Source organism: Podarcis raffonei, chromosome 10 (assembly GCF_027172205.1).
Source record: "Podarcis raffonei isolate rPodRaf1 chromosome 10, rPodRaf1.pri, whole genome shotgun sequence".
Classification (NCBI taxonomy): Eukaryota; Metazoa; Chordata; class Lepidosauria; order Squamata; family Lacertidae; genus Podarcis; species Podarcis raffonei.
Window position 1 is genome coordinate 49,088,284 of NC_070611.1, and position 210,542 is coordinate 49,298,825.

General features: G+C 44.9%; 4 protein-coding genes and 1 long non-coding RNA gene across 8 annotated transcripts; 4 read left to right on the plus strand and 1 right to left on the minus strand.

Annotated features, from left to right (window-relative positions):
• Positions 1-7,203: 7,203 nt before the first annotated feature.
• LOC128421629 (uncharacterized) lies at positions 7,204-9,657 on the minus strand. The gene is made up of 2 exons (XR_008332360.1): positions 9,360-9,657; positions 7,204-7,459 (listed from the first exon to the last, which is right to left on the minus strand). It is a non-coding gene; the product is annotated as an uncharacterized LOC128421629 (long non-coding RNA).
• Positions 9,658-9,777: 120 nt separating this feature from the next.
• CACNG2 (calcium voltage-gated channel auxiliary subunit gamma 2) lies at positions 9,778-132,929 on the plus strand. 2 transcript variants are annotated; one of them, XM_053404628.1, is made up of 4 exons: positions 9,783-11,103; positions 114,898-114,981; positions 125,382-125,522; positions 130,878-132,929. In XM_053404628.1, exons 1-4 carry the CDS (start codon positions 10,893-10,895, stop codon positions 131,411-131,413), a joined length of 972 nt encoding a protein of 323 aa, XP_053260603.1. In that variant the 5' UTR covers positions 9,783-10,892; the 3' UTR covers positions 131,414-132,929. The 2 variants fall into 2 exon arrangements, with proteins under 2 accessions (XP_053260604.1, XP_053260603.1); XM_053404629.1 differs by lacking the exon at positions 125,382-125,522 and having other exon boundaries at positions 9,778-11,103.
• Positions 132,930-151,442: 18,513 nt separating this feature from the next.
• Positions 151,443-164,338, plus strand: EIF3D (eukaryotic translation initiation factor 3 subunit D). Its single transcript, XM_053405578.1, has 15 exons — positions 151,443-151,583; positions 154,014-154,147; positions 155,006-155,051; positions 156,701-156,837; positions 157,702-157,787; positions 158,121-158,193; positions 158,315-158,427; positions 158,891-159,023; positions 159,983-160,130; positions 160,273-160,403; positions 160,815-160,900; positions 161,074-161,203; positions 161,523-161,665; positions 162,867-163,147; positions 164,203-164,338. Exons 2-15 carry the CDS (start codon positions 154,025-154,027, stop codon positions 164,214-164,216), a joined length of 1,644 nt encoding a protein of 547 aa, XP_053261553.1. The 5' UTR covers positions 151,443-151,583; positions 154,014-154,024; the 3' UTR covers positions 164,217-164,338.
• Positions 164,339-166,900: 2,562 nt separating this feature from the next.
• FOXRED2 (FAD dependent oxidoreductase domain containing 2) lies at positions 166,901-176,638 on the plus strand. Of its 2 annotated transcripts, none has more exons than XM_053405779.1 (9): positions 166,901-167,479; positions 169,399-170,177; positions 170,486-170,737; positions 171,687-171,953; positions 172,135-172,301; positions 173,192-173,357; positions 174,508-174,749; positions 175,066-175,236; positions 175,843-176,638. In XM_053405779.1, the coding sequence occupies exons 2-9, from the start codon at positions 169,651-169,653 to the stop codon at positions 176,103-176,105; spliced, it is 2,055 nt and encodes a 684-aa protein (XP_053261754.1). In that variant the 5' UTR covers positions 166,901-167,479; positions 169,399-169,650; the 3' UTR covers positions 176,106-176,638. The 2 variants fall into 2 exon arrangements, with proteins under 2 accessions (XP_053261754.1, XP_053261755.1); XM_053405780.1 differs by lacking the exon at positions 166,901-167,479 and adding an exon at positions 167,556-167,636.
• A 3,815-nt stretch (positions 176,639-180,453) lies between these two features.
• On the plus strand, positions 180,454-192,724 carry TXN2 (thioredoxin 2). 2 transcript variants are annotated; one of them, XM_053404802.1, is made up of 4 exons: positions 180,454-180,573; positions 183,422-183,702; positions 186,054-186,177; positions 192,014-192,724. In XM_053404802.1, the coding sequence occupies exons 2-4, from the start codon at positions 183,422-183,424 to the stop codon at positions 192,128-192,130; spliced, it is 522 nt and encodes a 173-aa protein (XP_053260777.1). In that variant the 5' UTR covers positions 180,454-180,573; the 3' UTR covers positions 192,131-192,724. The 2 variants fall into 2 exon arrangements, with proteins under 2 accessions (XP_053260777.1, XP_053260776.1); XM_053404801.1 differs by lacking the exon at positions 180,454-180,573 and adding an exon at positions 180,640-180,707.
• The last annotated feature ends 17,818 nt before the right edge of the window (positions 192,725-210,542 follow it).

The following is a 210,542-nucleotide window of genomic DNA, read 5'->3' on the forward strand; positions in this document are numbered from 1 at the left end:
CTGCATCAGGCACAGTCAGTGTTCTCCCTGATGTCCCTAGAAGTTCTGCTTGCATCCTCCTATCCTTCTCAGTACCATATGGTCTTGACAGGAGATATGCACCCCATGCTATCTTCTAGCTCCTGATACCATCTCTACGGAAGAATCTAGACAGAGTGATATTTTCCACCAGCTGCTGCTGAAACTTCCTGTTTCTGCCTGTGCTGCCCAAATAGAGTATCACAGGAACTTACCTTAAGCTGAGTCAGACCACTGGTCCATCTAGCTCTGTATTGTCCACATGAGTGACAGCAGATCTCCAAGAAGGTTTCCAGTAGTGGAAATTCCCCACCCTAACTGGAGATGCCAAGGACTGATTCTGGGATGTTCTTCATGCAAAACACATGTTCTACCCCCAAGTTGTAGCCCTTCCTCAGAACTGTGTTCCCTTTTGGTTTAGAGTCTATATTTACCTCCTGTTTTTCTTTTGGGTTATCCCAGGGATGGAGGACCTGTGGCCCTGCCAGTGTGGTAGAGCTGCAGCTGCCATCCTCTCCAACCATTGGCCATGCTAGCTGTGACTGATTGGAGCTGAACTCCATCAGCATCTGGAGGGCCACAGGTGCCCCAACCCTGGTTAGCCATCTCCTCTTTGAACAGCAACAAAGGGAACCATAAACCATCTAAGAACAGGTTGCCAAATGAATTCCTATAGACTGTTGGTTCTAATATCTGCTCCCCTTCTCACTTTCTAGTCCTTGCTGCTTCTATACTTCATCCTTCCTCTTCCTGCACTGTAGAAAAACAAGTCAACGAAACAGGCAGAACCATGAAGGATGAACCTGCTTCCTTGGGAAGGAGAACACGTCCTAGTGTCAAGGTTTCATAGAACATGAAATGAAAAGGTGGTGCCTTCTGAGCATGTGCTTAGTGGTTGCATACGACTATAATTAAGTTAGGAGGCACCTGAGCATGTAGAGTAGTGGTTGCTCACTGCCTGCTAGGCACAATAAAGGTTAGGGCAGGGTTTCCCAAACTTATGTGTCCATCTGTTTTTGGACTACAACTCCCATCATCCCTAGCTAGCAGGACCAGTGATCAGGGATGATGGGAGTTGTAGTCCAAAAACAGATGGACACCCAAGTTTGGGAAACCCTGGGTTAGCGGGTCACTTACGCATTGCCTAAAGTGAGGATATATAACCAAAAAAGAAGGGAAAAGAAAGCACATAACTACATGAAATTGGCAAGGGTTGATTTCCATGTTTAGATGCAGCTCTCGAAATAATTACCATAATATAAATAGGACTACAATAGATCTTACCTAAGAGAGGAGGATTGTGACCAGGTGAGCTATGTGCCTGCTCAGTCTGCTGCCCAGATGCTAACTACTGATGGACAATTTCAAGGCCCTTGCTCCACCTTCTTAGCGTTATTTATCTTTAAAATGGATTTGGGCTACACAGCTCTACAAACAAAGGATACCTTCAAACAGAGGAGAGCCCTCTGTAAAGTAAGACACAGGGCCAGTCTGGGTCCATGAGATGACTTCTGACCATAGGCAGAGTAGTTCTCAATCACTGCTGCACACGATTGCATTTGGAGATGAGGGGAAATGCTCCCATGAAAGGTCAGGAACCACCCACATCTTCCTGGATAGGGTGCCACATGGCAGTGTCTGTGTAGTGGGCGGGCGGGTAGGGTGTGTGTGTGAAGCTGGGATACATGGTAGTTTCTTGAGAAATACTGCATGTGGGGAAAGCTGTAGCTCAGTGGTAGAGAATATTCTTTTCATGCAGAAGGTTCCAAGTTCAATCCACATCATCTCCAGGTTGGATTGGGAGAGACTCCCTGTCTAAAACCCTGGAGAGCCACTGCCAGCCAGTGTAGGCATTACTGAGCCTACGCTGGCCTGATTCAGTATAAGACAACTCCCTGTGTTCTTGTGCAGGTGAAAGGAAAAAGAGAAACGCTGAAGAAGATGAATTGGTGAATAACAAGGTCAAAGGGGGAAAGGAATGGCCTGGACAGAGCTTTGAATGGAGGTGTGAAGAGTAGGAAATGTACTAGATGTGAAGATGGGGGTGGAGCCTCTTTCTCACTCTCACCCTGCGTTGCTTCCCCTTTTTCCTCTGCTCTCTTTGGCACGTGCTGAGCTCAACAAAGAGCCACCCTGCAGAGCCAATTAGTCAATAGCTTGTATTCTTGCAATGAAATCCTGCGGGAAGCAGGAGGCAGGGTGAGAAGGAAAATGGGGGGAACCCAAACTTGGAGTTGGCAGGAGTTTAGTGTGCAAATATAGGGCCAATTCCAAAGCAATTCTTTCTTCTGAGTGAGTGTTTTTGGAATGGTTCCTGTGGAGTCATACACTTGGAATAATATTAGGCTGACATACTGATCAACCATATGGATTTTTCAGGGAGGATTTCATGACCAGAAGATGAGATTGTCGCTACTTCTCCTTGCAGGACCGTCTCAGAATGATTTGCCAATTTGAAAGTACATTTTTCACCTATATAATTTTAGGGAGCCCTCCCCAAAGCTTCCTCCTTGAAGACAAATGTCTCACCAGAAGATAGCATGGTCTTAGGACTAAGCAACTGCCAAACTTCAGATATGAAGGGGGAAGAGCTGGCCAAGACTGAATGTCTGCACTCCTGGCAGAGAAGCCAGACCTAGTCCTTGACCCCTAGCCTGAGGCTGTTGACCTGAAACTTGAGAGTCCTAAATTAGGGCCCTAGAGCTGGTTGGAGATACTCTGCTGTTTGGAGCAGACCAGCAGCCACTGCTGCTTCTATGGCAGAGGTGGGAATGTATGGCCCTTTGGATATTGCTGAACTACAATTTCCATCAGCCCCAGACAGCATGGCCAATGGAGATGATGGCAGTTGAAGTTTAGCAACATATGGAGGGCCAAATGTTCCCCACACCTGCTCTATGTTGTGGCCCTGCACTGACCTCCCCGTTATCCTCCTGCTGTTTTTGCTTCTGCATCAGCAGGATGGATGCATGAAACTTCTCTAGCACCATCTCACCTGACAATGCCATATTGTGATGAAGGCCCCTGTATTGTGACACACAATCCTTCCAGAGTATGGCATTGTATGCAAGATGGGCTGAAAGAGAGCTGTACTGCCACCACTTTGCCAGGACAGTGGCAATAATGGCAGCAAAACAGTACTATGGAGCTCTCTGGAGCTCTCTGGAGCTCTTCATTCACCATGCCTCACCCAGAGGAAGATAGTGCTCTTACAGTGCTAGGCAATGGCCACCACTAGCCACTTCACAGCAGATGAGTGGAGAGGATGAACAGGACTTGTGTGTGGCTTTGTGGGCAGCTGGGACAGGGCAGGCTAGCAGCAGTGGGGCAAGCAGTGGAGGGCGTCAGATCTGGTGTCTCTCCTGACCCACCATCTGAGACAAAATACTCTGTGTGGCTGAAGGGTGAGCTGTTCATGGAAGGCTCCCAGAGGCAGCTCTCCCTGAGCCATTATGTCTCAAGGAAACAAGTCTCATCACATCAGACACCGCTTACTCACCAGAGAACACACCAGGCAGGAAGAAAGGACATCAGAGTGCTAGGTTTTAGGATTTTCTCTTTAAGGATCTCCACTCCATAGCCAGAGATGTGGAGCCTGAGAAGGGTAGAAGTTAGAGCCTCAAATGCTATCAAGCATCATTGGCCTTAGCACTCAGGAGCATGCTTCTTTATCTTACAAGGCTGGATGTGGATCCTCTTGATTCTCCTGAACCTCATGGTGCAGTAAAAGTAATTTTGCAGAAAGTTTGAGAATGCTGAAAGTCTACCTTTTAAGCTGACCATTTTCTAAAATGGTCAAATTCTGTAAAAGCATTTTGTCTTCATTCACCAGCTTGACCACAGAGTACCAGAAGCATAGCTTATGTTCCTCTGCTTTCCAATCTGCTTTTAAAGCACCACGAGAAAAAGAAATGTCTGTGTGACCATTCCCATTCCAGTGCCACTGTTTCTGGGAGGCATAGTTGTATGTATATGCCTTTCCAATGCTCAGCTACAAGGAAGCACCCCACCCCCATAAACCAAACAGAATCTGGTCTGATCAAGAGGAAGGCCCAGTAGTATAGAGAGAAACAGAACTAGAATAGTAAAGGTACATTTGCAAATGTCTCCTCCTCCTCCTCCTCCTCCGTCTTCTCCTCAGAGCCTCGCTCCATGCAGAAGGAAAAGAACGTCTGCTATGGAGCAGAGCAGATGCTGATATGGCTTTTGTCAGCAATGGTGCCAGACACTGGCGTGCATTTGTTGACAAACAAATTCTTTCAATTGCCGTGGCTGCCATTTTATTTTGGTTTGGCTCCATTTCTTGGTGGCTTTCTCTTTGGCAACACTAGAGGGAAAGGAAGGATTACTATGATTATCATGATAAAGTTGACGTGGGCAAGAAAGCTAGTATGATTGATCTTCATGGTTTTGTCTGATACAGTGATTGGTCATTGGAATGTACTGGTGCATAAAGCACATCAGTGTGGTGATATGGCAACTCTCAAGTCTTAGCTCAACCCAGATAACATACTTCTGTTTAAATAGGAAAACGGGAGCCAGGCTTTCACCACAAGGTGAGTTACACCCCAAACTTCAATACTGCACTAGTTGGGTTGAAACTCAAAGGGTGCTGAGTTTGGCTAGAACTGATGTCACCCAGACCAGTCAATAAGTATCAGAGAAGAATGGTTATAGGGGGTGGGTCACCATGCCAAAAATGGTGCAACTGTTGTGTCTCCAGATGCTTGCTATGCTAAGAGCTGTGACCATCCCACTCTTCAAAAGGAAGGCACAAAGGGCATGTCATTTGTTGCCTATGTACTGGTATGGTTTATGCATTAAAGTCTTTGGCAGAAGCCAAGCTAGGATTTTGAGTAAGGACTAGGATGTTTAGGTATGACTGACTTTTGCAGTTGGTTCTTCAGGACAGTGGGCGGGATGATTATCAGAGTGAGATACTGACCTTGGTCACATAACTTCTGGAACCACAGATCTCATTCACTCAAAAGAAAAACTGGCACAGGGGTTTTTCCACTTGCCTTCTTCTGGGTGTCAACAGTCTAGCTAGAGTTTCTCTGAGTCATAAACTACCTTAATCCAGATTTCTTAACAGGGCAGAGGTAGCAAAGTGTCCACAGGTATGTTACATGCTTACCTTCAAATGAATGATCACTGTGCCTAAAGCAATTAAGCCGATATGGCTCTTATCTACTTTGACTACATGCCCTGAAGGCTTTCAGTAGCACATTTCCAAAACTCAGAGGCCTTTGAAGTGTGTAAGAAGAATTAGAGAGGAAATGCTATCTCTGTACAGAGAAATAAATCTCTCTTCAGGGTTGGCCAATTCATTCTATTTCCCCACCCCTAAATCACACAGAAAGTGTATCCAATTTGAGGGGCTGGGTCATGTCCCCAATTCCCTGGCAAAGGAGGCTTTTGCAGATGTGGGTCAGTGAGTCTGCCTCAAGGATCCTGCAGAACCCTGAGGTCCAGTCCAGTGGAGAGCATGATATACTGGTCCTGAAGCAAGGAACCAGAATCCCCAGTTCCACCATCTCACAAACAACCCACGTTTCCTTACTCTTCTGTAAACCCCCACAAAGAGAAAACAGAAGGTTTGCCTAGAGGCCATTCAGTGATACTAAAGTGCTCAGATCCACGGCAATATTCCTCAGACTACACAATACAATGCAAATCTGTATGATGTTACTCAGCTTTCTTGTTTTCTTGCTTAAGAGAAAAAGGCACTTTGAGAGAAAGTGATTGGAAGTATGAGGTTCTGCTTAACCCTTTCTCATGCCCTGTCATTTTCCCACTCCAACTCACCCCCTGGCAGATTCTTCTGTCTGAAGTATTTGAAATATGCCATCACAAACACATATTTGGCACACAGTATGGGGGCAGGGAAGCTGCTCGGTGTACAATTTGGAAAGGAGAAATGGCAGGTGAGGAAAAGGTTAAGTTAAGCAGCCCTTCACTAGTCACTTCAATTCCAATTATCCCGTCTCAAAGTGCCTCTTCCTGTTAAGGGAGTAGGGGATCAGAAAAGTGAGTATGTAGCTGGTCCTAAGTAGCTAGGCTTGGCTGTTCAGTAGGCATGCTTTTCTGCTAGCAGTTCAGTTGAGATCAAAGCATTAGCCATGGACCAAACTACATGTTACACTGATGATCTATTGTTGTAACTGCTGGTGTAGTTTCCTTCTTCAAAATCCAGCTGCATTTGAAGCAGCACCATGGCATAGTTAAATATTTGTAAACCTTTCCCTGTCATGCTCCAGCCCTGATCCAAATTACCCACTGAAGCTATTAGCCATGTAGGAAAAAACACGGAAACCCCCCCCCCAATTCTGCCCATCTGCTTTTCCCTTTATGTTCCCTAATAGCAACTTTGAATGGGTGATTTAAGTTAGGAAACTGGTGTGGGAACAAAATGTTCCTAACCATCATAGCATGGTCCCTATGCAACCAACTGGCACCCAGGGGATCAGGATGCAAATCTTTGCCTAGCCCCATGCGCTCCCTATTTCGCCTTACACAGTTCATTGACTCATTCTTAATGCTAGATCCAAGGTAACATTTTCTTCCACGTGAATTCTTTGGGCATGATTCTGATGGAGGAGTGCACTTGTAAAACGGGATGTCTAGCACCAGTGTCTAGCACACTGATGGAGCTATATTAGGGCTTAAGCAACCTTTTTCTCTCTGTATTTCCTTGGGAGTAATCTGTCAGGGTCTAGAGTCACAAGTGGATATGATAGGAGTAAAGCCAGAAGCAAAGATGAGTGGGACCATCCCACTTTTCTCTCTCATCTTTATGCCACTCCCCCACCCCCCAGCTTTTTCTTCCTTGCCACCTGCAAGAAATAAGGCAAAGGGCCTCGTGGAAGTAGACCTATGACCACAGGGTTCCCACCCCTGATCTGTATCAATAAGGAGGGGAAAGAGGAGAAATGAATTAAAAATCCTCAGCATTTTCTTAGGAAGCATCTGAAAATAGACCAGGATACTAAATACCTGAGAGCTGGAAGCAGAGCCAGTGGCAACAGGAATCTTCTTCACTGGGTCATTGGAAAGACAAACAAAACCACAAGGGAAAGACTACAAGCTGCTTTGCATAACTATGAGGGCTAGAAGCTTAGATGGCCTTGGAAAATGCAGAATGACATTACGTCCCCACGAGATTAAGCTCTGATTACAAGAAAGTTGTCACCTTGTTTGTGAATATTTATTATTTTTAATAACGGTATTTGATATAATCCTTGAAAACTAAGTTCCAAGCATCTGTTTTCCTTTGAGTTCAATACATTAAAGAGCATAAAAATACATAAAGGAATCTTTTAAAGATGGATATTTCCTCTACTGTATGTGAACCTGGTAGGCAAGCCATTCATCTTCTGCAAACTCTTTAATGTTCATCAGACCTTTGAGTGATTGTTTAACAACAAAAAAGTGCCTCAGCCTGTAAAGTGAAAGAGAGAGGGGAAGAAATAAAGGCAAAAAGGCAGGGGTATGAAACTGCAATGTGTCTCGACACCTTCCACAGATTCAGCCTCACCACACACCCCTCTGGCAAGACTACAGGCAACCTCAAGCAGCCCTCCCAGTCTCTCTTGTTCTCTGATCTATGAAATTGATCAGAGATAAATGAAATCAGTTGGACCAGAAATTAGATGGGAGTCATTTCACTTCCTTTGCTGTTGTTACATTAATGAGCAATTATACATTAAGAACTATGAGGTGACTGATGTAATTAACCTCATAAACTGAGACTACTGAGGAAAGGAGGGGGAAGGCTTAGGACATACTTTGATGTCAGTATTGTATGTTAAAAAAATATAGATAGAAAGGTATTATTGGGCCCACTGTTAGCATGTTGCAATTGGCTTAGTAGATACAGCGAACTAGCACAGTTTTGTTTGTTTCTAAATGAAGGGTCATAAGAAGGGGAATATCTCAAGGATATATGTTGGGACAGGTGCTTTTCAGCTTGGTCATAAATGACCTAGAGTTTGGGATGAGCAGCAAGGTGGCAAAGTTTTTTGAAAATGCTGAATTATTGGTGGAAAGAAACAAAAAGGGATTGAGAGGAGCAAACTGGTTGGATGTGCAAAAAAAGTTAAATATTGTTCATTATAAACAAGCGTCAATTGATGCACATTGGGGCAATAAATCCTCATCTCACACATACACTGATGTGGTCTGAGATGGATGTGACTGGCCAAGAAAGGGGTCTTGGGTCATGGTGGATAATGCAATGAGAATATTAATAAAGCATATACCAGGTGTGAAATGGGCAAATTCCATGCTAGGTATCATTAGGAAGTGGTTCTGGATTAAAACTACCAGTATTGTCAGTCCTTTACACAATCCTCAGTGCAACCATGCCTGAATTCTCTTTACAGAGCTGGTCATTGCATTCCAAAAAGGATAGTTTAGAGCTGGGAAAGGTGCACAAAAGGGCAACAAACATGGCCAGAGTAATTGCTCTATATGGAAAAGTTACAAATTTGGGGGCTTTGTAATTTAGAAAAATGGTAAGTAAAGGGGGACATAACAGAGGCTTGTAAAATGATGCATGGTGTGCAGAAAGTGGAGAAAGAAAAGTTTCCATCCCTCTCATAACACTAGAACTCAAAGTCCTCTAATGAAGCTGAATAATTCAGGACAGACAAAAGGAAATACTTATTCACACAGTGCATAGATAAGCTATGGAATACCACAAGACATGAGGATGGCCACCACCTTAGAGGGCTTTAAAGTGGGGCTGAGACAAATTCATTTAGGATAAGGCTATCAGTGCGTAACTACTATCTCCAATCTTCCTCTAGTTGCCAGTTGCTGGGAAACAGAAGTGGGAGAGGGCTATTGCCATATATCTCCTGCATGTGAGCTTCTAATAGGTTTCAGGCTTGCCGCTCTAGGAAACAGGATGCAAAACTAGAAAGGCCTTTGGTCTGGTTCAGTAAGGTTCTTCTTCTGTTCTAATTCTCGCTTTCTCTCTCTCTCTCTCCCTCCCTCTCTCTCTCTCTCTCTCTCTGAGCAAGGACATTTGAGGACAAGATTCTACACATGCATCAAATTCCTTATTTGTTCTGCCTTGTTTTGCCATTCCCAGGGCTTCAAAATATCAGTTTGTTGGAGTACGCAATCTGTTATCTCACAGAGAGCTTTCAAAAGAAAGACAGACACACAACATAGATCCACACACAACAATTCAACAGAACAACGGATGTAGCCCAACAGCAGCACCCTCCTCCCCCCCGAAAAAAATGTTTTAAGCACCCAGCCAAAGTAATGAGAACATTTCCCCCCTTGTTGTCAACATATATAACAATATATGCAAATAGATTTCAAATTACCCTTCCACGTTGCATTTTCACTGTCTCCTAGGAAGAGAAACGGCTGATTGAAGTTTTGTGCTGGACTAATTGTGATGTGAGGAGCTCTGGGCACTTATTACTGGAATGAGCAGGCTGGATGGGGGAGCGGGCGTGGGGGGGGGAGCGCAGAGGATGAAAAGAGAGATCCAGCTACTCCTTTCTCTGAGCTCCTGAAGCGTAAGGGAGTAATCATTTCAGAATCTGGAAGGAGAGGGGTAAAAAAACGCAAAGGATCACGCAGGAAGGCTAATCGCCCCCGCCCTTCCTGCACTTGAGAGACAAGAAGGGTTACTATCACTTGCAGATGCTCGGGAAGAGGATCTAGGAAGTGGAAGGTTGCCCCCCCCTCCCTCCTTCTCCTCCGCGCGCCCGCCAACCCTCCTCAGTTTTCCCAGCAGCACCCCGGGCAAAGAGGTAAAAGAGCTGTTCTTCAGCACCGCGGAGTGATCGGTGCAGGGGAGCTGTCCATTTCAGCACCACCACGTTAATGCAGTAGGTGGGAGCGGAACTAGCAAGGCAAGAAGAGGCGCGAGACACCGACGAGCAGCATATCCTGCAGCAAGCCTCCTGGTTCCCCTGATCTTCGGAAGCTTTGCAGAGAGGGGGGAGGAAGGGAAATCCGTCTTGCTTCTCCGGGAGAGACTCCCCCCTCCTCTGCCCATTTTACCACCACTACCAACATCACCACCAATCACAACAACCGCTGCTCTGCCGCTGCCGTGAAGAGGGGGGTGAAAAGCCATGGAAGGCAAAATCTCAGCACCCGTTCAGCTGAAATCAAGGGCTTACAATATACTGGCAAGTCTAGTTCGGTGGTAGAAAACGGGGAGCGGAGGGAAGATCTGGAACGAGAGCGAGCCAACAGACGAACAAAAACCCCACCAAAAAAAATATATCCGAAGAAGATAACTGGAAAGAAAAGGGATTTTTCATGGCGCAGGCTGCAGAGCTGAGCAAGAAGACTGAAGGTTGCATCTCTGCTCTTACAGTCTCTAACTGTCTAGGTCCAGATAATGAGAGAGTGTGTTGAGGATGCTGTTTCTGTTGCCGCTGCTGCTGCTCCCCTGTTCACTGTGGAAGCCATCTCCAAATTAGCCATTACATATGGAAACTGGAGACCAGAATTTTAGAAAAAGGGATTAAGGCATCTCATTTTTGGGGGGGTTTATCTATTTTTTCCTTTATTTTATTTTTATATAATATATATATATATATAATATTAACCGCCGGAACGTTTCTCTTTTAAAAGGCAAGCCTCTTCCCGTGTGATTTTTTTTTTCATTTACACTGATTCCGTGGGCTTTCTTACCTCCCTTTTTTATGTATAGATTTCTCTCTATTGATCTCGAATAGATACCCATTATATTATTATTATTGCTATTATTACTATTATTATTCTTACTAGAGGAAATATTATTCTTTTATTTTATTATTAACATACAAACATACACACACACACACACACACAGCCCAAGAATCAGAAGGCGTTGGGTATTTGTATAATGAAGAATTATGGGGCTCTTTGACAGAGGTGTTCAGATGCTTTTAACCACCGTTGGTGCTTTCGCTGCCTTCAGCCTCATGACCATAGCTGTGGGGACCGATTACTGGCTTTACTCCAGAGGGGTTTGCAAGATGAAAGGTACCGGTGATAATGAAACCAGCAAAAAGAACGAAGAAGTCATGACCCATTCTGGATTATGGAGAACCTGCTGCTTGGAAGGTATTTGATTCCGAAGCTCAACCTCTCCCCCACTCCCCGTCCCCACTCCGTCCCATTCCCTCCCATCTCCCCCCCCCAAAAAAAATCTTCCCCCGTTCCACCATTTTCTCGCTCCAACCCTGCCGCCATGGAACCAGGATGCTTGGGTTAGTTTCTGAGGAAAAGCAGTAAAGTTAGAAATAGCTCAGGTACACGTCCCCATTCTGTCCCCGCTAACCCCTCTTTCCCTTGTCCCCTGGAAACCCTGTTAACGTGATCAATGATCTCTGTATTGTGAAAACATCAAAGGGACCGTCTTGTTAAAGCGCGCGCGCGCGCGCGTGTGTGTATGTGTGTGTTCGAGCCGCCTCTTTCCGGATTCTTTACAGTTCCTTTTTGGAAAGCGAGCAAAATGTTATATTATTGGAGTGCGCTGTTGGCTTCTAATGACGGGGCGGTTGGAGGGGGGGCGGAATAATTGGTCTCCTTTTGCGAATGGATGTTGATGACGAGAAGTCTGGGAGAGTGAAAAGAGGGGGGAAAGAGGCAGAGCAACTTCCTATGTCTGGTGGCGTGTTCTGCCCCCACACCCCCGCTTCCTCACATGTACAATTTCTTAGCATCAACAACAGATCTTGTTATGTCTCGGCTGCCTAATTGGGTAAACTCGAATGTTCCCAGTTTTCTCTAGCGGAGTTTGCGAGGGGCTTTCGTAACGTCTCCTCCAGGCTGCTTATATACAGCTTGGCTGTGTGTGGCTTGTTTATTCTTTCTATTATTATTATTATTATTATTATTATTATTATTATTATTAGGCTGGTTTCAAGGGTGGGAGAGATCTGTATGCCCTTCTCTCGCCAAATGAACAAGTGGTGGGGAGAGGAAGGGGAGGGGAGAAGGGACAAAACCCTTTCCCTCTCTTTCCACCTCCCCACCCCCGTCTCTCTCCCTCTGTAATAGGAAAGTGAACAAGAGCAAGTCCTCTCGCACCCGGATTGACATGTCTGATGGCAGCAGGAGAATCACTACAGCAGCCAGTTTTTGAAATCAGACGCTGGAAATAGGCGGAGGGAGGAGGGGGTCCGGGGCTTTGCTTTGAAATGTGCTATTCAGCATGGCTCTCTCGGTATAGATGTGCAGGGCTGCGAGGGGGGGCGAGGGAGAGAGGGAGGGAGGGATGGAGCTGGGGGGGCTCTTCAGATCGTGCGTGGAAAGAAGGAAGGGAGGCTGATGCAAACGTGGGGTGTTTTGTGGGCACGCAAAGCCTCGCCGTAATCAGACCGTCTGTTTTAAGAATAGAAGCTAACTTGGGGGTGGGGGGAGCGGGGGATGGGTGGGCACACACGCAGCATGTACATGGCTTGCCTCGCGTCCCCGCCTCAAACCCCAAGCTGAGGCCGATCGCGCTCGCCGGCGATGCCTCGGGGGTGCTGGGGGGGGGGCAGATCCCGCAAAATAGGATGGCGGGGAAAGGGAGCAGGGTACTGGGAAGAGAAGATCAACCTCTCTCCGCCCGTCGTTCATGGCCTCTCTTGCCCCCAAGCCCACACCCGCCCCCTTTTTATAAAAATAGGGGAAAGTAAGAAGTAAGCGAGGGGGGGCGGGTTGGACCTGCTGTTTGCAAATGGTTGTGGCCGGGAAGAATAGCGACATCCCCCCCCCCTTATTCTTGGTGCAAACGGTTGAGTGATGGCTGAACATGTTTTGAATAGCTAAGTGACTTCATTGAGCGATGGTCTGTTTGACGCATACTGCATTTGGTGCCCTTTCTCTCTCCAAGCCGCTGCCTTTTAACATATTCTGCAGAGGACTTCCATGCTGAATACTCTATGCTATCTCCCAGCCAGAGAGAGGCGAGTGGGGGGTGGGGAGGAATCAATATCGGAAAATTAATCGGCGGCGTTTTAAACACGCCAACAACACACACACCCCTCCAGAGAAGCGAATCTATCTGGAAATCTCTTCCCCTAAACACACACACACACACACACACACACACACACACACACACACACACAAATATTAAGAGCCTGTCAGGCTGCTCTATTCATTAACGTGGAAGAAAAGGAGAGGCATCGATCGAACGAAGCACTGACGAGATCCCTGTCTTCCAAAAAGCGAAAGGAAAGAGGCGGGATTGCCTCGGGGACTTGGGGGGAGAGGGGAGGGGAGGGGGCTGCAGAAAAGCCTTCCCGATCGGTGTCTTTTAGGATGAGGAGCCGATGAGGATGACTGCTGCTGCTGGGAGCAGTCTGGAGCGCCAATGAGGCGATCTTCCCGGGGGCAGGAGAGAGAGAGAGAGAGAGAGAGAGAGAGAGAGAGAGAGAGAGAGAGAGAGAGAATAAATAAATGTGGCATGAGTCCGCTTGTGCTTCTGGATCCACAGACACGTATCTCTGGCTACGAGGCATTTGGTGCGGGGTGGCGGCGTGTGCAGGGGGTGGGGGAGGCGGTGCGGGTCGCTCAGGCAGGGAGGAAGAGAGGAGGAGAAGCTAGGCTCTCTTTCTCCTTCCTCCCATTTTGCACGAGCCTTCCCCCCCACACACACACTCCGCACCAGCTCCCCTCCCCCCCACACCCTCCCCTTCCCGGCAGCTCGCCTGGGCTGAGATCGCCCGTCGATTAAAAGGGCAAGGATCTTTTAATTAAAAGCTCCTAATTGTGCCCATCCCGAGACGTGCCGTCAGCCTTTTTAACTCGGCAGCTAGTGTGTGTATGTGTGTGTGTTGCGTGTGTGCGCGCGTTTGTGTTTGTGCTCACAGCCCCGTTTTTGTGTTTTGGAAAATCGCAGCCCTGCAAAAGGGGTGTGAGAAGAGCAGAGGCAACCGCCTGGGCTGCTGTCACGGCGGCGCCCCCCCCCCCACGTTAGATGGGGAGGGTGCTGTTCTGCACACACACACACACACACACCGGCCCTGCTCCGTTGAGCGTGCAGCTGAAGTTTCCCTGAGAACACCCCGTCCCTCCACTCGGGGGTGGTGGGAACCCCCAAAGGGAAGCAGCCTGGATGGCACACTCCGCCTGTTGCTCGCCCATCGCCGGAAGCGACGCCGGGTGGAGAGACATGCAACTTTGTATGGGGGGGATGGACGAGGGTCGCTGCTAGCCCAGGGTTAGTCAGCAGCGCTGCTGGGGCGCTAGATCAGGACAGCCGATCTCCTAAGCTGCAAAGCACACGAGCTCCTGCGCCGAGGTTGGCTTTGCCCGGGGGCCTTTCCAGTCGAAGGCAGCAGAAGCAGAAAGAGACTTGGCTTTTTTCGACTCCCCAGAAGAATAAGCATTAAGTGGCTCTGGGGTTCAGGGAAGCTACGTCGAGAGGCATTCTTTCAGATCTCCCTTTCTCTCTCTCGCTCTTCAGTCCCCCTCTTTTTTAATCGTGTCGTTTGGCCTCGTGGGAAGACTCCCTGGCTGGGTTTGAAAGTCGCCCATTGGGGAAGGACTCTAGCTATTTCTCACCTCCCCCCCCTTAGCTGTAATACTGGAAAGTGAGACAAAAGAACAAAAACTGGAAGGTTTGCTTTGTTTTGTTTCCAAAGGAAGATTGGGCATTTATCCCTTAGGGTCGCTCTACTTCTATTTGCCATCTATGTATGCTTACAAAGAAGTAAACCCCACTGAATATAGTGGGACTTGCTCTCAGGTCAGTGTGCATAGGATTGCAGCCTTAGAAGGCTTGTGGCCTTGGAGAAAATGGGTTGCATTTGGGTTGCTGGTTGCTGGTTGCACCAGCCGCCCTCCCTGCAAATCCGTGGTCTTAGAACAGGCTCTGATTTTTCCATGAGAGTGTACAAAAATGGCACCAAATGCTAGTTTGTCCTTATATCAGTGCTTAGTTTACAAGAGAGGTTTTTGCAATGCCCCCACTTAGCTACTGTTTTTAGAATACCACAGGTGATCACAGTTTAGCTAAAATTGGAGGGGGTAGCAAGGTGAGCTTGTGGATTTAATTCAGTGGCCCCCTATCTTTTCTATCATAATTGGAGCATTGCCTTATATCTAGCTAGGACTGTGATATGCAGTGTTTGGTGCATCTTTCAGTTGTGAGATACTATGGCTTTTGTTAAATAAGGATCAAATCCACATCATTTCGAGAAGGCATGTATGCAAACAATATTTTTCATGTAAAACTAATGGTGCTTTTGTTGCTCATTTGTGGAATATACAAATCATTTTGGCTGTAGGAATATCACATTCCCTACAATAACATCTTACTCTAGCAACAACATGTGATTCTGCCCTCCAACAACCATGGTTGTTTGTTGCTCATGGGAGCTCTATGACTGCATAAGTGCCACAGTCCCCTACTGTAGGTACTGCCTCCTCAATGTTGTCCTGGGCAAGGGTCTCTAGTCTGGGGCTAGTTAGCTTCATGACCAATTTGTTGGTGAACTTGAATGTCAGTGAATTGCAAGAGTTCCAAAAGACAAGCTTAGGCCAAGGTGAACTCCAGATTGCCCAGTGGCCTTTGCAGCTCGAATGACTAGAAGGATGGACGGATACTGCTAGTAAGAGAGGAGTGCCATTGCACTCAGGCCTTGCTCTTGAGCTTCCTATAAGCATCAGGCTGGCCACTGTCAGAACAGGATGCTGAGCTAATGGGTCTTTGGCCTGATCCAGCAGGGCTCTTTTCATGTCCTGTTCACAGAGTGATGAAACTCCTCCCTCTCCATGCCCACACTCTATTGTAGACCTTTTTCTGTTCCAGTCCTGTTGGAAGTCAATGAGACTACATTCAAATAAACATGGATAGGTGTGAGTGGCACAAGGTTTTGTGTGTGCATGTTGGTTATATCAGAGACTGAGCAGTCAGTCATGTATTGTACCACTCCAGTGTTGGACTACTTAGACATCCCAGTAAGACTTTTCTTATTTTATTTTTCTTTTCACGAAACAGCAAACACCAAGTAGTTGCCAATGTTCTCTACCCTACCGCTCTGCCACTTTGTGACAGTTCAGTCTTTGAAAACCCTTGACTTTTTAAAAAAAAGTTATGTTTCTTTTATTTATTTATTTGAAAGTCCTGTTGCTCTTTATTTACTTATTTTGTAAACAAGCAAGCAGTAGTGTGGCTGTTGCCACCCTGTATTGTGTTTCGCCAGGATATCATACTGCTGTTGCCTTTGAATCAGAACCTGCAGACATTGATATTTAGTTGGATCACACCTTGGCAGAATAAAATGCTAGTGAGAACTGGGGGGGGGGGGGTGCAGCATCTGACAGCATGCAGGTCAGACCTAGTTCTTGAAGCAAATTCATCTTGTCCATGTAAAAGCTTTTTTTTTTTAATTCCCAATTTTATTAATGAAGAAAAACATTTGTTTATTCATTCATTTTGAAAATGTGTAAGAAACAGAGATATTCCACAATGAATGTTTAATCTCCCTTTTGGACCTTGTATGCAATACATACATGTTTGTGTGTCATGCGTGTGTTCCATAAAGATGGAATGGCATATATTATATTTCACCCATGCATGTATGCGGAAGCAGCTTCAGAAAGAGGAAATGTAAAGTGGGGTGGGCACAGTCAATTCTTCAGTTCTCTTCCCCACATCAACACTTCCCAGGCTGCTTTTCCACCACAGTGATCATAAAACATGTGTTTGCCAGAGCAAACTGTGAAACCCTTAATGCAGAGATGCAGGTGGGAGGTGCTGTGATGCCCTCAAGAAGTTGCGGAACTCCAGCTCCCATCAACCCCAACCACCACGGCCAATGATCAGGGATGATGCTGGAGCCCCACAGGTTCCCCAACCCTGACTTAATGTTTGACGTTGGTAACTTTGTTGTAGTCAAAGGGAGGGGTGACAAAACACTATTTGGCCTCACTGTCCGTGGAATAAAACATTCCTCCGCCTGAAATGAAAAGTTGGCCATCCCTGATTTAGAATATCATGCACTGAGCTTTTACTAGGGATTTTTTTCAAGGAGAGTTACTTTGATCCTCAAGAGATTGGTTTAATCAGGGCTCCTGATGAAAATAGGTGTAGGGTGGGAGGGAGGGAAATATCATTTAAAAAATCACTGATGTAATTATGATTACTGAGCTAGTGTATATTACATGCTCCGAACAGCTGGCATGTATGATATGAATACTATATATTTCAAATAAAAGAGGCTGTGATTTGTTGGGTGGAAAGGTGCAAAGGCTTATGTCCACCTAGATGTTGTGGACAATGGCTCACATCAGCCCCTGCCAGCATGGTCAATGGTCAGGTATGGTGGGAGTTGTAGCCCAGCAACTTTGGAATAGGACCACACTGGCTGTCCCTGGTCTAGAGTGTCTTCTCTTAATCAAGACAGCCATATACATAGCCTGGTGGCTGTCTCAGTTCTGGCTTCTCCTGTTTCAACTATCAGTTGTTTTTATTCACTCACTCATTCATTCATTCCTTATACTTCTAACCTACCTTTCAACACAAAGTCACTAGGATGAGTTAGCTACACCTAATCCATAGATAGACAGCTACCACCTAACCCAGGGGTGGAGAATTTGTGGCCCTCCAGATGCTGTTGTATCCCACCTCCCATCACCTCCAGCTAGCATGGTCAATGAGATTATGGGAATTGTAGTCTGGCAATATCTGGAGGGCCAAAGGTTAGGTGTCCTGTCCTAACCCTAATCCTTAGACAGTTCATACTCTATATTCAGCCAAGGGAAACCACCGCTTCATTCAAAGTGATCTCCTACAAAATGAAAGATAACAGCAGGTGCCTATACCCCAACTCATGATTAGAATTGCCACCAACATTTTGCCTGAAGCGGAATTTGCCATGAGTCTCTAGTTCCAGCTCTGAGAAAACCAGCAGAATTCCAAGGAGGCAGGGAAAGAAGAAGGCAGTCACACATCTGTACAAATGATTATCAAAAAGTGCTGAGCATGCATCCCTGCAGACAAATCAGGTTTTAATCTTCTCCTTTCTTCTTGGGCACGAGAGTCAAACCTTGAAGTTCAGATCCATCGTGGAGGGCTTTCTTCCTCATGGCTGGATTGAACAAAGATGTCAGCCCCCAGCTGCACTGACATTCCAAAATATACTGTTTTCCTCATCTGAACGAAGAGTTCCGGTCCACCCCTAGAATATTATTCATCTCATTAGATTAGGTTCCCCACTCAGGCTCCTTCGTTGGCATGTATTAGAACCATCACATTTTAATACTTTATTATTACTATTTTTCTTTTATTTTTGCTCTTGGCCATTCTGTCTTTTTGCTGCAGCAGGCTCTAGTTTTCCAAGTTGGGGGCTGGGAAGAGACCTTTTGGATTTTTAATTGCTCGTTTGTATGTCAAGCAGCTGAAATCAGCAAACTCTTATCAGCCATCTTATCCCTTCCTGCAAAGCTCTTTCTTTGATGGCCATTTCCCTCTTAGCCTCTATCTATTAATTTTGATGAATGCTATTTCTGAGCCCTGGTTAAATCTCCATAACTAGGGACTAATTTGGTCTTCCTTTTTACAGAAATCCAGAAGCCAAAAGGAGATTGGCTCACTGATGCCTCACAAAGCAAACAGGGATGACTTTGATTTTCTTTCACTGCACGGTTATTGGGGTTGTCATGTCATTACTATCAGAGGAGGGATTGGTCTTGGAGGCTTGCATGTGGGGCAACAGGCAGAGAGCACAATCGACTGAGAGTGAGCGTGTGTGCTGCACAAGAGGTTAGACATCCCTGTGGATTTGCCTGGTGTGAAGGCAAGTAATTGAATGGAGGCTGGTGATGAAAAGAATCCCAGCCAAGAGACCCTTTCTGAAGGAAATTAACGAGCTCATTGCTCCCTCTTTGCAGCTTGTCATAGCTGAGCAGTGCAGTGTTTGAGTGCAATTTCAACCAACACATAAGCCAAGCGTTGACATACACCGAGGCGGAAGGCAGGCAGGCTGCATTCTCACTTTTCTGACATTTCCTTGACCTGTGCAGAACCCCTGCTATTCAGCCTCAGTCCCCCCATATTTTCCTGCCAGCATTATTTAGGCACGGTTCATCTCCTGGCTGTGATCTGAGTTTTCCACCCCAAGGCCCCTATATAATTTTGCCAATGCACCTTGGTCTCAGCTTGTTCTCAACTTCGGAATCCTTCTCATATTAATCAATCCCCAGCAGAGCTTTTGCCAATACACCCTCAATCTTGATTTGCTGTAATAGCCGGTTTTCCCATTCTGGAGTCTCTGCAGTGCTTTACATCCTCTGTTTTGCCAGACCAAACTCCTGCTATTTGTGCTAGGACTCGCACAGCTTTGCTCATGCACGTCCAGCCTGATTTATAATACCCCTCGCTGTTCCAGCCTTAGATTTCCTCTGAGCACAACACAGTTAATTGCTGTGGATTAAGGCAGGGTGGTTGTATCTTTGCAGAAAGGCCCAGATACAGCACTGTGTCTCATGCAGAGCAGCAAGTGATTGCCCAATACATTGCGCACATTCGAGTGGCAGGCTGTCCATATGCAGCAAGGGTTGAGAGAGGGCCATAGCTCAGTAGATGAGTTCAAGCCATGCTATAGGAGGTTCATTCCTTAGCATCTCTGGGTTGTTGGGTTTAAAAGGAAAAAAAACTCAAATAGCAGGACTGGGTAATTTCTCTGTCTGAGGATCTGGAGAGTGGCTGCCTATCAAGGTAGATGACACAGGACACGATGAGACCTTCTGTCTGAGTGCAGAGACTCGCTTGTTAAGGAAATGCCATCGGGGCAGGAGCTTGAAGCAGAAGTCCAGGCCCCACTCAGCAGAAGGATCAGAAAGGCCATAAACAGGCTTGCCTGGTGCCTTCGTTATATATGTTTAGGTGCCAAGCAAAAACATTCCTCTTCTCTCAGGCCTTTGGCTAATTAAATAATCTGTGGCCTTTTAAACTGTGGGAGGGGGTTATTGTTATTGTTGGCTATCAGGGTATGTTTTTGGGGGGAGCCTATATGGTCAACCATCCTGTGATCCTCAGATGAAGGGCGGTTTAGAAATGTAATAAAGAAAAGAAAACATTGCAAGGCCAGCTTACCAAATTTTGAAATAAGCAAAGTAATATGCATTACCATCTCAAGAGAACCCAACCCCAACCCCGCAAGATCATTATGTCCACTAAATGCATCACTGTCTGAGTGAATGCAAGCCACATAGGTCCATCTGTTGGATAGAGCTGGTGGGTTTCGCACAGCCCATGTGGTTTCTGTTGCTCTTGAGAGAGGTGTAGGATTGTCTGAAGAAAGGGGTTAGATGAGGTTATTTTGGAAGCCGGAAGCAGAGGCACAGGTTTGATGGGCTTCGTGGTCCTCCAAATATTGTTTCCTGGTTTGGGTTTATTTCACTCTGCAGAAGGATAGAGGAGGATAGTGACACCTGATGAGGTGGAGATTACCAGGGGTAGGCGACCTGTCAATATATTGCTGAATTTAGGCCCCACCAGAATGGCTAATGGTCAGGGGTGCCCAGAACCCTAGTCAAATAATATCTGACGGGTACCATTTGGCCTACCCTTAGGTTAGGCTATCATGAGATATGCAAGCCTAAAAGATGAAGTGTTAAAGACTGTATAACAATCAAGAGCAAAGAGCAACGTGGCTGCTGTGCAAGGGGGGTGATGGATAGCTTAACGTTGTCCTGGAATGCACCATAAATTGCCGCCTTCAGGAGAGTGAGAAAGAAACTGTAGGGAGAAAGATGTGGCTCTGCAGTGTAGCAGCAGCAGCATCGCTACCATGCAATGCAATTGCACAGAGACACAGATAATATTCTGACTTTTTCCACGGATATGAGTAATGTTCTCTTTCGACTATCAAATCCTTCTTCTCCCTCTCCCCATGCGGTCCCAGAATTGTGTAGCCTACAGTAGACCCCTGTGCACATGCATGCTTATGTGATCTTGCTTTTGGGCCAAGGGAAATTGAGCCTAAATAAAACACAATTCCATCTAGATCTCATAGCACTGAGGATTTTGCCCTCCCCCACCTGCTGTGCCAATAGGTTTCCCAATCAAACTGGGAAGTGTATCTTATTTCAGGGAGAGCCTGGCCTGCACCATTATTGCACTGTTCTTTGCTTCCTGAGGCAGCACTTGCTGGGAAAGAAGAATGCAGCTTGGCACAATAGGCATGTTCCCTTTTCAAAGGAAAAGGGGAAATGCTTTACCAAATTGTACAGCGGCTAATTTCCCCCCATCATAGTTTTTCTTCAAACCTATAAAAAGAAATAGGGTAGGGCAAGGAACATTTTTTAAAAATATATATATAAAAGGCAAGCATTCAATAAATATACCCAGTCGTGGCACATATTTTTCTTATCTGCAACGATTTTGGGTGTCATGAAAAGCAGAAAATTGTTTGATTTTTAATATATATATATTTTTCAGTGTCAAGGAGGGGAAGCTTCAGGTGCCAAGATAACATGGGTGGTGGCCCTGTGTACTATGCACAATTGCTTCTCTACCCACCCCCACCCCACCATCCCCGCACCAACATACACATCCTGAGCATATTTTTTTTTTAGGGCACCATTTGCTACTTTGCCTCAGGCAGCAAAATGCTTTAGGCCAGCCATGCTTGGGAGAAGTAAACATAAAGGAACGTGCCCCCCCAATCTCCCTTTAGATCTCCTTTGACTGGTCTGCCGTCCCTCAATCTACGTTCCCAGTTATCTGTTCTCCATTCTTTTCTTTTTTTAAATAGATTTTATTAAAGATTTTCTTGGGTTAAAAAAGTACACACATCATCTCTGTTTTCAGGTCATAAAGTCTTTTTTTTTACAGATCATTTATATTTTATGTGAGACTTTCGTGCTGTATACAGTATATGGTTGGGGGGAAGAGAGGTGGGGAGAGAGAGCAGCAAGGGAGAGAAGGGGCTAGTAAACTTTCCTTCTTTTTACATCTTCATTCTTGCCTGTATTTCCTTCTCTCTGTTGCTTTTCTTTTATTCCGCTCTTCCTCTTTTCGTTCTGGCATTTCTGCTTTCTGCCACCTTTCCCTTGCCTCCATGTTTCATTATCACACCTGCAGCTTCGCCATATCACAACTTCTCACTACTGGGGTTGGGTTTATTTTCCCACCTTCACTCCAGCGGACTCACTTCTTTTGTATTATGGTCTTCACTGCTTTTTTCTTCACATCTCTTTTAAGATTGCCTTTTTGCTCCCTATCCCCTCTGCTTGAGTCCTCTTTCTTTCCTCAGCTGAGGAACAGGAAAGCTGCTATTGCTCATAAGGGTAAGAAGAAACCATATTTCATATTTCTGTGCCTCCTCCTGAATGCACATGCCTTCCTCTACTCATGGCTTTCTCTCCTGTCACCTCTAAGGAGCAGGTCTCAGCATTAACACATATACAGCTCCTGTACAAGCTCTTGACCACCTTCACTGTGCAAACTTTGCTACGGCAAACAGAAGTTGGTCAAGATCAATTGCTATGATTTGTACTGGATTCAAAACCCAGGATTCAAAAGCCCATAGTCTTGTCATATAACATCCATGCTATAGGAACAAGGTAGCAGATTCTCACCATAGATAAGAGCATGCAAAGTTGGAGTGTTTTTTGCAGGACTAATACATAAGCTGGTCAGGAACAGCTGCAGGCAACATTTTGATGTGGCTATTCAAAGAACTTCCAGGTTATATAATGCATTTTTACCACTGATATTGGCCATCTTGGATTTCAGAACATTTGAGAACATGACAGATCCACGTCCCAAAATGGTTATTCTCATCCATCCAATAATAATTATGCTAAGCCATCTAATAAGGAACCAATTCATGGTTCAACAAAAAAGGCTTGGAGCTCCAAAGCCAGGTGAGCTTCAAAGCCTGGCCAGGACAGGGTGTTGCAGGGAACAACAATCACACCATACATTTAAAGCACTATGATATCACTTTAAACAGTCATGACTCCCCTGCCCAAAGAATTCTGGAAGCTGTAGCTTGTTAAGGGCACTGAGAGTTGTTAGGAGACCCTATTCTCCTCCCAGACCTATGATTCCCAGATTTCTCTGGGAGCAGTGAGTGATTGTTAAATCAGTCTGAGAATTATAGCTCTGGGTGAGGAATAGGGGCCTTCTAACAACTCACAGCACCACTAACAAACTACAACTCCCAGAATTCTTTGAGGAAACTGCTACTGTTTCAAGTGGTATCATAGTGACACCAGCCACTGCTGCAAGCATAGACCTTAGCACTGGCCTTTGGGGGATTTTTGAGGGATGGATACCATTGTTTTCATATTTCTTGAGTCTGAATTGCTAAGCTTGCTCACTTGCACCTTTACATTTTGTACTCATCCATTGTCCCCATCAACCTGAAACAGTCTCAGTTTTCTGGTACCTTTCTTCAATCAATATCTGCCCTTATTTTGTCTCTGTTTAAGAATGTAAAGCTTTAGTGCACATGGCTGGAGTTGCCAGTCTTTAGGTATCAGTTTCCTCTCTTTGATCACAAAACATTAACCCTCCATGTTGGGGCACTGAGTGGGACTACATCTGGTCTCTGTTTCGCCTGCACATACCTGCTCTTGCATGAACATCAACACACCTTGTTGTGCACAGCCAAGGCATAGGCAGCAGCTGGTGAAGTTATCTGTGACCCCATTCAGTATGACAACCTTTGGCAATTATGGTCCACCTCACCCCACCCCACTGTATCGTCAACTAAAATAAAATACATCATCTTTACTTCTAAATCAATAAAGGTCAGGCTGTTGCAGAAAAAAAATGAATGCAACAACCTGTGTAGGGAAGAGCCTCCCTTAAGGTCTACTGGTGTATATTGGGTGGGGCTTAGGGAAAAGTGACAACCTGGATAGTGTGAGTACACTGTTTTCAAATGGGAAATATTGAATGGCAGCAGCAAGGACCCTGTTCCCTCCAGGCATTACTGGATTCCAACTCCTATCAGTCCCAGTCAACATGGCCAAGAGTCAGAAATAATGGGAATTGTACTCCAACAACACCTGGAAGCCACAAGTTCCCCACATCTGTTTTAAAGTCAGAGGCATTGAACAAGGCCATGTTGCTGTGTTGGCAGCTGTCCTCCTTTGACAGAGGTGACTTTTCCATTGTACTGGGAGTAGAGGCAGGACAATAAATGAGAGAAATGAATGCTTTTCTGTGTTATGTGCATGTGGGGGTAAGTGACTTACTTGGGGAAAGCAGTGTGCCATTTTTAAGAAGGGAAGGGCTGGTGCCTAGGTCTGATAGGAAGTCTGCATGCCAGACTCCTTCTGGATACTGTGGTTACTCAGTAGGGAAGAGAAGGCATTCTGTGCTTCTTCCAAATTGTCTTTCTTTTGTCCTGGAGTTGTCCTGAAGTTGTCCTGAAGTTTGTCCCAAGAGGATGGTCAGGGTGCAAAATTAAGCTGTGTGGCTGCTATCTGCAAGCATCGACATCCCAGCCCTTTGAGACTTTCTGGTCCCACATAAACCCAACTGGAGAGGGATGGTGATAATGATGAATTAGTATGACACTTTCATTAGCCAGAGTGCTTTATTGCCCCGGTTCCATTTCAGAAGAGGGAAGGACAGGCACCCCTGGGCCTGCCCAGTTCTGGTGGCCAAGCCCAGATGGGCAAAGCCAGGTCCTACAGTCCAACCTGCTAGCTGCTCTGCCCACTCTGCTTCCTTTTGCATCCATGAGAGTGTTTGCCAAGCGTACAAACAGCATCGAACATGCAATCAATGCCATTGGTTGCTGCTCTGGGTTTGTTTTGCTCTTTTAAAATACATGTGAGAGACTGCCTAGTTTCTCTCACACACACGCTGGTGTAACTCATGAGTCACTCGGCTGAGGGGGGGTGAGGAAAGAGAGATGGTTTTATATTTGGTATTGAAGCAGTTTAAGCAAGAAGAGAACTGGGCACTTATATAAGAAGCTGGCTTCTACTGAGTCAGACCAATGTTCCATAGACTAGCATCTATGCTGACCGGCAGGCGCTCTCAAGGCAGCTCTTTCTCTTCGTCTGCTGCTCTGAGATCCTATAACTAAAGATGCTAGAGTTTACCAGATGCCTGTCACCAAGCCTTTTCCTTCCTTCTGTTTTCACATAATTTAGAAACCATTTAGTTTTACGTCTCTCAGGAATCTTTTTTAGAGCAGGGAATGTATTTTCTGCCCTTTCTGATCTCCTCTGTTACACACACACACACACACACACATACATATTTGATATTTTTTTTAATGCAGCTCAAATTTAGTCATGATTTGAGGGCTCCTTTGCACATCCTTCCTTCTAAAGTGTTCCCCTGACATGGGTTGAGGTTAGTGCTAAGCCAAAATTTCTCAGAATCCATTATCCTGGGAGAATTCCTGAGTTTCCATTCTCTCTCTCTCTCTCTCTCTCTCTCTCTCTCTCTCTCTCACACACACACACACACACACACACACACACACACACACATGCATTCTTAGAAAAATAAGACCACCTTGCAAAATTTTCTCTGAATATTCTTCACTATTCTTTTTATGGGGGGGGGGAGACGATGACTGCCATTCTTCCTCTCCCCCCCTCCCCAGTACCCAAATATGCTAGGTCTAAGGCACAGTGGAGGGACGCGGGTGGCGCTGTGGGTAAAACCTCAGCGCCTAGGACTTGCTGATCGCATGGTCGGCGGTTCGAATCCCCGTGGCGGGGTGCGCGCCCGTTGCTCGGTCCCAGCGCCTGCCAACCTAGCAGTTCGAAAGCACCCTCGGGTGCAAGTAGATAAATAGGGACCACTTACTAGCGGGAAGGTAAACGGCGTTTCCGTGTGCGGCTCTGGCTCGCCAGAGTAGCTTTGTCAAGCTGGCCACGTGACCCGGAAGTGTCTCCGGACAGCGCTGGCCCCCGGCCTCTTAAGTGAGATGGGCGCACAACCCTAGAGTCTGTCAAGACTGGCCCGTAAGGGCAGGGGTACCTTTACCTTTACCTTTAAGGCACAGTGGAGGAGCCAAAATAGTGGCCAGACTGCCAAAGCAGTTGTTGTTGCTGCTGCTGTTACTACTTATGGTGACAACAACAACAATATCTATCATCTATCTATCTATATCTATCTATCATCTATCTATCTATCTATCATCTATCTATATCTGTCTATCATCTATCATCTATCCATCTACCCTTCCCACCTTTCTCCCAGTGCAGGACCCAAGGCAGCTCCAAGCATAAATTTAAACTAATAAAACAAATGCTGTTTTTCTAGCAAAAGAGGTGCCAGAACTCACCATGAGCACCTCCCTTGTTCTCTTGTCATGGTAATGGTATCCACCTGGAGTTCCAGTGAGTTCCAGCTGAAAAAAAGCCCTGGATACAACCAAAAACCCACAATAAATAAAACCCAGTTTTAAAAACCCAATTCAATTATTACACTATTAAAAACAGCACCAAATACACTTAAAACCTTTTAAAAGAGCATGTGCATGCATGCACGCACACGTACAAAACCCACTCCCAAATGACCCTACCATAACATGCCAGTTAGTGGCCAAAGGCCTGTCGGATCAAACATGCCTTTGCCTGCCAGTGAAAGGAAAACAAAGAGAGAGGGAGCCCGCTTTGTCTCCTATGTAAGGAGATACAGTCCTTCAGATAGACTGGACCCAAGCCATATAGGGTATTGTAGGTCATAGCCAGCATTTTGAACTGTGCCGCAACCCAAAATGGGAAAGGAAGAAGCTGTGCAACTCCTACTGCTAATGGGGAGTCCCACATGTGAGAAGCTGCTCCTCCAGCCAGTTTCTCTGCCCACAATTTGGGTAGAGAATTCTGAGAGGTGATTTGCTCTAGTTGCAACAATAGGAGGAAAATTCTCTTGGACAAATGAGAAGCTTACCAGGAGGAAAGGGGAAGTTAAAACAAGAGCCAATGACCACAAACCACATCCACGAGAAGTGACTGGTGAAGGTCATGATCCTTCCTAGATCCGCTACCTCTGGAACTGTTGACTACTTGGCATTTGAGGTCTTCCTGCAAACCCTCCGCCCTATACTGTTGCACATCACCCCAATCTCTGAGTGGTGCATAATTCCAGGGATTCCAAGCCCAGGGTCTGTGTTTGCTTTGAAATGAGACACAGTGTATGATATATGGTTTATTTACACATATCTGCAACCTGAGCCTACAGTGGAGGGGTTCACAGCATCAGCACCCCAAGAGGGCCTTCCTTCTCCCATAGCTGCAGCCTTGCATTCGAGCAGAAATCAAACGTCAATTTGACTCTCTCTGACATCCCAGTCTGAAGCTTTTAGCTCATATCATTCAACTCCCAACCCTGGCCTTTTTCTTTCTAACCACCATCCACCTGAGGGAGGGTGTCCACCCATTTGTCATCTGGCACAGATCCATTTCCTTTATTCCCTTAATGGTCCATTACCTAGGCTATCACCTCACCAGGAAGCTAGCCTGGTTTACATTTTAACATTTGCCAGATCCAGGGATTAGAAGGGTCCCATAACAATATCAATGGCCAATGTGACTGCAGCATCAGTTACTATTTCTGCTTGGCTGATTGAGGAAATGCCCTATCTTTTCATGACATTCCCTATCCTCAGCAGATGTGATCTTTCTGAAACCTCAGTTACTTGTTGGAATATATACTGCTGAATCATGGCCTAAAAGTAGACCTTTCCTTTTAAATGCATAATGCTATAAGCACTCACCAGCCCATGGAGCCCAGCAGAATTCTAAGGTCCCTACTTATTTCATTGATAAACTCCTATTGCGTAACAGCTGCATGATCTTTGGTGGAGCAGTTCCATACCAGCTGCTCACAGACCTCTCCCAGGCCATAATCCCTTATTATGAGATTGGCAATTTGTTTCTGTGAATGTGCAAAAGAATGGCAGGTGTGCTGTCTGAGCCTGGATCTCTGCCCCCTCAGTGCCTTTGTCTTGCTGTCTCTTCTTTCTTCTGAGCCTTCAGTGGCTTGTTCTCCCCTGCCCTCTACATACTCCTCTTAAAGGTAAAGGTAAAGGTACCCCTGCCCGTTTGGGCCAGTCTTGCCAGACTCTAGGGTTGTGCGCTCATCTCACTCTATAGGCCGGGAGCCAGCGCTGTCCGCAGACACTTCCGGGTCACGTGGCCAGCGTGACAAGCTGCATCTGGCGAGCCAGCGCAGCACACGGAACGCCGTTTACCTTCCCGCTGGTAAGCAGTCCCTATTTATCTACTTGCACCCGGGGGTGCTTTCGAACTGCTAGGTTGGCAGGCGCTGGGACCGAACGACGGGAGCGCACCCCGCCACGGGGATTCGAACCGCCGACCATGCGATCGGCAAGTCCTAGGCGCTGAGGTTTTACCCACAGCGCCACCCGCGTCCCTACATACTCCTCTTACTTTCACCTTAATCCCACCCTCAAGGACCTGCCAGGGACTGTCTGGATGCAGAGGAGTGGTGAGAGTTACCACCTGGGGAACCTGCAGGGGAAGAAGGCTCAGAGCCAGGGGATTGGTGGTGGGTTGACGATGTGTGGCCAGAGGGAGAAGAGGGAGCCGACTGGGAGGAGGAGGCGTCAGAAGAGGTAACAGGGTTTGGTGAGCAGGAAGAGGCTGCGGCAGAGAGCAGTTCAGGTTCTGAGGTAGAAGCAGAAGCTGCAGGGGAATCAGGCCAGGAGACAGAGAAGCAGGCTACTGAAGAAGCCAGGGAGTCTCCGCCTCCTGCTGCAACCAGCTCCCCTCCCCCCAGTCTCCTAGAACAAGCAAATAAATGAAGAGGGCAGAGCAGAGACACAGCTTGCAACGTCTTGGAAAAGACCCTGGAGAGGAGGAGCCTTTGGAAGTGGCGGGGAGGCAGTAACCTTCAGTCCTCACAACTGCCTTGTTGGAGCAATATCTACTGGGAAAATTTGCTGGGATCACTAGGCCTGTGCCATTTTGGTTTCTTGAATAAAGTGTTAACTTCACGGACTCTGTGTTTTGCTTTGATTGCTGACCTGCACTTGACTACAGCTCCTAACAGAATCCTATTCTCTGGTCACCTAGGCTCCTAGGTTTTCTGTTGGGCTCCAGTGAGTAGGACCAACAGGTTCAAATGAGAAGAAAGAGGATTTAAACTTAGGAATAATTTATTGACAGTATGAGCAGCAAAGGTGGTGAGCTCTCTTTTGTAAGAGTGTCTGAATGGCCAGCCTCTCACGGATGCTGTAGGAATGGGTTTTCTGGATCAGTAGACAACCTTTGAGGTCTCTTCCAACTCTAGAACTTTGTAATTCACACAAATTACTTATAGGGCTCCTAGGTTCTCTCAAGTTAGCAAATGAAAACATGGTGTTTGCAGACTCAAAGTTTTGTTGTTAACATGTCTGTGTGTTCCCTCATCTGGCCACAAACAAATGTTGGCTGCTTCTGTTGAGAGCTGTCACTCAATGAGGAAGGAGGGAATAGGCAGAAATGCTGAGTGCTCCGATACTTCCAACTGCTCTCTCTTCACTCCATTTACTGAACTTGCCAGTGTGGATGATCCAGTCCTAAGAGGCATAGTCTACCTCTTCTCTCACTCTGATGGTCTGACAGCTGTCATTCAAGTAAGGCTCTTCCAGGCACAGGGCTGCATCAGCAGCTCTCAAGGAGCCAGGGTGAAGGCTGTGGAAAGTGGTGAGACCTTATTATTGGCTCACGGAGGCTAAGGAAGCTAGAGCTTGCCACTCAAACTATCACAAACAAATTCAGTGCCAAAAGGGATAAGACCATAAGAGCCTGCTAACTCTAGTCCAGCATCCTGTTCTCACAGTGGCCAAGCAGGTACCTATGGGATGCCTACAAGCAGGACATGAGCACAACAGCACTCTGCCCATCTGTGATTCCCAGCAACTGGTATGGAGAGGCAAAATGGCTCTGACAGTAGAGAACATAGCCATCATAGATAGTAGCCAATGGTAGCCCTCTCTTCCATCATGAATTCATCTAATCCTCTTTCAAAATCCAAGTTGGTGGTTATCACTACCCCATGCAGGAGCAAATTTCATAGTGTGCACTGTGTGAAGGACTTTCTTTTACCTGTTCTGAATGTTCCAAAATTCAACTTCATTCTCCTCCCCTCCACTGAATTAGGCTTGTAGCCAACATAATAAGTTGTAATGTGTGTTTGGTTGCATTGTGTAATGTGGTGCCCACGATAGTTTCTCCATTTTGCAAATGGGCCCGAAAGATTGGCAATCCCTGCCTTCAATTAATGCCTGGGTGGAGTATCCTAAAGAACACAGCAGCCAAGACTGGGATGATGTGTGATATACGGGGTATGTATGCATGTGTGCGTGCGTGTGTGTGTGTATATATATATATATATATATATATATATACACACACACATACATACATACATACATACATACATACAAACAAGGGGCAGGGCTGTAGATGGAGCAATCTCCCTCTCCTCTAAGAAGCTGGCTTGTCTCTCAATTGACAAAGGGTGTGGACTCCTCTCCACTGTTCACCACTTACGTCCCTCTCCTTGTCCCCAATATATCTTCCAACAGCAGAGATAGAGTGACCGCTTATACTTTACACACACAAAAGAGAGGCAGTGCATCACTGAAAAAGAGAGCAGAGATGCACCTATGCTAATTTATAAGTAGAGATGCCAATTTGGAATTTAAACTGAAATATAAGACATCTAAACTGAAATATAAGACATATATGGACCAGGTGACTGTGTGCTTGCTCAGCCTGCTGTATTGGTGCTAACTGTGTTGATGGACAAGCTCAAGGCCCTGATCTCCCTTCTTATGGTTCTTTATCTTTAAAACCAAACTTGAGCCAGAGAGCTCTTCAAACACAGGAAGCCTTCACATAGAGGATTGTCCTCTGACAGCCCTTCAAACAGAGGATAAAATGATATGCCACCTTGGACAGCAGCATTTCTGTCCCTTTTCACAAAGGAGATTTTCACAATAAGTAAAGGTTATTAAGAGGTCATAGCAAGACTTGGAATGATAGCCAACTGAAGCCAACATGTGCCCTTCAAATGTTGCTGGACACCAACTCCCATCAACCTCAGCCAACATGGCCAATAACAACATCTGGAGATCACCATATAGGGCAACATCTGAAGGGTAGCCCTGGAGTAAACTGAAGGAGAAAGACAAGTAATGGAACTAGTGACAGTGTGCAAAAAGGTAGGAGCCTTTGGTATCTATATAAAACAAGAGCAAACAAAGTGAAATAAATGGGAGGAGGACAGGGGCAGTAGAAATGAAAACATTGGAGAGAGCAGCATTGGTCCATGTAGTCTCAGTCAAAAGGAGAACCAGTGGCCCTCCAAATGGTTCTGAACTAAAACTCCCACCATCCCTGACTATTGGCAGTGTTGGCTGGGGCTGATGGGAGTTGCTGGGGCTGATGGGAGTCAAGCAACGTAGGAAGGGCCACAGCATCCCCATCCCTGACCCACAAAAAGAGAAGAGGTGATAGATATCCATATAGTTGTGAGTTTGATGTTTACTGTATGTGGGTTTGCCATGCAGCAGTGCTGGATCACAATTTGGGACTGAAGAAAGGGATGTTATTCTCTGAGCTAATTTTACTGTGGGGAATAAATGCCCAGGAAGTAGCTGGAGATCTCTCTGGAAAATCTAGAGCAGCAAAAGTCATCAATAGGTGACACTCTCCTTTCCCAGCTATGAGATGGAGGTCGATGCAAGCTGTGTCTGTCGAGTACAACAAGAGAAGCTGTGTGAAAACAAAGTTTGAGCTGAAGATATCTGAGGGGTACAGCTATCTCCCTCCAGGGATCTGATAAAGGACAGGTGATCTGTTGACTGCTAGCAGTTGTTTTAATTATTGTTTGGTAAATTTCTATCCCACCTTTCTTCTCAAAGGAGCCCAGGGCAGGGATGGGGGAGAAAATAGTTTCAGTTTGCATTTGATGCCAAATCTCTCAAATTTACTCTTTCCAAAACAATATGAGAACCGAAACACAGCCATCTTTCAAAATTTGCACCTCCCCGAATTTTACGATGCAGTTCTCCAAGCAGGCAGTGTTTATAAAAACGTATACATTAGGAGGGAAATGTGCCTGAAAATGAACACAGTAGTGAAAATAACACGTAGAAATACATTATATGAGAGATAATTGATTGCAAAAAAAAAATTATGTTAGTCAAGGCTGCATTAAAAAATGTGTACATCTGCACTAAAATGCTGGAGAATATTCCTGGAGTGTTGTTGTTGTTTTTGCTGCTGCTGCTGCTGCTGCTGCTGTTTTTAATGCAAATGGCTGGAAGAATGTGGAGAACTGAATTTAAGACTGAAAGAATGAGAAACAGAGATAACCAAAATGTGCATAGCCTTCCATCCTTAACCTAGAGCAACAAACCACAAAGCAGTAAAACAATGACCACTCTTTGTGTAGTCGCACGCAGGCCCTGGATCCTGTGCGGCTCCATTAGCACAGGCTTGGCTTCGCCTCCCCCCAGGTGGGATACCTGGAGGTCTCCGCCTACCTCAGTCAGTTGTCCAACTACCTGCCCACACAATAGGGGGAGGATCTTACCTGGGAATCTTCAGTTAGCTCAATAGACTTTATGCCACTTACTTCCAACAATGCTCTGGCATATGGGGCCAATCAGACCCACCAGTGTTCCCCATTTGGCCAATGACACTGATTTGGCCAAGTCCTGCCCACCTACCCTACACTTGATCGCATCACATTGTTACCTGTTCCATACCATGCATTATATATGGCAATGCCAGATAATGGAGCAGGTAACAATGTGATTGGGCAAAAAGGACTTGCACAGTGCTATGCAAGCCTGACAATCAGAGGATCATCAGCATGGGCAAAAATGCGTAACCTGACATGATGGATAGGTGGATAGCTCTGTCCACCAGCCAAACTTGGCCCATGGGGGTGGGAGTGATAAGGATCCAGCCCTCCACCAGATCAGTTCCCTACACCTCCTCTACTTGTCTATTTGTGCATAAACCAGATATCACAAAATCACCATATGTCTCAAGTGATCTCTCCTCCAGAAGGAAAGCAAATCCTGGAACTTCTTGCTGCTCAGGCAAATATGGAGTAGATGTAGAGAGAAGGCAAAATATCAAAATACCCTACTGACCTCTTGCTGTTCCTTCCATCACATTCTCAAGAACAGCTCCCAGAGTGCCTTAATGGAAACCACGACAGTCAAACTGTTTTTTTTAAAAAACACTAGTACACTTGTAGCATAGAAGCAACCTTAGGAGCAGTGTTGACAGCAGGCTGTCATATGCTTCACAATTCCTGTTTAAACAGTAGCCCTTTGCCATTCTCCTGTTCTTCCCACTGCTGCTTAAAGAAAGCATGACAAATGTACAATGTCTTTGCCAGAGAGGAGTTAGTATGAGAGCTGTCATGGTTCCTCTATCTTTGCCAGGTGATTTCTCCACATAGTAAATCCTTGTACAACTCCTATTATTTTAACTGGGTTTGGGACTGGAAACTCTCTTCAGAACCCTGACATTCTCTGTCATAAATGTTCTTTCTTAAAAAAAAAAAAGTTTCTACCTTCATGGAGGCAGGAGAAAGCTTGGAAGCAGAATTTCCAAAAGATGTGGGAAACTTGAAGATAGTATTTTAGAAATAATAGTCCTATGTTCTGCTTTTTGACACTTTAAATCAGTATAATAAAATAGAAAGGGCACTTTTTGAGGGTTACAAATTGTGAGCAGCTGGTAAATCGGTTGAGTGGAAGATTCAGCTCCAGAAACAGACTTATCACAATTCCCAAACATGTTAATAAAATATGCAGATGAGCTACAGATCTCCAGCTCATAAATTTCCAAGATGGCCCTTGGTGCCAGACTAGTCCCCCTTCCCTGTACATAATTAAAGACAACAAACTACATGGAGAATGGTAATGAGTAGCAGTGACAAAGTCTTAGCAACTTAAAAAAAATTATTTGACTTCTTTTCTTTGGAAATAATCCCTCATGCGGGCCAACAAACCAAACAATATGTTGGGATTAAACTCACTACTAGCTTGGCAGCCCTTGGTGTCCAGTATGGGGAAAACATATTCCATTTCCTTATGGTTTGTAAGCAGATAAACGTAAGATTGCAACCATATGTACATTTCTTTGGAGATGTGTCCCACTGCACACAGCAGATCTTTCTTCCAAGAAAACGTATACAAGGATCAGACCACGCGGCTAGAGCTTCCAAAAGGAGTTCCACTTAGCCCTTCTACTCAAGCCCAAAATTTCAAACAGCTCAGCTTCTAGCCAATGTTTTCAAAAACACATCCAAGCCCTCATAATCTCAGCCACATGTTCCTGTTCCTCCTGGTCATATTAGGAGCCTGCTGTGGACATGTAAGGAGAGCCATCTAGATTCAATCATGGGATGCTTTTTCTGTGTCTTTGGTTTACTAGTTGTATGCGGACACTTAAGGTGCTTCTGTTGAGAAGCTCCCCATATACCGTATTGGCCTGAATATAAGCCACACCCTAATATAAGTTGCTCCCTTAAAATTCCGCAGGCACTCACACCCGTTCCATTTTACCGTATGTCTGTTTCAGCAGTGATATAGTAAAAGCCCATTTTTGTAAGGTTGCAAATTTAAGCCGCACTTTAACTTTTCAAGGTCAGAATTTGGGGGGAAAGTGAGGCTTATATTCAGGCCAATATGGTACAAAAAACCTTGAACTTTAGCTCAGCCATTAACATTGGTGGGGAATGAGGTACAAGTGTACCTTGTGGTTTCTTGTGTGCTCTCCTGCATTGCAGTGGCCTCTGATCAAAACTGACGGTAGCTGTCATGGACCCATCTGAGAGTCAGAATGTGCTGGGCGGGTTGTGTGTTAGAAATAAATTGATTACTCTCCTGGATCAGATCAAAAGTCTATCTAGTTTTGCCTTCTATCTCCCGACAGTAGCAAGATTGATGCGTCTGGGAACCTCACAAGCAGCAGTGTGCTGTGTTCCTAGGTACCCCCAGCATATAGCAATACTGCCTTTAACTATGGATGTTCTGGCTTTCCCTATCCCAGCCATTTGCCTGTGGATTTTCTAATGCTTTTAAATACCATCAAAACCTATATCCTACCAGAAGCTCAGTGGTAGAGCATTTGCATGCAGAGGATCTCAGCCTCAATACTGGGCATCTCCAGGTTCTTCCCTAACCCAGATATATAACCAACCACAGACAGACAACCGCATATATTCCTCATATAAATCCCCCCTAAGGATGCATTCTACATCCCAGTTAAAAAAATAAAAATCAACCTCCTTTTGATTTTAATGGGAATTGAGTACACCCCAAGAGTCAATTGTTCTTAAACAGCCATGTTCACAACTCAGCTGAGATTGGTTTAATGGCTCAGGGCTAAAGAGAAAACCATTAAGGGAAACCGTCTGAAGAAGCAGAAGGGGTAGGTGGGCAGATTAGCATAATGTTCCAGACCTAGGCAATTGCATGTTAACTAGAATACCTACATTTGGGGGCTATGAAGCGGCAATTAAAGGCCGTGGCTCAGTGGCAGAGCACATGCTTTGAATGCAGAAGGTCCTGAGTTCAATCCCTCACAGCTCCAGCAGCACTGGGAAAGGCTCCTGTCTAAAACTCTGGAGGGAAATAAATGGCTCTATTGCAGAGAGAATGTTAAATATGTTGGAGCAATGGTCTGACTTGCTGGAGGGCAACTTCCAGTGTCCCTAGTGGTCACTGCTATCTTTTGTAGTAAACGGGCCAAAGAGATACTGGAAATAGAAGTGCTGATCGTCCTGAACGAACTGCCTTCCATTTCGTTATCTTAGTGCAGGGGTAGGCAACCTAAGACCCATGGGCTGGATGCGGCCCAATCACCTTCTCAATCCGGCCCCCGGATGGTCCAGGAATCAGCGTGTTTTTACATGAGTAGAATGTGTCCTTTTGTTTAAAATGCATCTCTGGGTTATTTGAGGGGCATAGGAATTTGTTCATTCCCCCCAAAAAAATATATATATATATAGTCCAGCCCACCACATGGTCTGAGGGATGGTGAACCGGCCCACGACTGAAAAGGGTTGCTGACCCCTGGCTTAGTGCCTAAGCTGAGCTCTTTTAAGCCACCAGCCCAAGTGCTGCATAAGGCCAGTCTTGTTTTGCTGGCACAACTGAGAGGTCAAAGACTAAATGGGCCATGAAGACCCAAATACTCAATACTTCCCTCGGGGTCATGACTCACACAAGCATAGCTTTGCTGTTGGCATAGGTGTTGTGGGGATAAACAGGAAGTTTTCCATCTTCATGGATGGTGCTAACCTTGTTTAATTTCAGAAAACTAGGCCCAGCAGGATTAAATGGCAGAGAAAGCTTGATGCTATGCTGCAGTTGCCTGGCAAAGAGAAAAATTGGGAGCAAACCCACATTTGCCACCATGTAATGTGGGTTGGAGCCCTTACATTAAGAGCATGTGGTTGTTATACTTGCTTTGTATTTCCTAGATTTCCCCCCCCCCCAAAAGGTCCCACAAGCTCTCTGGGAAACTTGTGCTGTTGGAGTGGTACAAACTGGGCACATTCCAAAGGGGTTTCCATGCTCGTTGCCTTAAGAACTGCTAAGAATATTGTGGCACCTAAAAGAAGCTGGGTAGTTCCTACCATTGCATCTCTGCTGGGTGGTCCATTCTTGGCACTAAGTAGGTGATTAAGGTTGGACGGCTGCCTGTAAACAAGCTAGGGCTTCCACTGAGAGAGGGGAGAAATCATCTTCCAGACTATAGATCCTTTTTCAAAAACCATATTTTGATTGTATTCCCCCCCCCCAAGTAATGATATTGATAAACCAAACGAAATGAGAACATAAATTCAAAGACAATCCGAAAATATGATGCATGTGTTATCATCAGAACTGAACATTGCCATTAATTAAGTCCAGTTTTCGTAAAATCGGCATTCATGCAAAATTCATATAGTAATCAAGTCCTTCCAAACAGATGAAAGAAACAAGGACTCAGATATTTGAATCAGTCCTTGGACTTCAGATCATGAACTACCAAACTACTGAGGCTCAGTATTCTTGAACTGGCAACCATGAGAGCAGGGACCACTTCCCTTCCTGTGGAACCACAATCGTAGATCGGAGGAAATACCATCTAATGAGCTCCACCTCCTTTATACTGATTAGCACTCAATGACATTAGTTATATAAATACTTCCAGGTGATGTTTACTGAGGATGCTGCAACTCCTTCCTGTCACTACGATTGGTTCTCTAAGAAACCAATTGGAAGGGACAGCATTTCCCCACCCACCCCCTAGCAGCCTCAGACAGAAAGAACTTCATACCATCTTGGGGCTTTTTGTTTCTTTTGCTTATTTTATTTTTTTCAGAAAGGGCCAAACAAATGGATGAGGGACATTCCTAGCAATTTGAAGTGGTGGGGGGAGTATTAAGGAGAGAAGAGATTGAGGGCGTTTTAATATTTTGCCTAAGGATCACAAAATTGCTAAGATGATTTCTGACTTAACTGATTAGCTTCCAGACCTCTTCAATATCTAACACATTAAAGGGGGAAAGGAGGTAATTCTCAGGGGTGACAGGATACTGTAGAGAGCACCAGACACAATAGCCCAATGAACCCAGTTCTGATCTGGCTAAAACTGGCTTGTTTTAGCAAGTTGTCCAGTTGCCTGTGATGAGTAAAAACTGCATTCAAGCAATGAGGCAAGGAAGTTCTAGTAAACTAGCTGTTGGCTATGTGTGTGTTTCCTCCTCCTTTCAAGCCACTGATGAGCCACAAATGGCCATTATAAATACATGTGGGCATGCTGGCTATTAAAATATTGCTTGCTACTTATTTTTATGGGTGCGTTTACAAGGTTGGTAGAAAAGCTGCAATAATTCTACAGCATTTATTTTTTTATGTGGGATATGTTGGCATGCTTTCATTTCATTAAAAATAAAATATGGAGGGTGTAACTGCAGCCTTAGCAACTGTCATCTTTGCAGAGGTGGGCAGAAGGTTGATCCAGAGCTACTGGGAAATCTGTGGGTGATTTGCAGCAAAGGTTTCGGAAAACCAATTGTTTAGCTATAGCAACGCAGCAAAAATGATTTCCCACACCTTGACGAGGCTGCTAGAATGAAGAAAACTAAGCAGGAGTTTTCTATGAACTCTGTTTAGTTGGGACTGAAAGCAAATTCATAGGCTTTAGATGTGCTTAGAGGCACCCTGTTATTTAATTCCAACCATATATCCTTTGCACTTGTCTTTCTTGGTAGATTTTGGAGTACAAGGGCAGAGGGGAAACTACATAGATCTGACAAGCCAGGAGACTGTCCATTCCTAGCTACGGCATATTGTTATGCATTTGTGACAAAGATAAAAGAGTTAAGAACATAAGAAGATCCCTGATGGATCACGCCAAAGGCCTATTCCCACAGTGGCCAGCAAGATGTCTCTAGGAAACCCGTAAGCAGGACATGCATGCAACAGCATTGATTCCCAGCAACTAGTATCTGAAGGCATACTGCTTCTCACAGTGTCAGGCATTGCGACTAGAAGTATCTGCACCATAACTGAAAGCAAGTTGTAGCCCACCCTCCAAGTATCCCTATTTTCCAGGGACATCCCTGATTTGGAGATGCTGGTTTCTGATTTGATCCCAGAATGTCCCACTTTTCCTTAGGATGCCCCTATTTTCATTGGGGAAATGTTGGAAGGTATGGAGTTATCCAACCCCCAAGCCATCATAAGGCAATCCTGTATAGGGAAGGTTTTTTTAAAATGTTTTGTTATGTTTTAATACACTTTGGAAGCTGCCCAGAGTGCTGGGGCAACCCAATAAGACATGAGGGGTATAAATAGGAAAATTATCGTTATGGAATGGGACGTCCCTATTTTCATCTGAGAAACATTGGAGGGTATGTTGTAGGCAATAACGTATTGTCAAAATGAAACTGCAAGCAACAGCTGTTCATCAGTTTCACACTCATGCAGACACATGCAGACACATACACAATCACCTCTCTCCACAGCACTCAGCAGCAGCAGCTCTGCTCAAGCAGGTCATAGTTCTGTATCAAATGTGGATCAGTAAAAGGATGGGAAGGTATTTGTTTGATTCACCTTTTAACGCAGTGTGTGACTCAAAATGCAGCAATCCTTCAAAATTCACATGCCACTGAATTTTGCAACACTGCTCTCCAACCCAAAATTGCATCACGAAATGTATGAATTGGGGGAAATGTGTGCAAAATGGGTTTGTTAGCAAAAATAATGTACACAAATATATTATGCTAGAATAAATTGTTTGCAAAAATGCATGTATTAAGGAAATTGCATAGCAAAATGCCCATATTAGGAGAAATGCACATGACAATGTGTACAGAATTTCATGTGAACTTTATATTATTATTATTATTATTATTATTATTATTATTATTATTATTATTATAATAATAAAAAACCAAACTCATGGAGAAATGGGACAAATTGAACTTAAGATGGGGAGTGGGGTGGGAAGATAAAAACTATGAGAAACTGAATGTGCCAGATTTGTTTGTTCCCACTTCAGAGGAACGGGACTGAAAGAGACAACCATGTGCAATGGAAGAGTAGCATGCTATCCTGCATACAATTTACACCCCTTACAAATTCCTTACAGTCCTGGTCTGGCAAGAAAAGGAGAAAAAGTGCCAAAATTCCCAACCTGAGCCTCCCAGTAGCTGATAAACCAACAGATTGGCTGTCTCAGCTAAATATGATAACCAGAAAAGTGTGTGTGTTTTAACAATTGCTTCATGCCATCGGAAACTAGATTTGCTTCTGTTGCGCATCAGCTCGTTGAACCCCGGCTGATAGGCAATAAGCAAGGCAGAGCATTCCCATTTGCTTGATAGGAAATTGTATAATAAAAGAGGGATGTATTTAATTATGCTTTTGTGGGTTAGCGGGACATTTAATTGGCTGAATCATCCAGTGGGTGTTCTGTCTAAGCCAATCATAGTGCAGCGGCTCGATAAAGCCACACTGCTGCATCATCCAGCATAGTCTCTCTTGAGAATGATTATATCATTTGCAATAATCAGATAACCACAGAATCAATGCAATGGGTAATGCTGTGTTCGAGCAATGCCTTTGTATTGGCCATTTCAGGAACTGTGGTGCCACGTCGATCTCAAACTGAGTCACAGGTTCATGTCAGGGCTGCATTACTTATGGCTGCCTATTCGCTTTCTACTGACATGTCAGTTCCTCATGGCTCTCTTACAATGGATATGTTAAGGTTCCCATGAGACTTTCTAAAGGGCAAGATGGCAACAACATGTTGCATAATATCTCCATCAGAAGCCATCTGCATTTTTTCAGATGTGACTACCGTTTAGGCATTGGTGGAGCCATATAGTATGTGCAGCCTTGAAAGCAAGTACTTTCTTATTGCATTAGACAGCTACTAACCCCAAGGAATAGGGACACGGCAACTCTGAACCCGATAATGCAAGTTGGAACTCTTTTCCTAAGTGACACAGGGACAAGTTAAATCATTTGGAGAATTGGAAATCATACAAAGAAGAACGCAATGTACAGAAAGTTTACATACTCTCTGGGGTATTGGGGAGATCTACACCAGTTAACACACATTTAAAGTACCCGACTCTCCCCGCCCCGCCCCCCACAATAATCCTGGGAACCGTAGTTTGCATCTATATGAGGGAAACTAAAATTCCAAGGATTCTTTGGGAGAAGTCATTTGCTTTAAATGTGTGTTGGGTGCACTTTAAGAGTATGGTTTAGCTGTGACCATGGATTCTAGAAACAGAAGGGGGGAAAGTAAAACTGTGCCTGGATTTTACCACTTCAAACCATGGGTTTGAACAAAAGCACTGTTCATACAAATGTAAGAAGAGTCCTGCTGGATCAGGCCAAAGGCCTCTCTAGTCCTGCATTCTGTTCCCACAAGCAAGATATGAGCCCCCTGTCCCACTCATGTCCCCCCGCATTGTTATTCAGGGGTCTGATACTAGAGGTAATGGAGCCACCATGACTCAAAGCAAGTGGCAACCTTCCTCTCCATGACTTTGTTTAATCCCCTGCCCAATTGGTGGCCATTACCATGTCTTGTGGTCTTCCTCCTCAAATTAATATTCATTTTCCCATGCACTCCTCATCTAGAGTTTGAAGTTTATATACTGTATACCAGGGGTCAGCAAACCTTTTCAGCAAGGGGCCATTCCACTGTCCCTCAGACCTTGTGGGGGGCCGGATTATATTTTGAGGGGGGGAATGATACAAGAGCACCACGAGCCCCAGTGGCTGCTTACCTGTGTCTTGTGAGTGGCAGGGGCTGGCGGCGGCAGCGGAGGGACGATGAGCGTCGTGCAAAAGGGCTCCGGAGAGGGGCTGCTTAAAATGGTGGCCGCTTGAGTGCTGCTGCTGCTGCTGCTGGCACTAACAAAGCCCAGTCCCCTTCCCCCTTTAGGCAAGGCGGGGAGAAGCCAGGAGGAGGGAGGGAGGAGGGGGCGGCAGCTGCACTGCCACTGCCGTGTGAGGGAGAGGGAGGGATAGGGAAAGAGCGCGCGCTGGCGATCCACACAGTGATTCCCGGACCATCTGCAGGCCGGATCCAGAAGGCAATTGGGCCTGATCTGGTCCGCGGTCCTTAGTTTGCTGACCCATGCTGTATACACAGAGAGATACACACACACACACATAATTCATAGTATGGGCAAGTGGCCACCATATGTACAAGCAAGACAAGAAATGATAAATAGCTCATAAAAAATAACCATAAAGGGCCAGTAGTTCTGAGCAAGATTAGTCCCTGGTATTTCTAGGTAAGGCTGAGAAGACCATTTTCTGAAACCCTGGAAAGCTGCTGCCTGTCAGTGTAGGTACAGACAATACTGAGTCAGGTGAACCACAGGCCTGGCTTGTATTATTAAGTTCCTACTGGGGAAAGAGGTGATCTACAAATGATGAAAAAAAACATGGTCATGCCCCACAGGTTTACAATCTAATCACAAGTTTACATGGAGTCAGTGTGCATAAATCCTCATAAGCATGAAGTGTTGTCTATTTCCAGAAGTCTTTCAGACCATTCAACCAGTTTGCACCCATAGGGTATCGTTTGTAAATTTACGGCATAATAAATACATGATTAGGGACGCGGGTGGCGCTGTGGGTAAAAGCCTCAGTGCCTAGGACTTGCCGATCGAAAGGTTGGCGGTTTGAATCCCCGTGGCGGGGTGCGCTCCCGTTGCTCGGTTCCAGCGCCTGCCAACCTAGCAGTTCGAAAGCACCCCCGGGTGCAAGTAGATAAATAGGGACCGCTTACTGGCGGGAAGGCAAATGGCGTTCCGTGTGCTGCGCTGGCTCGCGAGATGCAGCTTGTCACGCTGGCCACGTGACCCGGAAGTGTCTCCAGACAGCGCTGGCCCCCGGCCTCTTAAGTGAGATGGGCGCACAACCCTGGAGTCGGACACGACTGGCCCGTACGGGCAGGGGTACCTTTACCTTTTTAAATACATGATTGCAGTGTTTAATTTGGCCCAAATGGCCTATGATCCTAACAATCTATTAGCAGAACTTTCTTCCTAGAGGAGTCTTCCCCAGGCAGTGCTTTTTTTTTCTCAGGGTACTCACAGGTATACAGTATTGGCACCTTTTTCTTCTTCTTCAAATTTTAAAGGTGTGGCACTTACTGTACTGAACCAACTTCATGCAGAGTACCAGTACCGTTTTTTCTTAAAAAAGAAAGAAAGAAAGAAAGAAAGAAAGAAAGAAAGAAAGAAAGAAAGAAAGAAAGAAAGAAAGAATAGCACTGGCCCCAGGGATGGCAAGCTGGGATCTTCAGTACTCTCAGTTTTTCATTTTTCCAATCATAAATTCAGTACTCCACATTTCTGCCACAATTTGTGGATTTTAGTTAAAATAACCCTCATGAAAATTCATCAGCATTTTAGTACAAATTTATCCTAATAAACACATTTTTGTATGCAGTTTTGACTAATAGACACATATTAGTTTTGACTAATAGACACATTTAGTTCTCCCTAAGAAAATGTACTTTTGTAGATTGTTTTCACTAATGTATGCACTTTAATGCACATTTTGCCCTAGTATATCCATTTTTGCACACATTTTTTGGCTGGAGACCTGCATTGCAAAATTCGGAAAAGTGCAAATTTTGAAGGATGGCTGTGCTTCAGTTTGTGTCTTGTTGTGGAAAGTGCAGAATAAGTCAGTTGGTCTTTAAATGAAAACTGAAGCAAACTTATATTCCATCCCTAGAAGACCCTCTTTTACATCTAATCAGCTGAGATTTTGAGTTTGACAGAAAATGACAGTCAAGAGGGATAATTTATTAAGCCCTCTGATGGCACAGGGATGTTCTGCAAGGCAAAAACGGCGAAATTGAACTCATTTGGCAACAATAATACAGACCTACTGTGACATCAGAGTAGGTCAACCAATGGTGTTTTGAGCGTCAAGACAAGTAGAAGAGAATGCAGGACTTTAAGAAGTGACATTTCTCGTGGGTCCTTAGCTAGGTGTATTATATAATGATTGATTTAGGACAGCCATGTTTTTCTGTCAGGGAAAATTGAATCTGTTGTTTTGCTGCCACCAATGAATGCACAAGAATGCTGCTGAGGGGGAAAAATGGCAACCCTAAAAGTGATTAGCTGAATAGGAGTTGAAATTTCTTGGGAGAAAACCTCTAGAGGACTGTTCAAGAGGCCAGGTAGATTGTCAGAGTGAATTAATATGGAAAAATCTGTCTTGCCCTTGCCTTTTCTTAACTGGCACCCCTATTTGATATGGGTGTCCTTTAAGAACTTAAGAAAAAACCTGCTGGGTCAGGCCAAAGGCCCTTCTAGTCCAACACCTTGTTTTCACAGTGGCCAAGCAGACACCTATGGGAAGCCCGCAAACACACCCTGAGTGCAACAGCACTTTCCTCAATTGGGATTCCCAGCAACTGGAATTCAGATACATACTGTCTCCAACAATGGAGGAAGAACATAGTCATGAAAGCTAGTGGCCAAGAAAAATAGATGAACTATGCAGAATTGGCTAAATTGACATACAAACTGCATGATAAGGACAATTGTGATTTCAAGGAAGAATGGGAACTTTTTACAAATTACGTAAAAAGACAACAAAGTGATCTGGACTCCTCGGCAGGTTTTGAATAAACATCCACAAATTTATTAGTCGAACATATGATAGACAAGGCAAGGATATGTACAATTTTATAACATGGAGAGAACAATATGTGTAAAGAAACCAGAGAGGGGACCTGAGGGAAGTCCTGGGGGGGGAGAGGGAGGGATGGGGGGGATAATGTAATTGATTATTTGGATTGATTATTTGCTATGTTGAAATTGTTCAAATTTTTTTAAAAAAGAAAGCTAGTGGCCATTGGTAGTCCTATCCTCCATTAATTTCTCTTATCCTCTTTTAATGTCATCCTAATTGGTGACCATCTGTATCTTCTGGCAGCAAATTCCATAGTTTACATTCTGTAAAGAAGTACTTTCTTTTGCCCATCCTGAATCTCCCAACATTCAGCTTCATTGGATTATGAGAGAGAGAGAGAGAGAAGTTCTCCACTGTAAATATAAGAATGTTTTAAAAGAACTGACTCATCACACTACACCTGAAGCAGTGTCAGCGTCATGTGAAGATTGCAACAGGTTTTCTTTTCAAAAAGAAAAAAAGCACATCTCAATAACGTCCATTTGAATCAGCCCAAAGTTTTCTCTGAATACTCCAAAACGTGCTGACATTCTAGCAATCCCAGACATATGGTGTACATAAAGAGTTTAGAAAGTGCTATGGGGAATGACATGGGTTGCTGTCATAAGGACACAACATCTGGTTTGGGAGTTACATCTGGTTTAGCAACATATTGTGCTCTTAGTTTCTTTGTGCAAACCTGTCAGGGATGCCACAGAATCTACATCGGGTTCCACTAAGACAGCCTTTGCCAAGCAAGGGCCCGCCAAATGTTGTTGGACTACAACTCCCATCAACCCCAGCCAGTGCATCTGGAGGGCACCTGATCCACAGGGGCTGATGGGGGTCAGAGTCCAACAACATCTGAGGACATGAGGTTGGAAAAGGCTGCACTAAGATATGCTATGGGGGGGTGTTTAAGACAGAAAGAGCTGGTCCACATTGTGATTCCTACCACTGCTCGCTTTCCAGAATTTATTTTACCTTGTTTGATTATTTCATCTCTGAAGCAAAAATAGGGGTTTATTCTCTTTAGTCAGAGCCAAAATGGATAGAGAGGACACCAGAGGATTGCCTTTGTTGCAATTTCAGATGTAACGCGTGACGAAAAGAAAAATGTATTGTGCTTTCAAGAGACCCACTTCCCTGAGCAGTAGGATGTCCCAGGACAGCTTTACAGAGAGCCAGTGTGGTGTAGTGGTTAAGAGCAGTAGACTCGTATTCTGGTGAACCGGGTTCACGTTTCCACTCCTCCACATGCAGCTGCTGGGTGACCTTGGGCCAGTCACACTTCTCTGAAGTCTCTCAGCCCCACTCACCTCACAGAGTGTTTGTTGTGGGGGAGGAAGGGAAAGGAGAATGTTAGCCGCTTTGAGACTCCTTTGGGTAGTGATAAAGCAGGATACCAAATCCAAACTCTTCTTCTTCTTCTTCTTCTTCTTCTTCTTCTTCTTCTTCTTCTTCTTCTACTACTACTTCTTTACAAGAGTCAGTTTCCAGAGAGGAGAGGAAAGAAGTGGAGATGGTGTTGCTTTGTGTACTGCCTGTTTCCTCATCCCAACGCCAGCATCACCATACTTGGGCAGCTGCCTGGGCCCACAGGTCCCAGTTGGGTTCACTTTTACTGAGGCCTACCTTCTGCCCCTCACATCCAGTGCTGGTGCTACTCAAAGCAGACCCATTGAAATTAATGGGCATGATTAACTTGGGTCCATTAATTTCAGCAGGTCTACTTTGAGTAGAAGTTAGTTGGGTTCAACCCTATGGGCGCTGCTGCCTGTCCTCCCCACCCCCGGTGGGCTTTCCTAAAGGCACCAGTGCACTTCTTATGGGAGGCAAGCAGCCAGCATTTTAAATTTCCCAGAATGCAACGGTGCAGTGTGCTCACAGTGCCAGGTAAGCCCATCAGGGAGGCCTCCAGTCTGTGCTGCCAAACAGCAGCGCCATAAAAACAATGATCAATGCACAAAAGCAGCAGCCATAAAATCAGGAAAGGTTTTATGAGTGCTAGAGTGGTGCAGCGGTTGGACAAAGGCCAGGGAGACCCAGGTTCAAATCCCCTCTCAGCCATTAAACTCAATAGCTCAATAGCTCAGTTATTTAGAGCAGGGTGCTAATACCTCAAAGGTTGCAAGTTCAATCCCCGTAAGGGACAGCTGCATATTTCTGCATTGCAGGGGTTTGGACTAGAAGGGACCTCAGGGTCCCTTCCAATTCTATGATTCTATGACCTTGGGCCACGCACTAACCTACCTCACAGGGTTGTTGTAAGGGTAAAATGTGGGGAGAAAACTATTTACTCTTGCTCATAGGAAATTGCCTTTTTGAGTATTGGGACACCATGGACCACAATGCTCTTATACAAAGGATTCGGATAATTTCCTCTCTATAAATTGGAGAATAAGGCATTGCCTTGCCTAGCAAGAATCTTGGGTCCAGATCAAACACTCTGCGACTGAGTCAGAGCACTGGCATCAACTGAAGGGAGTGTTGTGTGTTTTATATTGGTTGATGGTCTTTTCTCAAATCTCTCATCTGGCCTTCTGGGAAGGAGAGCAGAAATTTACACTCCAATATTTGGCAAAGGAAATTTTTTAAAAAGTTATTTCACTTGCTATACAAGGAGTTGGTTATTTGCTGTTGCTGTTTCCATAGGATCTGGTGGTCTGTAAAATGTTTTTAATTAATTATAATCAAGTTTAATATAAATCATAGAAGGCCAGTGTTCTACAGCTGCAACATTTGCAGCAGGGTGTTACTTACCTATGGCCCTCCAGAGGTTGTTGGACTCTGCTCCCATCAGCCTTAGTCTAGATGGGTAGTGGTCAGGGATGATGGGAACTGGAGTCCAGCAGCATATGGAATGTGTCAGATGATCCACTCCTAAATTACAGCAAAATCCAGTACATGTCTACTTAGTCATAAGCCCCACTGAGTTCATTTTATTTGTGTATTAGATATATATCCCACTTTCCCACATAAGTGTGTATAGGATTTCAGTCTAAGGCATGCAGAGGATTGTGTCATTGAACAGTTAATTGGTTAATCTAACACAGGAAAGGGAAACCTTTAGATGTTGTTCGACTCCAGTTCCCATCAGCCCCATCCAGCATGGCCAATGGTCAAGGATGATGGGAGCTGTACTCCAAAAACATCTGGAGGTCCATAGGTTCTGCACCCCCTTTCTGCTTTTTGTTCTGAAACAGTTTATACATATTAGGTACTTTTCTAAAACCTCAGAATACCCCCACGCTTACATGTGCTTTGGCTTAGTTACAGTTAGGGATGGAGGGAAAATTTGGTTCAGGTTGCATTTAAAGGTGAACCAACTAATTTGCACTTTCTAAAATAATACATGAACCAAAACACAGCCATCCATCAAAATCTGTACATTTCCCAATTTTGCAATGCATTTATCCAGTCAAGTTAGCATAAAGTATGCATTTGATTAGATATTTTGTGGTTTTATATTTTGATTTTGTTCTGTGAATCGCCCTGAGACCTCTGGTATAATAATAATAATAATAATAATAATAATAATAATAATAATAATAATAAGTGCTTATGCTTCTTCTTTGGTGATCACTCATGGCCGAGTAAGATTGTCTTCCATGAACACGGTCTTAACAGTGAGTCTGTAAGTGACTGTGGAGGCCAATTCTGGATCCACACGTCCTTCTGCAGTGGGGACATAGGTTTCTCGGCGGGAGTTGATCATGGTGAGGGTTTGCCAAATGTGCCTTCCTCTCAGCTCGTTTCACCTTTTTGCCCTGAGTTCATGCTTCTTCAAAGTCTGTGACACCTTCAGTAAAGGCTGTTCTCCAGTTGGAGTGCTTATTGCTGAAAATAACACACAAGGATGCATTATATTGGGGAATACCAGAGATTACAGCATTGGTCACAATTTTTTGTGTGACAGCCTATAAAATATTTCAGTCATTCTTACCTACTGCATCTACATAGCCTTACTCTCTCTCTTTTAAATTATTACAACTTCTATTTTGCTTACCCACCATTTTGTTTTATCCATATTCACATTTGTTGTATTAAATAAAGTGTGTGGTTTTTAACCACGTAATAAATTTCTCTCTCTCTCTCTCTCTCTCTCTCACTCACACACACACACACAGAGAGAGAGAGAGAGAGAGAGAGAGAGAGAGAGAGAGAGAGAGAGAGAAACACACACAAGTGCTTTTTTCAGGGGGGGATGCAGGGGTACACATACCCCAAAACATTTTGTAAATCTACGTTTGGTTGTGTCCTTTTTCTCCCACTGTTTCATGTGTCTTTATTCCGCTTCCCGGGAGGGTCTGGGACCTTGCCACGCAACTGAATTTAAGACTGGAAAAAATGAGAAACTGAGAGAAACCAAAATGGACAGATTCACTCCTCCCTAGTTACAGAAGACTATGGGAACAAAGAAGAGCACAAACTGTCTTCTGCATGATTACATTTTGTTGAGGTTGGGATGAGCAGCCCAAAGCTTCCATCCTAAGCGGACTTACTTCAAAACAAACTCCATCAAAATCAAGGGGACATAACTTCCACATAGGCCTGTTATGGATTAAGTTGTAAGCCTCCTTAGAAACCGCTGGCAGCAAACAGACCCTCTTGAAGAGCTCTTTTCTTTCGGCCTCTTTCTTTCACTTGCTCCTGGGAAGGAAATAAGTGCACACGATTGGGACTAGTGACCTGGATTTCCCTTCCACTCCCCTGACTCCTTCACTGTGTGCAGAAACTAGCGGTGATGCCCTTGCTCTAGCTAGCACACAGCAGATTTCCTAATGTAGAGACCCGCTGGCTTCCATTGTAAGCAACAATAGTGGGAGCTGAATCAGGAAGAAAACAATTTGTAGAAGTATCTCCAAATGGTATGGATGCCAGCACTTAGGGCTTCTCCAGGGTCTAAGCATTCATCCTGATCTGCTTGCACAAAGCCTACTGTGGTTAGATTGTGAGCTTATCCACACTTACCTTTTCTCCCACTCTTTCCAGGCACAGGTCCATGAAGCGGCAGGCTTTTGTCTTTCAAATTTCAGTGGTGCCCTGTGCAAAGCCAAAATCACACCCCGCCTCACCTTCCATTCTGCTAAATTCACTACATCAGAGTTTTGATGCCCTGCAGCACTCCCTCGGCTCGGTGCCCAGTGTAGTGGAACTGGCCACGCTGCCCTAAATTTGCCTCCAGGTCTGCACTTTAATGCCCCATGTATGAGCCTTGTTCTTGTTTTGTTTTGTATTTTGTATTTTGCCCCAAGTTTTCCCTGTGAAAACTTGCTCTTTATTTTTTTTCCTATTTTTTTATTGATTTTCCAAAAAATTTAAACAAACATACCTCTTAATTGTACTTAATCCAATCTTAGCAACATTGTTAAGTGACTTCCTCAAATCCCTCTGGCTGAATTTCAGTGTATATTATTGTAACAGTTTTCCAAAACCAATTTCCTCATTTAAAAAAATACTTGCTCTTTAAAGCTGAATTGGAGCATACCTCAATTCGAGTTTAGGTGTTTCGGTTCACTTATATGCTTCGGAAACTGTGAATTAGAGAAGTTCACCTTTAAATGCGTACTGGATCTAATTCCTTCCCCATCCCTAACCTGAGAGCAGCAGGTTAGCTCTCACAGACTGGTTGGATGCAGAGGAATGGTGAGAGGAACCAACTGGGAAACCCCCAAGGGAAGAAAGCTCAGAGCCAGGGGGTTGGTGGTGGGATGACAATGAGTGGTTAAAGGGAGAAGAGGGAGAAGACTGTGGGGAGGAGATGTCAGAAGCTGAAGAGGTAACAGGGTTTAGTGAGCAGAGAGAATCTGTGGCAGAATCAGAATCAGTAGCGGGGGGGAGGGGACAAGAGGCAGTGATGAGTCAGACTGGTGAAGACATGGGCATCTCTCCCTCCTGCTGCAACAAGCTCCTCCCCACTTGTCTCCCTGAACCAGAAAAGGCATGAAAAGGGCGGAGGAGAAATTGGCTTCACATGGGTACAGTCTCTGATTGCTTGGGGGGAAACCCTGGAGAGGAGGGGACTTAGACAGCTCTGGGGAGGCAGGGACTTTCAGTCTCAGGAACTTAGCCCTACCAGGGATGAGCCGCTGTGCTCATTAGGCCTGACAATCCACCAAGTCTGTGAAGATTGTGTTCTTGCTAATAAAGAGTTAACTCCACTTTGCATGGTGTGGCTTACTGCCTACTCACTCCCGACATTGCCTTAGGGGGTGCAGGGCAGGTGGCACACACAGATATGTCCTACTGCCTATTCCCCCACAAATGCCGCCTGAGACAGCCCACTCTGCCTAATGTAAGGACAGGCCCTGTCTCTGACTCTTGCCTCTCCTCTGTACAGTGGTACCTCGGGTTAAGAACTTAATTTATTCTGGAGGTCCGTTCTTAACCTGAAACTGTTCTTAACCTGAGGTACCACTTTAGCTAATGGGGCCTCCCGCTGCCGCTGCGCCGCCGAGTGCAATTTCTGTTTTCGTCCTGAAGCAAAGTTCTTAACCCGAGGTACTGTTTCTGAGTTAGTGGAGCCTGTAACCTGAAGCGTCTGTAACCTGAAGCGTCTGTAACCCGAGGTACCACTGTATATCATTTGACTGGGACACTGGGATTTGGTGGTCCTTTCAGCTTTATCTGTACCTCTATCAGTTTCTGGGTCCAGGTAGGCTGCCTATCCATACTTCTCGCTTGTTAATTCTGTAGCTGTCACTCTACCTCAGAATTAGCTTTGCTGGGGATAAAAGGACTCCCTGGCCCCTTTGAGGTCTCAGCAGCAGCTCCATTAGCACCATTTCCTGCCGATTATGTAGGCCACAGCTTTTCCTTTTTTGAATGAAAGCATTATTAAGGGAGGATGGTCTCAGAACTGCCACAGGTGCTCAATTTAACAATTTTATTTCATCCTGATTTTAAACTCGTCTCATTTAGCTTGACCACTTTCAAATGAGTAACTGAGCAAGTGAGGCACTTTCCCCGGTGCTCTGCTAGTCGCTCAACTCGCAGCCTAACTTGGATTTTGCTTCCCATGGTGGCTCAACCATTCCCGCTCCTCTGGGATCTTTAGCACTCTTTATTTCCGTAGCTGAAGTGGTTATCCTAACTACACTTGATGGTGTTGCAAAAGTTGGGTGCCACCCCCACTCTCTGGTGAACAGTAGCAATATTCTGGAGGGTTCCAGGGTCTCGCACAAGGTTTGTGCTTCTTCGGAGAATTGAAGACGCAGTGTAGACCATCATAGCTTTTTCAGCGCCTTCTTAAAACCTCCCTTCCCTCTCCACAAGGCATTCCTGGGTTGTTGGTATCAGCAACAACTGCTGCAGATTCGGGGCTGTCCCAATATACTTTGGCATCTGAGGCAAAATGGCACCTGCCTCACTGGCAGAGAAGAAGGAGTGAGTGAAGATCTGCAGCAGGAACAAGGGAGAATAAAGACGATTTGCTGCCCCTATAGATCTTTGCTTCTGACACAGTTGCCTCACCTTGCCATATGGATGCTCTTCTGTTTCTATGGGGTTTTTAAAAAATATATTTCCTATATTTTACACTAAAGGTAAAGGGCCCCTGACAGTTAAGCCCAGTTGCAGATGACTCTGGGGTTGCGGTGCTCATCTTGCTTTACAGGCTGAGGGAGCCAGCGTTTGTCCACAGACAGTTTTTCCAGGTCATGTGGCCAGCGTGACTAAGCCGCTTCTGGCGCAACAGAACACAGAAACCAGAGCAGCGCACGGAAACACCATTTACCTTCCCGCCAGAGTGGTACCTGTTTATCTACTTGCACTTTGGGGGGGGTGCTTTTGAACTGCTAGGTTGGCAGGAGCTGGGACAGAGCAACGGGAGCTCACCCTGTCGCAGGGATTTGAACCACCGACCTTCTGATTGGCAAGCCCAGGAGGCTCAGAGGTTTAGACCACAGTGCCACCCGCGTCCCGATATATTTTACACTACCTATGTTAAAATATAGAGAAGTTTCATCCATTTCCTAAATAAATAAATGTTCTAAAAATGGCAACCTAGGAGAAATTAGAGGCAAGCAAACCTGGCAAGAGCTAGTGGCCATACAGTGCTGCCATAAGACTGAGAAAGGCTGAGTAGGGCTGTGCTATTATCCCCTTCCTGCTGATAGGAGTGGAGGGAGAGAAGTTTGTCTAAGTTTTAGACAAGGGGAAATTGAGATTCCTGCCTTGCAGGGGGATGGACTAGGTGATCCTCAGAATCCCTTCCAGCTCTTCAGTTCTATGATTTATGATATACCAGGTGGTACTATTTAGCTCCAATATTTTCAAAATCCAACTCATTCTTATCTCAGAAGAAGTAAACGGTCTGCTTCCCTACACTTGAATATTTCTTTTCGCTATATGTCAGGGACTGATGGGAGTCTTAATCCAACAACATCTGAAGGCCCACAGGTTCTCCGTTGCTGGTCCAAGCCCTGGTGGAACAAGCTTCCTCTGCAAGTTCCTAGGCTCAGGTTGCCAGCTCATAGGGATGGGGAAGAAATCCAGTTCAGTTTGCATTTAAAGGGAAGCATATTCAATCCACTTTTTCTGAAACAATAGGAAAACCAAAACAGAGCCATCCTTTGAAATGCGCACTTCTTCAAATTTTGCAATGCAGTTCTCCAGCCAACACTGTGTACCAAACTGCATAACTGGGGCAAAGTGTGCATATAAATGTATACCTTAATGAAAATAGTATATAAGAAAGGAGCTGGTGTGGTGCACTGGTTAGAGCACTGAACTAAGACCCAGGAGACCAGAGCTCAAATCTTCACTCAGGGTGACCTTGAGCTGGTCACTCGCTCTCCCCGCCATATCACAGGGTTGCTGGGGGATCAAATGGGAAGTAGAACTATGTATGTTACCTTGAGCTCCTTGGAGGAAAGACGGGACATAATTGTAAATGAGGGGAAATGGCTTTGCAAAAATGTGTACATTGGGTGAAGTTGCCTTCAAAAATATGCATATTTGGAGAAATTTGCACTAGAATGCTGATTAATTTTCACGAGGATTTCCTTTTTAAACATTGCAAACTGATGTGCAAATGTGGAGAAATGAGTTTAAGATTGGGAAAATGAAGAACTGAGAGAAAGCAGGATTGTCATATCCGCCCATCCCTATCAACTCATGGCTTAAAATGGGCTCCTGAGCCTTTAATATCTATATGGTAAGAAAAAATAGTTCTTCAGTACTAACTTATCCAAGTACTGTACTGCACATGGCAAATGTTTGCCTATCACTGGAGCACCTGTCAAGCCCAGCTGCTGGCAACCTTCCCTGCAAAACAGGCGACTCTCCTCGTCTCCAAACGAACATTAATATTTTGCTTGGGTAAGGAAGTTGCACCTGTGTGTGTGTTTCTCCTCTGCATTGAAAGAGGTGTAATCTCATTGTTTCCACAAAACATTTTCTTCTCTTTTCAAAGACTGTGTAAGGCAATTTGCTCCCAGGAAAAGAGAAAAAAGGGAATGTGGATTGTGTTGTTCAATCGAAAATAGATATATTACTTAGCAGTTGTTGTTTTTTTCTTTCCTTTTTGCTAAACATCTGAATTATACAAAATGAAAGACTCTTGTGTTCTTTGCCGGCTGCCGTGCCTTTTAAAATGGGACATCAGCAACCTTATCTGACTTTTGTGTAACCTCTCTAAGAAAAGCAGAGGGAGGGAGGGAGGTTATTGTAGCTGACAGAGAACTGTGAACAAACTGTAAATTAACAAAGTGCTAGCTAATGGGGGGGGGGACCTCACTTGCTAACAGTGTTGTGACATTCACCAATGCAGTGCAAGCTTAACATTTGCATGTACTAGGCCAGACCCTGGGAATGAATCAGAAATACATTTCCCATTCTCAAGCAAGGCTGGCCACGTCTTTAAGAGGAGCCCAGAGGGATGCCTAGGAGGGCAGAGTGAAGGGGGGGCAGCAGGGCACACTTCTGCAGCATCAACAGATGGGAAGGGCTTCCCCCTTTCCTTCAGAAACCTGTGCTCTCTTGGCTCTTGTAGGAAAGGAAAGCCCCGTCCATCTCCTACAAAATGGAGGAGCTGATGCTCTAAGACAGATCTCTTAACTGACATGGGGGGGGGAGTAACCAGGGAAGGGGTGAGCAAGAAATCTATCAGAGCCTGAAAACCAGGCTGCTTCCCCTGTTGTGTCAGTTCCTGCTGCTAGTGCTGTTAATGTTTAAAGCAACAGTGGTTGGAAGGCAGCTCCTGAAACAGAAAGTGCCATTTAAAAATAAAATAAAAAGGGACTTCCTGTTTGGAATTGCAATTGCTATTGTTATAGATTTGGGAGTGGACCCACTAAACCCTAGACATTAATACATAGTAGGATTTTGATTATTTGGAGTATTGAAGATATGGGTGTAGCCAAGGGGGTTTGAGGGAGGCAGCTGCCCCCCCATCAATACAAATCAATACAAATCAATACAAATCTGGGGTTCTGCCTCCACCAACAAAAGCCTGACCACCCTAACAAAAATCTTGGCTCTGCCCATGATTGAAGGGAAGATTGCAGGCCAGTGGGAATATACAGGCTGAGCTTCCTATCCAAGCCAGGCCTCACCTGGGATAGAGGCATTAACCTGACAAAAGGTGCCGGTGGCCCATCTAAGAGGGATTCTTGGGCCTGGTCTTGAGAGCAAGGTGTGCTGGGGAGAAGGAGGCTGGCTGGGAGAGATGCCTTGGACTCCAGGGCTGTACTGCTGTGCAGTGGCGTAGCGTGGGGGGTGCCAGGGGTGCCGGCCGCACCGGGCACAACATCTGGGGGGGCGCGAGTCCAGAGGGCCCAGCCGCGTCGTGCCCTCGGCCCGCCCCTATTGTCAGAGCGGCCGGCCAGCCTCCGCCTGCTCCTACCTTGCCCACCCGAGGACTGCGGCAGCGCCCGCCCCCGTGGCCACCTACCCTCGCCTCGCCCATTGGCTTGCCTCCCTCGGCCCCGTCTCTCTCCGATGGCCGCGGGGGTGTCCTGCTCGGCGCCGGCGCCTTTTTTCAGGAGGTAGGGAGGCTGGACGGGGAGGTGGGGTCGGAAGTGGGCAGAGAAGGAGGGGAGCTCGTAGCCAAAAGGGCTGCGCCAGCCGGCAAAGGGCCGGGGAAAGTTTGGAGAGGAGAAACGCACCGTCATGATTTCCCGGTGGAAGCGGCAGGATTAGGGATGGCGAAGCGTAATTACGCACGAATTTCGCTGGGTGAGAGCTTCGGGGATCGATCGGCGGAAATGGGAATCAATTGGAATATGAGAGAGAGAGAGGGACCATCATTCATAGGCATAGATTTGTAGGGTTAGGGGGCGCAAATCCACGGGTTAGGGGGCGCAAATTACTTGCCTTGCCCCGGGTGCTGACAACCCACGCTACGCCACTGCTGCTGTGGGGGACAAGTCCCTCATGAATGGCCATGATGTAAGACCTGGACTCCTTCCATGCAGACTGAAGGTGTAAATAGGTGAATAAACCATAATCCTTGAAGCTACGACAATCTCTACTGTGTATTCAATTCTCCAAAGGAGCACAAACCGCGGGTGAGTGCCTGGAGCCCCCTGGAATCTTGCTACCGCTCAGTAGAGAGTGGGAGTGGCGCCCAACCCCTGGAACACTATTAAGGTACAATGTAAGCAACAGTGTAGTGGCAAATTCAGAAATGCAGGGTCCTTTCAGGTCAGTCACAGCCACATCATCTAACAGCTTTCTAGGATTATACAACATTCTTTTTTAAAAAAAAACACACACACACGGATGCATTGCAATGATTAATGCAGATATCCATGCATTGCGTTTCAACTAGATTTACTAATTTCCGTGCACATGCATGGGCAAATGTTTTGGAATGCTCCAGTGTCTTCTTTCAGAGTTGCCTAAATGTTTTTCTCTTTTATTCTTTCGAACATTTGTACATAACAAGACTTGAAGACCATTATTTTATAGCTGAAGCACCTTCTGCTTTCAGTGTTCTAAATGCTTGGCTTTGGAGCATACATAACAAATCCTTCTCAGTGTTTTTCCCCACATGCTTTCTCCAGTGTAACTCTACAAGCCAATCCTCAGTGGTGGACTCAGCTTCTTTCACTTTGGCTTGCTCAAATCAGAACAAAGTGTGAAAAGACATTTTCTTGGTAGCTTAAAAGTCCCCATTTCATGCTGATTGGGCAGCTCTATGATGCTGGAGACAAGGTCCCTGCTGCAGAAATAGTAACAGGTCTTTGACATGCACCTCTTCATGTAAGTCTTAATTGACCTTTACTGAACTTGCTACATGATGTGCAGCTGTAGCTATCAGAACATGGAGGACCTCCTCTTTCCTATGGCTTCATTACGGTGGTCAGCACTCTGAATCACTGGGGCAGTCACAAGAGTATGACAACTGGAAGGGGATAAGCCCCCTAATATCTGGAAACAACCCAATGGAGCAGTTAGATAATTTTAGACTCTGGACTGAATGGCCTTTATGGAGCTCCCTGTCAATGGCAATGTGGATTTCTTAACTTCGATTGCTTTTGGATGACCTGCTTATTGAGCATTGATTTGTTTCCGCAAAGTTCACAGGGAGGTTATACGACAGCGAGTCAAGCATTTGTTATCCATTGTATTTTCCCATCCATTTCCTTCCTGCAGAAAGTCAGATGGGAAGGGAGAAGCAGCTTTGTTGCCCAAGAGCACCAAATCCACTGTAACAATTTAATCTGAATTTGCCAGTATGTGGCTGAATCTCAAACTAGCAGCAATCTGGAAGTGCCCTTAGTTCAAAATGGGGTAAACCAGCCTTGTCGAATTTGGGGGTCCTCAAACTCATGCTACTGATGTCTGCCCCAAAGCCCTGCCATGATGGCACCACTGAAGTCACCTGAGATGTGACTGGACTTGCAGCATCGTCCAAACACCTGGAACTCATTGAGAGCCACATCACAAGGACAGTGAATGGGCCAAGGTGTGCTCCCACACTAAGCATTTATTCTGGGATTGTTGCTCTTTGTTCACTAGTGTTTCTTTGATTTTTTTAAACTTTCAATTTATTTGACATCGTCAACAAATTGGTGTCCTTCAACACTGCTTCCTACTGTGTTCCTTCCATATTTTTTCAGACTGCAGGAAAAACTACTTTGGGGTGGTGGTGGTGGTGGTTAAAGGACAAAGCAACAGGGCAGTCACCGCAAGTGTCGATCATTCTCCCGCTCCCACTCTCTCACACCAAGCATGGCCAATGGTAAGGGCAGGTTGGAATTGTACTCCAACAACATCTGAAGAGGCACAGGTCCCCCTTATCCCTGCTGTACTATGCTGGTAGCAGCTTTGGGGGGATTCAAGTAGAGAAGGGTCTTCCTGAGATCTGCTTAGATCATCTCAGGCAGAGATATGGGTAGCTAAACCTTAGACCTCCTGTAAGTGTCTGCTCTGCTGCTGAGCTACAGCCCACCAGTCTGTAGCTGAACCAGGAGGAAAGGTAGCTGGAGCTCCTATCCCCTGCTCCCTCCATGATTCTGCCCTCTGCCTGCTTTCCTCACTCACCAGCACATAAACATGAAGGAGAATGAATGGATGAGAGTCTTCGTGAGCTGCCTTTTCTCTTGCTTCAGCTGAGAAATGTTCGCTGTTTGGTGTAACTGGTAGTGCCGCCTTGTGGTAAGTCAGATCAGTGACCTCGCTGCCTTAGAATCATAGAATTGAAAAGTTGGAAGTGACCAAAGCGTCATCTAGTCCAACCCTCTGCAATGCAGGAATCACAGCTAAAGAATCTCTGGCATTCAACCTCTGCTTAAAACCTCTAATGAAGCAGCGTCCACCACCTTCCAAGGTAGACTATTCCACTGTCAAACAGCTCTTACCGTCAGTTCATATCCTCTGTCAGTCTGTGTTCAGGGTTTGAGGCGGGAATGTTTCCCAGCCCTACTTGGGAGGTGCCAGCAATTGAAGCTGGGACCTTTGGCATGCCAGAGATATGCCCTACCACTGAGCCACAACCCCTGTGCCAAAATGCCTATGACTGCTGTCAAATGTTCATTTTGCGACCATTCTTTTTTGACAGTAGTAGTATTTACATACCACCAATGTTAATTCTTGCCAGGAGCGTTGACATAATCAAACAAGCAGTTAGTCATGGCAGTTAATCTCTATTATGGCGCATCGTGATGCAATTCCACAACATGGGCTCAAGTAGGGTTGCCTTCTGGCACCTTTAAGCCAAAGGAGCCAGGGAGATTTTAGGGGTGGGTTTTTGCCTTGCAGCCAGTATGCCAGCTTTTGTTTTATCACAACCACATTGTACAGTAAGTCTGTAGTCTGTTTCCCCCCCAAAAAAAACAACAACATGGAACTTGATTTTTGTGCAACTTGGAATTGGTTAGAGTTTCTTTCATTCTGGGAATCATGGGTGAAAATCATTCATGTTCATCACAGATGGGGAACCTATGGTCCTCCAGTTGTGGCTGGACTCCCATTGCATGGACAGGAGGAGTTCCCAGGTCCCAAGCGCGCGCCCCCCCCCCCCCGTCATGTGGAATAACGACTCAAGGCAACGTGCTATGGGATTAAATTGGCCACAACTTTATTAAATTTCAAATGTGGGTAGACCTTGGCTCAGGCATTGGGCATTCTCCCTCCCCAGTCCCCAGCCGGGGACCTAGGGAGCTTCAGGGTTATCCAGTGTGTGGGGGGGGATGGGCCAGCTCTGGAGAACGTATGTTCAAGCAGAGATAGCCGCCCCCGTTATGCCGCCGCCGCAGGGGAGAGCAATGACGACCTTTCGGCGTACGGTCAAAGCCTCCCTTCAGAAACCCCTTTAATGGGGAACCCTGGTATCGCTGCCGCAAAGAGGAAGATGGACTAAAGGATTCCGCCCAAGGCCTGATACCGCCAAAGTTGTGACATTTTGCTACGGGAAAGGCGAAACCTGCCAATGCAGGGAAATTCCTTTACGGCCCTTTAACAGCGACCTTAACGTAGCAGCGCCCGCATACCTGTGAAGAAAAGTTAACCTGCAAAACCTATGAAGAAAAGTTAACCTGCAAAAGAAGACATTAACTGAGGGTGGGTAGGGTGGGAGAAGCTCTGGAGCCAAGTGAGGATTCCCAGGTAAGATCCTCTCTCTATTGTGTGGGCAGGTAATCCCTCCCCTACCTGGCCTGGTCTCCTTGGCAACGCCTCCCCCAGATGGGATTGGACAACTGACTGAGGTAGGCGGAGACCTCCAGGTATCCCACCTGAGGGAAGGCAAAGCCAAGCCTATGCTGATGGGGCCGCTCCAGATCTAGGGCTGCACGCGTCCACGCAAAGGTTGCCCCCCGTTTTAAGCGGGGAGCGGTCATTCCCATCAGTCCCAGCCAATACGTGCAATGGTGAGGGAAGATGAGAGTTGTAGAACAACATCTGGAGGTCGGCAGGTTTCCTATCCCTGATATAGATAGGCAAACAGGACTTGTTTGTTTGTTTATTAAAATAGTTGTATTCCACCCTTGATCTGAAGATATCAAGGCAAGTAACACCAAACAGGTAAAATCACAATACATAGACCATCAATGAAATAATTTTTAATGCATTAAACCATCAAGTATACCTATCTCTCAGCTGAGAAGATATCAGTAAGCCAGCATCAAGAACTAGCATCTAATTCACAGCAATCACTAACCGCATCTCAAGGGCCAGGGAGTTCCAGTGCTGGGGTGCCAGCATGGAATAGCCACACAATGTATAATACCTGTCACTGGAATACTAGGCAGGCCCCCTTGGCTGATATTAAAGCTTGGGCAGTGCTATGATTTCTGCTCATGGTGGTATCAGGGCAGTCATCTGCAATCATGCTTTAAATACTGTTTGCATGCACAAACATTTCAAGGCATGCATACTGCTTTGTTCCAATTTGTGTGTGTCCCATAGCTTTATGCTGAAATCTTATAACTTTTCATACCGCAAATATTATGGGATGTGTGGGTCCCATTTATGCTGTGCTACAGCACAAAAGCATCCCTCCAACCATGGCAGTACTGCAGCAATATTCGGGAAGCATTGCAGAACTAATAACGTGGAATAACGTCTGGATGTTCCAGTATAAATCTACCACTAATGCATTATTATTGGGTCAATAACACTCACCAAAAAAACCCCACACACAACCCCTGGCACCAATCTAGAGGACTTTTTGTGCCCATAGTAGACATTTGTGGAGATGAGAGGAGCTGAAAGAGTCAATGGGATGGGGAGATGTGATTGAGTTCGTCTTGCCATATAAGATATTTATGGTTCTTGGGAGCTAAAGGGTTCGGGCTTCTTTTAATTATAAACGATGGTTGAAGTTTTTGCTACAGAAGTCTTGTTAATTCTTTTTGTGAAATCCTATTAGATCCCTGATTCTCTATGCTTTGAAACCCAGCAGAGGGTATCATATTCTAGAGCACCAATTATATGGAGGTGTGCCCCTCAATTTCAGATCAAGCCTAGGGTTTTATTTGTCCCACGTCATTATGTCCTTGGGTTGTCCTCATCATGTTCTATAAAATGATACTTGGACTGTGTTCCTTTCTCTTTTCCCAGTCCTCTAACTAGTGAGAAAAGCAATAGCTTAGATTGGACCTACGTACATGAGGGTAAGCCCCAATGAAGTTTATGGGATTTCCTTCTGAATACACGTGTATAGGATTGCACTGTCAGTCATCTACATTGTTATATCCATTTCACCTTTGGGTGCCTAAGTATATTTTTGTGTGCCTTTATGACTTAATTACAGAAATGAAACTCATATCTAGAATTTCCATTTTACCTCTTCAAAATGAAGACCTAATAAGGAATGAAGTTGGTCAAGGGATTGTGGTTTTATATAGCAGTTTAGGTCTCATAAAACTTGCATTAACCAGCATGAAAACCAAACTCTTGAAAGCAGCTCCAGTATTGACAGCCTGACTCTTGAAAGGGTGCTTTCTGGCCTGATACAACTGGTTTGATCTAGGTGCCCAGGTTTTGCAGAAAGTTTTTATCTCATCTTCAAATGTGGTGAGGAAGAACTGAAGAAATATATACTTTGCAGAACCATCTGAAGCAAAGGCAGTAGACGAAATTCAAAATCCATACTAAGAGCATGAATTATAAAGTATAATAGAGTACAGTTTGCCGCCTAAATAGGTAGACTTGGCTGATCTAGGATTTATTGCTGGCTGAGGCTGCTCAAGCAGATTAATAGATCTCCGAGGCTGAATTCCCATGAACATATTTTAACATGCAGTTTGCTTCACTTGGGGCAAAATGCACATTAGCAGCTGTTAATGCAAATACCGCCCCAACAAAACAAGGATTGATAAGAAGTCTCTTTCTAATGAATATCCTAACTGTCTACTAGCATGTAATGATTGTAACCCACACAGTGGTAACCTACGATTACTATGAATTGGAGGAACAGTCTGCTTGCATGGTACACAATCAGCTACACATTAAGGGCTCATTCACACTGTTTTGCCATTTCTTCTGTTTGGTCTGTGATTCCAGGCACCAGTGTGAGAGATTTTCCCACTGCTTTCCTTGCTGAATTGGAACAAACATGAATCCTAGGGCTTTTTCCTCAACTGGAACTCAGTTTCGGCACCTCTCAGGTGAACACCATTGCCATTATAAGAGAACAAGGGAGGTGTTCATTTTGAGTTCCAGCAGTGACAGAGAAAGGTGGGTGCGGTGGGTGTCATCACTGAGGGGGATGACATCTCCACGCCACCCCCAGGATGCTCGACGCTCACGGCATACACAACCCGGATGCTCAATGTTTGCGGCACACACACCTGGCCGCTGGCGGCACCCCCCGGAACACACGCTGCTCGCGGCACACACACCCCGACGTGCGATGCAACACACCCCCTGAGATGCTTGTGGCGTCATGCCCCCGTGGGCAGCTAGCCCCACCGGGTGCCGGAGCAGCTACGTAGCTCCACCTATGAGTCCCAGCACCCATTTTCTAGAAAAATACCACTGGGCAATCTGCAGATAACCCAATTGACATTTGCACCTATACAGCAGTAAAGAGTGGGTTTTCTGGGGAAACTGACAGAACAAAAACAAGACCTCTCAGAGACCCGTGCCTAGAAGTCATGAACCAAGCAGAAGTATGGATGAGCCCTAAGGAACACTTTTAAGGACACAGCTTGGAGAGGCTGATTCTCCAGTTGTTGTGCTGTGGGGTGTTCCGATTAAAACAATACACAGATTCGATGCATTTAATTTCTCCATTACTCACTGCTTCCATATGCAGGCACCATGGTGAGGCACTTAACCAAACAGTGACACGCTTTGGCCTTGTGCTTTTCACAGATCATATAGGAAAGTGTGGTGCTGCATCTCAAAAAGGATATTGTACTTCCAGGAAACGTGCAGTGTGAAAGCAACTGAAATGCTCTGGTTTCTAGAGTGACCCCCCTATGAAGGCTGCTAGGCCAATAAGGGGAGAGGAGGTGTGATTAGGGAAAGAGGGGCCTTGGGAAAGTCCCAAGGGTCAGGTGGAGATGTTTGGGGATTTATTTCCTCACCTCAGAAAGGATATAATAGAGCTGGATAATTTAGAAAAGGGCAGCCAAAATAATCAAGGGACTGGAGCAACTGCCCTATGAGGAACTGTTACATCATTTAGAATCATAGAATCATAGAGTTGGAAGAGACCACAAGGGCCATCGAGTCCAACCCCCTGCCAAGCAGGAAACACCATCAGAGCACTCCTGACATATGGTTGTCAAGCCTCTGCTTAAAGACCTCCAAAGAAGGAGACTCCACCACACTCCTTGGCAGCAAATTCCACTGTCGAACAGCTCTTACTGTCAGGAAGTTCTTCCTAATGTTTCGGTGGAATCTTCTTTCTTGTAGTTTGGAACCATTGCTCCGTGTCCGCTTCTCTGGAGCAGCAGAAAACAACCTTTCTCCCTCCTCTATGTGACATCCTTTTATATATTTGAACATGGCTATCATATCACCCCTTAACCTCCTCTTCTCCAGGCTAAACATGCCCAGCTCCCTTAGCCGTTCCTCATAAGGCATCGTTTCCAGGCCTTTGACCATTTTGGTTGCCCTCCTCTGGACACGTTCCAGTTTGTCAGTGTCCTTCTTGAACTGTGGTGCCCAGAACTGGACACAGTACTCCAGGTGAGGTCTGACCAGAGCAGAATACAGTGGCACTATTACTTCCCTTGATCTAGATGCTATACTCCTATTGATGCAGCCCAGAATTGTATTGGCTATTTAGGCCCTTATAATTTCGAGGAAAGTCGAGCAAGGGGAGATCATGAAAGGGGGTATAAAACATGTGAGGTGGAAGACTAATTTGGTGTGTATGGGAGGGTCATTACCCCATTTCCCTCATGCTGCTTTTCTGCTAAAACTCATCACCTCTAATTGCCTTTACCCACAAAGAGCACATGGGTATCTATGGCTGTGTACACACTGTACATTTAAAGCACATAACTTTCCCCCAAGAATTCTGGGAACTGTAGTTCACTTCTCACAGAGCTACAATTCCCAGCACCATTAACAGATTATATTTCCCGTGATTCTTTGGAGGAAGTCATGTGCTTTAGATGTATGGTGTGTATGCATATCTTTTCCATTGCAAGGGTGAAGGCAGCAATATGTGATAGGAAAGTGTTACTGTCACACTCACACTCTCACTTGCACACACACACACGTCTGTCACATGAAATTGCAGCCTCAGCAGCTGTTTAGAGATGAAAAACCTGGAAGAATATAATGAAACTGCAGGTCCCATGTTGTTTTATGTTCTGTGACCACACATAGTTGCAGGTATATCTTGGCCTCCTCATATCTAATAGTCTGGTTTTGTGCAAAATGGTGGTCTCTTTATTTTAAGAGGGCCCGATTCTTTTATCTTCAGGCATATCTGAAGGTACTCTTGTTTTCCTATTTATTTTTCTGTATTGCTGTTGCTCTCGTGGTGTATATTTCGACATCATTCCAGACCTATTTGTAATAGGCTGCTCTTTTCCAGCGACTGTGATCCTGCGGAAGCTGTGAAAATGGCAAAGGAAAGAAGTCTATGGCCAGAATGTTGCAGCCCTAAATAATGTGCCCTGTTAGGAGGAGGAGTGCAGGCTATATATTTCTGGAAGGCAGAGATCCTTAAATTTCCAGTGACACACAGCATAAGCATTGTTCAGTTTTTAATCCTGGTGATTCGTGAGTTATCAGACCTTGAAAGTCACCCTGATTCCTCAGCCGAGCCATGCTTGTATGTGCTGATCCATGACGGGAAGATTGCAAGTCCTGGACCAAGCCCTGAATATGCTGTGCATACGTAGCTAGCTGGCCGGAGTAGGCACTTCATTTGAATTTTTGTCGAGATTAGCATACTGCAGCAATGAACAAATATGCTGAATCACTGCCTCGAGACATGCGCTTGCCATGCCATAGCCCATAGACTTTCACCACACTTCCCTCAAGTCTCCTACCCCGGTTCCTTTGGCAAAGTAAGGACATATACTATCCAAAGACCTATCCTGACTGATTTTCATCAGAAGTGATCGAGATTGAGAATTATCTCCTTTAAATATTGAAAAATAATAATAAGATGGATTCACAGCTACGCTCTCATGACCCCTGTATCCAATACTGAGCTGGGCATGGAGGCTGAAGGGGCACCAAATGGCGAGCTGCCTCTGGGTCAGGGCTCAGAGCTGACCATGGAAAACAGGGAGACCATTGCAATCGAGGTAGTTGGACAAGAACTCCTATAGGGACCTACCAGACCGCCAGGATCTGGTACCTGATTGTCCCCCCTGAGCCTGGAGACCTAGATGCCTTCTCCTGCACACCACCAGTCTGGTAGCAGAGAAGGTGCCAACATGAATAAAATATTGGGGGGACCAAGCAAACCCCACCTCTCATAATCAACCACATGACAGAGCACACCCCATTTTAATGGCAATGCCAATGGCATATTTTATTGGGGGGAGCTGAAGGGACCTTGCCCCCTAGGAGTTGGCTCCTACAGGGAGCACCAGGGGTGCACCAAGAGGGAAGCTATGGAACGAATGAGGATTGCCTGTCTTTGGGCCAGAGGGCTGGCCCTTTAAGGCTCAAAAGTTCTCTCAAGGGGGTGGAGCCTGGAGGGGGCAGTCTGGAGACAGAGGCATGAAAGGCTTCCACTTTCTCCCGACCTTCCTTGGAGCAGGTTGCTCACTCAGAGTTTTCTATGGGCCGCCAGCCTCGCTGATTTCTCTGCAGGTTCTGGCATTGGACCAGAACATGGCATCCATCATGCAGAACGGAAAATATGCAGGAAAACATGGTTGGTGCAAGGCAGAGATGGGATTGCAACCATTCCCTCTACAGTGGTACCTCGGGTTACATACACTTCAGGTTACAGACTCCGCTAACCCAGAAATTGTGCTTCAGGTTAAGAACTTTGCTTCAGGATGAAAACAGAAATCGTGCTCCGGCGGCACGGCAGCAGCAGGGGGCCCCGTTAGCTAAAGTGGTGCTTCAGGTTAAGAACAGTTTCTGGTTAACTACGGACCTCCGGAACGAATTAAATACTTAAACCGAGGTACCACTGTATTTCCGAAGTTCAGGTTGTGAGTGTTGCTGCTTGTGTAGCCAAGCTGGCACCACACACACTAGTGGGAGGGGTCAGTGGGCTTGGAGGAACCTTCAGGTGCCTAAAACGACACCTTTTTGAAAGCGAAATATCCCTGGGTGGGGAGTGTAGGTGGGTTCCCACGAGGCAAGACACAGTGATAACAGCAAGAAGCTTTTATTGAACTAACAAAACTGGACAACAGGGGCAAAGCAACTGCTTATATACATTTCTGAAGGCCTGGGCCACTCCCACTCCCAACGTGATTGGCTGTCTAAACTTCCAAGCTGCGAATCATGACTCAGAGTTCAAGGGCCAATGGCAGAGGCCCAAATCCTAACGTGTTCTGTGAGTGGACATCATGTATCGAATCAGAACACAGGGGCTCAGAATCCTTAGTCCAGACTCAAGTTCAGGCAAACACAGACCACTGACTACATAACAAGGAGGACCCCAAAACAACCCCCTGCAAAAGAATCCCAGTAAGAACTGAGCACTGTCAGTGGGGGCATGGGATGCTAGCGGAGGTCATATCCGCACCACATGTTTAAAGCACATAGCTTCCCCCAAAGGATCCTCAGAGCTGTAGTTTACCCCTCACAGAACTACAATTCCTAGCACCCTTAACACACCACATTTCCTGGGGTTCCTTAGGGGAAGCAAAGTGCTTTGAAAGTATGGTGTGGGTTCAGGGGTGGAGCAGACAGCTGGAGGGAATGGAATGTCTAGGACCCTGAACCGCAGCACCCCACACTGCAACATTTTGTTGCAGGTCCCTCAGCGTGAAGCACTTCTGCCACACTTATGGCCACATATTTTATGCCACCCCTCTAAATGCCTTTGGACCTAGAGGAATACTTATTGGGCCAAAACCTGGAGGTCCTCCTCTGAGTGCCTTTGCTATCTGAGAGGAGGCATGTGCCACTTACCCAGAGTGGGGGCACCTTGTGTGTGGCACACCCTCTCTTGGCAATGCTTTCTCCGGGGAGGCTTGCCTGGCTCCTGCTCCTTTTGGCACCAGGAAAACGCTTTTTTGTTTTCTTTCTCCAGGCTTTTTATTAAAACCTTTCCCTCCTGTGATGTGTTTATGCTGCCTTCGTATCCCCTATTTTGTTTTGTTTTGTGCTGTTTTACCTTTCTGCCTTGATTGTTTTTTAACAACAGTGGTTTTGTTAGCATCCTTGGAAGTAAGCACAATGGAAGGGTGTGCTACAAATGTGTAAAAGAAAATACAAGCAGCCATGGGAAAGAAAAATTCTGCCTCTGGTTTCCAAAGCCCATCGTGAAGTAGGGCGGTGCTGTTTGATTTCGGGTGGGAGGAAATTGCTTCATAAAGTATGTACATGTAGCTTGCTGGAGTTAGGTATAAATGCCAGTCAATCCCTTGCTTTCCCGGAAGCAAGAAAATATCTTAGTGATCAGGTTGGCAGGGTCTCTGTGCATATTGTAGCATATTGAGGATTGCCGTGGAAAAGCAGGGTCCTCTCAGGCAAGTGAAAGATTTTGGATTCCTGCCTCAGAATGTAGGTCCCTGATGGTTACTGAGAGAAAGATCTTTATGCAATCAGATCTGTTTGGCTCTTTGCACTGCATTAGACAATAGTCCCATCATGCAATGCATAGCTGCATCCAATTTCCCTAGCAGGATAGTGCAGGCAAAACAGCAGCTGTACTCAGGCAGCTCAGTCAGGGGGAAACGACACGATAGAGAAAGTGTCTTTTAGAATGCTTCAAAGCTTCTACTCGGCTGGCTTGAGGTTTACACGCCAAATTCCTTGAGATGCCCGAGATCAAAAGTTCCTTTTGACCTACCTGTGATACAGCAACGGAACGATCACAGGCAGCAGTTTTGGGTACGGTTGCGGTTCAAAAAGATTTGACTCTCTGAACTGCAGCTATGGTCAATAGTTCAACAGCCTATTGGCTGCTCAGGAGAGCAACACCCGAAGTGCAAATTATTGGAGGTCATATGGTGTAGCCGGCCAATGAGACAATCGAGGAACACGAGGGTGTAATGATATACAATAAATATTTCATGCAGATAGATGCCTCCTGGTTCAGGCGGTGACTCCTGGTTCATGGAGCAGAAGCTTCTCGGTCAATGAGCTGCTTCCTCACCTGGGACAGGTTGAACTTTGGGTGCAGTCGTCACGATCATAGTTCTGTATTTCACACAATGTGCCAGAGCCACGTTTTCTGCCTGGCTTCTTGCTTTCTTGAGTCAGGGTGTAGATCTTCTCAGCTGTCCTTTCCTGCAGCAAGCTTTTTGAGGAGACCTTGTAAGCTGGAGCTTTCTGAGAAACAGAGTCTTGTGAATAGGAGGACAAACAGAACACATCCAAAGCTCATTATTTGCATTGCAAACAGCAGCAGATGAAAGTTAGCGATTGCTAGGTTTGTGTGGCTGCAGCCTTAATTCTGCCCAGTGGTGCATATTCATTATGATACAATCTAACAAAAACCATCACATACCGTCCACCGGCCTCCTGCCTCATTAAGTTTGCCGGATGCACAGAATAAAGCTTTGATGAGCAATTGTAAATCTAGCAGTTGTGAACATTTGAATGTTCTGGTTTTGCAGACCGACATAATGGCGTTTTAACATAATGTGTTTGAGCGAGACAGGGAGAGAAGGACAAATTGTATCAAATGTATTTATGATCTCAAATATAAATTCTCACCCCAATCCGGCTAAATGTAGTCATCACTTGCTGCAATTCCACACACACTTACCTTGAATTCAGTGGGGCTACTTCTGAGTAGACATGTATAGGATTATGCGCAACTTCGAAAGGGACTTAATCATGGCTGGATTGGGTCTCTATATTGCTTCTAAGTATAGATGAGGGGAGTTAAGCAATGGCCCATCAGAATCAGAAGAATCTTCATTTGCATCAGCCACTAGCCATAGCAATAAAATAAAATAAAATGTACTGAAGATAGAGGTAAAACATTGTTGTTGTTGTTTAGTCGTTTAGTCGTGTCCGACTCTTCGTGACCCCATGGACCAGAGCACGCCAGGCACTTCTGTCTTCCACTGCCTCCCGCAGTTTGGTCAGACTCATGTTTGTAGCTTCAAGAACACTGTCCAACCTTCTTGTCCTCTGTTGTCCCCTTCTCCTTGTGCCCTCCATCTTTCCCAACATCAGGGTCTTTTCCAGGGAGTCTTCTCTTCTCATGAGGTGGCCAAAGTATTGGAGCCTCAGCTTCACGATCTGTCCTTCCAGTGAGCGGTAAAACATTAACTATGCAAAATACATTTTGGAGGTTTGCATCAATGATCAAATAATAGATCTTATTCTAATTGTCCCCACTTAAAACCTTGCCGTTTTTGCTGTCACCTGATCATCTTGATCTGCTAAAACAGCAGTTCTCAACTGTGGGTCGGCAGATGTTGTTGGACTACAACTCCCATCATCCCTGAGCGCTAGCTAGGGGTGATGGGAGTTGTAGTCCAACAACATCTGGGGACCCACAGGTTGAGAAAGGCTGTGCTAAAGGAAAGGACACAGTAGCAATGGTTGAGTGCCCTGGCATGGACTGTAGTAGAGGGGTAATTCTTAAGCTACTGGTCCATCACCTCTGACCATGGGTCACACTGATGGGAGTTGGAGTCCAGTAACATCTGGAGGGCCACAGGTTAGGCACCCCAGCTATAGATAGAGATGGATTCCATCTCAAGTCTGAAGATGAGAATCACATTTCGTATTTCAGTGCTGGGAGAGGAAAACAGATTTTGCTAGCAGAGTGAACATTCACAGCATGGGTCAAAAGCTATAACTTAAATAGAAGTTCAAGGCATCTCACCATTGTGGGAAAGATTATGACCAAATGACCTGCTCTATCTGCTGTTCTGGTGCTAACTGTTGTTGGTGGGCAACTTCAAGGCTACTGCTCTCTCCCTTCTTTATATTTAATCTGGACTTGGACCAGGCAGCCCTTAAAACAGGTGACACCTTAAAATAGAGGATTGTCCTTTTTAAAGTAGGGCATACGGCCACCCTAAACACAGAGGTAAAATGATCCCGTTCCCACACCACCACAATTGGTCTGCAATATGGATAACGGGGTGTGGGGGGTGTGGGGGGGGTATTTGAGAGAATATGTTTGTATGCGGCAATTATGATGCCGGTTTATTTCTTTGCATTTACAAAATAGCACTCCCTTTTTTGGTTATTATAAATCCTACCCATTGGAACAAGACAAAAGCAAACCAATAACCAGTTTATGAGAAAATAGGTCATTTTGTTGTTATCAATTACATCAATCCATTTGATTAGAACTGCATGGCTCTTAAAAGGTAAAGGTACCCCTGACCATTAGGTCCAGTTGTGGACAACTCTGGGGTTGCGCGCTCATCTTGCTCTATAGGCCAAGGGAGCCAGCGTTTGTCCACAGACAGCTTCCGGGTCATGTGGCCAGCATGACTAAGCTGCTTCTGGCGAACCAGAGCAGCACCGGAGCGGTACCTATTTATCTACTTGCACTTTGACGTGCTTTCGAACTGCTAGGTGGGCAGAAGCAGGGACCAAGCAATGGGAGCTCACCCCGTCGTGGGGATTAAAGGTTCCTAAATCCAAAATGGTGCCTGGAAATCTCCTTGTAAGCACCATTGGTTTGCATGTGCATAGGAGGAGTAAAAGGAGAGTTGTCCTGAAGCAAGGCTACTGCTATGTCTTGACTATAAACAGTTGCTCGCATGGAGATTAGTGAAGGATGGCTTCTATGCCATGTCAGAATGTTCAATAAAGTTAATAAAAAAAAAGTGTGAGAGAATTGCATCAAAGACAAAACTCCCATAGAGCTATGAACATGAGGATGTTTATTTATTTTTTAAAGATATTTATTCAAGTTTTACAAAAAGAAAACGTAAGTTTACAAAATAAAGAAGATTATAACAACAATTAACAAACTAAAATTATAACAACAGTTAACAAACTAAGATACACACATAGAAAAAAGAATAAAAAAGTACAAAATGCAAAAAAAACAGGTAGCTGAAAACGTAAAAAGTTTAAAAAGAAAATATATCCATTTTTCAATATCTTTGGGTTCATTTACTTGTTTCCTTGACCTCCTCACACCTCCCCTTTTTGTATTCCTGTTTACAAAAACATTTCAGCAAATCCTTACCCTCGAACATGAGGATGTTTAATTGAGGTACGACCAGCTCCTTGCTGTTTAATAACCTTGGGTTGACATTCTAGGGCCTGAACAATCTGGATAATCACTCTCTGATTTTCCTCCCTTTCCTCCCTCTCTCTTTTGTACGCTGATCTTTTTGTACGCTGAAGAATACAGCTGCTGAGGAAGGAAATAATTTGTCTCGGTTTTAAAGGATAGCATTTCTGGCAATTTTCTGTCCTTTTAGTATGGCATATAGTAGCTGAAACACTGAATGCAATCTTCATTGCCTCAGCAAGATTTGATAGGGAACCTGTGGCCTTCCAGGTGTTTTTGGATGCTATAACATCTCATGGTGGCCCATGATCAGGGGTGATGAAAGATGGACTGGAGGGCCACAGAACTGAGACATAGCTACAGATAAGAAAAGAAGAGGCAGTTTGGGCATCTGCAAGGGACATGTGTAATTGACCCAGAATAGCACAGGGAAAGTAGCTGGGTAGGCTGGGTGTACAATGAAATCCATGTACTCCTTCTGCCACCTATTGCATTTTCAACAGTGTGTTCCATCAGACTTAATTATATGTTGTTGTACGCAGCATTAACTTGCAAAGTGAATACTAGGCATGTGCACATGTATGTACGGCAGTGTGCTTATATGAGCACAACAGACAGGGCAGTTGTTAGTTTTAAAACAGCTGAAGTAAGAAGAAATGAGGCTGCTCTGGTCTCTTCCAGTCTAAACTACCAGAAAGAAGCTCACTGTCCCACTGAATACATCATAAAAACAAGAAGCCCTGAAGGAGACGAAATCTTCCTTATTCCTGGCATTCTTAAAATTAGAGCAGTGCAATTTGGAAATGAAGGGGACAGCTTCATTGTGGATGTCCTTAACAGGTGCTTGGAGCAGTCAGCAAAGGGCTGGATGAGAGGTCATGAACTGAATCTCAATCCAAGCAAGGCGGAAGCCCTCTTCAGGTGTAGCAAATGAAGAGACCTGTAAGAATGTATAAAAAGCTCTGCCCTCTTGAAGACACCCTGTGTAACAGCAATGCTACAAAACCCATACACAATCAGTTGAGTCTGAAGGAACTGTCTTCATTGCATGAAGGGTTTCCAACACAGAGATAGGAACTCTGATGTGATGAAGGAACCTCCTTTGGTGTGATGAAGATGACCCCTTTCAGACTCAGCCTGCCCCAGCTTTTAATTAAGGGACGGTGCTATCCCTGGGCATATTTGATCTCTCCCCACCTCCTTATTGCCTCGGGCTGCAGATCCCTCCTTACATCATTTATTCTGTTTTCACCAGGTTGGACATTGCTTTCCTTTTGGGTGAAAAAAGAGGCAAAGGAGGTGTTGAGCAGTTCTGCCTTCTCTGTGTCACCCAATAGTGGTCTTCATGGTGCCTAGAGCCTTTCACCAGTTCTGGCTAGTGTGACAGTTGTGTGCCTTCTTGAAGAGATGACTTTGATACAGTCATCCATGCCGTAATAACACACAGGCAATATCACTGCAATACAATTTTATGTGGGGCTGTTTTTGAAGAGCTTTTGGAAACTGTGACTAGTACAGAGTTCAGTGGCCAGATTGTTCATGCAGACTGCTGACAGCAGAGAACAATGACACCAATAATACATTCACTGTCTACTGGTATGTTTCAAATGGCTGGTATTGACCTTTAGAGCTCTAAATGACATGGGACTTGGGATTCAGATTGAGGTCTGTTTCTGCTTTTCCAGACCCCTTGTCTTCTGAGGTTAGGAGCTGACTGCTTTAGTAAGTACAGGGCATTCTCACAGATTGACAGGGTGGTTTATGCATTGCCAAAGAAGAGCAAATGCAGTACCAACAACAGAGGGGGGCAGAGACAACAAAAGAGGACACAGATTTGTATATAATTTGCATGGGCTAATTTGTAGATATAGATGCAAATTTGGAAATAGTTGTTGTTGTTGTTGTTGTTTAGTCGTTTAGTCGTGTCCGACTCTTCGTGACCCCATGGACCAGAGCACGCCAGCCACTTCTGTCCTCCACTGCCTCCCGCAGTTTGATCAAACTCATGCTGGAAGCTTCAAGAACACCATCCAACCATCTCATCCTCTGTCGTCCCCTTCTCCTTGTGCCCTCCATCTTTCCCAACATCAGGGTCTTTTCCAGGGATTCTTCTCATGAGGTGGCCAAAGTATTGGAGCCCCAGCTTCACGATCTGTCCTTCCAGTGAGCACTCAGGGCTGATTTCCTTAAGAATGGATACGTTTGATCTTCTTGCAGTCCATGGAAATAGTTACTATAACTTAAATAGAAACACAAGACAACTCATCATAGTGGGGAGGACTATCACCAGGTATGTAAGAAGGCAGGAATTTCCATTTTGACCTATATTCCTCACCATCAGCAGTGTTTGCCTTCCACTACAGTTCAGTTTCTGCCAAATGCTACCTGGGTCATCTTGCTGTTTGCTATTTAACAGAAGTTACGTAAGCTACATAACTATTTACACAAGTTACATAAATAGTTATATAACTTACATACCTTACATTCATTTCAGTGAAAAGGAAACATCAAAACAATTCATTAATTACATATTGTTTGGGGGCTTTAAAAAATGATGTGAACGAATACTGACTGTATTTTCTTGACTAATTTCAATTCCTGACCACAGACAAACACATGAACTGCAGCAATTTTCTCCTCCTTTTTGTGGGAATTCTCTGACATCCCTTTCTGTATGCCTGCTGTCCAGGTACTAACTGCACTGATGAGCAACTTATCCTCCTTCTTTTTATATTATTATGTTTATTTATATTCAGATATTTTAAAAAACACACAAAAGAGGAAAAAACAGGAACAGATAATGAGATTACAAGATACGTCAGTATGTCATCATCCCAATGTTTCTGAAAATCCTGTCGGAAGTTGCTTACTACAACAGTTCAGTGGCGGTCCATATTTATGGTTCATCTCCAAATGGGCTTAAACCAAGCAGGCTGTCTAAAATAGACAACTGTCCTCTGTAGAGTAGGGCACACGGTCAACCCTTTGATGGAATCCAACAGAGTGTGTACCCAGAAGTGGCAAGAGGGCAGGCCAACAAACCCAGAAATGGTAGCACGGAATACAATGTCAAAAGCATGAGGTGAGGAAAGGCGTACCCTCCAACATTTCTCTGATGAAAATAGGGACATCCTACTCCATAATAATAATAATACCGTTAATAATAATTTTATTATTTATACCCCACCCATCTGACTGAGTTGCCCAGCCACTCTGGGCGACTTCCAACACATATAAAAACATAATAAAACATTAAACATTTAAAAACTTCCCTATTCTAGGCTGCCTTCAGATGTCTTATCTCCTTACTTGGGGGTGGCAGAACTCCATACCCTCCAACATTCCTCTGATGAAAATAGGAACATCCTCAGGAAAAGCAGGACATTCTGGGATAAAACCAGAAAGTGGGACAGCTTCTGTAAATCCAGGGACTGTCCCTGGAAAATAGGGACACTTGGAGGGTCTGAGTGAGGTAAGGTGAGGTAAAGGCTGGGTGGGGTCATAGTATTTCTGTTGCTCTGATAAAATGAGGAGCACTGAGTCTCCTTAGAAACAGACTATCCAATGAGCCAGACTTCCACCGGTGGGCTCAGTGAAGAAAACAACCCCAACAAAGCTTGCAGGGAAAGCCTTTCTTACACAGGAAAGCACATTGCTGTGCATAGGGAGTCTGCTCATGATTTAATGCCAAATATATAGATATGTACAGTGCTTTTTTTCTGTGTGGACGCAGGGGTACGTATACCCCTAAACGTTTTGTGAATCTAAGTTTTGCCTCATTGAGGGGCAGGATTTCAGTATGAGTAGGAAAATGAGAGTACCCTTAAACATTTTTTTAGAAAAAAAGCACTGGATATGTGGATATGTAGGCCTTGCAAACTGACACTGCAAGTTTGTGCTGTAGCAGCTAACAACGTAGATAAGCCCCAAGGGGAAAACAAAAGAAAGAGCAGAGAGTTTGAGTATGTAAGAAACATCAGAGGTAGGTACAGGACATCATAATTATGCATGAGCATAATGAGCTGCAAACAAAATGGAAATAAAGAAGCTCCACAAAGATGGGAAGAGGTACATTAAAAAGAGGAGGAAATCAGCTGCACAGAAGGGATCAGGGAAAAAGCAGCTGGAGAGGGAGGAGAAACTGTGCTTAGGAAATCTTCACTTTCTTTCCGCAGGGCCTGCAAGACAGAGTTGTTCCACCAGGCCTTTGGCTATGGAGCAGCCTGACCCCCTCCTCTGGCAACCTGCACAGAATTTTGCTTAACGGTTGCCATCAATTTGATTTTAATTAATTTTTCTAAGGAAATGTTTTTAAAATGTTGGATTATTTGATTGTTTGATTATTTGATTGTTGTTAGCTGCCCTGAGCCCGGCTTCAGCTGGGGAGGGCGGGATATAAATAAAATTTATTATTATTATTATTAGAATCTTGCACTGGGCCCCATCTGCACTGATGGAATGATTTTACTTATACAGTGGTACCTCGGGTTACATACACTTCAGGTTACATATGCTTCAGGTTACATACGCTTCAGGTTACAGATTCCGCTAACCCAGAAATAGTACCTCGGGTTAAGAACTTTGCTTCAGGATGAGAACAGAAATCGTGCTCCAGCGGCGCGGCAGCAGCAGCAGCAGGAGGCCCCATTAGCTAAAGTGGTGCTTCAGGTTAAGAACAGTTTCAGGTTAAGAATGGACCTCCGGAACAAATTAAGTACTTAACCCGAGGTACCACTGTATGCTGCTTTTCCACAATGAGCTGTGCTCATTGCAGCAAACATCAAAACAGAGAATGTTGGAAATATAAACATACCAAAAATACAGTACGTCAGTAAATTCAAAAATAACTATTTCGTGAACACAGAATAAATTAATTTTTTTTAAAAAAGCAATCTAGGGTTAGGTACATAAATACAATGTGAAAATGAAAATTAACCAACAATAAAAATTTTGGTATTGGTCTTGCTGCAGCCCAAGGAGCCTGGCTTAAACACATACCAGAGGCGAGGCTAGATGACCTACAGCTGGCTCCCATATCATTACTCCAGAGGAGACCGACAGCAGCAAAAGGCGCTGTATGATTAGAGCAGCATCATACCACTTGCTTCCCCCAAAGTATCCTGGTAACTGTAGTTTGTTAAGGGTGCTGAGAGTTGATAGGAGACCTCTAGTCCCCTCACAGAACTACGGTTCTCAGAGTTCCCTGGGAAGAGGGACTATGAAATCACTCTGGGGATTGTAGCTCTGTGAGGCTGTACAGCAATCCTGAACAAACTGCAGCTCCCAGGAGTCTTTGGGGAAAGCCCTGATTATTTAAAGTGGTATGAAACTGCTCTAAATAGATGGGGCATTGCTTTAACAGTCCGTCCTTCTTCCCAGTGAACCCTGAGAATAAATGACCCATGTTGTATATTGAAATTGCTCCAATGGTGTCCCTGGAGAGGGCTTACTCTATGGCAGCTTCTCAGTTGTTGAGTTCCCTGAGGTGCATTTAGCACCAACACTGTGTACCTTCTGTCATATACTGAAGATACACCTTTTTACCTAGGCCATCAACACCTGAGATATATGTATTTTAGGACTCACCCTCCTCTTCTTATTGTAAATTGTTTAAATTCATTTTAATGTTGCATTTTCTATGTTTTGCTAATCTGCCTCAGAGGCCTAGGGTGAAGGGTGGGTGAGAAATACAATAATATAATAAAAATAATGTAGAGAGAGGGACACTTTCCCTATTGATGACCATTGTGCCTCAGAAATTAACATCAGGTTCAATTGCTTGAGCCAGCCTTCTTGCTGCATCTCATTTGAATCCGGTCTCTGCCAGCCTCCTTCCATAGCATCCTACAACTGACTATCACCTTCTCTGCACCGAGGTGAGAGACTCACCAGCGGCTGTTCATGCAAGCACTGAATGCATAATGTATTCTATCTCTGTATCTAAAAAAGGTCTAAAGTCACTTTGATGTTTATCTTCATAAGAAAAGGAGAAGTCTGGAAAAAATTTTTACTGCCCACACTCCTTTTCAGGAAGAAACTGGAGTGAGGGGAACATGGTGGAACCCCTAACCCAGGAGCAGGGAGCCTTTTTTAGTACAAGGTACCAGATTTGATAACTAACATCTCCAGGTACAGCTGGGAGAAACCCTGGCTATGTACACATTAGTGGCTTTAAAAAGCAGCAAGTTTTCTGCTGCTTTTCAAAACACATATGCACATTGCTGAACACACCAGAAGGTAGGAAGAGAGGTCTTCACTTGATGTGCATTGCCCGTTTCTGAACTCCTGCAACTAGTTCCTGTTCATGAAGCCAACATCTGCACATGCTCAATGGTTGCTTAAAACGTACACCCCTCAGCTTAACTGCAAAGTGTACAGTGGTACCTCAGGTTACAGACGCTTCAGGTTACAGACTCCACTAACCCAGAAATAGTACCTCAGGTTAAGAACTTTGCTTCAGGATGAGAACAGAAATTGTGCTCCGGCCGTGCGGCAGCAGCGGGAGGCCCCATTAGCTAAAGTGGTGCTTCAGGTTAAGAACAGTTTCAGGTTAAGAACGGACCTCCAGAACGAATTAAGTACTTAACCTGAGGTACCACTGTATGTGGCTTAAGTTTTCCTTTTAGATTGGAGCTGAGTTGAGGGGAGACACATCCAACAGAAGTATTTCTCAAGAAACTACCGGTTAGCTCTGCATCATGAGTAGTCTGTGTATACCACAGATTCAAACGCCAGCTGTGGAAGCACACTGGAGCCAAAGTACATGGTCGTGCGTACACAGCCTCTGTCTGCAATTGTGGGAAGCGACTGTCAGTCAGCATAGAGACCATACTGAGCTAGATAGACTAATGGTCTTAATTCAGTCTAAGGCTGCTTCCTAGACTTTAGAGCATGCTCTTTCAGCCATGGGAGCTAGAAATCTGAGGGTGGTGCTGATGTTGTTGACTGATTGTTTATAGTCCCCAAATCCGAATTCTGCCATAACAATTTGTTTTTGTGAAATTGTGGAGTGCTGGGGAATTCTAGTCAGATTCTCTAGAAGCCAATACAAAATATATAGTCTGTGTCTGACCACACAAAAAGAAGTCTTGATGTACTGTACCTTGAAGACTAGGTCTGCAACCCTTAACTGGAAGAAGACTCACTGAACTCAGTGGGACTTACTTCTGAGTAGGCATGTATAGGATTGAATTGTAAGGGTTGGAGTCAGGTTAGCTGCACGTAAGTCCCTTTGAAATGAACTGGACTTAGGCTACAGCACAATTCTATACACGTCTAACAAGGAGGATTAAGCCCCACTGAGTTCAATGGAGCTAACTTCTGGGGGAGTGGAAACAGGACTGCTGCCTCAGCTAACTTTTTATATTGATCTCAGTAGGATACAAGTACGGTGGCCAGATGCAAAAAAAGAGAAAAAGGAGGGTAGGATGGTTGTATCTAACTCTTCTACACAGCTATTAAAGATGCAGGAGCGAGCCCCATCCTCTTTTGTGTCTAGCCACCTTAGATCTAAATGCAACTAACTTTCATTTTACTGAGACATAAGTTTCTATGGGCTTGTTACCCTTTGCACATATTAATCATTCTTCTGTCTTCACAGTCTGGATAGTTAAAGAGTAATAAGTCCTTCAATGCCTGCTTATGGGTAGAGTGAGCATGCTTAGGCAACACAAAGAACTAAGACTCTTCTGCACTATAAAGATCAACCAATTAATTATGGGATGAGCTCTCCCGGGCTAAAGCGCACTTCAGCCCATTCATGAAGGTTTCACACGGAAATAGGCATATGGCTGAGTGCAAAGATTGGGAGAAAGACCCCAGACATTTATTTAGGAAGTGAAGCCAGAGCCACTGAATGGCAGAGCCAACTCATTCCAGTTGTGTCTCTATCCTTCACCCTGTTGAGTTCTACAAGGGCAACCCTAAGGCAAAGGAGGAGGAAGTTGACAGCCAGTGCCACCCCTTGGGCAGAGATGGTTGATGCCCCCCGAGACTGGTAGGCTGCTTGTGAGTAAGCAGGCAGGCAGGCAGGCAGGCAGAGGAGTTGGCCATGGGCAAACAGGGCAGCGTCCCACTTGCCCTAATGAGGCAGCCTTCACAGATATTATGTATAAGAACAGTGACTATTTGCACCCACAGCAGTTGAAAATACATTTCTGACTTTGCTATGCTAATTTAGCATCTGGAGTGGGAGGGAACTCCTATTGGTCCTGATGAAGACTTAAGGTTGCAAGAGTGGATTTATTGAAGGATTGATTGTGTTTATATTCTGGCTTTCTTCCAGGAAGCTCAAGGTGACATACCAGGAAGCTCTCCCACTCCCTGTTTTATCCTCACAACAACCCTGTGAGGTAGGTTAGGCTGGGAGACAGTGACTGTCTCAAGGTCACCCAGTGAGCATCATAACCAAGTGCAGATTTGAACCCTCATCTCCCAGGTCCTAGCCTGACTCTTTAACCACTACGCCACACTGGCTCATGCTTATGGCTTGTGGCAGACAGAACGACTTTGCCCTCTCACTGTGCAGCTTCTGCCATAGTTCCAGATCTGCTCTATTTGTACAGAGCGTCTTCCTGTGACAGCCACCTGTCTCACATGATGCTGAAAGAGCAAGTATCTGCCGCAGAATCCTAGACTGTGGCTGTGGATTAGAGAGACAGTTCTTTATCAAGCAATAAAGATCAGCAAACCCACCCCGTTCTTCTGGGACACAGAAGCCCAGAGGCACTCTGGAATATGCTGCAGCCATCTTGCTGGCTTGGTGTCCTACTTTGAGTCATCATCTCTCCCCGAATCCATGCAGTGGCTTCTGATCTCCTTCTCTATCAAATTCAGATTTCCTAGCCTCGCAGTCAGAGCCCTGCAGAGCTCTTTCAACATGACTGCAACTCCTAGCGCGTCCCATGTTGTACAAAACTCAGCATGCCTCGACACTTCCCTCTCTCCACTCCTCAACTCTCTCTCTCTCTCACTCTCTCTCTCTCTCTATCTTTCTGTTTGGCCTTCCCTCCCTCTCCAAAACACTCCTGCAATTCTGCAATCCCACACTGTTTCTGTCTCCCCACCTCCCGCTTTCCAGTCCTGACTCTCTGCTTCCATTTCCATTCTGCCTCCCAGCGCCAATTCTGTTGTGCTGTTCAGGCAGCCTTAATGGACTTTCCTCCTCAAAACTATTCACTTTGCTGAATTTAACATAATACACTTTACCTACACACACAAATTTGAAGACTTAATAAATGGGAACAGCCAAAACACAGGCTAGACAAAACTTTTGCAATTGCTGCTAATGTAATTCTGCTCTTTTCTTGATGACGTTGCGATTCCACCTTTCTTCATGGTAACAGACATGCTATGTTTCTTCAGCACACAGTATGATAGACATTGTGACAATCCTGTGAGGTAGACTGTCCAAAGGTCATCCAGCAAAGGCCTGAATCCGTTTTCTTCTTTTCTTATTCTTTATTAAATGTAATCATTCCAAAATCAACAGGTAAATAAATCTACAAACACATAAACAAGAAATATAAGTGAGTGGCAGAATTTTTAAATTACTTTCAATTTGGGTCTATTAATAATAATAATATACATGCAAAGCGTGTGGCTTCCCCCAAAGTATGCTGGGAACTGTCACCTATCCCTCACAGAGCTACAATTCCTAGCACTCTTTTAAAAAGGCCAGGCCACAGATACAGAGCTCGAGAATAACTGGGTTTGTGTGTGTGTGTGTGCACATGTGTGCACACATATGCAAGAAGTGTGTGTTGGCCATTTTGACCATTCTCATTTCTGGCCTTCAACCTACAAAGGGGCCATCTCGCAATGTAAACCACGCCGGGTGGGCTGTTACATGCCTCTTCCTTATTGGTTTATCCCTTAGCCTTCAGCCTCAAACAATTATCAGTCGAGTTGTGAACACAGCTATATAAGAACAGGTGTTGGTATGTATATATACAGTTTCCATTAAATTCAATAAAAGGTTGATGCATTTCACCAGATCGTAGATTGTATCCTCTAAATTCATTTATATGGCCAGTGTTAAGTGGTTGTCTGCGTGTGGGTTACCTACCTGTGTTAGGGTAGAGACTTTTGCTTAAATAGTGTGTCTAATGAGTCTGCAAAAACTTAGGCCATGATCAATGTGTTTAAGGTGGCACAAAACTGTTTACATATATGACCACTGAAAAGCGTCCTCTGTCCACCTACCGACCATCATTGCAACTACACCTGTTGTCTTTAAGATGTTTCTCAGATGTATATAAGGGAAGAGGTAGAAAGTTGATTCAGTTCACATTTAAAAATGAATCTATCAAAACTTTCTGAAACAATACGAGAATCAAAACACACCCTATCCTTTGAAATTCACACTTACCTCAATTTTTGGATACAGTCCTCCAACCAAACAATGTTTACAAAAATGCATGTATGGAAAGTGTGGGTTTAAAATGAATATATTAGTGAAGATAACATGTAGAAATGCATTATATCAGAAAACTGCCCACAAAAAAGTGTACATTCATCAGAAATGCATATAAAAATGTGCTCGTTAGGAGAGGTTCACACTATAACACTTATGATTTGATAGAAAAAGAAAAAGAAATTGCTGCAGAAATGCAGAGAACTGAATTTAAGATGGGGGAAAATGAGAAACAAAGAACCAAAATTAACAGATCTTTCCATTCCTAAGTGGGAGGCTCTCCTTATCCAAGGGGTCCATAAGATAATGGCCCGTTAGAATGATCTGCCCCACAAGCAGCTTGAACGTGGACGATTCAGACCTACCTGCCTGCTCTCCACCCCAGCTGCAGAAGTCACCTTGTCTTCAGGGACTTACATACATTGCACCTGTGCATCTTTACAAAGCATGGGGACTTCTTGTGACACTCTGTGCAGCTCTCTTAAGCCACAGAGGTGGTTGAAGAATTTGTTATTTCACGGAATCATAGCAGGTACGTTGAACTTTGACAGAAGAATAAGACATGCAGACATCTGAAGGAACTGCAACTACATGAAGTGTGCTTCTTTACCAAGAGGAGCCCCCCATGCTTAGTGAAAAAATGAATATGTGCAGTGCCTGTAAGTCCCTGCTGTGCTGACATAGCAAGGCCCAGTAGGACATCCTGCAGGTTTTATAGCTCTAGGGTAAGCTCAGTGTGAATGAGCCCCTGGTGTATGCAGACTCAGCTAATTGCTTCTTCATTTGCAGGACCTGGATTTTTCCAAACTTCAACCAGCTAGGTAAGCAAGGAGTACTGATAACCTCAATAATACCAAGCCGAACAGCTTGTGCAGACTACACAAATGGTACGAGTGCTATTTGGTTTATTGCCCTGATAACCCAAATTAATTTCATTTTAGACATCGGCCACAACCTGCCACAGTGGAACCTGCCACAATTTCCACCCTCCCTTCCCAACAGGTGGGCGGGGGTTGCGACACCGAGCGGGCTTGCCTGGTCCAGTGCCTCCCACCTGGGTCAGGGTGGCTATCGTCCCGCCCCTGGCATGGGAGGACGATGGACGGCCGGGGGGGGGGCGAGGGCCAGGGGAAAGAAGCCGACACCTTCGGCCAAATCTCACTTTGGTTCTGTATTCTGAACCAGGAAGGAATTTTCCCTGCATTGGCAGGTTTCGCCTTCCCCGTAGCATTTTGTCACAACTTTGGCGGTTTTTAATAAATAATAATAATAATAATAATAATAATAATAATAATAATAATAATAATTAATTTTTATTTATACCCCGCTCTCCCCGGCCAGAGCCAGACTCAGGGCGGCTAACACCAATAAAATCACAGTAAAAACATAATAGGGGGGAAAGGGGGAGGAACCAATTTAAAATACAGGTTAAAATGCAATTTAAAATGCAGCCTCATTTTAAAGTAGCCGATAAATCAAGACCATAAGGGGAGGGAAACATAAGGGTCAGACTGAGTCCAAACCAAAGGCCAGGTGGAACAGCTCTGTCTTGCAGGCCCTGCGGAAAGATGTCAAGTCCCGCAGGGCCCTAGTCCCTTGTGACAGAGCATTCCACCAAGTCAGGGCCAGTACTGAAAAGGCCCTGGCCCTAGTTGAGACTAATCTAACCACCTTGCGACGTGGGACCTCCAAAATGTTGTCATTTGTGGACCTTAAGGTCCTCCGCGGGGCTTACCAGGAGAGGTGGTCCCATAGGTACATGGCAAGGTATCCCTAGTCTATCTTCAAATTGGGGTGGGGAGGCAATTCATGCACACACACGCATGCAGTGGCGTTTGTAGGGCCCGTTAAAGGGTTGATTGCTGGAGTCCCTGGCCCTAGAGCAGCGGCATGTAGGTCAAACTCCCTGCCGAGGCAAGGTGGGAGGGCACACTGTGTAAGTTTGTGCTTTACAGTCCCCTCCCACTGCACCTCATTGCCCTGCACATCCTCAATCCTGGATGGGCTGAGAGGGTTACATGCCAAGGCCTATGCCAAGTTTCCCACATACTGAAGTTAAATAAAGTTGTGGCCAATTTGAACCCATACTTTGGTCTCTTGTCTCATTCTTTGTGGGGGATAGGCTCCACGGACGGGGTTCAGCGTGTGTGCTCGCAAAACATGTTGCTTCTTCCCCTCCTAACCAAAGTAGTCCTGTTCAGGATTCCTGTCAGGTATCCCTTTCAAGCACAGGGCATTCCATTTTCCCACCATCATTTCTCATGGTTTTCCCCCCAACTGAAACCCAGTGTTCTGTGGCTATGCTCAGACTTCACTAAAGAAAGAAAGAAAGAAAGAAAGAAAGAAAGAAAGAAAGAAAGAAAGACAGACAGACATTGACTTCTGCAAATGTTTTGGTTTCCCCATACCTGCTAATACCTCCTCTTGTTTCTCAGTGGCCCTGAATTTGCTATTAGGAGGGGTGATATTAGATGGATTGGCAATACTATTCACTTTTTAAGTACTCTGTTTGAATGGATTAGCAGTGCAATAAAAGAATACTAGCAATGAGCTAGGCTTGGGTGTGTGTGAATTCCTTCTTGATGCCAGGAAATGGTGCTCTGGTTGTCAGAGAAATCCATAGTTTGTTTTTGTCCACATCAACATATTCTGAAATATCCATATTACCTTATTTCTGTGCAAAGCAGCTCAAAGGTCTAAGATGGAGCAAGTCAAATTTGCATTATTGTTCTTGCGTGGTGGACCGCGGACCAATGGACCGGCGTAAGGCAGAAGATTTATTTATTTATTGCAGTAAATGGAACGTTGAGGGTGAAATTTCAGGTAAATTCTCCTGTATTAAATTAACCTATTTCTGCAGGAATGGGATTGAAAGGAGACAGCTTTGACAGTGAGTTCTTGAATCGAGGGAGCTTTGTGGACAAAACCTATTAGGCAATACACTTGGAATTAGAAGGGGAAAGATGAGTCTCTGAGGAGTACTTGCCTGGAGGCAGGGTCAGCATTCAAAGTTAGGTCCAGTCCTAGGGTTGGGCGAACAGCAATCTGTGTGGTCCGGTGGTCCAGGGGTCAGGGGTCAAGATAAGCAGGAGGCAGCAAAGTAGGACCAGGAATGACTAGTGTTGTTTCCAGGATCTGACTGAGACTGGAAGCTTTGCTTAAGAAGGTTGAAGCCAGCTGGTCCTCATTTGTGACTTCTCCTCCATGTCCTTGAAGGCTGATCGAATCACTCTGCCTTCTCCCCCTTCAGGCTGCTGTTCAGCAGGTGAAGCTGACTCCTGGCCCATGACACCCTCTAGGTGCTGTAAGATTGAACCATAGCTCAGTAGTAGAGTGTTTGCTTTGCAGAAAGTCCCACGCTCAGTCTCTGGCAGCTGGGAAATATTCTTGTCTGAAACCCTGGAGTTCAATGTAGACCAGGGTTTCCCAAACTTGGGTCCCCAGCTGTTTTTGGACTACAACTACCATATCCCTAGCTAGCAGAACCAGTGGTCAGGGATGATAGGATTTGTAGTCCAAAAACAGCTGGAGACCCAAGTTTGGGAAACCCTGGAGACAATATTGAGCTAGATGGACCAGTGATCTGACTTTCTAGAAGGCAGCTTCCTGTGTTCCTGGCCTTTGACAATTCTAGCTGGGGCAGATGGGAGAGGAAGACCAATGAACTGGTGAAAGGTTTCTGGCAGGGCTGAAGCAGAACATGTCAGTGCACAGCACCCAAGTTAAGGCATCAACCAGTTTCTGAGACCGAGTCCTAATAACATTCTAAGTTCAGTGTAGGATTCTGGGAGAAATTCTGGCCCAGCTAACCCCACAAAGCTGCCTTCTAGTTAGGGATAGGAGAGAAATTTGATTCCATTTGCCTTTAAAGGTGAACCTACTTTCTGGGGGGAAATGAAATACATTTGCACTTCTCTCAATTTTGCAATACACTTTTCCAGCCAAGCAATGTGTTCAAAAATGCATATACAGAGGTAAAGTGCACATAAAAACGCATATGTCAGTGAAGACAACATAAAGAAATACTTTATATTGGGGTAAAATGCTTTTTGAAATTGTGCCCATTCAATAAAAACTACATACAAAACATGTGCATTAGGAGAAATGTACACTAAGATACTGTTTAATTTTCATTAGGACTTTTTTTAAAAAAAATGCAAATTGATGTGGAAGTGTGGACAACTGAACTTGAAACTGGAAAAATGAGAGATGCAAAGAAACTGAAATTGACAGATTCCCTGTACTTAATTGTATAGAGCCAGAGGTTCTGGCCTATTTGATCCCATAAACCTAAATACTCATGTCCGTGTGTTTATTAATCACTAGGGAACCGTGGGTCATGGGGCCTTGACACGCAATCAAACTTTTTTTTAAAAAAATGAAATGCAGTTGGGGAAGCTACTGTCTTGAGAGTGGAAGGGAAGGAGGTGGTGAACTCATTCCATGCTCTGCCCCTTAAAATAATGTAAACTTCTCCCTCCCCCAGCAGCTTTTCCAGTTCAAGTGAAAATATATTGGTGCATCTGCCTTTTCTCTTTTATTAAGAAAATCAGCTTTGGAGGAGCAATTCAGAGCAGAAAAAAAGGGGAAGGGGTAAAAGCACCCCCTCTTTCCTCTGTTTCAGATTGCAGCCCCATTGCCTGCTTTGTGTTTTGGGGTCAGGAAAAAGGGACACCACTATGTTGTCTGGCTCAGCAACTGAGCCTGGTACCTTCTGCACATGGAGCATAAGTTCCACCACTAACCTATGGCCCCTTGATGGCTCCAAATTCAGCGGCTTTTGGGATTTGGAAAAACTGGGCAAAACCCACATTCAAAACCCAATGCATTCAATTGTGAAAGATCACATAATCACTAATTGCGAATGATCACACAGTAGCAAATAGTAACATGAGATGCTGGATTTTATGAGGACAAAGAAAAATAATCTACACAGCGACTCTTCCTCCTCTCTCACTCTCCCTTTGTCTGGCTGCTCCTCTCCCATTGTCACAATTTAGCATCCTCTGTCGTCAGTCTCAGCTTTGCTTTGCTGCTTTTTGGAACAGACCCAGCATTGGCTCTCTGTCCATCCCAGCAGGTATTCTACACACAGCACTTCCAGCTAAACAAGAAATGTCCTCTTGTCTTCCTCCTCTGCTGGAAATCTTCTGGCTCCAGGATTGATACAAAAGAAACATTGTTCTTAAGCAAAGTTGTTCATTATTTTTGGAGGCAATTAATGGCATCTCTGCTCTTGCAAGCCATTATGGTGTTTCAGCGAGACAACAGATCAATAGGGAGGGGGGTAGTAGCCCTGAAGGTGTGTTTGTACCACTGATCTGACAAGAGGCGGCATTTGCAGTGGACAAAATCAAGATGAATTTGGAGTACTGGGTTTGCAAAGCTGCTGCTGGCCATTAAATGAGAAAAGATCTCAGCAAGGGAAATCTGAGTGCAGGACTCAGGAACACTCCCAAAAATATGCTCAGAAGTGTGTGTGAGAGAGAGAGGGGGGGGAGGGAGAAGGAAATCATGGTGCTATTAGGTAATAGAAGAAGTATGTGGAACCAGTGTGGAACCTGTGACCTTCTAGCTGCCATTGAACTGCAACACGTATCATCCCTGACCATTAATGATTGGGACTGATACAACGTCTAGGCCACAGGTTCCCCTTCCCTCTTATAGAATCATAGACTTGTAGAGTTGGAAGAGACCCTGAGGATCATCTAGTCCAACCCATTGCAATGCACAAATATGCAGCTGTCCCATACAGGGATTGAACCTGCAACCTGGTACCACACTCTAACCAACTGAGCTATTTGGGAACTGCTTCCAGCTGGATGTTTGTTGTGGAATCAATGTTCTTCGTGTATGCAAGATGCTTGCATTGTCTACATCAGTGTTTCTCAACCTTGGGCCTCCAGTTGCTTTTTGCACTACACCTCACTTCATCCCTAGCTAGGAGGACCAGTGGGCAGAGATGATGGGAGTTGTAGCCCAAAAACAGCTGGAGAGCCAAGGTTGAGAAACACTGGTCTACATCATATCATTGGCATCAAAATGTCTGTCCCTATCCCCAGCCCCCATATTTAATTCAGATTTCCCCTTTCCAGGGAAAGTCCAATAAGTTAAAAACAAAGGGCATCATTTGTTGATGGCCCATTAGCAAAGTTAAGTTCTCATTTGGAAGCACCTTTTTTAATTTTATCGTATTTCAAAAGTACAGCTGGAATTTTAAAATTGTATTACATCTTTGCTTTGGGAAATGCTCTCTTTGTCGTATGAAAATGCGGGCAGCACGTGCATTTGTCCCACGGGAAAACTAGACACCCCCACAGTCTATTTCGAAAGCTGCCCCAAAAATGTTAGCGAGAATTGGTAACTGGTGCCAAGCGTGTGAAGGAAACAGGTCCAAATCTGGGCTTGATACTACTGCTAGTGCTGTTGTCGGCTGAGGAAGAAAACTCAGAATGCAGCAATGGTTAAGATTATACAACACACGTAATATGGAAATGGCAAGTTTGTGTCGACGCAGTGGGCCCCAGGCCAAACGGTGTCGTGGGCTTTTCTTTGCAGGTTCTGTTTTGAACAAGCGGAAGGCAAAATCTGCATCAGCCACAGGATCTAAGAGAACAAAGGGTCTCCCTTGATCAGCAGCTGCCCAGCTGTGTGTATAGTAATCATAGACATTGTGGCAGGTCCAGGAAAAGAGATGCTGTTTGGGGCATTATGGAAAAGTGACATGCCAGCTGATGTGGAGTGAATAAAAAATGCATGGCTAGAGGGAAATGCAGGCTTTAGGTAGGCGCCAAAGAGCTGACAAAGGAAGGATTTGTCTATGACGGGAAGAAGCCAGGGAGGTAGGAGGGCTACTGCCTAATCTCATACTGTCTAATGATCTCATACCTTCCAACTGTATCGGTATGATAGTTGTATTTTTGTATTTTCTCACACTGAATGTAAGTTGCTGGTGTGTGCTAGTTTTTCTCCCTCCAAATACTGGAGCTCAAATAGCAACTGTCCTACTTGATCGCCAGCATTGTTTTCTGCTGCCCCTTTAAAACTGAACAACAGGCAGAAATTCAACTGATGAAGTTTTTTCCCCCCTGACACACAAAAAGTCAAGTGATGGAAAAACGTCGCCTGTTGAATTTTTGATTATCACAAAAACTGTTAAAAGGCACAGTCTGTCAGGCAAAGTGTCTGTCAAAGGGAGAAAGTGGCAAACCTGATTTGTCTGCCAATGTATTCTGTCTGTCCTACTCGGGACCTAATTCTCACAACTTCTGCTCAGGGTTTTCAGGTTGCTGTTTGTTTGTTTTTTTTAAAAAAACACATTCTGAATATTTTAGAAAGTGTGAAATGTGTGAGGATTTTGACACATTTGGCGTCTCAGCCAGGCTGAACATGTTGCCTTCTGGACTATAGCAAGTTTATTATTTGGATTTCAAATATTCTTTGGCAGAACGTGATCCCAGACTCCATGGAAACCACTTGCTACTTCGACTTGCCCCTTCCTGGGCTGCTCCTTTGTGGGTTTATAAAATAAATATAAGCCAGTGTAATGTAGTGCATGGGGCATCTTACTTGGACATGGGGGACCAAGATTCAAATCCTCACACTGCCATGAAGATCACCGCATGACTTTGGGCCAGTTACTGCCTCTCAGCATAGCCTGCTTCGCAGGGCTGTTGTGGTGAATAATGAGGAGGGGGAGAACCACGTACATCACTTGGAGATCCTTGGAGGAAAGCTGGGGTATAAATGCAATAAAATAAAATAAAAATGTTCCTACCCTCCATCTATCAGACCTGATGCATGCAGAACTTCCTTAGCAGTCCTTATGGTGAGCCAATGAAATGCAGAAGGGAATGTAACAAATGGAGCAGTGCAAATATGGCAGGCTGCTTCCAAGTGATCTTCACAACAACCCTTTAAGGTATACCCTCCAACATTTCTCCAATGAAAATAGGGATGTCTTCTTCTATTATTATTATTATTATTATTATTATTATTATTATTATTATTCCCTACCCATCTAACTCCGTTGCCTGCCCCAGCCACTCTGGACAGCTTCCAGCATATATAAAGACATAATAAAACATTAAACATTAAAAAACCTCCCTATACGGGGCTGCCTTCAGATGTCTTCTAAAAGTTGTATAGATACTTATCTCCTTGGCTCATGGGTCACATTACTCCATACCCTCCCACATTTCTCTGATGAAAATAGAAAAGCGGGACATTCCAGGATCAAATCAGAAACCAGGGCAGTTTCTGTAAATCTGGGACTGTCCCTGGAAAACAGGGACACTTGGAGGGTCTGTGTAAGGTAGATTAAGCAGAGAGATAGTGACAGGCCCAATGTCATGCAGCAAGTTCCACGGCTGGGCAGAGAGAGGCAGATTTCCCCAGTCCAAATTCCTACACTGCACTGTCTCTCTGCCCTTTTTCTCATCACTGTACAAATGATAATTCTTCAGCTTCAGAGGGTGAAATTTCAGATCTCTCTTTTCTTTTTAATGCTGCACTAAATTAGTCTCTTTTTCAAATAGTGAGGAGTGGAGTTGGAGGCAAACAGCTTTGATATGGTCAGTGGTTGAACCAGGAGGAAGGATCATGGGTGGATCCAATATTTTTTACGCAGTGACCTCAAAAACGAGGGAGAGGATTTTGCAGGAACTCTGCTAATTGGCAGAAATAGCCTGTTGTGTTTGGCTGGGTGCAATGGCTTTGAAAATCACTGCAAACAAACAAACAAACAAGCAAAAAGAGTATGCTTGGATGCCCCCAAAGTGTGTGCACAGATCCAGCTGCTATTGCTTAGCGAAGCTCTTGTTGCAAGGTTCCATGTGTAATTCTGCATATTGTGCAGCTGTCCTTAAGTTACTCCACAGCAAGAAGTTGTTCTTCAAAGATATTTAAAAAGCCATTGAATCAAAATGCCCAATGTGTGGAGAAAACTGCTTACGTGACATAATGATATATTTTAAAGTCACGGAGAAGCAACAAAAAAAAAAAAAGAGTGAAGACTAAGAAATGCTTTACAGAGAGCAATATAGATACAAATTTGCAATGATTGTGGTATAGATTTCTATAAGAGGTTTTGATTACTGGGGAGCGAGCCAGCTCATTGTTTTTGCAGAGAAAGACATAATGAGATTCCACAGATGGAACCTTTTCAGGTGAGAAATTTTCTTAAAGATTGAGGGCTAAGTCATGGTAGTCGCAGATGTTGATGCCTCTCTTGCAAGAAAAACCAACCATTGCATATTCATTTGAGTTTATCCAAATTTAAAACTTCCCCTCTGATTAGCATTGATGAAAGGCTTTTTATTTTTAAAAAACAAAAAACGAGAAAAAGATGCAAAGCAAATCCTCCAGGCTGGTAACAGATAGGACCAGCTGCCGCTACCCTAATCAATGTACCCTGGAAAATGTATTCTCTGTCATTTAAATTCTTTTAAGGGCATACTGTATCTGCATCACAAACTTATATTGGTCTTGTGCCATTTAAAACTGCCCATAGCTATGGTAAAAGGCAAACGTGGCTCTGTTAGTAAAGGCATTCTGGTTTCAAATATAGAAGGAGTCAAATAAGAGGAGGATTTTTGTTGAGATTGCAGCCTCGTGGGCAGGCTGGCCCCACCAAGCTCAGTGTTTTCAATTCTAAGTGGCATCGGCCATCCAGGGTTTGGGGGGGTGGGGGGAATTCAAGCCTTAGAGATACCAGGGATTGAACCTGAGACCTTGAGCATGAAAAGTGTGCAGACCGTCCCTAAGCAAAGCTATTGTCTGGTCGTGTGATGTGAAAGGCAAAGAAAGGTGACCTCACCTGCCCCTGGCCCAGAATTCTCCAATCTTGCCTTAAAGCTAATTCTGCACATTCAATAAAATAAAATACATAGCGCTAATGCTGACTGATGAACAAAAGCATATTGTTCAGATCAAGGGAAATAATAGCACCACTCTATTCTGCCTTGGGATGCAGGTGGCGCTGTGGGTTAAACCACAGAGCCTAGGACTTGCCGATCAGAAGGTTGGCTGTTCGGATCCCCGCAACAGGGTGAGCTCCCATTGCTCGGTCCCTGCTCCTGCCAACCTAGCAGTTCAAAAACACATCAAAGTGCAGGTAGATAAATAGGTACCGCTCCGGTGGGAAGGTAAACGGTGTTTCCATGCGCTGCTCTGGTTCGCCAGAAGCGGCTTAGTCATGTTGGCCACATGACCCAGAAGCTGTACGCTGGCTCCCTCGGCCAATAAAGCGAGATGAGCGCCGCAACCCCAGAGTCGGCCACAACTGGACCTAATGGTCAAGGGTCCCTTTACCCTTTACCTTTTATTCTGCCTTGGTCAGACCACACCTGGAATAATGTGTCCAATTCTGGGCACTGCAGCTTAAAAAGGATGTTGACAAGCTGGAACATGTGCAGAGGAGGGTGACCGAGATGATCAAAGGTCTGGAAACCAAGCCTTATGAGGTTGAAGGAGCTGGGTATGTTTAGCCTGGAAAAGAGGAGACTGAGAAGATGCATGATAGCCATCTTCAGATATCTCAAGGGTTGTCACATGGAAGATGGAGCAAGCTTGTTGTCTCCCCTGCTCTGGAGGGTAGGACTCAAACCAATGGCTTCAAGTTACAAGAAAGGAGATTCCAACTGAACATCAGAGAGAACTTTCTGACAGTAAGATCTGTTCAACAGTGGAACGGATTCCCTCGGGAGGTTGTGGACTCACCTTCCTTGAAGGTTTGTAAGCAGAGGTTGGATGATCATCTGTCATGGAAGCTTTAGCTGAGATTCCTGCATGGCAGGGGGTTGGATTTGATGACCCTCAGGGTCCCTTCCAACTCTGATTCTATGGTTACCTGGCAGTCCCTTGAGCAGCCTTTGCTTCCCAGACACAGCACACTAAGGCTGCGGGCACACCATACCATTAAAGCTCATGACTTCCCTCAAAGAATCTGAGAACTGTAGTTTACCCCTCAAGGAAATGTAATTTCCAGCACTCTTAACCGTTCCCGGAATCCTTATGAGGAAGTCATGTGCTTTAAATGGACGTTATGTACAGCTGTTTCTTCTCTTGACCCTGCCTTCTCTGCCATATTCTTGCAGAACTGGCTAGCTTTGCTGCTTCTGTAGCTAGTTCAGCTCAGTTCAGGCCTCCTCCCGCCCTTGACACCCGCAACACTTCGAGTCCAATTTACAGTAAACCAAGCATGAAATTTATTTAGGAAAGTAATAGGATAGTCTGGGATGGGGTGAGATTAGAGAGATGCAAAAAGCATTTTAAGGAAAGAAAAAATACAAAATGCAGCTTCTGTCCTAATGCTTTAGACTTCTGTCCTTGAAGATAAGTTCGCTTATCAAGCGTACTGTCATGAGTCATGCTGTTGTGCTGAGCAGAGTGGAGAGATGGCTTTTCTCCCTAGGCTTGGTGTAGCCTGGTCATTGATGGGGAACAAGAGGCACCAATGTTCAATTTGGCTGCTCTTTCTGCCAAGCCGGCTTGCAATGTTCCTTGAGTCATGCTCATCGGCAGGGTGGGAAGGGGCTGAAACTGGTTTGCCCATTTCGAAATGTGTGTGTGTGTGTGTGTGTGTGTGTGTACAGACACTACAATTGTGCAAGAATGCAATTTTAAGATTTTTCATATTGCAAAGAATGTGCTCAGTTTTTGTGGAATTAGACTGAAACTGCTGTGAATCTGGTATGGTCTGTGTGCTTCCTCCTGCCCCACACTTCCCTAGTACATTTGTAAACAAGTTCTTGCAAAGACACCATGATCCAGTCATCTCTCCTCCAAAGCAAGCTCACCTTGCCATAAAATTCCCATCATTCAAGAAAAGGAGTCTGTGTGTGAAATAACACTTAAGATATAATTTTGCGCGTCCTATGGCTTGAATGGAAACGTTCAGCATCTGGCTACTTGTTATAGGTTGCTTGCTGACCTTTCCCCCCCCCCCAAGACCTTTGACCTCTCATGAAGATTTACTGGGAACAAACTGTTCATCCCCCTTCAAATTTGTATAATTCATCACCATTTTCCTCTAAAAATTCTCGATAGGCATCCATTAAATTATTTTTGGATTGTCATTAATTAGTAGTAGTAGTAATATTTATTAAATTTCTATACAGTCCTTCATCTGAGGTTTACAATACAAAAACACAAAAATACATTACCTAGTAGCAAACAAAAACAATAACCTACAAACACACTGTTTAAAAGGCCATAGATTGTTTAATTAGCCAAAGGCCTGGGAAAAGAGTAATGTTCTTGCCTGGTGTCTAAAATAGAATGAAGGCACCAGGCGAGCCTCCCACAAATGGGGAGCCACTGCAGCAAAGGCCTGTTCTCGTGTTGTCACCCTCGGGACCTCTCATGCAGGGAGCACATGAAGAAGGGCCTCAGATGATGATTGCAGGGCCTGGGTTAGTTCATAATTGCACATACAGTCCACATGATGTAACTATATGCAAAGAGGGGTCAATGGGAGGGCCCCTCTCATGTTTCATGAACAATCCCATAATATAATATTGTTCCCAGGACTGCATTGCAGAGTAGAAGCTAAAAGGATCTGAGGCAGCCATCCTGACGTCAGGAATAGTTTTCTGACAGTAAGAGCTGTTTGACAGTAGAATGGACTCCCTCAGGAGATGGTGGACTCTCCTTCCTTGAAGGTTTTTAAGCAGAGGTTGGATGGCCATCTGTCATGTATGATTTAGCTGAGATTCCTGCATTGCAGGGAGTTGGCCTAGAAGACCCTTGTGGTCCCTTCAGACTCTACAATTCTATGATTCTAGTATTTATCTCACTTAGTCATGACTCTGGGCTGAGCTTCAATAGACTCTCATATATATCAGCCCCTGATACTAGGGCTTAGTTTCCTTACATGGAGCACCTCTCAGAATGTTGAGTTTTATTCATAGGAAGTGATCAGTGACCTGTAAAAAAGATATCAGTGCTCAGAGTTCCCATTACTGCAACTTTTTTTTTTTAAGACCACCTTTCCATTCATCCTTCAAAATATATAACTTGTCAATCCTAGCAGTTGCAGATAAGCCAGGAATATATGTTCCATCTGGCATTTAATCGTTTATATTCTTGACTTGAGAGGTTTGGATCTGGAGGCTGATATTAATTTCAACCAGGGTTTGTTGTTGGTTTTTGTTTTTGGGGTTTTTTACTGCTCTTTCGTAAGACTCCAAACTGACATCTGGTGAGCAAATCTGGTGAGCAAATGTTTTTTGGTTGTGGGGCAACTTTTGGCCATGTTGGAAGTGTAGTAGGGAGGGAGAATCTAAATCCCTCCAGAATCAATATTCGCAGAACATATCTCTTTCAGAGGCAGAGGGACTCTGGCCTTCCATGTACTGGTGAACCACAACCCCCATCACCCCTTAGCATTGGCAACGCTTGATGGGTCTGATGAGAGCTGGAGTCTAATTACTTCTAGAAGGCCACAGCTTCTCCCACACCTGATGTAAAGTGGCTGTCTTGCTCAATGTGCAGCAAGCACAGACAGAAGAAGAAGGCTGAACCAGCAAGACTTTTCTCCATTGGCCCAGAATGCTAGGTTTTTAAGACTCGGGGCTCGTTCAGACTTCCTTTTGCGCCATGATTTCCAGGCACAGCTCCGTGTTTAAAGTCCTATGTCCAAGTGGCAGAGTTTTTCTTTTCTTTTCCTCTGCTGAATCAGAGCAAACGGCTAACCACAGAGCTTTAAAACCCAGACCTGTGCCTAGAAACATGGTGCAAAAGGAATCCTCATTCGTCCAGCTGGGTTCCCTTCTATCCCTCCCTAGTGAGCTGACTAGAGAAGCAGACAGGAGGTCTCAGAGCACCTAGGTCTGTTCAGAGACCTAGGAATAATAGCTGATGATCCACCCTTGCTTAATAAAACCAGTTGTGATTTCTAAGGGCACAGAAGAGAGCGAGGATCACTGAGCATATAATGGCTGCCATGTTCGTCTGCAGAATCTCTGCACTGTTGGGGTCTTTTCTCAGTACTGCATGAAGGACTTTGGGCTCCCTGGGGTACAGGAATCCCCAGCCCTCTCCTGCTCATCTTTCACTTCCCAAAATAAATTCTGCTGCAGCAAAGCAGCTTCTAATGTTCTGGTGGGGGAAGGTACCATGTTTTGCAACACTGACTCTTTATATTGTGCAAACATGCCCATGGGGTGGTGTTTGTTTGAGACTGTACACATTACCATTTACTCTGGCTCTGGCGCATTCTCACTACTCCATGACCACACGATGTTACCCAGGACCCAGAGCTATCCTGTAGTTTCTGGGGAAACACTGTCTTTTGATGCAGTTCCTTCGAGCCAGATTCAGTCCAACTTGAGCATGGTTTCCTTATTCAAGTTGCACTGAATCCCAAGTGGGTGCATTTGCAAAATAGGCATTTCTATCAGATCTCTGGGGATGGGGGGGGACACCATCCAGGAAATTCCACCAGGCTGTCCACGGATGGAATGGTCCAATCCTGGGACTCTGTGCATCTGGCTGTGACACTGCCCACCCCTCTCTTCAAAAGTAAGGTGCAGGATGTGTGTCACTGGTTGGATCAACATCTTAGCCAGTAATTAGCCATGCAAGTACACCTTTCTTGCATCCCCTAAACCTTCCCACCAGTGCCTTGCCTATATACCATACTCTTCTGATTTGTGCATTAAGGACTTTGGCCCAAGCTGAACTGGGAGTTTGAGTTCTTCATCTGGCAGCGAGGGCCCAGACACAGGTGAAGACATCACCGCACAGTCTCTACCCACTGGCATGGGCTTACAGTGGGTGACTTCAGTACACAAAGCAATCAACTTGAAATGCAGCAAGGAAAAAAACACAACCTTGCTGCTGTAGGCACTAACCCCTAGGGACTGAGGGGTCTTCGTCCCCCCCCCCAAAAAAGCTTTTGACGTGCCCCCCAATGTTGATGAGCATTGCCATTCAAAAGGTGTGCATGCACCACATCATGTGATTGATTATGTGGGGTGGGGCTTACTTGCCTCCCCCCCCCTTATTTTATTCAAGCTGGCACCCCTGCTTGCTGCATTTTAGGCTTGTATTGTGTACACCGCCTCTTTTGAAGTGGGCTTCAGTGGCATTGTTTCCCAAGGTATACACAGTTGTTTCTTCTGCCCCACTGTCATTGCCAGTCAAGCAGGCTTTGAAAGCTTTTGAACGACTGCAAAACCCTGTGAAACTGGTGGCAGAGGGATGTGTGGGCAATAGTGCCTACATGCCACCTTCAAACCCTCTGTGGAGGAAACCCTATTGTCTGCCTCCTATTGCTGTTCTCTCTAACACCACCTGGAAAATATTAATAGACATCAAATTGTTCTTCTCTTTGGCTCAGTAGCAAAGTGGAAAGAAACCATTATCTGCTGTGGGGAGGATCTTATTGTCCAAGCCTGGGAAATCCTGCAGCTCTGCAGTGGCAACAGCATTTGTAGAATTGACAGCAGCTGTGTTTCACAATTGTTGTTCAGGGGTTGTTTTTCTCCCCCAAAGACGTCCAGCAGAAGCCAGCCAGTAACTGCAGAAGGTCAGGCAATTGGACCTGGCAGGCATCAGAAATTGGGAATGTTCCCTTAGGGCCTCCTGGTGCATAATTGCTCAGTTCTCTCATTGTCTCAATCCAGCCTTCAATTAAAACAGCAACAATTCACATTAAAATATTAAAACAAAACATTGAAATTAAAAGTAAACAATATAAAACAAAACACCCCATAATAGTTCTTTAAACACCTGGAGAAATTAAAAGGTTTTTACCTGATCACACACACACAAAAAGGATAACGGCACCAAGCAAGATTCTCTGGGAAAGGAGATTTTAAATATGAGATGCCGCCACCAAAAACAGCCATGTGTTGGATCACAACCCCATTTTACAAGGGAGCCAAAGGAGGACCTCTGGTTACTGAAGAGCTAAGCGCCAGGGCCACTTTCACATGTGGCAGCGAGCAGCACGTGAAGTATGCTGGTCCCAATCCCTTATCCATAATATAAATACATTCATTCCAGTAGTATAGCTTAGATGCATAGTTTGATGCTCATACTCACACAATCTGGAACGATTCGTACAGACTTCACAGGACCGTGAGCATTTTGTGTGCGCGAGAAAGGGGTGGGTAACATTTGTCAGTGCAAAGGCCACATCATACCTTCCAACATTTTTGTCCCCAAAATCAGGATGTCAGAAGGGGCATACCTTCCAGCTCTGGCACTCTGGCACTCGTCAGCAGGGTTGTGCCAGAGCTGGTGCAACCCTGCTTACGATCACCAGAGTGAGCATCTTTTGGTCCAGCGCTCACACCAAGGATTCGCTTCTGTATGGGGCTCTTGAGGGGTATGCCACATTCTTTTCTGGATACATGAAAAGTGGGGGGGGGTGCATGCTGGTGGTTGGAGGGACCAGAGACAAAACTGGGCAGAGGAATGAAATTTACTTTTCTACAGTAGGCTAGTTTCTACACGCAGCCTTCTCTGTTCTCCATTAAAGCATGCAAGAAACATGATCAGAGCTCAAGAACACATTCCAGCCAGGCAAAAACACTCAAAGAGGGTGTAAAGGAGGCTGAGTGGCCCGGGGAGAGGTGGTTTGACTGGGGAGAGGGTGTGGGAAGAGTTCTGAGGGCCAAATACAGAGGCTTGGAGGGGTATATTTGGCCCCCAGGCCTGAAGTTTCCCACCCCGGTGTAAGGTAAAAGATGTAACAAAACGATTCTCTCTCTCTCTCTTGTTTTAAATACCTCTCCATGCAACTTACAGCTTTGAAAAGCACCAGAGTTTCAGAGCGTACATACTGAGAGCCTCAGACACCAGTGACTGCGATCATGTTCTCCAAACAACTGCGTAATTATGGGATGGGTAGAGAGAGGAATGGAACCAGTCACTAAGCATAGGGGGAGCTAGATTGAAATATGTCTGTATAATTGGCTTGCTACATTCTCCGGATTATTTCCCAAGAGCCCTGGGGTATATTTTATTATTAATAATAACTTTTTATATAGCTCTTCCTATCCTGAAGGACCCCAGAGCACTCCACATACTTTATAAACTAATTAGGCAGATTCTGTCTCACTTACAGTGGAGATTCAAAAATATTAATAATAATCAACCTCAGGAGGTAAGCAAATTACTCCAGAAATACACCCGTTTAACTGAGACAGAATCTACTCGGCAGATGCAGACAACTGCCCGCCACAGGCGTTAAGACAAACATCCTTTGCAACTGAGAATCCACATTGTGACGTGCATAGTCACCAACTCAGTTCAAATCAAGTTTGCATTGTTTTATAATTCAAAAAATAATCATTTGACTGAAGACAACAATAAGGCATAGGAAATGTGTGATCATGTATCCCTCAAATCACTTCCAGCTTCCTTGGAAACTGGGGTGCCTCCAGGGATACCTGGGAGTATGCAGATGCAGGTGGAATAAATAATGCTACAGCGACTGATCGAGCTTTTGCAAAAGTGATTGCTTGCCAATGGCTGAGAATGACCAGTACAAAAGGGGTCAAGGGACCTATGGCCCACCAGACATTCTTGGGCTCCAGCTCCCATCAGCCCCCATCCAGAATGGACAATAGTCAGGGATGGTAAGAGGCTGCAGTTCAACAGTATCTGAAGGACCACAGCTTCCCTGCTTTCCTGAATGAAAGCTAATGCTTGAGAGATACCCAGTGATGGATGGCGCCCATTGGAATGGGCAAGGTGGAAGGCAAGGGGACCAACAGTAGGTGAAACCAGAGCCAGCGACAGGCAGAGCTCAGTAGTTTTGCCCCCACCCACTGTTCTTCTATGTTCTACAAGGTGACATGGAGACAGCTGACAAGTAGTGCTACCCCTTGGACTAGTTGTATGCAAAAATACAGATGGAGGGGATAGGGCTACAGGAAGTCTGAGGCTAGTGGGGCAGTGCCCCATTCACCCTAATGAACCAGTCTCCACTGCCCCTGCCCAACTCCTCCTGCCATTCATGCACAGGGAACTGAAATAGGGATCCTGGGTTTCCAGTTCTAATGGAGGTACTGGGGACCTCAGTCTTGAGACTATTGCACTGATCTTCTGCAACTTCTCTCCACTGCTGCTCCCTGCCCTGCTTTTTTTTAATCTTTCTTGAAAAGTTTGCTTACAGGACGGCTGCATGCACTGGACAGTGTAGTTCTGGTGAGTCTCCAGCCACTTGCCACCTTAATTTGCCCAGATGTACATATACAATTCTGTTGTGAGCCAGTGCCTCTAGACAAGGGTTTTTCAAACTTGAGTCTCCAGCTGTTGTTGGACTACAACTCCCATCATCCCTAGCTATCAGGACCAGTGGTCAGGGATGATGGGAATTATAGTCCAAAAGCTGCTGGACACCCAAGTTTGGGAACCCAGCCTAGACCTTTAAATGCCTCATAATACTAAAACACTGCAATGTAGAACATCTCCCCTGCTTCAGACCTTCAGCCCCAATGCATGGGCTTTCAGGAAATGTGGGGATGGAGCCAGCAAGCTTCTCATGGGGTTGGGAGAGAGCAACTGGAGGGAGCTATAGAGATATCACCTAGTGTGGGCATCATTAGGGCTTGAGGAAGGTGGCATCTCTCCCTATGAAGAGAAGAAGGCTAAAGGAAAAAGCAGGAAGACTAGGTTGGAGAAAAACTCAAAGAATTAGCAAAAAAGAGTGTGAGTATCAAGGTGCTTTTTTCTCTGGAGATCTGATATGGAGTGGCAGATTTGCTGTGCGACAGAAGGACTTGCACTGCTTCCTTCTTCCTATGCGTGGCTTGTTTGGTGTAAGGATGGGAACACAGGGATATAAGCATGCAGAACATCCTAGGTGCAATCTCCAGCTAGAGAGCTGCTTCTGCCCGTCAGTACGCTCAGCTAGACAGTTTGGGAATAAGGCAGCTTCTTACGAACATTTGTAAAGAAACCAGGTCTGGGGGGGGGGGTGACTGCATAAGGCTCCAGTCCTCACCCTTCAAAGGAAATCAAACCTGAGTAGTGCTATCCATGGAACTTCTCATTATTCAGGAAGTGAGAAGCACGTCACACTGCATGCCCAAGAAAATACCTCCTGGTTTCACCTGGTTTTTTCCCCTCCCCATTAACGACATCGTTACTCTCCCTGTATTGTTAGTGTGTGTACTTTGTGCTTTGACAGCCTGGCACATTTTGATGGAGTCTTTGTCCAAGGCTGCCATGAACCACCCCTGCACTTGTCTGTCTCCTCTGCCTGGTGGTGGAGTGCTGGCATACAAGTGGTACTGGAAGAACAATACTCTTCTCTCTCTGGAGTTCTGTATCTGCCCACAGCCACTTAGCTGAAATGTGTCACAATTATAGGCTTGTGCTGAATAAGCAGCAGGAAGTCTCTTCCTTCAACAGCTAGCTGCTCTCTCCATCTTTCTGGGATAAGTTACCTTTTTGTGTGTGTGTGTTTCCAGCTTGTCTATTGCAGATGTATGAGGCATATAAAATCATGAATGGGTTTGTTTTTCGAGTGGGGAGGGAGCGTGGAATGAACGACTGGGAGCAGCTGCTGAACCATGGCATGTCTTACAAAACTAGCAGGCCCTGGATGAAATTAGCGCACAGCAAATTTTAACACAACCCAAATGAGATATTTGATCATGTAGGGCATAAAACTGGCTGCTGTGCAACAGGGTAGCAATGGCTGATATTAGAGCTGAGATCAAAATATATACTAGGCAGTTTCATGGAGGGTAATAACACAAGGGCTACAGCTCAGCAGCATCCGCTCTACATGCCAAGGATCCCAGGTTCAATCCCCGGCATCTCCTGGTAGGGCTGGGAAACACCATGGCCTGAAACCACAAAGAACCATTGCCAATCAGTGTAGATAATACTGGACTATCTACCAATAGTTAGGGCTCACTCATACTTTCACTTGCCCGCCTCCTTTCCACTGGAGAAGCCCGAACCTTCTCCAGGTTGATGTTTGCTCCGATTTAGCGCTAAAGAGCAAGTTTTCTGTGGGAAAGTGGTGAAGCAAAGGCAAAACTGTTCAGACTCATAACTAGGAAGCACAGGACAAGCAGAAACCCAATCAGACCTGTGCTTTCGAGCAGGTGTGCATGAGCCCTAACTCAGTACAAGGCAGCTTCCAGTATTCCTCTGTTCAGTTAATCAGGTTGGTCAAGGCCTAAAGGGTGGCAGCAGTGGTGTGACATGGGGGGAGCACAGGTGCAGAATTGTTGCTGGGCTCCATTGAAAACGGCTTCTCCACACGAACCAGGAAGTGACCTCTCCAGAAAACGGAATGACTCTTCTTATCTTTGTGGCTACAATCTCCTGGGTGATGCAGATGCTGTTAGGCAGTTGAATGCACATGCTTACTCTGTCCACTTCCCTCCATGCAACCTTGGCCACTGGCAACCCATGCTACACCCCTGGCTAGCAGTCAACTAAGAGCTTATTCACACTTATCTTTTACCCTGCTGTTTCCAGGCACAGGCCCATACTTTAAAGCTCCATATCTGAGTACCCTCTTTTTTTTTTTTCACTCCAGAGCTTTCCCTGTGAAAACCTTCTCTTTAATGCTGGATCGGAGCAAACAGCAATTTGGGTTTTCCGAGGATTGCCATTTGCTCCGATTCCACTTTAAAGAGCAGGTTTTCACAGGGAAAGCCCCAGAGCAAAAAGAGCATGCTTGGACATGGAACTTTAAAGCATGGACTGTGCTTGGAAAGGGCAGTTTGGGAAATTTAAAATGGTAGCCCATAGCTGCTTGCTGCTGCCAGGTGGGCCTGCCAGGGCTGGTGCTTTCATTAGGTGAACTAGGCAGCTACCTAGGGTGCAGCACTGATTTTTGAGGAGCAGTTTAATAAAGATCTTTCTCTCTTTACAATACACGCATACATAAAAAGTGAAAGTGCACTTAATTTTAAATCTTATATTCACATCTTAATCTTATTTAGAAAATATATTCATTTTTCTAGAGAGCTATGGCTGATTAAAAAATGGCCATCTGGAGTTCAGTACCACAAGCAAAAGGCAGAAAACTAAGGAGCAATCAAAGCAAGAAGGGTTCTTCTTGAAATACCTCTTCAGCACAGTGCTAGTAATGGATTTTTCTTTAGGTTTGTAGAATATCTAGCCCTTTTTTATCCCATCATGGACGAACATTTGCACAGAGTAAAGATCAAGAAACAGTGGTTGACTATCAAGGAAAATATATCCAAAACAAGCTTAAACAGCTTCTAGCAGATGCCATAACGCAGAAAATTTTAGCACATGCAGATACTACTCAATTATTCTGGACTGCACACCTGATGTTAGTCATATTGAACAAATAACAATGATTACATGTTATATTGATGTAATCAATCCATGAGATAATGAGACGTCTGAGCCTGAGGTTATCAGAAGAGGACAATTCATGTGATTTGTTCCACTAAAGGAGACTACAGGTACCTTTATGATAAAAACTCTTTTTGGACAGCTTGAGCAAATGGGATTACCAATTAAGAATCTGAGGTTATGACAATGGGAGTAATGTGAAAAGCAAAGAAAATGGCATACAAGAGTATGCCTTGCGACTAAACTCATGTGCCATTTTTGTGTGCTGCAATGCATTGCACACTCTTTAAACTTGGTAGTCAATGGTGCTGCTAAGTGTTGTCTGGAAGCAACTCATTTCTTCAGTTAGGTTCAACAACTCTATAATTATTTTTTCTGAACTTACTTAGTATTGGCAACTTCTAATTAGCCATGTCTCAGACTTAGGCATAACTGTTAAGCTACTGAGCAAAACAAGATGGGATAGCCAAATCAATGCTTTGAAACCACTAAGCTATCATTTGGTAGTATATATGATGCTTTCATAGTGATCTTTGATGGCACAAGCCTAAAAGGTTTATCTGGAAATACTTTCCAAATTGAAGCTCAGGCCCTTGCATATGCAATTCGTAAGTTCAAGTTTGTGGTATCCCTTCTTATATGGTACAACATTCTTAAAAACAAGGTACAGTACTGCAAAATAAGGAAACAAGCCATTTGCAAGTGACCAAGAATTATCTTGTGAACTGCAGGTGTGATAAGGGTTTTCAACAAGTTTTGATAGATGCTACCAAGCTTGCAAAGGAGCTAGAGCTATTACAAAACTTTGAGAGAGAACAAGGTAGAAAAAGGAGAAAGAAACAGCAGTTTGAGTATGAGGCATAAGAAGAGATCCAAAGCAGAAATTCAAAGTAGATTTCTACTATGCTGTCTTAGACATGGTCATACAATCTGTTGAAGAGAGATTCAAATAGCTACAACAATATAATTCCCTCTTTGGCTTCCTGTATGATGCACAATGGAAACAAAGATGTTGATGCGAATATCTGTGTTGCAAACTTAGAGCAATAGCCTGAAGTCTTCCAAAGTCCATGCCACCACAAGGAGTACTTCTCTTCATACTCCGACAAGAACTAGTGGATAATGTGCCCAATGTTTTGTTGCTTTAAGGATCCTTCTCACACTTCCAGTGTCAGTGGCAAGTGGTGAACAGTTTCTCAAAGGAAAAACTTACATACACTCAACAAGGTTGCAAAAGAGATTAGTTGGCTTGGCAAGTATATCAACCAAACATGCCCAAGCATCAGCACTTGACCTGAAGAAACAGGTGACAAAATTTTCAAAGAAGGCCCACAAAGTGAGGTTTTGATATGCCTGAAACTGAACTTTTTAAGAGACTTACATTTTAGCGTCACAATTCATATGATTCTTCAAAATGATTTCTGTGCTAAAATATATTCTTTTGTACCTGAGAAAGATAATCAAAGAGTGTTGTGTTACTTATCCTTGCAATTTGAAATAAACGTAGCAGTTTTACATTTTGTGCTTTTCATTTTTCCTACAAGACATCTGTTTTTGGAATTTGAAGTTAGCCAGTTTTGGAGGTGCAACTAGTTAGCCTTGCCTAGGGCGCCAAATCGCACGCCTTGTGCCTGCAACCCACTGACATCAGAGGGCACTTTGTCAAAGGCCTCCTCAAACCTCGTATGCCAGTCCTGCAATAAATCAACAATAACTGTCAAACGGCAGCCATTAAAATATTAATAAGCAGCAGTAGAAAACTAAAAACTCATTAAAAATTGAAAGCAGCAGATCATACAGTAAAAGCTGACTAGAATTTTTTAATGCTAGCCTGCTAATGAGAAGCAGGGAGCCCAATGGAGGTGCTACTCTGCGAGACTTCACAGAACCGGGGGGGGCACATTGTAAATTTACTTAGGGCAGCAAAAACTCTTGCTGTGACACACGCCCCATCTGCACTACACATTTAAAGCAGTATCACGCCACATTAATCATCCATGGCTTCCCCCAAAAATATTGGGAGCTGTAGTTTGTTACAGCTGCTGCAAGTTCTCAGAGTGGTTTAACAATCAATCCCTCTTCTCAGGGAGGTTGTAGTTCTGTGAGTGGAAAAAGCTTCTCCTAATGATTTGATAAGAATAATTTTATTATTTATATGCCGCCCATGTGGCTGGGTCGCCCCAGCCATTCTCCATTACCCTTAACCAACTGCACCTCCCAGGATTCTTTCAGGGAAGCTATGACAGTTCGGAGTGGCATGATACTGCTTGAATTCTATAGTGCAGATGGGACCCAAGATTGGAAAAAGGAGAAACTGACAGAAAGTGAAATTGACAGGTGTGCCCGTCCCTGTCTGTGACCTTGCCATCGCAACACAATAAATGTCATAGGCCAGTGTCAAATGGGTTTGACCAGTGGCGGAGCATATGGCCGCACTGCTCAGGGCAGGCGTGCTGCCGGGGTGTGTGGCGCACTCCTGAGGGGGGCATGGGGTGGAGGGTGCCCTCTCAGGCGCAGGATAGCCGCTCGGGTCCCCAGAGAGGCATGCGTGCCCTGCAGCCGGGGGCGGAGTGAGCCACCCATGGCAGACATTCGGCGCACTGCCCACTCGTGATTCCCAAACTTCCTCCAAGCTGTCAAAACGAAAGGGGAGGGGGGATGCTGCCGGCAAAGTGGCGCAGCTCCCCCCCTTACCCCAACAGCTCGGGGTAAGCTTGGGAGTCACAGGCAGGTGGCGCCCCAAATGTCACCCCCCTCAGTGAGGGCACCCAGGGCAGTCCACCCTCACCGCCCCCACCTTCCTACTTCCCTGGGTTCAACTAACCAACAAACTTTGAGAATTGTAGGTTTGCACAAAATCCAGGTGTCTCTAACACAGAATTCTCAGCACTTCCATAAAATTATAGTTTCCGGGTTTTTCTGTGAGAAACAACGACAGTAAAATAAATCAGTTGTAAACTTGTTTGAATCTGTGTGCTCTTAGAATCACTTCACACAACACATTTTTAGTACACTTGAGGTGTAGCCAGGTCCAGCCTCAGGGTGGGTAAACTGTCCTGAGCTGAATGGGATGCCAGGCTGAGCTCAAGGGCTGTGATGTTTTTTAAACATATTGTCTGCAGTGAGCTTTGGTGGCAAAAAGCAAGTTTCTACAATCTTTTTTTCAAGGTTCTATAGGTTTTTTCCCCCAGTACTATCTGCTAAAAAAAAAAGCTTCCTTCAGTTAGCTTTAAAGTATGTTTCTTTTTCGATTTCCACTTTGATGTCATTTGTGCTAGGTAAAAACCAGTGGAGCACAGCTTTACTCTGAGGCTACATTACCAAGCACTTAGCACTTCAAATACTGTAAACACTATAAGCACTATATAAATGATTAAAAAAAGTAAAGCTGTAAGCGGTCAGCTGGAGATCTGCTTTTTTATTTGTAACTTTTCTGAATATTAAAACATGGATATTCAAAAAGAAAAAGAAAAAAAGAATCCTTGCCGAAAGACAGGAACTGCTGCGAAAAGAAATCAAAAGTAAAACAAGGCAGTTGCTAGGCTTGGTCACGTGGTTACTGCAGCTCTATATTTTGGGGCAATGGCAATCTTCAAAGGGGTTTTGGTTTTTTTAAAGGAGTGAGGAAAGGAGCTACAGCCTGGGAGAATGTAGTACAGTGGTACCTCGGGTTAAGAACTTAATTCGTTCTGGAGGTCTGTTCTTAACCTGAAACTGTTCTTAACCTGATTTCTGTTCTCATCCTGAAGCAAAGTTCTTAACCCGAGGTGCTATTTCTGGGTTAGCGGAGTCTGTAACCTGAAGCGTCTGTAACCTGAAGCGTCTATAACCTGAGGTACCACTGTACTGCATATGGTGATAGCAACCCTTTAAGACTAGTGATACCACTCCAACAGAGGGCTTACTCTTTGTAGCTGAGGAGGGAGTGCCTGGAACTCAGAGAGGAGACCTCATGACAGAAGCCACGTTGTGTTTGTGCTGGACATAATGAAGAACTTACTCCACGGTTCCATTAAAGTCATCTTTTGAGAGCCACCCACCCCACATGGTGTTGTCTTTATTGGGCTCATACAACTAGAGTGTGAATGTGCAGAAAGCAGATGAGCAAATAAGAAATAGCTCGGTCCCTTTTTGTGGACATTGCTGCACTAGCTTGATGAATACAGTGGTACCTCGGGTTAAGTACTTAATTCGTTCCGGAGGTCCATTCTTAACCTGAAACTGTTCTTAACTGGAAGCACCACTTTAGCTAATGGGGTCTCCTGCTGCTGCCGCGCCGCCGGAGCACAATTTCTGTTTTTATCCTGAAGCAAAGTTCTTAAGCTGAAGCACTATTTCTGGGTTAACGGAGTCTGTAACCTGAAGCGTATGTAACCTGAAGCGTATATAACCCGAGGTACCACTGTACATTGTGTGATTCTTTGTCTCTTTTGTAGTGTGCAGGCAACCCCCATTTTGCATGGAGGTTGCGTTTCAAGTCATCGTGTGCAACTGAGGAGCATGCATAAGCCAGCTCTGCCCCATTCTGCCCCCTATTGTGGCCACTTCTGGGTTGCCACAATGTGCACACATGGTCATGTGCATATCAGAGGCATGCAAATTGGTTGTTGCCTGTACATTCAGTGTACAGTGGTACCTCGGGTTACAGTCGCTTCAGGTTACAGACTCCGATAACCCAGAAATATTACCTCGGGTTAATAACTTTACCTCAGGATGAGAACAGAAATCGTGCAGTGGTGGTGGGAGGCCCCATTAGCTAAAGTGGTACCTCAGGTTAAAAACAGCTTCAGGTTAAGAACAGACCTCCAGAATGAATTAAGTTCTTAACCTGAGGTACCACTGTACACGTATTTTAAAAGGATCCTGTAGCTGCTTCACATGTTAATATTTTCATGAACACATGAGGTGGGTTTGTAACACGAGCAAATGTGAAAGAGGAAAATGGCCCTTGTTAAGCTGCCTCTTAGATGTGAAAAGGACCCAGTGAGTCACCTTGTCCAACCCTGTGCCTTAGGATATGACATCCAATACCTAACATACCTCTGAAATATGTCTGTCAACCCTGTTCTGGAAAACTGCCAAGGAACAAGATGCTATAACTGTTTTTCCATTGCTCAAAGAGAAATCTACCATCTGCTATAAATCACAGGAGGCTGCCTTACACCGAGTCAGACCATTGGTAAATAATAATTAATAATTAATAATTAATAATAATAATAATAATAATAATAATAATAATAATTTAATTTATATCCCACCCTCCCCAGCCAAAGCCGGGCTCAGAGTGGCTAACAACAATAAAAATAACACAGTTTACATAAAATCACAATCAATTAATTGAAATGCATTCTAAAATCAATTCATTCTAAAATCAATTCAAAATCACATTAATGGCAACCATTGGGCTAGAGTTTTATGAGGAATACTGAAGGAGGGGGTCAGACTGTGCCTTGACCAAAGGCCTGGTGGAACAGCTCTGTCTTGCAGGCCCTGCGGAAAGATGTCAAGTCCCACAGGGCCCTAGTCTCTTGTGACAGAGCGTTCCACGAGATCGGGGCCACGTCCGAAAAAGCCCTGGCTCTGGTTGAGGCCAGCCTCACCTCCCTGTGGCCCAGGATCTCCAAGATGTTTTTATTTGAAGACCGTAAGCTCCTCCATGGGACATACTAGGAGAGGCGATCCCGTAGTTCAAGCCTGCACTGACTGGCAGCATCTCTTCTTGCAGGGGTCTTTCCCAGTCCTGCTTGGAGATGCCGAGAATTGAACCTGGGACCTTCTGCATGCAACGAGGATACTGTACCCTGAGCTTCTTTCCAAGCAAGGACTTGTATCCAAGCAATTGTGTATGAGATTAGGCGGCAGCTGCCTGCTTTGCACATCTATCTGGAAGCAAGCTACACTAAACTTATTGGAACTTCTTTTTGAGGAAGGATTGGGCTGTGAAAGTCTAACAAAGGGCTTTTTTCAAAACACCCAAGCAAGCAAACATTGGTTAATTTATTTCAGCTGCCTATGATGCACCATGTGGGCAGCAAAGGCTGTTAAATAATGAAATATGTCATGTAATCTTAACAATAGCTTTTACAGCTACCTTGAACACATTTACAGTGGCTGCCTTTGAGGAAGAATACTTCCTTTATTTGTCAGCCTGCAGCAACATCACCCAATAACGTAGGTTAGAGTATCATAGAAAATGGAAAACACTGCCAAAGTTTCTAAGGAATAGGATAACAGCTCTACCCTTGGGAAAAGGAGAACTTAATAACTAACTTGTCAAGGCCTTCCTTATGATTTACTCAAGGGAGCAGATGAGATGCAGTTCAAATTCTACAACCACCGCGAGCTAGGACTGAGATTTTGAAGACTGCTTGAAAGAAGTCCAGAGGAGATAGATAGATAGATATAGAAAGAAAGATAGATAGATAGATAGATAGATAGATAGATAGATGATAGATAGATAGATAGATAGATAGATGATAGATAGATAGATAGATAGATAGATAGATAGATAGATGGATGATAGATAGATGATAGATGATAGATAGATGATAGATGATAGCTAGATAGATAGATAGATAGATAGATGATAGATAGATGATAGATGATAGATAGATAGATAGATGATAGATAGATAGATAGATGATAGATAGATAGATAGATAGATAGATAGATAGATAGATGATAAATAGATGATAGATGATAGATAGATAGATGATAGATAGATAGATAGATAGATATAGATAGATATAGATAGATGATAGATAGATAGATAGATAGATAGATAGATAGATAGATAGATAGATGATAGATAGATAGATAGATGATAGATGATAGATAGATAGATGATAGATGATAGATAGATAGATAGATAGATAGATGATAGATATAGATAGATGATAGATAGATAGATGATAGATAGATAGATAGATAGATAGATAGATGATAGATAGATATAGATAGATGATGATGATAGATGATAGATGATAGATAGATAGATAGATAGATAGATAGATAGATAGATAGATAGATGATAGATAGATAGATAGATAGATGATAGATAGATATAGATAGATAATAGATAGATAGAGATAGATAGATGATGATGATGATGATGATAGATAGATAGATAGATAGATAGATGATAGATAGATAGATGATAGATAGATAGATAGATGATAGATATAGATGATAGATAGATAGATAGATGATAGAAGATAAACATAGATAGATGATAGATAGACAGATAAATAGATAGATAGATATAGAACCTGGAACCTTTGTTTTTCTAAGTTACACATTGAATTTGTCTTACTTGTTTTTATTCATTCATTTTCTAACACATATCCTGCTTTTCTTCCTTCGTGGAACCCAAGGTGGTATACGTGTTGCTCCCAGGTCGTTCCCATCAAGAACTGCTTAGTTGATGGACTTGTGTGCCTTCAAAGCCATCCCTTGGGATCTACTTAATTCCTGTACACTTTCTTCCAACAGTCTTAAGAAACTCAACACTTGCCTTTTGTGGTTGTAGATTTTGAACTGACCTCCTTCTGTTTCTTGACTTCTTTGAATTCAAATGAAGTTTGCATAAAGACTCCTGGTTTCTCTGGGTGCGACAGCCCAAAATCCCAAGGTTTGGACATGCTCAGCTCTCCTCTCCTGATTTGTATTACCTGTTTGGGCAAAGGGAGGAACAGAGCCAAAAAACGATGTCTTATCGGTACTCAATGCGTTATTTTTGTTTTCCGTTTGTGGTATAATCAAGTTCGAATTTGTCATTAATAACGTCTTATCCACAGTAAACTCCTTCTTTATCTTGGTTCATTTTGGATCATCTCCTTCACATCTGTATTCCTTAAATCACTTCAAGCAATGATACGTTTCAAATAAAAGCAGTTCAGCTGCAGATCATCAAGTGCTGAGTAATCAAACAATGGATATGTATTTATGGCTCTGTCCATGGTGTTCTGGCAATGCTGCTATATCATCACACAACTTGTGGTGAAGCAAAGCTAGTGGCAGCAATAACCAGAACCAAGGAAAGCTAAAGCCTAGGTCTTGAAGAGTTAGGGACAGAGGAAACTGCCATGTACAAAGTTAGACCATTGATCCATCTAGCTCAGTATTGTTTACATTAATTGGCAGTAGCTTTCCAGGGTTTCAGGCAGAGTTTTCTCCTGGCACTACCTGCAGATGCTACAAAATAGTTGCAAAAGACAAAAGCCATTCTTTGTTATTCCTTTGCTCTTCCAAAGTTCTATTTAATAACTGGGAGATAACTTTCTCAAGGCATTATGCCTTCCACATACTTACATGACATGTGGCTGTTCCTAAAGTGTTATCTTCAATATAATTATAATTGAAGCCTTCCTATTTGACCCCATGACTAGGGGGATGGTAGAGAAATTTGATTTAAAGGCAATCCTACCTAATTTGTACTTTCCAGAACATTATGAGAACCAAAACACAGCCATCCTTTGAACTTTCAACATCTCTGAATTTTGCAATGCAGTTCTCGAGCCACATAATGTGTGCACAAATGCCTATGTTGAGGTAAAGTTGCATAAAAAGGCATATATTCATGAAAATAACACTAAAATATGTGTTAGGTTAAGGGGAAATTCCTTTGTAAAATTGCGCAGAAGATAAATTTGCGAACAGAAGTGTATATTAGGAAAAATCACATTGCAATGGTGATGAAGAGCGGCGGTTTAGATAACTCACAAGCTGATGTGGAAATGTACCGTATTTACTTGAGTCTAATGGGCCATTGAATCTAATGCGCGCCTTAATTTTCTGAACCTTGAAACAAACAAAAAAGTATTTGCTGGCAAATGTAAGTGTGCCATTGAATCTAATGCGCACCTTAATTTTTGCAGTGTAATTTGGCCAAAAAAGGTGAGCATTAGATTCAAGTAAATATGGTATTTTAATGCAGATTTACCAAAGCACAGCTTTTCTCTGAATTTGCATTTCTCCAAATTTGTCGGTGCTGTCTTCTAAACCAAGAATGTGAATACATATATCAGTGACCATAGTGAACGAAAAAACGCCTTCTATCAGGGGTGAATTGCTAAAAAAAAAAAATGCATATACCATGAAAAATTGCATACAGAAATGTGAATATTAGGAGAAATGCAGGTTTCCTGCAAGCATCTGGTTGGCCACTGTGAGAACAAGATGCTTGTCTAGATGGGCCATTGGCCTGATCCAGCAGGCTCTTCTTATATTCAGGTTGATGCAATATTTGGAAAGTTTGAATTCAGTTCCTAACTACGCTGCCAAAAAAATTTCTGTATGGCCTTCAATGACCTCTATAGGTCACTGCACTGGCAAAGAAGGAGCCAGGTGAAACGTAATGATGGCTCCACCAATACATGTTCAAAATGTGTGGTGTTACATGGGAAACACAACCTGGCCCAAGACGAACAGTTCAAAATTCTGGATGTATAGTTAATGCAGGGGGGAAACAGAAGACCAAGTAGAGATGATACAAAATATTTGTGGAAGGGAAGCCTATGTGTGGCTCACCAATGATGGAAGTCTAGTAATGAAGCTGAGTCAGGATAGAGGGAAGTGAGCTAGGTTTCAGTAACCATGATTCAGTGTTGGTGTCACATATCATTTAAAAACTCATTTATTGTTTGGCCAGCAGAGCATAAGCTGAACACTTCAGTCACAGCTGTTCTCAACTGTCAATTCTACAAAATAGCCACCAGCCTCCTCAGAGCACTTGAGGATGGGCTGGTGCATATAAAACAGCTGCCACCTGGAGGCCACTTTAAATTGCTACACCAGGCAAGCCATTCATTTTGCTGCGGCCCATCACTCAGCTCAGGCGATTTCCTTCGCACCAACGCAACCCTTTTTGTTATTTTCCCTTTTTTTAACGTTTGCGGTAACACAAAATAAGGTCGACTGTACCCATGTTCTGCTTGAATAGCATGTGAAATAAAACTGAACCAAGTTAAGTAAAAGCTATCTGTGTTTTTATTATTCCTTTGTTTGTGTGGTTTGTTAGTCGATTCCCTCCCCTCAATAAGAATTATATCCCATAGTTGAGTGAACCAGGCTTCCATCAAATTTGTGTTTAACAATCTCCAAAAAAAAATTGTCTAGGATGAATCTTGCAGCTGTCATGAGATGAGTGATAAGATCTTTCTGAATGAGATCCTGTGCTTTTGGTTCATACATAGAGATAACAGGATGTTTTGGGGGTCCATAGCAGTGGTTTGATTTATGATTCGTTCTGTTTCACGAAATATTTTAGTCCACAAAAGGTGGGTGCATGGGCAAGTCCACCACAGATGGGTCAATATATAGCTGCTGCATATGGCATGTTCATGTAAATAAAAAAAAAGCTAAATACAATAGTACAAGAACAGAATGTAAGAAAAAGTATAATAGCACTACAACATTAAATATAAAAATTAATAAACAGTTCGCTTAATATATATCAACATTTATGTGAGCATAAAGTTCACTTATACATAAAGTAAAAATATTCAATAAATTCACATCCAAAAGTAGCCCCAAAGCTGATGGTGGTGTAGTGGTTAGAATGTCAGCCTAGGACCTGGGAAATCAGGGTTCATATCCCCACTTGGGTGATCTTGGGCCTGTCACTGCCTCTCAGCCTAGCCTACCTCACAAGGTTGTTGTGGAGATTAAAGGAGGAGGGGGAGAACCATATACACCACTTTTATCTCCCTGGAGAAAAAGGTGAGCTGTAAATTCAATCAATCAATCAATCAATCAATCAATACTTAGCAACACTACTCTATGCCCATCATTTATGCCTTCACCAAAAAAAGGCCAGAAAGCTCCCTCCCAAGTTTTTTCTAGAAGCTGCTCTCTGAGCTAAAGGGTGCAGTCAAGTAGGCAGAAAGCATCACCCTCTAATGGTAGCCACAGAGCATCCCCTCACCCCAATAGAGTTACAATTAATATCAGTGGACAATAATTAAAAGGCATGGGTAAATAAAAAAGTCTTGAGCGTAAATCAGAAAAGAGGATACTGTTAGAGCATCCTAGACAGAGATGAATTCTGCATCAAAGCAGCCGCAACACTGAAATCCATGCTACTGGTAGACAGAGGGAAATAGCAGGAACATTGTTTGCACAGATTGTGCATGGCAGTGGCAGAAGCGGTAGATGTTGGCATTGTTCATCAGAGATTTGGGCACAGTGAGTGTCTTCCTCACTGGACAGCCCTAAAGCCAAACCCTAGAATATCTGCACCAACTATGGGACTGTACATTTGGAGACACATTTATGGGGAGGTTGCTCTGTGTGCGCATAATGTGCTCTCTCAATAATAGCTGGCATGTTCAGAAAACAGTGTTGTTTACGATGAAAGCCTGCAGCGGGCCATTACAGAACATTTCTAGAAGAGCTTCTTTTCCGGTTGCTAGAAAAGTAGGCCATATATTTCACTGCTCTGCATATAAATATATGGAACGTGCATATCCGTACAAAAGAATGTTTGTATTGTACCAGCAAGTATGCTTAAGCAGGTGTGGGTGGAAGCATATTGCGCTCACTTAGTTTGGGTAAATATGATATGTACGTGGGTGTTTGGGTAGATATAGATGGCAGCACAAACCATCTAAAGCCTTATTATTATTATTATTATTATTATTATTATTATTATTATTATCATTATCTTTTAAACCTTCAGTGAAAATGTGTGCTCTGGTACTGGAGGCAAGGTCCACAGCCCTTAAAGAGTTAAAAATTAAAATGAAAACAATGGAACAAAAGAAAAGTGGAACAAATGTTTTTAAACTGTGATACATTTCTGCAGGAAATTTTATTTGTGGTTTTGTTTGCTAGTTTTAAAATGGGTGACTGAGTGAGCGACACATGAATACAACAGTGGGGAGCACCCAGCCTTTAATTTATTAACAAAAGACAGAATGTTAATTTAATGTTCACAAAATGGCACAGGCACAGGCTCAGGAGAGTGATGTCATGGGCATTATCCAGTAGGTGACCATGGCACTTGTATAATCTCCCTCCACTCTATTAATTATTGCAATGCAAACACTTATTTAGAGGGGCAGGAGAGGAGAATCACATTTTCTCAGCCACAGAGCATTACAGTTTGAATTGCTGCAGAAATGTACCAAGAGGGCTAAGAGTGTCTGCAACAAATGAATAGCGTGTTTATTTGCACACCGAAACCATCTTCGGGAGAGGCCTTTGGAAAGAAAACACAACGGACAGAAAAGGAGCTGTTGCCTGGGTTGCTGATGTTCTCATTTGTTGTTTCTTCTCTTGTATTGTAGGGAATTTTAAAGGTCTGTGTAAGCAAATCGATCACTTCCTCGAGGACACAGAGTATGAAGCCGACACAGCAGAATATTTCCTCCGTAAGTCTGAAGCTACTTTTTCCTTTGAGCTGATTATCATGTGTGCCTGGCGCTGCCTGCCCTTCGTTCTCTGCTGATGACATTTATGCGAAGCTCATTCCCTTGAGGACGGACACGCTGGGTGAGGCAAAATGTGAAAACCAGAGCATTGCACCTCTCAGACTGACTGTGTGTCTGCCTTGAAAAGCTCAGCCAAAGATTCCATCTCATGCTTCTCCCGGTTCTCTTGCACACACTGTCCTTGTTTTGTTTTGTTTTGACTAAATAGTAAAATAGATGCAAAATGTTGCCGGGCTTTACATAGCGTTATCAAATAAAATCTACTTTATCCTTGTGGAAAGAAAGCACTTTTCGCTGCTGAAACCTTCCAGCTGTATGCAGAATAAGTCAGCGTCATTAAGCTACTTTGTGGGGTGGCCTGGGATGGGGCTGGTTGGGCAGAAAGTAGGTAGACCAGCAGCAGGTGCAGCCAGAGCCAATGAAAGGCAGAGCTAACTAATTTTAGCTTTGTCCCCAACCTTCTCCCTGTTAAGTTTTACAAAGCAACACTGAGACTGAGGAGGAGGAAACCGAGAACCAGTGTGGGATGTGTGTATGAAGGTAGGCAGACAGGGGCTGTTTGAGGGCAGACTGAGGGTGATGGGGCAGTGCCCCATTTGCCCTAATGGACCAACTAGTCTTTTCCCTTTGGGAGTTTCATGTGTCCTGTGCATCTTCCGCTTATAGGGACTGCCAGTATCCCAAATGGGGAACATGCATTAAGATAGAGACACCAGCAGTCTTGGAGATCAACAAAGAAAGGCGCAGGGACATCAGGCAAGGGAAATTGGAGGGGGGAAAGCTCAAAGAATATGCATACACTACTTTTTTAATTTGGGTTCAAAAAAGTACCAGAATTTAAATTGCAAAATGTATGCTGAATTTTGACCATTGTGAATGGCACACATAGAATCATAGAATTGTAGAGATAGAATGGACTCTGGTGTATATGATTAGATTAGATTAATGATTATAATAACCAGGTTCCCCTGCAGTGAACATGTGGGGGAATATTCTTTCCTAATCACTCCCTTTGTCTTTAATTCAGGGGTGCCCTTTGGAACTGATGGCACCACATTGGTAGTTTTGCCATTTAAATATGGTTTTCAACTATGTGCCCACATTGAGAAAGTCACATGGGAATTGGCTTTAAAGACTATATTTGTAGTCCTTGGGTTGCCATTTGTGAAACAGGAAACCACCTAAACATAAAACACAGGAAGCTGCCTTATACTAAGCCAGACCATTTGCCCATCTGGCACAGTATTGTCTACACTGACTGTCAGCAGCAATCCAGGGTTTCAGACAGGGAGCATTTCCAACCCTTCTCGGAGATGTCAGAGATAGGCCTAGGAAGGTGTACCAACTACTAGGCATGCTGCTGGCATCATGGTGACGTTGCAGGTGTTTGAGATTTTCAATGCTTGTACTTTTATTTTCTCCTGGCTATATACAGATGGGGTCTAGGCAGACAGTAGCCACCAAGGAAAGAGATATTAGGGGCATAGTAGATAGATAATTGATGGCAACAACACAGGGCCACGCTAGATGTTACGAGAGCTATGGAGCTGCATTTCTGTCTTTACTTTCTCCTTCTTGCGATGAAAAGATCTGCTTTTATCACACCTAGCAAAAGTGCCAGCAAAGGTCATTTCTAGACTGTTGCACCAATCTCTCACCCATTCAGGTTGATGTCAGGATATTATTATTAATAATTATTATATTTATTTCCCACCCATCATGAGAAAGTCCCATGGTGTATTACAGCAATATAAAATTCAACATTTAAAAAGTTTAAAACAAATTATAATCAACACACACACACACACACACACACACACACACACATATATATATATATATATATATATATATATATATATATATGAGAGAGAGAGAGAGAGAGAACAGCAAGGAAAGAGGTGCCTTCATGGCTTCAAATTGCATATGTCCATGCAATTAAACACACTTCAAAACGACCTTGACAGATTGGAGAACTGGGCCAAAACAAACAAGATGAATTTTAACAGGGAGAAATGTAAAGTATTGCACTTGGGCAAAAAAAATGAGAGGCACAAATACAAGATGGGTGACACCTGGCTTGAGAGCAGTACATGTGAAAAGGATCTAGGAGTCTTGGTTGACCACAAACTTGACATGAGCCAACAGTGTGACGAGGCAGCTAAAAAAGCCAATGCAATTCTGGGCTGCATCAATAGGAGTATAGCATCTAGATCAAGGGAAGTAATAGTGCCACTGTATTCTGCTCTGGTCAGACCTCACCTGGAGTACTGTGTCCAGTTCTGGGCACCACAGTTCAAGAAGGACACTGACAAACTGGAACGTGTCCAGAGGAGGGCAACCAAAATGCTCAAAGGCCTGGAAACGATGCCTTATGAGGAACGGCTAAGAGAGCTGGGCATGTTTAGCCTGGAGAAGAAGAGGTTAAGGGGTGATATGATAGCCATGTTCAAATATATAAAAGGATGTCACATAGAGGAGGGAGAAAGGTTGTTTTCTGCTGCTCCAGAGAAGCGGACACGGAGCAATGGGTCCAAACTGCAGGAAAGAAGATTCCACCTAAACATTAGGAAGAACTTCCAGACAGTAAGAGCTGTTCGACAGTGGAATTTGCTGCCAAGGAGTGTGGTGGAGTCTCCTTCTTTGGAGGTCTTTAAGCAGAGGCTTGACAACCATATGTCAGGAGTGCTCTGATGGTGTTTCCTGCTTGGCAGGGGTTTGGACTCGATGGCCCTTGTGGTCTCTTCCAACTCTATGATTCTACATCTTCATAACACACCACAAAGAAGTTGGGTACAGTGCTATGAACAGCAATGGCACTACCCTGCTCTCACTGAGAGTCAATACGCTCACATAGTCAGGGGAGCCTGGCTTTGAACCAAGCCAATGTTAACCTGACTGTCCCTGCAAAACCCTTTTGGAAGGTCCAGAGCTCTTGAGAATGAGAGCAACTGGAGGGAATTTCAGAGAGAGTTTTCCCTACTGCTTCTCTCCTTCCTGAGTCCGCTTTGCAATGGAGAAGGGGCCACTGAGCTAACATTATATGCGGCTGCGGTGTAATGTGTAGCTTGGCCCTAAATCAAATCACAAGCACTAACAACAAGCTCTTAACTAAATAGAACACCAGTGTTTAGAGGCAGTGTATCTCTGGATGCTAAAGGTTGAAGAGAAGCAAAAGTGGAAGGCTGTCGCCTTCCTATTCTCTGTATTAACTTCCCCAAGGCCTGGCTGCTATTGCTAACAGAATTATGGACTAGATGAGTTTATGGTCTGATTGAGCAAGGCAGTTAGCAAGCATGGCTTCTGTATATGGGGTCCACCTTGTTCTTTCTTCTGAATAATTGGCAAGGCTGGTGTTAGGGAGTTAGCATCCTCATGTACCTTCTGCGTTCCAGCAGGGGATCTGCAATGGTCCCCCAGAGCAACCTGGGCTAGCTGTTCTATCCCCTTGCTGTCACTGCCTGTTCTACCTGCCCTGTCCAAGCAAGTGAATAGCATCAGGAACTATGGGAAAGAGGAGCTTTCTTCGCTCATCTTGCCTTCTCCCTCTCACCAGTGATGTAGCTTAGACCCACACAGATAAGGCAAGTGAATGGATGGTAGTGATAGCAGGAAGGACAGTATCTTGACCAAGAGCTCCTCCAAACCTGGAGATGGCGGTGATAATTAGGACTCAAGCAGAGGTCCATTCTGTCCCATTTTGTGAAGGTTTTTTAAAATGCATGAAAAGTTCACAATAAAATTATATGTGTTATTATATGTATCACTGTATGCGTTTTTGTATGGATTTTCCCCAATACACATTTTCCCATTCTTTTTGAAACACTTTTTAACCATAAAATGCATATTTTGTGCATCATTTTTGAGCATTGCAAAATACAGAGAAGTGCATGACCCAATCAGCAGTTGCATTCTGATCCAGAGCAGTCAATATTCCTCCTCCATTCCTAGTGTTGACGGACTCTACCACATGCTAATTAGCTCACAAGAAGCTGAGCTGCACTGAAAAGTGCAAAGCTTCACATCTGTACTGTAGTAAGTGTTATAGCACAGTATCTGAGCTGTGCTGATGGGCAGCTCAAATCGACAGTCTTGCAAGCCAACTATCCTACCTCAAAACTTACAAAATGGAATAGTAAAGGCTAAAATCTCCTTTTGAGTCTCAAGGCATGGCCATGTGAAGTATCTTACTATCTCTACTTTAAGAATATGTTTAATAATACAATTAAATAAATGCAAGAATTAAAATATCCACCCTTGTCTTTGGGGCTTTACTTTCATCATGGATTAAGTTACAGGGGCAGAGGTTATAGACTTCACAGTTAACACAAGGAGTCTAAATAGCCTTCATATGGATTTTCAAAATTGTGCAAATAGGTATTCTGGAGTCATTTGCTATTAGTGAGGGCTCAGGTAACCTCCTAGGTTAGTTACTAAGGTGCTGGGGTATTCAAATGTATTCATTTCAGGACACAGTGCAACTAAGAGTAATCTTATTCCGTGTATATTAATATCAACATGCTGCTTTTCAGGCCCTGCAGATGGTGTCAAAGCCATTCACAAGATAATAAAAACAGTCTTGACTCAGAGAATCTTCTCACTGGTGGCAAAGACTGAAGTTGGAGGGAGGATGCATGAGAAGAGACAGCTGTAGTGGATAGAGTGATGGATTTGGACCAGAAAGATTTGGTTAATCCCCACTCAGCTAGGAAGCTTTGGGGTGGCTTCAGAAAATTCTTCAGAAAATCCAGAAAATCTAACCTGTGAAGATAAAATGGAAGAAATTATAGTCAGAGCTGCTTGGAGAAACTGCAGGATCCAGATGTGATAAATATAGGCATGCATGGTGTTGTCTGCACATGACAAGTACAAGATGCACTTTCAAAGCAGTGTGCTTATGGTAATCCCTGGGGTAACTTGTTGCGCCTCTTGAGTGCTGTGTTACCAGAAAGCACCTTGCTAGAATCATGCACTCTGAGTGCAGTTCTCCATATGTGTCACCAAGCAGATGTTCTGCAGAAACCCATGGAATGTGCTCCATCTTGGGGCTTGCTTGCCTACCTGCTTAGTGATCTGATCTCTGCCTCTCCGTGTCCTGTGCCCCAAACCACATGAGGATGCCGGGTTCTTTCTGAAACCATTTATAAGCAAAGCTAGGAGAACATGCTGTCTTGGTTCCACCTTCACCCCTATTAGAGCTGTGGCTGCACCTTCTCAGATCTGCTTTCTAACAGCAGGGCTCATCTTCGTGCCTTGTAATTTTACAGCCGGAAGCCTGGCTTGTTGTATTGCCAGGGCCCCCATCGTAGACTTGGGATAAGCATTGGAGCATTAGTGCTGAGCAAGACTGTCAACCTATACATTATTTTATAGTGGTTACCTCTTTAGATGGCCATCAGTCAAGCAAGCTTAAAATCCATGGCATTGTTACAGAGCTTCAATCCACTTCCTGGGTTGGAAGGGTGTAGTAGTCAGAATGAGATTGGGCCATTACTTCACCTAGCCCAAAATTGTCTGTGCTCAAGGAGGTGTTTTCAGCATCATTGCCAGAGGAGAGATGTGGAGGACTGAACAGAGGACCTTTCACATACAAAGCATATGGCCTGTCTGTCATCTTTACACATAGAGTTGCTAAAAAGTAGTTATATACCTGATATATATATTCACAGTCCACTTCATACAATGGAGATGTCTGATTACGTAGTTTTGGTTTCCAGTTTTTAATCTTTTTGAATGGGGGAAGATCATGTGCCTGCCTTTTAAGGTGGAATAGCAACAGCAATGGTTCATTAGTAAGGTTGGCAACTAGGCAGAAATGTTTTCTTTTTAAAAAACCACACACACACACACACAACAAATGCAATCTAGTCTGCTCCTGTGCCTTGAAGAGAGATGTGACATGCAGAACTCAACAGCTGTATGTTTATGTGACAAGGAGCTAAACGTTGCCATCTGCTCATTGTGCCACATCAAAATTGCTGTTGAAGGGACAAGTTCAAAAGCTGGAAACCCCACAGGAATATATTTCCATCCACTCCACCCCTTCATGCTAGAACAGAGGAAACCCAGATAGGAGAACAAGGCATGGAAGACTTTCCCTATAAATATTAGAAATTGAAGACCTGCTGATAGGATGGCCGAGTGAAAAAGAGGCCAAGGCTTTCACATCCTTGGCTGCAGCTGTATGTAACCTAAGGGTGGGGACAGGTGAAAAAAGGGTTGGAGCTCCTGCATCTTTTATAGTTGTGCAGAATAGGAAATTTCAGCAGGTGTAGCTTGCAGAAGTAGGGTCCTTTCCCCCCCCATCTGGCCACCCTATGTAATGCCTATAATTTTTGAACCTTCATCAGAGAATGCCTTCTATGGAACTATGCAATCAATGAACACAGTCCCCTTTACTTCAGAGATCAGTTTCACACATTCATACACATTGCAGGGAGTAAGCTCACAATACAAACACCTAGAGCAAAGAGTTCAATTTTCTCTATCCTTCTAGTGAAAGAAAAGCTTATATGGGGCGGGTGGGCACAAATATTCAGGGCTGCATGACTGAACGTAATTGCAGTGCACCATGCAAATTGAGTGTAGTTTGCAATCATTAGGCTTGCTTCTGCATAATGTATTCTGAATGGTGGTCCTTTCCCAGGCAGTCAAATAAAACTGGTCCAGAAGAGGCTTTGTGCTGCTGCCACAATTATCTGTTGTTGCTTTTGTGCTGGACTAATTAGCAATGCATGGGGGGCAGCGGGAGAAGGGAAATAGTGGCACACACCTATGGTATTCTTAAAAGGTCCCTCAGTATGTAGGGCATCCTCTGATGGCAAGCCTCTCCTGGCATTTGCTGTCATTCCCCACCGTTAAATCTCATTAGTGTTTTCCTGAAGTCATTAGTGTAGCATACCACCATCTTTGAAACATAGCCAGGAAACTGGGAAAGGCAAGAGATGTTTCTCTAGCCCATCTAATACAGATTTAAAATCTTTTGGATCTGGACAGCATTGCTGCCATGTTTTCCACAGCAATTAGCTATGTGTTGGCACTAAAATTCATGTATTGTTGCAGTAGTAGTGGTAGTAAAATGTAACCTGTAGGGAATGTATAAAAGCTGATCCAAGATTTGAGTACCTGTCCCTTTATAAATGAAATACTTACTTTCCTCCTCCTGCCTTGGGTTTGATCTGTGTTTGGGGCATTTACACAACATTCATATATTCTTAAGCAAAACAGTCAAACACCTGACGAATCAGGTGGAAAAAAAGAATTGCCTTGCAAAGCAAGTGAAAGGGACTGAATGAAAGGCAAGAGAGAGCACAAATTCCAAAGCTCCCCTGATACAAAGCAGGCCCAAAAATAGCCCAAGGTGTTTTCATGCTTTTTCAGTATAATATTCAGAGTGGTACAACTTGATTCAAGTGTGCAAGTACCGTATTTTTCACCCCATAGGACGCACCGGCCCATAGGATGCATCAAGTTTTGGGGGGGGGGATAAAGGGAAAAAAATTATTTTCCCCCCAGGCGCTTGTGGGGCCGGCAGCAGGGAGAAGCGCTCTTCTCCCCGCAGTCCACCTTCAGATCAGGTCTGGGGACAGCAGGAAGACGCGCTGCATCTCCCAGCTGTCCCCGGAGCTTGCGGGTCTCGCCGTGGGGTCTCCCCGCCGCCAGCCTCCAAACCACTTCGGGAGACAGCGGAATGGCGGCGTTCCGCCTCCCTCTGTCCCCCAACCTTGTGGGGCTGGCGCTGGGGCTCTCCTGAAGCCTGGAGAGCGAGAGGGGTCGGTGCGCACCGACCCCTCTCGCTCTCCTGACTTCAGTGAAAGCTTGCATTTGCCCCATAGGACGCACACACATTTCCCCTTCATTTTTGGAGGGGAAAAGGTGCGTCCTATAGGGCGAAAAATACGGTAATGCTTTTATTGCACAACTGTCTAAAAGCCAGCAACTGGTATTCAGAGACTTACTTCCCCCCACAGTGGAGGCAGATCATACCCATCATGGCTAATAGCAGGTCATTGACAGCATTATCTTCCATGAATTTGTCCAATCCTCTTTTAAAGCCATCCTGGTTGGTTACCATCACTACACCTTGTAGGAATGAATTCCATACTTCAGGTATGCTCAGGGTGAAGAAGTATTTTCTCACGTCTGCCCCGAATCTTCCAACATTCAACTTCACTGAGTAGGCATTCGTCTTTGTAAACGAAAAAGTCCCAAATGTGAGATAACCTATCCTCACAGGGGAATTGCTTAAGTCAGAGTGACCAAACGTGATGATTTACCTTAGAATCACATAGTCCTCCCAAGAAAGAAAGCTACAGTGGTACCTCAGGTTACAGACGCTTCAGGTTACAGATGCATCAGGTTACAGACTCCACTAACCGAGAAATAGTACCTCGGGTTAAGAACTTTGCTTCAGGATGAGAACAGAAATCATATGGTGACGGCACAGCGGCAGCAGGAGGCCCCATTAGCTAAAGTGGTACCTCAGGTTAAGAAAAGTTTCAGGTTAAGAACAGACCTCCAGAACGAATTAAGTTCTTAACCTGAGGTACCACTGTACTTGCTTCTAACAGTTTCCTTTTTTGAAAATGTATCCTGTGAGCTTCTTTACCTCCTTGTATCACAGCACATGTGACACTGTTGCATCATGGGATATGTTTCTGTAAATTAGCAGTACTAAATGGGGAGTGAGAACCTGGGAAGATTATAGGAGGGCTTAGATGGACCCTAATATAAAATTCTGAAAAGGAGTCAGAAGTAAACTAAACTCTGTGGTTAAGATGGTGGTGAATGCAGTGGTACCTCAGGTTAAGAGCTTAATTCATTCCGCGCCATCACCATGTGATTTCTGTTCTCATCCTGAAACAAGGTTCTTAACCCGAGGTACTATTTCTGGGTTAGCGGAGTCTGTAACCTGAAGTGTCTGTAACCCGAGGTACCACTGTAGGTGGACCCCCCCACACCCCACCCGTTTTCAATTCACATTTACTTGTGGTCTGGCCATCCTTGTGATTTTTTTTATTAAAGATTTTCTTGATTTACAAAAGTGTTTGCAATGTTTCTCTCTCGTATTTTGGTCTGGCCATTCTAATCTGCATTGTGCTTTTGAGGACTGAACATCTCAGGTTGATTACACTCCATACATTTAAAACACACACACATACGCCCCAAAATTTTGGGAACTGTAGTTTGTTAAGAGGTGTTGTAGCTCTGTGAGGAGTAAACTACAGTTTCCAGGATTCAGAGTGTGCTTTAAATGTATGGTGTGTACACAGCCTTAGATGCTGCCACACACATTACATTTTAAGTAGGAAATGTTAGCCCCAGTGTTTTCCATTGCAAGCATGTGAAGTGTGGACATGTGCATGTTCATCTTTAAATGCCCGTGTGCACACATTGTGGATACATGACCCAATCAGGCTTTTCTCACACATGTACATGCATGAACATATGTCACTTCCACACTTTACATTTTGCTGAAGCTCTGCATTTCCTAGCCCAGTTGCAATGTATAGAGCCACCCATACGCTATTCTTAACCTGGGGTGTGTTTGTGTTTGTGTGTGTGTGTGTGTGTGTGTGTGTGTGTGTGTGTCACTTATATATCTGCATGCTACTGCCATCTGCTGGGTGGAATGTGTGAGGATGGGAGTGAATGAGAGAGAGGGTTAATAGGACTGCCTTCGTTTGTGTGCAATTCATATGTGCCTTTTCTAAGTGTGTGTCTGTGTGCATGCACACGCGTGTCAGCAGGGATTTATCTTTTGGCTCTCTTAGGAGACACCTCTGCATCCACTTCTGCAAAATATCTGTGTTTATTTTTGTGGTGCCTCTCTGCTGATTGCAGTTGCCACCTAGATGCCTCAGTACTGCACTGCGTTGGTGGTGGCTTTCTGGCCTGCAGATTTCACTTTCTGTTTGGTGAGAGGGACGTGCCTTTGGGCTTTCTGGGTGCACGAAGGAGCCAGGAGAACGTCTGCTATCAGATGCCATTTGACTGGTCCCTGGCCCTAGGTTCACTGCTCGTTTCTAATATCCAAGATGTTGACAGTTCATTTGTAACAGCTCTCTTCTTCTGTTGACACTCTGTTTCTCTCTCCTCCTTCTGTCTCCTTATTCCTCCCCTATCACTGGCCTTTCCAATTCCTGTGCTTCTTTGCTCCGTCTTTTATGTTCATCCTTGGTACAATCCTCCTCCTCCCTCCCCTCAATCTCTTCACTTTACTCCTGTTTGCCTTCCCTCTCCTTCTCCCCACCCTTCTCCATGTTTCTTGCATGCATGCTGTTCTGTTTCTCCCCTTCCTCTCCCCACCACCCACCCCAAACCCCTTTCTTTGCTTACAGGGGCTGTAAGGGCCTCTAGTATTTTCCCGATCCTGAGTGTGATTCTGCTTTTCATGGGTGGACTCTGCATTGCAGCCAGCGAGTTCTACAAAACCCGACATAACATCATCCTTAGTGCCGGTATCTTCTTCGTGTCTGCAGGTAAAGGAGGGCTGAGGGTTGACCAGCGTCCTCGGGATCAAAGGACAAAAATCGCAAGCGAGGGAGGGGCTCAAGGTGCTGGGAGGCTGAAAGAGCAGCCACTAGGCAGCTGCCAGTGCAATGGAAGTGCGTGCGGGGGGGGGAGGGAGCAGAGAGAGCAAGGAGAAAGGACATGCAAATGTTTGCACAGCTACAGTGACAGAGAATTAATTTAGATGAAAGAAGAAGTCAGAGAGAGGGGAGGAGAGAGAAGATGCATAACTGCATACTCCAGAAATTTCAACATTTTGGGGTTATCACCTGTTTTAGGCAACCACCAACGTAGACATGATGATGGGTTGTATCTATGCTCATCCTACCCAGAGTAGGCCTGTTGACATTAATGTACATGGCTAGCTTAGGTTTTGTCCATTTCAATGGGTGTCCTCTGAGCTGAATTTAGTTGGGTACAGCCCCAGATGTTTAAGGTCATGTTTGTTCCAATTGCATACTTTTCTCCCAGCCAACTTCACTTCCAGTACAAGATAAAAGTTCGGGGGGGGGGAGAGACTGTAGAGGGTTATACTGTACAATTGCCCCCAGGTACAATGTGATGAAGGGTAGAATGGAAAGGGTGGAATGATGAACAAACAAGCTACAAGCAGAGTCGGGGGAGCGCTCTTAAAATCAGTCTGCCCTCATTACCTATGTGATTAGAGCATACCCAGGCTTGAACAGATAGGTCTTCCACTATCTCGCCTGGCGTGGCCCTGAGGTTGCAAAACCTCTCAAGCCCAAAGAGGATTTGCTGTCTTGCAAAATTTGCATTCAAAGGTGAAACTAGGTTTGCCTCAAGTAAGTCACCTGCCAGCTGAGGATTACATTTCACACCTGTGATGAAGAGGGTGCTACAGTAGTCTAAAAAAGTGTATGCCATAATAAATTTGTTGGTCTTTAAGATGCCACAGGACTCTCTGCTGGTTTTACTTATAATAGGGCTTCACACATGTTGAAAGTGATATATAAGATCATGGACTACAAGGCTTATTCTTCACTGTTCATTTGTTTGGCAGAGAAGAAGGGCCAAGACTTATCCTTCACTACTCAGTTGTTCAGCAGAGAAGAACAGCGCATATCTTTTCTGTGGCTGCATAGAAGGATAGGAAAGAGCCCCTCTCAAGACTTCCTCTTTAGCAGCCTCTTAGTAGGGAGGATGTGGGGCAATATAAGCAAGAACAAAATATAATGGTGCTTCTTCATCTTAAATACATTGGAGAAACCAGGCTGTTCCAACATATGATGGGAAACTTTCATTTCAGCCACAGATTTGCTAAAGACAAGGGTTATCTACCACCAACAGAAAATAAAGAGGACACAAATACAAAACGCCAACATACTTTTATTATTTTATGCATTATCTACAAGGCTGAGGAATAAAGAGTAGCTCAGGAAAGTGAAGAAGTTTTGTTTGGCATCTCATGCCTGATTGTGTCACTGAGGTGGTCTGGGCTGTACCATTTCAGCTTCCAGGTGGGGCCTCACATGATTGAATGTTCCTCCATACAAAAGAAAATCCCTCCACATGGAATATTAGAGATCAGAGAGTTCTAGTCTAAACATCTACATGCCATGCTAGTTTTCTAAGTACAAATATATATATATATATATATATATATATATATATATATATATATATATGCACGGAGTAACATTCAGTCATGTGAATCCCCAACTGCATTCAGAAGTGGTACAACCCCAGCAACAGGTTTCCCACCTCAGTGAGAACTAGGCCAAAGAAGAGACAGGACCTTGAATTTCACCTAATGTGAAAGTCATATGGAAACCCAAACCCAGCTTTGCAACCTTTTGAGCAATGATAGCTGCATCTGAAAATATTGCTGTGTGTAGGCTTTTCATTAGTAGCCTGTCCCACTGTTTTGTGGCTTTTACCTCTTGCTTCTAATTACTGTATTTGTATGTTGTCCCTAATGGCGTCAAAGCTGTTTACAAAGGAAGTCAAACGTAATCAAATACAGTATATAAGAGAACTAATGAATGCAGTATGCAAAACATCATAATCCATAAAATAAGATTCCGCTTGCTCAGTATTTCTGTTCCCTGAATATTCACATGCCCATACCTCCATTAAAGTATACTTGCACACATTCACCCATAATCAAGCAAGAACACATGCTCCCTCACTCTCAACAGTTATTGAACTCAACAGTCACCTAGTTACATATACAAAAGTCTGCATGACACTGGCAGACTAACGCTATGAGGCTAAAACCAAATATAATCTCAAATAAAAACCTCACTGTGTTCACCAAACACTCATTCCCATTCCCTTCAGATGTTTCAGGCTGCAATTCCTATCAGCAACAGCAATCAAGGAGGATGGGAATTGTAGTGCAACAACACCTCAAGGTCACTAGGCTACTCTTGCCATGGGTTTATTGTTTGTGGCTGAGAAGGCAAGCTGTCCCTGAGTCCTCAGCCACCAGTTCCTAGCTCCCACATGAGAAGCGGCCAGACTCCAACCCCTAACTGCCAGCAGCCCCATACTGTCACCTTGGACAGCACCACACATCCCTACATTCAACCAAAGCATACTCATAAGGAGCAGAGTGGGGCTCCTCACCTTCATAGAACCTCAAAGCCATGACAGCTCTTTTCAGCTTTCTGGGCAGAACTGGAAAGTCCATTTGCCCTCTCCATTGGTTCTTGCTGACCAGTGATGCTGATATTTGGACCCATGCTTTATACAGCAGGGGGCAGCAGCTTGTGGACTGCTTATGAGCTTCCTGAAGGGTCTGGCTGACCAGTGTTAGAAACAGGGTGCTGGACCAGATGGACCTCTGGTCCAAGCCAGCAAAGATATTATATTACAAGGTCAGTTATTAAAATTGTATGTGACTATTTTAGTGGTGCTCCATAACTGTCCATTCCTCTCTACTTTCACTATTGGCTGTTTCCTATATTAGCATGGGAGTTTTCTTTGGAAACTGGGGTGTGCTGCTTCAGTGCATCTGTTCCCTGCAAAACACAAGGCTTTTGGATGATTGCTCACAGGGTCAAATGAGGGCCATGAATCAGGCGAGGGCCATGGCTTTATCTAGACCTGAATTAAATGCTTCTTTGAAGTGCAGCATGCTGAAAACAGTGCTCTGTCAGGTAGGACACCAAGATTGGAAAATCCAGAAGTCTTATCCTGCCTGCCAGTCACAAGAGACAATGTTACACACCTCTTGAAGATGCTCTGAGGCTTGAACATACCCTAGGAGTAGCCAACGTGGTACCCTCCAGATGTTGTTGGACTACAACTCCCATTATCCCTGAACACTGATGGGAGGTGTAATCCAAAACACCTGGAGGGCACCAGATTGGCTACCCCTGGCACACATCATCTGAGTCATTCACTAGGCTAGATCATTAGACATTGTGGATCAGTTACTACCACATTAGTGGAGTGCTGACTTTCCTAGAGCAAAATCCAGAGAGCGTCCTCATCAGAGACACAATCTAGCATAAAGGAAAGACTGAACCAGCTCTCAGAATAATAATGTTGGAAAGGATCTCAAACATCCAACCAGTACTGCTACATCCCTGATGTTCTTGGATGTATCTTGGAGAAAATGCCTGGTGAAGGCACACCTTAACATTTAGAGTTAGATGCATATTGAATCAGCCATCTGGACAGATGTGGAATGGCATTATTGTTCACCTCATGTATTCTGCTATATCTTCTCAGAAATATGACTACAAAAAGTATATCATTTTGGAATGGCAGTGTTTTTAGCATGTGGCTGTGAGGATCTCAGATCAATAACAATACTCATAATGCCCATTGTTTCTGCGGCTACAGGAACTCACAACTTATGTGCATTTAACTTGTGTGCATTCAGCTTTATGTGCTTGGGGGGTGATTAAAAAGGGGACAGGCAGGCAGGAAAAAAGACTTCGGCAATCCCACCCGCCATTGCACCCAATGTATTTTGACTATACACAATTGTGGCTTTATGTGTTATCCCAGGAATGCAACCTCCACGTAAATTGAGAGTCGCCTGTACTGTCTGTACCACCATAAAAAGCTTAATTTGCAAATAGGTTGTTGAGGTATCACAAACAAGTTGTTGGCAACAAGGTTGAGCCCTTTTATCAGATTCTCCCTGTGAGGATAAGAGGGGTTATGTTAGCTCCCCAGTTAGCCCATTGACTATGAGTACTGTGTAAAATGTGGTTGTGAGATTATTTTTTAAAGAAAGCAACAGCATGACTCTATTGCCCTCTCTAGGGCTGACCCACAATTTTGCAGATGTTTAGCTTCTTTTTAAAAGGGTGTGTGTGTGTGGCTCTCTTCCCATCCCCAGAATGCACAAAACTTGCCTTTCTTTTTTTACATGGAAACAGAGTATCATATTGGTTTGGCAGTAGTGTAAATCGTGCTCTGAATGAAAATAAAACCAGGGTTGTTGTTTTTCCTGTTGCCTAAAAAGTTTGCAAAATCTCCACTAGGGTTCAGTATACAATTGGGGCCAAATCACTCAGTCATTTTTTAAATAGTGAAGCTACCCAAAGTTGTCCCTTTGGGCATGGCGACTCGTCTTCTGAATTTGCCAATACTGAGAGTGTAGCACCCGTCACACAGCGTATGTGTAAAAAGATTTGTTAACAGGAAGCGGGGCCATCCCGTGGCATCACACGAGGGGCTGACCCTCAAGCATGGGTGTCTCTTAGAGGGGTCGTTAAAAGCCCACATCTGCAAAGGGCACCCTGATGGTGCAGAGTCTGTATATTCATGTTTAGGCATGTACCCCACTAAGAGGTGCTTAACACGGAGGGCCAATGACATGCACAATATCAGGACAAGGGTCAAAAGTGTGGCCCCTGCTTCCTGTTAATTTCAGACTCACCACACTCTAAAAAGCAATCCAAAAGAAGATTGAGCCAGGAAGTGGCATCATGACCTTGATGTACTCGGGAGCATTCTAAATATCAGATAAATGCCCCCAACCCCTATATTGTGGAGGCTGCACTTCTGCACAATTGCCATCTTTTTTAAAAAAGGTCACATGAATTGGCCTTGGGGTGGGGTACAGATTTGATATGTTGTTATTATTTATTATTATTACATTTTTAGACCAACTTTATTTCAAGGCACAAAAGTGGGCATACATGGTTGTCCCCCTTCCCATCACAACTGCTCTGTGAGTTGAGAGACAAGAAGTGGCCCATAGTCACCCAGTAAGCTTCATGGCTGAGTGGAGATCTGAACTCTGGTCTCCCAAGTCCATATCTACCAGGGCTCTTCAGCTTATCCTTGACGTACATAGAGGACATGCTAATGGTTTCTTCTCTCTTGCCCTTTGTCCACAGGTCTGAGTAATATAATTGGCATCATTGTGTACATATCAGCCAATGCTGGAGACCCCTCGAAAAGCGACTCAAAGAAGAATAGTTACTCTTATGGTTGGTCCTTCTACTTTGGGGCCCTGTCATTCATTATAGCCGAGATGGTAGGAGTGCTGGCCGTACACATGTTTATTGACCGGCACAAACAGCTGCGTGCCAGTGCTCATGCCACAGACTACCTCCAGTCCTCTGCCATCACCCGCATACCCAGTTACCGCTACCGCTATCAGAGACGCAGTCGCTCCAGTTCCCGTTCCACCGAGCCTTCACACTCCAGGGATGCCTCTCCCGTCGGGATCAAAGGGTTCAACACCCTCCCATCAACGGAGATCTCGATGTATACCCTGACCAGGGACCCCCTGAAGGCTGCCACTACCCCCACCGCCACCTACAATTCAGACAGGGATAACAGCTTCCTCCAGGTTCACAATTGTATCCAGAAAGAAAACAAGGACTCTATCCACACTAACACAGCCAACCGCCGGACCACCCCCGTATGAAGCCGTCGAGAGGGGCTGAAACATGGGGGGGGGCTGGGAAGGTGGGAATGGGACTTGGGTTCAGGATGGGAGGGAGCAGTAGGGGTGGGCAGGGGGAGAGGAGAAAGCAACCATGGGGAAACCTTCCAAAAGCAAAAAAATAAAAAAAATCCAGAAAAAACCAGAAAACAAACTTAAGTGAAACACCTGAAAAGAAATGACAAAACGTTTAAAAAAAGGGGAAAAGAAAAAAAACTTCAAAAAAAATCAAGAGAAAGAAATTTAAAAATATAAAAAATAGAAAATAAATTTAAAAGAAAATGCATGATTTCCCATGTACCATTATTTTAACATTTAATAAAAACAGATTTAAAAAAAGGAACCGAGAAATAACAACAAAAAAATTAATTAAAAAACCAAGCGGGAAGAGGAGGCAGCTCTTTGGATTTCTGGGGGGTTTTACTCTTTACTTTTTCAGTTTGTTTTCTTTTCACTTTTAACCCACTGTGGACTTGCAGGTTCATAAGGATCTCCAGGGACAGGTGGTAACAAAACGCAGTGCTTTCAGTGTCCTTGTGGATGCCTTTGTTGCACATGCACTGGAGCCTGCCTAAGCTTACCAAACCCCGGAGTGACGAGTGATTCGACATGTTCCTGTGGGTCCACAGGGCTTAACAGTGACCTTCCTGTCCTTGGGGATTTGAGGGTTTAATGCTGATTCACTGATCTCCAGGTCTCAGGAAGCTAAGGCTGATCAGCTCAGCCTCATCAGCCTGTGACTATCCTGGGGGTTAACAGTGACATTGCAAAAACAAAAACAAAAAAAAAGCTTCATAAAAAGTGGCAATTTTTTAATAAAACAGAACCAACTATAAATAAATGTAAATATAATAAGTGGATTTACTTGCAAGAAAGCCAGATAGTATTTTTCTTTTCATTTTTCTTTTCCAGCTTGAAAACTGTGAAAACTAAAATCTTAGGGGTTGAGAGGCTTCGAAAGAGAAAATGGAAACTGAATCCATTTGAAAACAACAAAAACTTTTTAAAAGACACCCAGAACTTGGCCACTTGGTTGGTGTGGGTCGAATTCCCTCACGGGCCATGAGAATGTTGGGCCAGGAAAAAGCGGGGGGGGGACATCTCTCCCCACAGAGAAAAGGCTGCTGCTATTGCTGGGGCTGCAACCTCGAACACAGAACAAGGACTAGATGTTAGTGTGGAGACTTCTGCTCATGTTCCCTGACAGGCAGGCAAAACATGCTATCCCCTGAACTCACTCCCAGGCTTAAAAAGAAGTCAACAGGCAAAATGGCTGCTGCTTGTCTCCCGTTGTCGGTTTCATTTACACTGCTAGCTTTCCTGGTGCGTGGATAGCTCTCGCCGGATTCATTCAATGCCCCTCTCATGAACACCTGACACACCGAATCAAGACACAGTCCCCATGCCAAGTACATAACTGCAGAAAAGTTATTCCCTGACTTCATTCTGTTGTCAGTGCCAGCTGGCTGTAGGGCCCAGCCAGTCAAAAGCTGTAGGCCCAGCCAGTCAAAAGCTGTAGGCTTAGCCTGCCTTACGCAGAGACACCCGCCTGTAGGGTTGCCGTAATCAAATATGGGACAGCTTGGCCTCCGGACCTTTAAGAGAAGGTGCTGTTTCCCCCACCCGCCATTGCAGCAGCAGTGATGGGAGAGAAAACCGCAACTGCTCAGATTCTGCTGCCGCTATGTTACATAAAGTCAGACGGGCCAAGTTGTCCCATGTGGGAGCTGGCAGCTTTGCAAGTCTCAATTGAAAGGGAGAGAGGCAGGATCCCTGAGGCTCAGCCTCTTTTTGGGGACCCATTTTACCCTCTTTCTCCCCAGTCTAACCCCTTCCTCTCACCAAAGACACCCATGGCAGAGAGAAAAGGTCGTCTTGAGATCTCTGCCACAGGAAGTCTGCCAGAAGGATCATGGGGTAGGAATCTTTGGGGGAAGCGATGATACAGAAGAGCAAGGGGGCTGCATAAAGGGTTGGGGGGGCCATGAGCCTTGTCTTTCTTGGGCCCAGCATTTCCCTCAAAGGTCTATAGGTCCCGTCCCCGTCCCCCCGCACCTGCTGTCGGTTATGGCCATAAAGAGTCACTGCAAAACTCTACCACAGACCCACAGCTAGGCCTCACTAGACCCTTACCTGGAAGGGGCTCCTGTGCCTTTAACAGCCAAGTCATAAGGAGGCGGTTGGCATGTCCTGTCCCCCCCCCAACACTGTGGCACTTCTTATATGTCTCTCTTGTATATGCTTCTTAGCACACGTCAGAGGAAGGGATACATTTTAGAGTTCCAGAGATAAACCTTCCATCTCGACTTTGCTGACAGGCCTAGAATACCCACAATCCATCTTTCCCCCTTGCTCACCCCAGTAGTTCCCATCCACATTCATTCTGGAGTGAAGGCATAAATCCTGTATGGCAGTTGAGAGGCTGGGTCTTCCTGGTGACATGCCCAATTCTACTTCCTCACTGCTTGGCCGCTTAAAGCTTACATTCTTGATTCCACTGCATCTGCCCCTAGTTTACATCTGTGAAAAGCAAGCATATACATAGCACACTCCCTCCCTAACCCACACCCACACACCCCATCACAGACACCCAAATCACCATTGTGTACATGAGGGCCATTCATTTTTCCACTGAAGGGAAACGGTGTGCTACCGCTTTTACTGCAGTTCCCTTTTTAACACTGTTAATGGCAGATGGGGATAGCAGGATCCCAACAAAGGTAGCAAGGCAGACAGTGCTTACAGCTATGGCGTTGAATTAGCTTTGAGGTACAGATCTGGCTTGGGCCAAAAAAAGAGAGATGGAGTGAGCTCTCCATGGTCCTAAGAGGCCAGAGCCCTTCGCATTACCTTGAAGGAACAGGATTTGGGGCTGAGGGTTTTGCTGAGTGGGGTCCAGCCATTCCTCTTGGCACCTTTAGGCTCTCGCCTGACCCTTCCTGTTCAAACAAGTGCTGCTCCAATTCAGAGAGTCTTTACTCCCCCAGCTGCTGAGCTCCTGCTGGAACTGAAACGGGGTCCAAAAAAGCAGCCTGCACTACCCACCCAACTAGTGCTGCCTTCCCCTATTTTTCTTCTCTTTGAGAGGAGAGGTGAGTCCTTTTCCAGGACAGGGTTGCGTAGGGAAGCAGCAGGTGGGGCGCTGAGCCAGTGACAGAATGCATTCTCCCCAAGCCTCAGCAGAACAGTCCCTCATGACTGAAGGGCCTAGATACAGCTTGACCGACATTATTTATCCGTATGGAACACCCCATTTTATAGTGAATGTCTAGAACTCCTGCTTAATCCCAAGCCTCAGCCTGCAAACCTGTAACAATGAAAAGGGCAGAAGGGGGTAAAATGAGCCAATATCCAAAGCCCTGGAAATGTGTTTTTTAAAAAACTGGTTTTGTGTTCTCCAGCATATGCAGAGGGTGGTATTTTGGTTGAAATCCCAAAGCTGCTTTCGAGAACTTGATTCCTGTAGAGTTCTCTAGCATTTCTGATTGAATAAAAGATGAATGAGAAATTGTGCGTGTGTGAATGAGTGTGCGAGTGTGCGTGAGTGTGTGTGAGAGAGAAACAAGTAAGAAAGAGGGAGGAAAGGAGAGGGAGGACTAGGACTGGTGAGGAATTTTTTTTTCCAAGGATACTGCTTATGTTCAGCTCAAACCAGTTCAAGAAACAAACCTCCATTTTCTTTATTTTGTGTTTTTTTTTCAGACTGTTAAACAGAAAAATTTTAAAAAGAAGAAAATTACAAAAAAAAATCCTGGTACATGAAATAAAGATTTTATATATATATCACTTGGTCCTTGTTTATGTGGGTATGTTTGGTGGCTTGGAGCAATGGATTTTCTTTTTTCTTCATGGAGAAATCCCTGAGGAAAGACAGTGCAAACAGAAGTGAATGGAAGCCATTTTGTCTTGGCTGAAGACCTGAAAAACAGCAGTCCAGTTTTGCTCTTAATCTAAAGAACCGAGGATGGAAGATGTAGAAGCAAGAAAAATGAAGAGTGTAGGGAGAATGGGGCATTACTGTTTTCTGTCTGAAGTAAACGTAATTCACTGGACTTCCTTGGTCTTCTCTGGCAGACAGGAGTATTATGGATATTTTTAGATTTCCACTAAAATATCCAGTTTTCACAATATAGTGTTTGATTGTTAAGAAGAATATTGTTGTTAAAGCATCTGTTCTGCATGGGCCCTGAACCTGAGGCTGTCAGTATTGCCCCTTTATGTCCCTGTTCCATTAATGCCTCAGGAAAATTTCTACTGTTATTATATATAATTATTTTATAACCTTTTTCTTCTGCTTGACCTCACTAGAACTGTGGTTTACTGAGGCTGAGAAAGAAGTTGAGAAGAGCCCACAAAATGAACCAAGCCTCCCAAATTTAAAATTGAATTGCTTCTGTTATATAACAGCTTCTATCCCACCTTATTTACAAATGTTTCAAGATAGCTCAGGTTAAGAGGACATAATAAATCACCTCAATACTAGTATTTTTAATAATGATGATGATAAAAGCAGTAGTAGCACACAACGTAAAATCAATAATCAAAACACAGAGCCAGTTAAAAACAACAACAACTCACAAACCAGAGGAACAAATATATGTACAATGTTCAACTCAGATGCCATTCAAACTCTGAAAGAGCATATTGTAGTACCAGGAACACCTGCTTAGAGATGTTATTCCATAATTTAGGTGCCACCATTGAGAATGCCCTCTGTCCAGAAGCCACCCACATAACCTAAGAAAGATGGGGCACCTGGAGGAAGATCTCTAATGGAGAGTTTAATTCTAATTAGATGCAATCCTTCAGATATCCCATTTGGCTAGATTATACTGACAGACGTATACCCGAAAGAGATGCTCCTCAGATTATATGCTAGTTGTCAAGATCTCAGGGATCTAAGTTTTCATACAGATATGCCATAAAGTAGCATACATTGGTAAAGTATACTACACTGTGGCATACATTGAGTTTATTTATTTATTTCCAGGAATATCTTAGCAGGGCAAATTGGGACCCCTGCCAGACCAAATTTGGCCTTGCAGACCAGAATTTTCTGCCCCTGCTTTACAAAACGCATCAACAACACATTTGACAGTTTGCTTGCTTGCAGTCTTCGTTAGGAAATCTAGCTACAGTTTTTCAGCAGAAGACCTTCAGTATCATCCCCCAGAGACTGAAGGAGGTAAGTGTGAAGTGGGCAGGATTGGACTTGGAATAAAGAGACTTGGAGTCAACATGTGACTCAGGGCTAGACAAAACATGAGGGGAGTTCACCGTAACTTTAAGTATGTTTGCTCCCATTGTGCAAAGGGGAGGTTGTGATTTCAAGTTCAAAGGGGTTGCTGAATCTTTCCCCTGACTTCTGACTTCTATTTCATCTGGAGTTTGTTCTGCAAAGTCATCCCCCCTTCCCCCCGCAAGCTGGGCATTGATCATAGGATGTGAGCCTGAGTGGGAGAAAAGCAAGAGGAAAAGTGATGGGTGCTTCTTTTGCACTTTAAATAGCAGCCCTCAGGTATACACCTGTGTTGTTGAAGCAGACACATTTAAAGGCAGGAATCTGCTGCTATGGTGTAATTTGACTCAAGGACAGCTCCACGTTTGAGAGGGCGTTTTGTGGATTACCCTCTGGAGATATTCCTCCTATTTCAGGGTTTATTTGGCAGTGGTGGTGGGCTGGTGGACCACTGCAGCAGCACTATGAACAGTGCCAGGCAGCTGAGTCTGAGGAGCCATTGAAATTTCCCACAATGCCTCTGAGCAACACACAGTTGGGTGGCACTGTGGGAAACTGAAATGGCAGGTGATGCCCAACTACCTGGTGCAAAGGGGGAAAGGAAATTTCAGTGGGTCGTCCTGGAGCACTAGGGGCCCAACGACTGCCCAAGGGTGCCATGAACTGACACCAGGCCTGATTTGGCCATCAGGCAGAAAGCTTGCTGGGTGACCTTGGGCCAGTCGGCTTCTCTCAGCCTAATCTACCTCACAGTGTTGTGGGCATAAAAAGCCAGAAAACACAGAAAGTAACACCGCGGAGCTCCTTGGATGATGAGTGGGATACAAATGTGACCAATAAAGCCATTGTGCATTTGTGTTTATTTCTTAAAATCTCATTATTTAAATTGTAACTGGTTTTTATCTTTTTACCAAGATGAAGCTAGATTAGATTTACTCCTCCTTCAGTTTTTCATCTGATCTCTTATTTGAGGAGATGGATCTTTTAATATCACAAACAGTATTAAACTTGGAAATAATTACCAGTGCCTGGTGGCTAGAATCAGTATAAAAGCAATGGTGAATGTAAATTTTCCTAATGTGGTTTCTAGGATAGACTACGAATATGTTGTTTAGCTAAGATTCTGCACTGAAGAAATATCAAGGGCTTCCTAGCTGGGGGTGGCATTAATCAGACATTCTCATTAAATTCAGTGGAAGTTATGCTCAGGTAAGTATGCAGCATGAATATGTTCTTACGGAAACATTTAATTGACTACTTGAACCAATCAATTGATTAAAAATCATAAAAACTACAAAAAAGACTCCTGTTTGATCAGGCACCATTCCATCCATCCATGCATTTATTCAGATAGCAATATGAATATGCTGCTTTTTTGTCAATGAGCTCAAGGACTGTGGCCCAATAGCAGAACACACACTCTCCTCGGCATATCCTGGGAGAACAGGAAAAGACCCCATGTCTGAAATTTTGGAGAGCTGTTGCCTATCAGTGTAGAAGACAATACAGAGCTAGTTGAATTGATGGTCTCACTCAGTATAAGATAGCACCCTGTGTTTACAATGGAAAACAATGACATATAAATCTAATTTGCATGATATGAAAGAGATGGAGAGAGAAGAGGAAAATGTGAAAATTCCAGGCACTATTTCTAAACAGTTTTAGAAGCGGCCTCTCTGCTCAAGACTCAGTCCAGGGCCCCATTCAGAAGAATGAGCAGAAGGGCTCATCAAATGTGGCAGCGCTGTTTTGCCACATTTTATAATTAGAAAAGTTATGTGCATTATCATATAAAGAAGCAAATACACCGCAATTAGACCCAAAGTCTAGAATTACCAACTGCACCACTGAGTTGGCTCATTAGCTGACACCGGTCACCTCTATGCAGCTGCTAGACTGCAATTGTGTCCCATAGGACTAAACACCATCAAAATGAGCAGGCAAAATTCACAGTTCTGATTGGCTGAAGTTACAGTGGTATCTCAGGTTACATACGATTCAGGTTACATACGCTTCAGGTTACAGACTCCGCTAACCCAGAAATAGTGCTTCAGGTTAAGAACTTTGCTTCAGGATGAGAATAGAAATCGTGCTCCGGCGGCGCAGTGGCAGGAGGCCCCATTAGCTAAAGTGGTGCTTCAGGTTAAGAACAGTTTCAGGTTATGTACGGACCTCCAGAACGAATTAAGTACTTAACCCGAGGTACCACTGTACTGTCTCTAAGCAGGCGACAGGCCAACTTTTTATGCACGGCAGCTTCTAAAAAGAAATGAAATGTCATTCCATACATCTCGGGGTCAGCAGCAAGTACCAGGGACAGGGCAACTAGATCCCTCTAGCTGTTACTGGAGTACAACTCCTATAATCACTGACCATTGGCAGTGCTGGCTGAGGCTGGTGGCAGCTGGAGTCCAATGACATCTGGAGGTTTGCAGATACCCCACCATTCACATACATGCATCTGCAAGCAAAAAAAATTCTGGGATACAGAGGCATATTCTCATTACAGATGCTCCAGGTAATCATGTATAAGTACCATAAGAACTAGCAGTAGAAATCCAGTGGCTAGAGTGGTTTATTGGAGAATATATTGTTTACTATCTGTTTTGCTTTCAACTCAGCACACATTTTGTGGTCCAAGCTATTCTGGCATCACACGCTACTCAAATGACCATTTTGCTTGGATGTATTATTTCCACCCGCTTCTCTGCCTGTGGATACACAAAAGGAGCTTGCACAATTAAGAACAATAAGACATCAAAACAGAAATAGCAGACGATCATCATAAACTGATGTGTAGAAAATGTAACTTGAAAAAAGAGACAACGCACATACAGTACTGTATTTTTGTAAACCAAATCTTTAATAAAATATTTTTTTTTAAATAAAAAAATCATAAACACAAACAGCTTTAAAACTTTTCATGGGGGCAAATCAAGCAAAAACCCTCATCAGGTTATTAAAATGGTTATGCTTGTATGAAACAATAATAGGAAGGTGAAACGACCAATGAATATCAGAGAACTAGGAAGATAAAGCACTTAAGGCAGAGATGGAGAACCTGCGGCCAACCACGTGATGTTGAACTACAACTCCCTTCCTCCTTGGACCCTGGCCATTAGCCATGCTGGCTGGGGCTGACAGCAGCTGGGGTGCAACATCTGGAGGGTAACGGGCTTCCCACATTTGAAAACATGATTAGTATTATTTAATAATAAATAAATAAATGAAGGTAGACCGGGGTGCGGGGTGCATGTGTGTTTGTGCTTCCCATTAGCACTATATTTGTGCTCTCTGCCCTTCAGTTTGGAAAGCATAATATCCTGTCTCCATATAAATGAAGGCAAGAAAGCACCTTGCTTGCAGGGAGAATTGCTACACTCCAGATGTTTGCCACCACTTGGGTGAGTTCACCACTTCCTTTAGAAAGCTATATGACCACATCTGCACTTCACAAGTGCAGCAGACATGTACTTAATATGTGAAGAAGAAGAAGAAGAAGAAGAAGAAGAAGAAGAAGAAGAAGAAGAAGAAGAAGAAGAAGAAGAATACTTTACTAAATGAAAAATAGTCAAAGAAGTTACCATAGCAAGAGCTGAAATTGTGAAATAATCCCCCTTTCTTCAGAATGGCACAAATTTGGAATTAATGTTAAAATGTTCTTTACTACTACAACTTCTCTTAACGTTCATAAAATGACCAAAAGGCAAACATCTCTTTATTTGCAGCAGGTGATGACTATTATAATATAATATAGAATTTCTGTCCACAGGTGGGATCCAATTTGTGTCCTGGTGCTCATAGAAAGCCTTTTGATCCTGCCAACAGCTGTGCCATCAAAAGAGGAGGGGAGGTTGGCAGAACTGTATTTAAAAAGAAGAAAAGAAAACATCAACAACCCAAAACAGCCCAGTGAGGTATTGTCATGGAATATAGAGTGACAGCTGGAAAAGTAAAATGCGGGGAAGGGAATGCAAGGCCTCCTTGGAGAGGGTGGCTTGCGAGAATCCTGAAGAGGATGCCCTCCTTGTCAGAGGGAGGACATATGGCAACTCTGTAATTCCAAACCAAGACTGCCCTAACCGGTAAAGATAAAGATAAAGGTACCCCTGACCATTAAGTCCAGTCGTGGATGACTCTGGGGTTGCGATGCTCATCTTGCTCTATAAGCCAAAGGAGCCGGCGTTTGTCCACAGACAGCTTCTGGGTCATGTGGCCAGCATGACTAAGCCAGAGCAGTGCACGGAAACGCTGTTTACCTTCCCACCAGAGCAGTACCTATTTATCTCCTTGCACTTGACATGCTTTCGAACTGCTAGGTGGGCAGGGGCTGGGACCGAACGATGGGAGCTCACCCCATTGCGAGGATTCAAACCGCTGACCTTCTGATCCACAAGCCCTAGGCTCTGTGGTTTAGACTAATAATACTACCAATAATAATAATATTCAACGTCTCCTTAGTGGGATCTCTACCAATAGGTGCATAATTGGCCATACCCCTCTGCAACACACAAAGCTTTGAATTACCTTTACGTAAATGCCTCTGACCTGAATCCCAATGGTATCCTCTCTGATCCGCAGGTTCAAGGATGAAAGAAGTGCTCCCAGAGACAGAGAGGGTTAAAGCAGCAGGTTGGCTCCCTGGTCTGACACTGATAGATTACAGTATGTCCTCTGTATTAATAGCACTGCAGTTCTCTTCTCCCATCTCTTGCTCTCTCCTGCTGCATCGTGCACAAATCAATACTGGGGCCTCAGATTAAAATTCCACAACTAACTCACTTAGTCACTTATAAACACCATCTCTGCCCCCTGTCTCCCATCTCCTGCCTCGCCATCACTCACCTGTCTTTCATTTTCCTTCCTCACCTTTCTCTGTTCTCCTTACTCTCGAGTCTCAGTTTCAAATGCATGCATTTCCCAATGCACCCTCTCAAAGACCCTGAGTAGCTTATGAATAGCTCCCATTCACTGCTGGAATCAGGGCTATGGGGAACCTAGGCTGCCGCATGGAGGGAGGCCCCTTACCTCTCTCGCTCATAAGCCACATACGCCCTCATCTCAGATACATTTTTTCCAGTCTTCTCAATTCAAGGCTGTGGATCTGACATGCTTATATGCAGCTCAGACACAGCATTAGATATTGGGGTGCAGAATTCACTATTCTGAGAATTCCAGAATTCACTTTATGATCATTAAAAAATATACAGGGAAGGGTTGCCAGGTTGTGACCATCATTCAGAATCAGTCCTGCAAGGCCAAGAACAGTAAAGACAGAAGAGCACGAGCAACTGTCAAAATATACAGAGAATACCTCATCATTTAGGAAATCCTGGAGGAGTATGAATCAAGCTAAGAGAGGTCTAGGAATCTGCAAAAGCAAATCCCGGAATGCTTTGAGAAGTCTCTAGGTGTACAACATTTTCCAAACCAATGGTGGAAGCACACTGGATGCTGGGTAAACAGGAGTGTGTGCTAAGCCATAGTCTAACCATGGCATAAGCATTGTGCAAGTGATTCAGATGGAAAGCTCAATACACAGGCCTCTATAAATTTACAAGCAATATGCAAAGTCACTGAATGGAAGCTTCAAGGCTGTACCTTGAAGATCTGAAAATCCAGATAAGCAATACTGGCGAAGAGTTTGGCCTATTCCAAGATACAGTGGTACCTCGGGTTGCATACACTTCAGGTTACATATGCTTCAGGTTACAGACTCCGCTAACCCAGAAATAATACCTCGGGTTAAGAACTTTGCTTCAGGATGAGAACAGAAATCGTGCTCTGGTGGCACAGCGGCAGTGGGAGGTCCCATTAGCTAAAGTGGTGCTTCAGGTTAAGAACAGTTTCAGGTTAAGAACAGACCTCCGGAACGAATTAAGTACTTAACCCGAGGTACCACTTTACTTTACCTCCCAATCACTACCTCTTTTTTTCTGTTTTCTTCTTGCTGATTAGGTGCATAGCAAGCCCTCTCCAATCCTGCAAGCTAGTATCAAAGCACTAACAAACCCCCCGCTGTCCCTTTGATCTGCACATTGGTGAGCTGCCACAGGAAGCCAGTGGGAAGCCTTATCACAGAGCTAATTATAAGCATTCTTCAAGCAGGCTCCATTCTAGGACCACTGGAGATTTCCCTTCCAGATCCAAAGATTCAAATCAGCACAAGCACCCACTACATTACTATATTGAAAAATACACGTTGCACTTTTAGCTTAAATGGTGAATGAACATTCATAGCAACAGCTGCCATAAGGTAGGTTAGGCTAGGGGAGACTGTCCCAAAATTACCCAGCAAGATTCATGCCTGAGAACACCAACTTAATCCATATCCATATCCATGGCCAGTCCTAGTTTACACTCTATCCACTATATCAGGAGTAGGTAAAAGGTAGATTGGGATCTACTGATATATCTCTAGATGCTTGATAAAGATTTCTGCCCCCAAATCTGCCAGAACCATGTAACAAATATTTCTGGTCCCAAATGTGTTGGAACCATATAACACCAATCCTAAAGGATCTACACTGGATTCCAGTATTCAGAGTGTTGGTGTTGACATTTAAAGCCCTAAATGGCCCAGGCCCAGTATTCCTGAAGAAGTGTCTCCACCCACATTGTTCAGCCCGGGAACTGAGGTCCACCTCTGAGGGTCTTCTGGCAGTTAGTTCCCTCACTGCTAGAAGTGATGTTACAGGGAACCAGACAGAGGGCCTTCTCGATAGTGGCACCTACCCTGTGGAACTCCCTCCCATCAGATGTCAAGGAGATAAACAACTACACAACTTTTAGAAGACATCTGAAAGCAGCCCTGTTTTTAATGATTGATGTATGTCTTACTGTGTTTATATATTTTGTTGGAAGCTGCCCTGAGTGGCTGGGGCAACCCAGTCAAATGGGTGGGGTACACTCCACAGGCACATACCTCCACATGTGGTGGGAGTGCCCCAAAATCCAACTATTCTGGACAACAGCCATACAAGAAATATGTAAAATAACTAAGCAAGTATTAGAAACCACCCCAGAATTGGCCCAACTAAATATCTTCCAAGACAATAATGCCCATTTACACCACAAAAAACTCATAACCCACCTACTTTCAGCAGCCAGAAACATCATAACCAGACACTGGAGAGACCTGTCAGGAGTAAGCATGGACCAATGGTACCAAATAGTATGGGAAACAGCCTTACTAGATGAATTAACCAATAACCTGAAACAGACATGGGGACAAATAGAAGAAGATGCCTTTACCCCTTTATCACATACAAAGCCCAACAAGACAATGACAGAAATCCACCAACAGCATACAAATTAATATGGCTAACCTGATCCAAAACACCCACCCACCCCACTCACACATGAAAACAAAGATCACCACAGCCATTCCCAAACAAACAACCACACCCTAGGGCAACCCCAACCTCTCTCAAGACCAAAGGACACATGTGAATAGCACAGAACCTGCACAAGCGACGCTGACACAAAACCCTACGTAAAACAGAAACATCGCCACCGTTCTTAAACCGAGGTGCACTTTCCCTAATGAGGCCTACCGCCGCCGGTGCCCTTCCACTGTTCAGATTCCGTTCTTAGACCAAGGTGAAGTTCTCAAACTGGGACACTATTTCTGGTTTTACGGAGTTTGTAAACCGAATCGTTCTTAAACTGGACCGTTCTTAAACCGATGTACCACTGTATTATTATTATTATTATTATTATTATTATTATTATTATTATTATTATTATCAAACACGATGATGAGTGAAGCATTGCTATTTCCCAAGAAACTTAACAGAACATTTCAATGGAAGCCCTCCCAGCTATAAACACATGGCTTGTCTCTGGAACAGGGTATCCCCAGAGGAACTATAGACAAATCAGCCAGCAATTCACTGCCAGTAGGAAGGCTCCTGGCCTGGGCTGGATGGATCAGCACTTCCCTTCTCCCGCAAAGAGAAACAGCTTGATCTCTGTGCCAAGTGCTGCTTTGTGCACTAACCCCAGAAGGATTCTTGTTAAGGGGTGAGGTAATGGGAACAGAGAGACAAGGAAGTGAGAGTGCCCCAGGGCCAAAAGCTGTGCAGCGCAGGCCTCCAGGGTCCCATTCCTCCCAGTAGGCTGGGGCAGGCTCTGTGTAACAGCGATTAATAACGATACTCCGCATTTATAGAGCACTTTTCATGTTCAAAGCTCTTTACAAACATTAACTAATTAATCTGTCATATTAAATGCTGCCTTTAGAGAGCTGTTGATCAAAGCAAGGTCTCCTGGGTAGGCTGCTGAGCTCAAGCTCAAAGGTACAAGGAGACATTCATGAGAGCTGGTCTCTCGCAATGCTTGCCTGGATCTTCAGTAGGGATGGAAGGATCTCTCACCTACGCTGAGTTTCTCATTTTCCCCATCTTGGATTCAGTTCTCTACATTTTGCAGCAAATTTGGGGGGGGGCGTTGGGGGGCTGTTTAAATCTTCATGAAAAACCACGAGCATTGTAATGCAATTTTCCCCTAATAAACAAATTTCATATGCAGTTTTTAGTAAATTACACAATATTTGCAAGCAATTCCCCCTAATATAATGCATTTTTTGGATGTTGCTTTCACTAATACCTTCACTCCTATGCACACTATCTCTGAATATATGCATTTTTATTTTTATTTTTATTTTGAAACATTGGTTGGCTGGACAACTGCACTGCAAAATTTGGGTAAGCATGAATTTCAAGATAGCTGTGGATTGGTACACATTTTGTTTCAGAAAGTACACCATGTGTGCATCTATGACACAGCTTCACTCTATCTGCGTAGAGTGGATTGCCACTGTTTCACATGATGGGTAACGCTTTGCTGTTCCCCAAGTACCATAAGAACCAAGGAAGCTGTCTTATACTAAGGCCGACCATTGGTCCAGCTAGCCTAGAACTGTGTGCACTGACTGGCAGTGGCTTTCCAGGGTTTCACACAGAGGACATCCCCAGTGCTCCCTGGAGATGCCAGGGATTGACCCAGGGACCATCTGCATGCAACTCAGATGGGCTGCCCCTGAGCTGTGTCTCTCCCCATTTGACAAGCACAAGCCACTGAAGTTGAACAGTGTACAGTGGTGCCCCGCAAGACGAACGCCTCGCAAGACGGAAAACCCGCTAGACGAAAGGGTTTTCTGTTTTGGAGGCGCTTCGCAAAACGAATTTCCCTATGGGCTTCCTTCGCAAGACGAAAGCCCATAGGGAAATCTCCGGGACAGCGGGGAAGCGCAGCGCGTCTTCCCCACTGTCCTCGGACCTCCTCCGAAGGCTGGAGGTGGGGCGGAGAGACCTTCTCCTCACGCCAGCCTTTGGATGGCTGTCCTGAAGACTTGCGGTGGGAGGAGGGTTTTCCTTCCCACCGCCAACATTCAGAATGCTGTTCTGAATGTTGGCGGTGGGGAGGAAAAGCCCTCCTCCCACCGCAAGCCCCGGGAACAGAGGAGAAGCGCTGCGCACCTTCCCCTCTGTTCCCGTACCTGTCCTGAAGGCTTGCGGTGGGGAGAAAAGCCCTTCTCCACACCGCCAGCCTGGCAAGCTGTCTCCATAGGAACGCATTAATTGATTTTCAAGGCATTCCTATGGGAAACCATGCTTCGCAAGACGAAAAACTCGCAAGAAGAAAAAACTTGTGGAACAAATTAATTTCGTCTTGCGAGGCACCACTGTACTCTCATTTAGAAGCCTCCCTAATAGCTGTTCTTTACTCTTTTCCTTGCCCCAAACTGCACCATGGGGGGATCGTGACAGAGTGCAGAAAGAGAAGACAGAGTATTTAAACCTTTCCACCTACAGTAGGGCTTCTACTACCATGGTACCAATTAAAATTGTTGCCACCCACTACACCATTTGGAGCTACAGGTTGTTACTTGGATTCCGGAAGCCTGGAAGCAGAGTTGCTATTCCACTTCCAGCTCATTTATTAGATGCTGTTGAATGTCAGAGTCTGGGAATCACAGGTGGGGAGAGTGTTGTCGCTCAGGTCCTGATTGTCGGGCTTCTCCAAGGCATGTGCTTGGCCACTATGAGAACAGGGTGTTAGACTAGAGGACTCTTTGGCCTGACCCAGCAGGACTCATCTTGTGTTCTGAATATCAAGAAACATTCCAATAAAAGAATTCAAAGTGCTGGTTTTAATTTTTAAAGCCTTCCATGGTTTGGCAACTTGGAATCAAATGGGCCATCTCTTTCCAAGTGTATTTACCCAAACCCTGAGTTTGTTCTTTGAGGGCTTTCTTCAAGTGCCCCCACCCTATGAGTGCCATTGGTCGTAAGAAAAGGAGGCCTTTTCAGTAGTGGCTCCTCAGCTATGCCATCTTCATAAAGGCCCACCAGACGGACAGCTATTTTAGCACCTTTCCACTGCCTAGCAAGTGCCTTTTTCATGTTCTCAAGCCTTGTGGTTTTATACAGTTTTAGCTCAGTGGGTTTTATTCCTCTGCCCCAAATTTTATTTTGATTTTGATGCTGCAATGCTTCTTTCATTCCATTCTCTGTTTTAAAGTGATTTGTGATCCCCCCCATGGTTGTTTTGTTGTAATTCTGCTTTCCTTAATCCCTGCAAGCTCTCCAGAAAACTAAGACAGAAAAATACTATCACTTTTCAACCCAAATCTTCACACTCCACTACGTGTTCTTGTTGCTGCTGCTGCTGCTGCATTTAAATCCCACCTTTCCTCCAACGAGCTCAAAATGGCATGTGTGGTTCTCCCCCTCCCCAATATATCCTTGCAACGACCCTACGAGGTAGGTCAGGCTGAGAGACAGCGGCTGGTCAACTGAGCTTCATGAGTGGCTGTCGAGTGGGGATTTGAACCCGGGTCCCAGGCCAGCACTATACCACACTGGCTTACCAAATGTATTGCAGACTGCTGTGTTTATGAGGATCCACCCATGTCCTCACTCAAACCAAGTAGCTGATGCTTGATTGGTTGGGAGAGAAGGGAGAGTACAGGGAGGCTGTGATCCAAAAGTCTGAGAAGCATCTCAGGCCACTGTTGTCCTGATGCAGGAGCTAAAAGGGTCAAGAAAATGGAGTCACCTCTCTAGACAGGTCATTAGTTACATTAGTGAGGAGCTGGCAAAGGCAAGCTATAAATAAAATATAGGAGAGGACTCTCCAGGGGCCTGTCAATCACAACAATTTGCGTCCTATTAATTATATCTAGATGCTGATATTCACCTCCACCAGCATCACCTTCGATTTAGAAGGAAAGCAGCGCTCTCTGGTGGGAGTAGCTCACCACTGCAGTTTAAGCCCGTCCAGTTCACAACCTCCATACTGAGAGAGAGAGGATATTAGAGGACAATCTTTGATCTTCAAAGTCTCTACTGCAGCCAGCCTCCTTTATTTCAAAGAGGCTGGTGCCAGGGTAGTGCAGTTGTGGCTCAGGCTGATAATTTATTATCTGTGCTCTGGCAACATCGCGGCACAGGTTGTTCCAGTCACACATCCGTGACATCCTTTCAATAAAAGCTCAATAAATGAGAGGTTTTAAAGGACTGCTTCTGGGCATTAGCATTGGAATGACACACCAGAAGCCCAGAGACCAAAGGTTTTCCCAGAGTGGGGTACCCAGCCCTCTAGGGGAGCTGAGGATAGCAGCACAAGGAGAGGGAATCCGCAGCTATTGAGTCGTTCTGCAGAAACAGAAAACTTGCAGCAACAACAAAAATCTATACAGTGGAAAGGCAGAGGTGGAAGGGGATGGGGGGGGGAATCCCATGCTTGTGTGAGCAGAGTACATAACAGAGGCTGCAATCTTTTACACAGGCTAATCAAAGCAGCTTTCAGAATGGAATTAGGCGGTGACAATCATATAATCATAAAATGCAGCCAGTTTATAGAAATTAAAACACAAGCTCTCAGCATTTTAAACAGAGTAAAACACAAACCATTTATAACCAAAATTAAAGGGCTTCATGAGCTGGACATCAGGTTACACTGCTACAAAGACAAGCTGATAGCAACACCTCAGAGGTCCTCTTAAAATGGACAGCCTTGCATCATTTTCTAAAAGCCTCTCTAGAAAAGCTGTCCCAGAGATAGTTTAATAGCTAGACACCTGTCACTTCCAAAGTCAGGGGGGCAGGGAGAGAGAGAGCACAGATTCCCCAAAGAAATAAAATCCATCAGGAGCGTAGGAATAGGACCGCAGCATCATAAAAAAAATTCTATTGGTAGAAGAGAAGGTGAAACTCCTATAAAACTAAGCAAATATTTGAAAGACCTTGCTTCAGATCTCACATTATAATTTATTTCAAATCTTTCCTCCTTATCCCTCGAAAGCAAGGTAGAAGCAGATATCCAAACTTCATATGCAAAATGCCATTCTATATGTAAAGGTAAAGGTAAAGGGACCCCTGACCATTATGTCAAGTCGTGGACGACTCTTGGGTTGAAGCGCTCATCTCGCTTTACTAGCCGAGGGAGCCGGCGTACAGCTTCTGGGTCATGTGGCCAGCATGATTAAGCCGCTTCTGGCGAACCAGAACTTGCACTTTGACCTGCTTTCGAACTGCTAGGTAGGCAGGAGCTGGGACCGAGCAACGGGAGCTCACCCCGTCGCAGGGATTCGAACAGCCAACCTTCTGATCAGCAAGTCCTAGGCTCTGTGTTTAACCCACAGCGCCACCCGCGTCCCTTAATCATAGGGTATTTCAGCACTAATCCTGTTTAGCTGCTCAGAGTCCATCCAGCTAGGCCCACCTCCCCAAAACACCCACCACCCACCCACACCAGTTGATGTGTGATCAATGTCAGTCTGAAGTAAGCCTACACACATGCAGCTGATGCCGGTGAGGAGAAGGCGAGCCCTTTACTGTTCAAGCAGTATATATGCCCAAAGAATCAGGATAGGAATAAATGAAAATACTCAAATATTGTGTCGCTTGGGGCAAAGGACAAGTTGAAGTCCACTCCATTCAACATACGTAAACCAATTACATTGGAAATGGAACCTTACACACAAGTGAAGGGACAGCGTCCACCACCATACCTGAGCAGAGCAGGCTAACTTAAGAGACACATAGTGACCTGCCTGGCACACAGAGCTCCAACAAAGAGGTGGCCTACCTTTGCTGGCGTCATCCACACACAACAACATCTAGTGCTTGAGGCAACCACTCCACTTTGCCTAATGACAAGGCCAGCACTGGGAATGTCAAATTGTCCTTCACCAGAGGTAACAAAATGTCTCGGACCATCCCTGGTCCCACTGGTTTTTCCTTACTGCAGGGGTCACCATCTTTCTTAAGTCCAGAGGCACATTTGTATTTTTCAGCAAGTGCTGTGGGCACTACTCCTTCTAGTATCCTCCCCCCACTTGCCTGTATCAGTCCGCCTAACACAAACACACACACAAAGTCATGGTTGTAGCCAGGATTTTTGTTATTGGGGGCAGGACTTTTGTTAGGGGGAAAGAACAAGAGGCCCTGGTCAGCTCCTACAATTAGAAAAGACAATGCTAAGTAACATGGGCCTTTGACTTAGTGATGAAGCAACTTCATGATGCAGAAATTGATTACAAGTTCCTTGTTCATTTATACGAAAGTTCAAAACAGAGCTCAGTAAGAGACTAAGGTTCCAATCCTAACCCAGTACATTCAGTGAGATTTACTTCTGAATAAGACAAGGTTAGAATCACACGGTTAATCTTCTTAACCTGCTGATGGCTACCAATATGGATGGCATTAGATTAGTCAAATTCATGGAGAAGACTAGCAGTGTCTACTAGCCACGATAGCTATGCTCTCTACCTGTACTATTGGAGGCAGTATGCCTTGGAATACCAGTTGCTGTGAAGCACAAGTGCGGAGTTGCTGTTGCCCTCGGGTCCTGCTTTTAGGTTTCCCATTGAGACATCTGGCTGGCCACATGATGCTGGACTAGATCAGGCTTTGGGCTGATCCCACAGGTTCTTCTCCTGCAACCTTCATAATAAGCTTTGGACTACCCCAGCAGCATTCTCTGGACGTATAATTGATTGAGGGAGCCAGTGACAATGATGGGCAGCGCCAGAGAGGGAAGCAGCCTATACTATTTTTTTTATTTTTAAAAAATACATTTATATATCACCCAAAATATGACCAGAATGAGAAACAGCAGGAATCCTTCTATTTGCTCCCACAACATAATCATTTATATTCAAATCTGAGAATTCTCTAATGACTTCTGTGAGCAGTTCCCACTTCTAATTTGGGGATGAAAAATTAAGAAGAAATCCAAACCAGTCCAAACCAGAAATCTGTGCTAAAATGATAAGCGTTAGCACCCATTTTCACTGCTGTAAATATTGTCACTTGCAGCACAATTCCACGTGTGTCTACTTGCCTTGGAGCGGATCTTTATAAACTACTAAAATTACAAAGTGCTGTGACGGTGAACAATAAAAATAAAAATGCAGCAAATTAAAGAAAGACCCACCGAACTCAATACTTCTGAGTAGGCACGCACAGGATTGAACTGACCAATTGGATTGTCTCAAAAAAATTCATTTATTTAGCACTGCACTGACATCCGACCTTATTATTTGATTTCTCCCTCTCTTTGTGCAAATATGAACCAGACAACTGAGGATGATACCACTTCGCGTATTTAAGGAAGTGAGCTCTAAAGCCCACGACAGCTTGTGCCACATCAGAGCATCCGCTTAGCCTACTACGGGGAAACAGAGCGCTCGGCTTCCTTGCCGGCCGCAAAGCAGAATAATCCTTTCTACGCTTTTACGGCGTTTCTGGCGTCGCGGCGTGATGACGCCAAGCAGTGAAGCCGGACCGGAAGTGGGAGCCAGCTGCAAAACTTCTGTGCTCCTGAGGGCCGCGCTTCGTAGCTTGGACGCCCCACCGGGGCCGAATCCGTCGCCATCGGGTCCTTCCTTGGGCCGTAAAGGTGAGAGATGAGTCTGGAGCTGGTTCAGGAGCCTCGGCGACGAAGGATGCCGGCATCTTTCTCTCCCCCGCCCCGGCCTTCAGCACGTTTCGTCGGTCTGCGCCGTGTCCGGATGCAGGGTGGGCCTGAAAGGGCCCTTCCGCCTCCCTTGGGCCCTCGGAACAGGCCCCTTCCAGCAGATGCTGGGTTCATTGTCGGGGCTGTCGCCTCTTTCGTGCACCGCCTTCATTCATCATACCTAGAGAACGCTTTGCCCCGCTGAAGGGCTCGGGCCTAGTTGCTGGCGACCATCTCTGCCGCTGTCATTTCTTTGGTGGGGAAAAAAAAGCCTGCGGGCGGAAGGGTGGATTGCTCTACTGGGTTCACCCCACGAGGAGCCCTGCAAGCAAGACGCTTTGTTCAGGGTTGATCTCCCTCTCCCTCCCTCCCCTTATTTATTATCTCCATCTCTCTCACACACACCCTTTCTAAAGGGTTGAATACTTCATGAAGCTATCAGTCTAGAAGTGGGGGAAGCAGAATAACATGCGACCACATAACACCGGTCCTGAGAGATCTGCATTGGCTCCCAGTACGTTTCCGATCACAATTCAATGTGTTGGTGCTGACCTTTAAAGCCCTAAACGGCCTCGGCCCAGTATATACCTGAAGGAGTGTCTCCACTCCCATTGTTCAGCCCGGACACTGAGGTCCAACGCCGAGGGCCTTCTGGCAAGAAGCCAGGTTACAGGGAACCAGACAGAGGGCCTTCTCGGTAGTGGCGCCCACCCTGTGGAACACCCTCCCTTCAGATGTGTAGGAAATAAGCAGCTATCCTATCTTTAAAAGACATCTGAAGGCAGCCCTATTTAGGGAAGTTTTTAATATTTAATGCTGTACTGTTTTTTAACATTTGATTGGGAGCCGCCCAGAGTGGCTGGGGAAACTCAGCCAGATGGGCAGGGTATAAATAATAAAAAATTATTATTATTATTATTATTTTATATTATTTTATTATTTCTAGTACTGTATCTAGAAACTAGGCTCTTTATCATAACTGAAATGGCTTTAAAAATGTTTTTATTTTAGACATAGCAAGGTTTTTTATTATTCACTTGCTGCCTGTGTGTAGAGAGCACAAATAGTACAGGTCTGTGTGACCTAGTTTTAGAATAGCTGGTGTGATCTAGGACAGCCATCCTGGCTGAGCCTGGTGGGAGTTGTAGGCCAAAACGTTTGGAGGGCACCAGGTTGGCAAAAGCTGGGCTAGATGTCACTTAGCTGGCTTGTAAATAAGCCCACACACGAAAGCTCATACCAATAACAAACTTAGTTGGCATCTAAGGTGCTACTAGAATTTTTTTTTTAATTTTGTTTCGTCTACGGCAGACCAACACAGCTACCTACCTTTATTTTTTGAGAGAGCCAATCTGCAACCAGTTTTTCATCTTTGGATGTAGAAAGAGAGCATGGGTATAATTATATATAAATACAGCTAACAATCATTTGCTAATAAGGAACAACTATGGTGAAAAGCATGCAGTCAGCACTTCATGAATTTTATTTATTAAATTTTTATAGCGCCCTGCATCCATAGTTCTCAGGGCGGTTCACAACATAAAAATACGAAACATAAAAATACAAGATAACAAAATGAAAACACAGGCCAATAAACCCACTCCCTATATAGGCATATGAATATGTTGAGAACAGCTTTGTTATTTAAGCAGTAGCCTGGCAGCAATAAACTACAGTACAGGACTTCCATAGAAGTACTTCATTCCCAGTGTGTATATGTCAGTCAGTAATTTTAAGGATATGACTGGAAGGCCTGGCCTTTTTTAAAAAACCTAAAACTGTGTCTCTTGTTTCCTTAAAAACAAGTACAGGTCAAACCTCAGTTTTTGAATGGCTCCATTTTCGAACATTTCAACTTCTGAACACCAAAAACCCGGAAGTAAGTGCTCCGGTTTTTGAACATTTTTTGGAACCTGAACGTCCAACGTGGCTTACACTTGACTGCAAGAAGCTCTTGCAACCAATCAGAAGCTGTGCCTTGGTTGTCGAACATTTTCGGAATTTGAATGGTTTTCCGGAACGGATTACGTTTGACAACCAAGGTTTGACTATTAGCTAATCCTACTACAGTCATACCTCGAGTTGATTGCGCTTCAGGTTGAGCATGTTCGAGTTGCGCTCCGCGGCAACCCAGAATTAATGGAGCATGTTACTTCTGGGTTTCGCTGCATGCGCAGATGTCATGCGCGGTAGCGGCGAAACGCGGTACGCGCAGACATGCCGTCATGTCTTACATTCCGTTCAGGATGCGAATGGGGCTCCGGAACGGATCCCATTCGCATCCAGAGGTACCACTGTATTTGAGAAGCACTATTGTTTTATAGTTACTTGATCCCCTTATTCTCTTCCCCCTCCCATCTCCTTTCTCACTAGAACTATAGAAGATGGCAAAGTTCCTGGCTCCCGTGATCCAGGATAATCCCTCAGGATGGGGTCCATGTGCTGTTCCAGAGCAGTTCAAAGATATGCCTTATCAGCCCTTCAGCAAAGGAGATCGGCTGGGAAAGGTACTTCTTCACACACCCTTGCACAGAAATTTCTATTAACTGCTTTTGTACATTGTCTATGCTGATGTTTTCCATTAAGGGCTAGATTTTGAAAGGCACTCTTACCATGTGCTTCAGGAGCCCAGTTCCTATAGTACTACTTATAGGGCAAAAAGACCGTGAGTGAAATTGTCCTAAGTCTTTTAGGGAGTGACTTTTTGGGGCATCATTTTGGTCCCTATTGGGCTTCACAGAATTTATAGCTGAGATGTACAGTTCATCTCAGTGCTGGATTGTGTTGGCTTACATTACATTGCCTGGTTAAAAAGGGAATCTGAATCATGAATCATTGGCAAGCTCTGACCTAATGTATTTCATGACATAGGATGGTGTTAAAGCATGCAGGTCCGGACTTGGGGAAAAATTTGGGTAATAATTGTCTTAAGACAATTCCAGTTTCCTAGCCCTTTAGGGCATTATAGCAGTGTAATGGATGGTGCAGGTATTTGCCATAATACATTCCTTGTAAGGATGGGTAGCTGCCATCATATAGAGAATGTTTGCGTCCATTGACTTCCAATCCCCACAACAGTTTAGCAAGAGTATGAGAGACTTTCCAGCAGATTGCAAAATAAGCAATTCTGCATGTTACAGCTAAGTTGTGGACAGCACACACACCCACACCCCGGCCAGGGTCATGTGTACATCAGCTCATTATCTCTCCCCAAGTAAAGATCTTTAAGTCTTAATATTTTGAGTACACTCAGAAACTTAGCTGGCTGGAGAAACAATTTTTGAGATTCTGTTGAAAATCCTTTGAATGAGTTTGTGGCATGCTTGAAAGCAGCCTTATTTCCTCATTGTTTTTATTTTGACCAGGTTGCAGACTGGACAGGAGCTACTTACCAGGATAAGCGATATACAAGTAAGTATGATGGTGATTGCTCTTGTTTGATATATTTCATATGGAAGATCAGGTGCCAGTGAGCACGGTATATAAAGTTTGCATTACATCTCTGTTGGCTGAAGAGGGTTCGTTATTGGCTTAGGGCAAATGGTGATGATGATTTATACCCCACCCATCTGGCTGGGTTTCCCCAGCCGCTCTGGGTGGCTTCCAGCAGAATATTAAAATATAATGATTCATAAAATATTAAAAGCTTCCCTAAACAGGGCTGCCTTCAGGTGTCTTCTAAAAGTCATATAGTTGTTTATTTCCTTGACATCTGATGGGAGGGCATTCCACAGGGTGGGTGGACCTCAGTTCCCGGGCTGAATGATGGGGGTGGAAACACTCCTTCAGGATTGTTGTCTTTTGACCACTATCTATACAATAAGAATACTAAAGCTGAACTTCCAGGAGATGTGCTTTATAGTTTCTCCTGCATTTCATTACAAGGCAGAATTGCGTTGAACATAAGCTTTTCTGCATTCCTCTGTTTCCTTCACTGCTTATAGGGGTTGCCAACCTTTTTGGGCTGGTAGGCACATTTGGAATTTTGAGAGAGTGCAGTTGGCACCAGTCACAAAGTGGCTGCTGTTGGGGTGTGGCATAACACGAAACGGCAGCCACATCTGAAAGGGCAGAAAAAGAGGCAAGTTCACAAAATCCACTATGAATTTTTAAGGGAATATTTATTGATTCGTCCATGGGTGCCATAAGAGATACTTGACATGCATACTGTCATCCATAGGCTCTACACTGGGTAACCCCTGGCTTGCAACATTAAGACCTACTCTCCCTAAACAAATTTCTGCTGCCTGTATCAAATAGTAATTTTGGAATTTGGTAATGCAATCAATGGTGCAGTTGCATATCAACACTACAGATACGTACCTATGGGACCGCCTCTCCCGGTATGCCCCATGGAGAGCCCCAAGGTCCATAAATAGCAACACCCTAGTGGTCCCGGGCCCTGCTTCAACCAGAGCCAGGGCCTTTTCAACTCTGGCTCCGGCCTGGTGGAACGCTCTGCCTCATGAGACCAGGGCCCTGCAGGATCTGATTTCTTTCCGCAGGGCCTGTAAGACAGAGTTGTTCCGCCTGGCCTTTGGCTTGGAGCCAATTTGATTCCCTCCCTCTCTTTTTTCTTTTCCTTCTCCTCCTGCAATGAGGCTACATTTTAATATTTTAATGTTGTATTTTAATTTTGTTTTTAAGTTGTAATCATTCAACTTGTTTTTATTATTGCTTGTAAGCCACTCTGAGCCCGGCCTTGGCTGGGGAGGGCGGGGTATAAATAAAAATTATTATTATTATTATTATTATTATTATTATTATTATTACAGATAAGCAGAACACTAGGGCACATTGTGTTTCTGCGCTGATTACAGCAGTAGTGGAGCTTCTTTTTTGGGATTTTACAAGAGGAAATTTCCATCTTGTTTTGGGATCAGCCATGGTATTTACCATTGGGCAAAGGAGCGTGACTGTATCACATCCGTTGTTCTTAACAGTTACACAAAGATAATTCTGTTTCAGCTCCTATTTGAAAGTAGGACGGTTCTAGTTCTTGGTCTTCTAGGAAATCCCAGTCTTGCACTCTAAGGTGACTGAGACAATTGCCTTCCCAGATAAATATTCATCCCAGTTTGGTGGAGGAAGCCAGTATGCTTATTTCCATGAGGAAGATGAAACCAGTTTCCAACTGGTGGACACAGCACGGACACAAAAGACAGCTTACCAGAGGAATCGCATGAGGTTTGCACAGGTATGATGTGGCTTGATTGAAGAGATTAGACTTGAGCCATATAGCTAGTCCGTCCCAATTGATACTCTTGAGGGGAGAGAGACAGATCGAGGAGGGAACAGACAACCTTCCCCTTAATCTGGTATGGGGAACCTGTGGTCCTGCTGTCCTTGTTGCACTATAACTCTAGTAGCTAACATGTCTCTCCCCTGTCCTGTCTCCACTCCAGCTGATATGCCCAGTAGTCAGGTATGATAAGAGTTGTAGTCCAGTAATACCTAGAGGGCCAAAGACTAGTCACCCATGGTCTACTGCTTCCATCATCACTAACCATGATGCTGGCTGAGAGCTGGAATCAAAACAAGATTGCAGAAGGGGAGCACAGGTTCCCCATCCCTGTCATTAATGGACAGTCTCATGGAATTTTGAAGATGTATCCCCTCCCATTCCCCAGTCATTGATAACTGTCTTTTTCAGACAAGCTGTTGCAAGTTTGAGACTCCTTGTGGTTTTTCATTTTTGTTGTTCTTAGGCTGGAATGTGCATGGCTATCAAGTAGTGACCCCCCTTTTTTTTTTAGGTTTTGGTGACACACTAGCTTATTATCCCTCCCAGGAACACTTAGTGGTGCTTTTCACAGCATATCCCAGGAATGGGAATGGTCATCAAGATGTTGTTGAACTACAACTCCCTTCACCATTGGCCATACTGGCTGGGGCTGACGGGACTTGGAGTCCAGCCACATAAGGAAGGGCCACAGGTTCCCCACACCTAGTGTAACTCGTGCATTACAGTGAATATTGGGCAGGAATCCTTTGCAGGATTGCTTGCTAGGTAGGCCCTTTGATTCCATGCTGTCTCGCTTACACTAGTGTTTCCTTTCAGAGGAACCTCCGGAGAGACAAGGACCGCCGGAACATCCTTCAGTTCAACATGCAGACGCTCCCTAAAAGTGCCAAGCAGAAGGAGAGGTAAGCTTGCTGTGTTTGTGGGAGAACATACAATTTAGCAATTGTCCAGCAGAGCTAGTTTCATCAAACTGATTGAATCTCTTGAAAAAGCAAATTGCTTACTAAATTTCCCAGACTCTGCTGTCACATATTTTAAATTTTTATTACTGTTGCATGGATTGTGAAATGGCATTATCTTATTGGTTGTTTAGCAACTCTGACCCAAGAGATCAGAAAACCCTTTTGTAGTTAGCCATTCATGTTCCAGTTTCTCTACTCTGGAAAAAGGGTTTGGGATCAGCAGGCTCCTTTGCCTTGATGGCAAAGTTTTCTGACAGTTTTCTGTCATTTCAGAGATAGACTGCGTCTCCAAAAGAAGTTTCAGAAGCAGTTTGGAGTGAGACAAAAATGGGACCAAAAATCTCAGGTAAACCTCTTTCTCTTTGGCTGCCTGTCTTGCGACTTTCTTTCCCCTCACACTTTCACCTTTTGTTCCCATTTTACACACTGATATGTTGTCTCTTCTATTTATTCTATCTGCATGGCAGAAACCCCGTGACTCCTCTGTTGAAGTTCGCAGTGACTGGGAGGTGAAGGAGGAAATGGATTTCCCTAGGTTGATGAAGATGCGATATTTGGAGGTTTCAGACCCTCAGGACATGTAAGTCTTTTGAGACAGCTGAAGGTTTGGGGCCAACAATTTGTATCTTTTTTTAGAAGAAGGGAAAAAAACCACCCTCCAGGTAGTTTAACTAATACAGTATGCTTATCTCTTGATCCAAGACACAAACTGCCCCAGCCACTCTTGGCAGCTTCCCTAAGCTAGTGCTATCGACTGTGTTGGACTCCAGATCCTATTAGCTAGCACAGAGAGTGGTCAGGGGTGATCAGAGTTGTCCTCCAAAATATCTGGAGGGCATCATTTAGGGAAGGATGGTTTAAAATGTGATGTTGCTGCTTATAGAGGTTGACAGATCAGAGGCATAGAACCTTAAAGGTGCCATGGGATCTTAATGATCCTTGGGTTTCTTTTTCATGAGTATTTCTGAACCCGTTAGTCCACTTTTTATTATCCTTTGTTCTTGAGAGTACAAATCATGATAATCTTTTCTTTATACCTGCAGAGAGTGCTGTGGGGCCCTGGAATACTATGACAAAGCCTTTGACCGCATCACCACAAGAAATGAAAAGACCCTTCGTAGCATCAAGCGCATCTTCCATACCGTAACTACTACCGATGATCCAGTCATTCGCAAGGTATAATATGCCTCTGTAGTTTGTCCTATACATGGCTGTTAAAATACCTCAGTATAAAAGGAGAGGGCTCGCTTGCTTGTAACTTCAGATACCTTTCTTACTAAGTCCTTAAAAATGGTGCTGCACTGGGCAAGGCAGGTTAGTCTAATGAAATATTGCTTAGTAAGTCTGAGACTAGAAATTGCAGCCAGACATACTGACTGTGCAAAGAGCAGGGGGAGGCAAGGAGATCTTCTTCATAGCTTTGGTGCACAGTGGAATTCCCTTTTCTGGAAACTCCTTAAAGCCCAAGTCAGAGCATCTTCCAAAAGTGTTGCAGGACATTTCTCTTTGAGCTAGTTATTAGTATTGAGGAGTTTCCTATTTATTGTGCTTGGGGTGATGGAGATAATGGGTTGGATGTGAGAGTTTTCAGAGAGGCTTTATATATTTTGCAATTTGCTGTGAAGCTTGGAGGTATGCTAAGACAAAACCCAGCTAAATAATAAATGAGGCAAGTAGAAGTGTTTACTTCTTATGTTTCTGCTCATCTACCAAAGTTCTTAACTTTGAGGGGAGTAAGTTTTTGGCTTAATGAGGGAATTGACGTGCAGGAGAGCAGATCTCATCCTTGCATTCATTGGGACTCTTCTGTCTGCCTTCCCTTGGATTTTAATTGCTGGAGAATGGGATGCAAATGCCATTGGCAATCTAGGTGAGCATGGTTTTGACAACATCTTCTACAGCAGGGATGGGGAACCTGTGGCCCTCCAGATTCTGTTGGGGTACATTTCCTATCAACCTTGGCAACTGGCCATGCTGGCTGGACTTAATGGGAGTTGGAATCACAGGTTCCCTACCCCTGTGCCTCAGAGAGCAGATAATCCTACAGATATAACTTTGGAGGGTGGTACAGCCTATATTAGTTTGCTTGTACAACGATTCCTGCTCTCATCCATATGACTTTTCTTTATGCACAGTTGGCCAAGACTCAGGGGAATGTATTTGCTACAGATGCCATCCTAGCTACCCTCATGGCTTGCACTCGTTCTGTATATTCCTGGGACATCATTGTCCAAAGAGTTGGATCCAAACTCTTCTTTGACAAGAGGGACAATTCTGATTTTGGTGAGTGTTTTTGCATATACAGTACAAAACTGAAGAGAGACAGGTGGTGGCTGGCAATGGAGTGCTTGGGGAAGTGAAGCTTTTAGGGTTATCTCTTGGGGCAACCCTCTGAACTTCCATTTATGTTTGGCTATATCCTCAGACCTCCTGACCGTGAGTGAGACTGCTAATGAACCACCACAGGATGAGGGCAACTCCTTCAATTCACCCCGCAACCTTGCTATGGAAGCCACCTACATCAACCACAACTTCTCCCAGCAATGTCTGAGAATGGTAAGATTTAAAGGGGTAATGGATTTTACCTCTGCAGAGAATTTCAGAAAGAAATTGACTTAGGTCACTTAGAACTTGCTGCTGATGAGGGAGTGATCTGTCTCAGCAAGCAGAAAGAAGATAAGATCCATCTACTTTCTGTTTTATAGGGCCTCCAGATAGAGTTGTATGGCTGTTCGGAGGTTCCACAGAATAGTCCTGGTGGGGGAAGTGTCTTGCTAGTAAACAGGATACCACATCAAAGCCATGTTTTTGAAAAATTCGAGGAAGGGCTTGGTACCAAGACAGTGACTAATGTTTCTCAAACCAGAGCACTGGAAGCTTCCCATGTCTTAAGGCAGCCATGACTCTCCTGACCATGTAATCTGATGTCATTGATAAAAGTTTTTGCATGTGTGTGTGTCTTTACAGGGGAAAGAGAAATACACATTTCCCAATCCAAACCCATTTGTGGAAGATGATATGGATAAGAATGAGGTGGCTTCGGTTGCATACCGGTAAGTTGTTGCTTCTGACACATGAATAGACCTTGGGAGTTCACAGTACCTCGAGGTGTGGTTTGCAGACTTGTTGCAGCTTCCATGAAAGTTCCCATTGCTGCCACCTGTATATACTGTGCTTATGTGGATTTTTTGTTATAAGGTTTGCTGACAAACATTTTTGGTTGTAGGTACCGGAGGTGGAAGCTGGGAGACGACATAGACCTGATAGTACGCTGTGAACACGATGGAGTGATGACTGGAGCCAATGGAGAAGTATCTTTCATCAACACAAAAACACTGAATGAATGGGATTCAAGGGTAAGGAAAAACAGATATAATTTGTAGGCTCTTCTGTGTGGACATCATTTGTTTCCGCTGGCCTGTCTTTAACTGTGCATAGTTTACTCTGATTACCTGTAATAGCCTTGGGATTCCCTCTCCCTCATCCCATCCAATTCAAGGGAGTCAAGTGAATTTTTGCCCACATTAGGTAGGAGTGGGTTCCTCCTTTCCAGCATTACAAATAATTTTGAAATCAGTTGCATGAAATCTTCAGCTTTGTAGCCAGATCCTGACTTGGCACAGTGTGCCATAATTGATGCTGTGTACAACCCTAATCCTTTCTTAATTTTTCTAGCATTGTAATGGAGTGGACTGGCGTCAGAAACTGGACTCCCAGAGAGGAGCTGTGATTGCCACTGAGCTGAAAAACAACAGCTACAAACTTGCTCGCTGGACATGTTGTGCGCTGCTGGCTGGATCAGAGTATCTTAAACTGGGGTGAGAAAATATAGTGTGGATAGGTTTTGTTTTGTTTGTTTTGGGTTTTTGTTTTGTCTTTGGTGTACTACAAGAGGGAAGTAAGTTGGGGGGGGGAGAAGCCAGCTCTTTGGGGTCAAAATTTAACACATTGTGACATTTTACCGATATGTTTACATTATTCACCTCTTTGAGAGGTGGCCTATACAGTGGACCCTCCAGATACAAACTTAATTTGTCCCAGGGGTCCATACTTACCCCGAAAAGTCCATATCCGGAGGCGCCACTTCTGTGCATGTGCACGCAGCAAAACCTGGAAGTGTACACTTCTGGGTTTGCCGAGTTCGTAGCTTGAAATGATGTTACCCAAAGGTAACGTAACCCGAGGTACCATTGTAATAAATATTTACAATATTTATTCTAAGCTCTAAATATTCTGAGCTCTAAAACTTGGCCAGCACCTCTTCATATTTAGAATTCTCTGCTAATACCTTGGGATATAGCTGTCCACTATACAGCTGCAAATAAAATGCTTTGTGTGTTTTAAGTGCAATATACAATGTGACACTAGATGGCAATGGTGAGCCTTATGGAAAATTCAATGTATTTTTACAACACTTTTTTAAAAAAGCATTTTAGAGCGTTTCTATATGTGTGTAGATTCAATCTCCATTTCTGTCTTAACTCCTGGACTAAGTGTGTCTTTTACCTCTTAGAAGGGGCTAACAAATAGGTTCTTTGTCTGGATTAAAAATTACTGAGATGGGTCTTTAACTTTAACACTTAAATAATATTTAACATTTGTCAAGAGCTTGTGTGCATTTTCTAGTCGTAATCCTTATAACAACCCAGTAAAGGACCCCAGGATGGTTAAGTCCACTCAAAGGCGACTGTGGGGTTGCAGTGCTCATCTCGCTTTCAGGCCGAGGGAGCCTGCGTTTGTCCACAGACAGCTTTCCAGGTCATGTGGCCAGCATGACTAAACCGCTGTAAGGCAAGTCAGGCAGGAAGACTGAGAGCAACTTTCATAAAGGGAGGTCACCTAGTGAGTTCAGAGGCAAGATTCAAACCCTGATTTGTAGCTCAGTCTCTTTAACCACTACATCACACCAGTTGTCTTACTTAAATTGTTTGGCCTGCTATTCTTTTTTAGTCCTACTGTAGCTGCTGGGCTGGACTACAGCTTCACACTTTATAAGTCTTCTTTCTCCCTTGTTGTCAGGTATGTTTCCCGGTACCATGTGAAAGACTCTGCACGCCATGTGATCCTGGGCACCCAGCAGTTCAAACCTAATGAATTTGCCAGCCAAATTAATCTAAGCATGGAAAATGCCTGGGGCATCCTGCGCTGTGTCATTGACATCTGCATGAAACTGGATGAGGGCAAGTACCTCATCTTGAAAGACCCCAACAAGCAAGTCATCCGTATCTATAGCCTGCCAGATGGCACTTTCAGCTCTGATGAAGATGATGATGACGACGATGAAGAGGAAGAAGAGGAAGGTAATAAGAGTTTCACACGCCTTCTAGCTAAGCTTAGGCCTGAAACAACAAGTTTCTGGTCTTGCAACTGCTTACATTGGAAGAAGCTTGTGTGCTGGGAGGATAGCTTTCATTCTTCTACAGTCTCTGATCATTTCGTCCAGATATAGCCACAGGAGAGTACAGTGCAGCTTCCCCCCAACTTGGAGCCCTCCAGATACATTGGACAACAGCTCCCATCTGCCCCATCCAGCACAGCTTTGCTGATTGAAGCCGATAGGGGCTGTAGTCCAAAACATCAGGAGAGACACCAGGTTGGGAAGGGCAACCCCATAAGTCAGGTGTATATGGGGGCCATTAACTCCTAGGAAAAACCAGTCAGAGCCAATGGTGAGTAGAGCCAAAACGGGCAAAATTTGCATGCATTGTTGCAGGATTCTGTAGCATGCTGTCTATGCACCAGCCTATTTCTCTCTGTGTCATGTTGCTAGTTGCCATCTGGTTTGCATCATAACTACAGATAAGATGGTGACCAGTGGTGCATGCCACAGGAGTGATATAATGTGGATCTGAGCAGAATTTAAGTATGGCATATAGTTAACATTGGTAAAGTGTTGACATGATTATGTTGGGGAGACCAGTACCAGCTTACGGATTTTGTATGTTCCCTAGGATTCAGCTTTCTGTTTTACTTTTCAAACTGTGGCTGTACGCAAGGCTACATTACAGGTTGTCAGTTTCTTATTCTTGCTTACAAACCACAGGTTTTCTTTACAAAGCCACAGGTATCTGATTGGTCACTGTGATCCAGCAAGCTCTTACGTTCTTAACATTACTTGGAGTTCAATACTTGCATTGTCTCTAAAGTTTAGATCAACTAAGGATTGGCTGCATCCTACTTAATAAGGCTTTCTATTATGCAGAAAGTGTATCATCTGACTGTACATGAACCAGCATTTGGTAATTATGTGTGGAAAGGAGAGCAGATGTTGTGGCCATGCTTGTTTGTTCCGTGGTGTTTGCTTTTGCTTGGGATGGCAGCAAACGCTCCATTGAAACTTCTGTTTGTTTTTCAGAGGAAGAGAGCTGAACATTGCAGCCAGGCAGCAGCAGCAACTGCAACTTGAAGGCAAAGCCAACATCTTTGTTCTTGGTGGACGGATCAGAATTGAATCTCATAGAACCTAAGGAATAAAAAATAATAATCTTAAAGCATTATCCTTTTTGTATAATTAATATGTGTAGTGAGATTGCCCCTAAGCAAATTTGGAAAAGAAAATATTTTATGATTACCTGATCAGCCTTGTCCACTTTAAGGCTGATGTGTAGCAGAATCATCTGATTCAGTGTCCCCTGGACTGAACAACTTCACTCCGCAAGTGTGGAAATAAATATTTCAATAGTCGCTTATGGGGGAATTCGAGAGAGTATAGAAAACTAGCATGCCATAGAGAAACCTAGGCTGGAATCATTCTCTTTGCCCTTGTTTTCCGTATGCAGGGAGTCCCCACTGCTAATAGGAAATTACTCAAGCTAAAGAAACCTCCAGAAGCAAGCAGTCTTTAAATGGCATGGCTCTAGGAAAAGCTGTATCATGGGATTTTTCTCTATGTGTAGATTGGCTCTTAGGCAAGCACAAGTAATTTGTAATTCTTCTCACTCTGTTGCAAAGCTTTAAAACTATCTTTTTAACTGTGCTATACAAAGGTTGAGAAGTGGGATAGTATAGGATTGTGCACAAAGCTTGATAGCAGGCTAGCTGGAACAATGTAATGAAAATGATGTTAAAACTACTGGCTCAGATCTTCAATGCAAAAAGCATAAGAACCTATTTGTTTTTAGTGGCATTCACACTAAAGACTCATCAAAAGAAGAAATAATTTATACCACTAGCAGCTACTTCTGCCCTATCTAGTTGATGAATTAGGCATAATCTCTTCCTCTGTGCTTCTCTTGAGAATGTGGGTAGAAATGCAAAATAATATTTTGTTTATCTTATTTACCAAGCTGGTGAACAAATTAAAGGCAAAAAACCCACTCCAACAACTTTTAAAAGTTCAAAAATGCAAGAAACCACATTAAATTATTCATTCAACCCGTATAAAAAAATATTCAGAGATTTTATCATTAAAACAGCAGCACTGCATAGAAAGCAACCCCATGAAGAGTCACCCATCTAGCTCGGTATTTTATATATTGACTGGCAGTGGCTCTCCAGGGTTTCTGGAAAGAGACATTCCCAGCCCCTAAAGAGGCTGGGGATTGGAATCTGGGACCTTTTTCATACAAAACATGCTTTTCCGTTGAGCTACAAATCTTCCCTGACTATAACACACTCTCTCTATCCATTAAGAGTCATTTGGAACAGGTAGATTTTCAAAGCCCTTTGAAATGCATCAACTATTAAAAGTTACAACCATTAGTAATTTAATTGATACCATTTGTAATCTTCCACAGCCTAAAGTGTGACTTGAATTGAAGCCATGTGCAAGAACCAGCTCTCTGTCAAATGAATGAATGTTTGTGCTGCAGTGCCAAAGGGGGTGATTGCTTGAACCTCTGTATGATGCTCATTAATGGCCTTGGCAAACAGACCTGGCTAGATGAGGGTACTGCAGGGTTTTCTCTAATCATATTCCAACAGCTCCCACGTGGACTTAATCTCTTTCCAGCTGCTGCAGAGAGGTGAACGTGTAAAGACCAAGGTTTCCTTGAAAGAACTGGGTGTTCTTTTATTGTCAAGAGGTTAGCTACCTGCTGCCGCAGATCCTAGCTGATTAGCATCTTGGATCCCCAAAACGCATCCCAAGTAATAAACAGCCAGTCATTTCACCTGCCAATCAAATGTAATTACTCTGCCTTTTTAGCAATTCACAGCACTGAAGCAATGCACCACTGGTGGGTGCAGCATTTGCTGCTTTAGCAGCAAGGGAAGTTTTTTGTTTACTGCCTAGTGACCCAAAGACTGCAACGCTGTGCATGCTTACTTTGTAGTAAGCCCCACTAAACCTGCACAAAATCGCACTGAGAGCAACAACTCACAACAGAATGGCCTGAACTTCCTACTTTGGAAAGTAGGAATGAAAATGGCAGCAGCCAATTGCTCAGGTTTCTGGGGTTTAATTGCATCCTTGGGCTTTCACATTAACGTTTCTATCTCCATATTAGAGATTCAACTGAGAATAGGATTCTGCCTCGGTCACCTACAGATTGGGTGCATGAATGGGGTTTCCAGCATGTTTCCCAGACTGAATTGCTCTCTTAGCTCTGAGGTTGGGGAATGGGCTCGTAAGAGTTGGTATGGTGAAGAAGTTGGGACATGAAAACAATGGCAATGCCATAGCGAGGCTATGGGGATGGAAAGAAGCAGCATCGCATTTTATTGCCAGAGAAGGAGTAGCTGTATCAGATGGACTGCTGTATCAGATGAATGACATGACATGGAGTTTTGAATAGAAGAAACGGCCACAAACAGGCTTTCTGCATCTGGACCTATTTTAATTCATGGCATTTTGGCTTCATGGTTTACATTGTTTTCTTTTTCCTAAATCCATGGTTTGGCAATACAATTTTGAGGTCAATTCTGACCACTACCCTCACATACTGGGAGAGAGGATAGATGTAAAATGTAAAGCACCTAAACACTAGAAACAAGTCAGTTCTAGATTCTAAAAGGATACTGCCAGGAACTAAGTTATAAAGAATGTGAATGACCAAATAGCAAAGGCTGGAATCCTAGACACACCTGGAAGAAAGGCCCCTACTTAAGTAGGTGTATAGCACTCCCGAGGAGATGATGTATTAAGTCTCTTGCAGCAGAATACATGTGTCAGTCTTTTAGGGTACCACGACTGCACCGTGAGCTTAATATTAAGGGTTAAAAGGAACATATGTTCGTATCTTGGGTGCCACGGGCCTCTTCCGTCGTTTTGGGGGTTTTTTTGTGGCGGGAGGGGAGCGCATTTGATATTTTGGCGTCTGCCCCTTTAAAAGCGACGCCATTCGGCTTCGCCCTCGCAGCACGTGACCCGGAAATCGCTCTAGCGGCGCCTCAATGAAGGCGCCGCGGAAAGCTTCGTCGCGCGCTTCGAGAGGCGCCGGAGTCACGTGGCAAATCTGCCCGGATTGGGCACCACGAGCGAGCGGGTTTGACTGGGTAAAGAGGAGCAGAGAACAAGGAGGGGCGCCGCTCTGGTACAGCGTATCGCTGCGATCCTTTAAGGCCCGGCCCTTACTCGGAGGACTAGAGCAGCACGCATTCTTATGACGAGGGTCCGCCGCGCGCTGCTGCGGGGCAGCCGCACGACACTGAGACCTACCTGATCGCCTCCTCCTTTCGGCCGGACGCTCCAGGTACGTCAGCACGTCACGCACCAGGCACGCCGCTAAGCCTCGCCCCGCATCCCATTGGGCGGAGGGAAATGGTCACTTGGTGCTATTCCCTTTGCCGTCCTCTAGGAGGCGCGCCAGGTTACTGGGGGAGGAAAAGCTTCAGCCCCATTTCCATGAGGTTGGTTCATGTCGCTGCTGAATGATGAGTTCCACCAGGTTTAGGCCCCTGACCATGGACTGTGCTGACCAGGACTGAGGGGAGCAGAAACCCAGTAACATGTGCAGGTCCCTTAACCATTGGCCTAGCATTTAGGCTTATATCCAATTCTCCTTGGCTAGCTTCTCTTCTCCCTGAGGGGAAATAAGCAGTGCAGTGAGCTCCACAAGCAGGATAAGAGTTGTTCCTGTTCCCCAGGGATGATGTGTTCGCTTCTTCAGCAGAAGGATTATGTTGTTGCCTTCCTTCTTCCTTCATATCTGTTCCAGGGTGTTGCATGAACATTCCTGCATCTGCAACATGAATGCAATAGCCGAACGTAAGTTCCGTTGAAAATGGCTCTTTTTTGCTTTCCATTCAAGCACTGTCATTCGTACATACGCACACTTCTTAAAAGTTAGCCTCCGAGACTCAGAATGGTATTTATATGACAAATACAGATTTACGGAGCACTCAGTGGTAGGATGGAAGATCTCCAGTTCAATGCCATCCAGCAGTTACTGCTGCTCAGAGTGGAAGGAATTGAGCCAGAATGGAATCAGGATGAGTTCTCTTGTCTGTTATGTAAAGCACGTTTTTGTGTCCTTATGAACAATTTCGTAAGCTGAAATTTCAACATCTATGTCGGGGGGGGGGACCTTTGGCCCACCAGATGTTGCTGAACTGCAATGCCCATCAGCAACATCTGGAGGGAAAACAGTTCCCCATGTTTGGGCCACACAACTCATTAAAGTAGCAGGAACACTGTCATCGTTTTTATCTTGCCATTCTGTGTATCATCCTGCTGAAAATTATCCCCACAGATAACCCCCATTATATACTGCAATAACATAGTAAATGGTCATTTTATCCAGGGTCACGTGTGGCATTAATCCCAAAACAAGTGAAGTTATGGGCTTGTGAAATACACATGGTGACAAGAGAACATACCATTCTATCTCTACATTTGGCAGTACCAAAATGAAAGAAAGAAAGAACTCCTTGTCATGGGAACTAGGGACATGGTGGCAAAGGGCAGCACTTTAAAAGAGGAATGCACTCACTGGTAGTTAGAGATTTTGTAGCGAACAGCAGAAATGGAAAAATGTGGAGAGGAGCCAAAAACTGCTTGTCTTTCAGCCTAGGCCAGCGAGAGGCCCTGCGGTCCCATCTCTCTCCCTCTCTTGCAGCCTGATGGAATGGTTGCTGTACATGACAGTGAATGCAGAAAGGAAATAAAGCTGATTGATATGGTAACAATATATTCCATAGGGGCCCAGGTAGCGGGCCTCTATAGGCCATATGTGTTGCACTCATGTGTCACAAAAGATACCATATGTGAGGTGTATCAGAGTATGCAAGCTCATTTTGTAACATGTATAGTGGCCTTTTGTGGGTGGTTCTCAGGCTTTGTCACCATCCCCTCCTGTCTTGATTCATCCCTGTAGAAGAGGGATGGGAAACCTGTGCCCCTCTAGGTGTTGCCACAGTTACAACGCCTATCATCCCTGAGCATTGGCCATATAGGATGGAGCTAATGGGGGTTGGAGTCAATAGCATATCTAACACATGCTCAATCACTCACAGCACAAAACTATTTGTTGAGCAAAGACCTGACAAAACAGGTCTAGAAGGGTGAAACTTTGCTTTGGAAGTGTGAGCTTTCAGGGCAGTATGATTTGCAGTGGTGTGGAGCAGAAATGATTTTCAAATAGGACACTTGCCTATCTTCTCACCCTTGTAGCTCCTGTTTGTGGCTGGAATATGGTTCCTCAGCAGAAGATACTGATGTGACTGCTACTTGTATATCCCACTTTGTGGTCTGGGCTGCAGCACCTTGGAGAGGAGACGAGACACAAAGCTGAGCCTATGATGTATATCATCCTAGTTCCAAATAATTAAGCACCCTTAGGAGTTCTCATTGAACTTATTTTAACTTGAGTCTTTTCAGCTCTTAGAATTGCCTTGAATAGATTTCACCCTGTTGGCCACTAGTATGATGCCATCTCCTTCGAAGTGTGTGCAAGAACTTCTGTTAATCTTTGCCTTCAGTTTGGCCTCCTGCAGGGCTACTGATGCCCTATACCATGACTACTGTGTCATTGGGGCTGGCCCGGCGGGCTTGCAGATGGCGTATTTCCTCCAACATGCAGGCCGAGACTATGTGGTCTTTGAACGCAGCCATGCGCCCGGGAGCTTCTTTGCCCTGTATCCACGCCACCGGAAGCTTATTAGCGTCAACAAGCGTTACACTGGCAAATCCAACAGTGAGTTCAACCTTCGCCATGACTGGAACTCGCTACTCAGCCACAACCGCCGGCTGCTCTTTCGACACTACTCCAAGGACTTTTTCCCAGACGCTGATGCCATGGTGCGTTACCTGGGGGACTTTGCTTCCATGCTGGACCTCCAGGTGCGTTACAACACGTCCATCACCCGTGTGATGCTGGAAAAGGACATTAAGGCATGGAATGGTCATTTCTTCATCCTAACTGACCAGAATGCTCAGTTTTATAAATGCAGGTGAGTCATGAAGAAAACCTACTTAGAGGAGGGAAATGTTCACATGGCACAGCTCCGATTGGGCCTGATTGTGAAAGTGTAATTTCCTATAGAACCTACAGCCCTCCAGATCTTCTTGGACTCCAACTCCCATCAGCCCCAGATGACACGGCCAGTGTCAGCAATGATGGGAATTGGAGTCCAATGACATATGGAGGGCCACAGCTTCCCCAGCCCTGCTGTCTAGCCTGTGATAGCTTTGGAAATTGGAACAGATCTTCTGGATTGCATTCAGCAAGCCTGATCGAAATCCTTACTATATGTTTCAGTGTCCTGTTGGTAGCTACGGGAACGTGGGTTCCTAACAAAGTGAACTTCCCCGGTTCAGAATACGTCGAAGGCTATGAGTCTGTGTCCATCGATCCAGAAGACTTCGTTGGCCAATCTGTACTGATCTTGGGCCGAGGAAACTCTGCCTTTGAGACAGCGGAGAACATTTTGGGCGTCACCAATTTCGTGCACATGGTGGGCCGCTCTCGTGTTCGCCTTTCCTGGGCCACTCACTATGTTGGAGATTTGAGGTAAGAACCTTTTGTCAATGAGAAGTGACAACTAAACATCCAGGGGTGCCATAAAAGCTGGGGGGAAAGCATCATTTAACGTCATTTAAGAGAGGCATGGGTAATGCCCAGCATGCTAGGCCCCTTAATGCTGGCTCCCAGGACTCTCCCAAAGCCAGCCAGCCTTTCCTAACCTGGTGCTCTCCAGCTGTTCTGGACTACAGTTCCCTTCAGCCCTAGTCAGCACAGTGCTGGCTAAGGCTGATGGGAATAGTAGTCCAGAACAGATGAGCTACTTTCTGAAATGTGAACTAAAAGTGACTACCCCCCCCAAAAAAAAGGTTAAAAACAAGAGTAAAATCAATTATGCGTTTATCCTCACTGTTTATCCTCAGGTCTTCTACAAGTCACTGTTCTCTTACATTTCTTAAGTGCCTTTCCATTGTGTTCTCAAAAGAACACACAATAAATGCTGTCAACCAAGTTTTGGACTTTCTCCTCCCCAGCATTATTAAAACCAATACAGAACATGACTATATAGAAGGCATGCCTTATACCAGGTTCTCTACGCTGGCTGGCAATGATATTTCCATAGTTGACATGCAGAGCGCTAAATCCCATCTGTCTTGTGACCCTACGACTCTTGGATTCTCAGCTCCCGTTATCTGTACAGTGGTACCTCGGGTTACATACGCTTCAGGTTACAGACTCCGCTAACCCAGAAAAAATACCTTGGGTTAAGAACTTTGCTTCAGGATGAGAGCAGAAATCGTGCTCCGGCGGCGTGGCGGCAGCAGGAGGCCCCATTAGCTAAAGTGGTGCTTCAAGTGAAGAACAGTTTCAGGTTAAGAACGGACCTCCGGAACGAATTAAGTACTTAACCCGAGGTACCACTGTACTCCACTTGGAAATTCTCTGAACGTGGAGCCATTTTTAAATTTATGTAACCAATAAACGCTCCCTTCCTTAGAGCCATTAACAACGGCCTCCTGGACACGTATCAGCTGAAGTCCCTGGATGGGCTTCTGGAAGGTGACTTGGAAGACTTGGTTCTCGTCAAGGATAAGAAAGGAAAGCTGCACATCACCCTCCGCTTCTACCTGGAGAACAGCAACAGCAGCGAAGCAGAGTCCATCCTCCTCCCTCAGGACGAGCTGGACAACTTTGCCACTCGAGCACCTTACGACCGCGCCATTGGCTGCCTCGGCTGGAAATTCGACTTCTCCATATTCAACAAGTGAGATAGGCCTGGGCCCAAAGTGACAGGGAGGATGCATGAGACCAGGGGGCGTGGGGGCTGGGCAGGGGGCATAGCTGAAAAGTTCTGGTTTGGACTTTGGCTGAGATCCTTTCAGACACACCCATAACCTTATCTCAGCCTCGACTGTCTCCATTTGCCCTTCCCCCACCCCACACAGGTCTGTGGGGCTGATACAAGGCAAAGGCAGTAAGAAGAAGTATCCTCTGATCAAGCCCAGCTACGAAGCCAAAGCCACCCGGGGCCTTTTTGTTCTGGGAACCGCAAGCCACTCAGTTGACTTCAGGAAATCTGCTGGAGGCTTCATTCACGGGTTCCGATACACAGGTGAGCTTGGAGACAGGAGTGGGTTGTGGAGAAAGCCAACGTCAACCAGCCAGCCCAGCACTGAAGCTGCTCTGGTATGGGGTGTTTCTCTTCTTTTTATTATTATTAGTTTTGGTAACTGAATTGAACAACGCGACACTTGTTATTGTCTTTATTATGAAAATTAACATTCCGCCCTTCCCCCCAAAGGAGGCTAGGTCAGCAAACACACAAGCAATAAAACAACGAAAATGCCTGAAAAACAATATCAGTACAGATGCAGACTGTTGTTGTTTCCAAAGCGTACTAGCAACAGAAATGCTACTATAAATAAAGGGAAATAACATAGGACCATAGAATGTTAGAGCTGGGAAAATTAATTATGTATTGCAACTTTATGTGGAGTTTGTGGAAATTTTTTATATATATATAATTTTAGAGTTGGAAGGGACCTTGGACGTCCTTTAATTCAACCCCCTGCACAGTGCAGGAATCTTACAACTGCAGCATCCCTGAGAAGTGACCTCTGCTTACAGAACTCCAGCAAATGAGAGTCCACCACCTACCAAAGCAGTCCACGTTCCACTGTTAACAGTTCTCACCTGCCTCTGGAGCAGTAGAGGACATTGCATGAAGATCATTACAAGATGAGAGGCCTTTACCTCTTTATATCAGTTGAGAAATTTTTGGCCCTCCAGATGTTGACCTATGGTCAGTGAGGATGGGAGTTGTGGTCCCACATCATTGGGGGTGGGGCCAGACTCCTTACCCCTGGTTCCAGTTAAAATTATGTTACCATTTACAATAGTGAATGAAGAGTAACCAGCATTTTATGTCCTCCTTTCTCCTTAGCTTGTAAGTACATTTTAAAGTAATCTCTCTCTCTCTCTTTTCCTACCCACCTCTCGCAGCTCGCGTAGTTCATCGCTTATTAGAAGTCCGTCACCACGGAGTCCCCTGGCCATCCTCCCTCTACCCCATTATGCAGCTAACGAATGCCATTGTCAAGCGAGTGAATGAGGCATCTGGGCTCTATCAGATGTTCAGTGTGCTAGCGGATGTCATTCTGCTAAAAGAGTGAGTGAGTAGCACTCCCTTCGTTTCCTTCCTGTGGCCCCTAGAAATATATCCTAGCAGCACAATTCCATTCCCTCTTCCATTCCTTGCTTTGCAGCCTCAATACATTCCGGGAATCCAGGAGGAAGGGAGCCAAACACACATCCCATGAAATAGTGTTCTAAAGCTCTGGCAATCAAGAAGGCCCATCCTTCTTGTGGGGGCCAGTCTGACCTCTGGGTGTGATGGATGGGACCTGAAGCAGGGCTGCCTTGGCTGTTGTTAACCCAGAAGCAGCCAATTTGATGCCTTCCAGAGGTTCTTGAACTCTAGCTCCCATCAAGCCCAGCCAGCATAGTCAGTGGAAGATGGGAGCTGTGATCCAGCAACATCTGGAGAACCAGGGGTTTCCCATCCCAGCATTTCAGGATAGTTCATTTGGAATAGGCAGGTCCTTGCAGTACCAGGGACCCAGACAGCATAGGACTAAGCCAGCACCTGGAATTGGGCCCAGGAGGTGTTTCAGAGCAGGTGTAATATGACTCTGCCAACTCCTACCCAACATGAATAGGATGGTAGCAGCTGCAATTTTTCAAGCTATCTTATACTGTGGCCTTGAGTGAGACTGTCTTGTCTACTCAGTACTGCCTGCCCTGACTGCCAGCCTTACCTTGAGATTTCATGTGCTCTGCCTCTGAGCTACAACCCTTTCGCATGGGCAGCCTCACATGGTCATTAAGGCATGAATGAAATTATTCAGATATCTCTTCTAGCAGAAGGCACATTGTACCAGCCTTCTAGACAATCCTAGAATAAGAACACAAGCAGAACATCCTGGATCAGACCAGTGGTCAGTCTGGACCAGCATCCTATTCCCCCAGTGGCCAACCAGATTCTTGTGGGAAAAGCATAAGGAAGATTCAAGCACAAGAGCGCTCTCACCTCCTGTGGTTTCCATCAACTGGGATCCAGAAGCCTTAAGCCTTTGGCCATTGAGGTGGAGCATAGTAGTCATTGGATAGTAGTCATTGCTAAGAGTAAAGCGAGGTCTAGGACCACCAGCAAGCTGTGAAGCCAGTATTCCTGGGTGGAAGTGCAGTCTTATCTAGTCCTCTGAGCCCACCAGCATCTGCTAAGTGAGCCCAAGACTATTTGTTCTGGTTGTGCCTAGGAATGCCACAGAATTTGAGTACCTGGAGGAGTATCCGGTTGGGGTCCTGCAAGACCTGGAATGGCGCACGGGGAAAAAAGTTCAGAATGGGCTTTTTGTCATTGTGATGGAGTATGGGAAGAATTTTTCTGGGCCTGACAAGGACGTCTTCTATTACAACCGCGCTGTGGGTGAAGCCCGCCATGCTTGGCAGTCCAATTTCCTGCATCCTGTCATTTATTACTATAAACGCCTCCCTACCGGTAAGCAAAGTGGGTTTTCAGTTCTTCCTGCAAGCATTCCTGCTTTTCATTGCTGTGTCTCTCTAACCATTTTGGGGGAGAATGTTAGAAACCTTGAGTCAGGCTTGGGAAACATCTGGGCCACCATGTCTTCCCACCCCACCCCACCCGGCCCCATCTCCTTCAGTTCTTTCCTGCTGCTTTTTGAAGTGATGCCTCCATTGCTGTCTTCCTCTTTTGTTAACTTTCTCCATTCCTCCTGTCCTGCCTACTCGCCCTCGATTCTTTATCCTGAATGTACTTTTATGTTTGGCGCTCCCAACGACTCTCCCAACAGAGCGTGAAATGAGGCTCTGCCCACCAGACTGGCCCTTGCCCCGCCCAGATGCCATCCATCACATTGTGGAGGACTTTCTGACAGACTGGACCGCTCCAAATGCCCACATCCTCCCGCTGAGACGGTTCTTGGAGAATTGCTTGGAAACGGACCTGCGCAGATTCTATGCAGGTAACCTGCGGACTGGTTGACTGGAAACCACTGTGTAGTGGGGTGAGGCAAAAAAAAAGGAGGCGGTGGAGGGGAGCCAGTTAACAACTAAGGGAATATCAGGGTTTGAATCTGGTGTCTTCTCTTACCACTGAGATACAGCTCCTTCCCCTAAGCCATTTAGCCTTTAGTGTTTTCTGCTTAGGAAGTAACCACCAAACTCCCCCTGCCCCAACTTGTAAGTTAAATACAGTGGTACCTCAGGTTAAGTACTTAATTCGTTCCGGAGGTCCGTTCTTAACCTGAAACTGTTCTTAACCTGAAGCACCACTTTAGCTAATGGGGCCTCCTGCTGCCGTCGCGCCGCCGGAGCACGATTTCTGTTCTCACCCTGAAGCAAAGTTCTTAACCTGAAGCATTATTTCTGGGTTAGTGGAGTCTGTAACCTGAAGCGTATGTAACCTGAGGTACCACTGTAGAGAAATTTAATCAGTGTTGGTGGAAAATATTCATATTACCAATCTCTTTGATTTGTAGGTTCAGGCTGGAATTTTTTAATTTAAAAGTTCATAAGGATGGTAACACTCATTAGGATGTTAATGTGGAACATTTCCCCCTTTTGTTTAGAATCCTGCTTCCTGTTCGCCCTCACGCGTCAGAAATTGCCTCCCTTCTGCCAGCAGGGATACATGAGAATGCAAGGGCTCATGGGTAATGAGAGGCTTAGTCGTCATGGAGTAGAAGCAGGACTGCTTGAAGACTACACTGCTGTGGACTCCCCAGATGAGCGGGAAACTGGCAGTACACAGTCACACAATCCTCTGTTGGAAGATCACATGATACCAAACCACCAGCTGCAGCATCTCATAAGCACCAAGGATGAACTTTAGCCTTCCTTAGACTGCATCAGAAACCACAAGGATTGTGGTCATGGTACCATGACATAGACCTCTCCTGGGGCTCCAGCTTCCACTGCGTATACTTGACTTGGATTCCTGCCCATTCCTTTATGGGGGACCATGACTTGCCAAAGACTTGTGTAGATCTGTTGTAATTTATGAAGAGCAGAGTCCTTTACAGGATAAGTGAGGGCTGAAACTGGGTAATGCTGAGGCATCCTGTCGCTCCTGCTCACTGTTATAGCCTGCTGATGGTGTTGCATTTCTGCTGTAGGGGCCAGTCTCTAGCTTGTCGCAAGGGAGAAAAGGGGATTGCACAGATGACTTGTCACGAAATATTATTCCTGACTGCATGTTTTGTGGTGGTCCACAGCAGAAGTCGTTGGTTATGGATGCTATGTGTTGTTTTGTCCTTGCATATCCTTGCAGATTCAGTATGTGCATGACTTTACAATCAGTTCGGTAGTATTGGCTAAAGGAATGCTGCTAATGTCTAATGCAGGGAGATATTATTGTATCCAGGAGAGAAGGGGGATGTCTCAAGACTCTGCTAAGGATGAGCAGCTAGACCTGGATTCTTTCATTCCATGTTTGACAAAATGCACTGCTGCCACAGTCATCAACTTGTTCTGCAGAACTGGCATTCTTGTGTGCCAGCTTGCCCTTGAAAGGAAGAAGAATTCCTGCACTCTTAACAAAATATCTCTCCTGTTGCACTACACCCAGTTAGAAAGCTCCCTTAATTCAGTTGTGATGAATTTTTATTTTCTATTGTGATTGTATTTGTAATATCCTATTTTTTTAAAAAAATGTAAGAGTAGGTAGAAAAATTATCTGCACTTTATTGCACCCCTACACACTTCCAGCAGACCAAACTGGAAAGAGTCCGTCTCTTATCTATATTCTCTTGCTCTTTAGCAGATGGACAGAATAGCCTTCTTCCTGCCACAGTCACGGCACTTGTGCTTCCTGGGGAGACACCTTTCCAGCAACTGATGCTCTTTGCAAGGGATACACTTTAGCCCTCTTGCTTTATTTATAAATACTTAAACCTCATTTCTCGCCTACCATTTGGTCTGGAGAATTGAAATGAAAAAGGGGTCCCATGCCTAACCAAAACTCTGCTGCAAATTTAGAACTCGGCAGGATGAACCTACAGGGTTAGGGCACATGGAAGGAAAGGACCCGTGGCACAGCGGCTGCACATATTTTGCATGCAGACAATCTCTGGGCCTAAAGGCATCACTTTTTTTTATTCTGTCTCTTCAGTGACTCTTTAAAACCAGAGGTCCTGGTTTAAAACAAACTCTGGATAAAGAAGCTGGCTTCTCAGCCTGTGGTTTGAAGTTGGCTTGTTTTGAAACTGACAATAAATTGTTCTAAACCAGGATATCTAGTTCATTCATAACGAGCCAGGATTCTGCAAAACTGAAAAGTAAACACTGGCAAAATGTTTCACCAGGCTGCATTAGAGGAGAAGGGGAACAAGCTCCCATTGGCACATGTAGCACTAAAAACTATGTCTAATACTTTTCTGGGTCTTTTGCACTTAGGGGCCTCTGGCTAAGTTGGTGCATGTGATGATCATACATCTGTCATACTGGAAGATTTGAATTCCTTATCTAAGAGATAGTGCAGACTCAGTATATACAGCCTTATTCTCTCCCTCTCTGCTTATATTCCTGTAATTACTCCAAATAACCTATTGACAGTATATGTGTTGCCTTTAACTGGTGGTTTTCTTTTAAAATGCTTTAGAAGGGGTCATTTTTCTGTCAACCTTTTCTCTGTGTGTCTTGGGGTGAAAGACAGATACAGTACCAAGAGAAGGGATCGCCTTTGTTCAGTTAAACCTGAGGCCACGCCAGAAAGCTGCAGAAGTTTCTCGCTTGAGAGTGTGCCACTATCAAGCTACCGCCATACCTCTGTGTTTCATTCATCATCCTTAACAAGGTACTCAGATTGGTAGTCAACTAAGCTTGACTCAGAGTAGACTCATTGAAATTAATTGACTTAAAATCATTGTAGAGTTGGAAGGGGCCTCCCAAAGTCATCTAGTCCAACCTACTGCAGTGCAGGTATCACAGCTAAAGAATCCCTGACAGGTGGCCATCCAACCTCTTTTTCAAAATGTCCAATGGAAGTCCATCGCCTTCCAAAGTAGTCTATTCCACTGTCATGTTTATTCATTTCAGTGGGTCTATTGTAATGGGTCTAAGGCTTAGTTGAATACCACCCTCAATCTTCTTCTTCCAGGTTTTGCTGCTGTTTCCTAAGTGTAATCAGTACAGCTGTCTCAACCCAGAACACAGATTCATCATGGCCAAGGCTCAAATTAATACAAATGTGTCAGGGGTTAGGGCTGGAGATTGCAAAAGTATTGCTTCACCAGCCAAAGCCAGAGTTTACCAAAATCAGTGATTTTGCAAGACATTCTTCAGAGAGGATGGGCTTTGCTACTGCTCCACAGAGACTATGGCCTTGCTGTTTGCCAGGCTAGAATACACTTGAGTAGCTCAGCAACCCATTACTCTGCTGTCAGTGCCTAGGTCACATTCAGATTATTTGCACAGAACTTAGTGGTCCTGTGGCAGACTGGGAAAGTCGCAGTTTCTTTTTTATATGTTCATTTTTTCAGAACAGTATTTTTATTAACTTATTTTAAGATATATGTCATGATCAAATGGATCAGCTGTTGTAATGGTGTAGTATATTGCATATAAGTTTTGTACGGTTGTATTGTGATGAACTTTAAAAGAAAAAAAATGTTTTCCAAGCCCAACAACAAAAGTAGTGTCTGTCTTTGTTCAGCTATGGAATGGGGAGGGTGATTCATAAAGCTTGGCATTGGACCTCAGTGTCCGGGCAGAACAATGGGGGTGGAGACGCTCCTTCGGGTATACTGGGCTGAGGCCGTTTAGGGTTTTGAATTGTGCTCGGAAACGTACTGGGAGCCAATGTAGGTCTTTCAGGACTGGTGTTATATGGTCTTGGCAGCCACTCCCAGTCATCAGTCTCGCTGCTGCCTTCTGGATTAGTTGTAGTTTCTAGATCACCTTCAAAGGTAGCCCCATGTAGAGTGCATTGCAGTAGTCCAAGCAGGAGATAACCAGAGCATGCACCACTCTGGCGAGACAGTCCGCGGGCAGGTAGGGTCTCAGTCTGCATACCAGATGGAGCTGGTAGACAGCTGCCCTGGACACAGAACTGACCTGCGCCTCCATGGACAGCTGTGAGTCCAAAATGACTTACAAGCTGCGCACCTGGCCACACAGGGGCACAGTTACCCCATTCAGGAGCAGTGAGTCCACACCTGCCCACCCCGTCCCCCATATAACTTGTTTTGAACCTTCTTCACACCTCCAAATAAACAAGGAATCAAACAAGTAAAGACGTTGCCATGTTTGTTTGTTTTTTAATGCAGTTTTGAATTGTTTTCTATGGGCAAACTTTGTGTAGCAAAAATGGCTACACAGTGAAGCACGAGTGTAGGGAGCGCAGCGCAGGTGTCGCTACGTAGTTTTCACAAATCGACCTAAAACTTTGAACTTCATGGATAACTCTTTTCTCTGAAAAAGCCCTGAAAATCTATAAAAGTTCATGGAGAAACACTGTAGCTCGCCTTTAGCTCTGAGGATACTTTATGCAGTAATGTAATGGTAGGAAAAAAGTCCTCCGTCCTAGCGTCAGCGTGCACTGCCAGAGAGCAGCAGCACAGTACTGGGTTGTATAGGAAGTTTTACTTTCCCACTGAGAATCTGAAACCTTTTGCCAATCTACTGCGAACCACCCCCAAGATCTACAAATAGATTCCGATCAGCCTTCTGCCCTCCCTGCTTTATTCTATTCTAACAAAGCGATCCTCTGATGAAGGGCGGTATAGTACGTAAGCAAATAAGTAAGCAAACAGACAGACAGATAGAGCGTCTGACAATAAACAAAAATTGCAGCTTAACTGATTTAAGCCAAGATAACGGTGCGCTCTTAGGAGAGCCGGGTGGGCGGGGTGTAAATAATAAATTATTATTATTATTAACCCCGAAATGAACAAGTTGGGAACCCGCCTTTCGTACCACCTCCCTGAGCACATCCCGTGTACTCTGACCTTGGCTCCCCGATGCGAGGAGCGAGGCCACAGCGCGACGCAGATTCCTGCTTTCGACTGGCGCTTTTAGCCAATCAAACTCGAGGCTGCGTGAAAATTCCAACTCCCCAGCGTTCGGAGCGGCAGCGTTTTAACCAATAAGCGCGCGGAGGACGCGCTCCTCTGAGGGCCGAACGCGCCCTCCTTAGCCCAACCACGTCCCAGGTTTCTCAACAGCTTCCCTTTCGCCAGCCAATCATCCAGCTAGAATGCATACATTCCTCCCACGACCGCTCCAATCGGCTGGCAGGAGAGTCCGGCCCGTCTGATTCCACAGTGTGGCGGCCGCGAGACACTGTAAAGAGGGGCTGCAAGGTGAGAAGGTGGAAGGGAGAAGGTCGCGGGGGGGGGGTCGTTGACCGCCTGCACAGCAGATGGGGGCCTGTGCCTGTTTACTGACGAGTAACACTTTCTCCGCTGGACCGGAGCTAGTGGAGGAAATGGAGGAGGTCAAGTGAAACGTGAATTACTTATATTATTATCCCGCCTCCATCAAAGAGCCCAGGATGGAAATTAGTTAAGCGGCACTAATAAGCTGGGTTTCATTTCAACCAGTTTGTAGATCAGACGAGATTGCTTCTGAACATGTGCAGAGTGCGCTTTTCTCACCCTTCCGTAACCGCAGCCTCTGGTTGAGGCCGGCAGAGGAGGTTTCTCAGATCACGAGTCTTGAGGCCATGGGTTAGATTCAGAGCTTCAGTTCTTCCTGTTCTAGAAATGAAAATAAGAAGAGCTGTGGAATGGAAGCACCCTTGCCAGCTCAGTTTAAGAAAAACGCCTGTCTCCTTCCCGATTACCAAATGCACAGGAGTGTAAGGGATGGAACTTTTCTCATAACTTTTCTGCCCTGTCAAATTGTTCTTTATTTTTCCCCCCTTTGGCATATAGGTGCCAAAGTTAAAGGTGGGGGGAGCTGGCAAACTTGGTTAGGAATTAAGCTGACTGGAGAGTAACCAGGGTAGGACAGAAGGTTAGAAATATATATCCTCCTGTTATATTTCAATGCATTTAGGGCAGTTAAATATCAACTGCATGTCAATAATGAGTTTGACCAAACTGCGGGAGGCAGTGGAAGACAGGAGTGCCTGCCGTGCTCTGGTTCATGGGGTCACGAAGAGTCGGACACGACTAAATGACTAAACAACAACAAATGTTTGCCTAATGCTGGGTTTTAATATTGTATTTGAATAATGCAACATTGCCTGCCTTTACTTAAGAACATATCTTTTTAATAATCTGCACTAAATTTTGCAAACTTTAGTGTTTTGAAAGTTAAAATGTTTTATAAAAGAGTGGTTTGTTACAGAAAACATCCTTTCTTGCATGTAAATGTGTTTTAGGAAAACACATTTTGAAGCAGATGCAATCAAAATTTGTTTCAAGGTGGGTGGGTGGTGCTAGGCCAAACCAACCAACCAACCAACCAAAGAGGCAAACCTCATAAAGTGCTAAAGAAAACATATTTATTTGCAAATGCACTCCAATTGTAAGAAAAAAACAACAGTGCTTGTGTTCTGCTTATATTTTGAGGCAGTAAATAAAATAACAAATTTCCCATAGAATCCTTTATGAGTATTTTGGAAGGGACCTCATATGTCATTTAGTCCAGCCTGTTGATGCAAGAAATTTGGTAGCTTAGTGCTGTTGTTTATCTGAGATTGGTGAAAATGCCCTCCTTCTCTTCTGCATGCTACTAGCCCCTATGGAAGTGTCTTGCTGCTGTGGGGATAATAATCTTACATGACTGTTGTGAAGCTTGCTGAGGTAATGAGTAATAGAATTATAGAGTTGGAAGGGACTGTGAGGGTCATCTACTCCAGCCCCCTGGTATGCAGGAATCTTTCCCCCAATGTGGGGCTCAAACCCACAACCTTGAGATTAAGAGTCTTATGCTATACTGACTGAGCTTTCCCAGAATAAATGTCAAGTGTTTTGAACACTCAGAAGAGCTAAGTGTGACTAGCTCTACTACAGTAGTTTGTACCATAGTTGGTGCATATAAGTGTTAGTAGAGCAGCCGGATTGTGGTTGTCAGGTAATGAATTTTAAGCATAACCAAAAAATGAAGTTGGGCAGGTTGCTTTCTACCTATCACACAATCAGTTGTGCCTCACAGGTTGTTAGGATCAGAATGGTAAAGCATTTTCCCACACTGAGAAACCCAGCCGAAATCACAGTGGTAATAGTGTGCTACAGAAAGGAAGATGTTGATGTTCCAATATGATAATTGGGCCCACGTTGGCCACCAGAGGACATTGCTTGCAGATAAGAACTATTCAGTAAAAAGACTGGTACCCACCAGCTTGGACTAGGCTAGAATTATAGAACTGGAGTAGCCAGGAGCAACCAAAAAGGAAGTTTTAAAAGTGTGATTTGACTGAGGAGTATCAATGATGGCTGGTACACACTGGGACTGGTAGAATGGAAGGAAGGGAGCCCAGAGCCAATGACAGACAGAGCCAACTACTTTTTGGCCCACTCCTCCTACCTGCTGCATTCTACAAGGACTGAGACCAAGGAGGAGGAAGGTGACAGCCAGTACCACTCCCTGGACGGGTTGTAAGCAGGAAGAAAGTTGGCTGAGGGCATACTGAGATTTGCCCTAATGGACCAGCCTGCACTGGGAGGAGCTACCCCCTGGTTTGAAAGACTGCATATTTGTCCAGAGAGTTAAAGGGCGATGTTTTCTTTCATTCATCATAATTTCCGTATGCCCTTCATGCTGACATGTGATCTGACAGTGCTTAAGTGAGACTGAGCTGAAGGGTAAAGATAGTAGATAAGATTGTAACCCAAAAGGTAGTTCAGGTTAAATGGTGAGCCTGCAGGTAGGGCCTGCCCTTTTCACTCTTCATCAGCCCAACACTTTGATGTGTGTGCTGTATGTGCAGTAAATATGATTGGTGTATCTGAAATTCTGGAGGGCATGGATAAGGTGAAAGATTGGGAACCTAGGAGGCAGGAGTATGGGCAACAGTGGAGACTAGATAAGGGCATGAATGGGGATCCTTGGAATTGACTGGAAAGGGAAGGAAGCAGTGAAATAACAGCTAGGTCTGCGGGGTCTTGGTGGTGGGAATACACCAGCAGAGTTCAGGAAGCTGCAAGTGCCCCCACTGTTGACTTTCCCCCAACTGTGTTGCTTTTGTTTTTCATTTTGCAGATGGCCCAAAAGCTCCTCCTCAGGCCATTCCTCTCCATCCCTGCCAAGCAGCTCTCTGGACCCCTCCGTTCACAGCCACCTTTGCTTCTCTGCCGGGTTTCGGCTGCGCCCTGCAATCTCACCTGGCGCCTGCCCATCCCCTTCACTACTGTGCCTGCAACTACTAGGACATTTTCTACTACTTTGGTCTTCAGGCACACCTTTAACATCCAGGATGGGGATGACTTCCAAGACAGAGTTCTGAAGAGTGAGAAGCCGGTGGTGATTGATTTCCATGCCCAGTGAGTGCAGAGGGTTTTGTTTCTCCTTGGCTTAAAGTTGTCGGCATCAGTTCCTGCCTGATCACTAGTTCATGTGTGTATTAGACCACAATGTGCACAAATGTGCATGTGTGTTCATGTGTGTATGTGTGTGTTCATGTGTGTATTAGACCACAAAGTGCACAATGTGCACCTTGGATAAATGGTGTGGATGGTCCAGTCCTCTGAGTCCCCTTCTAGCTATGAAGTGCTTGTAGGGTGATAGTGACATGCAACATGTCCACTAATAGTAATTTGGCATCTTCCCTGTTCTGTTACTTGAATTATGTTAATTATATGCAACCAAAATATGCAGCTGCTGGGTTGCATCTCCCTGTTCGTTTGTTACAAGTCAATAGCAAAAGCTGGAAGTTTTTTATTTTATGCATTTATTGTGTAGGTGGTGGCTGTTTGCAATATAGCTAGAGCTATTCCCTAGCAATAAAGAGAGACTGCAAACATCTTTGTAGCTACGTGACCTTTTGGATCAAAACAGTCTTAAAAATTAACTTGGTTGAACTGTGTCAAGAGTCTGCCTGCAGCTCTCAAATGCTATTGGAGTTTTTGTTTTGCTAGACACTTTCCATGTCAGATCTGGGGGGAGAGGAAGGAGACGAGAACCACTGTGGGGGTGGCTGCTTAGCGACCACGGAAGCAGTGGGAGCTAGCTGACTTCCTCAGTACCTTCATTCCAAATATGCCAGCTCAAAAGCAGTTAGTCCCAGACAGCCCTAAAGGGACGAAGGTAGGTGTGGCATGGAATAGCTTGGTCGAGGTGTCATCGCATCAAGGATTAGGAGGGTTTTTTTTCTCCCTCCCCCCCCCCAATCCCATGCTCTTCTTTTTGAAAGGGCAAAATATTTTTTTTAAATTGATTTCAACAAAACCAAGCAAAACAATGCATGCTTACATTTCTTTATAACCCAAATGGCGCAAAGGCATCCATTCACTATCGTACTTCTGACTCAGTACAAAATTTGTTGCGGTATGTTTTGCAAGGGACCTTGATACATGAAGTCTCTTCTGCTCAGGTGCAAAACTGGTGTAGGAAAAAATGGCACCTGTGAAAACTGTCCTGTATGGTGATAACTCACAGGTCTATTATGCCAAAGGTACGGTGCTTGAGAACTAGCTGTGGGATCCTAAATGAGTGTACTCTGGGCCAAGCAGATAGTTGCTGTGTGATCCTCACATGTAGTGGTATATCTGGGGCTTTTTTACGGCTCTGACTTCTGTATGCATAAGGAAAGGGTTCCAAGATGTTTTCCAAACACCTCTGTGTGAGAGCCTGGGTTCAGTTAGGTGATGTGCTACAATTTTTATGTGCTCCCGTTCTTAGGAAACAGCCTAGTGTTAAATCAATCTACCCTGAGCATGTGATAGGCTATAGTTTGACACATTACAGCAGCCTCCCCCAACCTGGTGACCGGCAAATATTACTGGACTACATCTCCCATCATCCACAACCAGCGCAGCCAAGGTCAGGGCTGATGGGGCTTGTAGTTCAAAACATCTGGAGGGCACCAGGTTACAGAAAGCTGCATTGTGGAGCTCATGCCTTAATCAGAATGATCACATGGCAACTTCAGTGTGCAAACTCACTCTTGTTTAACCCTTAGGGCTCTCTCTGGCAGATGTTAGACCACTTTGTAAAGGGAATATAAGACCACCTGTATTGGCTAGAATGTATACAGTGGTACCTCTGGTTATGAACTTAATTAGATCCGGAGGTCCATTCTTAACCTGAAACCGTTCTTAACCTGAGGTACCACTTTAGCTAATGGGGCCTCCTGCTGCCACTGTGCCGCCGCCACGCGATTTCTATTCTCATCCTGAAGCAAAGTTCTTAACCCAAGGTACTAGTTCCGGGTTAGCAGAGTCTGCAACCCAAAGTGTTTGTAACCCGAGGTGTTTGTAACCCAAGGTACCACTGTAATGGGTTTTTAAAGGGCTCAGTGAAAATGGGGTTCTCCTGCTTTCTGTCCCACATTCACCCTATGGCACAAAACAGCATGAAAGTGGCTCAAACGTACTTTTGAGTGTCCCTTGCAGGAAAACACCCCAAGCTGTCTGTAAAGTGCTCCTTGTAGCTCGGGGCTTTGAATTGTTAAAACTGCTGTAAAGTTGCCCAGCACATGCATGCTGTTCTTTAATTTAATCAATATCAGGCTTGATATTTAAAGTTAAGAGGGTTTCTCCTGCAGCTATTAAAGGCAAGCTCACCCCAGAAAATAGGGGAGGAGTTCAGAGTGTTTTGAAAAGCTTCACCACCTTTTTCCTGCTGCCTTTGCTTTTCCCTCACTGAACTCTTAATTTCTTTTCTCTCCTTGGAGGTGGTGCGGTCCCTGCAAGATCTTGGGCCCCAGGCTAGAAAAGATCGTGGCCAAACAGAAGGGGAAGGTGTTGATGGCAAAAGTAGACATTGACGACCACACAGACTTAGCCATTGAATACGAGGTAAGTGCTCATAAACCTCCTAAGAAATATACAGAATATGAGTTGCATAGAACAACTTGGTTTGCTCTTCATTTGTTCTGATTGGGAACCTAGGAGGAGCTGCCTTTTCTAACCTGGGGTCCTCTAGATGTTTTGGACTACAACTCCCATCAGCCCCAGCCAGCACAGTTGTCCAAAACATCTGGAGAGCTCCAGGCTGGGAAAGGATGCTCCATGGGACTCATGGTCTTGACTGAGATAAACCAGAGAGTGGTGACAGAAGATGGATTTATTCAATAAATTAATAGGGGAGCTGTGGCAGAAGAGAGATGAAGGTCCGGTGGTGCAAGAAGGCTTTGTTTGTGGACAGAGAACCCCTGGGTGATGATAGAAGAGACCCTGGAGCAGCCAACTCAAGTCTTGATGGTCACTGTATGGGAAGAGTAGTTGCATTATGGAGGATGCCAAGAGGCAGTCAGGCATCAGATGGCTTAGAACCAGGCTAGCCCCCTGGACATTGGACTCCAACTCCCAACAGCCCCAGGAAGCATGGCCAGTGATTGGGATGATGGGAGTTGGAGTCTTAATAACATCTGGAAGGCAGCACATCAGCTACCCCTGGCTTTAGAAGGTGGCAGGACTACAGAGAGTCAAGAACAGCATTTGTAACCAAGGTGATCATAAGCAGATATGCTCATTCCCTGCAAAAGAAAGCCATATTTCCAAGACCCATTTCCAGATAACAGTAAGCCTAGAATTTATTTCTTCATACAAGTTGGGATTGCTCAATCCGTAGAGCATGAGACTCTTAATCTCAGGGTTGTGGGTTTGCTTGTTGAGCAAAAGATTTCTTCCTTGTAGGGGGTTGCACCATTGTGGAGGGTAGAAGACCCTTGTAGTCCCTTCCAACTCTACAACTCTGTTATTCTTAACTCCCCCCCCCTTTTTTTTAGTTGGTTTGTTCTTTTTTTAACAGAATCCTTTCTGTATCAGCTACCAGATTCAATATGCAGAGCTTTACAGAAGGCTGGTCCTTTCCTCTGATGCTTAGGACACAAGAAGAGTTTTGTCTGATACTTAAATTTAGAAGGGTAGAGGGGCAGTGGAAATTGGTGGTGGAAACTTTAAAAACAAGAAAAGCTATGCTTGGCCCTCCCTCTACATTCTCACTTAAAGGCAAGACCATAGCTTAGTGAAAGAGTGTACGCTTTTCAGGAATAAAGCCCCATATTGTATCTCTGATTAAAAGCGTTCCAGTTAATAGGCGCTGAGGCACCTAAGATCCTGGAAAGCTACTACTAGCTGAAGTAATCAATGCTGGGCTAGAAGTCCAGCAACCTGGTGCTTTGTATAAGACGTCTTCATGTGTCAAAATGATTTTTGCTTCTTTTTAGTATGTGGCCTTAAGATCCTAAACAATTTTCTACTCTGCTGGGCTTTTTGAGTCCTGCAGATTCCATGCAAATGGGCAGTAAATCTCCCGCTCCTATCAGTCTTCCCTCCCTCGCTCTTGTTTACAAGACAGCGGCCCACCATCTCAGCCTGAAAATTTCACAACAACTTTTCTGCTGCGGCAGATTCTTTGGAAGGGAGAGGGAGGGAGGGACCCCCTCTGTGAGCCTTGGAATGCCTGTACATTCCTTCGCGCAGGCCCTGACCTGCCCTGGGCTCCGGAACTGTCCCAATGGAGCATCCATCCATGAAGTATTTTCCTGCTGCGAAAAAATTTCACAGGGATTCTTCCCAGAAGGGATTCAGCTCTGACCAGAGCTTCCTTCTCCTGATTCCCAAATAGGGAAGGCATTTGGACACCCTGGGCCAAAGTCCTGGTGCTGCTGCTGCTGCATCTTCTTCAACGCTTGCTAGGCAATCTCCTGCTGACCTAGTTTATTGCCTGGGACAAATTCCTCATTTGTTAAACGGATGGGCCGGCCCTGCCCATGTCTCTTCCTCTTGCTTAGTTGGTCCTTTCTCCCTCTTTCAGGCCAGGGGCCCCTCCTTGCTATGCAACTTCTCCCAGAGAGGCAGGAAGAGGGGCCTGTCTCAGCCTGCCGCCACCTTGCCTTGAACTCTTTCAGTTTCCCCACCGCCTCTTAACTTTGGCTTGCTGCCACCATCCCTTGTTATGTTCCAGTTGAGTCAATAGTGTTCCAGTGATGACCCTTCTCTTCGCACAGCCGCTGGGTGATTTACAGATGGTGCTGTGAGTGGAATGAACAAAGAGAACTTCTGGTCTCCTTGGCCCAGAGTCCTGATGTCCCACCTCAACAATGTGACCTGTAACCAATCATTATTTTATATGCTGCCTTTCAGGTGGACCCAACGAAAGCTGTTTGAATAAACCTATTACGGCGAGAAGCACTGATTATAAAATTAAAACCTAAAAGGCAGCTATTTGGCACGAAGAAGCTATTTCTGTTTCTTCTCCCCTTCCCTCAAGGAAATATGCTCCTTCAGAAGCCCCTCTAGTGGCATTTGGGGGAAGAAGTGGAACAAACCCACCCCTTGCGGGGTATGGGGTGAGCTGGAAAGTGGGTCAGCTGCTGCTCGTTTAAAGACATTGCCTAAAATTCTTAAAATAGCAAACACTTACGAGCCGTGAACCAAAAAGCATAGGAAGATAGGAAGCTACCTTGTATCAAGTTAGACTTTTGTGAAGGTTGTCTACTAAACTGGCTGGCAGTAACTCACTAGGATTTCAGGCAGAGGACATTCCCAGCCCTACCTTGAAATCTGGGCTTCGAACTTTTGTAGGTAGATGCTCATGTACACACACACACACAAAGTCTTCTTGCACTGCCAAGCATATAATTAGAAAGGTCATACATAATACTCAAAACCTCCTGCCTAATATCTTCTTATGACCTTCATTCAGTTTCAAACCCTAATCACAGCTTTCTAAGGAGTCTTTGCCAGTTTTCAAACAATGGAGGGCATTAGCTGCCTGTCCTTTACTTAACATATATTTTTCACATGTCAGGAATTAAATTCAGATTTTGAGTCTGTCTTGGTATGGATGGGGAACGATTAAATGTTCCACACCCTATTGATTTATGCCTAGCATAGAAAAAGCCCTTGTAGTGTTAAACTGTGGACGGGAAGAGTGACTCAGCAGTTAACATTCTTTGCATTCTACCCAGGAGACCTTGCTCTGCCCCAGACTTCCTGTGTAACTTAGGGCAAGCCATTTTTATATACAGCTTGTTCCCTGCTTTGTGGCTGTAGTTTTGAGCATGGGGAGAATAGGGTACCGGATCCTCACTCTATAAAGTGCTTTTATTGCTTATTTGCATCCCGCATGTCCCCACAAGTAAAGCATCTGGCTCTTTCTAAAAATGAAGAAAAGAGGAGCTTTCTGGGAGTGTTTTGAGGGCCCAGGAATTTTTATAGTTGTCCCCTAGAGGGCACTAAAGAACATCAAGTAACCATAATCTATAATCTGTTGCATGTTGAGCCTTCATTAGGTTTTTCTTTTAAAAAGCACACACACACACATATCCTGGAGTAACCATAGGATGTGGCACTCTTAAGGAGCTGAAGTGCATTGGCCAGCAGAGGGGAAAGGGTGGGGCCCAGCTGAAACAGGCCTTCTGAGTCCAGAGCGTTGGTGGAAAAGAGAAGCCAGATCTCCCAGGGCTTTCCATTGGGGAGGCTTTGCGTGTGGCAAATTGCTGATGGCTGCAAGACACAGCGCAGCTGGGAGCCTGTTTGATGAGAAAGCACATTCCAGGGATGGACAGCAGGCAAGATAAGGATAGGACACGACCCAGTGGCTGAGCTGTCTGCAGATAAGGGCGCCAGAGGAGAGCTGTGGAATATGTCAGCCCCTTCTGAAATATTTACAAATTCCTCTCTTGTCAGTCTCTGGACTACTTTAATGGGCTTGCTCACATGTGGGAGGGGGGAGACATAGCCTGCGGTTTTAAAGCACTGGGCCCTGCAGTACTCAGTTAGCAAGCCCCTGCAGATCCTCTTCCTGTTGTTGCCTGATCCCTGGCTGTCCTCTCAATCCTTAGTCAAAATTGGGCAGTAAGAAGCTGATAGATCAATAAGCCAACTTGCAGGAGGGGGAGGGGTGTAGCATGACTCCAGAAACTTGAGCTACATTCATACCATACATTTAGAGTGCTACAATACCACTTTAAACAGTCCCTGCTTCCCCCATGGAATTCTGGGAGCTGTGGTTTGCTAAGGGTTCTGAGAGTTGTTAAGAGACCCTGTATTCCTTTTACGGAGCTACAATTCCTAGAGTGGATTAACAGTCAAGCCCTCTTCCCAGGGAACTCTGGGAGAAGAATAGGAGACCTCCTATAACCTCTCACCACCTTTAACAAACGGCAGCTCCCATAATTATTTGTGGGGAAGCCATGACTGTTTAAAGTAGTATCATGGTGCTTTAAATGTATGGTACAAATGTGGCCTTCTGGTATTCTGCTTCATCACTATTAGAATAAATATACTGGTGGCTTGGGCTATGTGTATTCAGTAGTTGTGCTCTATGCTTTGAAATTTGAAGGCATCAGTCTGTGTTTAAAGCAGAGTTTGGAGACACCCCCCCACCAGATGTTGAACTGCAGCTCCCATCATTGTCCCTGCCCATTGACCATGCTTCCTGGGACTGATGGAGAGTCCCACAACATCTGGAGGGCCATGAGTTCCCCCAGCCCTGATATAAAGCTTGTTAGTTACTTTGGATGCAAATTCATGTTTGAAACCGCTTAGCGAATCTCTGGCCAACCCTTTGAAGGCAGAGGGGTGGGATTCCAGAGGACAGAGCTTCAGTGCCCTCCTTGTGACAGGCAGAAATGATTGTACAAAATAAGCAGATGCAGAGCCTCCTCTATCTAAAGCACACACACACATACCCTGGATGTTGTAAGTCTGTCATATTCACTCTTCAACCACTTTGACACCGCAAAGAGGGACACATCCATTTTTCTCTCCGCTTCTGTTTGGGCACAGTTAAAACCACATTTAGGGATAAGAAGTCAGGCAATGACATCTGCAGAACTGGAGGATTGCTATATGTGAATTTGATGTCTGTTGCGGGCTAGAAATAGATGATCAGGAGCCAAGGAGGAGCTGCTTAAAAGCTTCCTGTCTGGAAAGCTATAACCATAAACCCTCCAGCAGTACTATAAGTTCTGTGTAGCTATAAACCTGTGCAACTGGGCAGGGAGTGGGGGGAAGTAACACTTTCTTACCACATGGTCATAGGTGACAGTCAGATGCCGTGCCTCTGCACAGCTACACAAACTGCATGGTGAGCTTTTAAGCAGCTGCAGAGTGCATCCTGGTCAGCTCTTCCTCTACCAGAGAGCCTGCTTTTCAGAAAACTGGCAGTGCAGCTTCACACTGGGGCAGTCTCCTCCTTCCCTCTAGTCCAGAAATGGGGGAAACTGTGCCCCCCTCCAGATGTTGTTGGACTACAACTCCCATCTTCCCCTGACCTTTGCCTCAGACCATGCTTGCTGGGCCTGATGGGAGCTGTAGTCCAGTCATATCTGGAGGGCTATAGGTTAGCCATCCCTGCCTTACTCTGTTTTCCAAGCAGGAAAGTGCATTTGTTATCATGCAGAGTACCAGCAGAAACTTCCTTTCTGCCAAATGCAAACTCCATGCTGGAGCTGTACGCCTTTGACAGTCATCTTTCTAAAACTAAAACAACCCCCACCCCACCCCAAATCCAAGTGATCCTGTTCAATTTCTTAGGAGCTCTCCAATATGAGGAAACATTAATCATTCACCTTTTTTACAACGTCCTACCTTTGTTTCAATGTTTGCTTTGACTTCTACAATGATGTTCACAGGTCAGTGGAGCACAGCTATTATTCTATCTTTCCTTCTTTGTTCCTAGGTTTCAGCAGTGCCCACAGTCCTGGCTATGAAGAACGGCGATGTGGTGGATAAGTTTGTAGGGATAAAAGATGAGGATCAGCTGGAAGCCTTCCTCAAGAAACTTATGGGACCTTGAGCAACCCAGGACAAGTGTGTGAATATGCCCCAGGACTCTTTCCCCTTTTTGTTTTTAAGCCTAGTTCCTTGGGAGGAGATGAGGGACAGTGGAACTGCCTTGGAGCAGTTGGGCTAGTGTCTGGTTTTGGGAGGGAACAAGCTGCACCATTCTAGCTCAGCTGGGGACAAACAGCCATGGTTCTGAGCTTGATGGGAAGGCTGGTTACTCCGTGGGAGAAGAGGAATAGAGCCTGCTGCCTGCCAGCAAATAGCCATGGCAAGAAATGGAAGACTCCCAACAAAGACAGGGGAGAAGCTTCCCTCATCCTGCTCCAGTCCAGATCCTGTACAATTAACAGCTGCTGCCCATGAGAGATGGTGGCAGACTTTCTTAGAAAAACCAGTTCCCCTGCTACCTCTCTCCAGTCTGTGTTCTTTCCCACCCTCTCTGTCCAGGGGTACTTTTTAATCATGCGGCTCTCTTTGGCCACTGCTGCAACACACACCCCTCCCTGTGCGCTGCTGTTCATAAACCAAATGAAGAGAAACATTGTTTGGAATCTTCTCTCCCCCCCCCTTTTTTGTAGATCTGTAATAAAGACAGCTTTAGTAATTGCTCCGTTCCCTTTTTTGTAGATAATTCTTCATGAGCTGAGAGAGAAGGTTCTTCCCTTCTGCAGGAAAGCTGAAGCCCTTCCACTTGGCTTGGGTGGTTGTGGGTTTGAGCAGGGGAGTGTTGGCAAGGAGGGTCTTGGGATCACCCATCCTTCACCAAACTAGAAGATACTTAGGTAGCCTGTTGCAGTGATGCCAGTCTTCATGGCAAAAGTAGTGCAGGGATGGGGAGTCTGATCAGCCTGAACCAGCAAGATGAAGCAAGCTGGTTTCCCCCTGCTCCAGAGGGTAGGACTTGAACCAATGGCTTCAAGTTACAAGAAAAGAGATTCCGACTAAATGCCAGAAGAACTTTCTGACAGTAAGAGCTTTTTGACAGTGGAATGGTCTCCCTAGGGAGGTGGTGAACTCTCCTTCCTTGGAGGTTTTTAAGCAGAGGTTGGGTGGCCATCTGTCATGGATGCTTTAGTTGAGATTCCTTCATTGCAGGGGGTTGGACTAGATGACCCTTGGGGTCCCTTCCAGTTCTACGATTCTATGAACATCTGGAGGTCCACATGTTCTCCACCACTACTTTAATGACATTTTCCCATCTGTTTCTTGAGATGGCCCATTCCACCATCATGAACAGAGGCCAGCCCTGAAGTTTTTCAGTGATGAACATGAAATGCTTTCTTTGCAGATCATCTTTGAAATCTTCAGGAAGGGGGTGGTGCATTGGCAAACAATATAACCACAGCTGGGAACATGGGTGCCAAATTCATAGAAAATAAAAACACTGGTGACTATTTTCTAAGGTCAAGCAGTCTCTGTTTCTGTTGAGTATGGCCCTAGAGGTTAAGCAGTCAAAATGTGGGAGCTGGCAGTAGTTGGGATTTCTCAGCGCCTTGGGCTGCTACATACTTCCTGTTAAACAGGGATGCTAATCCTTGCCAGAGGCAGAGAGCGTGATGGATAGGAATACTTCTTCCTTAAAACATGCAAATGGCTGATATGGGAGAGATAGGATGCTGAGCTAGCTACTTGTCAATATGTCCCAGAGAAAGCTATTAAATTTCTTTTTGCTGCATAGCAAAAATTATTTTGTTCACTGGTGGACCACTGCACCAGTTGGGCCTCTAAGACATGGTTTTATAGAATGCCAAACCTGTGTTGAAAACACCTGCAAACCTGGGAAGGGCTGAGCTTTTAGATCTAGCCGCCCATTGCTATTAGGGCTTCTTGGAACTCAGTTTGACGTAACAGCCTGCTGCTGAGCAAAGGTTTCAAAAGAAGCACAGCTAAAAGAAGAGTCTGGTTTTCCTTTTTGCCTTATGGTTCTACCCTCAGCTATTTGAAAAGGAATCATATTTCAAGCCATAATCTTATTGGAGGAAATGTTACACAGCAGAGTGAATAATTCATACTTTTAGGCTGGAACTACTCTAACCTTTAGATCATAGTGGCTGTTTTTTAAAAATTTGTTTTCACCCGTGATTTAATGTAAATCCTCCCAGCTTCTCCCCTTCTGCTCTTCCCTTAGAAGTGTCTTGTTTTCAACCACACGGGTGGCTGCCTGCTTCCTTCATGTGGCCAGCCTCTTCACCTGCCACACCCATCCTTTTTCTCTTTGGATGAGGAAGTAGCTTTGACCCTGGAAAACCATATATGAAAGGCTCGTTACCACTCACTGCTATCTTCATAGATGCTTCTGTTGCAGACACATGTAGATTTTTTATGAAGCTGATATTTTTTTGTCCTTGGTTTTTGCACATAACACTTTCTTGGCTCTTAGTATGGTCCTCTTCTCTCTGTGTACAGAGTCAAGATCTGAAGGGGTTTGTTGGAGAGGAGGGAGTTTTGCCCACTTCCTTACAGCACAAGGCAATCAGAAAGAGTTTAAAGGAGTTCTCTTTCTTTGAGACAGACCTAAATGCCCAGGCAGCAATGTTCCTGCCAGCATCCTCAAGGAGGCTGCCCAGCCAGCTTCAGGAAATGGTGCCAGGAAGAGGGAGGAGGCCGGACTCTTAATTTTGTCCTTGACTGTTGCTATAGAGGTTTTGCTACAGGGATCAAATTTTTTAGATGAAACTATAAACAAAATGTTAGGTATTCATTATTAAGGATTCTTTGGAACGGTTTGAAAGGGCATGGGCTTGTATCAAGAACAGTGCTAAATAACTGTCCTGTCAGCACAAGGATTTACACTTGTGCAAATCAGCTCCCCCCACCCTCCTTCCCTTTGCTTGCCTCATAAATCTGTTCTGGGGGATCTCCCAACCCTGTGGAGCAGATTTGCGAAGGGGGCTAGACAGATATCTAAAGGGCTGTCGCATGGAATATGGAGCAAGCTTGTTTCCCCCTGCTCTGGAGGGTAGGACTTGAACCAATGGAATCAAATTACAAGAAAGGAGATTCCGACTAAACGTCAGGAAGAACTTTCTGACAACAAGAGCTGTTTGACAGTGGAAGGAACTCCCACACTAGGTGATGAACTCTCCTTCCTTGGAGCAGAGGTTCGATGGCCATCTGTCATGGATGCTTTTAGTTGAGATTCCTGCATTGCAGGGGTTTGTACTAGATGACCCTTGGCATCCCTTCCAACTCTACAATTCAGTGAGTCTATGTGCAGGGGGAGGAGGAACGTCCCATTGCACAAGTGTAAATCCTTGTGCAGATGGGACAATTACTTACGGCTGCATGGAATGCAAGCCATGGTGTCTTGCCTCCATAAGAGTTTTCCCTCCAATGTCCACCTAACTACAATGCTCTCTCTTGTTGCAAAACACTGAAAGCCTAAGTAGGGTCTTGTCTTATTTCTGATTTAGGGTTGTCGATCGGTAACCTGGAGGTGATATCTGGAGAAAGTGAACAGTCGTTCTTCCTCTCTCATAGTGCGTCCAGTGATGCTGCATGGTAGGACAAGATCAAAGAGGGGTGCTTTGTCAACACAGGGCATAGTTAAAGGATGGGACTTGCTACCCAGTGGAGGCTGGTCCTTTTGAGTACTGGCCCAGCAGCCTCTGTCTGCCCTCACCTCCATCTGCCAGTCCAGACTGCGACCTTAGCTGCCAGCTTCCTCCTCTTTAGTCTCAGTATTACCTCCTGCAGAACTGAGCAGGGAGAAGGATGGGGACAAAAGCAGAATTAGAGTTTGCTTTGGTTCTGTCCACCTTTGACCTCCCTGCTATCTGCTACACCAGTCTCAAGGGACACTTGCCACTACTGTTGTTGCCATAAGTTGTGATGCTGGCATTTGGATAAAGTATGCTGGCTACCAACTTAAAGCAAAGGGGAATACGCAAATTCATGGAGCATAAAGGTTACTAGTCTTGACTACATAGTACTTCCAGGATCAGAGACATTGTTCTTCTGAATACCAGGTGTTGGCCAATATGAACAGGAAAGGTCCTGAACTCATATCCTGCTTGTGGGATTCCCAAAGGCATCCAGTTGGCCACTTCTGGAAGCAGGCTATTGGATCAGATTGGCTGTTGGTTTGATCTAGCAGGGCTTGTGCGTCTTCAATGGATCTAAATAAGGCTGCCTCCATGATTCATGGGACCTGATGCTCTTTCATGTCTCAGATTTGAAGAGTCTTCATCACAGCTTGAAACTGTTCTCTGTGACAATGAGGGATAGAAGCTTAGCTTCTCGAGACTTAATTCCAGCCCCGGGTGCCAAATTCCATGCTTGCGCTATGCATAGTTGGAGCAGGCACATTTCCTGCCTGTAGCAAAGGGAGGCATTGTCAGCGACGTGCAGGAAAAGTCTGGGAGGGGGAGCAGGCCTGGTATGTTTTCTACAGTGGTTAACTTCAGTGCCCTGCCATAAACACAGAACAGGAAAAAACAGCTGCAGGCACTGTGACTTTGCATTGTGTATTTAAGAGCCTGCATAAATTGGCTATTTTATCGCTTCCTTCCAAGGCTCTGGGGCCTGGGTGGTATCGTGTACAACAAGCTGGAGATTTACTGGCAACCCCTAATATGTGCATCACTTTGTGACAGTCACAATTGCTGATTCTTTCTAATACAAAGTTGGGGGGGGGCGCCTGTGAGTATTTCAGCGAAGAAAGAGAGCGACATGCATCTCCTCCCTCTCCAAATCACTAGCAGCTTTTAAAATGGCCTAAAATCTCTTGAGGCTTTGGATGCTTTTTGTGTTATGAATTGAAAATGTCAGAGAAGCAGAAGGGCAAAGATGCTGCTGTTATGCAGCCAGCCCTGACTTAATTGCCTCTCCCTTTTTGCCTCTGCAGAAGGGAATTGCTGTGGGCCCTAGCTGATCACTACTAGCAAGAGAAGGGCGCTTGCCTGCTCTTTGGCCTTCACATGTGCCACCCTTTTGTCAAATTCAGTTTTTTCAGAGCTATATACATTGAAACAATTAACAACACACACACACAAATGCCCAGGTGATTAAGAATGCCTGGCTGGTACCTAAAAACTTGTAAAATTGTTGCCAGGTGCAGCCTCTTGGGGAACTCAAGAGGGGCCACCACTGAAAAGGCCTTTGTAGTCATGCTGCACTGGTGGGAAGGAAAGCACTTAAAGCAGCATTTCGGCAGAAGTTCTCATGACATGCCGTGCATCTAAAGCACATGGCTCCCCCACAAAGAATCATGGAAACTGTTGCTTGCTAAGGGTGCCGAGAATTATAGCTTTGTGGGGGGGGGGGGGGAACTGTGTGCGACCCTGCAATGGACCTCAGGCTTCCATGGCACAGGGAGGGTGGGCGACTCGTGGGGCTGGATGTGCACGGATAAACAAATACCTGTGTGCATGCCTAAGGCCTCAGGTTTCTGGAAACCGGGGGTGGGCGGGGGGGAGTCTTAAATGAGAGGCAGGAGACAGCAACACACTGTGCAAATACATCCCGGGAAACTGCCTGCTGGTTGGGATGGAAAACACAGGGGTAAGTCTGTTTCTCGAGATGTCCTGTTCTCCCTCCGCCCCCTTTTAGTTGCAGTGCTGCTTCTCTGTCCAGCTTAGCTTAAGACACGTCATCACCCCCCTCTAATAGCCATCTCAGGTGACCAGTGCAGACAGGCCCAGAGCCAAAGAGGTCCTCTGAGAAAGAAGTGTTGGCAGGTTTGGGGGAACCCTGAGGTTTGCAGAAGTGCTAAAAATATTTAGGGGGAAGGGAATTGTAAGTGCGGGGGGCAGACTTAAAAACAGCCCCATGGGGACAGTATTCTCAGTGAGCCCAGAATGCAGGCATACCGTTGGGGAGGGGATGGAAAATGAGCAAGGAGGGAGGACAGGGTGTAGTGCCCTGGAAAGGGGTGTGGCTGGCTGGCAGCCACACTGCAACACTTTGTTACAGATCCCACTTGGATACCTATAAAATACTCAGGTTTGAAGCAGCTAGCAGCCCTTTAGCCCTCTTTTGGTTTGGGGGGCTGTGGGGCGGGGGGTGTGAGAAAGGCATTCTTTATGCCTTCCTCCTGTAACTCTTCTCTCCCCTCCTCAAAGTCTGCAGAAGTACTGTAAGGTTCCTTTTCCAGGTTGTCTGAAGCCTTGGAACAGGAATGCTTCTCTTAGGCACTGGGGATGCACCGCAACATTTAGTTGCAGGTCCCGCTTGCATTGTTCTAGTCTTGTCTTACTAAAAAGGGCAGTGTGCCTCTTTTGCAGAAAGCGCTTTGCTCCGCTTCAGTGATTGCAATTTATGTACCACTGCACTACTGACTTCGAAACCTCCTGTTCCTAAAATAGCTGACGGAAGAATGTTCCTGTCTCACTTATTTTTATATACATATATTTTTTACCTTGACCGTCAGCCTTGGTGTTTTAACAGGTCACACACCTACCTGAATATGCCTGAGATTGTACAGCCCAGTGGTTAGAGCAGCAGGCTGTGAAAGCACATAAAAGAAAAGCAAGCTGCAACAAGATGTTGTGGAGTGGATTGTTCCCATTGGGGGTTCCAGAGACCCAGCCCTGCCTTCCCCCAGGATATTTAATTCCATCCCCTCACCCCAAACAATGAGTTGGCATTCTGTGGTCACTTAGCATACTTAGTCATCACTGGGCTGCTTGAGGATTACTCCCCATTAGCTTCCCCCCCTTCTTAAAACTTGTTTGTATTTCTGCAAATCTTGAGGTTCCTTCAAATCTGCCGATCCATCCCTTTGTGTGTGTTCATGGTATTATTTTGGCTATGTAAGGATCTGCACTGAAGAGAAGTGGGTTTGCTCTTAGAAGGATGTTATTTCTAGCAATTGTTTTGGAGGCCTTGGGGTTTAAAATCTGAAGCTGAGCTAGCTGATGGTACTTTTGATTTTTCTTCCTTTATATTATTGACGTTTGTTATGTTATTGCTACGTTTGCATTTAGGAACTTTATAATGTACCTGTCATGGCCTCTGGCTAGCACAATGAGCTTATTAGTAGGATGTCCAGCCCTGATTGTCCTTGGCTGGTGGTTAGTCTCTTTACAAGACTACTTAGAAGCATAGAATTGTAGAATTTGAAGGGACCCCCCGAGGGTCATCTAGTCCAACCCCCTACAATGCAGGTATCTTTGCCCAGCGTGGGGCTCAAGCCCATGACCCTGAGCCTCATGCTCTACCGTCTGAGCTATCTCTCTTCTAGTGCGCTCTGCCTTGTCCAAGTTTTGATTAGTTATTGCCTAGGTGCAAGTTGCCCCTATAAGCTGGATATTGCACAGTATTTATACACTAGAAGCTTGCTATCTGAGGGTTTATCCACACTTACCTTTCCTCTGCTCTTTCCAGGCACAGTCCACAATGTAAAGCTCTGTGTCCGAGCACCCCTCTTTTTGCTCCAGAGCTTTCCCTGTGAAAATCCACTCTTTAAAGTTCAGTTGGAGCAAACAACAATCCGTGGAAAACCCAAATTGGCATTTGCTCTGATTCAGCTTTAAAGAGCATGTTTTTGCAGGGAACGCTCTGTGCAAAAAAACCAAAACCCTCAATGCTCAGACACAGAGCGTTAAAGCTCTGACCTCTGCCTGCAAACGTCAGGGCAAAAGATAAATGTGGAAAAGCCCTGAGTGTTATGGGCAGGATCACACTGTTCATAGCAATTTAACGTAGGATAAGAAACTTCTTTAGTGTAGTGAAGGTTCATATAACACCTAAGTAGTCATATAGTCTTGATTTGGGGAGGGGCAGGGGGAAACCTACCAAAAACAAACGCAGCATTTTTGCTTCTTTCCATTGGCCTTGTTCACAGCCATCAGTATGCCTATATATAGAATCCAAAATGAATTGCTATGGTAAGTTTTACGGTACCTATGGAAACTTAACAGACTGGTTTCCACTTATGATGGCAGTCGTTCAGAACCAGTGAATTTAGTATCCTCGAAGGACCAGAAGGGGACTAGTACATCCAGAATATTTTGAGAGATGATTCAGTTTAAATACGCATTACAGTGCTACCTCGGGTTACATATGCTTCAGGTTACAGACTCCGCTAACCCAGAAATAGTACCTCGTGTTAAGAACTTTGCTTCAGGATGAGAACAGAAATCGTGCTCCGGCAGCACGACAGCAGCAGGAGGCCCCATTAGCTAAAGTGGGGCTTCAGGTTAAGAACAGTTTCAGGTTAATAACGGACCTCCGGAACGAATTAAGTACGTAACCAGAGGTACCACTGTATTAACTGCAGCGCCGTGCATCACCTTCACCAGCCTGGTGCCCTCTATATGTTTTGGACTACAATTCCCATCAGCTGCAGCCACCATGACCATGCTAGGAGTTGTAGCCAAACTCATCTGGAAAGCACCTGGTTAATTGGGGTTGCAATATGATCCATGGACCTGCAGCTACTGAAGGCAGCACCTCTCATTCGTAGGATGCTCCTGAGTGCTTGCCTGGATTTGTTTTGCCAGATGATTGGGCATAGGCCATGTATTAAATTTGCATATGGTGAAATGGATTTACGAGAAGTTCCTGCAGCACCCCAGTGCTTATGCTTGGCATGTAAAGAAATCCCTGTTCAGCAGTTGCTTCTGCATGGGAAATAAAGGCTTGACCCACATACAGGTTTTTGTAGCACTGGTTACGTATGCCCACTTGTGTCTAGACACAAGCCAAGATTGCACATTCCCAATATAGGTATTGGTATACATGATGCAAAATATGTGTGTTACGTAAATGGCATAGGCACGTCTTATTCCAATTAACATTAGCGTTAAGAGTCTGAGAATGGCTGGCTTTTGTCTTTCCAAACGGTGGTCCTCTTTTCCAGAGGTGGGGAACCTGTCACCCACTAGGTGTTTTTGGACTCCAAAGCCCATCAGCCACAACCTGAATGGCCAATGGACAGGAATTATGGGAGTTGCAGTCCAGCAGCATCTGGAGGGCCCCAGATACTTCATCCCTGCTCTATTCCATTCTCTTTTGCCGTACACATCTGTGCCATCTTTCGCCTGCAAATCCTTTCAAATCCTTTTCTTCACCACAACCCCTCGTCTATCAACATCTTAAAAAATCAAAACAAAACCATATATAGTCTGAAGAAACGTTTCAAGTATGATGATGATAAGGAAAGCACTGGTAGATAGACCCTCTGTGTGAAACAATTCCCTCAGACACAGAGGTATCAAATACTGTACTAATCAGAAACAACATGTTGCATTTGGGGATGGGAGTAGACAACAAATGATTTTGCAAGCTCAACTGTTGTAATGGCCGGTGCCAACTGGCAGATGTTTGCGAAACACTTTGAACTAGGAGGGTGCTGTAGAAATTAATTGCACCTTAAATAGTTGGCTAGTGAATCTGTCCTGCAGCAGTCTTATGCAGTACTTTTTGAGCATCATGAGAGGATCTCAGCGTCTCCCCCTAAGGCAGTGACTAACGCTGGATAAACTATGCTCTGCGGGAGGCTAAGAGCTCACTCAGGGTTAATGCAGAAAATCACCCCCCTGGCTGCTTAGAGAAACATGTCTGAAAGATGAGACTACATCTCCAAAGAGGCAGGGCAGAGTAACCACATCCTCCTCTCTGAGGCTGAAATATTCCGCTTCACTGTTAACTCAGCAGGGAACAAAGAAGATTAACCAGAATGTAAACTGCTGGGTGTGTTTTTTTTCTCTTCCAAAAGTCAGACACACATGCAGGAAGGTCCCTGTCGTCCTTCAAGCCCTGCAGGTGTCTGATTTAGTAGCTCCAGAAACAAGAAGAGCTATTGTTCAGTGTTTATAATTAAACAGCTTTTTGGCAATGGACAGGAAGCCTTCCCCCCCCCCCCCGCATCCACAACATGCTCTCTAGCTCTCCACATTTTTCCTTCTTTCCCTGGGGATATTAATCCCTAATCACAAGCCTTTTAGAGTGACATACAGTACTTTAACTTGTTTCGAGCTTTGGTAGTGTAGATGCAAGCTTTGCTTCTTTCAAGTAGAGTAGATGCTTGTGAGCGAGAGACATGGAAAGAAGGCAATGCTAGCAGGAAGAGGCTGCTAAGAAGCCTAGGCAGAACCAGAAGAGCTGGATGGCATGGCTTACAGCTGGGGTCACCAACATGGCATCTGTGGACACCACAATACCCTCAGACACCACCCTTGAAGTCTGTCTGGGCCCTGCTCCTTCCAGTTTTATTTTTAATGTTTGTTGTCATCATTTTGGTGACCCAATTTTCTTTTTTTGGGGGGTGGTCTGGCTTCGTTTGTCTGGCTTTCATTGGTTTTGCCTAGTTTCCTGTTGGGGTAGGAGGCGGTTTTGAGCATTGGCAGTTTTCCTTCTGTAAAAGGCATATTTTGTGGTGCCCGTAGCAATTTATTAGACTTCCCTTGATTCCTGCGTTGTAGGAGGCTGGATTAGATAACTCTCGCAATCCCTTCCAGCTCTACCATTCTAAAAAGGACTGGGGATGGCTGGCTCCAGAAACACTAGACCTGGAAGCGCCAACACATTTTTGGTGCAGGTGAGAAGGGGTTCTGTTTTAAATATCACAGGGAGCCAGGCCCAGCCCTGACAATGGGCACCATGCGGCAACTGCCTTAGGCAGCAGATACTGTTGAGCAGGAAGCAGCATTGAAGGGTTGTAGGCCTGAGCTGCCTGCTACACATAGTAGTAGTAGTAGTAGTAGTAGTAGTAGTAGTAGTAGTAGTTTCTACCCCACCCATCTGGCTGGGTTTCCCCAGCCACTCTGGGCAGCTTTCAACAGAACATTAAAAACAGAATAAAACTTCAAACATTAAAAACTTCCCTAAACAGGGCTGCCCTCCATAGCCGCATGCAACCCCTCCGGCAGGGAGAGGCTGCACGGGGCTATGGCTGCTTTAACTCCACGCAGTCTCTCCCGGCAGGGAGAGATTGCGTGGGGCTAAAGAGGAAGCCAAAACAGCCAGCGCGATCCATCCCGCTGGCTGCCTTGGCTTGTGACATAGCCGTGCGCAACCCCTCCGGCAGGGAGAGGTTGTGCGCAGCCTGTACGCTGCTCTTTGGGGCTGGGGGGGGAAGATTTTTTTTATTGATTTCCCCGTCTAAAAACTAGGTGCGCCCTATGGTCCGGTGCACCCTATGGTGCGAAAAATACGGTAGTTGTTTATTTCCTTGACATCTGATGGGAGGACGTTCCACAGGGCGGGTGCCACTACTGAGAAGGCACTCTGCCTGGTACTCTGTAACCACTTCTTGCAGTGAGGGAACCACCAGAAGGCCCTCGGCACTGGACCTCAGTGTGTGGGCTGAACAATGGGGGTGGAGATGCTCCTTCAGGTATGCTGAGCCAAGGCCTGCAGCCCCTGAGCTATCTACCACCAGCACTGACTCACCTGTGGTTCTTCATGCATGGAGGGAGCAAGAGTAGGGTGCTTGCTGTGGGGGTCATGTCAGGGGGAGGCCTTATTACATTCATATACCAACTTTCCTCCAAGGAACTCAAGGTTCTGACCCTGATTCTCTGCCTCTTTTTATCCTCACAGCAGGAAGGTTAGGGTGAGGTCTCCCTGTGAGTTTCATGGGTGAGTAAGGATTTGAACCCTGGTCTCCCAGCTCCTCATCCAGCACTCTAACCACTATACCGCACTGCCTCACCACAACACCCATGTGCCCCTGAAGGACCAGGTGCGCAGCCTGGGAGTCATTTTGGACTCACAGCTGTCCATGGAGGCGCAGGTTAACTCTGTGTCCAGGGCAGCTGTCTACCAGCTCCACCTGGTACGCAGGCTAAGACCCTACCTGCCCGCGAACTGTCTCGCCAGAGTGGTGCATGCTCTAGTTATCTCATGCTTGGACTACTGCAACGCGCTCTACGTGGGGCTACCTTTGAAGGTGACCCGGAAACTGCAATTAATCCAGAATGCAGCAGCTAGACTGGTGACTGGGAGTGGCCGCCGGGACCACATAACACCGGTTCTGAGAGATCTGCATTGGCTCCCAGTACGTTTCCGAGCACGATTCAAAGTGTTGGTGCTGACCTTTAAAGCCCTAAACGGCCTCGGTCCTGTATACCTGAAGGAGCGTCTCCACCCCCATCGTTCAGCCCGGACACTGAGATCCAGCGCCGAGGGCCTTCTGGCGGTTCCCTCATTGCGAGAAGTGAGGCTACAGGGAACCAGACAGAGGGCCTTCTCGGTAGTGGCGCCCGCCCTGTGGAACGCCCTCCCATCAGATGTCAAAGAGATAAATAATTACCTGTCATTCAGAAGACATCTTAAGGGAAGTTTTTAATATGTAACGCTGTACTGTTTTTAACACTGATTGGGAGCCGCCCAGAGTGGCTGGGGAAACTCAGCCAGATGGGCGGGGTATAAATAATAAATTATTATTATTATTATTATTATTATTATTATTATTACACTAGTGAAGCTCTGCGGGCAGCAGCAGCAGCTGTATCATGGATCTTCCCTGCCCAGAAAGGTAGCTTTGAAACATCAGGTTAGGGCGGTCTTAGTAGTAAAAGCAAATTTCATGAGGTTGGAGCCGCTACAGACAAGTAATTCCTGTCTTGCATTTCAGACCACTTCACACATCTTTCAGTGCAATCATATGGTCCGGCTAAGATGGCTGCTGCCACTATGTTGGGCCTTATTGGGCACTGATGTAAAGTTAGTAGGACACTTACACTTTCCTAGCAGTGAAATCAAACCTAGCAACAATGGAAGCTATGCTGTCATGCATGATTCACAGCAGCACTCACCGGTGACACAGACAATGTTCAAAGAACTACAGACAACACATAGGGGATTCTGTGATGGTAAGAGTCATTGTGCAAGAGAAAGGGATGGAGGGCACACAGACAAGGAAGGAGGGGCTTTGCAAAACCAAGATTGTCTGGCTGTTAGCTGAGCGGGAATGAGCAATGGAATGGGAAACTGGAAACGTGGATTTAAGGGCCAGCCTGAGAAATGCTCAGGTAACCTCCATTTGACTAAGCCTAAGGATTCCTGCCAACTATTACATTTTTAGATCAGAAAAGAGAGAGCTTTTTGCATGGTTACTTGATTATCTAGAATACTTTTATTTAACCTCCACCTAAATTTAACCTCTAATAACACTGGATTGTGATCTGATAAAGTCTTTGGTTGTATTTCAGTTCTTTTTATTCTCAGTATTAACTCATTTGATAGCCATATTGAGTCAATTTTTCTGGCAGATTGATTTGGCTTTGCATAAGGGGTGTATTCTCTTTCAAATGGGTGTCTAAATTGCCAAACATCAGTCAATTTTAAATTCTCCACCAGACTGAAAAAAGTCAGAGATAGTCTACCTTCTTTTGAGTCCGTTTTCTTATTGTCCTATCCATTTCTAATGAAACTACCGCGTCCAGTTTGGGAGTAGTTGTCCAAAACTTCTGGAGAGGCACCAGATTGGCAAAGGCTGCTGCTGTGTGTGGATCTGGAGCTTCTGTAAATTAATTTCATGGCTAGCTGGGGTCTCACTGGCTTTGTGCTCTGCAAGACGTCCTGCTGACCAGGCCCAGAAAATCCTGCTGGCACCTCTTAGCTTAAAGCAAGCCCTGGTAGAAAGAACCAGGGTTTGCTCTTCTCCTTGGAAAGTCAGACTATACTTACACCTCTATATTAGCATAGGCACATTTTAGGTGCCCAGAGTCTTTATAAGTATCTAGCAACACCCCTGCATGGTATGCCTTGCGTGTCTGGAAAGTCCTTGCCTGGGTATCTATAACAGAGCAGAACTGGAAAAAGCTTCAAAGCATTTCTGGTGTTCCAAGACACTTAAAAATGCCTTAAGTCTCCAAATATGTTTCCAAGTAGCAACTGCAAACTTTGCGGTAGGAGGATGAACTCAGACTGTGGGAAACAAGAGACCCTGCAAAAAAAAAAAGTAGTTTCCCTGGAGTGTATTGATGGACACATCACCGAGCTGAAGAGTAGACCTTCCTTCTCCTCTAGTGTAAGCTGGTTTTGCTGTCCTTTAAGGGGAGGGGGAGGGGACAGGAAGTCCTTTCTGTTCACAGTCCACTAATTAGGCAGGAATGTTATCTCCATTGCAGATGTTGACTCTGACATCCCCCTAACCTCCTGGCAACAAAATGAAAATTAAACTAAAGCAACAGCAGTAAGAAGATACACTGGGGAGAGGCAGGGGAGGAAATGTCTTCTGTGAAGGTTGGGAATAAAAAGGAACTGAGGCCCCATGACAATTCTTGAGCCACAGAACTGGATGGGATTGGCTGCAGTTTCAGATACTCTTCCTCATGTTCCTGCTTCCCTCAACATCAGCACCACCAAATATGGGGAGGGGGCAGCAGATATTCTTTCAGGGATGGGAACCCTGGTTTAAAGTTACTCTGCTAGGACAACAAAACCCAACCTAAAGCAGTGGGAACCAGAAATGGCATTGTCTGCTCTGTTTGTATGTGCTGGGCTTGTGTGGAGAAGCCCTCCTACAAAGTAGCTAGAGGCAACCTTGGCATCTTGCTCTGGGAAGGGTGGGGCTCAAGCAATTGCTCTGGCGTATTTCAGAAGAGTCTTCCACCCTTTTCCTGCAGCGAGCCTCCATGGTTGGGTTCATTAAAATGAATGAGTGGGAAGGGGGTTATTTTGAGATTTTGCTTCCAGCGCCAAACATGTGTAAGGGCCGAAAGAGGCATGACGTTGAATGCAGCACTACGTTTAACATGCAAGCTTCTTTTTTTTTTTTTAAAGCAAATTCCATCAGCTGTTCCATCAATTCCACCTGAACTAATAACTAACAGGATCTCAGAGCAAGCACCATGGGTGAATTTAACACTTACCTCCCCACTCTGTGCTCTGTTCATCTTAATTATCCATCAGCCCTCTGCAGCTGATGTTATTTGCAAAGATGCATTTCACATCACAATAGCTGAGTCCTGAGATTGTACTGCTAAGAGTAGTGGTGGCTTTTTGTACTTCAGCTGCTGCAAAAGGAGATTGTTGTTGTTGTTGTTGTTGTTGTTGTTGTTAATACCCTGCCCATCTGGCTGGGTTGCCCCAGCTACTCTGGGTGTCTCCTAATACATACAAAAACATAATAAAACACCAAACATTTAAAACTTTCCCATACAGGTCCACCTTCAGATGTCTTCTACAAGTTGTATAGTTATTTATCTCCTTGACATCTGAAGGGAGGGCATTCCACAAGGAGGGCGCCACAACAGCAACTTGCTGTACAATCACAGAAGTCTTTCTCTTTATTGTTCAGTGACATACATCAGTGGTTCCAAACCACTCTTAAGAGATTCAGAGAAACCCTTTTACATCATTTCTTTTTTCTTAAACTCTGCTGTAGGTGCTGGAACGCCAAAGAGACACTATCAAGTAGGACATTAATTATATAGTATATATTACCATGGGCTTCAGCACTCAATGTCTTGGATTCTTTGTCTCACACTGATGCCATTTTTAAAACATTTGGTTAGTCTATTAGTCTACTTATTTTTCTGCATGCTTTGAAAGGTTGTGCTTCACAGCTGTGGGATGAGAGCAGCAAAGGCCCGTAGAGGTATACAAAAGCAGTGATGTCTGTCATCTCTCCCCACTAGCTGGAAGCAAGGTTTATATACTATTTCAAGGTTGCAGGAGCATAATCATAACTGGCAGATGAGTAATGTAGAAGCTACCTGACCAGACCTTAGCTTAAATGTAAACATCTCTGCGGGGACACAAAAGGAAACTGGATCTGTGGCTGCCCAGCTGCAGAGCTGCTTGAGCCGAGATAACATAGACAAAGCCACACAGGCATTCATTCTTGCATATCCAGAATGTGTTCACACAGCTTCAAACAGGACCACCCCTTAAAAAACCTTTACTTCATATGCTCTGCAACTCAAGGCAAAACACTGGGTGGGATGCACTTGTAGGGCTGCCTGGTTTTGAGCTGGCCTTGCTAGCTTTAACAGCAGTGGGATCTGCAGCAATTAGCAGGCAATAAGTGTTTTAGAGCCAGGCCCAGAAAATCCTCTATTGATTTCTGCATGCCAAACTGTTAAAAGAACAGGAGCAGAGCAGGTTGAGTTTTAGTTGTCAATTGGCAATGGACTTGTGTCCTAATTAGTATTTGGAGGGGGGCGCAGAGAGAACTGATGGATGTGCTTTGCTTCATGCTCAGGCTTTAAGTGATTGTCATATTTATGACCAGGAAGGGATTTTCTAACAAGTTAAGGCTTAGTACTACGGTGTTTTTTAAAAATACAGCTTATATGTTAATGAAGCTATGTGCTTGTGGTACTGTTACCATAACTTAGGGCTTCTATAAGCAGTACTCTTCATTATTGCCCAATAGAAAGTCTTTACCCTTAAATACGACAGTGTTTTGACTTAAAAACAACAACAACTAGCAAATTCTTCAGGTTCCCCAGCTTTCAAAGTGGAGCTTCTACTTAAACCTGAACCGAGAGAGGCTTACTTTTGAGGAAACATGTTTAGAAACATATGACATGAAATTTCTTGTGGAATTGCTCTTGCAGGCAAGATTCCACTTCATTAATTGCATCTGATGAAACAAGACCTTGTCTACAAAATCTCACACTACTAAAAATGTGTTAGCTATTAAGGCTGTTTTGCTTTGCTATGGCAGGCTAACAGCAATAGTCTTTTGAATTGTGTTATTCAATCGTTGGGAGCCCCAATACAAAAGGACTTCAGGGAAGAGTGGTTTGACTTGCTAACCTTCTACCTCCTTTCAGCTCTAGGAGTCTTGCCAGTTATCTCCCAAAAAAGTAAATGGTAAAAATTCGGAGGGAGGTGGGAGCGTTTAGAAATAGTAGTCATTATATTCCAAGAGCTGGACTTTCCAACTGGCTTCTTGACCCTATTGGCTTTGTTGTTAATCCCGCTGACATCAATGGATTGCAACACTATATTGAACTGGGGCTTTGTCCCTAAATATGTTTTCATGCCAGGACTCAAACCTGGAAACTATTAAGTATCTTTATGCTGCAATCTTTTAACAACCCTGTAAATTAGACGGGTCATCATCCCTATTACAGATGGGATGCTGAGAGAGGACAACTTACTTCTACTATCAAATGAGTTGGGCGCTTTCCCATCATGCCGCACATATGCCTGTCTCTGAGCATATGCAAAACGCCTTTCGCTTGCCACTGAGGGAATCCAATCAACCCCACTCCACCCACTTTGAGAAAGCCAGAAACACAGAGCAGGGCTTGCGCGGTCCTTCCAGCCTTTTGGGAAATTAAACTTTCCGAAGAGCTGTGATGTTCTTGGGTGGGTTACTAGGAGGGCAGACAACAACTCTTGAAACTCGAGTACCACAACCGCTGCCCCATCCAGACATTGTTGGCTACAGCTCCCATTATTCCTGACCAATGGCCATGCTTGCTGGGTCTGATGGGAGTTGGCGTCCCTCAACATCTGGATGGCCACCCTTGCCCACCTCTGGGCGAGCATGTGGCTGATCTATGTCTCTTCCTCGCCCTTCCCTTCGGCAGTCATTAGTGCAAGCAAAGTACAGCTTCCTTGCTTTGTGTTGTAATCTCCAATGACAACCAGATCTCAGCCTAAGGGTTTTTGGTTTTTTTAATAATATTATTTTCTGACGAAGCCTCTTCCTCAAGGAGAGGGTGATCTACCCCACCCCACCCCTGCCTCCAGTTGCATCAACAAAGCCAGTGCATCCGGTGGTGCTTTGCGGCCAGGTAGGGGAAAAGGTGATCACAGGGTGGGTCGCTGAGCAGGGCCAGATTTAGGTTTGATGAGGCCCTGAGCTACTGAAGGTAATGGGGCCCTTTATATGTCCAGCTGCCCTTTGTCAACAACAAATTGTCGCTGTTTTTTGGGGTTGAACATATGCTATATGGTAATTTATGGACCTAATAGGTATCAAAAGCCATTTGCCACTGTTGCTGTATGTAGGTTTTATTTTATTTGTGTTTTTTTTATCTTATATTTTGGAAATGTACATCCAGGTTTCCCCCCCTTTAATTTTCGGGGGGGGGGGAGCCCCAAAGAGAGTGGGGCCCGAAGCTATAGCTTGTTTAGCTTATACGTAAATCCGGCACACTCACAGTGTGTGAGTCAGGTGGGCGCCTCTCGTCGCAGCTGGATTTGAGAGGGATTTTCCCAAGGAAACGAGGTCAGTGGGTTTTCTCTCAGGCCGGACAGGCGCGGGGCTCGGGAGCGCGCGCCTCCCTCCCTCGAGGCGCCTCCCTCTTCCCAGAGCGAGGGCGAGAGCGCGCGTCCCGCCGGTCTCCCTCGCCTTGCCCATATAAGGCCGCGATTGTCACAACGCGCCATAAATAGCGCGGCGATGTTGTCATCACCTGCCCGCTCGCGCTGGGTTTTTGTTCAGGGCACCTTTCCAGCCGAGCCAGATCCCGCCTGCCTGCAGTTAGCAATTCTCTCTCTCTCGCGCGCTCTCTCTCTTACCCCCCCCACCTCTTTTTCTCCTCCTCCCGCCCTTGCCGGTTGCA

What these genes read in the sequence shown, in the direction of transcription:
- CACNG2 (XM_053404628.1), top strand. Translation starts at nt 10,893, where the DNA reads ATGGGGCTCTTTGACAGAGGTGTTCAGATGCTTTTAACCACCGTTGGT. An exon ending in GAGAACCTGCTGCTTGGAAG is followed by an intron (nt 11,104 to 114,897) that starts GTATTTGATTCC and finishes CTTGTATTGTAG; the next exon opens with GGAATTTTAAAGGTCTGTGT. An exon ending in CACAGCAGAATATTTCCTCC is followed by an intron (nt 114,982 to 125,381) that starts GTAAGTCTGAAG and finishes CTTTGCTTACAG; the next exon opens with GGGCTGTAAGGGCCTCTAGT.
- EIF3D (XM_053405578.1), top strand. Translation starts at nt 154,025, where the DNA reads ATGGCAAAGTTCCTGGCTCCCGTGATCCAGGATAATCCCTCAGGATGG. An exon ending in CCAGGATAAGCGATATACAA is followed by an intron (nt 155,052 to 156,700) that starts GTAAGTATGATG and finishes TTGCCTTCCCAG; the next exon opens with ATAAATATTCATCCCAGTTT. An exon ending in CCCAGCAATGTCTGAGAATG is followed by an intron (nt 160,404 to 160,814) that starts GTAAGATTTAAA and finishes GTGTCTTTACAG; the next exon opens with GGGAAAGAGAAATACACATT.
- FOXRED2 (XM_053405779.1), top strand. Translation starts at nt 169,651, where the DNA reads ATGATGCCATCTCCTTCGAAGTGTGTGCAAGAACTTCTGTTAATCTTT. An exon ending in TCACGGGTTCCGATACACAG is followed by an intron (nt 172,302 to 173,191) that starts GTGAGCTTGGAG and finishes CACCTCTCGCAG; the next exon opens with CTCGCGTAGTTCATCGCTTA. An exon ending in GATGTCATTCTGCTAAAAGA is followed by an intron (nt 173,358 to 174,507) that starts GTGAGTGAGTAG and finishes GGTTGTGCCTAG; the next exon opens with GAATGCCACAGAATTTGAGT.
- TXN2 (XM_053404801.1), top strand. An exon ending in GTGATTGATTTCCATGCCCA is followed by an intron (nt 183,703 to 186,053) that starts GTGAGTGCAGAG and finishes CTCTCCTTGGAG; the next exon opens with GTGGTGCGGTCCCTGCAAGA. An exon ending in ACTTAGCCATTGAATACGAG is followed by an intron (nt 186,178 to 192,013) that starts GTAAGTGCTCAT and finishes CTTTGTTCCTAG; the next exon opens with GTTTCAGCAGTGCCCACAGT.